The 288,358-nt window shown below is 40.1% G+C and overlaps 2 protein-coding genes across 2 annotated transcripts; one reads left to right on the top strand and one right to left on the bottom strand.

The window, feature by feature from the left end:
• Positions 1 to 46,884: 46,884 nt before the first annotated feature.
• On the top strand, positions 46,885 to 138,825 carry LOC126483661 (phosphatidylinositol glycan anchor biosynthesis class U protein). Its single transcript, XM_050106721.1, has 7 exons — positions 46,885 to 47,190; positions 68,938 to 69,137; positions 77,121 to 77,325; positions 106,224 to 106,479; positions 119,525 to 119,796; positions 119,947 to 120,089; positions 138,387 to 138,825. Exons 1-7 carry the CDS (start codon positions 47,052 to 47,054, stop codon positions 138,495 to 138,497), a joined length of 1,326 nt encoding a protein of 441 aa, XP_049962678.1. The 5' UTR covers positions 46,885 to 47,051; the 3' UTR covers positions 138,498 to 138,825.
• Positions 138,826 to 138,837: 12 nt separating this feature from the next.
• Positions 138,838 to 227,804, bottom strand: LOC126483660 (ribosome biogenesis protein BOP1 homolog). The gene is made up of 13 exons (XM_050106720.1): positions 227,600 to 227,804; positions 225,985 to 226,494; positions 225,300 to 225,451; positions 201,989 to 202,106; positions 187,962 to 188,276; positions 187,689 to 187,856; positions 183,851 to 184,025; positions 183,547 to 183,756; positions 183,367 to 183,470; positions 172,478 to 172,651; positions 148,640 to 148,739; positions 139,321 to 139,516; positions 138,838 to 139,227 (listed from the first exon to the last, which is right to left on the bottom strand). The coding sequence occupies exons 1-13, from the start codon at positions 227,693 to 227,695 to the stop codon at positions 139,074 to 139,076; spliced, it is 2,472 nt and encodes an 823-aa protein (XP_049962677.1). The 5' UTR covers positions 227,696 to 227,804; the 3' UTR covers positions 138,838 to 139,073.
• Between the last annotated feature and the right edge of the window lie 60,554 nt (positions 227,805 to 288,358).

The raw sequence follows: 288,358 nt of genomic DNA, 5'->3' as shown, positions 1-288,358 counted from the left end.
CACAATACTTCTTTAGTACCACATTTCAAAAGCTTCTATTCCGTTCTAAACTGAAATGTTTGTAGTTGAAATACTGTTTTGAAAAATCCTACAATTTTCTCTTGTAAACTCAATCTTCAATCTTCCCAGAGCTTCAGTCTCACCTCTGCTTCCTTTTCTGCTCTCATGTAACTGTCATGTGTCTTGTGTATATAATAGCACCAAGTTTTGGATAATATTTGAAACTATGTAGGCAATTGCCAACTTTGCATGTAGCAAAATCTTACATGTGTCCATTGGTTTTGACTGGTACCAGAACAGGAAGAGATGTTGTTGTTGGGGTTTTCAGTCCTGAGACTGGTTTGATGTAGCTCTCCATGCTACTCCATCCTGTGCAAGCTTCTTCCTCTCTCAGTACCTACTGCAACCTTCATCCTTCTGAATCTGATTAGTGTATTCATCTCTTGGTCTCCTTCTACGATTTTTACCCTCTGTCCGCAGCTCGTAGTCGTGCAGCAACGTTCTCGCTTCCCGCGCCCGGGTTCCCAGGTTCGAATCCCGGCGGGGTCAGGGATTTTCTCTGCCTCATGATGACTGGGTTTTGTGCGAAGTCCTTAGGTTAGTTAGGTTTCAGTAGTTCTAAGTTCTAGGGCACTGATGACCATAGCTGTTAAGTCCCATAGTCCTCAGAGCCATTTGAGCCATTTTTTTACCCTCCATGCTGCCCTCCAATCCTAAATTGCTCATAGCTTGATGCCTCAGAACATGTCCTACCAACCGATCCCTTCCTCTAGTCAAGTTGACGCACAAACTCCTCTTCTCCCCAATTCTATTCATTACCTCCCCATTAGTTATGTGATCTACCCATCTAATCTTCAGCATTCTTCTGTAGCACCACATTTCGAAAGCTTCTATTCTCTTCTTGTCTAAACTATTTATCGTCCACGTTTCACTTCCATACATGGCTACACTCCATACAAATACTTTCAGAAATGACTTCCAGACACTTAAATCTATACTCAATGTTAACAAATTTCTCTTCTTCAGAAACGCTTTCCTTGCCATTGCCAGCCTACATTTTATATCCTCTCTACTTCGACCATCATCAGTTATTTTGCTCCCAAAATAGCAAAACTCCTTTACTACTTTAAGTCTCTCATTTCCTAATCTAATTCCCTCAGCATCACCCAACTTAATTCGACTACATTCCATTATCCTCGTCTTGCTTTTGTTGATGTTCATCTTATATCCTCTTTTCAAGACACTGTCCATTCCGTTCAACTGCTCTTCCAAGGCCTTTGCTGTCTCTAACAGAATTACAATGTCATCGGCGAACCTTAAAGTTTTTATTTCTTCTGCATCGATTATAATACTTACTCCGAATTTTTCTTTTGTTTCCTTTACTGCTTGCTCAATATACAGATTGAATAACATCAGGGAGAGCCTACAACCCTGCCTCACTCCCTTCCCAACCACTGCTTCCCTTTCATGTCCCTCGACTCTTATAACTGCCATCTGGTTTCTGTACAAATTGTAAATAATCTTTCGCTCCCTGTATTTTACCCATGCCACCTTCAGAATTTGAAAGAGAGTATTCCAGTCAACATTGTCAAAAGCTTTCTCTAAGTCTACAAATGCTAGAAACGTAGGTTTGCCTTTCCTTAATCTTTCTTCTAAGATAAGTCATAGGCTCAGTCTTCCCTCACGTGTTACAATATTTCTATGGAATCCAAATTGATCTTCCCCGATGTCGGCTTCTACCAGTTTTTCCATTCGTCTGTAAAGAATTCGCTTTAGTATTTTGCAGCTGTGACTTATTAAACTGATAGTTCGGTAATTTTCACATCTGTCAACATCTACTTTCTTTGGGCCTGCAATAATTACATTCTTCTTGAAGTCTGAGGGTATTTCGCCTGTCTCATACATCTTGCTCACCAGATGGTAGAGTTTTGTCAGGACTGGCTTTCCAAGGCTGTCAGTAGTTCTAATGGAATGTTGTCTTCTCCCGGGGCCTTGTTTCGATTTAGGTATTTCAGTGCTCTGTCAAACTCTTCACCCAGTATCGTATCTCCCATTTCATCTTCATCCTCTTCCATTTCCGTAATACATCAAGTACATCGTCCTTGTATAGACCCTCTATATACTCCTTCCACCTTTCTGCTTTCCCTTCTTTGCTTAGAACTGGGTTTCCATCCGAGCTCTTGATATTCATACAAGTGGTTCTCTCTCTAATTTTCCTGTAGGCAGTATCTATCTTACCCCTCGTGGGATAAGCCTCTACATCCTTACATTTGTCCTCTAGCCATCCCTGCTTAGCCATTTTGCACTTCCTGTTGATCTCATTTTTTTTGACGTTTGTATTCCTTTTTGCCTGCTTCATTTACTGCATTTTTATATTTTCTCCTTTCATCAATTAAATTAAATATTTCTTCTGTTACCCAAGGATTTCCACTAGCCCGCGTCTTTTTACCTACTTGATCCTCTGCTGCCTCCACTACTTCATCATTCAAAGCTACCCATTCTTCTTATACTGTATTTCTTTCTCCCATTCCTGTCAATTGTTTCCTTATGCTCTCCCTGAAACTCTGTACAGCCTCTGGTTTAGTCAGTTTATCCAGGTCCCACCTCCTTAAATTCCCACCTTTTTGCAGTTTCTTCAGTTTTAATCTACAGTTCATAACCAACAGATTGTGGTCAGAGTGCACATCTGCCTCTGGAAATGTCTTACAATTTAAAACCTGGTTCCCAAATCTCTGTCTTACCATTAGATAATCTATCTGATACCTGATTAGGCAGATAAGGTATCATGAAGAGATATACATTATGATAACAAAGCTATTTAATGTACTAGTTGAAAGTTTGACTATATATATATATATATAACGAACATTACAATTGTTCACTCAATTTCAATCCCATATATTTCTTTAATGTTTTGGTACAAATGAAATATAATAAACCATATGAATTTTTTGTTTTACCTCACGTAATTTAATTGTATGTAATTTGTTTGTAAGTAATGTATATTTTGGTGCAATAGGAAATTATCATATCTGCTAAAAAGTTGTTACTGGGAGGAAAACAAGGGGATGGAGCGAGTCTTTTCTGGCACTGAGACAATTAATGATGACTGGGCATGAATATGGCATTAATTAATCGAAAAGTGATAATTTCACAGAAGGTGAAGCAGTTTTCGTTGTGGTGGATGTTGGAGGACTCTGAGAATAAAAAATAAATATTGTACTGAGATGAAGGATACAGTATCAGCATGTGGAGATAGGTGGGTCATAGAAGTTTACAGAAAACTATTCCATCAACATTGTTACAATAAAACACTAATTTTTTCAGAAGAAATTTGATTTTAAATGTTCAACAGAGATGAGTAGTCGCAAGTGACAAAGATTTGGAAGAAAGAAAAAAGCTACATACAATTTTTTTCAGATATAATTTGTCAAAAATGGGTGCAGCTGGCAATGGGATGCCAAGATTAACAGTACATGAAGAAGCTGAGAAGCTGGACCAATCTCATCAAAACAATATGGGCATATTGTGGTTCATATGGCGATAACTGAGAGTAATGAACAGGTATCAATTTGGTTTAGTTTGAATAACCACCATGAGTTACTCCAGTACCACGAACTGTGTTGTGATACATGGCTGTAATTCATTATTTAGTGTACCTAACTATGAATAGTTTTCCTGAAGTTAATCTAACTTGTGGGGGGGGGGGGGGGGAAGGTGTGTGACATTTCAGAGTGAAAGCTAGAACTAGCTAGTGAAATATTCCAATAACCAAACACTTGCTGTTAAGCTTTAAAATACTGTCTAAGTACTTCCCATCTGGTACAATTCACTCCCATGTCTTTCCCTGCTTCTAGAGCTTAGTAGTAAGAGTTCCACAGCTGTATGATCAAAAGGAGTGGTTATGTTGGCAATTTTCAAATTAATTTTTATTAGCAACAGCCATCTTGTTCTGTTCCTACAAATTGTCAAACAGCTACAGTGCAATGTCACCAGAGATAATCTGCAACAGCGATGGCACCAGGCGAGACAAGAGAGCACTCCATCAATTTATATATGGCACCACTCATTATCTTTGTGGCAAGTAAATACAACCTCACAGTAGGCACTCATGTAGGCTTTTTGAAATTCAAAGAACGGTAGAATCAGATCAGCTAACCAGTAGGAACGATTTAATATATTTTATTTTCTATCAGATGAGAACTTTCATGTTCTTCAAAGTTATGACATTAAAGTGGACTGTGAAGACATTAGTGCTTCAATACAATACACTACACTGAACAGCTGCTATGATGTGTAACATTGTAGTTGCAGAGTTGTTCGTTTCTGTAAATAAATTCATTTATCGTAGATAAGTTTCACTTATACTGAGTGAGCACAAGATTAAAGCTATAAAGTATCATAACATATGACAGGAATTTTGTAGTAGATCTTTATACATTACTTTCTCCTCTTTGAGCTTTAAAAGTCATATGGAAGTGGTTTTACATATTTCAACAAGCTATGTTTATTTATACATTGGTGACTTTGGTCTAGTACAGTTATGTACATCCATATGTAACTAATATTTTGACACACACTACTCGCTTTCACATTACTTAGTAGCTTACAGATTAATCAGTGTAAATTAATAGCTCTCTATCTTAGCTTTATAAGGATTATAAAATATACTTACACACAATGACATTTTCCAAGAGAATCTAGAGGAACAGTCTATCTTTCAAGTGGTTGTATATACATAAACCATTCTGACGTTGTATGTTTGAATTTGTTATCTTTCACGTAAATGTGTGTGTGATCGTCTTACACTGCCAGTACTAGACCGAGGTGGGAGTGAGGCTAGTAACAGATAGGTCCTACAGAAGCATCAGTGTAGCATTTAATTATGTTGGTGAGACTGAAACAAGCTAAAAGTGTGTCATTTTGAAAGATAGTTCTGGCATGGAGTAATGAACAGCAGTATTTCAGGGTGGTTAAAGTGGACGGATACTAACAGCACAAAATATTTTAACTGTTTGGCCTACTGCTGGCTGTGAATAAGTGACATTAGGGTTTGTGATTGTCCGTAGCTGCAGGCCATACTCGCACACACAGGAAGTTTTCAAGCGCATGAGGATAATAGTATAGGGTGGATAGTTAATCAGATATTGCTGGTACACTTTCATAATCAGTTATCAACGAAAGGGACCAGTTGAAAGGAGAAATAATAATAATATAGGACGGTATTTCAAAATGAATATTGGAGTATTTAGTCTTTACAGAATTTGTTACATTTGACTTACAGCAATTGCACATCAAATGGAAGAGTAACTCAAACAGTTTTTCTTAGAAGCGTTCATTGTAAAGGCCACTTGTCACACTGATCTCGTCGAGTCAACAGGCGAGTTCTTCCCAAACACTAATCAGTGTGTCTGGAGTAACTATTACAACAACTGCTTCAATACTGTCAATAAAATTCTTGTGGGCTGTTGACTGCATTGGCAATATGCACTGAAGAGCCAAAGAAACTGGTGTACCTGTCTAATAACGTGTACAGCCGCTGCAAGTCGCAACAACGTCGCATGGACTCGATTAATGTACTGCTGGAGGAAAATAACAACATGACTTCTGCAGGGCTGTTCATAAATCCGTAAGAGTACGAGGGGAGGTCTCTTCTGAACAGTACATGAGTGGACCTTCAGGTCCATAAGCCCATATCCACGATGTTTGTTTGAATGATTCGCACTCTGCCACTTGTTGATAGCCCAGCATTGAAATCTGCAGCAATTTGTGGAAGGGTTGCACTTCTGTCATGTGGAACGATTCTCTTCAGTCGTCATTGGTCTCATTCTTTCAGGATCTTTATCCAGTCGCAACCATGCCAGAGATCTGATGTTTTATCGGATTCCTGATATTCACGGTACACTGGTGAAATAGTCGTATGAGAAAATCCCGACTTCATCACTACCTCGGAGATGCTGTGTCCCATCGACCGTGCGCCGACTATGTCACGTTAAAACTCACCTAAATCTTCTAACCCGGTATTGTAGCAACAGTAAACGATCTAACAACTGCGCCAGACACTTGTTGTCTTATATAGGCTCCGTATTCTGCGTGTTTACATATCTCTATATTTAAATACACATGCCTATACCAGTTTCTCTGGCGCTTCAGTGTATAGGATTGTGCAACGTTTTGGCCACTTCTACAAGTGGCCTTCCTTGCAGCTACTGTGCTGGGCTGACTGCTGGTTGTTGATTTGGGGGAGGGGACCAAACAGCAAGGTCATCGCACCCATTGGATTAGGGAAGGATGGAGAAGAAAGTCGACCATGCGCTTTCAAAGGAACCATCCCAGCATTTGCTTGAAGTGATTTATGGGTATCATGGAAAACCTAAATCAGGATGGCCAGACACGTGTTTGAAACATCATCCTCCAGAATGTGAGTCAAGTGTGCTAACCACTCACCACCTCGGTCAGTCTGAATGCTGAATGAAAAACTTTAGATCTCATATAGTAATGGTGGGAGATGTTTACATATTTTGGTAGAGTACTGGAGGATAGGGGGAGGGGAGTAGAGGGACTAGGCTGGTGCCACTCCACATTCCATTGTTGCCAGATGTATGCAAGATGGCGGCCATGACGTCTTCCAAGATGGCGGATTTTGGCGAGAAGATAGGTCAATTGGGCTATGTCCACTAACCTAACCCCTCTCTCCTGCCCTGCCCGAGAAAAACGGTGTGAAGTTCAAATTCCAGCAGGATAATGCATCACATCATAGTTATCTCTACTTACCTAAGAAAATCACGGGAAAATACGTCACTTGGGCTACCTCCACTAATAATTTCAGTACAGTCATGCAAACTGCTCCTAAATAATGCAGTACAATGATGTGCAGACACAAAATTGTAAACTATCGACACAATGATTAGCACAGCCTACAGACCAGCTCACAAAATATTGAAACAGACATGGAATCAATTCGCGCAAGCACCGCCCCCCACACCCTGTCCACTGGACCGTACAGGACGTTAGCTGTAGCCTCTGTGAAGTGACGTGGCCATCAGCTGTCAAACCCCACAAAGACTCCCGTTAGGGTCCCACACACGTGAGGTGGAAGCAACCCTTTCATACTCGACTCCTGAGAAATTCCTCTCGAAATATGTCATCACCTAGGCACCAATGCTAACGCGAGCTGGCGGGGGTACAGATGCTCCAGGGGTGCACGAGCCATCACAGCTGTGAGCCACCACAAGATGCAGGTGAAAGTTGTTTCTATTTTCGAGTATACAGTCAGTGTTATACTGACATCACAGAACTTCAAGGCACGCTCACGCCGTTTCATACGCAAGACACCTCTGGGCAGTACGTGTCTTTACCGTTGATGACTGATTGGCACAGTGCACATTGTTACTAGTGCTACATGAGAGATGCATCTAACCCTGCTTAACTGCCCAGCGTGACTGACGCAACACCACAAAGTATGCATGTGTAGCGACAAACTTTTGTAAGTGCATCTAACAGGGTCTCAATCTTATACTGATGTCACATGAATTTGTAAAAAATAAGAACCTAGTTGACCTCGCGGAAATTGTATAGTGTCCCAGAAATAGTTAATGCTCGCTTTCTTGATGTCTCAGCTTTTAAGGACGAAAATTCAGCCCTAACTGAACCTGTTTACGAAACTAACGCAGAATAACGTTGAATGCAGTCTTCCTCATGGACGTAAGGAGCTATCCAGTCCATCACGTGTTACCCTTCCTGCTTTCAACACACACAAATGTTCCCTCCCCTATGTGGCGGCTCCTATATCCCAGCACAAAGGATGTGAATGAATCGAGCATTCTCATTGGCTCTTTTCGAATTTACCAGCCGTATTACTGTCACCGCTGGAATTGAAGCACCCTCTACCTTTTTTCCTTCTGCAGACAAGACTTTCAGCGGTTATTTTACGCAGATCGCCATATTGCACGGACAATTAAGTCTTACAAACTACTGTACATATCGTCAAACATGGAAAGACTCTACTCATTTACACTGCTCTCCCACCAAACAGGAGCTTGAATATTAGTGCGAGAAACCGATCTATAATGCATCAATATATCACCGCATACCTTGTCAATGTAGTAAACATAAATCCGTATCCTGCACCAAACAAAATCATCCCTTTTACATCATTTGTACATATACCTCAAAGATGGACAGTAGCTTATATACTGCTCACAGCACTAGATATTTTCCCGCAACCAAAGATCACAAGTCACCCACCCCCAACATGCAACCAGAGCACCCTCAGTGGACCAAAGTCACTCTCAGAACTGTTCTACAAATTCAGGCTCTTTTCCCCCTTTGCACAAACACATTACTGTTTCTGCTCCGAACCAGTTCCTTGTGTGCTCGCTTTTCTACACACATCTCCAGACTCGGGGATTACAGGCACACATGTATTTACCCATGGTTTGCCATAATATTATACCATTTTCGCGGTACTTCTTGATATCAAGCACTATCCAGCATCCTACCGATCGCTAGCGCAACATAATTCCCAAGATATAGATTGGAAATTACTTCTCTACAGAACCGTAAATTTAGATAGGTGGGGCGCGCTGTAAACTACTAACTAGAAACTTGTCACATCTGTGAAGACATTTACTCGGCAACCCGAAAGAAACAGAGTAAACTGATATTTCCACTCTCAAATACCGATGTCGATCATGTAGTAGATTACATGGGTAGGAATAACGATCCAGCACAAATGCAGATCCATATTCAATCTTCACAAATTTCCATGCAATCACGAAAGCTATCCAACATATACTAAGTATTAGTTCTCTATTTGGTCGTCTAGAGGACAACTTGGTTAATACATCTACATTCCAGCACTCCAACAGGCATGTTCAGTCTGACAGCTCCTACCATTAATGGGAAACGTGAATCACCCCCACACAGGTCACCAGCGCTGCAGGCCAAACACGCACAGGTAGAATGTTTATCCTAAGAAATCGGTCACATATATATTTTATCCCTGTAGTTAACACTAAATGTTACGATCACAGTCTCAGTTGAACGAAATTCGACAATGAGCGCAGTATCAGAAATACACTCTGTTGACGACTGTGGCTCTGGAAATAGAAATATCAGTACCATTCCTATGACTTGACATAATCTTCCCATGCTATCACAGTACTCCACGTCAATTCCATACGTCCCTTACGACTGCACATAGTCATTTCCTTTGCACATGTCGTAACACAAACACATACTTTATAGGCCTGATGCTGAATGCGAACACATCACACAGCCCCTACTACTAAGTATAATACTTCGTCAATAGCTGATCGCTGGTGACACGAAATAATACTGAGAGAAAATCAACCATGGGTGGACATGTCTCATATGTTTTTCTTGCGTGCCCTAGAAACAGAGATGTAATTGGCCAGATGTTAAGAAAACTCTATCCCAACTACTACTGTATGTTACTGTCACAAGCGGTCATGTTTCTACAGGTGCACACAAGTATCCGTGTTAAAAGCTATACTGGCTTTATAAATCGAGGTACAACATTACCTCTGAATGTCAGAGGTTCTGCTATTATCCACTGAGTTATTGGCGGTGACTGATTAAGAAGGATCACAAACAGTAGTAAATTGTATGCTTATTGAGGTCGTAAGAAATGTACACTGGCTTCTCATATCTCTAGTGTTACGCTATCTGCTAGAAATGACGTCCATGATTTGGAATCAGGTCTTTCCATTTAAGCACATAGCTGTGTTTGATCCTATTGACAATTCCTCTAATGATTACAACCACTAATCAATCATATTTCTGGCACTCCCATATCTCGAAACGAGTCACCTTTCCCAAACCTAGCTGCTACAACAAAATTCCAACGTGGTTTTAGTCACCCCCTTAACATCTTGCAACTGTCCCACTTCTATGGCTTTCCGCATATTATCGTTCCAATTTAGACTGCAACTGAGCAGAAGTCGGGGAAAGACGTATCTACGACCTTCTGCAACCCGTGTAGAAACAGAGCGACCTGAGTTAGTGCAACAGGACAGTGTTTGACCACTCGGTGGAAATGTGCGCAAAGTGGTACGTGTCCAGACAAGATACAGATACTACAGTCCGAAATAGATCCGCGTTCATTCAAATCAATCACCCCAACATGCTATCATCGTTATTCTCTACCCCCAAACAGAGAAAAATTACGAACTATAAAAGCTCCACTAGCTTCATCCGATATAGAAGTCACCTAGGCACCAATGCTGGCGCAATGACGCGTAGTTGCGGTGTGGTCCAGCACGGAGAAAGAGATTTCGCAGTGCTTCCCAGAATAGCGCAGCGTGCAGCCCTCCAAGCATTCCTAACGGTATACCCCGTCCCTCACCAAATTTACACCTCAAACTGCTGCTGCTACAGCTGCCTGTTTGGCACGATCCTATTAAATAAACAGGCACCGCAGAGGCCATTTTAAAGTTTGATCACCTATACTCTAGGCGAATGATCGTATGCCATAGACTATACTAAGTCGCAAAAGACGCCCCCTCTGCTCCTGTTTGGTTCTTAGAAACACTGTTTTCTAACACGCTTTTGTACAATGCCAAACATTTTCTTTTTCTGCCACGACTTAGAGACCTGTGTCAGGTTCTAATCTGACATTAAGACGTTCTGATCCACGGCCTCTTACAGAAAACTAGACCTTGTATGGTGTAAATCATGTTGTTACGAAAGCTGCTGTAACATGCCACACACTGGATGATTGTAAACAAAAAACAATTACAACATAAGAAAACTAGAAGAGTTTGGCTGCGTTGTGGAGAGTTTCCAAACTGATGTCCGAAAGTGATTGACGACCTCTATATTTAAACTCATCTGTCACAGTGACGGAATAGATTATGGCTCTGCGTTGCCTTTCGACTGATTCCTGGTACTCCACTCATGTACGCAAGGACTGTTTCAGTGCTAGCAACCCCCCGAAGGTATCACCCATCCACAAAACACATTCCCCAACGCAAACAAGCGCTGTCAGTCAATCATTATGTGATAACCAGCAACGCGCCAATGCACAGGTGGGATGGAAAAGACACCGCCGATGTATTGTAATAAAAAGCATCACAGTTGATAGCGCGAGCAATTTTAGCAATTTTAGAGTAATTTCACCACCAGCCAATGATATAACAGCACGTTTCCCCAATTTCAGTATTAGAGCTAAATCGCCCCTTCTATACTTAGCGAGTATCATTGACAATGTAGATAGATGAACGCGCAGTATGTCCATTCAGTGTTAATTCTCGAACACATAAATAATCAAAGTATACCAGACAACATTCTACATATATCTAACACCTCGGGCACAGTGCTTAATTTACGATTTATCTATCTGGGTATGAGAACCACAGAGCATTCTCGCTGTCTAAGGGGAAAATTAGAGAGTGAAAGACCCTCATCACACTGTCATTGACCAATCCGCCCTGCTACATCGTTACCGAATTAATCTGCAACCGATCAGAAGCATACCGCTACACTCCACGTCTCGTGAATGAATAGATCTTTCCAAATCCTCACCCATCCATATGCACGAGATTTCTCGAGATGCGCCCATGTCAAGGAGCTTAGTACTCCTTATCGATGTATAGTAACAGATTTCAAAGTGTCGTGATGTAATAGCAGACGGTCAAGAAGAACCAGAAACGAATGATTTTTATACGCGATAGATCTCCAGACGGATGGAGTTCGACGCATTTTTACGTAAATCAATCAAGCTATCAACTCTAAAGTATTGTTCTAGAGCCTTGGATTGGACCCTACAAGGTATTGGTAAGAGAGAACATAAACACACGTACTCCTAAGGCTACAATGTTCTGCACTTAAAGTAGGCTATAATGTTAGATCGCTTGCGTTTCCAACGTATCAGTCGTATGGAATGTAGCGCTGTTAATATTCCAATGAAAGAAATATATTTGAAGCCCAGGACATACATCTTTCTCCCCAGTTTCTATAAGATAAACTATGGTATCGAACCGTACAACGAAAAATACTACTTCCTTAGAACATTGTAAATTATAGGCATGATTTGGAATCTATTACATCACCGACATCAGTATTCGAAAGTGGAAATATCAGTTTCCTCTATTTGTTTCGAGTTTCCGAGTAAATGTCTTCACAGATGTGACAAGTTTCCAGTTAGTCAGTGGTTTACAGCACGCCCGACCTAGCTAAAGTTTTGGGTCTGAAGAGAAATAATTTCCAATCCATATCCTGGGAATTATGTTGCGCTAGCGATCGGTAGGATGCTGGATAGTGCTTGATATCGAGAAGAACCGCGAAAATGGTATAATATTATGGCAAACCATGGGTAAATACATGTGTGCCTGTAATCCCCGAGTCTGGAGATGTGTGTAGAAAAGCGTGCAAGCAAGGAAACAGGTTCGGAGCAGAAACAGTAATGTGTTTGTGCAAAGGGGGAAACGAGCCTGAATTTGTAGAACAGTTCTGAGAGTGACTTTGGTCCACTGAGGGTGCTCTGGTTGCGCATTGACGGTCGATGACTTGTGATCGTTGGCTGTGGGAAAATATCTAGTGCTGTGAGCAGTATATACACTACTGTCCATCTTTGAGGTATATCTACAAATGATGTAAAAGAGATGATTTTGTTTGACACAGGATACGAATTGTATGTTTACTATATCGACACGGTATGTGGTGATATATTGCTGGGTTAGAGATCAGTTTCTCGCACTAATATTCAAGCTCCTGTTTGGTGGGAGAGCAGTGTAAATGAGTAGAGTCTTTCCGTACTTGGCAATATGTACAGCAGTTTATAAGATTTAATTGCCACTGCAATATGGCGATCTGCGTAAAATAACTGCTGAAAGTCTTGTCTGCAGAAGGAAAAAAGGTGTATGGTGCATACATTCCAGCGGCGACAGTAATGCGGTTGGTAAATTCGAAAAGAGCCAATCAGAATGCTTGATTCAATCACATCCTTTGTGCAGGGATATAGGAGCCGTCACATAGCGGAGGGAACGTTTGTGTGTTTTGAAAGCAGGAAGGGTGACACTTGATGCACTGGGTAGCACGTTACATCCACGAGGAGGACTGCATTCGACGTTATTCTGAGTTACTTTCGTAAACAGGTTCTGTTAGGGCAAGAATTTTCGTGCATACAAGCCGAGACATCAAGAAAGCGAGTATTAACTATTTCCAGGACACTATACAATTTCCACAAGGTCGACTTAGTTCTTACTTTTACACAGTCATGTGACATCAGTAAAAGATTGAGAACCTTGCTAGATGCACTTGCGAAGGTTTGTAGCTACACACCTATACTTTGTGGTGTTGCGTCAGTCATTCTGGGCAGTTAAGCAGTGTTCGATGCATTATCATGACGCAGTAGGAACAATGTGTGCTGTGCTACTCTGTCATCAATGGTAAAGACACGTGCTGCCCAGAGGTGTCTCGAGTACGAGACGACGTGAGCGTGCCTTTGAGTTCTGTTATGTCAGTATAACAATTACTACATATTCGAAAATAGAAACAACTTTCACCTGCATCTGGTGGCAGCTCATGGCTGTGACGGCTCGCACGCCCCTGGAGCATCTGTACCCTCGCCTGGTCGTGTGAGCAATGGTGCCTAGGTGAACACACATTTCGAGAGGAATTTCTCAGGTGTCAAGTATGAAAGGGATGCTGCCGCTTCATGCGTGCGGGACCCTAACGGGCCTCTGTGTGTTGTTTGACAGCTGACGGCCGCGTCACTTCACGGGGGCTGCCGCTAAATTCCTGTGCTGTCCAATGGACAGGGTGTGGGGAGCAAAGCTTGTGCGCGTTGATTGCATGTGTGTTGCATTATTTTGCAAGCAGGTCTGTAGGCTGTGCTATGCATTATTTGGACAGTTTACGATTTCGTGCCTGCACTTGAGTGTACTGCATTATATAGGAGCAGTTTGCAGGTCTGTACTGAAATTATTTCGGAAAATTAGAAGTTTTTTGCATGTCTGGAGAGTGTTATTTAGAAGTAGTTTACAGGTCTGCAGACGGTGTATTGTGATCCCAAGCACATCATAAGAGTGTTTTGCATCAGTGTGATAAATATACTCCATCGCTAAATAAAAATGTTCCAAAATAAATAGAGTAAACTTCTACCTCACTCCCTGCCACAGCCCAATGCAAGCTGTCATTTTTCAGGCCGTTCTCCCCCTCCAGTCCACCATCTCATATTAGATCACAGGAAGGGTGAGAGCACCCTCTGGTGGCAGTACCGTGTACTAGGTCAGTTGGATTCTAGATCTCGTGGTGGAGACACTACCTGCACAATAAAGACTTATGTCCAGTACAGAAAGAGTCCTTTTCCCACCATCTTCCCCCACCCTAGTCCTCCATCTTGGATTACGTCACAGAAGGGATGATAGGACCCTCTGGGGACAGGATTGTGTTGTAGGGCAGTTGGACTCTAGATCTCGTGGTGGAGACACTGCCTGCAAAATAAAAACTCATGTCCAGCACAAGGCAGAATCGTTTCCCACCATTTCATCCTACCATCTTGGATTAGTCACCAAACAGACGACATCACTCTCTGGTGGTGGTGCAGTGTACTAGGTCCAGACCTCGTTGTAAACACACTGTTTGCCGCCGTCTTGGGTAACAGTAGTTGCATCATCAGCTGGCATTATGGCTGCCATTGTGGATTACATCACAGAATGGACAACAGCATCCTCTGGTGGTGGTACTGTGTACAAGGTCAGTTGGGCTCAGGACCTTGTGACGAATACATTTTATTGCAGTAGTGGCTCAAACTGTTTAAATAAAGAGTGGTGCATGATTTCGACAGTTGACGATTAGCAAGCATGTTTGCAGAGTCTTTCAGTGGGTTGGATGTCTGTATGCTGTATGGAGTGACCATAAGCATGTCAGAGCATGTGTTTTGTATCAGTGTAATAAATATACTCCATCCCTAAATAAATTGTTCCAAAATATATAAAGTACACTCAGTGCTCTCTCCAGCAGCCCTGTGCAGGCTGAGACATTTTCCCACCAATCCCTAGGAAGTGGAGGTGGTCAGGTGACAAGTTAGTGGAAGTGAGCTTCGTGTCCCGTAATTTTCTTACGTTGGTAGAGATAATCCTGGTGTGATGCATTATCCTGTTGGAATTTGAACTTCCCGCCATTTTTCTGGGGGAGGGGAGGGGGGTTAGGTTAGTGGACATAGCCCAATTGGCCGATCTTCCCACCATTTTCTTAGGTTAGTTGATATAATAGTGGTGTGATACATCATCCTGTTGGAATTTGAACTTCCCGCCATTTTCTGGGGGAGGGGTTAGGTTAGTGGACATAGTCTCATTGACTTATCTTCCCGCCAAAATCAGCCATCTTGAAAAACATCATGGCCGCCATCATGTATGACGTCATGCACTGTTGCCAAGTCAACATGGCGCCACCTTGGATGAAGTCGTCTCTGCCACCTTGGGTACATCTGGCAACAATGGAATGTGTAGTGGCACCGCCCTAGACCTTCTAGTGAGGGGTGTTAAGCGTTCTTTATTGATCTTTATATTATTCCTTGTCACTGGTAGATAAGGAGATGCTTAATTGGTGTTTACATTTTTTCTCGTGATTGGTGCAAACAGGCAGAGTTGAAACGGGTGTTATCTGTCACATAGTGTTGTTTACTTGTTCCCAGGTGCAGGTTGCGGCATGCTTGTGCCCGATGTGCCTACAACCACTGGGGTCTCCCGTTCGCCTTTATGATTTACATTGCACCCTTTGCCCGCCTGTAGCGTTTGCCACTGCTGGCAGCCAGTATGCCAATATTGCATACTCGTCCTATGCACCTTTTGGGCGGGTTGCTTGGCTATTTTTATCGCCTCAATAATCTTCCTCCTCAATATAAATGTTTGTTGCATCAGTATGTTGGCTTCACGGATAGTCTCTCTCATTCAGCAATCAGCTCAGCACAGTTGCCCTGAGGAAGACCAGTTGTAATAGTGGCTGAAACAATTTTATATATTGACAGTATGGTCAATGGTCCACAAGAATTTTATTAACAGTGACAATGGCCGTAGAACCCTACACATACATTTAACTGCTTCAATCCTGTTTCTTAAGTCAAATAGATCAGTTGGAAGCACATTCATTTGACCTTTTATCAACCCCCAAAGGTAAAAATAGCATTGTGTCAGATCGGATGAAGGTGAAGGCCTTGCCAAATAAGCAATGTCATCTAGACCCTTGATGCTAATCTACCAGTGGGGCACAATGTCATTTAACCAACAGTGTGCTGTGTTATGCCAGTGAGGCAGTGCACTATCTTGCTTCAAAATAAAGTTCTATGGATCAGTTTCCAACAATTGAAGTGAGAGATGTATAGTTCTAGTGCATCAAGATAAGAAACACCAGTTGCAGTTGCTTCATGGGAAAAAAGGCCCATAAACTCTGCACCTGCCAGAATATAGCACAAAAAACATTTAATTTAGGAGCAACAGCATCTGTCCACCTCATAGGTATTTGCTGACCCATAATGCACATGTTAAGTGTGTGCACATTTCTGTTCAGGTGAAATGTTGGTTTGTCACTGAAGATAACATGATACAGGAAACATTGTCATATAGCAACATTTCATTTGCATAGTTGGCATGTAAACCACAGTCTGTAGGCTTTAGGACTTGTAACAGCTGCAAACGATAAGAATACAGTTGTAAATGTCTCCTTAAAAATCTCCACACAGACTTCACTGGAATTGCTAATTCATGACTAGCCTTCCAAACTGATTTCTTGGGGCTATGTATGAAAGACTCTCTCACCCATTCAACACATTCTTCAGTCACTCTTGGTTGTCCTGTGCTCTTCCCTTTGCAAAGGCAGTCAGTGTCTTCAAACTAATGATATTATCTATGTATGTTGGAAGATTACAATGGAACTTGTTATAGAATGCAAGTTCACTGTAACAGCAGATTCAGTCGTTGCAGACTGTAAAATAAAAAAAAGCTTTCTGTTCAGTAGTCGCCACCTTTGCTACAAGTGCATCCTAACGGAATACACTGGAAATAGTGCATCTGTATTGGTATACAAACCAAACCGTTAAAGTTGCTCTTTCATTTGACCTATTAGTTATAATCTACATATGCTACAAAGCCTTAAAAACCCGATATTCATTCTGAAACAGCCATTATATTCTACTCTGTTTTACTTGCTCACTTGTGACACACACTGTTGTTACCATAGCTACAGTGCCCATTCTGGACCAGTTCAGCATACAAATTAGATGACAGTTAATGCTTACCAGGGTTCCAGTTAAGTTAAGAGGCATTAGGATAGCTTCAGTTTATGAAACAATTGAGCAGCTTGTAGGAAACACTGCTGTACAAAAGAAAGAGAGGTTGGCAGAAACAAACAAATTAGGAGTTCAACCAGAAGATACTAACACCACTGTAGAAGCAGACCCATTAAGCCATTAAAAAAAGCAAATACTAATCTCGTGCTTACTCAAAAATTTAATATTATCAAAATAAACGACTGTAAATTAGGGAAACTGGATGAATAGAATGAAGGTAGGCCAAAATAAGTTAGATGATCTAGATGCGACAGAAATGAAACAGAACGAGGAGCTCACGGTCTCTCAATGACAAGGCTGTCAGTGTGAAACGAAACTGAATCACTTCATACCAAGTGGGAAACTGAAATGCAGCCAGGACAGAGCAAGCTCGAAGCAGAGTAAAGGTGAAGTAAGAAAAAGTAGAACTTCGAACTAATCAAATACAACTTGAAAATAAGACTCAAGCAAAGCAGTTTCTATTATATGGTGTCACTGTTGCAGTAGAGTTAGGACTGAAAAATTAACTGAAAACTGTAGGACAAGAGTAAAGTAAATATATCAATGGTGTAAAGGAGCAAACAGAAAAGACAGGTAAGGAGAGAATCGCCAATGTTGTAGAACAGGTGTAAAGAAATATCACTGAACACTTAAGGCCTGTGGAAAACAGTGTGAGAGGGGTTACTGAAAAGTATGAGAATACCAGGATTAAGGTAGACAAGCTACAGGAATGGACCATAGTAGTAGAAGAAGAAGAAATAAGTAAGATCAGTCAGCAACTATAAGTAGGCTCCAGAAACATTGCCATACATGTGTCACTGCAAGTGGATTTCGAATGGTATTAGGAGAAAGCGAAGTTCAGCAATTTAAAATTAAGAAAAGGAGGATCTCTACATCCTAAAGAATTCTGTGACAAATTAATGAGGAATACACTATCGCAATACAACGAAATGAAGAAAACTTATGTGGCATATAGTCTGATGTAATGCAATAGTCGATACTGGGTGCTTAGTGTACAGAATCAATGGCAAACGTTTGAAGAATTTGTTCAGTAATTTATGGAAAAAGATCTTTTGATATACAATATGATGCTGTTATGGAGTTTGTATGGAATCCAGGTCAAAGTGGTGTAAATATATGGATAATGTGAAAATATCATTGCACTGCCAGGTTTGCAGATGATGACTTAAGAATTTTAGCATTATGGAAGAAATTGATGAAGGTGGTAAAAGATTTGATTGGAGGGAGCCCACGGAAGGATGAAGGTATTTTGAAGAGTGTTCAGTGAGTTAAGTCACAATTTAACAACTCTACAACATCAACACCACACATAAATTATATGAATAACTCAGCTAAGAACAATAATAACAACACACAAGGAGCATGCAGTAGAAGTGACCGCAGGAGGCCCAATCATGAAGGGAACAATGGAAGAACAGGAGGAAAAGAGAGGGAATGAGACCAAAACACAAGCCAATAGGAAAACTGAGAAATGCTTATATGAAGGTTTTAACACAGAGAAAGTGGCTGTTGAACCAGCTATTTGGTGTAGCCAGCAAAGAATACCACAGATCCAAAGACATGCACAGATACAATGACCTGAAAGTAAGGAGGAGAAATTGTTTGTAAGCATTCCTGACAACACAGAGGAAAAATTCATGATACCACAAGCGACAGGAAGAGTAAGGAGTGTGGGGAAAATGTAAACACATGGGTTGATGTCACCAGCACTGAGAAAAACTGGTAGGTGACAATCAGGAAAGACAGCATCTTGTAGGGCTGACATCACACACATGCACCAGACAAATGAACGAACCAGTGGAAAACCCATTATCATTGCTAGGCTGTGAGATATTACTCAAGACGACACAGAGTGGAATAAAGAGTGCATGGAATTGGACAGATAGAGAAATACATGCCATAACCTGTAGGAGGCAGACTTATTGTAAATAAGCTTTAGAGGAAGGGAGACTGTGGATGAAAGGAGATATAAATAGAGTAAAAGAGATGAACAAAGTTCAATATATTGGGTTAAAGCGGTTGAAGAAATCATCAAGGCATTGATTCGACCAATAATAAGGCACAAAGAAAGTGTAGGAAAAGAAATTACTATTGAAGAAAATAAAGATGGAAAGGATAAATGCATCAATTATCAGAAAGAGGAAGATGGGAGTGACGAAGTAGAATTATTATGAGAGGAAGACGATGAGTTTTGAGAGGAGAAACAAATTCAGCGATGTTTGACAGGTACAATAGGTAATGAGGAAAGGAAGAAAGGTAAAGAAAATAAGAAAGAAGGTGACACTAACGATGTAATAGAAGAAAACTTTTGTAAAGTGGTAGAAGACCAGGGAAAGAGAGAAGAAAAATGAGAATGGGAAAGGACAGGGGAGAGACAGTGGTTGAGAAGAGTCAGGAGAAGAAGGAATTAAAGCAGCGGTGTGGTTAATATAAAATCGTGCCAGTTGGAAGGGGAGAGGAATTTTCGAAGTACAGTAAAATGAAGTGACTTGACCTTATCTGTGAAGCCAGCCATCAAGAAAACAGACAAACAAGAAGAAAATGGAAAGCAAAAGGTATTAACGATTTTTACATTCAAAGAAGTAAAATAATGTTTGCTAAGAGAAGATAAAATTGGAAAATTATAGTTTTCGGCTTCTAATAGAAATTGAATTGAGCATTATACTGAGGACAGCTCTTTTACCGTGCCAGGGCAGTTACAACTACCTTGGAGACATTGTTTCAAATCATCAGTAGGAAATATTTGTAACTATCAATCTGGATGGTTCTGATTTAGAGTGATGTTCTTTAGTAGTGCGTAAGCTTAACATGGATGCTGTACTAGAAATGGACATGGTGAATGGGTACAAATGTAAAATAGATTGTAGACAGAGATGTATTGACTTTACTAGGGCTGCAACGACTGAAAGACTATTCTTTCATTTAATTGTGTCGAGAAAGGGAGTATGAATAAGTCAATTAAAATTCAGAGAGTGTAAACGAAATGATTTTACAGTTCCAAAAGTGTACTGAAACACTGTGGCAGCAACAGGTAACAGGATACTAGTGAATCAGATAACAGAAGAAATGAACAGCATTGAAAACATTACTACCTTGCAATGCAAAGTGTTACAGGAATTACCAATGAATAATAAGCAACTCTTTTCTAACCAGCCTGAGATAATACGTAATTATGAATATAAGCTCAAAGTAAAACTTCATCATCCATTTGTAGCAAAACCCCTATCCTACACTGTTGGTCAAAATAACTATCGCAAAAGAAGAACTTAGAGAGTTGGAGTAGTGTGAGATGATCAAGATGCCAAAGGACACTAATCCTTTGACTGTAGTAAACAAAGAGAATGAATTAGTGTGTGTAGTTTTTGGTGCCAGACACCATGATAAAATGATAGAAATGAAACTAATAGGCCAGAAAACGTGTCAGAAATTATGCAGAGGTTTAGATATATGACTAGTTCGACTTTAATTTGCAGATAATGACAAGTGCCTCTCATGAAATGAATACATGCCATTTCCATTGAATGGATTCAAAATTAATGGTCTATGTAGATGACCTGTTGATAGCTATTGGACAATTGGAGCAGCACTCTCCGATACTAGAAGAACTATTCAAGGCTCTCATTAAGCCCTGAACGACTGAAAATTGCGAAATTGGACTTTTTAAAAAAAGAATCGAGTTTTGAGAACTGTACATATCACATAAAGGAACTGGGATGGGTCTGGAGAAGACAAGAGCAATTAAGAAAACATCTCCTTCAAAAGGCCAGAAGCAGTTGAAATTACTGTTTGGAGTGTGGGTATTTTATCATAAACTCATTCATAATCAAGAGTTGGATGATCCCGACTTACCAAAACTATGCAAGAAGAACAGCATCTGGATATGGATACCTGAATGGCAGCTACCATTTGATCTAATCAAAGAAATGTTAGCCAAAGATTCAGCATCGTGCTATGCAGATCTTGCATTGGATAGGTGCTACCAGTTTAAAGAAATAGAAGGGAATAGGGAGAAACAACAAAGAAAAATAAATAGCCTTCACAAGCTATAAATTGACAAACTGAGAAATAAACTACAACATCAGCGAGAAATAAGCTCCAGCAGTTGTGTAGAGTCTGAAGTTTTTTCGTTACCTATTCTGAACATCGTACCATAGGCATTACAGCTCATAAAGCATAATTATTTCTGAAATAAAGCCAACTGTTACAATATAGATATTGAGAATATAATGTGGTGCCAAATGCACTTTCTTGAATGTCCATAGACACTGAACAGGATGTACTGGGTGGAAAAGCAAAATTCAAAATTGTGTATATTAAAGGTATTCATCAATAGATCAGCAAGGTATTACAGGAGTTACAAGATAAGGACCTGCATTTGAAACTGATATGAGATAAAATTCACGAAGAAGATAATAAAATATTAAAGCATTACTTCATTCTCAGACGAATCCTATGTAGGAAAGGGAGAGAGGTTCCACTGGGAAAATTTGTTGGTCCAAAAAGTTTTTGATAAATTAATTGGTAACACCCATATCAGCCATTGCCATTTTGATGTGCAGAAGTGGTTGGAAAAGTCGAGGGAAACCATTATTTTCGAAAGTCTGAGGAAGAGGACAAAGCAGAGAATTATTATTAGTGAAAGGTGCTGAAAGTTGAAAATTGTGAACAGAGTAGTTCAAGGAAACATGCAAAACATTCTAGAACGAGAACTACTGGAGTTCATAGATATGGATTTGTTTGGTCTTATAGGAGGAGGCTGGTTCATCTTTTCGTGTTTAATATGTTTACTGAATTCATAAACTTTTATAAACATTGGAGCAAATGGGAGGACAGTTGCAGCAAAAACTGGTTGATATGTAGAAGACACAGGTACAGTTAAAGCAATATTATCAGACAACAGACTGCAATTCATATCAAAGGAATGGAGGAATAATGTAACTGCTCTTGTTGTAAAAACAATACATACTACACCCTACCATGTGGTGAATAATCTATCAAAATGTTGTATGAGAACAATCATGAGATAAGTACACTACTTGGTGTAAATGTGTCTCATTATTTATAAAAGTCATCAACTGCATGGTACACACATTACTTAATAGTGAAGGAAGAACTACCACATGAGGGGGTCAGTATGAAGGAAAAAGTTAAATGATACAGAATTCTGAATTGGATACTGGATTCTGGTGCCAGACCACAAGAGTTCTAGTGAGGAAGCAGGGCAGATTAAAAAGATTTTTTTTCTTTTTTGAGGGATGATTTGCAGTTTCAGGAAAACTGGTTGAAATCTGTGCATGTTAAGTGGACCAAATTCGAACGAAAAAATTTGGTACAAGAAACATCAGTGAATTATGTAAACATTATGAAAGGAGAAACGAGGGAAGAAGATAATTAAGTAAGGAATTTGTCTAAAAACAAGCGTTTTACAAGGTTATCTTATCAGTTTGTTCTTCATGTTTGCAACAAGCAAATATATTAATGGTTACATAAGAGAATAAATGAAATCCTGTGAGATAAACTAAAGTTAAGAGAGAGAGTCTGACGCCAAGAGCTAGTAATTGTTGGAAGCCCCAAATCTGAGTGTTGAAAATGAAACACTGTTTTATCTGTTTGCAAAAGTGCCAGAAATAGTGTTGGAGGAATGCTGGTAAACACAGCAGTGTGACCCGTGAAGCACATACCACCACAGTCTCGTGGGAACAACTGAAGATTATTTCATCATACACTGCTTACAAACACTGAAGCAAACAGCATATAAGAAATGGGGTGTTGCAGTGGCCTCTCATTGTGATGTGAATGAATGGGGCAATGAATGTGTGAATGTACTCATACGTGACTTAATTCTACTCTATTATTTGTACCAAACAAACACACCTAATTATAATACATATTACTGTAAATGTAGGAAATCCTAACAGTAATAATTAGTTAGTAATAAAATCTGGAACATAACTATAACTTATTTTGTATCACAAAGCAATATAATGCTATTTTAATTTTTAGCTAAATATGTAAGAGAGATTGTAATTATTCACTCATTCATAATTCCATTCACTTGTTTTGTGTTTTAGTATAAATTAAATGCAATATATCATATGAATTTGTTGTTATCTTGTGTATATTTAACTGAATGTAATCTGTGTGTTAAATGTGTATGCTTTGGTCCAACAGCAAAAATCTCGTATCTGCTAAAATTTTGTTACTGGGAAATAACAAGCAGAAGAAGTGACAATGTGCTGGGACTGGATCACATAATGACAGTCAGATGTAAATATGGCATTAATTAATTGAAAAGTAATACTGTCATCGAAAGAGAAGAGGTTTTTGTTGTTATGGAAGCTGGAGCACTCTAAAAAAAAAGAAAGTATTATAGTGAGACAGAGGATGTAGTATCAACATGTGGAGACAGGCAGAACATATATGTGAAAGTCAAAAGAAAATGAGATAGACTGAAAAAAGTAAATAACTGGTTTATTATTTCAAACATAATCGTCGTAGGAGTTAACACATTTATCCCACTGTGATACAAGATGGTCAGTGCCTTCATGGAATCATGATTGTTCCTATCTTCACCTAAAGAACCTCGATTGGGACTGAATGGAGAATGTGTGAGGACTTCTCAGTGAAACTTCTGCAATGTAGACGAAACAACCTGACTTCCAGCAATTCCCCATGCTGGTCTGCTGCTCGTTGTCTCTGTCGCAAAATGCTATACCGTGGCCAGCAGTTCATGTGTGTGAACAGATGAAAATCAGAGGGAGCCAAGTCTGAGCTATGTGGCGGGTGACAAACACTTCCTTTCGACTTCTTGCACCTGCAGCATGTGGCTAAGAATTATCATGAAGTTATGACAGTTATGTTATGCAGGGTGTATGGAATCAGGCGAAAACCATGATCAGGAGTTCACACTTGCCACGAAACAAAATTTTTCGGACATCTTTACATGCTAACAGTGAACTCAGAACTGAAAAGTGTGACTTCACGCTATAGATGGCTATACCAGAGACGCTGTGCAACATGTCTGCAAAAAGTTTCATAGGATTTTCACTGTAGTTTTAATTTCGCAACCGATCGGCGATTGAAGAAGAAATTATCCCTCATACCAAACAATTTATTTACTTTTTTCCCATTTGTTTCGTTTTCATTTGACTGTCTCATATAGAAGTACCAATAAAACTGTTGCATTAACATTGCTGGAATAAAACACTGAATTTTTGGAGAAGAAATCTGATACTAAAGATTTACGGAAGTAGAGGAGTCTAAAGCATTTACTTTAATTTTTTTCTGTTTTCTTCTTGTTTAACTGATGTTCAAAATGATCCTTTATAGGGAAAAGACAATCCTAAATGCATTTGATAAAATGTGTTGCTTGTAAACTTTTATAATTGTATGAACATTTACATTTGGCGAAACGTCTAGAGCTGTGGAAGATGATAAAGTAATGTTACTGGAAAAAAAAGTGATAGAAGGTTCTTCACTTGTCATCTGCCTACCATTTTTTCCTTTTGCCATGTGAGCCTGTACTGACATGTAATTTCGATTCATTTGAAATATGCTGGATTAATAATTACTTACTTCACAATAATTAATAGAAGCAACTATTTAAAAAGAATTACCATCCTGACCTGTTATTATACATAAAACTCGCATTGCTCTTTGAATGTTTTTCAGTGCCAAGATAGGAAAGGTTGGAGGAACTGTTCTACAGTGAGAAACTGATCACTATTCGTGAATGTTCATTAATAGCTTCTCCATTGGAAGCTACAGCCCCCCCCCCCCCCGAGTTATTTTACCCACTCATTTCCTAAGCCATAAGTGACATTTTATCATGAGAACTGTATGGATTTGATCGGTTACTGTCTTCGGAAAATGGCTCCTACCATTCTACTCATTGGCCTAATACATCCCCAATTAACTCGAAAAATAATAAGACGATGGATCAGTACAGGTAAAAATTTCGAGTTACTCAAATTCCAGTGATCTGCGCTGTATGGTGCCCTTCAAAGAGATTGTTCTCTGTTACCAATGAAGCTTGTCTACATGTCACTGCAGTTTCACAAAATCATTTTATTTCATGAACTGCTATCCAATGTCACCCCTTTCAGAACACTTCAACTGAAAATATCATTGCTTGATAGAAGCAAATGGAACATGTAGCAAGAAGGAAACGTTTGGAAGAAAGAAGAAAAGCAAGAGACAAGGATTTCAAGACAGATTTATCAAGAATCAGGGCAGATGGCAACAGGAGTTTGGGAGCAACTACATGTTAAGAAGCAAATAAACTGAAGTAGTCTCACCAAGAACCATGAGTGTATTGGCAGAGTACTGAACAATTCAATTTGGTTTAGTATGAGGAGGAGCCATAAACTACTTCAGCACTAAGGACTATGTTGTGATGTGTGACTGTCATCAGTTAATTGGTATATTGACCTCTGAACAGATCTAATTTGAGACTGAAAGATAGTATAGTTACAACTCGCCAGTGAAATATAGTAATAAGCAGTCAACCATTGTTAGGCTTCAAAATACTGACTCAGTACGTCAACACGGCACAGTCCACTACTATAACCTCTAAAATAGTTCTAAGGCTTAACAGTGCGAGTACCACAGCTGTATTGAAGTGATAGTGTTGATATTTTTCAAATTAATTTACATTGACAAGATAGCATCTGCTATCTTATTCTATTCTCACAAACAGACAAACATCTGCACATGATGATACCAGAGATAATCTGCAACAGTGATGGCACTAGGTGAAACAAGGAGATGCAACACATTGGTTTAGCATCAAGAAAATGCTAACTTATAGCAAAGTCTCAGGCAGACCTTAATGAAACTCAAAGAATGATAGGATCAAATCATTTAGCCAATAGGAACAAATTAAGATTAAATGCAGTTTGTTTCCCATCAGTTTAGAACTTACTCATCGTTAAAATTTGTTTTTGCAGTGCTTGAAGGGATGAAACTTTAGTACTTAAATGGAAAATACTACATGGGCAGTTACTACAACATACAACAGTATAGTCACAGAGTTCTTTGTAAATAATAAGATTCTCTTATGTTCACTGATAACAGGATGAAAGCTGCACACACAATAACATATAAAGGAGTTTTGTAATAAATCTTTTTCATTACTGTTTGCTCTTTGAGTTTTAAAAGTTCAGAATAGTAAGTGGTTTAAGATTAATCAATAAATGTTAATGTATCACTTTTACTTACAGTATTGTCGCTCCATACTGTACTAGGCTTACAAAATATACTTGTACATGACAATAATTTTCAAGAGAATCTAGAGGAACAGTCTGTCTTTCTAGTAGCTGTACACAGGGTGTTACAAAAAGGTACGGCCAAACTTTCAGGAAACATTTCTCACACACAAAGAAAGAAAATACGTAATGTGCACATATGTCCGGAAACGCTTGCTTTCCATGTTAGAGCTCATTTTATTACTTCTCTTCAAATCACATTAATCATGGAATGGAAACACACAGCAACAGAACGTACCAGTGTAACTTCAAACACTTCATTACAGGAAATGTTCAAAATGTCCTCCGTTAGCGAGGATACATGCATCCACACTCCGTCGCATGGAATCCCTGATGCGCTGATGCAGCCCTGGAGAATGGCGTATTGTATCACAGCCGTCCACAATACGAGCACAAAGAGTCTCTACATTTGGTACCAGGGTTGCGTAGGCAAGAGCTTTCAAATGCCCCCATAAATGAAAGTCAAAAGGGTTGAGGTCAGGAGAGCGTGGAGGCCATGGAATTGGTCCACCTCTACCAATCCATCGGTCACCGAATCTGTTGTTGAGAAGTGTACGAACAGTTCGACTGAAATATGCAGGAGCTCCATCGTGCATGAACCACATGTTGTGTCGTACTTGTAAAGGCACTGGTAGAGTATCCCGTATGAAATCATGCCGGTGAATCGAGGAAGTACAGTTCATACTGAAACGTCCCCTTTTTTGAACAGTTATACAAGACTGTCCTTAAACTGACATACAATATTTTTAGCGCAACGCAATCTGACTTTCAAAAATCCCTACAAAAGAACGACCCTGACTAACATTAAACTATACCTTCCAGAAATCACTTACCTCACAAAAATCTTCATTACTCGAACTACTGCAATACAGCGAGCGCCACTACTGCCAGCTAAATAAAAGATTCAAACTACGGAAGGCACTAACTACTGATAGGGATAGTTAGCAAATGAAAGATATTAATAGAGAACAAACAATGTATTTACCTTAATAGTCATAATATATGTAGCAGTTCATAACAAATTACAAAACTCCGCCATCTCTCTCCCCACATCCACCACTGCTGGCGGCTCACCTCCAACTGCGCAACGCTACGCGCTGTTCACAGCCAGCTGCCTAACACTACAATGGCGAGTATTACAACAATGCAAAGCAGCCACAGACTGCACACAGCACAGCCAGTGATTTTCATACAGAGGTGGCGTTACCAATAAAAAACCTAAGCAGCCTACTTGCATAGCCCCCATGCTCCCCACAAAAAATTTTACAAATTGGTTTGGGCAGTGGCCAATACAGATTTGAAAAAAATTTTCATAATTACAATAACAAAGAAATCAAATGCACACACTTATTGATACAATGTTGGTCAAAAGCTCAAATTTTCTCACAGTCCATAAAGACAGTCCTGATCGTTCATCACGGTAAAATAGTAGTGTTTTTCTCAAAGTCTGAGCAGTAGAAGAAAATGCACACGGAACGGAAGTAGTGGATTTCCATGCAATCTTGAAGAAGTAGTGTTGTCCTTCCAACGGAAAGACAGTGCTGACTCTTGACATGCTGACAGGTAATGGGCCACAACAGAGCAAACCCACAGCAGAGTCAGTCGAAGTTTTGAAGAATATTGGTAGGTAGGTCATCACAGAGCAGACCACTGTTGCCCTGGTAGAGATTACGGTATTGGTGGGTCATCAAAGGTGCAGACCCACTGCAGTCCTTGTAGAAATAATGGTATTGATGGATCATCAAAGATGTACACCCACTGTAGTCCTTGAAGAGATGGCCAGCAGCCATCTGTTGTGACTGTGCAGGTGCACAATCACCACTGAAGAGTCTTGCAGATAATGTAGCAAGTCCATAAACGACCACTTGTGCACTCACAAAGTTTTGGAATTGTCCTTAGAACCAGCAATGCTGTTATCCAGTCCCTTGCTGAATTATTAACACACGTGCAAACACTATCAGTCCCTACTTCTCACATATTGTCCATATACTATGACCAACAGAAACGTGTGCAGTGAAATGTAACTTACAAGTTACTTAATTTGATGAACTGGTGTCAATTACAATTTTATAACATAAGAATACAATAACAAAGATACAAAATACATCATTAAAGAACATAACAATACAGATAACATTTGTAGTAACAATCTTTACAAAAGAATCGAAATAACATATACATCAGTGTTACAGGAATTATGACATATGTACATACATAAAAGGTCTGAATAACTTTCGAAACATCAACTTCACACGTGAGCATTAAAACAAAACAGAATAAATAATGTCTAAACATCTTTACAAAGAAAATAACATATTATTAGAAAAATTCTACAACATAACTCTTATTAGCTAAACACATAAAGACAGGAAAAACAGAAATACACAAGAGTACACACACATATAGGGGATAACACAATGGAAAGGATAGGGTTTGTTTTCAGTGTAACATTTGGTACTGCAGTCCAGCCCAAAACTTCATTCCATAGACCTTTCGTCTTATTTCAACATTTGTTTCCACCAAAACATCCTATCGAAGCATGCTTTCTGTATTTATATGTACACATATTTCCTACCTCCTTATTTATTTTCCATTATCTTACATCATTTATTTCCAAGAAAATCCTACCTAAACTTGTTGTCTCTAAACTCTACTTTTTTGTTCATCTCCTCTTTCAAAATACTTTTTTTTTGGCCAAACCATATTCTTATAACTTCTCAATGCATTTCTTCCAATTCATCACAACTCATTCTCTTATATAGTCCACCCCCTCTTAAGCTAACTTAAATCTACTGAGCTCAGATCCTAAACTAAGGGACAAGGCAATGCAGCAGCACAAAACAATTAATACAAATAGCAATGACAAAAAAATACAAATGGGCAAAGCAATTGCAATATTACAACTAACATAAGGCACTGTGCAGGAAACAAGAAAAGTAAATCCATTGTAAAACTGGCTTAACAGCGTAATACAAAGTCAAATTCAGTAACACTATGCCTGGCGAACAGCAGCAGCAAATGCTGGCAGGGTCGCCATATGAAACGTCCCCTTTTTGAACAGTTATACAAGACTGTCCTTAAACTGACATACAATATTTTTAGCGCAACGCAATCTGACTTTCAAAAATCCCTACAAAAGAACGGCCCTGACTAACATTAAACTATACCTTCCAGAAATCACTTACCTCACAAAAATCTTCATTACTCGAACTACTGCAATACAGCGAGCGCCACTACTGCCAGCTAAATAAAAGATTCAAACTATGGAAGGCACTAACTACTGATAGGGATAGTTAGCAAATGAAAGATATTAATAGAGAACAAACAATGTATTTACCTTAATAGTCATAATATATGTAGCAGTTCATGACAAATTACAAAACTCCGCCATCTCTCTCCCCACATCCACCACTGCTGGCGGCTCACCTCCAACTGCGCAACGCTACGCACTGTTCACAGCCAGCTGCCTAACACTACAATGGCGAGTATTACAACAATGCAAAGCAGCCACAGACTGCACACAGCACAGCCAGTGATTTTCATACAGAGGTGGCGTTACCAATAAAAAAACCTAAACAGCCTACTTACAATACTGATGAAACTAAAATGAGCTCTAACATGGAAATTAAGCATTTCCGGACACATGTCCACATAACATCTTTTCTTTATTTGTGTGTGAGGAATGTTTCCTGAAAGTTTGGCTGTACCTTTTTGTAACACCCTGTATACATAAGCCATTCTGATGATGTTAATTTTGTGCTCGTTATCTTTCATGTAAGTGTATATGTTAGTGTTTTAAACAATCAGTACCAGATCAAGGTAGGAGTGAGTCTAGTAGCGAATAGGTCCTACAGCAGCATCAGCAAAGCATTAAATTATTTTGGTGAGGCTGAGGTAAGATAATATGTGTCTTTTAGAGAGATAGATCTGGCATGGAGTCCTCAATGGCACCATCGCAGGGTGCTTATACATATTAACAACACGGCGTTTTTGAATTTTTTCAGGCTATATTCTGGCATATATTAGATGTGCAGAAGTGCATGAGAACAGTAGTATAGGGTGCATGATTAATCGAGGTGGTACATTATAATAGTCAGTTGTCAATGAAAGGGGTCAGTCGACACAATAAATGGCAATATGATACTACAGTTTCTTTTAATAGTCCTTCTGTTATCAATGACAAACGAAAGTAAGTTGTCAGTACAGATTTGTTTGTTTAAATGTGGGCATGATGAATAACGAAAGAAGCATGAATAAAAGTATAATAAAGCAAACACTACATCACAGCCACAAACTAAACAGACTGTATTACGTTGCAGCTGGAGTACGTATATCCCCTCTGATTTTTCTATAATAAGGTATTTTGCTGCTTAATAATAAAATTCTTCTGGTACTTTTAATGTGTTATTTTATGATTTACTTCCATAGACATTGCTGATTTAATTTAACTGCATTCCATTATCCTTGTTTTACTTTTGTTGATGTTCATCTCGTAACTTATTTTTAAGACACTTTGCATTGGTACTACACACTATGACTTCCATACATCGAAAACCACTTTCTAGTAGTAGATGCCATAGGGTACATCCAGTTGTACCAGTTATTAGGGGAGGATGCATTCACGTATGGTGTATGGGAAGAGTTATTGCTTAAACCCCTCTGTTTGCACTGTAATTAGTCCAACCCTGTCTACACGACTCCTAGAGGAGCAATCTGCAGGAGGTTATATAGGTTGCTAGATTCATGATTTAAAAATGGCTCCTGAAATTTATGAAGTAGGCTTTCAGGGAATAGTTTGCACCTATCTTCAGGTGTTTGACAATTTGTCCCTTCATTATGTCTGGGACACTCATCCATGGCATTATTTCTGCAGAATGTTTCAGAGAGTACTTCATTATAAATAATTGCATCATGTGTTAAAAGTATGAGATAACTATCAGTATTGTCTGTAGGATAATTAATACTGAACATAAACGGTATGGGTACCACCACACTTCTTTGGGGCACACCTAATGTTCCATATACATTTGTAGATGACTTTCCATGGAAGATAACATAATGTACCTCCCTACCAAGAAACCAATAATTCAGTACAAATTCTGCATCTACATCTACACTCTGCAAACCACCATGTGGTACATGGCAGAGGGTGTTTCAAATTGTGCAGTTATTAGGGTTCCTTCTTGCTCCATTCAGGTATGGAGGATGGGAAGAATAATTGTCTGAATCTCTTTGCATGTGCATCATCCCTATGTGAGTGTTATGTAGGGGATTCGCTTGGTACACCATACAGTCATACTTGCATTAATAAGTGTAATACTGAATTAAACGTTTTTCAGAAGTCAGGAAATGTCACATCTACTAGACTGCCTTGATTTGTGATAGATGTTTTTGGAAGTCACGCTAGAGGAGGTCATTATACTCGAGATACTTCATTACATTTGAACTCAGAATACGTTCTAATATTGTGCAATAAATGGACGTCAAGGACATTTGATGGTATTTTCATGCATAACTTCTGTTACCCCTCTTGTAGATAGGTGTTATCTGTGCTTTCTTCTAACTACTGGGCACAGTGCTATGTTCAAGGGAATTATGCCAGTCTATGTTTAAAACAGTGCCTAACTCAGAGGTAAAATCGGTATAGGATATGACAGATGTTCCTTCGGGTCCTGAGGCTTTGTCACGACCACAAACTCTTAATCTGTTTCACTCATCTCAGTGGAGTGACAATTACATTGGAGGAATACTTCTCGATTTTCCTCCATAAAGAAACATTTGACAATGGACTTCAGCGTTTGTGCTTTAGCTTTTCTGTTCTCAATTTCATTTCCTATTTTATCCATTTGTGATACCTCTAAAAGTCTTTATGTAAAACCAGAACTTATTTAGCTTTCGTGAGAGATGTTTCGATAGGATTCTACTGTGGTAATAATTGAAAGCTTCATACATAGCCTCTGGTCAGCCAAACGTGTTACTGTTAGCATCTCTCTAGCTAAAGCCTTATCCTTTGTTTTAAACCTATTATCCAATTGCTTCTATTTCTTCAAAGCTACTGTATACCATAGAGGGTCCCTTCCATCAAGAACTGTTCTATAGATACATATCTGTCAAGTAACTACCCATTGTTCTTTTAAACTTGAGTCACAGTTCTTTCACATGCTCCTGTTCAGAGATAAATGTTTCAGTTTCCTCAGTGAGATGTGATACTGCTGCCTCTTTACTATGGCAGGCAACAGAACATTTTCTAAGCCTTTATTCATTAAGTATAAGATCTTAACAGTGATTAATTTTTGTTTTGATATGTGATACTACTCTCTCTTTATCAGGGTGAGTAACAGTACATTTTGTAAACCCTTATTCAAAAAATAAGATTTCAATAAAAATTAATTTGTATATTACGATGTGATACTACTGCCTCTTTGTGGGGGTAGATAACAGACATTTTAGAGGTCTTTATTCATTAAATATAAGATATTATCTGTATTTAATATGTATATTTGTGATAGTGTAAATTGTATTCTTTCTGAACTATTTATTCATTAAATATAAGATATTATCTGTATTTAATATGTACATTTGTGATAGTGTAAAACGTATTATTTCTGAACTATGTAATCTAATTGTAACACATCAAAGATGCAGTATAACACCAGAATCTTTATATCTATTGACTTACTGCAAAACAGATTAGCAAAACTATCAACAGCCTTCTTTATACAGCAGTCAAAGTGTGTAACACTTTCTCCTATTACTCCTAAGTATGCAAGTCAAGTAGTTTAAGGAAACATTGCACTGTTTTCATTTTATTAGTTTGACGAATTCCTTCACACACCCAAGAAGATAACTTTGTAATAAAGTATTTATGTAAAATTTGTTACTAAGAAAAATTAACAAATTTACTGGCAAAATTCTTTACATATAGCCTCCTTACTTGAAGTATTAGTAGTAGTAGTTTTATTCATCTGTATATCACTTTAAAAGAAACTACACATGTCTTCATATTATAGCTTCAGAACAACAAAAATAATGTAATCTATACTACTGTATAAAGACAAGTCTTAGTTTAACATTGTTACCAAACTCTCAAAATGTTCTGGTCGAATCTATTTCAGATTTTTGCACATTACTCTAACAAATTTTTGAGCAGACATAGACTACATATGTATACATACTACATAAAGGGAAAGGTTTTTAGCAGAAGTCTCTGAAATTTCTTGACTCATTTACTTCAGTTTTACATGATATACCAATAAAATTTCAGAGGGATACAGACTACATATTTTAATGTATACAGCAAATAAATATATATGTATAATCTATATTTTCAAATGAAGACAAATTGTAATTTAATGTTGTTACCAAAAACCTTGAAAAGTTATTACCAATTTTACAGATTTTTACACAATCCCTTCTTAAATGTTGAGATGGACTTAAGCTACTCATTTTTAAATATGTATGGCATGTAAGTATATTTGTACCATATAAGTGAAAGATTGTTAGCAAAAATTTCGAAATGTTCTTCACCTATTTAGTTCAAATTTTTACACACTACTTGTGACAGTATGTCACATAAATATTGACATTTTTATCTGTTGTAAACCATAGTTAAAGTATTTTACGAATATAATTAGTGTAAAAGATACAGTTAATGTTCTTGAAAGAATTGATATGCAGCGATAATTTAAAATTAGTATCTTTATGTAATACATGTCTATGAAAATAAAAATGATCGAAAACAGATGCAATTCTATGGCTGAGGAGGAAGGGCGTACTTTATGGTACACACACTGTTTTGTTTCGCAATACAGAAGGCAGCCATTGAGTGGCTACAAATATTTATGTAAGTTATTCTGCATTCTGCTAAAATAAACTAATTATTGTTATCACAAAATGAATTTCTTTGTACTAGTTGCCACCTCAAATTCTCATAGTGGCTAATTATTTTTAATAAGCATTTTTTCAGTAATTTGTGCTGCGAGAAGCTCATCTTCCGATGCAGCCTCTGGTCGGCCATTACGCGCCAAAGTATTAAGCTAATTTTTAAAAATGTGTTAACAGTAACTAAATGCGAGAGGCTTCGTTGTAAGAACCTTTCTACATTGCAACAGATAATTAATTTACGTTAAAGTTAATTTTTTTAATTATACAGATTCCAAGAGTTCAGTAAGTTTTATCTTGGCCGCTCCATGGTAACAATCGAAATTCTCTTGAGCCTTGCTTTGCAATCAATAAATAGAAATTAACAAAATTACATTCAATTCAGTTAATGGCAACTATATTTTAGTCATCATGTTCAAAAACTGAAATTGGTACATGAATAACAGCAGCCCTTCAACAACCCATTTCATATTTACTTATGCGTGTAAGTATAAGTGATAAGAAAAGATCATGTCCCTGAGAGAAAGAATCATGCTCTAACAAAAGAAAAATTCATGCTGATAAATTAAAAATAATATATATATATATATATATATATATATATATATATATATATATATATATATATAATTTTTTATATATAACATAACAAATGGCACCAACATAACATACTCCAATAAATGTTCAGACAAACATTAATACATATTAGGAGGATAAGTCAATTATAATCCACAAAGTAGTTATAAAATTTTTTTGTAATGAAATAAGAAACTTGCAAGAACATCATTTTTCAACATAGTCTCCTTGCATTTCAGAGTACTTGGCCCATCGTTGTACAAGCTTCCTGATGCCTTCATAAAAGGAGGTTCTCAGTTGAGCTGCGAGCCGCGAATGCACCGCTTCTTTCACTGCTTTGTCCAAGCCAAATCGATGGCCCCTTAATGCCTGCTTGAGTGGACCAAACAAATGATAGTCAGAAGGGGTAAGAAGGGGACCGTATGGAGGATGATCCAGTATTTCAAATTTGAGTTTCTGGAGCGTTTCAGCAGTGTGGGCAGCAGTATACAGCCAGGTATTGTCGTGCAACAACACAACACCTTTTGACAGCAATCCTTCATGTTTGCTTCAAATTGCAGGTTTTAGCCTGGCAGTAAGCACTTCACTGTAATATACACTGTTTATTGTTGTGCCCCTTTCCCCACAATGTTCCAGTACTCAACCTGGTGCATCCCAAAAAGCCGTAAGCATCAGTTGTCCTGTGGACGATAGGGTCTTGAACTTTTCCTTGCATGGCGAATTTGGGCGTTTCCATTCCATACTCCACTGTTTACTCTCCAGCTCGGAATGATCGATCCATGTTTCGTCACCTGTAATGATACAGTCTAAGAGGTTGTCCCCTTCATTACCATAGCAATCCAAATGTTTTTGCAGATGTCCAAGCGCATTTATTTATGCAATTGTGTGAGTTACTTTGGGACCCATCTTGCACAAAGTGTATGAAACTGTAGTCTGTTGTGGATGATTTTGTAGGCAGAATGATGACTAATTTTCAGACGATGTGCCACTTTGTGAATAGTTAATTTTCTGTTTAAGAAAATCATTTCATGTGACAGCTCAATGGTTTCTCATTTGTGGTGGTAAATGGTCGTCCGGTTATTTCATCATGCATAACACTTGTGCGACCATTTCAGAACTTTTCAATCAATTCATAGACACTCTGTTGTAGCAAAACACTGTTCCCACACTATACCAAAAGTCTTCGATGAATTTCGGCCCCTGATATGCCTTCCAACCACAAAAATTGGATCTCTGCACGTTGCTCTTCTTTGGTACAAATAGATACTGGAGCAGCAAAGATTATCAGCACAACAGCGATAACGAAACTAACCTAGCAGCTTGAAAATTGCAAAGATATAACAACAAATAAATAAAGCATGCATCATCAACGTAAAATGACAGTACTACCAAAATAAACAAAAATATAACTAAACTGTGGATAATAATTGACTTACCCCCATTTATATATATATATATATATATATATATATATATATATATAGAGAGAGAGAGAGAGAGAGAGAGAGAGAGAGAGAGAGAGAGAGAGAGTCAGATCGCCAGGAGTGGAGACTGTCTCTTAAAAGGCGTTAAGAGCATATTTATCAGCTTTTTAAAATACATGTACTTTGCGTTTCTTTTTGATGGTTGTGGGTGTTAAGGTAGTCAGCCTACCAGCAACTGCCTTGTGGTCGCTAATCCCTGTTTTTGTCATGATACCCCCTGTCTGTCCGGGATTATTTGTTTCTAAGAGGTCAAGTACGCTTTCGCAAACATTTACGCTTTGAGTGGGCTCTTGAACTTTAAACGTGTAATTTTTGCAGCATATCGAGGGTAGATTGAAGTCAGCACCAATTATAATTGTATGAGTGGGGTAGCTATTCGAAAAGAGTTTTCTTTGAACTGTTCAGCAACTAGATCTTCTGAGTTGGGGGTCAGTAAAACGATCCAATTAATAGCTTAGACTGATTGTGAAGTATAACCTCTACCCATACTATTTTGCAAGAACTATCTACTTCAATTTCACTACAAGACAAACTACTTCTGACAGCAATAAATGTTCCGCCACCAACTGTATTTAATCTATCCTTTCTGAACACTGTTAGCTAGTCTGAAAAAAATTCTCCTGAACTTATTTCCAGCTTTACCCCACTTTCTGTATGTATAACTACTTGTGCTTCAGTGCTTTCTATTAGGGCTTGGAGCTCCTGTAGTTGCACATTGAGTAGAATTTGGTAGAAGTTAACCATGTTTGATTCTTACATCTTTTATAAAATTCTTATTTTTGTTTCCCAATCAGTCATTTAATAACATAATTGTTACTAATATACCTGAGTAGATTATTTCTATTGAATGATACTTCTTCTGTTCCTGAAAAACGATTAACTGTTACTGTAAGAGCAACTTATAAATATGTTTCACTAGTAGGTCTTTATTCAACGTGTTTAACTCCAAGTATTACTTCAAAAAATAATAATTTATCTTGCGACGGAGAAACAACAGAAATTTCTGTTGGCCTATATAGTTTCAAATTTTATAAAAATTCATTCGAAAAATCCAAGTACTCATATTGAAGCAGTAGAAATTTGAAATAGAAGTGTAATTGAAAGTGATAAACAATTATACATGCATATAAAAGAAAATAATGTTGTAAGATTTTAGAATTTAATAACCAACTTATTGAACCTAAAGTAAAAGCTTTTGCTAAAATGTAAGTTTTAATTTGGTTTATGGGATGTTTGTTAAACATAATGACCATTTCCATTGAGAAACTAATATTATTGTTTCAGTTAAAGTTAATTCTGAATTTGGTGGGCCAATAATTTATGAATCAAATCCTTCTACAAAATTTGGAATGTTTAATACTATTCAAAATTTAGAAATTACTATAACTGATGAAAATGATGATTTAATTGACTTCAGTGGTGCTGATGTAATACTAATTTTAAAAATAAGTCAATGAATTTTTCCTTATTAATTTACAAACTGCAGCAAAAGTTACTAACATCACTCATTTGCTCTTAATGAAAAGACAAAAATCATTTAACTCTTCCTGACAAAGAATCTGAAATTAATATTAATATGGGTCATGATCGGATATATCCTAATTTTTCGCAACATTGTATGACTTTTGATGTTATTCATACAGATGGAACTTATTTTTCAGTATATGATGGTAAGTCAAATATTAAAGTAATTGTTAATTATGTCTGGAAATTGTTCAATGTTATTACAGTTTAAAAAGGCCATTTTTAATTGGTATTGAATGTCCTTTTATTTCTTCTTCCACTGTTAGTCATTTAACTTCTTGCCTTTCGAATGAATTAAATATGGAAGGAAATATTCTTAATAATGGAATATTTAAAACTAAACAGAATGAAGTTCTTTAGCCTTTAGAATTTTTTTCTGGATTTTGTAAAGATTATAAAGAGATTATGTTCGAAGTTGAATTAACTGTTATTTTTACCTGCAGTTCAAGAAAAGATCAAGAAGATTCAATGGACTACTGATAATGATAAATCTGCTTTTTCTAAAGAAGGTAAAATTCTGCTCTTCCTAAAGAAGGTAAAATTGTTGTTAAAACGATGGAAATTCCTGCTCCTGTTGTTAAATATGAACCAGAATATTCACTTCAATTAGAACAAGAAAGACTTAAAAATCCAAAAATTCCAAATTCTTTCTGTAATTCCAAATGATGCAATTTTCTGGTTTACAGGGAAAAGAAATTTTGAAATACATTTACTAGTTACTATAATGCTACAGAATTTGATAAGGCTTATTTTATTTTATTTGTTTTCTACAGCAATTGAAAGAATAATTTGTTATCTGATTCTTCTTTATTCGACCATGTTAAATTACAAAATATCTTTGATCAAAATGGAAGAAACGGTTTTTCCTCAAGAATTATCGAATCCTGATCCGCCAAATAACTTCTTAAAACCCTATGTTTCTTTTCGAGATTTTTAAATAATTCCGAAATTAAATTTTGATGTAAATGTAAGTCCTTTTAATTTTATTCAAAATTATCCAATTTATGTAATTAATATGACTAGAATATTTTATCTAACCAAAAAACAACAATGAAATTATATGCATTCTTTAAGGAAATTTTAAAATTAATACTATTGTATATGCTATTATGTGTGGTAAAAAGAATTTAACTTACGATTCCCAACATAGAATGGTTACTCACACACACTCACTGGTCATACCAGACTCGAGAGTCCATTACCACAGCAATATATTTTCGCCATCTCTCCCTGTCTTGGACTATTCCTTTCCATTCACCTTCAATAACTAGGGTCCTCAAATCAGCCTTCACATTGTCCTCCCATACGTCTTGGTCTCGCCACAGGACGTTTTCCCTCTAAGTACCCTACCAGTACTCTGCACACTGCCCTGCCCTCATCCATTTGACCTACGTGACCCGCCCATTGCAGCGTACGTGATTTAATAATACTGATTATGTCAGGACTTGAATAGAGTTCGTGAATCTCTTCGTTATGCAGTTTTCGCCACTCTCTGCTAATGTCATCCCTTTCTGCTCCGAAAATTTTCCTCAAAATTTTGTTTTCAAATACTCGAAACATCTTTTCAAAATTTGTACAGTGAGAGACCGAGTCTCACACCCATACAGCATAACTGGTCGAATAATAGTTTTGTATATTCTAATCTTTAAATTCCTAGACAATATCTGTGGTGAAAGTAATCTATTCAGTGAGAAGTAGCACGCATTTCCCGCCCTTAATCTCTTCTTCAGTTGAGATTCAATCTCATTTCTCGAAGTGATGTCCATGCCTAGATACTTAAATGTGTTCACTTTTTCAAAGTGCATGTCTCCAACTTCTAATATTTCCTGATCTACTGCTGTTGGCATTCTAGTAGTAACCAGGTATTTAGTTTTGTCTTCACTTATCCTTAGACCTTCATCTTCACTAGCCTTGATTAGTGCATTCACATTTGCTGTCACAGATTCTTTCCTATCACTAATGATGTTTAGATTAGGAAAGAATGTTACTGAAAAATTTAAAATTAAGTAAACGAATGAAAAAAATAGAAGAATTTAAGGATCTTTTAACTTCTTGTTTTCATTTCCTTCTGAAATATTTTCGTAAAACTAGGGAAGATAAAAACTAAAAACTTTAGTTCTTCAAAAAGTAAAATATTCTTCAAACGTTTCCCACTGCACTAAAAATCTGTTAACTTAACGTAACAATTATAGTAATTACTGTTCAGAAGTATTCACTAAATTATTAGAACAAAACAAAGATAAATATTATGCCATTTCAAAATCTGAACTCCTACCTACTAAAGTTGGGTATAAAATTTAATTACTTTTAGATGAAAAATATAAAATACTCAACCAGATCGACACACTAAAATCTTTAAAAATGATGATGATAAATTAGATAAACTTGTAAATTTACATTTTGTTCATCAAAGTAAAATGGTAACTACAGATCGTCCAGTTCATATTATAGACTTTGAATAAATTTTAAGGATTTTGTATTTTTCTTTTATTCAAACTAGGGTTTCCCTTGCTATAATTTTCTAAGTTCTTTTAAATACCTCAGGTTTGTTCGAAATTTTTTGTTTTCGTAGTATTTATATAAAATTTGATTTTTCAAAATAGGGAAATGAGATATTTTGGTTGGGGGAACTGGAAAATTCGATTCTTGATTGGCATTCTGGAAATTTGTCTCAGAAAAGAGCTTTGCAGCAGAACCCTTTTATTCATACTACTCATGAGTTGCTTACTGGCTGTGCAATGTGTGGGGGAGCGCCATCTTGCATGAAAATGATCCTATCCATACATTCTCGATAAGGATTCTTGTAGTGTGGTACAAGTAAATGGACCCATATAACCAATTTCCTCCAAACAAATATATGGTGCCGCACGACGGAGCTACTTATGGAGAATGGAGTCATACCAGTCGATGTTTGAGCAGATCTTCATTTGTCCATATTCTCGAGTTTTGGTCCCTGAGATGGAAGTGGGCTTTGTCTGTCCACAGAATGCTCTATGGTCACTCACTGTCCACTTACATGCAAGAAAGAAATTCTAGAGTAGACGATTGTTTAATGGTATGTCATCATGAAGCAACTCATGAATGTGTATAATTTTGTATGGTAACAATGCAAGATGTTTCATAGAATTTTATGCACCATGCTCACGGCTCTGTCCAAAGTTTGGGCAATTCTCTGTGCACTGAATGTTTCCACACCACCACTCGACCCCTCCTACAATGCTGTGGTTACATCTTCTATTGATGTCGAATTAATTGTTTTCCTCCATCTGCTGTAATGCAAATAAAATGAACCTGTATTCGAATTTCGTAATTATTTTCTCCGCAGTTTTGGTGGACATTGGACCAACACCATTTTTCAGACCCTAGAGTCTCAGAAACTTCTGAAGAGGCTACTAGCGCGCAGCTCATAAAAGAGCTTTGCCAGCTGCACACAGTTCTGTATTGAAATAGTCATTCTGACATGTCATTCACAAACTATGGAACAGCCATGGACCCTTCGCCTTTTATTTTGCGTATTCTACCGCTTATAGCACCATCTAGTGGTAAATTGTCGTTCAATATTTTCGTTTCCATAACGTTTCCCCTTTCTTCGACAATATTCTGTTCAAATTTGGCATCATTCCGACCAATGGTTCGATTTTTACAGCGTTTTGAAACTGGAACTTTAATTATAAGCACCCTGTGTTTTGGTTATGATTAATGTTTTACTAAAAGTTTAAACTTATGCGAGGTATGTGTTCTCTCAACTCTTTGTATCCTGTTTGCTAGGTATGATCGGAAACAGTCGTTAGCTATGCCTCTTATCTGTACTGCTTTTACCTTGGTTAGTGGAATCTTATGGTCAATAGTATTAAAAGACCTAGAAAGATTTAAAAATATGCCTGTGACACTCATCTTTGTCAAGAGCCAGAAGTACCACATTTCTGAATTCAACTACAGCTAATTCTGTTCTTCTACCACTTCAGGAACCAAACTGTGATTCAACTAAAAGGTTGTACTTATTGAAAAATTTATAAATCCACCTTTCTTAATTTTTTCTATAATTTTTGAGAATGGTAACAACAGGGAAATGGGCCAGTAGTTTTCTTTATCTCCTATATTACCCTTCTTTTGCAAAGGTACAACTCGTGTCTGTTTTAAACACTCTGGAAATATTCCTAATTTGAAGATTCATTTATGATGGTTTCTAGGCAAGCTTGGCTACTCTCTATACATTCTTTCAGCACACATATTTGTACTTCATCTACTGTAAGACTACTGACTTTCTTTTTTGGTTTTGTACAGTTTTTCTGACTTCATGTGCTGTGGTTGCTAGTAACATCATTGTCGTTAGAGTATAGTTATTTACAGATGATAAATTGGTTTGTTTATTTTTTTGTTATTTTCCTACAGTACTTGAAAGATTCACATAGTTTTCTGGATGGTGAGGATCATTTATTGTGTGTCTACCTCTGTTTGCTTTTTAGTTCTTTGCACTGTATATTGTTTTGTTGTTAAGTGACTTCTTGCAGCAGTCACCAACTTTTTATAAATCTTTTTGTACCTGTGATAGAAATGTAAAAACTTTGGCCCAATATGACTCTTTTTCATGGAAGTGAGGTCTTTAATGATTCGGGATGATTTTGTAATATCTTCTGTTTTTCGTTTATTTTGTGAAGCTCTGATACTGATGCAAGTAGTTTAGGCAATGACTTTTCAAAGTTCAGTTCAAATTATGTCGATAATTCAGAGCAATGGTTCCCAAACTTTTTTGTAACATGATGCACTATTTTTCTGGAAACCTTTTTGCGACCCAATATATACATATGTATACTCTACCACTACAGTCACTATGCAGTAGTTAATAGTAATATAAAAATTATGTATAATATGAAACTGAACTTAGTATTTTATGGAAAAATGCGTTTCTGAGTAATAATTTCGAAAATGTTGAAGGGAACATAATTAAAGAAAAGAAACACAAATTTGGTCCATAAGAATTTTATTTCATGCAAATTAAATGGTGAACTTAATGAGATTTGTGGCATTGTTTAGTCTTGTTGTTAATGACACTTTCTATGTCTGGACTGAAACTTGTTAGTTTTAATTGTAAATCATTTATTTCTGCATTTGTTTTTTAAAAACCAAGCCTGAAAAGCACATTCAAATAAATAAGTAGTTGTGAATTCCATTAGCTCCTTCATAGCTATATTTGCAAGCACTCAGTACTCTTGGTTTAATTTTATCCAAAGGGAGATTAGGCTTAATTCTTGAAATAAACTTTTCAAAGAAGAGTCACACAATAGTTCTACCAGGGAGTCTTCTGCAAGTGCCAATAGTTTTAACTTTTTAAGGTTGTCCTCTTCAAACGAATTTCTTATCCACAGCAGTTCATCAGGAATTCTTGGAAAGTAATACCTACAACAAGAAATCAACATTAAGTAACACTCTTGAATAAACAAACAACTGTCAGTGGAATTAACATGAAACTATCAGATTCTTTTGAGTTCTCTATGTGGAGACAGCGTAACTATCATTATCAAAATGAAGGTGGTTGAACTTAATTGTTACATTTCTGTATTGGGTGAAAAACAATAACATGAAAATTATAAACATGTTTAGTATGGAATGCATCAAATCTAAGTGATTACAAGTACAATTATTTCAGAATAAGTACCTGAAACTAGAGGCCAGTGCTTCAAGATGTTCCTTCCTTCCAGCTGCTGTTTTCTGGTTAACTTTGATTCCATATGTTTCTAAGAAATCATTGAGCAGTGGGAATGCATCATAGCAGCTCTCTTTCAATTTACTGGACCATATTTCAAGTTTTTAAACAGTTGCTTCTATTTCATCTTGAACATAGAACTTATGGACATCCTTTCCTTGTAGCGATAAATGAGGCTGTTGAGAGCACTGAATATGTCACCCAAATATGAAATACATATTAGCCAGTTTTCGTCATTTAACAGGTCCATAAAACTGCTCACAGAATTCACATTACTTTTGTGCTCCAACAGGAAGATTCTCAACTTATCTCGAAGGTCAAATAATCTTGATAACAATTGCCCTATTGACAGCCAGCTTGACAATCTGCACTACATAGTGCAGGAGAAGTGTTCTGTGCTCACTGCCCATCTCATCACACAGCATGGCAAACAATCTTGCATTTTTAGGTCCAGATTTAATGAAATTCACAATTTTCACTGTGTCATTAATGATTTTCTTTAGGCATTCAGACAGACCTTTACTTGCAAGGGCCTCTCGGTGCTGGCTACAGTGAGTTCACTGAACAGAAGGGGAAACTGCCCTAACTTTAACAATCAAACCTGAGTAAACGCCAGACATAGCATGGAGACTATCAGTCATCAGTGCAACACATTTTGTACCATCTATTTCATTTTCTACCGTAAAGCCATCAAGACATTTAAAAATTTCTTCCCCTGTTGTTATCATTGGCACACATGTAGAAAAGACCATTTCTTCTTCTATACTCCCATCAAATTCAAACCTAACAAAAGCTAAAAGAATATCCTTGCTGGCTATATTTGTGTTTTCATCAAGCTGAAGTGAAAAGTAGTCACTTTGCTTGAAAACTGTGGCCATGGACTGGTTTATAAACTCTGGCATTTAATAGATCCTTGTCTTTAACATTTTGTTTAATAAGGGTATTTCGTCAATTAGTCCTGTGTGCTTTTTTCTAAATAAAGCATCAGATTTTATTTTGGTCGCTGGTAAAATAAAACCCTCTCCTATAGTGTGAGCTTCCCCCTTTTTGGCTATCAATAATGACTGTCGATATGAAACGATTGTAGTTTGGTTATTTGTTCCCCATAGTCAATTTTGTCATCATTAACTTTGATTTTCAAAAACTTCATTTTTTGTAATGGAAAAATCGATTGTCTTGTTTATGTATTTGGATATTTCTTTGATAAATGTCTTTTCAATTTTGAAGGTTTCATACTCATGTCAGCAAGTACTTCAAAGCATACAATACACAGAGGAAGCGTCTCTTGATCTGTGCCTGAAATCACAAACCCATATTTCAAATAATCATCTTCGTATTTATGAAAGCAAAATTTCACCTTCTTCTGGAAGGAGTTCAGTTAACTAACTTCACTAACACTGCCACCTTTAGGTGTATTACATGAACACTGGTACTGGATGTGGAAGGTTCTAAGCTTGGATCTACAACATATTTTAAATTATAACTTCCCACAACTGTGTAGCTGAAGTGTAAATTAATCTGACACTGAGTCCTAGAAATCGAAATGTAGAAGGTTAGTCATGGGGCGCAACCTACAGTTTGTGAAGCACTAATGCAGAGAATTTCTAATTTACATTGATTTGTCTATAAACTTCATCACAACTTTAATTTGTTTGTTCCCTTGAAAAACCTTGAATGGTATTTTGATTCATGATAAACGGTCTTTGTAGGCCTGCAGTTTAGTAATTTTTCCCTATAATTTTGTGACAGAAATGGTCTGAGAACCCAAGAGCTTTTATAATTAGACTATACCTCTCGCTGTCCATATTTGTGGCCACCTGGTCGATCACTGATTCAGTCACAGCAGTCATCCTTATTGGTTTATTGCACTAGTGACCAACAGGAGCATGACAAATCGCTGAAGAATATCTATGAGAATGCTACTGTTTTCATTTATGAAATTTTAATTTTTCTTTGTGTCTCTAAACTATTGAAGACTCTGCTTCTACAACATTTAAATTTCCACATTAAAAACATCAGTGTTGAAGTGACACATTTTCCGTTGTTCGATTCGTATATTTATCTTCAATAGCAATATTTCATTCCAGTGTCATGGGGACTGTAATTCCAAACTGAGAACCTGTGTATGTCAGATCCAAAGAGATAAAATGCCAGAGAGGGGCAACACTGGCACAGAGTGAGGCAAACTCAACCCCCTCCGCCATGTTTTCGTAAGTCAAAAGAAAGGGATGTGGTATGTGACAGTGCATAAGGAAATTACGAAACTGCAACTGTCAACGTTTATTATCAATATTTCCTATGAACGTTGTGTACTAACACTTTATATACACCATCTGTTCTCAGTATCGGCAACTTTCATTAAAATACTGTAACCCCAGATGGTCCAATATCTCACTTTAGCCCCATGACTACAATTCTACATTGCGATTTCTAAGACTCAGTGTCAGATTGATTTACACTTCATCTACACGGTTATTGGAAGTTATAATTTAAAATATGTTGTAGATCCGAGCTTTGAAAATTGATCGTGCACACATAAAATGATACCAAGATTGATTCAAAGAGTAATTTCTACTTTTTACTTTGCATTGCAACAACAGAAACAGTTGTTGGAGTAGAGCTATTGCAACTATCACGGACTAAATCGTACCGAAAAGGACGTAATCGACCATATCTTCGAACCACGAAGTAAGTTTTCAGTCTCAAAAAAAGGTTGCAATTTGATGTTCATGACATTTCGGAGATGTTACAGTGCGTAGTAGCGTACTAACTGGCAAACTTTCAGAACTACCGTAGGATGATGTTCAAAAACATGGCAACTACTAGTAACGAGTTGTACCTCAGGGGGCCCTGAATAAAGTGCCACAGCCTCTGTATGTATTGGTAAGAATGCAGGGAACCTGCATTAAATCAGCTGTTTAGCACCGTACATAAATCCAGTATGAAATACTGTATACTGAGAGTATGAATATAATAAGAATTTTCTAGGGCTCCATAATGAGATTTTACACCGGTAATCTACCAGCCAGGTGCGGAAATAATAATCATGATCGACGCGAATGCATCTGGCGCCGCTGTTGGTAAAGTACATGAGTCAGATCGTGTTTGTATCGTTGAGCGCGTCGATGTTACTTTGTTACGCCCATTTGTTGTTTTGATTTGACATCTTTGGTTATGGAGGGCGCGTAGAATGTAGTGTTTGTTTGCGATTAAATGATTGGGTTTAAACGTTTATCAGTCGGCTTTGAAGGTTATAGGACACATTGTATGGTTTCCTGCTACTCAAAGCAGGATACTGTTTTCCTATGGATATTTTAAAAATTTCAACATTAGTGGTGTATGCTGTAGCTGGAGCAATAAGATTTTGGTTTCTAAATTCAGATTATAGGCAAATAATTGCAGACCGTGTTGAGATATCAACGCCTCTGAACTCGTGGAAGAAAGGTAAGCTCAAATGGCCTTTAAGGCTCTTGGCCCTGTGTAATTAATATTTCTGAGAAAAATACTAGTCGACATTATCGCTTATACCGGTAAGTTGCACTATGCTGTTGTAAACATAACGAAAAATGTGTTGTGGACAGAAAGTACTGTTGTCAGAAAAGTTTTAATTGCGTAGTAAGTGAAACATAATAAAAGCTATTCCCTGGGTGTGAAGAGAGCTGTTTTAAAATTTGTCCGTAAATCAGTTTAGAGGTTAACCCGCTGACAACGTAACGGAGCGCATTTTGTATATCTTCTAACCGGTTTGATGTGGTCTGCCACTAATTTCTCACCTGGGCCAGCATTTTCGTCTCGGAGAAGTAACTGCAAACGACGCCCTCAATTATTTGTTGTATGTATTCCAATATCCGTCTTCCTCTACAGTTTTTACCCACTACAGCTCCCTCTAGTACCATAGAAGTTAATCCCTGATGTCTTAACACGTGTCCTATCAACCTATTCTTCTTCTTGTCGGTGTTTTCCGTGTATTCCTTTCATCGCCAACTTGACAGAGAATCTCCTCTACGTTATCAGTCCGTCTGATTTTCAACAGTCTTCTGCAGCACCGCATCTCTAATGCTTCGATTCTCTTCTGGTTTGTCCACAGTCCACACTTCACTACCATACAATGCTCTGCTCCAAACGTACATTCTGAGATGCTTCTTTCACAATTTAAGTCGTATTTTTATACTAGCAGACTTGTCTGTGCTGGGAATGCCCTTTTTGACAATGATCTGCCTTTTATGCCATCCTTACTCCATCCATCATTCGTTATTTCGCCGCGTTGTTGGCAGAATTCCTTAACTTTGTCTACTTCGTGATCCCGAATTCTGGTAAGCTTTGTATTTACTCTCAATCCATATTCTGTATTCAGTACACTGTTCATTCCATTCAACACATCCTATGATTATTCTTCACTTTCACTTAGGATATCAATGTCATCAGTGAATCTTATTGTTGATATCCTTTCATCCTGAATTTTAATCCCACTCTTCAACATTTCTTTTATTTATGTCATTGCATCTTTGATGTACATATTAAATAGTGGGGGCAAAAGACTACATCCGTATCTTACACCATTTAATTTGAGTGCTTCGTTCTTGGTATTCCACCCATATTGTTCCCTCTTAGTTCTTGTACACATTGCATATTCCCATCATTCCTTGTAGCTTACCCCCTATTTTACCCACAATTGTACTTCTGTATCCCACTCCTTTGCACAATGATTCTTCCTGACTTGTCTCGTAAACTTCACCCTACTCTGCATCGTTACTGAACACATTGCACCATTTGACAGTGTCGAACACTTTTTCCAGTTCGACAAATCCTATAAATATGTCATGTGTTCCGTTGTCAACCCCAATATCAGAACTGCCTTTCTGGTACCTTTATCTTTTGTAAAATCCAACTGATCATCGTGTAATAGTTCCTCAATTTCCTTTTCCATTCTGTATATTACTCTTGTCAGCAACCTTGACACATGAGCTGTCGGGCCGCTTGTGCAGTAAAACTCACACTTGTCGGCTCTTGCTATCATCGGAATTATGTGTATAATGTTATTTTGAATGTGGTATATCGCCAGTCTCATTCGATGTACACAGCAACGTGAATAATTGTGTTGTTGCCACTTTCTCCAGTGATTTTTGAAATTCCGATGGAATGTTATTTTTTTCCCTTCTGCCTTGCTTGATCTTAAGTTGTCCAAAGTTCTTTTAAGTTCTGGTTCTAATATTGGATCCACTATCTCTTCTCTGTTGACTCCCGTTTCCTTTTCCATCATGTCATCAGTCAAGTTCTCCCACTCATAGAGGCCTTCTGTGTTCTCTTTCCACCTGTGTGCCCTCTCCTTTGCATTTAACAGTGGAATTCACATTGCACACTTAATTTTGCTACCCTTGCTTTTAATTTCACTGAAGGCTTTGACATTGATTCTTCCTGACTCGTCTCTCTAACTTCAGCCTTCTCTTGTGATTCTTGAACAGAGTAATCACTATTACCATCTGAAATTTATTGCAGAACTCAGTTAGCCTTTCTCCTCTCTCGTTCCTGCAACGGAGCCCATATTCTTCTGTAACATTTTCTTCTACTCCTTTCCCTACAATTACATTCCAATTCCTCATGGCTATTGGATCTTCATCCCCCTGTACATACTGAATTACCCGTTCAGTGTCCTTTTCCTCTTCACCTTCAGATCACATCATCAGCATGTATAACTGAACTGTCATTGTTGATGTTGGTTTGCTGTCAGTTCTGATGAGATCTGAACTGTTCACAGTAATTCACTCTTTGCCCTATCTTCCTATTCACAACTCCTACTCCTATTATACTATTTTTTGCTGGTGATTACCACACTGGACTCTCATTTGGGAGGACGATGGTTCAGACCCATGTCCGGCCATCAAGCTGTAGCTTTTCTGTGGTTTCCCTGAATCACTGCAGCAAATGCGGGGATGGTTCCTTTGAAAGGGCACAGCCGATATCCTTCCCCAGCCTGACATAATCCGAGCTTATGTTCCATCTCGTAATGACTTCGATGTCAGCAGGTAAACTCAGCCTTCCTTCTTTTACTTTTTTCTGCTGTTCCTTTTTATGGACATATATTTGTTTCTTCTTTTTTTGGTCAGTTGTTGTATTTCTTCAGTTACCCAAAGGTTCTTCATGATCACATTTCTTGCAGTTATATTTGTCTGTTCAACTTCTCTATTAAATAATCATTTTTGAGGTTTCTGTTGATCCAGAACTTCTTAAACATCTAAGCTCTCCAATGTCTGTGTTGTGGATAGCACCACGTTTTGGAGATGAAAATGTCAGAAAAATGATTTACTTTTCCTGTTTTCATTTGCTATTATTTTATGGCATGATATTCTGGAGCAACACACCATTCTGGAAGAAAAGTGTTTCATGTGCAGAAGTGGTAATACGGATAAGAGGGGATGGCCACTCTAGAGCCTCTTTTAGACATCTCTCTAACATCTGACAGCAGCCTTGCAATACATGTACTCAGTTACGAAGTTTGCTTTCTCCAACCAGTTACAGTTTGAAAACCACAGCAACATTCATAAATGCTATAGTACATACAAAAATGACTTACTCTATCCATCACTTGGTGTTAATGTGATGTATTCAGCCATAGAAATCCTTGGCCTCTTACCCAGTAATGGAAAGAATCTAATAGAAGATAAAATTAACTTCAAACACAAACTGAAGTAGGCCTATTTTAATGTTATGAAAGTGTAACAGAAATACTTGTTTCTTGAATAGAAATCATTGGAATAAAGACAATGTTGTTGTTGTTGTTGTTGTTGTTGTTGTGGTTGTGGTCTTCAGTCCTGAGACTGGTTTGATGCAGCTCTCCATGCTACTCTATCCTGTGCAAGCTTCTTCATCTCCCAGTACTTACTGCAACCTACATCCTTCTGAATCTGCTTAGTGTATTCATCTCTTGGTCTCCCTCTACGATTTTTACCCTCCACACTGCCCTCCAATGCTAAATTTGTGATCAATTGATGCCTCAGAACATGTCCTACTAACCGGTCCCTTCTTTTTGTCAAGTTGTGCCACAAACTCCTCTTCTCCCCAATTCTATTCAATACTTCATCATTAGTTATGTGATCTACCCATCTAATCTTCAGCATTCTTCTGTAGCACCACATTTCGAAAGCTTCTATTCTCTTGTTGTCCAAACTATTTATCGTCCATGTTTCACTTCCATACATGGCTACACTCCATACAAATACTTTCAGAAACGACTTCCTGACACTTAAATCTATACTCGATGTTAACAAATTTCTCTTCTTCAGAAACGCTTTTCGTGCCATTGCCAGTCTACATTTTATATCCTCTGTACTTCGACCATCATCAGTTATTTTGCTCCCCAAATAGCAAAACTCCTTTACTACTTTAAGTGTCTCATTTCCTAATCTAATTCCATCAGCATCACCCGGCTTAATTCGACTACGTTCCACTGTCCTCATTAACTTTTGTTGATGTTCATCTTATATCCTCCTTTCAAGACACTGTCCATTCCATTCAACTGCTCTTCCAAGTCCTTTGCTGTCTCTGACAGAATTACAATGTCATCGGCAAACCTCAGTTTTTATTTCTTCTCCATGGATTTTAATACCTACTCCGAATTTTTCTTTTGTTTCCTTTACTGCTTGCTCAATATACAGATTGAATAACATCGGGGAGAGGCTACAACCCTGTCTCGCTCCCTTCCCAACCGCTGCTTCCCTTCCATGTCCCTCGACCCTTATAACTGCCATCTGGTTTCTGTACAAATTGTAAATAGCCTTTCGCTCCCTGTATTTTACCTCTGCCACCTTTAGAATTTAAAAGAGAGTATTCCAGTCAACATTGTCAAAAGCTTTCTCCAAGTCTACAAATGCTAGAATAGTAGGTTTGCCTTTCCTTAATCTTTCTTCTATGTCGTAAGGTCAGTATTGCCTCACGTGTTCCAATATTTCTACGGAATCCAAACTGATCTTCCCCAAGGTTGGCTTATACTAGCTTTTCCATTCGTCTGTAAAGAATTCGTGTTAGTATTTTGCAGCTGTGGCTTATTAAGCTGACTGTTCGGTAATTTTCACATCTGGCAACACCTGCTTTCTTTGGAATTGGAATTATTATATTCTTCTTGAAGTCTGAGGGTATTTTGCCTGTCTCATACATCTTGCTCACCAGATGGTAGAGTTTTGTCAGGACTGGCTCTCCCGAGGCCGTCAGTAGTTCTAATGGAATGTTGTCTACTTCGGGGGCCTTGTTTCGACTCAAGTCTTTCAGTACTCTGTCAAACTCTTCACGCAGTATCATATCTCCCATTTCATCTTCATCTACATTCTCTCCCATTTCCAGAATATTGTCCTCAAGTACGTCACCCTTGTACTCCTTCCACCTTTCTGCTTTCTCTTCTTTGCTTAGAACTGGGTTTCCATCTGAGCTCTTGATATTCGTACAAGTGGTTCTCTTTTCTCCAAAGGTCTCTTTAATTTTCCTGTAGGCAGTATCTATCTTACCCCTAGTGAGATAAGCCTCTGCATCCTTACATTTGTCCTCTAGCCATCCCTGCTTAGCCATTTTGCACTTCCTGTCGATCTCATTTTTGAGACGTTTGTATTCCTTTTTGCCTGCTTCATTTACTGCATTTTCTCCTTTCATCAATTAAATTCAATATTTCTTCTGTTACCCAAGGATTTCTACTAGCCCTCGTCTTTTTACCTACTTGATCCTCTGCTGTCTTCACTACTTCATCCCTCAGAGCTACCCATTCTTCTTCTACTGTATTTCTTTCCCCCATTCCTGTCAATTGCTCCCTTATGCTCTCCCTAAAACTCTGTACTACCTCTGGTTCTTTCAGTTTATCCAGGTCCCATTTCCTTTAACTCCCACCTTTTTGCAGTTTCTTCAGTTTTAATCTATAGTTCATAACCAACAGATTGTGGTCAGAGTCCACATCTGCCCCTGGAAATGTCTTACAATTTAAAACCTGGTTCCTAAATCTCTGTCTTACCATTATATAATCTATCTGAAACCTTCTAGTATCTCCAGGGTTCTTCCATGTATACAGCCTTCTTTCATGATTCTTGAACCAAGTGTTAGCTATGATTAAGTTATGCTCTGTGCAAAATTCTACCAGGCGGCTTCCTCTTTCATTTCTTAGCCCCAATCCATATTCACCTACTACGTTTCCTTCTCTTCCTTTTCCTACTGTCGAATTCCAGTCACCCATGATTATTAAATTTTCGTCTCCCTTCACTATCTGAATAATTTCTTTTATTTCGTCATACATTTCTTCAATTTCTTCGTCATCTGCAGAGCTAGTTGGCATATAAACTTGTACTACTGTAGTTGGTGTGGGCTTCGTATCTATCTTGGCCACAATAATGCGTTCACTATGCTGTTTGTAGTAGTTTACCCGCATTCCTACTTTTTTATTCATTATTAAACCTACTCCAGCATTACCCCTATTTGATTTTGTATTTATAACCCTGTATTCACCTGACCAAAAGTCTTGTTCCTCCTGCCACCGAACTTCACTAATTCCCACTATATCTAACTTTAACCTATCCATTTCCCTTTTTAAATTTTCTAACCTACCTGCCCGATTAAGGGATCTGACATTCCACGCTCCGATCCGTAGAATGCCAGTTTTCTTTCTCCTGATAACAACGTCCTCCTGAGTAGTCCCGGCCCGGAGATCTGAATGGGGGACTATTTTACCTCCGGAATATTTTACCCAAGAGGATGCCATCATCATTTAACCATACAGTAAAGCTGCGTGCCCTCGGTAAAAATTACAGCTGTAGTTTCCCCTTGCTTTCAGCCGTTCACACTACCAGCACAGCAAGGCCGTTTTGGTTAGTGTTACAGGGCCAGATCAGTCAATCATCCAGACTGTTGCCCCTGCAACTACTGAAAAGGCTGCTGCCCCTCTTCAGGAACCACACGTTTGTCTGGCCTCTCAACAGATACCCCTCCATTGTGGTTGCACCTACGGTGCGGCCATCTGTGTCACTGAGGCACGCAAGCCTCCCCACCAACGGCAAGGTCCATGGTTCATGGGGGGGAGGAAAAAAAGACAATGTAGTTCTTCAAAAAACCACTTCGGTAAATTTAGAGACTTTGTATTTGAAGAAGACTGTCCATTATGCTGCCATCGCCACAACCTCATGTAGTGATAATGAGAATAACAGAGGGATGTAGATATTCAGTTTTTCCTCCTTTATTCTGCAAATGGAACAGGATAGAAAGTTGATAACATTGCTATGTTGTGCTCTCAATAATTCACTGTACATTAGCATGCAGAGTATGTATGTAGGTGTAACAAACATTCCAGTCTCCCACGATTATTAGATTTTCGTCTCCCTTTCTATTACTGAGTTACCATTTCATTTTCCTCATGTGCACTGTGTCATTTTCTGCTTACAACAATATCCATGTATCTGAGTTAAAAAAACACCTTTGACTCTTTCCACATCCCAGAGAGATTCCTCTCCAAGGGATCCATGGAAAACGATAAATGTATTGTAACAGCATCATGTATATCTGAACTATAGTTGTTGGCATTGATTTGCCGCCGATTATGTTGAGAATAGTTATATCACATACCTTTTGTCCATTGTTCACTCTTTGCCCTATTTTCTTATTTATAAGGAATCCTCCCATTGTACAATTTTCTGATATTGTTGATATTACCCCGTATTTGTCTGCAAGTTGTTTTATCTTCTTTCCATTTCACTTCACTGACCTCATTTACACCTAAATCCAGCCTTTGCATTTCCCTTTTCAGATTTTATTGCTTCCTTATCACATTCAAAATTCTCAGAATGACTCTTGCAGAATATGCTGCCAAAGAATTTAAATCTAAACGCAAAGGCAGTAAGACCCTCACACTTAAATCCTGTAATTAAATATTTTGTCAGCAAGCGAGAAATGGATTCACTTTGACATCGGATAGTAACACAGTGCATCGACCTGCTCGGAAAAGTAATCACCAATGATGATTACATGTTCAACAGTGTACTAAAAAAATGCCCTTATGAGATAAGGGCAACAATATCTGAAAATTCAATACAGAGAAGGATGTCTGCAATACTTTTATTTGAACTGTGCTGCTTAAGAGCAACTAAATTCCAGGTAAGCAAGCTATCAGGCACATATGAGAAACAGAAATATAATTGTGGAGGAAATTATGTTGAAAGTAGGATTCACAGAAAGAGAAATAAAGGCATTATTAAACAGGAGATAACACTGACCAGTCCTACTAATAACAGAAAAATAAATTTATATGCCAATTCATTTGGCCCAACTGCTGCTCTTTGAAACACTTCTGCCATAATACATAAATGAAAATGCACAGAAAAAGTATTTTGGGATACATATGTCGAAAGCTTCAATATCATAACAAAAAAATCATTTAACAAAAGATTGGTTGTAGCAATGAGGTGTATTTCTTAGCAGTTAAAGAGGATCTTTTTACCACATATGCTCAGTTCTTCATATGTTTTTGTAGAACAATACTGCTTGTTGGTTCATACAAGGATACAATTACATACATAATCTGGGTTTCTCTTTACCAGTGCTCTGCAGTTCTGCCTAATATGTAGGACTGGAGCTCTTCTTCTAATTATTGCAATTTTCTGAGAACATAATTAAACTAGTCCTAAATCTGCTCCCGCGTCCGGCCATCCTGATTTAGGTTTTCCGTGATTTCCCTAAATCACTCCAGGCAAATGCCGAGATGGTTCCTTTGAAAGGGCACGGCCGACTTCCTTCCCCATCCTTCCCTAATCCGATGAGACCTACGACCTGGCTGTTTGGTCTTTTCTCCCAAACAATCCAATCCAATCCTAAATCTGCATAGCACTCGATGCCTCTTGCTCTGCTCTTGTTACTTCCTTTTCTTTTCAGTAGTTACTCAGAATGCCTTGACATGCACACAGACACAAAAAAGAGCTGTCAGTGGCACCAAAGTTAATGTCCAAGCACTTGTGGATGATGCAGGAATTGAAATTAAGGTACCAGAGGAAAAAATAGAAATGCTGAACTCCATTTTCAAATTTTACTGTTCAAATGAAGATATAGAAGTACGGCTTACCTATTTTTTTTGACATAATTACCACCAGACAGTAGATGCTTGTCATTTTATGGGATCAGCCTTTGTATTGCTGTGTCAGTGTCTGTCACCTGGGAATGGAACAGTGCAGTATGACAGTAATTTTCATCTCTTCATCATTGTGAAAAGGCTAGTGAGAGGAAATCCAAGAAAATACGGAAATCATGAAAGCAGGATCAGGACTGTACTGAGGATGAACAAAAAACTCCATTTGAACTCCTCCTTAACATTTATTGTGCACTGAGCTGTATGTGAGTGACCATTGTCATGGATCAGTACTTCTACACTGAGCATTTCACATCTCATTTGTTAAGGATCATGATATCTGTGAGAAATGGTTGCTGCAATCCATAATTGCGGAGTGGAAGTTCTCCACCTTCACAAGGTCATCATTGATAAGGGTCTGTCTTCCATGACCCTCTTCAATATGACGCTTTGGCAGCCTTTAGAACATTGCATACACCAGTGATCCATCATTTGTAAATCTAGAAGTAACTTTGGTTGGTTTGTGGGGGTTAAAGGGACCAGACTGCGACGGTCATCGGTCCAGTAACTTTGGACTTAGCCTGGGAGGTGCGTTGGAACCCTTTCTATTCTTGTTCTGTCCCCCCTGCGGGTCCGGGGCTTAGAATAGGCCTGCAGTATTCCTGCCTGTCGTAAGAGGCGACTAAAAGGAGTCTCAAATGTTTCGGCCTATATGTGATGGTGCCCTCTCGGGTGTGACCTCCATATTTCCAGATTCTTCCGAAGAGCGAGCCAATTGGGGAAGGGCGCCTTCCATGATGCAATGAAACCTTTAGCCAGCTTTCTCCTCGTCGCATTGCCGTCCCACTCGTTCTCCATCTCTTGGGCGAGGATACATTCCTGGGTGCGATTTCCACCATGCACTGTGCAGTGTTGCTTTTTCCGGAGACGTCAACCATGGACTTCCTTGCCCCTAATATCCATCATGGTAGCCAGTCCATTGTGGTGGGGCCACCATGTATCCTGTTGGTTGTAGCCCCCTGACAACACAGGGATCGCTCTGCTGATGCCTGCGCCGTTAACTCCCCACGTACGCCAAGGAGTAGATGCCTATCTCCCTGGGGCATCGGACTCCCGGCAATGGCCATACTACCAGGTGTCCCTTGTTGAGGCTGGGTGGTGCCCATGGGGAGGGCCCTTGGTCGGAGTGGGTGGCATCAAGGCGGATAACCCGCAATGAAGTGTGGTACATCATCTCTTGCTGGTTGCCAGCCGCCAGCAGTCCCCAAGCGTTCTCGGGCTCAATTCAACTCCCAGAAATACGATCCCAAATCGTTCCTCTCCCTGGCCACACCGTTGGATGGCAGTGACACTTATTCTCCCCAGTTCCTAGTTTATAGGAGAGCTGATGGGGAGTCTTTCATGTTGACAAAGCCTCAGTTCTTTGCAGAGCATTTAGAGGACAAGTTTGGGGAGGTGGAGGGCTTATCCAAAATGTGCTTTGGGTCAGTATTGATAATAACGGCATCCTCTGCCCAGTGACGAAGAGTTTAAATATGGTTCAGGGTATTATTTTCCATAGGGACCATCTCCTAATGCAGTCTGATGACGAGCTGTGCGCCAATTTAGAGTGTCGAGAAGTTCATTTTGTCTGGCGTGTTCATCGGGGTCCGAACGATAATCAGATTGCTACCAGTGCCTTCATCTTGGCCTTCGAGGGTGATACATTACCAGAGAAGGTCAAGGTGATGGTCTACCGCTGTGATGTCAAGCCCTATATCCCTCCCCTGATGCGGTGCTTTAAGTGCTGGATGTTCGGCCATATGTCTTCCCGCTGTACTTCCAGCCTCACATGTCAAGATTGCAGACGCCCATCACATCCCAATACTCCATGTGTCCTGCCTCCCATCTGTGTCAACTGCGGAGAGCATCATTCTCCTTGCTTGCCAGGCTGCAGGATCTTGCAGAAAGAGCGGAAAATCATGCAATATAAGACCCTGGACCGACTGACCTATACTGAGGCTAAGAGGAAATATGAACGACTCCGTCATGTGTGAATGATTTCCTCATATGCCGCTGCTACAAGAACCGTGATAGCCCCATCAGTTCAGCGAATTCAAGTTGGCTCACCAAGCCTTACAACTCCGCATTCCACCTTGCCCACGGGATGCACTGCCCACCCTGTTTCCTGCACCACCTACCTCGGGAGCACCTCCCCCCCCCCCCCACCCCCCCCTCCCACCCCACCCATCGGGGATGTCCGTCCCCGCTTCTAAGCCGGAGAAGTGTCCAACTTCTTCGGCTCCTCTTGCCCACAAGGGGTCCCTTGGGCCCCTCCCTTCCCAGGTTTCCACAAGTGGGAAGGATGATGCCCAGCAGTGGCATAAGTGCCTACCAGCAGCTGGTCATAGGGCTTCGCGATCCTCCTCCGTCCCCGAGACTGAATCGGTGAAGCCCTTCCAGCCAGTGAAACCCAAGGAGCAGCGAGAAAAGTTCAAGAAGACCTCTAAGACAAAGGAACTTGTGGTGGCACCCACCCCACCGCAACCTACAAGCTCTGCGTCTGAGGGCGAGGTAGAGATTCTGGCGTCTGCTGAGGACCTAGATCTCACCGGACTCTCAGACACAATGGATGTCACTCCACAGGTACTCAATCGGTGGCAGCAGGTGACCCAGCTGCATAATCTGCCTCCCCGGTCCCTTCACGCCTTTCTCAGCCATGGACAATGTCTTCCTCCAGTGGAACTGCAGCAGTTTTTTCCACCATCTTGCTGAGATCCAACAACTTGTCAGCCTTCACTCTTTCCTCTGCATTGCTCTTCAAGAAGCTTGGTTTCCGGTGATGTGAACCCCTGCCCTCCGTGGCTATCTGGGTTATTATAGGAACCGGGCAGCATATCAGAGGGTATCTGGTGGCGTCTGCATCTGTGTCCTCCACTCCCTTTACAGCGAGTCTATCCCTCTATAGACACCTTTAGAGGCTGTCGCTGTTCAGGTGTGGATGCCTCTGGCTGTTACTGTCTGCAATCTCTATCTTCCACCAGATGATGATGTCCCGCAGCGTGTTCTGGCTGCGTCGCCACCTTTTCTGTTACTGGGCGACTTCAACGCTCATAACCCTCTGTGGGGTGTGTAATGGATCTGGGAGATGTGTTATTTTCTACCGGATTTGTCGATACCAAATCTAATGAGGGAGGTTGTAAATGTTTTCTTATGTTTTTGTCAGAATATTTTTTGTGAATTGTAATTTGCCTTATTTTATGCTAATTTGCTTATATGTTCGAGAGTGACAATATATTGATTAATATTAGTAGATGTGACGAATAGTATCAAAGAGACTGGTTACAAGTGGAAGCTTGTGTGTTGTGTGAAATGTCTTTGACGCTGGAGTCGTCTTTGACCGTAGTCAGTCAGCAGTGAACACTCGGTGTGTGATGGTGGAACAATGTACAGGTCCCCGTTATAATAATTTGCAAGTGACCAGCAAAAATGAGTTATTGTACTACTTTTTTATATAAACATCAAGAAGGAAGCTCATTCGGAAAAATGGTATTTGAAGCACCAAAAATGAGGCAAACGCATTGAACCAGGACATTTCCGCAGCCGACGAAACAGCATTATGGAATCATACTTTCACTAGACGACTGAAGCCAACACAAAAAAGTCAAATATCATCTTATAAACATCCATCTTAAATCGTGCAATGCTCCGTTCAGTAAGTGGGAATTCCAAAGTGCCCTAGCTGCTTGCCCTGATACGGCTCCCAGGCCTAATCGCATCCACTGTCAGATGCTCAAACACCTCTCAGTGGACTGCCAACGACGCCTCCTAGACCTTAACAACCGTATCTGGGTTGAGGGTGAGTTCCCGTTGCAGTGGCGGGAAAGCATCGTAATCCCTGTGTTGAATCATGGCAAGAACCCACTGGAGGTGGACAGCTACCACCCCATTAGCCTCACCAATCTTTGCAAGTTGCTCGAACACATGGTGAGCCAGAGGTTGAGTTGGCTACTTGATTCTCACGGCCTTCTGGCTCCGTCTCGGGGTGGGTTCCATAAGGGTCACTCTGCCGCCGATAATCTGGTGTGCCTGGAGTCTGCCATCCGTACGGCCTTTGCCCACCGTCAGCATCCGGTCGCCATATTTTTTGACATGCGGAAGGCATACGATACGACATGATGAGGCATTTCAAGGCTCTGACGTTGTCTGTACTGACGGTTCGATGGATGCTGGTCGTGTCGGTTATGCTCTTACCCAAGGGGATCATTATGAACAACACCCATTGCCGGCTGGCTGCAGTATTTTCACTGCTGAGCTGGTCGCCGTATCTCACGCCCTAGAGTATATCCGCTCCTGCTCAGGTGAGTCCTTCGTTATCTGTAGTGACTCCCTGAGCAGTTTACGAGCTATCGACCAGTGTTTCCCTTGCTCTCATCTGGTGATGGCTATCCAGGAGTCCCTCCATACTCTTGCCCGTTGCAGCTGTTCTGTGGTCTTTGCATGGACCCCAGGTAATGTTGGCATTCCGGGAAATGAACGTGTTGACACGCTGGCCAAACAGGCTGCGAGAGCACCAGCCTTGGAGATTGGCGCTTCAGAGAGTGACCTCAGGGCAGTTTTGCGACAGAAGGTACTTTGCACCTGGGGTGAAGAGTGACACACTCTTCCGTCACCCAACAAACTTCGGGCCATCAAGGAGGCTACCGGTGCGTGGCACTCCTCCTTGCGGGTCTCTCACAAGGACTCTGTTGTCCTGTGCTGGTTGCGCATTGGCCACACCTGGATAACACACAGGTATTTATTGCGCTGCGAGGACCCAACTTTATATCACTGCAGGTCAGCTTTGACGGTGGTCCACATCTTGTTGGACTGCCCACTTTTAACTCTGCTCAGGCAGACATTTGTGCTGCCTAATACACTTCCTGCACTTTTATCAGATGACGTTGCGATGGCAAATTTAGTTTGGAGTTTTATTCGTGCAGGGGGTTTTTATCGCTTGATCCAAGTGTTTGTCCTTTTTTTTTGTGTTGAGTCTGGCCTTTGGCTGACGATTTTAGACTGGGGTATTTAGTGAGTTTCTTGGTGGTTGGCTTTTCCTTTTTTGTTTCTATGGTCGGCCAACCACTGTCACACTCGGTGTGATTTTAATTCCTTTTTTCTGGTCTCAGTCTGTGTCTTTCTTGTCCTGTGTTGTCTCTTGTCATCACCATTGTTTCTTCTTATTCTTTGTGGGTGCTTCAAGTTCGTGGAAAAGGGGCCAATGGCTCTAGTAGTCTGGTCCCTTCAATCCCACAAACCAACCAACCAATATTTATTCTTGTTCTGTATTAATGATCTGGCAGACAATATTAATAGTAACTTCAGACTTTGACAAGATGTTTGAGTTATTTATAACCAAGTGAAAAGAAAAGAAGAAAAACTGCACAAATTTTCAATTAGACATTGATAAGGTTTCAAAGTAGTGCAGTGTTTGGCGCCTTGCTTTAAATTTATAGAAATATAAAATGTGCTTTTCACAAAACACAGAAAAGTAGTATCTGATGACTACAATATTAATGAGGCACAACTGGAATCAGTCAAATCTGGGTGAATTATGTGGCAAAACGAACCCTTACTGGGTTCAAAGCACTGTCATGTGTATAAAAAGGAATATTCCTTACAAGTCATCGGCTTTGACCAGTGAGTAGGAAATGTGCAACCAACTGTGTAAACAATATGACAACTATAATGTGATATCAGAGTTGATTTCTTTCAAATGGCCTAAGCTATTGATCAGTCTGCACCACAACCAGGACTTTTTTTAACTTTCACACTCATTGGCTTCGCCAACTAACAACAAAGCTGCGAATATACACACCAAAATGTAACATCACAGCAGCCATTGACATTGTCACTGGTCAGACAACAGCTTCTATCAGATATTCCTCTTGATCCCTGTCATGTTTACTCTCTAGAAGCAAGGGAAACAGGAGTAGTGTACACTCCAGTATTAGAAGTGGAGCAGTGTCGCACGCTACGTACCTGTATGTGTGACTGAATGAAGTTATTATTTAGAATAAGAGCAGAAACACTGTTTGCTGTATATCTCACCTTGGCTGCTTACAATGTGTTATGCATTAGTGACAATATCAGTGGAATTACCTTCCTTGGTGATGCCATTATTTTTTACAGCTATGTCTGCTGTTCCAGTCACAGGTGACAATGCCGACTCCTTGTTCAAGTCTGTGCTAACCAATTTTATTATATTTTCAGTTGCCTCGTCCATCAAAGTATCCCTCCTCCAGTTGTCATCACATCCATTTTTGGAATGATCAGCACATCTAGTTACCTACTGTCACAACGGTGAATTCTAATGTTACAGTGACACTAGAAAACTGACCAAGTGATCTGATGTTTCGCATTTATTTCTAATAACACTCGGTGATTCCCAGTACCTGTTTCAAATTATTTCTGGTGGAAAGGTCTAGAAGGAGGGCCATTCACTCTTACGAGGCTAACCGGAAAGCTGATTGAATCTAAAAGCAACAGAATTGACACTGAAGCCTCCAAAGTACGAGGGTAAGTCAGTTATTATCCACAAAGTAGTTATAAAATTTTATTGCAATCAAATAGGAAACTTACAAGAATGTCATTTTTTGACATAGTCTCCTTGTGTTTCAACACACTTGGTCCATCGGTGTACAAGCTTCCTGATGCCCTCATAAAAGAAGGCTCTCAGTTGAGCTGCAAGCCAGGAATGCACCACTTCTTTCACTGCTTCATCTGATAGAAATTGATGGCACCTTAATGCCTGTTTGTATGGACCAAACAAGTGATAGTCAGAAAGGGCAAGATCGGGACTGTATGGAGGATGGTCCAGTACTTCAGGTCTGAGTTTCTGGAGCGTTTCAGCAGTGTGGGCAGCAGTATGTAGACAGGCATTGTGCAACAACTCAACACCTTATGACAGCAATCCTCAGTGTTTGTTTCGAAATGTAGGCTTTAGCCTGGCAGTAAGCATCTCACTGTAATGTACACTGTTTATTGTTGTGCCCCTTTCCCCATAGTGTTCCAGTACTGGACCTTGTGTGTCCCAAAAAACCATAAGCATCTGTTTTCCTGTGGACAGTTGGGTCTTGAACTTTTTCTTGCTGGGTGAATTTGGATGTTTCCATTCCATACTACGCCATCTACTCTCTGGCTTGTAATGATGGATCCATGTTTCGTCACCAGTAATGATCCTGTGTAAGAATTGTCCTCTTCCTTACCATAGCGATCCAAATGTTTTTTGCAGATGTTCAAGCGCATTTGTTTATGCAACTGTGTGAGTTGTTTCGGGACCCATCTTGCACAAACCAAGGTCTGTTGTGGATGATTTTGTAGGCAGAACTGTGATTAATTTGTAGACGATGTGCTACTTTGTCAGTAGTTAATCATCTGTCTAAGAGAATCATTTCACGTGAATGCTCAATTTGTGGCGATGGAACGATCGTCCAGCTCCTTCATTGTGCGTAATACTTGTGCGACCATTTCGGAATTTTTCAATCCATTCATAGACACTCCGTTGTGGCAAAACATGGTTCCTGTATTGTGCCGAAAGTCTTCGATGAATTTCGGCCCCTGCTATGCCTTCTGACTACAAAAAACAGATCACTGAAAGTTGCTCTTCTTTGGTGCAAATAGACAGCGGAACAGCCATGATTAGCAGCATGGCAGTGATAATGAAACTAACCTAGCAGCTTGAAAATTGCAAAGATACAACAACAAATAAACAAAGCATGTGTCTTCAATGTAAAATGACAGTACGACCAAAATAAACAAAAATATAACTAAATTGCGGATAATTATTGACTTAACCTCATAGCATTATATCAAAAGGCTTGTGGCAGGTTCTTAGGTGACACATAACAATGGTTTACTGGCAGCAAAAATCTCGGCCATTATTATTTTTGGGTTAGAGGACAATGCACAAATCCCTTCTTTTAGTTAGGTTGTGCCATAAATCTATCTCCTCTTCAATTCAGTTCGGTACTTCTTCATTGGTTATTTGTTCTACCATTCTAATTTTCAACACTCTCCTCTAGCACTACATCTGAAAAGCTTCTGTTATCATCTTGTGTGCGCTATTTATTGTCCAAATTTCATTTACGTACAAGACTAAGCTACACTCAAGACAAATGCCTGAGAGAAACATTTAATTTTATATTTGTTGTTAACAAATTCCTCTTTTCAGTCTGCATTTTATATCCTCTCTAATTTTGCCATCAGGTCATTTTACTGCCAAATGGGTAAACTCATTTACTACTTTTGGCATCTCATTTTTAATGTATTTTTCACAATCCACGTTAACTTTCTATTTTTCCTTCTCTTCATTTCTCTACTATTGAATTACAGTCTTCCATTACAATATAGTTTCTCTCTCATTTAATTATGTCAATAATGTCTTCTATCTCATCATACATTCTCTCAATCTCTTTGTCATATGCAGAGCTAGTACACATACAAATCTGATAAACTTGTACAACTGGGGTTGGTGTTGGCTTCATATTGTTCATGCCTGTGGTAATGCATTCTTTATGCTGTTCATAGTAGCTTGCCTGCATTCCTGTTTTCTTATTCACTATTAGATGTAATCCTGCATCACCCTTACTGCTTGATTTTGTGTTTGCCAGAAGTCCTGTCCTTCCTGCCTCTGCACTTCACCGATTTCCACTACATCTAATTTCAGAATATCCATTTCCTGGGTTAAAGTATCTAACATTCCACACCCTGGCCTGTAGAATGTCAGTTTTGTTTTTTCTCTGATGATAACATCCTCCTAAGTATTTCTTACTCAGAGATTCAAATTGGAGATAATTTTACTGCCACAATATTTTACCCAAGGGAATGCCATTATCATTAACCCCCATAGCAGAGATATATGCCCTTGGGGAAAATAACAGAGCCTATAATTTCCACTTTCTTCCACTCGCTTCCACTCATTCCCAGTACCAACACAGCAAAGCCATGTTATCTAATATTATGGGGTCGTATCAGTCAATCGTCTAGGCAGTTAACCCTACAACTGATGAAAATGGTGCTACCCCTCTTCAACGATTTTCATGGATTTGAAGTGGAATGACCACATAGGTTCATTCACAGTTAAAGCGGGTGACAGACTTTGAATCATTGGCAGGATACTGGGAAAGTGGAGTCAGTCTACAAAATAGACTGCCTACAAAACACTTAGGCATTCTATCTTAGGATATTGATCAAATGTGTCGGACTCACACCAGATACAATAATGGGGAACATTGAATGTATTCAAAAAGGGCAACTGAAATGGTGACAGATTTGTTTGATTCAAGGATGAGTGTCACTAAAAGCTGAAAAACCTTAATTAAAAGATGCTTGAAGATAGACTTAATCATCCGTGTACTGACTGCAGGACTCCAGCGGGTCTGATTGAAGCCCTGGTACTGAGCATGCATAACAACAATATTTACAGAACCTAGAGAAGTTGAAATATTGCGGAGAAAATGGAAACAACAACTCAGTAGAATACCTGGAAGCACACTATTCAGATTACACCAATTATAGTGTGCGCAGAGGCACTTCAGCAGTTTTTCTTCCTGTTCTTTATATGAGAATGGAACACCAAGAAACCCTAAAATTTGGTACACTGCCGAGTACCCTCTGCTAGTCACTTCAGTGGTCTGTGAAGTGTGTATGTAGATGCAGATGTTGTTTTGGTGTCACGTAAGCTAGTAAAACCACACCTGCTGTTAGTCTCATCATGTACCAGGGCAAATATGGATTAGATCGAGAACAGATACAAAAGTGTTTTCATAATTATGAGGTAACTGTTCCATCTACATCATATTCCACAAACCACCTCATGGTGTTTGATGGAGGATACTTCTGGTACCACTAACTAATCCTCCCTACACTGTTCCCCTTGTAAATGGTGCGTGGCAACAGTGAGTGTTGGTAACCCTCTGAATTGACTCTAATGTCTCAAATTTTCTCATTGTGTTCATTATGCGAGATGTATGAGGGAGGAAGGAATATGCTGTTCAACTCTTCCCAGAAAGCACTCTCTCGAAATTTCATTAGTAAACTTCTCCTTAATGCACAATGCCTCTCTTGCAGTGTGTGCCAAAGGAGTTTGTTGAGCATCTTGGTAATGTTCTCGCAGTGACTAAACCATCCTCATGCTGCTCTTTTTTGGCCCTTCTCTTTCTCTTCTATCAGTCCTACCTGGTAAGATTCCCATACTGATGAACAGTACTCAAGAACTGGTTGAATGAGTGCCTCATAAGCCACTTCTTTCATGGATGAACTTGAATTAAAGACCAGCAGAGAAGCAAAAATTTTAAGAGTTTGGACACATAAATAAAAACACTTAGTCTTAGTGCAATTCAAAAGTACCGGGTGATCAAAAAGTCGGTATAAATTTGAAAACTTAATAAACCGCAGAATAATGTAGATTGAGAGGTAAAAATTGACACACATGCTTGGAATGACATGGGGTTTTATTAGAACCAAAGAAAAAAACAAAGTATTGCTAGACGCGTGAAAGATCTCTTGCGCACGTTGTTTGGTGATGATTGTGTGCTCAGCCGCCACTTTCGTCATGCTTGGCCTCCCAGGTCCCCAGTCCTCAGTCCGTGCGATTATTGGCTTTGGGGTTACCTGAAGTCGCAAGTGTATCGTGATCAACCGACATCTCTAGGGATGCTGAAAGACAACATCCGACGCCAATGTCTCACCATAACTCCGGACATGCTTTACAGTGCTGTTCACATTATTCCTCGACTACAGCTATTGTTGAGGAATGATGGTGGACATATTGAGCATTTCCTGTAAATAACATCATCTTTGCTTTGTCTTACTGTGTTATGCTAATTATTGCTATTCTGATTAGATGAAGTGCCCTCTGTCAGACATTTTTGAACTTTTGTATTTTTTTTGTTCTAATAAAACCCCATGTCATTCCAAGCATGTGTGTTAATTCGTACCTCTCTATGTACATTACTCCGTGATTTATTCAGTTTTCAAATTTATACTGACTTTCTGAGCACCCATTATATGCTTTGGTATTTTTAATAAGAAAGCCCACAAATTTATGGGTCCAAGGAATGGAGGATAGTGTGATGAAACCTAGTATAAGATATATTGAGCATAAATACGATATGGTTAGTTGTTAACGAAGGAAAATAAAATATATTTGTAGTCCTGATGAATAGGAATTTTTGTGCTTGATGTAATTCCTGAATAATGTCGGTCCCACATAGTTTGAGAATAAAAACAGACTCAATGGCATTAGCTACTGTTGTTTTATAAGGTAATATGGTTATTGCTTCTTAAATGCCCTCAATGCTGTCAAGTCACAGGAACCTCCTTCCTAGTCACCATGACCAACTATATCCTCAAACACAATTACTTTTCCTTCAAAGGCATTATCTACAAACAAATCTGGGATACGGCTGTGGGCATCCTCATGGCACCATCCTATGCCAGCCTGTTCGTGGGCTGTCTAGAGGAATCCATCATAAAACCCAGAATCCTAAACCCCTCACCTGGTTCAGATTCATTGATGACATGTTTGCTATCTGCACCAAAGCTGAGAGCACCCTATCCACATTCTTCCAGAACCTCAACATATTCTCCCCCATTTGATTCACCTGGTCCTAAGAAACCCAACAAGCCACCTTCCTAGATGCTGACGTCCACCTCAAAGATGGCTACATCAGTACCTCCATCCATATCAAACATACTAACCACCAGCAATACCTGCACTTCAACAGCTGCCACCCGATACATATCAAAAAGTCCCTTCCGTACAGCCTAGCCACCTGTGGCCGTCACATCTGCAGTGATGAGCAGTCCCTCTTGAAATATACCGAGGGTCTCACTAAAGCCTTCATTGACTGTAATTATCCTCCCAACCTTGCGCAAAAACAAATCTCCCATGCCTTATCTTTCCAGTCTCCCACCACCTCCCAAAGTCTCCCAAAGCATTCCCCTCGTAACTCAGTACCATCCAGGACTGAAGCAGCTGAATTACATTCTCTGCCAGGGTTTCGATTACCTCTTGCAGTGCCCTGAAATGAGAAATGCCGTGCCTACTATCCTTATCCTTCTCCCCCCCCCCCCTCCCCCCATTGTGGTATTATGCTGTCCACTGAATCTACACAATATACTCGTCATCCTTACATAAACCCTGCCCCCAATCTCTTACCTCATGGCTCTTACACCTGTAATAGACCTAGATGCAAGACCTGTCCCACACATCCTCCCACCACCATCTACTCCAGTCCGGTCACTATCGTCATCTATCCCATCATAGGCAGGCCTACCTGTGAGACCAGTCATGTGATCTACAAGCTAAGCTGCAACCACTGTGCTGCATTCTATGTAGGCATGACAACCAACACGCTATCTGCCTGCATGAATGGCCACCGACAAACTGTGGCCAAGAAACAAGTGGACCACCCAGTTGCTGAACATGCTGCCATGCTTCACAGCCTGTGCCATATGGGTCCTGCCCACCAACACCAGCTTTTCTGAATTGCAAAACTGGTAACTTCCCCTGCAATATATCCTACATTCGTGTAATCCTCCTGGCCTCAACGTTCGTTAGTCACTGTCCTTACCCATCCAGCCTGTTCCGTGTTCCCATTCCAGCACTACACAGCTGTCATTCCACCATCACACCCAGTCATCTTATTTGTCTCCTTTTCCGCTACTACCCCCCCCCCCCCCCCCACACCACCCATGCCCTCCATCTAACCTGCAGCACTTCACTGTCTGCCACCCCTCCGCCATACTATCCCTCCCCCTCCCCACCCCAGCCTCTGCCTTACCCCCCAACCAGTCGCCACTCCCATCATGCACTGGTGCTGCTGCTCACAATGTGGTTTCAGTTGCCTGAGACTGCAATCGTGGGGGGGGGGGGGGGGGGGCGTGCATGCATGCATGCGTGCGTGCATCTATTGTTGATGAAGGCCTTAATGGCCGAAAGCTTTTAATTGTGAGAGTCTTTTTTTTTTTTTTTTTTTTTTGCGACTTAGCATCTCTGCTATATGGAGAGTAGCATCTTTCCTTTTCATAATATTGTTACATTCCATCCTGGATTTTCAATTGTTTGAATTATTTGTTTCTTATTTTAGTTACAGAGGGTGTTTTCCTGTACAATGAAGGCACAGACCCATATTCTGGTGACGTGTTCCATGACACGCCAGTTGGATTGTTGATATATAGCTGGGTATTTAGCTTTGCGTCGTCATGGTTGAACATAATTTTTGTTGCATGTGACCTCTTGACAGCATATTTCTTGAGTAAAGCAGCAACTGTTTTCATGTCGGAGTTGGTGAGTTGCTTTAATGTATTTTGTGATATTATTATTATTATTATTATTTTACTCTCTTGTAATGCCGTAGTAATATCTGGCCAGTGGAAACAACCTTCTCTTAAAACAGCTTTTGTATATGGTTACAGATAATCTCTCTCTCTCTCTCTCTCTCTCTCTCTCTCTCTCTGTGTGTGTGTGTGTGTGTGTGTGTGTGTGTGTGTGTGTGTCACACCCTTTCTCTTCACACTCTTTCTCCTGCAGGTACACTAGTATGTCTTCCATTGCCTGGATGTGCTCTTACATGTTTATACCTTTATAAAGCATTCTGCATAGAGTAATTCATCATAATAATCCACATCTTCCTGTTCTTGACTTGACGGCTAATAAAATAATACTTCTGTAGTTAATTGATCAAAATGAAAATTAGATATTCAGTTTGTTGGCTGCAGAAATAAAATAGAGATGCAAGAAAGTTAAATGGAAATAAGTGAACAATGGTTTAGTGTATTTGGTAGCATTTTTGTGTACTTGTATCAGACTTCCTGCCACTGTAGCACAACAAACCAGAAAGAAGAGGATGTGGTTCGGAGAATTCTTTAATGTGCTTCTGAAACTGTATATTTTCAAATATACAGGTCGAAATATAAAATCTGCCAAATACAGCATTGATGGCATTAGAAACTGTTAAAACAAAATCACTCTGTAAAATGTGCTGTTGTTAGAAAATCAGAGCACAGGACACGTGGTATTGCTAACCAGTCACAACACAAAATCAGTGCACAAGACAAATGATATAATCAGCCAATCACATCACCACATTTTCAGTGTGTGAACACACAAACAAACAAAAAATATTAAGCATGAAACAGGAATAAAAGAGATGTTCCAAAGTAATGTACAAAGTGTACAGTATCAAGCAAGTGATCCTATCATGTACCTTGAACAGCAAACAAAGTGAAGGCATCAGTTTCCTCTAAAGGCACAGAATTGTAGTCGCTTGTTGTGCTTGCAGCATTCTTCGAAAGAATTATTGCACCACAGTTCTGTCACACAGGTAAAGTTTACATGCTGAAATGAGAAAGCAGTATGCTTGACGGAACACATACTCTGATAGGTAACACAGGAAATGTTCTGATCTTTCTAGCATATCATGGGATGGAACCTCTGATGTCCCACCATATTCTCTCCATGTTCTGTGTGTGAATGGAATGGTCTTTCAGATCTACAAAGTTCAAACTGTGATTCATTGTAAGGTTCTGGAAACCTTTAGTACCTAGAGTGTTGCATGAGCTGAAGCAGTCACTAATGATCATAATCCCAGGAAGGATCTTTTCTTTTATTATTCTTACCAAGACACCCTTGGTCCAAAAATCAGTGGGCTCAAGGAAGAATTTGTTTTACCCTCACTGAATTCCACTGAATAACCAACTTTTGAGATCCTCAAGGCCTTTGCTGTGTTTCCTTTTCCCAAATTTCACCTCTTCTGGCCCCCTTAGCTGTAGTGAATTGTTTATCATCCAGTCGATACACTCTTTATGGGAAGAGGAAGACCATGTGTACACCATGTGTGCGCATGCCGAAATTTGTGACAAATCTTTCCATCTTTGGTTAACATGTAACAACCAGTATGGCACAGAAGTCAGAGACTTTTTGGACCATCTTTCGTGAATCACTGAACCAAGTACCAATCTTGAGCACTCTGCTTGAATTTGCATTGCACACTGACCATGCGACTACTCTGCTGCACCTTCTGTGGGCACTGGCATCAGGAAGAGCCCTCATTCAGCAAAAAGTTACATGGCACATAGCATCTTTGGGCAACCAGTTTTTTGTGATGGTAGACTGTGTTCCACCAACCATGGTTATATGTCAGCTTTACTTAAGTTGTAAAATGGGGGCAAACAATACTAGCCTTCAGATGGGCCAAATTTCACAATAAATCACAGTGGTCGGTATAGTATCAATGGTATCAGCACTGGTCAAACAGTAATGTCACATTAAAGATTGACAGTTTCATGAAACAAGAAGTTTATGATCTAGGTTATAACAAATGGTTAGCTTCACCAACCGAAGCTGGTCTTAGTTTCCTACCTATCCACACACTCAGAAATTGTGACTTACTCTGGAAAAGAGCCAAATATTCGTGACATGCAAAATTATACATCTCACTGCCATGTCACAAACTACAGGTAAATCTGTCTCCACAATCAGATCTTGTATTTTCACTTTCACTTTCATTGACTTCGCAAATTCACAAACTAACTGTTACCTTCCAACTAACCTGGACCTTGATCTAAGCAACAGATCAGTCGTGCACCACAGCCAGATTTTTTGCTTCCATGTTCCTTGAGTTTGCCAACTCACAGCCACTCTGCCACATTCCAACCTACTAAAGATCTCAGGCTATGCTGAGGGTCTTCAACTCTTAAGAACACAGCCAGGAGTATGATATGAAGTCAAAAAGTGAACTCATTTTGTGGACAGTTACAGAAATTCTCTTATGCCCCTCTTGCACTATTTACATTGTACAGCAGATTAACAGCAGAAATGGCTCTTGGAGATAAGCTAGATTTGAAAATACTAATATAAGAACACTTAAGCAACAGTTTTAGGTTTTGGTGACATAACTGTCTCCTGATGACATAGCTGTCACTGATATGTATCAGTAGAAAATGAATGGCCATCCATAAATGTGTGAAGTAGACATCATATTACAATAGAACGCTGATTGAGATAAATGGTTCTAAGCACAGTGCCGTTGGAAACAGGTATGGGACTAGAAAATGTGAAACCTATGCCAACTATTTCTGAGTTACTGAAAGAGGAGTTTAACAATATTATGAGAAGGAAAGTTGCTACTCACCATATAGTGGAGATAATGAGTCACAGATAAGCACAACAAAAAGATTTTCACACTTAAAGCTTTTGGCTAATGGCCTTTGTCAACAATAAACACACAGACGCGCGCCAGCGCGCGCGCGCGCGCGCGCACACACACACACACACACACACACACACACACACACACACACAAATGCAACTCACTCACACACATGACTGCAGTCTCTGGCAAATGCATCTCTGCTATATGGTGAATAGCAACTTTTCTTCTCAGAATATTGGTACATTCCATGCTGGATTTTCCAGTGTTTGAAAGAGGAGTTTCTTGTTTTGAGCAATTACTTGGTTGATAAGCATTGCTGGTATGCCAGTATGACATCAGCAAGCAGGATACAAACAATTTACTGAATTTCATTGAGGTCATTTGAATGGTGGTACCAATGTCTAAGGCCGGCCGAAGTGGCCGTGTGGTTAAAGGCGCTGCAATCTGGAACCGCAAGACCGCTACGGTCGCAGGTTCGAATCCTGCCTTGGGCATGGATGTTTGTAATGTCCTTAGGTTAGTTAGGTTTAACTAGTTCTAAGTTCTAGGGGACTAATGACCTCAGCAGTTGAGTCCCATAGTGCTCAGAGCCATTTGAACCAATGTCTAAATTACATGCTTGTTATCCTGATTGCAGATGACAAAAGAGCGCGCGCACACACACACACACACACACACACACACACACACACACACACACACACCTGTATTACTACATTAAATGAGTAGCCAGTGATGAGCACACAGTGGCTGCAATACAAATTAATACTGTTCTTACACTTAGGGTATCAGTTAGGATCATCAGGGACCATTTGCAAGAAACTGGTCAATGTACAAAGGTACTTGTCACCATGCTTCCTCTCACACCAGTTATCACTCAGCCTACAATTGTGTTCAAAGATGAGAACAGGATGTACGTTGCACCAGTGATGCTAATTTGTTAGTACAAGTTGAACTACGGAAGTCATTATGTATGTCAATAAAATTTCATGACATCCCTTGTATGGTGAGTATCAATCTATCCTTTTCGTAATGACTTCTGTCTGTTCAAATTCCATCAGTCCATAGCCTTCACCAAACTATTCCTATAAAACCATGTAAATCAGGTCCAAACCTCCATGCAGTACCTTTTCTCCATACATAAAATACTGTTACTCTGCAATCCCAAATTCCTACATCCCATCTCTCACACTAAAACTCTTGCCTCCAGGAATTAGCACTTCATGCATACCACTACCTCAACAAATTCTCCGACGTGTTCACCTCCTACACTTGCCTTGGACTACCACTATCCACCACCTCTATAAGAGCCTCCAAACCTCCCCCACATCCACTCCTAGCAGCCAAACCCTGCCTCACAGACCTACTACATTTATCATATCCTCAGAAACTCCAACTTACCACCATATACAACCAAGAACCCAAACATACCTGAAACACAGTCATGAACCCTACCTCCAAAAGCTTGAACCCCACAGAAATGCAGTAATTTCAACAGTTGTACCTCTTGCCCCTCTCCCAAATTCAGTCGTGCTAGACTTGTTAAAGAACTCCTGTCCTTCTCCCAGTACCTACAGTGGAAACAGCTTTTTGCCACCAATCCTTCCAATCACACTATCCAAAACCAATATTGAACTGTGCCTGACTCAGTTCACTCCTCAATCAAACTGTGATCCATCCCCACTGCCGCCTGATCACCCCCTGTTAACATTCCATATTTTGTTAACCTTTAACCTTGGCTTACAGTCATTCCCCAAATCCCTCAATGTGGAGACCAACCTTACATCCATAGAAAGAACCGCAAATCTCCATCTAAAAACTAATCCCAACCTTATAGCCATACCGGCCAAGAAAAGTTCCGTCACTGTGGTCTTGAACCGCAGAGATTACCTGGCAGAGGGACTCCGCCAGCTGTTAGATTTATCCATCTACAAACCCTGCCTCAGTGATACCATTCCAAAAATCCAAGAACATATCCAGTCCCTCCTCAAATCCTTAGGCCCATTCCAGAACCTCTACACTGAGTTCGCCTCTCTCTTCACCCCCTACCATTCCCTGCACTCCTACCTTCTATCTTCCCAAATTCCATAAACCAAGCAACCCAGGATATCCCATAGTGGCGAGTTACTGCGCCCTCACTGAGAGAATCTCTGCCCTTGTGGACCAACACCTTCACCCTATTACCCGTAACCTACCCTCATGCATAAAAGACATCAACCATGTCCTACATCAAATCTCCACAGTTTCTATTCCTTTTCCACACGGCGGCCTGCTTGCCACTGTTAGTGCCATCTACCTCTACACTAACATCCCCAATGCCTGTGGCTTTGCCACTGTGGAACATCACCTTTCGCAACACCTGACTGGCTCCAAATCTACAACCTCCTTCCTGTTCACCATTACCTAACAATACCCTCACCCACAATTAATTCTTTTTTAAAGGCATTATGACAATCAAATCTGTGCTACAACAATGGGCACTCGTGTGGCACCATCATATGTTAATCTTTTCGTGAGACATGTAGAGGAATCCTTCCAAACCAACAGAATCCCAAGCCTCTCTCATGGTTCAGATTCATCGATGACATTTTTGAGATATGAACTGGGCATGATACCCCATCCACATTCCTCCAGAACCTTAACACCTTCTCCCCATTCACTTCACCTGGTCCTCCTCAATCCAACAAGTGATGTAGACCTCCACCTCAAGGAAGGCTATATCAGGACCTCTGTCTGTGTTAAATATACCAACCACCAGCAACACCTTCACTTTGACAGCTGTCTCCCACTCCATACCAAGAAGTCTCTTCTGTACAGCATAGACACTACTGGGCACATCTGCAGTGATGATCAGTCCGTCTCCAAATAAAACAGAGGCCTCACTGCAACCTTCACAGAATGAAGTTAGCCACCCAACATTGTACAGAAAGAGATTTCCTGTGTCTTCTCTCTCCTTTCACCTCCCACCTTCCACACATGCACCATCCTGCCACCAAATGGCGCTCCGCACATGGCTCAGTGTCATCCAGGACTAGGGCAATTGAATCACGTTCTCTGAAAGTGTTTTGAATACCTCTCGTCATGTCCTGAAATGAATATCCTTCCCACTATTTTCCCCAGCCCTTCCCACAGTAGAATCATACACAATATCCTTGTCCATCCTTACTGCATCCCTGCCTTCAGCCCCTTACCTCCCTGCAATAGACCAGGACACAAGACCTGTGCCATAAATCCTCCCACCACTGTCTACTCCAGCAGCCAGAGACAGTAGTCATGTGCGTGTGCATTATGCTTGTGTGAATGTGTATGTGCTTTATCAAACAATCGAAAATCCAGGATGAAATGTTAGTGTTATGAAAATGATAGTTGCTGCTCACCATATAGTGGAGATGCTGAGCTGCAGCTAGTCACAACAAAAAGACTGAGATTTTGGGCAACAAGGCCTTTGTTGAAAATAGACAACTTACACACACACACACACACACACACACACACACACACACACACAAACACACAAGACCACAGTGTCTGGCAGCTGAAGCCAGACTGCGAGCAGCACTGCATGATGGGAGAAGCAACCATTTGGTGGGGGTAAGGAGGAGGCTGGGGTGGGGACAGGGAGGGATAGCTGGATAGGGGTGGAGGATGGTAAAGTGCTGCTCGTGGGAATGTACAGGGATGAGTTGGAGAAGACTGAGGGTGCATTGGTGGACTGGAGGGCTGTGTAGTGGTGGAATGGGAACAGGGAAGGGGCTAGATGGGTAAGGACAATGACTGATAAAGGTTTGAGGCCAGAAGGGTTACAGGAACATATGGTATATTGCAGGAAGAGCTCCCACCTGTGCAGTTCAGAAAAGCTGAAGGCCAGATGGGTTACAGGAACATAAGATGTATTGCAGGAAAAGGTCCCACCTGTGCAGTTCAGAAAAGCTGGTGTTGGTGGGAAGGATCCAAGTGACACAGGCTCTGAAGCAGTCGTGAAAATGAAGAACGTCTTGTTTGACGGCGTGCTCAGCAATGGGGTGGTCCAGCTGTTTGCTCGCCACAGTTTGTCAGTGGCCATTCATATGGACATACAGCTTGTTGATTGTCATGCCTATGTAGAATGCAGCACAGTGGTTGACCCTTAGTTTATAGATCACATGACTGGTTTCACAGGTAGCTTTGAGTTTAATGGGATAGTTGATGTGTAGATGGTGATGGGAAGATGTATGGGACAGGTCTTGCATCTACATCTATTAGAGGGTAATGAATCCTGAGGTAAGGGGTTGGGAGCAGGGGTTGTGTAGGGATGGACAAGGATTTTGTGTAGGTTTGGTGGGCAGTGGAATACCACTATGGCAGGAATGGGAAGGATAGTGAGTTGCATATTCCTCAAATCAGGGCACGACGAGAGGTAGTCGAAACCCTGTATGTGCGCTCTTTTTCAGAAGGCCTTTTGACTGAAAGCTAAACTGTACAGCAGTCTTCTTGTTATGCCTGTCTGTGGCTCAAGGTCACCTCTATATGGTGAGTAGCAGTCCATGCGTTCCATAATATTGTTATTCCATCCTGCACTTACAGTTGCTTGATGTCCAATGTTGGATGCAATATTTGGGTTGAGAAGAGAACAATTTATATTGTGTACATTTATATTGTGTAATAAACAGGTTGTTAAAACTGTAGCTCACCTTATAAAATTGAGTTCACTGCCAGAGCACACACAGTACCTATGTACACATCGCTAGCATGTATTTTGCTATTTGTTATTGCTGTTATTAATGTGTGTGTAGGGGGGGGGGGGCACACACGCTTGATTGTTTGTGCGTGCTTCTGAAAGCTAAGATAATGTCGTGTACTTTTATGTGCCTAATTGGCAGTACTAAATATTTCATCTTTTAAAGATAAGTACTGGCCAGTGATTCTCATAATTTTTTGGTTTGTTGGAGTGAATTTTCCTTCTGGAACTGGTGAATTATTGTGATTTCCTTATAATGCCAAGTATGTAAATTAACTTACAGAAATAAATGCAAAATTTCTTTTCTATTTTAATAACTTTTGTCCTCCATATGTCAAGTTTGTATGTGGTTTTGGATAGTTGTGTTGAACTTTGTCTTATTGCAATTTTTTGTTCTCAGGAATTAAAACAGAATGAAAAAAAAGACACATATGCAGCAGGCACAAAGAATCTTCTCCTTAAAGCATATGACTTCCACATGGTGCCTTTTTACGTTCTTTCAGCGTACCTGTTTAACCCATATATTATTTTAAACTGTGTAGGTCGAACAACTACAGTGTTTTCAAATTTATTGTTGGCATATGCTTTAGCATCAATGTGCACTGGTATGTAACACTTTTTTTTCTCAAAACATAACCTGCTTACAGTTACAGTTGACTAATATTTTTGTTGTTAGTAGCACCTTGATTATGTCTAAACTTTTTTCCTTAGTGTATAAAGGTAATTGTAGATAGATATTGGACTGCATCAAGTGTTTCAGCTATTCATAAATAAACAATAACTCATATGATATTAAGAAAATGCAAGATTTGCAGCAGTCAGTGCACGATTTAAAAACTGATTCAAATTTTCTTAGGAATTGAAATAAATTGTTGTGTGTTGCAATTTAGAAACTGTTACCTATCTGTTCATATTTCTTTTTTGAATATTTGCTGTATCGTTGATGAATAATGTCTATTGGGTGTCCTTGTGTCTTCCATATAGTTATCTAAAAGTCATTTTATGTGATATGTGCGTAAGTGTAATGCAGTCTTCACTATTGATATAAAGTAGATACACACAAAGTGACCTGTGGAAGTGTTACAGGTGCTCAACCTAATTCAGATCTGTTGAGTTGGGGGAGAATATTTGAAAACTCATAACTTGTGCTTAATATCATTTGACCACTGATGTTGTCCAATGGTTGTATTTGATGCAATGCAAGATTTCATTGATACCAGGGGCAAATGCATTCTGTTTGGATGTAACCAGTCACCAAAGACATTATAACACCAGGAACAGGTTTTACAATGGCACATGAAATTACCTTTCTTTCAATGTAAATTCTGTGCCATACAGTTTATCTCATCTGCCTGTGATGTTGATGTGATACATTACGCAGCTTTTGCTTAACTTACATACCTGTCAAATGAATGAAAAGCTCAGTTTCTCAGGCCAGAAGCCCTTTTCACTGGTTATCAACAATTCAATCAGTATGTTAGTTACTGCAGGTTGGTCATTTTATGAATGACACCTGTGAGGTATGGTTGATGGATTTGCTGATTTGTGAAATTATGTTTCCAATTGTGTGCTACATCATTTTGGATATGTTTTCAGAGCATAAATAGGGATGAGTTTCACCTGTGTAGTCAGTTTCTATCAATAGCCTTACCTACCTTCCTGTTACACATCAATATTTCATTGTTGTCTAAAGTTTATCTGACTATTCATCATTCCTGTCACATTGAAATGAATCTCTATGACTGTCAGTTAAGAAAAAGTTGAAACACTACAGAAATAGTGTCATTTGTGAAATTGAGGCAGATTTCTCCCAAGTTAACCCAGTATGTGTGCCTTACTTGTTCCATTGTTAGTCAATGGGGGATTGCACAGTTATTTTTTGTGGTTTTTGCATTGCTAAACAGGTAGTTTGCAGGTTTAGAATGAGCTCATAGTTTTGTGATCATGCAGTATCAAAAGCCAACTCCATATGTAATTGTGTGAAATAATTCTTGAGTTTTCTTCTTATTCACCACATCATAAACTAAGGCCAAAATACCTATAGTATAAAGTTACTTGGAAAGTGTCATATTAAGAAAGCCAAGTAGTATGCACAACAAAACAGCATCTTCAGAACAGGGAATAATAACTATAGGTGCACCACAAGGATTGATGTTGGGTCTGCTGCTGTTCTGTTTATGTATAAATGATCTGCCATCATATATTCAGGAAGCAGAAATAGATTTCTTTTGCTAAAAATGAACTATTATAATAAAGCCTAATGGCCAAACATGATACATGCACTCTTTAGTGCACAGTACATGACCACACCATTGTAAGTAGTGCATTAAGGAAAATCACTAAATGAAACAGAATATTCTAAATTCTAATGTGTTTCTATTGGTAGAGCTTCTGAAACATACAGCTCTGCAACTTTTGTAAATGAAACCTGGATTGATAAAAATAATGTCCGTGTTGAGGATAATATCAAAGAGGGGGGGGGGGTCCGGAGGGGGGGGGGAGGGAGGGGGGGGGGAGAGAGAGAGAGAGAGAGAGAGAGAGAGAGAGAGAGAGAGAGAGAGAGAGAGAGAGAGAGAGAGAGAATAATTAACTATTTGACTGCTGCAGAAGGGATTGCCACTTACCATGTTGACCAGAGAATCATTATTGGTAATCCAGCTACCTGCCCACTAAGTGCCTTGTCATTAAGGTGACCAAAGTCATGGGATACCTCATAATATCATGTCGGACCTCCTTTGGTCTGGCATACTGCAGCAGCTCAATGTGGCATAGACCCAACAAGTATTTGGAAGTCCCCTGCAGAAATGCTGAGCCACACTATCTCTATAGCAGTTCATAATCATGAAAGCATTGCCGTTGTAGGATTTTGTGGACAAACTGACCTCTCAGCTATGTCCCATAAATGTTATATGGGATTTGTGTCGAACAATCTGGGTGACCAGATAATTTGCTCAAATTGTGCAGAATGTTCTTCAAACCAATTGTGAACAATTATGGTCCAGTGACATGGTGCAGTGTCAGCCTTAAAAATTCCATTGTTGTTTGGGAATATGAAGTCCACGAACGGATGCAAATGACTTCCAAGTAGCCGAACATAACCATTTCCAGTCAATGATGGGTTTAGCTGGATCATTGCACCCATTCTGTTCCATGTAAACACAGTCCACACCATTATGGAGCCACCACCAGCTTGCACAGTGCCTTGTTGACAGCTTGGTCTGCATCTTCTCATGGGATCTGCACCACACTTGAACCCTACTGTCAATTCTTACCACGTGAAATCAGGTCTCATCTGACAAAGCTACAGTGTTACAGTCTTCTAGGGTCCAACTGATATAGTCACGAGCCCCGCAGCGGCATTGCAGGTGATAATGTGCTATTAACAAAGACACTCACGTTGATTGTCTGCTGCCATAGCCCATTAACACCAGATTTCGCTGCACTGTCCTAATGGATATGTTTGTCACACATCCCTTGTTGATGTCTGTGGTTGCATTGTTGCATGTCTGTTAGCACAGATAACTCTGTGCAAACAGGGCTGCTCTTGGTTGTTAAGTAAAAGTTATCACCACTGGTTGTCCGTGGTGACTGATAATGCCTCAAGTTTAGTATTTTCGGCACACTTTTGACCCAGTGGATCTCGAAATATTGAATTACCCAATAATTTCCGAAATTTAATGTCCCATGCATCTAGCTCCAGCTATCATTCTGTGTTCAGAGTCTGTTAATTCCTGTTGTGCAGACAGTCGTGTCGTGAACCTTTTCACATGAATCACCTAAGTACAAAGGACAGTTCCACCCGTGCACTGCCCTTTAATACCTTGTATATGCAATACTACTGCCATCTGTGTATTTGCATATCGCTGTCCCATTACTTTTGTTACCTCAGCGTAATATACGTATAGGGAGTGTATATGTATTTGGACACTTCGTGCTTTTCAAAACTTCTCTGCATAGACTCGGCGATTGAAATAATTTTGTCAACTGATAATTATGTCATTTCAATAAGTTTATAGACAGAATTTTAGTACCCTGTGACAAAAACAATGTGCATTTTTAGATTTATCTAAGTAGCTCAGTGCTTCATTATGGCTACTCACCCTTTAATACTTGTTCTTCTCCATGTGTGCCTCACTGTATACCAACTCAAGAAAGACTCAAACAAACCACAGCTTTCGTTGGAATGTTTTTGTAGTTCAAAATGTCCTTCTGCATCATTTATATGTGAAAGGAATTTACTATCACATCACTCTAATGTATCTCTGTTTATTGTTAATGATTAATGAAATCCATCTCAGCTGATCAGTTGCATCTAATTAAACAGAACAGGGAATTAGGTCAAAGCTGCAGCATCTTAATGAATAAAGTAGGCAACTGACAAAAAACAGCCTTTTGCTTAATCATCAATAAGTTGTGCTAAATGTGTAACAAATGATCTGGTTGTCGTATGTGATGTTAAAGAACAAATCCAAAAACTGTGCTCATACACATTCTGCCAACCACCTGGCAAAAGTATGGTGAGCATGCACGGCTTGATGCGTACAGTAAGCTGTCCAGATGGGGCCATTCCACGACTGAAGTAAAAATGTAAACATAATACTTGGCCTCAGTCGAGTATGATAGTCAACTGTGTGACCATAATTGCTACTAGCAATGACAACCTTAAGTACAGAACTGATATCAAAGAGTACACAATTAATCCAAAGAACCAAAAAAGAGAGATGAACTGGGTAGTTGTAAGCATGCAGCTCCCTTATAGTAAGTTACCAATGCACAAGAACTACCCAGTTCAGTTATTTTCAGTTCTTTTATATGTTCAGTGACAAGATGATGATTGTTATAACTGCTTTTATTCTGTAACCATGATCACTAATTTTGGTTATACAAAGGGTTGTATGATCAAAATTAGTGTTTCTGTTGTATGTAATTACTCCACAAACGATAGTACAATTAGTTGTAAGACACCATCAAGCTAATGGTGATACTGTATTTGTGTAACCATTGGTATATGTTCTCTTCCATTGTAAATAATTATAGAAAGTTCAACACAGCTAACTTGTAGTTAAACTTATAATATACAGCAAAAAATACCAGTTTGGTTGATTTAGCTCTTTTACATTTTTCAGAGACAATGAATTTTTGTAAATATGTTACTCATGACTTATGATCATTTGAGAAGCCATAATTACCATTCCTGATATGTTTTACATAACTATTTTACAACTGTATTTTACAATTTTTCACTTACTGTCATAGCTGTCTAATGATGATGTTGTTGGGTATAAGTACTATCACCTGATTCCTTGTTATTATGCATAATTGAGTTGCCAACTTTTGTTTCTCTGTTTTAGTTGTTTGGATTGTGTACTCTTTGATGTCAGTTCATTATTTAAGGTTTCATCATTGCTTGTAATGATTAAGATCACACAGTTGAGTATTGCACTTGTCTGAGACCAAGTATTAAGTTTATATGTGTACCTCTGTCATGGAGTAGCTGTATCTGCTTACTATACTCCTGCCAGGCGGTCGGCAAAATGTTTATGAGCATTGTTTATGGATTTGTTCTTCAACATTACATATGACAACCAGATGATTTGTGTCATGACTTGAGCAGAACTCAGTGAGGATTTAGTATAAGGCTGTTATCACTGTGAGTTGTCTATTTTGTTCATTAAGGCATTGTAGCTTTAGCCTAATTTAGTGGTTTATTTCACAGCAGGTAATATGAAGATGTTCCATGAACGAAACTGGTCAGAACATAATAAATATGTAATGTGTAATAATATAGCTGAGGTGGTTTTCATTAACATTAATGTCAGCTGCAGTGCTCAACATTTATTATACACCACAGTAAGAACTTCTTCACTCCAGTTTGTTGAATTTTTTTCATGTGAGTTGCATGTTGATTTGATGTTTGTTTTATTTGTTAGACTGTGTTCATCTGTCAATAAATATTTTGTGTAAGCAGTGTAATAAAGGCACAAATGTTGCTGTCCTGTATAGTAGCTTATCAAAGGTTTCTTTAATTTCGAATTACTACTCCTGAATTGGAAATGGCTGACCGACTGAAACAAAGCATTATTTGGCACAATGATGATTAATTTTTGTTTCTCCTACGTAACTCGAGAAATAACCACTCTGTAATCTGACATGTCTAGTCTTTCCTGTTCATCTGTGCTAGTATAATAATGCTTATGATATCACCTTTTAAGGGAGACGGAAAACTCTTTGCAGTTTGCTACAACATTTCAAGCCCATAAGACCAACAAAATTTCCTAGGAAATATTTTTTAAAACCAAGCAGTCTAGGTTTCCAAAGATACTTAAGCATAATTTTATTTCATTTATGTAAAACACACACACACACACACACACAACACACACACACACACACACACACACACACACACACGACCACTGCCTCTGGCTGCCGAGGCAGTCTTTTTGTTGTGCCTAGATGTGACTCAACAACTATGCTACAAATAATTTTTGTATGTCTCATGCTAAATAGGTATTACAACTTCAGAAATGTGGAAAAATGTTTCAAAGTCAGGCACTCTCTCACTCTCTTTGTTCAAAAACCTTTTACATCTGCTGTATGTACACTACATGAAATGATTACATTTACACATCAATAGCACAATCCGTGCTGAGGTACCAGGTATCGAATCGTGCTGAAGGACTCAAATTAGTACATGATGTAGCCTCCACTGGCAGCAATTCATGCACTGACTGGCAGCCAGTCAATTGTACAGATGGAAAATACAGGGTGTACATAAAGTCCGGGAACACTTTCTATTATTTATTGCACAAGAACTAAACATTGTACAGATGTCATACATATTGCCTTTTGAAGAGAAACTCTGAAAGTTTTTTTTTTTTACAAACATTCAATATGCGAATCATGAGTGACCCGGCAGACGTCAGTACGGTAACTGAATTCTTGTCGTACCTGTCCTAGCATGGCGTCGTCAACTGTGGCAGTCGTTTCCTGTATTCTATCCCGGAGCTCTGCTACATCACGTGGTAGAGGCGGTACATACACCAGATCTTTAATGTGTCTCCACAGAAAATAGTCACACAGAGAGAGATCTGGTGATTGGGGAGGCCATTTAATGAAACAGCTCAGCTGTCCCCTTCTGTAGCACAGCCGATCCATCGATGTGGCAGCTCAGTGTTCAGGTACCCATGAACTTCACAATGAAAATGGGGTGGAACTCCATCCTGCTGAAAGATGAACAGAGAGCCATTGCTACAACATCTCCAAGTAGGAATATCCAGTGACAGTGCTCTCGGCGAAGAAGAATGGCCTGTACAGTTTTCGATGTGACAAGGCACAAAAAGCATTTATCTTTGGGGAATCATGCTCAAATTCAATGCATTCACGTGGTTGCTTTGTACCCCAAATTTGACAATTATGCCTGTTCACTTTCTCATTAGTGTGAAAAGTGGCTTCGTCGCTAAAAACTAAGCAATCAACAATGCCATCCCCATCCTCATTCAGTTGTTGCAACTGCAATCAAAACTCAAAACACTTGTCTTTGCCGTCATCATTGAGCTTCTGCACTAGCTCCAATTTGAATGTCTTCATAGACAGCTTCTGTCGCAGGACTTTCCACACTGCCATTGGAGCCATTTTGAGTTCACTGGATGCACGACTCACCAATTTCTTTGGATTCCTTATGAATGTCTCTCGTATGCGCTCCACATTCACTTCAGTCACACTGAGATGTCCGCTTCTCTTTGCCAGGCACAAGCAACCCGTCGTAATGAATTTGTTGTGGGAGTGGTAAATGGCCTTCCTTGTTGGTGGCTTCTTACCGTACTTGGTTCTAAACACCCGTGGAACAGCTGTAGCACACTTGACTTTGTTGAACTCCAACACATCGAAAGCTTGCCCTGCACCTGAACTCGCCATGTTTGCGACTAGCGCTGACTATCGGCGGATTACCAAACTGCACTGCGGTGGTATACATGAAAAAAACTCTCAGGGTTTCTTTCTTACATATGTATGATATCTGTACAATGTTTGGTTCTTGTGCAATAAATAATTAAAAGTGTTCCCAGATTTTATGTACACCCTGCACTGTTCTGGGATACATTGTCACATCTGCTCGACCTGTTCACGTAGTTCCATAAGAGTTGTTGGTTCACGAGACAATTCTCGTCCCATCATATCCCACACATGTTTGATTGGTGACAAGTCCAGAGATCACGCTGGCCAGGGAAGTTTCTCCACATCTTGCAGAGCACATAGAGTTTCATGGGCAGTATGTAGGTGAACATTATCCTCTTAGAACAACACATCACCTTCCTATTGCAAGAATGGTAAAAGAATGGGTCTAATAACATTCTGCTTAGTGCCTAGGGTGAGGCCAATGCATCATGGACAAATGCAATCTACAGGACAACACTCGTTAAGCTTAGCTTCGGTTGTAGCTACACTGTATGCATGTTAATTTACACCATTAACTCTTCCAATTTGCATGTTCATGGTACTAAACAGTGAAATATCTATTGGCTGACTACATCCTACGCTGTGAATATCTGTTATCATTGGCTGGTGAGATCACGTGACATGAGCTATAGTTGGCTGATAAAAGTGCATCACAAACTCGATTTCAGTGCTTCAGAAACTAATGTGGAATTTGAATTTGTTCTTTTGTAATAAGAAGATACTCAATGTGCATGTTGCTGCGCAGCAAAGATCTTTCCAAAATACATTATTTTTTTACTGTGTGTCATTTCCTGTAGTGCCACGAAGTTCTGTGCCAGTGTATAAGACCTTTGCCATTAAAAGAACTGGTAAGTTTTACAGCTCTGAGGAAAAGTAGACTGTCACTTAACATGGAAAACAATGTGTTTTCATCAAGAAGAAGGGTATTTTCTTTCAGGAAAAAGTATATTTTTGCTGGGAAATCCAGGAAAAATCTGGCATCATCCCCCCCCCCCCCTCCCCCCGAATATACACCCTGCTGCTGAGTGGACGTCCAGGACTTCGTCTACAGGTGTGAGACTGTTCATGTGACCTCTGATTCCAGCATCATTGCACAACTGATGCAGCACATCCAACTTGGGTGGCAATTCTCTGGAAACACCATCCTGTCACACGGAAGGCCACAGTTTGACCCCTTTTAAACTTGCTTAGTTTGCTGTAGGAAGCATGCCTGCTTACTTGCTTCACATCTTTACATCACCCTCATCTTTCCTGCTGTGAGCATTTCATATTAAAGGGTAGACACAGATGGCATTATGGTAGCTATGCCACTACATTATCTTTTGATGGACGACATTGAAACCATTATCAGTACATCTAATATCCCACAGGTGGCATACGCCCTAATCAGGTCAAAATTGACATTATCTCTCAGGGGTACTAATTTATTTATGTACTTTTATTTCTTTCCCTAGTTGTGTATTTTCCACCCTTCTTTTTGATCTGGATTTTGGACAGACACTGAAAAAATTAAAAATATATTTTAATGTTGTTGTTTTTTCCATTTAGTTTAGAGAAGTATCAATGTAAATTCATCTTTTGTATCTCATCACTGATGGTTAATTGAGGAAAGAAACCTGTCTGACTAGCTTTGTGATCAGGTCCAGATGACTGTGGGATGCTGAGCAATCACTACATCATCCTCTGCATTGCATGTTCTGCATTTGTGCCCAATTTCTCTGTGCAGTTTATATTTGGAGCAAATTTTGAGTGTTTACTTTCAGTATTTGGAAAATCCCTTGCAGTAAACTATAGACACTCCTTGTCATCATAATGCCTTCCTCTGTACTTAGTATTGTACCAGTGCGGCCCTTACATAAGTTGCGATCTGCAACACAGTGCGATTACTTTATTCACTCACTAGCCTTTCGGTAATTCTTTTCCATCTCAAATATTTCTGTGACATTACAGGTGATAAACATCAATTCACAGTCCGGTTTTTGTTCCAAAACTACTTTGTTTGGATTGAGTATACTGTCTGAAAAGTAATCTTCCCTTGGGACAATTGGCTTTTGTCCATGAGTAGCTTGTAATATGTTTGAAACACACTGTCAAATGTTTACAAACTTCATTAACAGTATTTCGAATTTTGAATAAACTGTATTCTTTCTTACTGGCAAAATTTTCATTGTAGTGAAGCCATGTCTGTGGCTCAGTAGTTACTCATTTCCAGCTTCTTCACACAAGCTATGAGCATACAGATAACAATGAAAGAATACAATGCCTTAGATCCTGTTTCTTTTCATATTGACAGTCAAGAATGCTCTTAATCTGTTGTATTTATCTTGGTGTAGAAATAAAATCTGTCATATTCATGTACTACAGATTTCATCGGAGCTTCTGTACAAATATGAGGAGAAGTATAGGCCGTGTACCAGTATGTTCCCAGAAGCTGTATTGATAAAGGCTTTCGCAAAGGCATTAAACTTACTTTTCGTCCAGTCAAACATGTTGATACTGCATGCTCTTTTTCTCAGTCATTTCACTCTCACTTCAGACTGTCAACAATTTTCATCTCTTGTAGAAACAGACGGGTGTATTGCACCAGCTGATGTACACAGATCAGGACTGCCACTTAGAGATTCTGCTGAATTATAACATTTAAAGAGTTCATTTTCAAAGGGGCATCTAGTGGAAGTCTGATTCCTCGCTCTGTACAACTGACGTCATGCCATTTTCCTCATATAAACAAATGTAAGTCAATAGTCAGTAACTAAAACACAAGAAGAAAACGGCAAAACCCAAACACAGCAGCAAACAGGGGCCTCCAGCTGATAAAATTCTTGGGCAGAAATAGGACGATGTGCATTACCACTCTTAGCACAAAGGTGTCTGAGCAGCAGTGCTTATTTACACATCTGGAGCACCAGGGGTAGGCAGGGTGATGTGCATTATCATATTTAGAGCACTTGGCAGAAGACCAGCGGTGAACTCAAACAAATTGGAGCTCCTAGGGACAAGAACAGTGGTGCATGTTAACATGTCTAGACCAGTTAAAGGGTTAAGTAAAACTACTGTATAGCAGTGGCATTAATTCTAGACACTTCGTAGAGAGTCATTGAATATTGTATTGAGGTGTATGTTTTAGTTGAAATATACATTATAATTTATTGTAAAATTCCAGGAAACATGCACTGATGTGCGCTGTTTGAAAATTTGAGTTAAAATATGAAAATTTAACTAAAAATAAAACAAATTACTCACAACCCAGCAAATTCAGAAAATTACAAATTATTTGGTACAAATGTTTTTCCAAAGCTTATATTTATTTCATGGGATATCCTTTCGATTTAATCACTGCCCTAGTTGTACTTGGCATGGAGTGTATCAAATGTTGGACATCTTGTGGTTAGATAACCGTGAGCTGCTAATTGATGATTTCCTCTAGTATCTCCCTGTTGTTACTGTGCTTCTGCTGTGAAATCATAATTTTCAGCCTTGACCTCTAAATTCTCAGTTGGGTTGAGGATGAGGCTGTTGCTAGGCTAAGTCAGCACACTGATGCAATGGTCAGCTAATGTTTTCTTATTGATTCTAGCCTGTGGTATGACTCACTGTCTTGCTGAAAGGTGCACTGATTGTGGTTACCTTGAAACCAATCGTGGATAGAGGCAGCAGTTCCAACACTAAGATTGTTTCTTGGTAATTTTTGATATTAATCTAGCCCTGTAATACCTGAAGCTGCCCAGTGTCATGTCCTACCATGCAGTCGCAAACCATGACACGTGAAATACTTTGTAGTGGCAGTGGTGCACTCAGGCAATAAGTCTTTCCTGTTCGGGGGCAATCCAACTTAATTCCATTGCCACCAAAGATGATAATCTTAGTCATGTTGCTCCAAATGACTCTAACCCAGCCTTCTTGCATCCACTCCCTGTGTTTGAAAGCTAGTTGCATATGTTTCTATCTCTGCATTTTTTCAGATAAGTTGTTTTCTAGGAAACATTGCCCACAAACCATTTTCACGAAGTGTTTGTCTGACCTTTCAATCAGAAACTTCAACTCCTCAAGTCTTCAAGATAGCATTCTTTCATGATATGCATGTGATCTTGCAAAGAAAGACACCAGATTCTGCGACAGTCTTGATGAGTCAATATTGATTTTCTGCCAGTTCTTGGAGCAGTTTTGATTGACACGGTTTCTTCATACCATTTACGGCCTTTCATCACTTGCAGCTTTGGTGGCCTCGACCCAACTTTTTTTCTCCAGAAGTATAGCATTCTTCACAGTGGGTTATTGCCTTACTGCTTTTACTCAGTGAACCGTCTGCTTGTTTTAGTGCAGGATACATTGTTTTAAATACTGTCGTCTGTCTCAACTTGGTTCACTTTAAAGATGTCATACACTTCAATAAGAATAATGGAGTACTGATGGCTACAGTTACATCAATGACCAGATCACTTTTTATCACTGGCTAAAGTAATATATTACTGGCCATTAAAATTGCTACACCAAGAAAAAATGCAGATGATAAACGGGTATTCATTGGACAAATATATTATACTAGAACTGACATGTGATTACATTTTCATGCAATTTGAGTGCATAAATCCTGAGGAATCAGTACCCAGAACAACCACCTCTGGCTGTAATAATGGCCTTGATACGCCTGGGCATTGAGTCAAACAGAGCTTGGATGGCGTGTACAGGTACAGCTGCCCATGCAGCTTCAACACGATACCACAGTTCATCAAGAGTAGTGACTCGCGTAATGTGACGAGCCAGTTGTTTGGCCACCATTGACCAGACATTTTTAATTGGGGAGAGATCTGGAGAATGTGCTGGCCAGGGCAGCAGTCGAACATTTTCTGTATCCAGAAAGGCCCATACAGGACCTGCAACATGCGGTCGTGCATTATCCTGCTGAAATGTAGGGTTTTGCAGGGATCGAATGAAGGGTAGAGCCACTGGTCGTAACACATCTGAAATGTAACGTCCACTGTTCAAAGTGCCGTCAGTGCAAACAAGAGGTGACCAAGACATGTAACCAGTGGCACCCCATACCATCACTCCGGGTGATACGCCAGTATGGCGATGATGAATACACACTTCCAATGTTTGTTCACCGCGATGTTGCCAAACATGGATGTGACCATCATGATGCTGTAAACAGAACCTGGATTCATCCGAAAAAATGATATTTTGCCATTCATGCACAGAGGTTCGTCGTTGAGTACACCGTCACAGGCACTCCTGTCTGTGATACAGCGTCAAGGGTAACCGCAGCCATGGTCTCTGAGCTGATAGTCCATGCTGCTGCAAACGTCGTCAAACTGTTCGTGCAGATGGTTGTTGTCTTGCAAACATCCCCATCTGTTGACTCAGGGATCGAGACGTGGCTCCACAATCTGTTACAGCCATCCGAATAAGATGCATGTCATCTCGACAACTAGTGATACGAGGCTGTTGGGATCCAGCACGGTGTTCTGTATTACCCTCCTGAACCCACCGATTCCATATTCTGATAACAGTCATTGGATCTCGACCAACGCGAGCAGCAATGTCGCGATACGATATACCGAAATCGTGATAGGCTACAATCCGACCTTTATCAAAGTTGGAAACGTGATGGTACGCATTTCTCCTCCTTACACGAGGCATCACAACAACGTTTCACCACACAACACTGGTCAACTGCTGTTTGTGTATGAGAAATCAGTTGGAAACTTTCCTCATGTCAGCACGTTGTAGGTGTCGCCACCAGTGCCAACCTTGTGTGAATGCTCTGAAAAGTAATCATTTGCATATCACAGCATTTTGTTCTTGTCGGTTAAATTTCACGTCTGTAGCACGTCATCTTCGTGGTGTAGCAGTTTTAATGGCCAGTAGTGTAATAATGCCCATTCATTGTTTGATTTGTCATAACAGAACAAATGGCAAACTTGCTTTGTACCTGCACAAGCATGTAAAATAGTGGAGGTTTTAAATTGTTGGCAGTGAAGCCTGTTTCTTTATTTTTAATAAAAAAACATAACATGTCCCATTTTCTAAAAAGACAAGTATTTAGTGTTTATAGTGTAAACAAAAAATAGAAGCATGATTCACTGATTTAATATGCTGCAACTTATATACACCTTGTGATGTTAAAATTAACATTTCAGCAAGGTGTCCAGAATTAATGCTACTACTGTACGAAATTATATGTATGTATGTGTGTGTGTGTGTGTGTGTGTGTGTGTTTTTTGTCCTTAGCGTAAGTTAGTTTAAGTAGTATGTAGGCTTAGGGACCAATGACCTTATCAGTTTGGCTCCTTAAGAATTCACACACACATTTAGTTTCTGTGAAAGCAATACAAGGGTCATCTTTCAAAGCTTTGCACACCATCACTAGATGGCAAGGTTTTAAAATTTGTCATATGTTGTTAAAACAATGACAGCTCACAGGGTGGCTGAGTAGTTTCATTAGTTAAAATTTAAAAACACGTTGTGAAAAATTCAAATTCACACTGAATGTTTCAGTTAGATGATTTTTTTACCATTTTCATGAAGCCCCCCCCCCCCCCCCCCATGAACCATGGAACTTGCCATTGGTGGGGGGGGGCTTGCGTGCCTCAGCGATACAGATGGCCGTACCGTAGGTGCAACCACAACGGAGGGGTATCTGTTGAGAGGCCAGACAAACACGTGGTTCCTGAAGAGGGGCAGCAGCCTTTTCAGTAGTAGCAGGGGCAACGGTCTGGATGATTGACTGATCTGGCCTTGTAACATTAACCAAAACGGCCTTGCTGTGCTGGTACTGCCAACGGCTGAAAGCAAGGGGAAACTACAGCCGTAATTTTTCCCGAGGACATGCAGCTTTACTGTATGATTAAATGATGATGGCGTCATCTTGGGTAAAATATTCCGGAGGTAAAATAGTCCCCCATTCGGATCTCTGGGCAGGGACTACTCAAGGGGACGTCATTATCAGGAGAAAGAAAACTGGCGTTCTACGGATCGGAGCGTGGAATGTCAGATCCCTTAATCGGGCAGGTAGGTTAGAAAATTTAAAAAGGGAAATGGATAGGTTAAAGTTAGACATAGTGGGAATTAGTGAAGTTCGGTGGCAGGAGGAACAAGACTTTTGGTCAGGTGATTACAGGGTTATAAATACAAAATCAAATAGAGGTAATGCAGGGGTAGGTTTAATAATGAATAAAAAAATAGGAGTGTGGGTTAGCTACTACAAACAGCATAGTGAACGCATTATTGTGGCCAAGATAGACACAAAGCCCATGCCTACTACAGTAGTACAAATTTATATGCCAACTAGCTCTGCAGATGATGAGGAAATTGATGAAATGTGTGACGAGATAAAAGAAATTATTCAGGTAGTGAAGGGAGACGAAAATTTAATAGTCACGGGTGACTGGAATTCGTCAGTAGGAAAAGGGAGAGAAGGAAACATAGTAGGTGAATATGGATTGGGGGAGAGAAATGAAAGAGGAAGCCGCCTTGTAGAATTTTGCACAGAGCATAACTTAATCATAGCTAACACTTGGTTTAAGGATCATAAAAGGAGGTTGTATACCTGGAAGAATCCTGGAGATACTAAAAGGTATCAGATAGATTATATAATGGTAAGACAGAGATTTAGGCACCAGGTTTTAAATTGTAAGACATTTCCAGGGGCAGATGTGGATTCTGACCACAATCTCTTGGTTATGAACTGCAGATTGAAACTGAAGAAATTGCAAAAAGGTGAGAATTAAAGGAAATGGGACCTGGATAAACTGAAAGAACCAGAGGTTGTAGAGAGTTCAGGGAGAGCATAAGGGAGCAATTGACAGGAATGGGGGAAAGAAATACAGTAGAAGAAGAATGGGTAGCTCTGAGGGATGAAGTAGTGAAGGCAGCAGGGGATCAAGTAGGTAAAAAGACGAGGGCTAGTAGAAATCCTTGGGTAACAGAAGAAATATTGAATTTAATTGATGAAAGGAGAAAATATAAAAATGCAGTGAATGAAGCAGGCAAAAAGGAATACAAACGTCTCAAAAATGAGATCGACAGGAAGTGCAAAATGGCTAAGCAGGGATGGCTAGAGGACAATGTGAGGATGTAGAGGCTTGTCTCACTAGGGGTAAGATAGATACTGCCTACAGCAAAATTAAAGAGACCTTTGGAGAGAAGAGAACCACTTGTATGAATATAAAGAGCTCAGATGGCAACCCAGTTCTAAGCAAAGAAGGGAAGGCAGAAAGGTGGAAGGAGTATATAGAGGGTTTATACAGGGGCGATGTACTTGAGGACAATATTATGGAAATGGAAGAGGATGTAGATGAAGATGAAATGGGAGATATGATACTGCATAAAGAGTTTGACAGAGTACTGAAAGACCTGAGTCGAAACAAGGCCCCGGGAGTAGACAACATTCCATTAGAACTACTGGTGGCCTTGGGAGAGCCAGTCATGACAAAACTCTACCATCTGGTGAGCAAGATGTATGAGACAGGCGAAATACCCTCAGACTTCAAGAAGAATATAATAATTCCAATCCCAAAGAAAGCAGGTGTTGACAGATGTGAAAATTACCAAACTATCAGTTTAATAAGTCACAGCTGCAAAATACTAACACGAATTCTTTACAGACGAATGGAAAAACTGGTAGAAGCGGACCTCGGGGAAGATCAGTTTGGATTCCGTAGAAATGTTGGAACACATGAGGCAATACTAACCTTACGACTTATCTTAGAAGAAAGATTAAGGAAAGGCAAACCTACATTTCTTGCATTTGTAGACTTGGAGAAAGCTTTTGACAATGTTAACTGGAATACTCTCTTTCAAATTCTGAAGGTGGCAGGGGTAAAATACAGGGAGCGAAAGGCTATTTACAATTTGTACAGAAACCAGATGGCAGTTATAAGAGTCGAGCGGCATGAAAGGGAAGCAGTGGTTGGGAAAGGACTGAGACAGGGTTGTAGCCTCTCCCCGATGTTATTCAATCTGTATATTGAGCAAGCAGTAAAGGAAACAAAAGAAAAATTCGGAGTAGGTATTAAAATTCATGGAGAAGAAGTAGAAACTTTGAGGTTCGCCGATGACATTGTAATTCTGTCAGAGACAGCAAAGGACTTGGAAGAACAGTTGAACGGAGTGGACAGTGTTTTGAAAGGAGGATATAAGATGAACATCAACAAAAGCAAAACGAGGATTATGGAATGTAGTCAAATTAAATCGGGTGATGCTGAGGGAATTAGATTAGGAAATGAGACACTTAAAGTAGTAAAGGAGTTTTGCTATTTAGGGAGCAAAATAACTGATGATGGTCGAAGTAGAGAGGATATGAAATGTAGACTGGCAATGGCAAGGAAATCGTTTCTGAGGAAGAGAAATTTGTTAACATCAAGTATAGATTTAAGTGTCAGGAAGTCGTATAGTATTTGTATGGAGTGTAGCCATGTATTGAACTGAAACATGGAAGATAACTAGTTTGGACAAGAACAGAATAGAAGCTTTCGAAATGTGGTGCTATTGAAGAATGCTGAAGATAGTGGGTAGATCACGTAACTAATGAGGAGGTATTGAATAGGATTGGGGAGAAGAGAAGTTTGTGGCACAACTTGACTAGAAGAAGCGATCGGTTGGTAGGACATGTTTTGAGGCACAAAGGGATCACCATTTTAGTAATGGAGGGCAGCGTGGAGGGTAAAAATTGTAGAGGGAGACCAAGAGATGAATACACTAAGCAGATTCAGAAGGATGTAGGGTGCAGTAGGTACTGGGAGATGAAGAAGCTTGCACAGGATAGAGTAGCATGGAGAGCTGCATCAAATCAGTCTCAGGACTGAAGACCACAACAACAACAACAACATGAAGGCCTATTTCAACAACAATCCTCAAATCACCACATACAATATGTGATAATCATTCACTTTCAGAAAAGATTAATTATAGTTGGTTTGCAGAACTTTGTTGTGATTATGTTTGTGACAGTGACAAATTTCCTGAAGTCAACTAAAATTGATTGTTGTTAAAAAGAAAATGCTGTGTGGAACATAATTGGAGAGCAACAGATGAAAATTTTGTACCAGGGCCGGCCTTGGTACAGATTTTCATTTGCCACTTCATTTTGCATATATACGTCATAGATATTTGAAATACAAAAAGTTCTCTGGAACCATATAGTTTCGTTTGGTAATTGAAGGAGGTCAACAAGTGATTTACCAAGAATTCCAGAAAATTTGAGCAAAGCTCAAAAACAGACTTGTCAACTGGCGTAATAAATTATCGAAACATTCAACTGTTAAAATGCAAAAGCCATACACAACATTGTAACATGAGATGAAACTTGATTATATTGATATTAGCTGGAAACTAGACAGCTGTTGGCTTTTTGTGTGTTCAAAGGCGAATCAAAACTAACAGAAGTGGTTCATTGGTGAATCATCTCCAAGAAAATGATCACTTGCTTCTTTGATTATGCAGGACATGTGAAAATTTTTTTAGAGGGTCATAGACATTTAACACTAAGTGGTATAAAACAATTTGTTTGCCACAAGTCATCAATGAAATTAAGAAAAGTGATTAAATTTATTTTATCGTTCTTCATCACAATACTGCCAGCTGCCGCACAGCATGTCAACAACACGTTATTGTCTCACTGTCTACATCCACCTGATTCACCATCTAATGACTACTTTTTGCGCTCGACCTTTGTGACAAGAGGGAAAGTGTAGCTTTATTTCGAATTTAACTGTTTGCAGCTAGAAATCAAGTACTTAGTGGTTGGTGGGGGGACTTGTGACATGCTTATTGTAATCCGTGCATAGTGTGTTCATTTTCATTGCAATGTTCATAAGTTACTTACGTGTTCCAGCATAACTGCAAATGAGCAGTTTAAGTATTGAGAGTGTGGACAGGTGTATATCTATAACAAAACTTTGAGACACAATGTCATGCAGGAAAGCTGAACGTTATGACAATTCTTATAAGAAACTGACAAACTTAAATCCCCCAATGTCTTACACGCGACAAAAATTGTAATTGTGAAAACAATCTGGTAAACCATCAGTGAAGTTGAGGGAGCTGATGAAAACCAATTGCTAAAATGCCGTCTCTGTAATCATGGAACATCCACATAAAAGTGTTATATCAGAACATTTAGGACTGGCACATGAAATACAGGTAAAGTGCAAAGAACTGAATTTCTCAACATTGGACTACCTTTAGAGCTGGAAGCACTAAACAATGAAGTCCACATATCCATTGTATATCAAGAGCAGTGCATTTAAAGTTGCTGTTCATAGATACGTAAGATCTTATTATTTATAGTGTAGTTCAAGCTGTTTTAGCTCTAGAGATAAATCTGTCAGGCATTTAAAGCTGTAAGCCAGCAATAAAATCTCAACAGTGTATCCAGCAAGGGTAATAGTACATCAAGCGGAAGATGGAACATGCCTAGTAAAATTTATCTTGACTCACGTTGCACATAAAATCGAGTTTAGTCATTACAGTTTATTAGGAAATAGGAGGAGAATATAGCTGCAGATACATCAAATAAAATTCCATTTTAAATTGTTCTGGACAAAATTCAGGAATCGGGGATTTATTTGCAGTTGGAAAGGGTTTTTATGACATTGATCAGTGAGACACTATGTGCTCCACCTTCGTCAGAAATGAGACTGATGGGATGTGTTCAGGTATGGGTATAAGAAATAAACTCCAGTGACAGTCCATGAATGTTATTCTAGAAACAACAAGATACAATAAGTTAACTCCATCCACAATTAAAATGTTCAGATATTGTTTTAGTGATAATAAGCACTACACAAGGTGAAATATTGAAGTGTGGAAATGAATGTGTATATATTGATGCTACTCATTGGATAAACAACTGTGGTTTCAACCTCATTACGTTACTGGTATTAAACAACCGCGTAAAAGATTTCCCTTGTGCATTTCCTATCTTCAGTGGGAATGATTGTTGTCCGTGTTTTTTTTTTTTTTTTTTTTTCAATATGTTACAGTGAAAAATGGGAAGATTTTCCCTAAAGTTTTGTGTCAGATTTTCAGAGTCCTTCTATAATGCCTGGAACTCTACAATGGACATTCCAAAAATGAGAGTGTAGCATGTGGCATGTGCTACGTGGACGAAGTGTGGAGGAAGAATATAAACAGCAAAGGAAAACGGGCAATTGTTTATAATCCTGTCAAAGCTTTGTTGGGAGAGACAGATGCTATTGCATTTAATGTGGTGCTTCCTGCTGCACTCAGCAGCACCTTACTCTTTTTGGGTTAAATAAGAAACTAGTGATCGATTTTCTATCTTCAGTGCTTACAGTTCAGTCAGCAACACTTTGTTCTTATGTCGTGATCCTTGTAATTTAGGAAAATGTAGTTCGAAATCTTTAATTACCTCTGATGTCACATGATTCTTTTTATTGCGTGCCAGTGAGTTATTCCTGGAGTGTTATAAGCCCACCATTCCAATTTTGTACACAAAGTCTGGTCTTCTATTCATTTGTGCACCATTAGGATTGACTACTGCCTCTCAAAATGGACATTCTTCATTGCACCCCTTTGTCTTTGAACTATTTCATGAGTTAGTACCTCCATGGTATACAGTCATGGTAAGGAAACATCTAAGGAAACAGAGATTACTGCATAGTAGGTGGAAAACAGAGAATAAGGCTGTAGATAGAGAGCAGTGTGTGATACTTTCAATGACTAACATAGCACAATATTGTCAAATGGTATTTCACAGAACCCAAAGAAATTCTGGTTGTATGTAAAGGCTGTTAGTGACACCATTGTTAGTGTCGAGTCCCTAGTGAATGATACAGAAGGTGAAAATCAGGGTAGCAAAGCAAAAGCAGAATGCTTAACTCCATTTTCAGAAGTTCTTTTACAAAGAAAAACCAAGGAGGATTTTCCCAATTTAATCCCTGTGCCACCGAAATGATGAATGAAATAAGTATTAGTGTCAGTGATGTTGAGAAACAGCTAAAATTGTTAAAATTGAAGAAAGCTCTAGGGCCCAATGGAAACCCTATCAGATTTTTTGCTGAATTTGTGGTTGAGTTAGCCCTTCTTATAACTATAATCTGTGATCGATCCCTTGAATAAAAAACTGTGCCTGTTTCTTGGAAAAACTCACAGGTTACTCCCATCTACAAGAAGGATAATAGAAGTGATCTACAAACCTACCATCCGATATCCTGGACATTGATTGGTTGTAAAATCTTAGAACATATTCTAAGCTCAAACATTATGAGATATCTTGAACAGAATAACCTTCTCATTGCCAACCAGCTTGTATTCTGAAAACCTTGATCATGTGCGACCCAACTCACACATTTCTCACATGACATCTTGAATGGAGAGTCATTTTCAGATGTAGAAATAACTTCAAGTGTGCCCCAGGGAAGTGTGTTTGGCTGCTTGCTGTTCATGTTGTGTGTCAAGTATCTTGTAGACAATGTTAATAGTAACCTCACTTTTTACAGATGGTGCAGTTATCTATGATGAAATACTGCCTGAAAGAAGCTGCATAAATATTCAGCCAGCTGTTGGTAGGATTTCAAAGTGGTGCAAAGATTGGCAACTTGGTTTAAATGTTCAGAAATTTAAAATTGTGCACTTCACAAAATGAAAAAAAAACATAGTTTCCTATAACTATAAAATCAGTGAGTCACTGTTTGAATCAGCCAACTCATACAAACATCTGGGTGTAACACTTTATAGGGATATGAAATGAAATGATCACATAGGCTCAGTCGTGGGTAAAACAGGTGGTAGACTTTGGTGTAGTGGTTGAATACTGGGGAAATGCAATCAGTCTACAAAGAAGATTGCTTACAAGTCACTCGTGCAATCTATTCTGGAATATTGCTCAAGTGTTAGGGACCTGTATCGAATAGGACTAACGGGGGATATTGAACATGTATAGTGAAGGGCCCATGAATGGACACAGGTTTTTTATCCATGGGAGAGTATCACAGAGACACTGAAGGAACTGGACAAGAAGACTCTTGAATTATGCGTAAACTATCGCGCGAAAGTCTGTTAACAAAGCTTCAAGAATCTGCTTTGAATGGTGACTCTGGGAATATAAAACAACTCCATACGTATTGCTCCCATAGGGGTTGTCAGGACAAGATTAGACTAATACTGCACACACACACACACACACACACACACACACACACACACACACACACAGAGGCATTCAAACAATCTTCCTTCTCACACTGCATATGTGAATGGAACAGGAAGAAACCCAAATAACTGGTACAATAGGACGTCCTCTCTGCTATTCACCTGTAAGTGGTTTTCAGAGTGTAGATGTAGATGGTTGTCTAGCAGTATGGATATAAGAATGCAGTGTTGCATGTTATATTTTTCTAAAATTCGAGATTTCTGTAATGGGTCTGATTCAGCCATTAGAGCCCACGCATGTTTTATCTCATTACTCAGAACCCTTGTCTCCAAAGTTCTTTTATTTTAATTGTTTTCTTAGTTTATCTTTGAAATCAGTTTTTTGATGCAGGTTTTTCCTAAAAAAACAAAGTCATCTATGTAAACAGTGGCATTGAATATGTCTCTTTCTTTATTTTTCTGAAAAACGCTGGTCTGCTGTGGAACTGTTGAAATTTAAATTTAGTAGAGCATTATCGAGTTTGGTGTACCAACAGCTACTGTTAAAGATCATAGACTGCTTTCTGAAGTCTTTTAGTGCTTTTATATTGTTTTGCTTTCATCACATAATCAACCACGGGAACTTTTAACATATTTTTTTTCATTAAAGTCACCTTCCAAAAAGTTGAACCAATCAATGTCCAAGTCATATTTCACTAAATAAACACTTGAATGAACTGAATTTTTTCATTTCACTGATTGCCAGGTTTGATTTGCTTTAATTCTTCTTGAATTGCATGAGGCTATTTCTGCAAGTCTTTGGATTGCAACAGTTCTTCCAAAGTTGATGGTTCTGATGATTATTGTGAAGCTGTAGTGTAATAGAGCACACGATCGTACATCTTCTTTAGTCTTGGTACTTGGGGAGATCTTCTGAGTACTCAGATTTGTTAAGATGGTTCAGGATCACCTTTCATTTTGACTGAGCCTGATTCTTGTGAGGTGCTGTTATATCCAATGTGTTGTTCTTTAGTTCTGACTCAGTTTCTTCTGATCCTGTTTGATTTAATCAAGTCTCCTCCTTGTCTGCAACTAAAATAAATATTCGGTATGTGTTTAGAAAAGAGCAGGGGTGTCTGGCTTATTACTTTTTTGAACTGTTTCTTTTTTGGAAATTACATTCAGAGCTTTGTTGAATAGGATGGGACGTATGATATGCCTTGCTTTCTATGCAGCTTATGACAAGTTCACACTTGTTGTGTTTTTTTGTCCCCTTTATGAATATTGGCTCTTTTTACACATGATTGTACGTCTTGCTACCAAATAATCTCAGAAGTCAAAGGTCTGATTTCTTCCATGAGGCATCCTCTTGTGTAATGCTGTTCAGAGTTTTCTAAGGGAATCTGTTAGTAAGATAAGTTGTAGGGAAGACTGCTTCTTCCCAAAAATTCATAGATAATTTCACATCAGATCAGACATCTCACATTTCCACTATCAGTGTATTATATCTTTCATAACAACAATGTAATTTCCTGCTTGGAATAATATGTAGAATAAAGGAAAGGCTACCAATGTGGTGTGGTGAGGGACATGTAGTGCATAGATACGTGCAACAGAAAGCAGTATTTACACAAGCTTTTCATCAGCTCTTGCTCTTTCTCTAGCACACACATTCACTCCCAAACCACATAGACACCTAAATGTACACACCTGTGGCCACGGCAAGCCATTCTGTTGTAATTCAGAGAAACTAATGCTGGAAGTGTTACACAGGTGGGAATTCTCTTTCCAGCATATTCTACGCTCTTGCCGTCCCACTCGCCAAACCTTCTGTAACCTATTTCCCATTGCCTCACATTACTTGAGAATTCTCTCTCTCTCTCTCTCTCTCTCTCTCTCTCTCTCTCTCTCTCTCTCTCCACCTCTTACATGCTCTACCCTCTGAACACCTTTCGTCTTGTTGTGCAGCTGCTGAGTTATCTTTCAAAAGGCCCTCTCACTCTATGCCACTACCCTTCCGCACCTCACGCATGTTTTCCTACCACTTCCCCACCATTACACAACAGGCAACTACTTCCAATAATTGATAATCAACAGTCAGGCTCACTACAGCCATGGATGTCTACATTTGGGTGTTTGTGAATATGTGCGATTGATTTTGCTAGAGAAAGAACAAGAAGTCAAAAGCTTTTATAAAAGCTGTTTCTGTTGTGTGTGTCTATGCACCACACACCAGACTGCTGCAGATGAATGGTTACCTTTCCTGTATTTTATTGTATATTTCAGCTACTCAATTTCTGGACCTGTGAAATGATGTTCAGCTTCTTCAATCTTTATGAATTTTTTCCGTCTCTTGTTTATGATCCCATATGTAAGATGCTAATTCTTTCACCTGTCAGATTCTCCACATGCTTTTTAAAATTGTGAATAATCTCATCTTCAAATTTAATGATTAGAATGTGTAAAAAAAATCTCAAAAAGATCCTCAATCTCGGATTGATATAGTTTGCATTGGGCCACATAAATCTAAGCATACTAATTTGAAAACCATATCAGCTCTTAGGAGTTATATGTGAGAAGGAAAGTCTAGTTTGCTTGGTTTATATAGGTATGTAACCCAAGGCTTATCAGCAGATCCTTTTTGTGTGAATTCCAAGATAAAGCATTTTTGTAAAGTGATGCAGGCTTTGACGGCTAGTATTTGGACCTTGGTGATTTTTGTTATAAGTGCATTAGGCCATGGTCCAAGGCCTGTTTGTGTGCCCAGCTTCCATCTGGTAATGCTGGAGACATCACCAGAGGCTTTAAAGACTCAGATAACAGTATCAAGTGTAAACAATTTCAGCAAGCCTGTTGAAATTCTTTAACATTGGTACTACTATCTGAATCTTTATAGCCTCCAATGATGTCTCCATGATGTCTCCAGCATTAGGATATGATAGATCAGACACAGAAACCTGCCATGGACCACGACATAATGCCCACATAATAAAAATCACCACGAATGCTTTTCATATAATTCCATCATGTCTGAACGTGAGGTTGCTAAATGTTCTATGTCATAGATATTTTATGAAAGGTTGCAGACTTACATGCAACAGTGTGATCACATGGTTGATCCAGTTTATAAATTCTGTTGATTAATGATGCTATGGCTATCAATGTTTGCTCTGTACCACAGATGCTACAGCCTCTATCATCAAAAATGACTAGTGGGCTGTTCCATTGTTCTGAGTACAGAAAGTAAATTTATATTTATATCTCTTCTCCTGGTATTTGTCTTTTTTGTGTTTGCTAGTGCTTCAGAATGTGTAAGACATGTTTTTTTATACAGTTAAGTTCTCGTCATTAGCCAAGAATACTTGTTAACTGAGCCCATGGGTGCTTTGATGTATATATGTGTTGCTGCACCTGAGTCTACATACAAGTTTACAAGTTTTTGTGTATAGCTTCATCCAATGATGTCATTGTTGAGAATAATTTATAACTTTGGTAGAAAGAGTTTCCACTTGCTTTTACTGCAACAATTCTTTGCTACGTGCTCACATTTGTTGCATTTAAACATATTGTACCTCAGGGAATGTAGTGTGGTTATTGCAGTTGCCTGTCCCATTTGCTTGAAGGGCTGCATCATTGAAGCTTGAATTTCCCTGTGCATCATATTTTACTTCCTATAGTAATTAGTTCCCCCCCTCCCCCATGAACCATGGACCTTGCCGTTGGTGGGGAGGCTTGTGTGCCTCAACAATACAGACAGCCGTACCGTAGGTGCAACCACAATGGAGGGGTATCTGTTGAGAGACCAGACAAACTTGTAGTTCCTGAAGAGGGGCAGCAGCCTTTTCAGTAGTTGCAGGGGCAACAGTCTGGATGATTGACTGATCTGGCCGTGTAACACTAACCAAAACGGCCTTGCTGTGCTGGTGCTGTGAATGGTTGAAAGCAAGGGGAAACTACAGCTGTAATTCTTCCCGAGGGCATGAAGCTTTACTGTATGATTAAATGATGATGGCGTCCTCTAGGGTAAAATATTCCGGAGGTAAAATAGTCCCCCATTCGCATCTCCAGGCAGGGACTCCTCAGGAGGACGTTGTTATCAGGAGAAAGAAAACTTGCATTCTACGGATCGGAGCGTGGAATGTCAGATCCCTTAATCGGGCAGGTAGGTTAGAAAATTTAAAAAGGGAAATGGATAGGTTAAAGTTAGACATAGTGGGAATTAGTGAAGTTCGGTGGCAGGAGGAACAAGACTTCTGGTCAGGTGAATACAGGGTTATAAATACAAAATCAAATAGGGTTTAATAATGAATAAAAAAGTAGGAATGCGGGTAAACTACTACAAACAGCATAGTGAACGCATTATTGTGGCCAAGATAGACACGATGCCCACGCCTACTACAGTAGTACAAGTTTATATGCCAACTAGCTCTGCAGATGATGAAAAAATTGAAGAAATGTATGACGAAATAAAATAAATTATTCAGATAGTGAAGGGAGACTAAAATTTAATAGTCATGGGTGACTGGAATTCGACGGTAGGAAAAGGAAGAGAAGGAAACATAGTAGGTGAATATGGATTGGGGCTAAGATATGAAAGAGGAAGCCGCCTGGTAGAATTTTGCACAGAGCATAACTTAAGCATAGCTAACACTTGGTTCAAGAATCATGAAAGAAGGTTGTATAAATGGAAGAACCCTGGAGATATTAGAAGGTTTCAGATAGATTATATAATGGTAAGACAGAGATTTAGGAACCAGGTTTTAAATTGTAAGACACTTCCAGGGGCAGATGTGGACTCTGACCACAATCTGTTGGTTATGAACTATAGATTAAAACTGAAGAAACTGCAAAAAGGTGGGAGATAAAGGAAATGGGACCTGGATAAACTGAAAGAACCAGAGGTAGTACAGAGTTTTAGGGAGAGCATAAGGGAGCGATTGACAGGAATGGGGGAAAGAAATACAGTAGAAGAAGAATGGGTAGCTCTGAGGGATGAAGTAGTGAAGACAGCAGACGATCAAGTCGGTAAAAAGACGAGGGCTAGTAGAAATCCTTGGGTAACAGAAGAGATACTGAATTTAACTGATGAAAGGAGAAAATACAAAAATGCAGTAAGTGAAGCAGGCAAAAAGGAATACCAACGTCTCAAAAATGAGATGGACAGGAAGTGCAATTTGGCTAAGCAGGGATGGCTAGAAGACAAATGTAAGGATGTAGAGGCTTATCTCACGAGGGGTTAGATAGATACTGCCTACAGGAAAATTAAAGAGACCTTTGGAGAAAAGAGAAAACCACTTGCATGAATATCAAGAGCTCAGATGGAAACCCAGTTCTAAGCAAAAGAAGGGAAAGCAGAAAGGTGGAAGGAGTATATAGAGGGTCCATACAAGGGCGATGTTCTTGAGGGCAATATTATGGAAATGGAAGAGGAGGTAGGTGAAGGTGAAATGGGAGATATGATACTGTGTGAAGAGTTTGACAGAGCAGTGAAAGACCTGAGTCGAAACAAGGCCCCGGGAATAGACAACATTCCATTAGAACTACTGACAGCCTTGGGAGAGCCAGTCCTGACAAAACTTTACCATCTGGTGCGCAAGATGTATGAGACAGGCGAAATTCCCTCAGACTTCAAGAAGAATGTAATAATTCCAATCCAAAGAAAGCAGATGTTGACAGATGTGAAAATTACCGAACTATCAGTTTAATAAGTCACAGCTGCAAAATACTAACGCGAATTTTTTGCAGACGAATGGAAAAACTGGTAGAAGCTGACCTCAGGGAAGATCAGTTTGGATTCCGTAGAAATATTGGAACACGTGAGGCTATACTGCCCCTACGACTTATCTTAGAAAATAGATTAAGGAAAGGCAAACCTACGTTTCTAGCATTTGTAGACTTAGAGAAAGCTTTTGACAATGTTGACTGGAATACTCTCTTTCAAATTCTGAAAGTGGAAGTGGTGAAATACAGGGAGCGAAAGGCTATTTACAATTTGTACAGAAACCAGATGGCAGTTATAAAGAGTCGAGGGACATGAAAGGGAAGCAGTGGTTGGTAAGGGAGTGAGATAGGGTTGTTGCCTCTCCCCGATGTTATTCAATCTGTATATTGAGCAAGCAGTAAAGGAAACAAAAGAAAAGTTCAGAGTAGGTATTAAAATCCATGGAGAAGAAATAAAACCTTTGAGGTTCACCGATGACATTGTAATTCTGTCAGAAACAGCAAAGGACTTGGAAGAGCAATTGAACGGAATGGACAGTGTCTTGAAAGGAGGGTATAGAATGAACATCAACAAAAGTTAATGAGGATAATGGAATGTAGTCGAATTAAGTCGGGTGATGCTGAGGGAATTAGATTAGGAAATGAGACACTAAAAGTAGTAAAGGAGTTTTGCTATTTGGGGAGCAAAATAACTGATGATGGTCGCAGCAGAGAGGATATAAAATGTAGACTGGCAATGGCAAGGAAAGCGTTTCTGAAGAAGAGAAATTTGTTAACATTGAGTATAGATTTAAGTGTCTGGAAGTCATTTCTGAAAGTATTTGTATGGAGTGTAGCCATGCATGGAAGTGAAACGTGGACGATAAATAGTTTAGACAAGAAGAGAATAGAAGCTTTCGAAATGTGTTGCTACAGAAGAATGCTGAAGATTAGATCGGTAGATCACATAACTAATGAGGAGGTATTGAATAGAACTGAGGAGTTTGTGGCACAACTTGACTAGAAGAAGTGATCGGTTGGTAGGACATGTTCTGAGGCATCAAGGGATCACCAATTTAGTAATGGAGGGCAGCGTGGAGGGTAAAAATCGTAGAGGGAGACCAAGAGATGAATACACTAAGCAGATCCAGAAGGATGTAGGCTGCAGTAGGTACTGGGAGATGAAGAAGCTTGCACAGGATAGAGTAGCATGGAGAGCTGCATTAAACCAGTCTCAGGACTGAAGACCACAACAACAACAACAACAACAACAATAATAATTGGTCGTTAATGGATTTTTGTGATATCGACATATTGAAGTTTTCTAAAACCCGTTATCATCGGTTTGAAATCACTTGACATCCATTGTAGTAAAATGCATCCTACACACATTTCTTTTACTTTGAAGTTAACATCATTCAGTTAGTTTGATATTGAAGTGATCTTTGACACATTTTCTTCTACAAACAATGCTCCAGGCTAGTTGTTAAGAGTTTTATGAATTTCAAAATCCTTTAGATGTTCAAAATTTCTCACATGTTTCTTTTATGGCAGAAGTGTTATTTAGATGCACATAAATAGAATGGTCAACTGACAAAATCATATCAGCCCCTGGAGACTTATAGTTTTTATGCAACAAGTGATTAATTTGAGAATTCCAAAACTGCTTATGTACCTAGTGTTCTGTTAATTTTCTGTGACTGTCACTTTGCCTCAGATTTGATTGACTGTAATGAAACTTTTTGTTCTCCAGGAAAGCGGGTGGCATCCTGTTGTTCGGTTGCATTACTCACTCTTCAGTCATTGTATCCAGCAATACTTGTGATGCCAGCAGCACTTTATATTTATAAAAATGAAGCAAAGACAACTGTACAAAATAAACATTACACATGGAAACAGTCTTTCATATTCACATTTGTTGTGTTTTCACTGGCTGTTGGAAGTTTACTTTTCTTGTCATACAAGATTACTGGAAGTTTATTATTTCTTAATTCAGTATATGGTTTCATGTAAGTATATTACTTGTGATAATGCTTTTCTATTAGATGTAAGAAGGGTTCATATATTATAATATAAAATGATAAGTTTTGAAACAATCGAAACTCCAGGATGGAATGACAGTGTTATGAGAAGGGTAGATTTCTGCTCGGCATATAGTGAAGATGTTGGCTCATATAGAGGCTCAACAGAAAGACTGCTAAACAAGTAAGCGTTTGGCCAAAAGGCCTTTTAAAGTACACACACACACACACACACACACACACACACACACACAACCAGTGTCTCTGAACAGAGACATTGTCAGGTGTGTGTGTGTGTGTGTGTGTGTGTGTGTGTGTGTGTGTGTGTGTGTGTGTGTGTGTGCGCGCGCGCGGGCGCACATGTGTTTACTTCAGGAGAGGACTTATTTGCCGAAAGCTTACTTAGTAGTCTTTTTGTTGTGCCTTTCTGCGACTCAACATCTCCACTATATGGTGGGTAGCAATCTGTGTTTTTCATAATATTGTAATGATAAATTGGGCCCAGTTATGCAATATGGAATCAACTCCAAATTTATAGTTTTGAACTACATCATGTTTTGCAAAGCATTAAAAATAAAATTCTACAAGTACAATATAGACAAAGTGAGAATGTTATTACACTGTACATTTTAGATACCAGTGTTTAAAATAAGGAAAGGTATAAAATATAGATTTCCCTTGGTGGAAAGAGCCTAAATGGGAGTTGGTTCCATATTGCTTACCACAATAAGTTAAAATGGCACTCGGATCTTTTGTGTTGTATTTTGAGGGACTGGGTAGTGTGCATCAGGAGCTTGAAAAACCTGGCTATCGTGATGTTTGCATGTATTAATATATTAACCTTCAATTATTTACCAAACAATATTAACATAATACAATGCAATGGCAAGAAAATAATATATTTTGCACAATGAATCCATTGTTATTCCAAGGTAAAGTCCAGCACCCCATCAATATCATCCACAGCACCACAATCTACTGAAACACTACTGTAAAATGTGGTAGCTTCACTTGGAATGAGATGCGTAATGAACGTGATGTCGTCCGATTTTGGCTGTGGTATAGGCTTTCTATTTGGCCACAACGGTAACGGGAGCGATGAGAAGTTTACTGCAGACTTTGGGTGACCAGTTCTTCTTTTCTTGACATCTTCAACAAAATTCTCATCTAATTGTGTATTCATATATACAGAGAAAGGTTTGCTCTTTAAGATTCTAATCTGATGGAGTTGCAGCCAGCTTACATCGTTCTGATGTATGTCTTGTTTCTTATTGAAAATACTCTATTCAAGTTGTGCAGTTCCTTTAAAGTCGTGTTTTGGCACCCTGTGGACCTGTAGGGGATTCTTTTTCCTTGCCTTTTGCATTACACGTATGTAGTCTCCTGGCATATAGAATTTATCCTGCATCTTCAGAGCACATTCTATTATCGCCAAAGTCACTGTAGTTAGGCAAAAAAGAATGAGATAAGCTATTTCAGTGTAATTGTCTTCAAAGAACTATGCTCTTCTAGACTTGCTTTTAACATTAAAACCATTTTTATATTACGGTGTTGTCCCCCACATGAATCTGACCACAAAACCAATTCCTTCACTCCATGATTTAAATTGTTCAGTATGTGGTGTTGAAGACAACTTCTTGAGCCCCATAGCCAGTAGTGTTTTCAATCCAAGAATAGTAGTGTGCTTCATTACATTTACCAGTGTGGATTCTCTAACGCTTTAGATGACAAAGCAATGTGGAACTGGTTTGCAAACTTCACACCACTTTCACGTCAGTTGACTTACTTGGTACGCTCAGTCGATTTTCTTCTCTGGGTAGTCGGCCACGTCGATCTCCAAAAACCTCTTCTTTGAAGAATGAAGCTGGTTAAGGGAATTTTTCAGACTCACTCTCTCTCTCTCTCTCTCTCTCTCTCTCTCTCTCTCTCTCTCTCTCTCTCTCTCTCTGTGTGTGTGTGTGTGTGTGTGTGTGTGTGTGTGTGTCTTCATGAAATAAGTGGTTACTCGCAGAATACTTTTAGTTTAGTCTTGGTGTATTTCAACTTCCACAAAGAACGAATTCATCATTTCTCACATAAATATTCAAAAGTTTGTAAGCCAACCGATCCATCTCGCATTAGACTCGATTAAATACATTTACTATAGCGTTGGTTTAACAACCACATAATTTATGAACATGTCATGCTTCTAGCAAGTCAAACACATGAATTACTTAAAAGGCTAATCTCATTTCTTTGTTTGTCCTCAACAATCATCACAGTGACTAAAGAATAGCACAGGCTCTTCTCTACACTTATGCAGAAACTCTATGGATCGTACAGCAGGTACTTGTCGGCCGCAGCATCACATTTATCTTGTGACTGTTTTTTGACCTGCACACACACAAACAAGCAATGCGCAGTAGGTCAGATTCGTCTCTCTCACACTTCTATTTAAAATATTGTGGGTTCGAGATGGAGAAAGGCCAAGAGGTTCTAGAATTTACACGGAAATTCTCAAAGCACTATATATTCCCTCCTCCCTCAGACCGAACACACGATATTTTGTATACAATCATTATGTACGTTTATATCCCATATAACAACAATTCATATTTCAACAGTATACCTGGGCTAGTATAAATCCTTGGGTAACAGAAGAGGTAACAAATTTAATTGATGAAAGAAGAAAATACAAAAATGCAGTAAATGAAGCAGGCAAAAAGGAATACAAAAATCTCAAAAATGATATCGACAGGAAGTGCAAAATGGCTAAGCAGGGATGGCTAGGGGACAAATGTAAGGATGTAGAGGCTTATCTCACTAGGGGTAAATTAAAGAGACCTTTGGAGAAATGAGAACCACTTGTATGAATATCAAGACCTCAGATGGAAACCCAGTTCTAAGCAAAGAAGGGAAAGCAGAAAGGTGGAAGGAGTATATAGAGGGTCTATACAAGGACAATGTACTTGCGGACAATATTACGGAAATGGAAGAGGATGTAAATGAAGGTGAAATGGGAGATATGATACTGCGTGAAGAGTTTGACAGAGCACTGAAAGACCTGAGTCGAAACAAGGCCCCTGGAGTAGACAACATTCCATTGGAACTACTGACAGCCTTGGGAGAGCCATTTCTGACAAAACTCTACCATCTGGTGAGCAAGATGTATGAGACAGGTGAAATTCCCTCAGACTTCAAGAAGAATATAATAATTCCAATCCCAAAGAAAGCAGATGTTGACAGATGTGGAAATTACCAAACTATCAGTTTAATAAGTCACAGCTGCAAAATACTATCACGAATTCTTTACAGACGAATGGAGGAACTAGTGGAAGCCGACCTCAGGGAAGGTCAGTTTGGATTCCGTAGAAATGTTGGAACACGTGAGGAAATAGTGACCCTACAACTTATCTTAGAAGAAAGATTAAGGAAAGGCAAACCTACATTTCTAGAATTTGTAGACTTAAAGGAAGCTTTTGACAATGTTGACTGGAATACTCTCTTTCAAATTCTGAAAGTGGAAGTGGTGAAATACAGGGAGCGAAAGGCTATTTACAATTTGTACAGAAACCAGATGGCAGTTATATTTATGAGTCGAGGGACATGAAAGGGAAGCAGTGGTTGGGAAGGGAGTGAGATAGGGTTGTTGCCTCTCCCCGATGTTATTCAATCTGTATATTGAGCAAGCAGTAAAGGAAACAAAAGAAAAGTTCAGAGTAGGTATTAAAATCCATCGAGAAGAAATAAAACCTTTGAGGTTCACCGATGACATTGTAATTCTGTCAGAAACAGCAAAGGACTTGGAAGAGCAATTGAACGGAATGGACAGTGTCTTGAAAGGAGGGTATAGAATGAACATCAACAAAAGTTAATGAGGATAATGGAATGTAGTCGAATTAAGTCGGGTGATGCTGAGGAATTAGATTAGGAAATGAGATACTTAAAGTAGCAAAGGAGTTTGCTATTTGGGGAGCAAAATAACTGATGATGGTCGCAGCAGAGAGGATATCAAATGTAGAGTGGCAATGGCAAGGAAAGCGTTTCTGAAGAAGAGAAATTTGTTAACATTAAGTATAGATTTAAGTGTCTGGAAGTCATTTCTGAAAGTATTTGTATGGAGTGTAGCCATGTATGGAAGTGAAACGTGGACGATAAATAGTTTAGACAAGAAGAGAATAGAAGCTTTCGAAATGTGTTGCTACAGAAGAATGCTGAAGATTAGATGGGTAGATCACATAACTAATGAGGAGGTATTGAATAAAATTGAGAAGTTTGTGGCACAACTTGACTAGAAGAAGTGATCAGTTGGTAGGACATGTTCTGAGGCATCAAGGGATCACCAATTTAGTAATGGAGGGCAGCGTGGAGGGTAAAAATCGTAGAGGGAGACCAAGAGATGAATACACTAAGCAGATTCAGAAGGATTTAGGCTGCAGTAGGTACTGGGAGATGATGAAGCTTGCACAGGATAGAGTAGCATGGAGAGCTGCATCAAACCAGTCTCAGGACTGAAGACCACAACACCCTCACCTTGTTCTTTTCATAACCATGAATAACCTTTTTCTTATTATTTAGCTATTCCTTATTTTTTTTTCATTTTACTTTAATTATAAAATGTGAACATTTCAATCAGTGTTGGAGTTCGTTTTCTTATATCTAGAAATCGTGAAGACTAAACCTTTGGTTTCCAATCGTAAGCTCCAGGTGTTCATGACACTTGAGTACTTGAGTCTTTATTCGAATTCATTGTACTATTTTTTCCTTAGTACATACTAGTATCATTATTTATAGTAGTTTATAGTCCGGAGACTCTGGACAGATGAAAGGGTTCTTTTTGACACTTGTAAACTCAGATAAAACATAATAATGCTAGTGATATATAGAATTCAAAGTTACCAGAATAATTCCTATTAAATGTGTGACTTCTGTCACAGTACTGTCCTTTTCCCCTAGGATCGGTACCTGTGCCTTACATGTAGGTTGACCCTGTGAGTGCATTTCCTCCATCCATTCTGGTAGGTACGCCTCTTTATAAAACATCCCTATTCATCAGGCCACAGGTCGTCCTATCTCTATGTAGGTATGCCTGCTCTATATCCTTAGCAAATGCCGGGTACACCCTCCTTATCCTTTATGCGTAGGCCTCATGGTTCTTTGCCCTAGTATACATCTTTATGTACACTGTAATCAAATATTTCCTGGTAAAATAAAAATCTATTTTACACTTCACTCTCACTTCTTAGTACGTCATTTAATACCCTAGAGTCCTATACATTTCAACTTCTGTAGTCATGGTAGATACTATATTCATATTTTTTTGTGTGTATGCATGTGTTTGTGTGTCCGATTCTTCAGCTTTCTTATGTTATTGGAAACAATGGAGACTATGAAGGACTTCTGTGATAGAAGTATATGAATATGGAAAGAGGGAAAAAAATATTTAGGTCCTCAGAAGAGAAGTAAGAAAGGAAAAAATAGAAATGGTTGCTAAGATCAAAGAAGAGAAAGAAGGTAGCCCCAAAGACAGGAAACCCTTCCCACCCCACTTCCCCAGGATCCCTACCTCACTGGTACTAGAGTTAGAAACCGTAGGAGGTATGGTTTAAATCGTCTCCCTACAGAACGGACATTCCCACCTTCACCTTTGAGGGCCCTGAAGAAAATCTTAGCAACCCTATGGAAAAGGCAAATGGTGAATAATCAGGCACACTTGTTTGCGAGGGTCATTTGAAAGGTGTGATGTGTGTTTTGTGTTACCGTATTTACTCGAATCTAAGCTGCACTCGAATCTAAGCCGCACCTGAAAAATGAGACTCGAAATAAAGGAAAAAAAAATTTTCCCGAAAATAAGCCGCACCTGAAATTTGAGACTCGAAATTCAAGGGGAGAGAAAAGTTTTAGGCCGCACCTCCAAATCGAAACAAAGTTGGTCCATTGTAATATGAGACACAATTTAGGTCGAATGAATGACGATACAGCTACACTAGTTTGGTTCGAGCCGTAAGCTTAGCAGTTAAGTTTTACCAGGTAGCCATTGCTATGCGTCAGGCGCTCCGCCCATTTTTATACGGGTACCCTTCGTTTTTCACGTGCTTCGTCTGGTTTGAATTGATTGCTTATTTTTCTTTGATCTGATAAGTGCTGTTCTCTTTGTTATAGGTGTTTACGTCACTCTAAGCTGAAAATGCATTACTGTACTGTGTCATGTATTGTTTGTCGCATTCTGATAATGAGTGTTTACGACCTGTTGCCACTCGCGGCGTTGTTGGCTTTTGTGCGTGCTACCGCCGCTTACAATAAAAAAAAAAAGAGAGAGGAATTGTCTCAGTAGCGAAGCAATGTTATTTACACTGCTGCTTTCTTTGATAATGATCAACAAGAACCAAATAGTAAACTGCATATGATAGATGTTCTGAACGAGAGTTTACCGAACATTTTTCTCCGTTTGAAAATCTTTGCAGACGCCTCTTTAGTACATTACTTTCTGCACAGAAATTAGAGTCATCTTAGATTTAAAAATCTAGTTAATTGCCGTGCTTCATTTCTGACTGTATCACTATTAGGCGTAAGAATAATACGAATATAAACATGACATGATTTGTGTATACTTCCGCGTTTGCTGTTGTCTCACTCTAGTTTCGTAGTTTATTAGGCAGACAGGATTTAAATGAGATAGCAGCAAACACGAAAGAATACATGGCAAAATGTTTATATTCGTATTATTCTTATGGTGAAGAGAATACTGCATGTGATTCACAATTCATAAAAGTTCCCATTAGCAACCATCTCTTCTCACAGGTAGGAAAAAATTCAGAATGTAGAATTGGCCATACTGACAAACATTGCAAACAGTCTTGCCAGTTGGATTTTCGTAGTACATTGGAAAGCTGCTACATTCGAAGATGAACAATACGGAATTTGTATTCACTTCGTTGGATAATGTATGAAAATGCAGTGGTTGAAATTCGGGGCGGAGAAAAAAGCTCGTCTTCCACATTTCTTCCCCTCCCCCCCCCCCCTTCCCCCCGGCGGCATAAGTTAGTTGTGGCGGCACCCACCAACATATTTCAGAACTTCCGCTTACTTTGCACTCGATTCTAAGCCGCAAGCGGGTTTTTGGGTTACAAAAACTGGAAAAAAAGTGCGGCTTAGATTCGAGTAAATGCGGTAGTCATGATTTATCTGTTGGTGTAAATCATGCTTTTATCTACACTACCCACTCCTTTTAAAATCAATACAAACCCTCCTGTCTACATCACATCTCACAAAAGATATAAAACATTCTATACAGAATAGAAATTTGTACACTACAGTGTAACCATCACATCATATTATATTCTACACAGACATAATATTCTTATTTCATTTATTTCATCTAGAAGTCACTGTTTATCTATGATTCTCTTAAACCAATCTTTATCTTATAGTCTTATCCAGTTTTCTAAGTACTAACATTATAGGATAGTTTAAGATTTTAGGACTAGATTACAGAATAGTTTAAGATTTGAAGGGAATTCGGTGCAGGAAAATTTTATTACAGAAGAAACACCGAAAACAACTCAGGATCCAATGGTCGTCTCTCCGCCTGTTAACACAGAATGTTAACGTCCCTGGGGGACAGAGGACTCCACTTGGATCCCACGGATCTGATATTAACGTCACTTGAGCAAGTGCAGACCAGTACTTCTCTTTATATTTCTTTGGACATTTTTCCCATTGCAAAACAATCACCACTTCACTAGGTAACACCACATTAGGTGAAGTTATTCTATGTTCTACTCTATCCTGGATGAGTTTGAATCCTTTCCACAGGTCATCCATACATCTCTTGGTATCACTAAGTTCAGAAGATTAAATAGCAGATACGTTCTCGGATGTTACTCTCTCGGAAACTTTCCAATTTATAAGTTTTTCTCCTGTTCCTCCCAACTATTTATATTTATAATGATGGAGTTCGCTAGTTTCACTCTGAAATTTCTTTCTACAGGATCTACTCGCGTATTCACACCCGTAATTTGCGACAGGACAATTGGTATTAACTTCTCTTGCTTATCAACACTTTCTCTTACAGTATGTAATCTCTGCTTTACAGCATCAAATGTAACATTACATACATTTTGAAATGATCCTAACTTTTCACTAAATTCAGATTCTACATTATTACATTTATCTTCAATATCAAATTCTAACTTCTTTGTCAAATCCTGAAGTGGATCATTCTGTCTCTGATTAACAGTTGATATATGTGACCGTTTAAAGAACTTGTTATTTCTCCTTTCAAATCTATTTTAAAATTTTCTACTTCAATAGTTAAAGTATCAAATTCAGTCTTCAAATTTCCCATGCCTTCAAATAAATTGCTAAATTCCTTACTTTGTTCATCTACCTTAGCACTTAACAATGCTAAAGTTTCATTCTGAACATCCAATTTACTATTTGAGTATTCACTGAATCTAATTTAAGACTTTGAGCATTTAAAGTTTCATGTAACTGTAAACTTTGGGCTTCTAGTTTGGCATTTAAAGTCACACTTAGTTCCTTTCTTAAAGAAGTATAGTGAGCAGTTAGTTCCTTTCTTAAAGCTGCTGAATCTGCACTCTGGGCTTTGATTAAATTTACTAATTCAGACTAGTCTGGCACTTCCTTCCTCACTTTCATAGCCATGGCTGGTTCTAAAGTTTCCCCAATTCTCTGTGTATTATCCATATTCCTATTAGTTTTAGATCTAGTAATCATTTAATGAATTAACTCTAAGTATAATAACTACACTAATAAAAGTCACTCTACTGTTTGTATCACTTCTTGCTACGGTACAAAGTTCTATTTTACGCTCACCCGGCATCAAACTCTCGCAATGTAGATAAGCGGATGTGACGGCAAGTCAGCATTGGTGAACAGCAAGCCTTCGGCGTCGGACATTGGTGTCAACGTCGTCGTTGGTGGCCAGCTGTGGAAGCAGATCGACACTGGTGAACCGCAACTGGTGGCGGTGGTGTCAGATGTTGTTTCGTGATTTCCCTAAATCGCTTCAGGCAAATGCCGGGATGGTTCCTTTGAAAGGGCACGGCCGATTTCCTTCCCAATCCTTCCCTAACCCGAGCATGAGCTCCGTCTCTAATGACCTCGTTGTCGACGGGACGTTAAACACTGACCACCACCACCATCAGATGTTGTTTCTGCGTCAGCATCACCGCAATGTGTGTAAGAGCTGTATACTCCCCCACTGGATCTTTTTAGTTGAATTATTCTCATCTTATCTCTTCTTAGTCCAATACATCAAGGTCTTCTTTCCATTCTTTTAACGTTCTTCCCTGTTGTTGCATCCACAAATTTTTCCATTGGATTTTTGGACTTAACCAAATTACACGAAACAGTTCTCTTGTATTGTTATATCTGATTGCTGTAGCATCACATCATATCTTCTTCTTCTTTGATTTCTTCTCAAAGTTCCAATTTTTTTTATTCCCTTTCACAGGTCGCCACACTCTAATGCTTTAACAACAATAAGTGATGTGGAGCTGTTTTGCAAACTTCATACCTCTCTCACATCAGTTGACGTACTTGGTATGCACAGCTGATCTTCTTCTCTGGATAGTCAGCCATTTTGATCTTCAAAAACTACTTCTCTGAAGAATAAAGCTGGTTAAGGGAATTTATCAGACTCTCTCTCTCTCTCTCTCTCTCTCTCTCTCTCTCTCTCTCTCTCTCTCTCTATGAAATAAGTGGATACTCGCAGAATACTTTTAGTGTAGTCTTGGTATATTTCAACTGCCACAAAGAACAAATTCATCATTTCTCACATAAATATTCAAAAGTTTGTAAGTCATCTTGCATTAGACTTGACTAAATACATTTACAATAGTTTTGGTTTAACAACCACATAATTTATGAACATGTCTTGCTTCTAGCAAGTCCAACACATGAATTACTTAAAAGTCTAATCCCATTTCTTCATTTGTCCTCAACAAGCATCACAATCACCAAACACTGAAACTCTATGGGTCGTACAGCAGGTATTTGTCGGCCGCCGTTCGGCCGCCGCATCCACATTTATCTCGTGACTGTTTTTAGACCTGCACACTCAAGCATGCAATGCGCAGTAGGTCAGATTCGTCTCTCTCACACTTCTATTTAAATTATCCTGGGTTCGAGATGGAGGAAGGCCAAGTGGTTCTAGAATTTATGCGGAAATTGTCGAAGCGCTACAATTCCACAGTTGTACATCCAGAGTTGTCTTTTTTAAAAGATGATATTTGTTGGTACACATGGTGATGGCAATGTTATTTCTAGATCATAAGTGAATGTTTCAATCTGATCTTTCTCATGAGCTCTAATCATAACTTCTATCAGCATTTTATGAGCTTGTTCTTCTCTATATATGTGGTTTTCATGCTGGTCATTGAGCATTGCCTTATCCACTGTAGCATTTGCTGATGCAGATTGTGCCTTATATTTGTTGCAAACCCTACATGTGTCTTTTTGAAGTGTCCTCCTTCTTAAATTAAACTCTTTCTGAAATACTTCCTTATACTTGGAAAATAAGAGAGTATCACTACAGTCTTCCTTATATAACACAAACATTTTGCTTATTGTTAAATCACGTGCAACATATTCTGCATCTGATTTGTTTCTACTGTAGTGAGAACTTACTAATATGGTGCATAATGTCCAGTGTTTGCTGATCTGTAATCTTATTATGACCTCCACTACATCCCCTTTTATTTAATAATGCATTGTTATCTTTGGATCTGCTCTTCTCCATTGCTGTATTCACGCTCTTAGTCAAAATATGCAGTGTCTGACAGAAGAAATCTCTGCGAACTGTGATATCATTAATTCTGTAAATCCTACTATAATTACGTTTATTATTGTCTCTATTTCCTCTGTGACGGTAGACTTCATGTTGCCTAATCATTGGCCGACCGCTGTGGCCGAGCCTTTCTAGGTGCTTCAGTCCGGAACCGCGCTGCTGCTACGGCCGCAGGTTCGAATCGTGCCTTGGGCATGGATGTGTGTGATGTCCTTAGGTTAGTTAGGTTTAAATAGTTCTAAGTCTAGGGGAATGATGACCTCAGATGTTAAGTCCCATAGTGCTTAGAGCCATTTACTTAGAGCCATTTTGTTGCCTAATCATTCTGCCTAACACTGTAGTTTGTATATTATAATCTCCACTTTTCCAAAAATTGTCAAAGCGCAGTTTCCTCTCCTGTATGTTTATTTTGCCACTACATTTTCTTGAACAGTTACAGATGTAATCTCTAAACAGTTTTGGTTCCACTGATTTCTTTGCAGCATTAACATATCTGTTGTTACTATTTCTTAGGATCTTATGACACTCTGTTGACAAACAGCTGGCCGCAGTGGCCGTGCGGTTCTGGCGCTGCAGTCGGGAACCGCGAGGCTGCTGCGGTCACAGGTTCGAATCCTGCCTCGGGCATGGGTGTGTGTGATGTCCTTAGGTTAGTTAGGTTTAAGTAGTTCTAAGTTCTAGGGGACTTATGACCTAAGATGTTGAGTCCCATAGTGCTCAGAGCCATTTGAACCATTTGTTGACAAACATCCAAATTTTCTCTCCCTCCCTTTTGTGGGCCTCCCTTTATGTTAACTTGCAACTCTGCTGCTGTAATCAACACTATAGCTGTCTTCTGCATCATGTTCTGTAAGGATTTTCCTTATCAATAGATCCATTAATATCCACAACACTTTGTCTTAACCCACGTATGATATTTCCATCTTTTTCCTGTAATACACAAAAAATAGGCCCTTGTTAGTATGCCGTACCATGAATATATCACCCATTTCAATATCAATGACAGTTATAAAAAATGAGTTAAAATGTTCTACTAACCTAACTTTTTCTTGATGCATTTTGGACCTGTAGAAATTGTTCTGTAACATTCCCTTCCTACAGCAATAACAAGAAAGGCTTTATGAGTAATATCACCTACAAAATACTGTGTTTCACATCTGCACAAAGTATTAAAAATATTATTTATTCCACAACCTGCAAACTCACATTGTCATGTAAACACAGAGAGACCAGGTATTTTCCTCTAGATAACTTGTTCATTGTCATTGGTTTCTCCTAAGGAAGTGTTTTAATATTGTGTATATCAATAACATAAACCAAAAACACAATAGTTAGTTCAATTCAGTTTTAACAGAAACACTTACACATAGACAGCTCATGAAGACATGACTTGGTTCTGTATTGCAAGTCACTGCACCTTTGATTCTAGTGCTGGCAGTTGGTTCTGCACTCTCTAGATGGCAGCACATTACAAAAAGGAGTTGTTTCAGTTTTGCATAACATGGTACACACCTTCAAGCACATTTTGCAATATAAATCCAAAAATCCAGATAATGGGGGTTGGATCCTTATTGCAAAACTAGGTCAAATTATGAGACAGGATTGCTGGTAAGTACTTGCCTTCAGAAGGAAAAATATGTAGTTCTGCCAGTAGACACACATAAAAGTAAAAGACATAGCTTTTGGAGCTAATAGTCCCTCTGTTAGGGAGGAAAAGATCTCTTTCTACCCTTGTCTGTACTACAAGTGTTTGTCTCTCATCTTGAGGTCCGAGTGACATGTTCTTCCTCAACCTGCTCCTGTTTCCACTCTGATGATTGTCTTCATTTTCAGAGCTAGGTAGAATGTCTCTTTCTCTTATATATGTGCCTATTGGAAATGCTACTGATTACAGCTCTAAAAGGTAAGTGATGGCCAACGCCGGCCGGAGTGGCTAAGCAGTTCTAGGCACTTCAGTCTGGAACCGCGCAACTGCTACGGTCGCAGGTTTGAATCCTGCCTCGGGCATGGATGTGTGTGATGTCCTTAGGTTAGTTAGGTTTAATTAGTTCTAAGTTCTAGGGGACTGATGATCTCAGATGTTAAGTCCCATAGTGCTCAGAGCCATTTGAACCATTTGTGATGGCCAAGAATTCTGCCCCATAATTTATTAGCCTTTTCATTTGCATGTTCTGTTGATGTTATATAAAGTGAAACTTCCAAATGTGATTTGAGATAAATTCTACCTTTTCTCCATTGCAGACTAACTGTTCCTGATCTTAAACCAAATATTGGATTATTTTGGTATTTCTTCACTGAAATGTTTGAACACTTCCGGCCACTATTCATAGCTGCTTTCCAAATTAATGCAACTGTTTTGTACATGCTGCCACTCACATTAAGGCTTCGTGAAGAACCCATGTTGCTAGCTACAAGCTTTTGCGCTCTTATTAGTGTATTTAAGTCATACCCCTGTCTTGGGGATGTAGGATTTTATCTGGCACTTCTGCCCATGTGGAAGCATCTATACAATCGTAAGTAACAACTTCTTTTTTTTTTTTTTTTTTTTTTTTTTTTTTTTTTTTTTTTTTTTTTTTTTTTTTTTTGTAGTTTCACCTAGCACATTAATGGTTGGAAATTGTAAGTTAAATATTTGAGGAATAACAGCTTTTTTTACATTGCAGATATGCAACAAGGTTTCATTGTTGCATGCTTCTTCATAACTACTTCAGTGCTAGGCCCAGTGCTTTGGCACCTCTGGATATATTCTCGGTCAGCAAATGCAAATTTTTATTTCGGTGTCACACTTGCATTTGGTACTGCACAGGTAAGGATTTGTGATAGCAAAAACATATTAAAGATTATGTTTTTGGTATTATTTGTTTAGCGTATGGCATTGCATGTGAACAGTGACTAGCAATTGTGGATTACATAGTTTTACAAAAATTTTACAAAAATATATTAATTTCATAATTTATAATTTTTACAAAAATATATTAATTTCGTAATTTATAGTTTTAAAAATAAGAATATAAATTAATATCTAATTTGCCGATCCATTCAAGGGCTGCCTCTGTCACTTCAAAGAAATCTTCCAACGTTCCAGGGTAGGCTCTTCTGCTACAGCTTGTTACAGTGTGATTGATTGTCTGGTGTTCATTTCCACAGTCACACTGAGGATTAAGCCCTTCCCCATTGGTAGAGGTTTCCAGCACAGATGCTCTGCAGGCACGCCACTTTAGTTCCATACTGGCTGGTCTTGTCAGGTCTTTGGAGGGTCTGATGTTCCTCATGGGCAATAGTGTTCCACATTTCTGTCCATTTTTTGTTGATACTGAAAGTAGCTGCCTATAGCGATTCTGCCAGTAGGACAGATGGCTACCTAGATTTTAATCTGTTCATTCGGAATGCAGGAACATCAGACTGCATTGGAAGCTCAAGGATTTTAAGTAATTTTTGGTATTCCTTGAGGGCATTCTGTCTACGGAGGTCTGGTGGTGCAATGTTGCTAAGAGGTGGTAACCAGTGCAGAGGAGTAGATTTGATGCAGCCTGTCATTGTACTCATTGCTTCATTTAGCTCCACGTCAGTTTTTCTCACGAGTGCTACTGAACCACACTGGGGCACAGTATTCAGCAACAGAATAGACTAGCGCTAAGGCAGCACGTCGCAATGTCATAGCTGTTGCACCCCATGAGGTTACCACTCAGCTTCTATATGAAGTTATTGCGTGATCTCAGCTTTGCTGCTGTGTTTTCTATCTGTAAGAGAGGGTTCTGTCAAGAATCACTCATAGATATTTTGGAGAGTCTTGGTGGTGAAGGACCTGACCACTAAAGGTGACATTCAACTTCGCATTGGCCATTCTGTTGTTAAGGTGAAAGCAGCTGACTTCAGTCTTTGTTCGATTTGGTATCAGTCTCCACTTTTTGAAGTATTCATCTATTGTACTTAGATTGACAGATAGGATCTCCTCACCAGCTTCAAGAGTTCTCTGCTGGGTGGCCAAGGCCAGATCATCTGCATAGATGACCTTCCTTGACTCTGTTTCAGGGAGGTCAGATGTATGCAAGTCGAACAGGATTGGTGCCAAAACTGAGCCTTGCGAAAGACAGTTATCAAGGTTCTTCTGTCTGCTTAGTTGGTTGCCAAGGACTACTTGGTAGTATCTCTCAGACAACATGTTGTTTATGAGCCTGATTGTGGTTTGGCAGTGTATGACATTGGTGAGTTTGTACAAGAGTCCTTGTCTCCATACTGTATAATAGGCAGCTGTAAGATCAATAAAAGCCACTGACATTTTAAGGCAACGTTGGAATCCAGCTTCTATGTGTGTAGTTAAGCTGAGCACTTGGTCTGCTCAGCTTCTGTTTGGCCTGAATTATGCCTTTTGGATGAGAATAACTTCATGGATCTTTGGACCAATTTGGTTAGGGTGACTCTTTCCAAAAGCTTGTAAGAGCTGCTCAGGAGGGCAATTGGGTGATAGCTAGTAGTTTTGTTTCCTGGTTTACCTGGCTCCAGTATTGCTGTGATTTTTGTTTTTTTGAAGGCTTTTGGCATGTTCCCTGATAGCATAACATTAGTGAAGAAACTTGCAAGCCATGCACGAGTCCTTTTTCCACAATTGATGTGGAACTCTGGGTGTATCCAATCAAATCCTGGAGCTTTGCTCATGTGGGGGTGCTTTGGAGAGAGAACTTATTCTGTTTGCATCTGGTATGGTGTTACTACAGGATCTTTTCGGGTGGGTGGTCGACTTCCTCCCAGTTTTCTCAAGAGGTTCCACGCCTCTCTTTTTGATCTCTTAAAATCTAGAATTTTTGGTTTTGCTCCCAGCACTCCTTACAAGCTTTATCAAGGTGTTTTACAAGTTCTGCAGCATTTGTGCTGTCATTGGTGGTTAAATAGAACTGCTACAGTTCTTTGCAGTCATTACTCCAGTCTGGGTTATATTCTCTCAGAAATCCTCTAGGCATGTACTTTTTTGCTGTTCTTAGATCTGTCCCGACGAATCTTTCATAATTTTCACTTAGTGGGGGGATCCATCTGATCATTTTATCAAGTTCTTTGTAGAATTTAGTCCAGTCTGCTTTTCCAAAGTTCCATCTTGGTCTAGGCATTGATCTGATTACAGGAATTTGAATTCCTGTGTCTAGAATTACTGACTGGTGTTGGCTTTTTGGGAAACCTCCAAGGGTTGTATGTAGAGGTTGTCACTGGGAGTCCTGTGTTACAAAACATAGGTCAGGGTTCGAATTCTTGTTCCAGGCTGCAGATTTAAATGTTCCCTTGTCCTTCGAGTCAAAAACTAGGCTAAGGTTGTTATGTTGAGCCCAATTTGCAAGGTCCTCACCATTTCTGTCAGTATCACTGTATTTCCAATTGCTGTGATGGCTGTTGAAGTCGCCAATATACACACTTGGATGCGAAGAAACGGGAAGAACATAAGCTGGCCAGTTATCTGCTGGAGGCTTGTAGACATTTGTTATAGTAACATCTTCAGCTTTAACTTAAGCTGTAGCTCTGGTGGTGTGTAGCTCCCAGGACTTCATAGAATTGACATGTCCACTTGAATACAGTCGTTGCTCATTATTTTTATGAGTTTCTTGAATGACTGCCACATCTACATTGTTTTTGAGTAGCATACAAGAGAGATGTTGTGATTTAGATCGGCTGGGCCCTTTGATGTTGAGCTGTAAAATTTTAATGTTATGGCTTAGGTGTCTGGTTGGTGGCTTAAACTTATGTTTTTGGTATTTGGAAATTACAACTGTAGTTAACACACAAAATTTTTTATGTTTGCGTAAGCATGTTGCACAGCCTTTAGTAAAATTTTTTTGTAGTATCCAGTGAAAGTTATGTGATTACATGAACAATTTAGTGAAAGTCAATTGACAGCACTCTGTAATAAAAGCTGACCATGGTCAACAACACATTTTAAAAGTAAACAAATATGGTAGTGCAAACAGTAGTATTACCTTACAGTGTCATTAAGTCATATCTGTTTCAGTTGTTACCATTTAACAAAAACATTGGTGTAAACCATAGCCTCAGAACAGAAAGATCTAGATCGTGTATAGCAACCAAGAAATTTACAGAAGCAGGAGAAAGGGGGAGGGGGAGGGAGAAGGGCATCAAAGTAATGTATTTACATTCTGTTTCAACAGTTTATAAGAAGAATATTGACATTTAACAATATGAAAGCAGTAGAATGATATTTCCTAATAAATACTATAATGTATGCAATGTGGACATGTTTTGACAGTGTTTGTACAGAGTAGATGTTAACGCAGAATGCCAGAGAAACTGATTTACAGTGCTTCATGATTTATAGAGCAAGTAAAACAATATTATTTTATTAATATCACAACTCTGTCAGATAGGCTCATTTCTGGTAGTGGTTCTTTCACATTGTGCTGCTACCTAATTAATAAACCCCTTTTCGGGTGGAGTTTAGTTCACTTTTGATATGATTGCCTTTCATGTAACAGTCGTTACTTTCAATTACCCTGCTGGTGGTTGCATCTCTGTTCAGTTTGTGATTTAGATTAAAAATTGTGTCTTCAATTTTTTCTGGGGTTGAGTTGTTAGCTGAGCATGCTGCTATGCATTCCATGTAGGGTGTGGCAAGAAGCAACAGTAGCAAAGTGCCTGCACAGAGAATGGTTTCCAGCGTGGCGATGGCCATGTCAGGACATTTTATGTTGTGAGACAATGTTGACTTCCTTGATGTAAGAGAATCATTGATACTGCCTTGATATGAACTTCACAGAATGTGAAGTGATATTTTCGAGCGAAATATTTATGGACATTGGAAGGCAGTTGTAAGCGCAGCATACAATCCATTATCCATTTGCCAGATACCTCACATAACGTTTGGGATATCTTGCATGAGATGGAAACCACGCATTCAATTTGTAGAAGGTACTTTACCTGTCAGATGATGGCTTCCTGTACATGTTGACTTCTGTCAGTGGTTTCCACACCAAATTTTCCCCTTCCTTGACCTTGCTGTTTTATTTGTTGCAGTCTTCATTTGTAAGAGAGGTTACATTCAACATCAGCAATCTTGTGTGAGACTTCAAAAATCCTCACACAGTTATGTGAGGCACAATCATCCTAGAGTAACAGTGAATATGTGAGCAAACATTGTATAAAACCATATCGTGGAGCCCAATCTTCTGCCCAACATACTCTCTTCAGGACATTGTTTAATTAATAAATGATGTGTTTTCAGAAATTGTGTATATAAAAGGGGCTGATGCACACACTTGCATTCATGTTAGCGATCATCATAATGGCTTTTTGGTGTTGTTGTTGATGATGAAGAATTATTTTTGAAATATTTAGCCATTTTTAAGCATATTAGACATTCATTGGTGTACATACCATGCAGTTTCAGAATATCTTGTAATACCAGCAGTGCATCGTAAGCCAATTAGAACACGTCTCAGAAATTCAGTTAGCATAGAACCTCATGTGTGTACAAGTATAATCTTGGAACTGAAGCACGTGACTGCGCTCCCTCTCCCTCTCCCCCCCCCCCCCCCTCCCCCAGCCTCCTCTCTCTAAGATATTTTTAATGTACAGCATGACATTTGAAAACACTTGCAATTGCCCAGTGCATGATTATGACAGCTGTGTGTGGTATTTTTGTGCTGGTGGAGCCACAATGAGAACACTACTGAGGTAAACAATGCACAAGGGTAATCCCAAAAGTAAGGTCTCCTATTTTTTTATAAGTACAGAACTCTGTTTGTATGGCAGTTGGTCACACTGTTATGAAGCGTTCTTCACACACTGTGTGTAAACTTGCGCACGCCACACTGAAGCGCTCAGTCTTGGCTTGGCAGCCATTGAGGGCGGAGCCCCCTTTGGATGTTACCACCAAGTGCGAATTGCGCGCAGTTATTCGGTTTTTGAACACAAAGGGCGCTGCACCATCGCCAATTGACAGAAGTGTATGATGAGTCATGCATGGATGTCAAAAATGTTTAAGTGGTGTAGAGAGTTTGCAGCTGGTCGAACCGAAATTCACAACAAACAAAGGAGCGGGAGACCATCAATTTCTGAGGAGACAAGGTTGAAGGTGGCATGCATGAAGATCAGAGGATCACCCTGTATGATCTCTGCATGTTGGTTCCTGAGGTTTGGCCAGAAAGCGATTCAGCTCTGACGATGAGGTGAAAGAAGAGGTTTATAACTTTCTGAACAGTATGGCGGTGAGCTGGTATGACATGGGCATACAAAAACTGCCACAGCGTCTACAAAAATGCATAACCAGAAATGGTGATTATGTCGAAAAATAGCTAAATGTTCAAGCTGTAAACTGATGTAAACCATTGTAGAAATAAACAGATCTATGTACTTATAAAAAAAAAATAGGAGACCTTACTTTTGGGATTACCCTCGTAGAACAGTTTTGTTCAAATATTAAAGGACGCAAGTCTCCTTTGTGGAGTTTGAAATAAAGACAAATACTGATTAACTGGCCGAAGATAAACAGTGCATAGTGATTGTCCGATGATGATTCTTTAGACTCTGCAGCCGATATGTGGCCCAGAGAGCTTGAAGGAATAGATAGTTTGATAGCTGAGATCGAAGTGCCGATGTGTGATTGAGCACTGGCCTAAATACTGTCACGGTGTGATTTGCTGGTGAGCAGGTGACATGTCATAGGAAAATAGTACCCGTGATTGCAGCACTGTGCTCATAGAAGTGTGCTCTGCTGGCAGTTGACTCAGTGCCCCTTGCAGCAGCTGCAGACTGTGGGTACAACAAATCAACATATTGTTGTCGTTGTTGTCTGGAACATTTACCAACATGTGAGACAAATGCAGATCATTATTTAGCGTGGCACTTGTGCCCGTCACAGCAGACGATGCCTGAAACGTGACCACCCATGGGACACAAGTGTGTTACAGGTTTGCAGATTGCTGTCTTGTAGGTGGGACATAGCATCTCTTCTCCCAGGAAAGAGATGGTGAAGCCATCTGCAACGATCGGGCCTCCTTCCCACCATCTGGAAAAATGATGGCGCTACCATTGGGAGACATAGGGCAAGGAGCCATCGTGGTGTTGACCCTGAGGAAGTAGCATCAGAGGTTTGTTGTAGCTGTGCCCAGAGGCTGGTGTCTTTGACCCACCACGAGTTTCATGTTGGCAGATCTGGAGCAGCTGGCAAGACAGTCAGCTGCCAAGGAACAAGCGGTATGGAGTGAGTCTGCAAGGAGACGAAACATATTGAAGACAGGTACTACATATGTATTGGAGGGGGGGGGGGGGGGTGTACTGTGGCAGAAAATTCGTCACCAAACTGGAATGGGGCAAAAATAGAACGGCATAGCATTGGAAAATTCCTTGTGGCAATGCTACGTATGCCTTTCGCCTTTAGAAGCGCAATAAGAACACTGCCGAGGTAAACGTTATAGAATTGTTTTTTTATTTGAATACTAAAGTACGTCTCCCCTTTGTGGATTTCGAAGAAAAAAATAAATAATTATTAAATGGTGGAACGCACCTCTCTTAGTAGCTGTCAGAGTTTTGTGGGACAACAAATTGGTTTGTTATTGTTGGTGATGTCTGGAACATTTACCGACATATGGGATGGGCATGGATCAATGTTTGTCTTGCACACACTTGTACTTTTCGCAGCAGTTGATGTTTGAAGCATGGTCACCTGTGGGACATGAATGTGTTGCAGGCTGCTGTCTTGCAAGAGGGACACAACAATGTGGGTAGTGAGCATCATATTACTCAGGTCCTATTACTCAAGTCCTGAAGACCTAGTTTTCTTTGACAAGTTATTCCCTTTCTGTCAATGTAGAGCTTCTTCACTCCATCAGTCTGAAATGGCTTACTTGTCAAAATGTTTTTCCATGTCGTCATATTCTTGGGTCTCCCAAGTGGTTGAATTTTTTGTCATGGTTCCTTCATTACAGTTCTGCACATACTGCTCTCAGTGATTCTAGCCATATGGCCAGCACTCCCGTTTCTCATATTTGTGATCTGCTGATCTCCCATTACATCAAATTTCTCTCCTTTTGCCTGCTGTCTTCATTCTCCCCCATACTTTACCGTAACTACTATTCTTTCCATCACACTTCTTTCAGAGATTTGTAGCTTCTCCAATCCCTCCCACCAATCCTTTCCTGGCTTTTCATGTTTCTGTTTCCTAGGGAACATCTGGTTGAATGCTGATGAAAACATATGTGTTCATATGGAGAGGCCAACTGACATACAGGTCCCAAAGATGGGCAGCAGTCTAGATGATTGATCTGGTAGAGTAACATTAACCATCATGGCTTTACTGTGAACAGTTGAAAGCAACGTGATACTACAACCGTTATATTTCCCTGAGGGTGTGGCGGTCTGCTGCCAGCTGAAATTCTGCAAAATAGACACTGTGTCGCACATCATATGGGGATGAACATTGTCATGGAGGACACATTGCAGTTTCGGTGTTGTTTCACAATAATCACAGTAATGGTCGGCATTCACCATTTCACCTCTAGGCAGGAAGTCAAGGAGCAGAATGCCCTTTTTGACCCAGAACACTGTGCACATCGCTGTCTGCATCCACACAGTCTGAATTTTTTCTTGATCAGAGATCCAATGTGATGCCAATGCATTGACTGCTGCTTGGTTTCTGGGACAAGTGGGAAATTGACATCCCATAACCCATGACGATCCTGATGAGGAACTCATCACCATCATCACGATACCACTGCAGAAATTCAGTGTTGTTCCAAAGCGTTTCATTGTGTGCTCTCAAGTTTTTCGACACCCACCTGACACAATTTCTTGAACAGCAGGTGGTTAGTGACAATTTCATGCAACAAGGATTGATCTGCAGAAAATGGCTGCTGAGCTCCTTAATTGTGAAGTGATAATTCTCCAGGATGTACTGCCACAATAGCTCAACCAGGTGATCATTGATCAGGGACAGTTGCCCACTGTGCTCTTCATCATGGACACTTTGATGGCCTTCGGAAAAAAGCTTACATCAACAAAGCACCACTTGTTTGCTCATGATGTTCTGCCCATAGACCTGATGATGAATTTTAATGGATGCTATATTTTGTGCATTGAAGAACCTTATTACTGACCGAACCTCACAGGTGGTGGGAGAACAAGTAAGAGATGCCATGTTGGGGCACTGCTGCCACGGTACTGGCTCCAGGTAAGATCTGTGTGGCCGACATTCGACTGTCCCACCATAGATTTGTTGTGCACACACATTTTTCTCAACTAAATAAGTCTACTTTAAAGGAAACAACCTCAGGAAGCTCACTTTCTGAATGTGCCTTGTATATGGCAATGATGATGATGGTGATGATGATGATAATGATGATATCTTCTTGGATGAAATATTCCATGCATAAAACAGTCCCCCATTCTGATCTTCAGGTGAGGACTACTCAGGATGATGATATGACCAGAAAACAAAATTGGTGTTCAGAAGGTGAGAATGTTAGATGCACATAAATGGGCAAGTAGTCAGAGAATTTAAAAAGAGAAATGGATTATTTGAAGTTAGACCTACTGGGAATTAGTGAAATGTGGTAGCAGGAAGAGAAGGACTGCTGGCAGAGTGAGACCAGCATTATAAGTACAAAATTGAATAGGGTAATGCAGGAGTAGGTCTACTAATGAATAAGCAAATGTGAATGCAGACAAGATGTTACAAGCAGCATAGTTGAATGCAGTATTGTGGCTATGATGAACACTAAGCCAACACCCACCACATTAGTGCAAGTTCATATATGCTTACAGCTCTGCAAACAATGAAGGTACTGAAAGATGAGATAAAAGGAATCATGCCGTTTGGTAGGGGAGACAAAAATCTGATTGTAATAGGGGACTGGATGAAAAGGAAAGCAAAATAAAATAGGGAAAGACATAACAGATAGAAGAGAATGTAAGCAGGGGAGCCATCTAGTAGAATTTTGCTCAGACCACAATGTAATTACAAAAAATTGCAGTGTCTGTTTTGTGAAGAAGTATAGTGCCATGTCCGTAGGAACAGGCATTGTGGAGATTACAGTTACTATGAAAGACATGAAATGTATTCACAATTGTGAATATGAATTACCCCCAGCTGCTTAATGGAGTGAGAGAATGAAAATTTGAGTCAGACCTGAACTTGAACCTGGATTTCTTGCTTTATGTGAGTGGTCACCTTAACCACTTTGGCTGTCCAAACATGACTCACAGCCAGACCCAAACTTCCGTATGTCGTCATCCGTGTGTCGTGCTCATATATCCTATTAATGTTGTTCTCATACAGGGGAAACACTTTTTTGTAAGTCACAACCCAGGTATTTGCCGATAAATACGAAATTTCAGAGCCTGTATTCTGAAGAATTACAATGCAGTGTTCTTTCGGACATGCCTAGTACTCCATGGTCTTTTACTCTTAATTTTAGCTAATGTAAGTGTCAATCTTCCAACAAATAGTGGGACCTGGTCCTGCTCTGACCTCAATCATTTTGCATTGATTGTAAAAAAAAAAAAAAAAAAAAAGTAATGAGCCCAAATTCGGAAAAAAAAGTATTAAGATATCAGTATACATAATCAGAATAGGATTCTGGGACTATGTTGCAGTCCTGCCAACAAGTTTTGTGCACTTAGAAGTCCCTTTTAGAAACACCTTTCAAGCAGCACATTGGAGCCATTCTGACCTCTGCTACATTCTTGTGTCCTTTCAGGACTTGCTTCATTTCAGAAAACAGGAAGAAATCCACCTGGGTTACACCAGGACTGTAGGTGGTCTGAGAAAGTGTTTTGATGCCGTTCCACACCAGGCAGTACAAAGCAGGTGTGGCTTGGTGCATTATCATGATACAGTGTCTAGTTGGCAGCGATACCTGACCTCACACACGTGACTTTTCCCCTTCAATCTTTTCAGCATTTTCAATATCATAAAAATTCATGGTAGGCCACAGCTTTTGCTCCAAAGAAGACAACAAGCATAGCTTTGAATTTGCCTGCTTTTTTGGCAAGAGGAAGTTGGTATGTTATTCAGCACTTCGTTATATATATATATACAAAGCTCAGGACGAAGAGCGATTTTTTTAAACTTTTCATGTATGTTTCTCATCTGGAAATCCTCGTTAAAAATGATGTGCACAGTCATTTTATCAATTCCAACATGGTCCACCATGGTCTGCTGTACTCCCTCAACCATCTTTGAAGCACTATGGCCATCTCAAAATGGCAGCTTACGATAAGCTTTCTTGCTGGATCGTAGCCAGCATCCCCATAGCCTACTTCGTGAGTTTTATACAGATTTTGACAGAATGTTGCATTTTTGAGCTTTGACTGAGCCTACAGACAGGGTTACAGTAAGGTGGTGATACACATTGCATGAAAACTCATAGACAAATGACACTAGTTGTGTTTTGAAAGTGAATTCCTCCCCCCCCCCCCCCCCCCCCCCACACACACACACACACACACACACTGAAATTGCCTGGAGCAAGCACCCTGGGATGTATAGTCGTGCCAGAAAATAAGAGAAATCAATATCTTTTCTACAAATACTCTGTGTAAGCACATTTTTCTCTCATGCTGTTTCTCAGACCATTTTTATTGTGTCTAAACAATACAATCTCATCTGCACAGGCTAACCGTTTATGATTACTTATCAGTACCATGCCAACCTCCTGTAGTCTGTCTGCCTGTGTGATGATTTTAGAATTAAATGAATTGTGTGTGTGGATAGTGCATAACAAACCAGATTTCACTTCAAAACTTGGATACCTATTCATCATGTAGCTCTGGCACAGCTGAGACTGTCACAGTGAGGTGATTGTGAAAGGATGGCAGAATTATGTTTGTTATAAATTCAGGTCTACTTGTGTTGAAAGATAGTCTTGTATCTACTCTCTTAAAGTTAGGATTAGAAGTTCAGCTTTGTGATTTCTGTCCTCTGTTTTCTCCATTACAAGTTGAAGTTTTAACCCAGTACAAATCAAAGAAAGTGTTTTAGTCCAGAATATGGACAGAAATATCAACTTCTGTTTGCATCAAGGCAGACTGATTTGCACTCAAAGGTCATGACAGCATGCAAGCCTATGTTAATGCTTAGGCAATAAGTTTGGGCCCATAGTTGCAGAAACGTAAAGGGTCTTGAAGCACATTAGTACCCTATATGAACTAATGACATATTTTATTTTATTTAATTTTATTGTGACAGAGTATTGCCATTAAGTTTGATGAAAATTTGGCTCAAGTGGGTGCTTCATCAAACTGGAATGTATGGTGTTCTATTATTGTTGGAGCTCATGTTAATTGCCTTTTTAGGATTCTGTACCACAGTTGGTAAAAACAGAACCCTTAAAAGATCACTTTGTTGTCTGTCCATCTGTCTGTTAAGACCCATTTTTCTCAGTAATGACTAGCGGTATCAAGTTGAAACTTTTGCCACACACTAAGGTTTGTGGTCCCTTGGTGGTGTGAAAAATTAAAGCTTTTAGTCAGTGTAATGAAAATATACAACCATTTATGTCTCATTTTGATATAAGCAAACTTGATTCATCAAATCCTATAGATGAAGTATCTACATACATGTCACACATGGTAGTCTAGCGATAAAGCATGTGCTTGGAGACCGAAAGATTGCACGGTTGAATCTCACTTGGTTAATGGAGTATTCAGTCTTGTTTTTAACCTAGCCTTAACCCATCAACAGTGTGAGGAGTTGCCAGAAACAACTTGTGGTTTGGATTCCACATTAAACTATAAATTGGATAACAAGGGTAGTAGGAAGACTTGCATCTGGCCATTGAGCCATATTAAACTATTTTTATCATCATCATCATCATCATCATCATCATCATCAACAACAAGTATAATGGAACCCTCAGAGCACAAGTTTTACTTGCTTCTCACCTGTTATTGTGGAAGTCTCAGTAATCATAATCATTATAGTCTGGATTCATTGTGGCAGTTGATATTTAGCTAGATTAGTTTCATAACATTATTCTACGAGGATCACTCCAAAAGAAATGCACACTATTTTTGTAAAAATACAGTTTCAATTCTGCATGTGTAAAAGTTTTACAGTGTGTAGATACATACTTCCCGCTTGTTTCTAAACTTAGTTCAACCTGTTCCCATGAGTGGCCCCGTCACAGCATGTCTTCAAAGTGGCTGCTACACTTTACGTTCGTCAGAAGTAACGTGCTGTCACATAATTCCTGTGCTGTGAAAACAAGACAGTGGGAAACATCCACAAGAGGTTGAAAAAGGTGTATGGAGATGCTGCTGCTAATCACAGTACAGTTACGTTGGTGGGCAAGCAGGTTACATGATGAAAGCAGGCACGACAATATTGAGGATTATCCTGGCAGCGGCAGGCCTCGTACTGCACGCACTCCAGACAATGTGCAGAGAGTTAACGAATTGGTGACTGGAATGAGATTTTCACTCTGCAGCGGAGTGTGCGCTGGAATGAGATTTTCACTCTGCAGTGGAGTGTGCGCTGATATGAAACTTCCTGGCAGATTAAAACTGTGTGCCCGACCGAGACTCGAACTCGGGACCTTTGCCTTTCGCGGGCAAGTGCTCTACCATCTGAGCTACCGAAGCACGACTCACACCCGGTACTCACAACTTTGCTTCTGCCAGTATCTCGTCTCCTACCTTCCAAACTTTACAGAAGCTCTCCTGTGAACCTTGCAGAACTAGCACTCCTGAAAGAAAGGATGTAGCGGAGACATGGCTTAGCCACAGCCTGGGGGATGTTTCCAGAATGAGATTTTCACTCTGCCAGGAAGTTTCGAATTGGTGACTGCTGACAGACGCATTACTTTGAACATATTGTCACGCTACGTTGAGATAGGGGAAGGAAGTGTTTGTAGAATACTGAAAGTGTTGGTGTTAAAAAAGGTTTGTGCCAGGTGGATTGCCAGGTTGTTGACAGGGGCTCACAAAGAAACAAGAAAAATGGTATGCAGTGAACTTTTGGAACAGTACGAGAATGGTGGAGATGAATTTCTTGGAAGAAAGAGATGAATAGGCAATCAATGGAGTGGCATCATGCAAATTCACCCAAGGAAAAAAAATTCAAAACCACACCTTCTGCTGGAAAAGTTATGGCTACGGTGTTTTTCGATTCTGAAGGACTCTTGCTTGTGGGCATAATGCCAAGTGGAACCACCATAAATTCTGATGCATATGTGACGACACTGTAGAAACTTTAAGCTCAACTGAGTCGTGTTCGACCACATCGGCAAGGATGTTTTGCTGTTGCACGACAATGCACGGCCACATATCAGTCAAAAAACCATGGAAGCGATCACAAAACTCTGGTGGACAACACTGAAACACCTGCCTTACATTCCTGACCTGGCTCCATGTGACTATCATCTCTTTGGGAAACTGAAAGACTCTCTTCGTGGAACAAGGTTTGAAGATAATGACTCCCTTGTGCATGCTGCCAAACAGTGGCTCCAACAGGTTGGTCCAGACTTTTACGGTGCGGGTATACAGGTGCTGGTTCCAAGATGGCCTAAGGCAGTTGACAGGGGTGGGAATTATGTGGAGAAATGAAAATATTGTTCTTAAAGGATGTATCTACATACTGTAAAACTTTCAAACATGTAGAATAAAAGATGGATTAAAAAAAATGTGCATTTCTTTTGGAGTGACCCTCGTATGTCCCTTTGTAAATTATTGTGAGGCATGCAGTTAGGTAGTAAAAAGATTCTTAAAAAAATAAAAAAACTTGTCAAAGTAGATTATTTTGGCATAGTTAATTGACAGTTTTTATATCAATAGTATCCATAGCATAAATTAAATGTCTGTTACTGGCCATCAAAATGATAATTAAGCAGGTCTGACAGTCAGTAATTAAAATTTGTTGGAATATCTAGCTATCAGGTTTGTAGAAAGTACCATTAACAAAATCAAAAAGGTGATTATTCAGCTCCAGTTTTAATTTGTATGTTGGCCCATCTGCTTCAGACATCCCTGTTTTTAGTAGTGGGAGGAGAATTCATGTGTCAAAAATTGTTTCTTCATTCTTGACTTCAAGTCAAAATAAACTGATTTTGGTTAAGAAAATTTCAGAAACTGGTAATCAAAGTAAGAAGGCTAAGTAATTGGAAGATAAGCTCCATTCTTCTGGTGCAATCATATCATAAAATGCTCCACAAGAGTTAATAAAATATTCATGCAACCAGATTTAGAAATATTGAGGAAAAAATAACACGTTTTGTATTCTGAAACTAAAGTTACTGGAAAAGTGCTGCTGATTCAGGTTCATATCTCTGCCTTCTTTATTAGGTCAATTATCCTAATGAATGTAATGCTTTTTTATGTGTAATCAAAATGTAATTACGTATGTTTAAATAAATGATAAATTGTATCTAAAAACAAAGATGATGTGACTTACCAAACGAAAGCGCTGGCAGGTCGATAGACACACAAACATACACACAAAATTCAAGCTTTTGCAAGCAACGGTTGCTTCCCTCTATTATATCCATATCATTAAATGATAAATTGTATACATATAGTTAAGTTTCTTATTCAGCTGAACAAATGTGCTATTTTCTTAAATAATACTTTGGTTTAATCACAAATGTCAATTTTTGGTAATTGCTTTTCACTTGTACTTGGCATTAGTACCTACAAAAAGACTTAGCAGACCAAGAGGACAAGATTTGAAGTGTGTGCCTGAAATACATATTTAAATTCCTGAACACTCATTAATGTTGTCACCAGACTTACAGCAACTCTGCATTTAGATTAGAAATATACTGTGATTCACAGGTTTGAAATGGCCCTTTAATCTGTTATTCTGTTGGAATCAACCATTGCTCACTCTTGTGAACTTATGCTTTCCCTCTCTCCATTCAGTTTTCATTATTTATGTCAATACACTGCTGTTATCATTTACAGTATTGTATAAACTTGGGAACAGTTTGTGAAAGTCTGAACAGGACTTTTGATAAGAAAAGTGAAACAACAAATGTTTTTTCTTGTAACCCTTCTGGAGCATTGAGTGTATAACTACAAATCAACAATCTGTGTCAACTAGTTTCCACTGTTGTGAATGAGATGATAAATCATTTGAAATTTGTAGAAAGTATGAGGGAAAAAGATGGAGAGCAGTCAATGAGACCAACAAGTAAGCTGATATATCTCTCAGGTTTCCATGGTGCAATTGATTGTGTGCTTCTGGGTGTTCTGTAGAGTTACCTTTTCAACTTTATGCATGATGTTTCCACCGGAGTTGGAAAACACTGAGAGAATGTGTGTTTCCCACACTATCAGTGTGAGCTCTGAAAAACAAGAGCATCAAAAGGCATAGTGGGTGTCAGCAATTGAACTCTGCTATAGATAGTGGTGTGACAACAATAGTTCAGTCTGGTTGGAGCCCAGGCAATGAGTACACACAGCAGCAAAATTCGTACCTCCTGAAGAAGACTAATGGGCCGGCCATCAAAATATTGTGCATAAAATGGAAGAAACAACATGGCAGAACACTCGAACACACATTATTAAACAAATAAAATTTTCCAAAGAACAGATGTGGTCATGGACAGTTCCGAGTACAGTTTCCATAAAATTCTTCTGTTTTGTAGTCAGTGTTGTATTGTGAAATGACAAAGCAAATATTTAGCCACTTGAAAGCCTGACTGAAACATTGATTCGTTTGACAATGTGATGTGGTCTGCAACATGAAAAGTTTACATTTACATAACACTAAATAACTGTTCTGCACTCAATTTATCAGTAAAATAGGTTGTTATATTCACTTGCCATGGTAGATGTCTTGGGGATTTAAAAGGAATTGGTTTTTATGTGCCAGTTACCTCTGACACATAAGTGATTCAACTGTTGTGATTTATCATAACCTTTGGAATGCGCCACTGTTGAAACTGTGTGAAATTGATGTTTTCATTAATGACCTGTAGCTATAAATTTAATTTAATGCCTGTGGCTTTACTCCCAGATGAAATTGAGATTGTCTGTTGGACAATAGCAGATAGTTGTGGCCATTTCGTCTCGTTGACAGTTTTATCAGATTAGGCATAGCATGTAATTTCTTCAGCAATGGAACCCACATTAGTCACTACAATTTTCTCCAGAAAATGGGCTCCATTGATGTAGTCTCACATTGTGTGTTTCATTAACATGACTTCATTGAGCAGAATGATACTGTGTATGAAAACTTTAGTGTCATCCTGATAGCCAAATTGTTTCCACATTGAAATCTTGTGTTCTGACTTTGTTTTTTTTTTTTTTTTTCTTTATTTGGGCAATATAGGTCAGAAAAATAGGTTCTCAGGGACTCAGAACAATTAGTAATATTTAATAAAATGAAGACCAATATCTTCAAACACACTCTTCTTTTGGTATTATACAAATTATGTACAGCTTAAAAATTGCCTGCCTCCTGTTTTACAAGGTTTTATTTTTTACTGCATTTATCAAAGGTAGAAGTTATGAAATTAAATTTAATCAGAGAAGCTGTAAAAACTTTCAAAGTAGAGTATGTATGTATAATACTAGCTAGTTTCGTTGTTAAACACCTGTTATTCCCTTCCTGGCTTTTTGAAACCAAAGCAGTTCCTCCTGTATACGAAGTGGTATTCTAATGTACTTTAAAAGCTTTGATCATTACAGAACTCTGTGTCATCAAACCTACTTTTTATTTAGTTTATTAGCATTGGAGTTCTAGTGAAATAAAATGACCGATGTGCGTAACAGCAAGAAATTCACTTACAGCAAAATGAATAAATGACATTATGTTAAGTTCCTCTATAAAAAAGGTGTTGCATTTTCCTCTTCTCATTCATATACTAGATTATTATTAACTTTTAGATTCATTTCCCATTTTTCTCAGTTTTTCAATTATTTGACTTGTGAGATCGCAGGCAAGAAAAAGAGTTTTTAGCTGATACTACTTCAGTGGCCATTGAAGGGATGCAGTATACAGCCAGACACTATTAGTTCAATAGTAATAAATCCCTGCTTGTAGTTTAGTTGCAAAATGAGAATCCTATCAAACCCAGAACTATGCAGATATTCATTCGTATGTGAATGTAGTTTGTTTAAAAAGGGAAACATGGTTTTACTTAAGGATTTTTCAATAGTTTAAATGAATAGTGAACCATGCACTGGCAGATTCTCACTGTCCTCCAGTTTTAGCACAATAACTTACGTTGGTGTTGTGCTTTTTGATGATATAAAAACTGCTTTAAAGCATGGTAATGTTACATATAGTTACCAGTAAATAACTTGTATTTGTGAGCTACCATACTGTAAAACAACTGCACACTGAGAGAAATCAATACAGGACTTAAACACGCTGCTGCTGTTGTGTGCGATACGTACCTGTTTCACTAGCAAAAAGTAGCACATTTTACCAAGCCTCATTAAATAACGTGTGATTGAATGTATAATACATATGGCATACAATGGGAGAGTGTGCATGTACAGTTCTTGCTTTTTCATGTGGTTCAAAATAAGGCAAATGGCAACACTCCATATAACAATAGAACTAGAAAGCAATAAAATCTGCCAGCCTGTATAGAAGAATTGTATCTCAGATTTGAACACATGAAATTATCAAGCATTAATTTCTCTTCAAAGTCTATCTGAATGAAGTGGCATGACAGTTAGGAACCTGTATTCATTCAGTAGTTAAAGTCACTGTCTGGCTATCCCAATTTAGGTTGTGGCACCTAACTTGCTATGAGTAGATGCCATATGATATTTTGTTCCAAGTCCATGTCTAAGTAAGGTCTGGGCTCTGTCTCTAATGGCGTTGCCACTATCAGAATATTAAACCACAAATTTTATTCTGAGATGACACTTCCCAAGAATGCCTTAAAAATATGTTTATGGCTCTCCTTCTGCAGACAATGGATTCATCTGAAATTAAATATACTTCCATTGTTCTAGCCAGATGCAACATTGTTGGTGCCCACCATGTGATAGACCATTCCCTTAAGTATCCTCTGTGGTTCCATCATTATGCAATTAATAATTATTGTACTTTTTTCATCCACACACTGAGTAGGATATTTATGTCACATCTTATTGGTAAACTGTTTTAGAATCTTAGCAATAAATTTTTTTCTAAATATCAATTTCTTTTCAGATATTCCTCATAACAGATATTTTGTTTGCTTATATCAAGAGAGAATTCTACTTGAATAATGGATTACCAAGAGATCCTGATGGAAAACCTTCAAAAATTGTCCTACAGTAGATAGTGTTTTGGTAACTAGACACATTAGTGCTGTTCTGTGATAAGTATGTGCGGTAAAAGACAGACAAGACTGTACTCACCATTAACAAGTGTCAGTATTGGGTCTTCTGCTCTTCCTAGGTGAACATTTTCAGTGCAGAAGTGTGCATGGTTTCATATTTTGTCCTTGCAGCATGGCATTTGAGTAAAGAGTTTGGTGAGTTCAGTTCTTTATTTATAGTCGTAAACTAATAATTTCACGTAATGGCCTGACTTCCATTACTTAACTGTCATCACTGCTCAGGAAAAAATAGAATTTTCTTTTATATAAAGTCATAGTTAAATTAAATGAATTTACATGGCTTACAGATGGTTACATTTATTTACTGTTTACAATCTTAGGTAGTCATATGATGGTCAAAGATGATACATCTTTGGCCTGTGATCCACAGTTATAATGTATGCAAAGTTGAGGAAGTAATCAATTTGTTCAAAACCATTAAAGACTGATTTAATGGTATCAGTTTAGAACAATTTCTGCAATAAAAAAAGATGTAGTTCATCACAGAACCTTCTTGAAACAGCAGTCTTCCAACTTCACGTGTACAGGCGTATTGTAGCATCTGCTCCACTTGAAAAAATCCATGGTTGTGATGGGTGAAATACAACATCAAAGACACCAAAGTCATTTGTAGACTGATGATGGCTTAGCCTCTTCAGTGGCACTATCAATGGGTTTTGAAGTAAATCACTGGAAAATATTTTAAAGATTCAGTTAATGTGATTAGCTTTGCTTAAAGCAAAAGATACTTTCACATTTTCAAACTAGAAAAATTAATCTTACTTGTAAACCATGCCATGTGATATAATTATGCTGCAATCATCAGAGCCAGATGCAAAGAGTGGGTAACGCCTATGATATGCGACACCCCGTACTGCAGTACCATGAAGCCTCAATGTTTGATAAGGCTTAGTTGACAAGTCCAAGTCAAACCAGAGCATCTTACGATCGTAAGTTCCAACTAATACATTGTCGCCACCTGAAATAAAATTTGTGGAAAGGTAAATAATAATTCACATATAGTGACATAAAAGTGATTAAGCATCAATCTGAAATAGTTTGTTATTATGCACAACTAACTATGTGAGACAGAAGTGGAAGCACTGACATTGTGAATATTACAAGTCAGTTAGTTCAATACATCACGCTTCCAAAATACTGACACAAATCTATTAAATGTGAACAATTTTGATTAGGCTTTACGATGACTTTTATTGATATTGAATGAAACAATGAGTTTACTTCTATCTTGCATGGTTTACAAAGGTTTATTTGAACTAAACCTTGACCAGGTTCGTATTTCTTACAAACCCATCTTCAGATGGTTGTTACGAAAACACTTCACACCACACCAACCCACACAGTGTGACCCAGCTTCATGATGAGTAACATTATATTTTCAAATATGTTATGTTACCGATGCTGTATGGGTGTAGTAAAATATGTCTAGTGCAATGAAACTTATCTTTTCAATTAGTTATAAAAATTTTCTAGTATGCTGAATGGTCATGATCAAAGGTTATATATAAGCAGTACCAAACACTATGTATAGCACAACAAGATACGCTTTCAGCCAAAGTGATGAAGCTAAGTTTGAACACTGAACCTACAGTTAAATTTTCCATTATAAAGGCAAAATAGTTCATACTGCATTCATGCAGGATGGGTAAAAAAAAAAGTTTACTGTCACCAGTCATTATTTATTCATTTCCACACTGGGTTTCAAAGGATTTAACCTCCATCGTGTGGAATGTTTGTGTGGTGTTAAAGACTTTGGAGTAACATGTACCACCGTCCAGTAGTGAAAAACAAATTACCATTTCAGTACAGGGATTTTAGTTTTGTGGATGTCTGTGACTGGAAGAATGAATGAAAATATAAATGTGAAAGTAAAATATGTAAATATTGAAGGAACAAAATGGCATTTAGAATCTAAATTAATGCAAAGAACAAACAGAAAAGTGAAACAATTATGGAGCAAGACTCAAAGCATTATTGAGATCTCCAGTTGCAAAGATGAACAGAAATGTGATATTAACAACCCACAGCTCTGGTAGCATAATCAGACCTTTGTTCTCCTTCTGTGACTTTCACCCTCAATGCCACAACATAAACATACCATAATAATCGACTTAAATACACTCAATGAAGTTTTAAACCTTGGAAACAAATAATGGCAAAAGTAAACTTGTTGTTTCATTCTGACATTGTTTACAGAAAAACAAAAAAACTGATACAGGCGAGCCTTGGTGAAGGTTAGTTTGGGATCCAGAGAAATGTAGGAACACATGAGGGAATACTTACCCTACGTTTATAGAATTTGTAGATTCAGAGAAAGCTTTTCACAGTATGGACCGGATTACAATATCTGGAATGTGGTAGTGATAAAATACAAGGACCAAAGGTAAAAGTTGCACAAAAATGAGACACTAATAAGGATCAAAGAGCATGAAAGGAAAGCAGTGGTTGAGAATGGAGTGAGACAGTGTTGTATCCTATAACTGATATTCAGTCTGTACATTGAGCAAGCTTTGAATGAAACTGAGGAGAACTTTGGAATGGGAATTAAAGTTTAGGAACAACAAATACAAACTCTGAGGTTTTATGGTGATTTAGTTATGTCTGAATGCAAAGGACTTGCAAGAGCAGTTGAATGGAATGAACAGGGTCTTCAAAAAATGTTACAAGATCAATATCAACAAAAATAATGGAATACAGTCAAAATGAATGACGTGATGTTGAGGGGATTAGCAGGTGATGAGACACTTAAAGTAGTAGGTGAGTTTTGCTATTTGGGCAGCAACATAAATGATGATGGCCAAAGTAGACTGGCACTGGCAAGAATCTGAAGAAGAGAAATTTGTCAACATTGAATATATATTTAAGTGTTAGTAAGTCTTTTTCTGAAAGTATTGTATGGAGTATTGCCATGTGTGGAAGTGAAAGATGCACAATGAACAGTTTAGACAAAAAGAGAATAGAAGCTTTCAAAATGTAGACCTACAGAAGAATGTGGACTATTAGATGGGTTGATCATGCAACTAATGAGGAGGTAGTGAAAAGAATTTGGGAGACAAGAAATTAGTGGCACAACTCATCCAGGACGAGGAATCAGTTGGTAGGATACATTCTGAGACATCAAGGGATCACCAATTTAGTAATGGACAGAAGTGTGTGTGTACGTGGTGGTGGGGTGTAAAAATCACAGATGGAGAATGATGTAGGTTGCAGCAGTTATTTGGAGGTGAAAAGACATGCTCAGTATAGTGGCATGAAGAACCAGTCTTTGGACTGAAGACCACAACAACAATGAAGTTTTAGGAATACTTTTGTCTACGCAACATATTTAAGCAATTAACATTGCAAGATCACAGGTTAAATGTACGCAGGAGACAATCCATTGCAAATTTGAAATGCTGGTATGTTAATTACTGATATAGCCACCAAAAGTTGAATGCTATCATGAAAACGTACAGGCATCGTGTTGTACATTTGTGCGATGGTGTTCTAAGCCTTTTGCAGCTGCTTGGTATGCTGGAGTTGTCATTAGATGGTGTCCCACATGTGCTCAGGCAGAGTCTATTGATTAAGCACGCCAAGGCAACATGTCAACATTCTGTAGAGCATGTTGGGGTTACAATAGTGGTATGTGGGTGAGTGTTATCCTTTCGGGAAAAACCCCCTCTGTTCATGAATGACAGAACTACAGGTCAAACTACAAGACTAACATACAAATCTGTAGTCAGGCTGCATGAGATAACCAGGAGAATGCTCCTGCTGTCCTACAAAATTGGACCCCTGACCGTAATTCTAGGTATAGGTCCAGTGTGTGTGTTGCATGCAGCAGACAGATTGGCTGCAGGCCCTCAACTGCCCTCCTAACTAACAAACGGCTGTCGGTGACACAGAACCAGCTTTCATCAGAAAATACAACAGACCTTTAACTTACACTCCCATGAGCTCTCACTTAAAACCACTGAAGTTGCAAATGGCGGTGCTTTGGGGCTATTGGAAGTGACCATATGAAGTCTGGTCTTTTTGCAACCACACATTCTCATTTCAGCATGTATTTAAGGCAAACAGTGTGTGAAATTTGAACACACATCTTTCAGATGTAGAAACCAACACAACTCCTCCTTGGCATTACACTTTGTAGGAATATGAAATGAAACAATCACACAGTCTCAGTGGTGGGTAAAGCAGGTGGCAGACTTAGATTCACTGGGAGAACACTAGGGCAATGCAGTCAGTTAACAAAAGAGATTGCCTGCAAATCACTTGTGCAACCCTTCCTACAGTATTGCTCAGATGTGTCAGATCTGTTCCAAATAGGACTAACAGGGGATATCGACAGTACACAGGGAAGTGCAGAAAGAGTGGTCACATGTTCAACCCATGGGAGAGCATTGTGGAGATGTTGAAGCAACTGGACTAGCAGATACTTGAACCAGGTACAAATTATCCTGGCCTACTTACAATACTACAACCCTTTGTGTAGCACTCCTGTGTGGATTATGAGGACAACATAAGATTAATTACAGTGTCTACAGAGATGTTTAAACAGTCATACTTTCTATGCTCGTACGTGACTGGAATGGGAGGACGCTATAATAACTGGTGCTTTGGGGAGTACACACTGCCATGCGCATCACAGGAGTTCAGAGTATGGATGAATCTGTAGAGTGCCCGCTCTACTGAACAAGCCATCTACGAATTCAAAGGATGTTTTGTGGTGTGTAAGGAATTGACTGCAAATCATAACATTCTTTTAGAGAAACAAAGTTTATAGCTAACGTGGGGCAAGGGTAATGTTTGTTAGCTCTTGCAGTTCTCATAATGAATCTTCTTCTGAGGGGGACAAATTACTTTCCACAAGGGCCACTTCTGTTACTGCTGTAATAAATCATGTATCTTACTCATAAAACAGAAATATTGCTTTTTGCCTATGATATACTACAACAAATAAAATATCCAAAAAGATTGTTGATTTGTTCTTAGTAAATGGCCAATCATGTAGGAAAAAAACAGTTGCATATCAACAACAACTCTATAGCACATGGGAAGAGAGGTGAACTTAAATCTTTTCACATTTCCTCTGTGTCATCACTGATAAAAGTATTAAAAAATTAATCCTTTTTATACTCCCATTCGCTGATGTCAAATGGATTAATTTTCTGGGGCAAATGGTTACACATTTTGCATACTAATGACATAACCTCAGTAATCTACACTTCTATGAATTTGGTTGCAAGGAATCAGGCACAATAGTAGCATTCATAAATACATTACTTACAACGAAAATAGGATCTAGTATCCGTTGTGCAGAAAGCAGCAAACTGTGCATCCATAAACAATCTACCATTTCCCTTTTGAATCAAAGATGCTAACAGATAACGAAATTTAAAGAAGAAGAAAATAGCTGATACTTAGCAGCTCCTTGAATTTCCATTCTATGTACGTGGATGCATTGCATTTATAACATTTTGCTGTATATTAACAGTAACAAAATGCAGTTTTGTGAATGGCCAGCATTATCGCCATGTTTACACAGAGAAAATTATCTTATCTGTAAAAACTACTGCAATATTCCATATCATGGTGAGCTATTGCTATTATAGTCCAAGGAATTTGCAAGAAACTAAAAACAGCGAAAAAAACACTGTTAACTGCTGAAAACCTTGAAAGAAAAATTAGGCTAGCCTCAAGATTAACAACAAGAAAGGCATTTTGGTTAATGGTATGCTTCTGGATGGTCAGCCAAGTTATTGTTTCCATTTTATGCACAATATTTCGAAGACCAAACCTATCATCTCCTTCAGGTGCAATGTGTAGTGCTGTTGTATGTGCATGCTGCCTACCAGACATGAACTGTTGCTAGTCAAGTGAAAACTGCAGCATCAAATTGCTCTACAGGGAGAAGTGCTTCACAATATACGTGAGTTGGATAAGCCCCACTACAAAATAGCAGTGCTAGACTGACAATAGTTCAGGCAGTGAGTAGTTGTCAAAATATTGTACTTCAACTGGAAACAACACCTGGAGCTTACCAATAATCAATCACACTGAGAAAACCTGCAAGATGACAAGGTAAATGGTGTGCACTACAGGAAACTAATGACAATCCCCCCTTTTCAGTTGCCTTGGACTGGTTAATTAACTTGGTTTCAAGAAACTTATGTATCTATCCTGAAGAAACAGGATGAATACATTTTACAAAAACATTCTAAACTGCTTGTTATTAGACCTCACCCTAATATACATGACGTGATCAGCACCATTACAGTAGAGGCTTGATAGTTCGAGATGAACGGGACCAGGACTATCTCAAACTACTAGAAATTTATGTGAGAAAAAGAAATGCAACTATGTTGAAAAGAATAAACCACATGAACAATATCTCACTTTTTTTTCAGAAACTACAGCCTCTGTACAGTTTTTCACTTAAGAGATTCTCTGTAGCATTTCTTTCAAGAAAGCTTTTACAGCCCAGTAAACTGGCTGTGTCACATTGCACTGACTCCAGCCTTTCTAGCGCAGTAACAGAATACTGATATTAACTTTATCCTTTTGTTACTTGGTTATGAAAGAAGAGAGTACAAATTTAATGATATTGGATTCAGGCTTGATAAATCACGGAAGACACTGTTACAGCATTCTTTCCATTGATTTATCAATATCTAAGCATATCTTGAGTATTTGATCAGTTTCCATTCTCAGTCAGTAACACGAAGCAAATATAAACTTTTTTGCAGTCCAGAAAAGAAATATTTTTGGGGCATAAGCACTTGTGACACATTTGCTGTAAGACAGCCATCAGAGTTAAATGGACAGATGCATATGCTGTACCTTCAGTCACTGGGATCACTCTGGAGATGGAAGAAAGTTAATGGCAAAGGGGAAAAAGAAATGTAGTTACTACAGCTGCTCGACAAATTTGATGGATCATAAAACACACTAGGAAAATATGAAAATGCACACATAGAAGACTTAATTGTTTTGATGTTCAATTTTTAAGTAGGCAATTAAAAATCTTGTATGGCTATGTAAAAAGCAATGATTATGTTTCATACCCTGCTGTACTTTAATTATATAAACTGGTGGCACTGCAGAATAGACCAGCAAAAGCTAAATAGTTCAAATGATGTAGGTAGAAACAGCGTATTTGCAAAATTTAGCCCATTCCTATATTGCATTCTTCTGACAGGGAAATGGCACACAGTTATTCCAATTTCCAAAATGTTTTTTTATTTGGCCAGCATATAAACATTCCCATACCTCACAGGGAAATTATGAGAAATAATTATGTTCAGTCTATTCTACATAACCTGAGGCATTATTTGCTCAACTGAAACAGTAGGTGGAAGCAATGTCTAACAGTATCTCCCAAAATGACATCTGTGGCAGCAGTGAAGGTAAGAGTTCGCTATCTAACATACACAAATTATCATCCAAGAATAGATCGGTGGCATGCACGCAGTGTCACGATCACCTGATCTTCTTTAAAGTATAAACCCGTGTCTCATCTGACATGAAGTGGCATTGCAAGTTGAGTGAGATATTAATGAATATTACTGTGCAGGAAGTGTCCTGGTGCTTTGAAAACAAGCACGTGACAATACAGTGAGTGTCTGAAGCACGAACAATGTAGTGGACTGACCCGACAGCCAATCCACTAGGACGGGTAGCCGAAAAGCACGCGTTTAAGCTCACGCAGGCTGGCGTGATGTCTGGAAAATGACAAGGAATTATAGTAGCCAAAAATAGTACATAGCTTCTGGAATACTTAACTTTAATTCATAATTGTAGAACATCGCCCTTGATGATACAGAAGTATAATAGCAATAATAATTGGTAATGGCGCCTTGCTAGGTCGTAGCAAATGACGTAGCTGAAGGCTATGCTAACTATCGTCTCGGCAAATGAGAGCGTATTTGTCAGAGTAGCATCGCTAGCAAAGTCGGCTGTACAACTGGGGCGAGTGCCAGGACGTCTCTCTAGACCTGCCGTGTGGTGGCGCTCGGTCTGCTATCACTGACAGTGGCAACACGCGGGTCTGACGTATACTAGTGGACCGCGGCCGATTTAAATGCTACCACCTAGCAAGTGTGGTGTCTGGCGGTGACACCACAAACAACATGCTGTCTTTGAAGGTAAGCCCATGAATTAGTCTCACTGTAACCTTTCATGTTAGGAAAGATACATACAGCACAGTGCTTATTGTGGAGAGTTGTTCTTTTTATGCAAGGAAAAGTATGATAGGAACTTTCAGTTTAAAAGTCTGACACCTCAAGATCCCCTTACAATACATCCCAGCAAAATAAAAACCTATATGGTATGTGATACTGACTCCAGATACTTTGTGCGCTTCAGAATTATAAATACTATGAAAAAATTCTTTTTATAGTGGCAAGAGAGCACATGGGAACATGTACATATTTTCCCCCCAAGAGTTTCACTGTGAAAATGTGTTTCCAGAACAAATTAAGAAATGCATTGGTAGGTTGAATGAGTTGTGATGCTGCTTAGTGTTCTATTAAGATGCTGTGTCAACAGTATGACACAAAATGTAAGGTAGGCTCCACATTACACACACACACACACAAATTTCACATATACCTTTTGTTGCTGTAAGACTGCTGTTTCTCATACAGCTCAACTACAGTTTTTTTATTTACGAAGTAGATAGCAGCCTCATACAGACAAAAGATGTCCAGGACAGCGAAACAGAGACAGATTTTTCCCAGTTTCATAGAAGAGCATTGACAACATGGATTTGCAACTGGAGGAACTCTTCTGTGCCGACAATTACAGTTGGACAATGTGCTGTTTCTGTAGGACTTTTATGAGGGATCTACATCAGATTTTCACAACATTCTTCTCACTTGAAAAAGTTGAGAAGCAGTTATTGAGATATATGCTAGTTTAATTGCAGCAAGATACCTTGAGCGGAATTATACTATATACATTCAAGGATGTGAGCATGTACTTTAATTTTATGTTACACAAACTGACAGTTTCTGTTGACTGCATTTCCTTTTGATTATATGATCTCAGGAAATGGAGACAAACTGTATCATAAAAGCTCTGTGTTAATTTCCTGAAAATCTTTCCAGTGCAAGTATATTAGGAAAAGGCACTATTGCTACAATAATAGAAAAGCTGTTTCAAGTTAAAAATCTACATCCCTACTACTATCAATATAAGCACTTAAAATAACATTAGTGATTTTCTATCTTTCTTTCCTACCATTTTCAACTTTTAGGGAGGAAAAAGAGATGGGGATGGGATGGTAAAGTAGTGTTTCTGAGTGGCCTGCTCCTCTTTCCAACCTTTCTCTATCAGTTTATCTTTCTACCCTGAAGAAGAAATATGTAATTCCTGAAAGCAAACACTAGTATTTTCTACTTTAGGTGTTTATATCAGTCACATTGATAAATTAATTCTGTCTCCATGTAATTTTTCAAAAAAAAAAAAAAGAAAGAAAAATTAGAATTATTGTAAATAATGGCTCATTACATTACAAATTTTGGAGATAAAATTTCCATCCCCAGAGTTTTCACAGATTTTATTTCTAAGTCACGTCATGCATCTGTGAAAAGTAATAGCCATTACTAAGGATGCAACTATTGTGTGCCACAACAATGTTCTCATTCTATAGCATGATGCAGTAGATGTCTTGTACTAAACAGGATTACTCTATATACTTCATCTGCCTTCACAATTCTGCCCACTGGCTTTGCTGTTAAGAACTCATAACCTCCTGCTGGAAATGGGTCAAAAAACAAACTAACAAAACTACAATACTGAGGACGACCTCTCTGTTGTATCAGCTGTGTAGGTATCATACTTTTCTTGGAAATTCTTTTGACAGCCATAAAAACTATTATGTGTAAGTGTAGTTCAATTTATTAACTAGGCTGAGATTCAAAGCACTGTATCTGTCTTTAACTGCATATATAAATACTTTCAAATGCCATGTAGTAAATTTTGCTGTGTTGTTAAGAATTATTTCAATGCAGTCCTGCATAATTCTGCTCCATGTTTGTATACTTGATTTTTAAATATATAATTTCCAGGAAATTCATGTTATACATAATAGTACCTGGATGTATAGCCATTGATGAAATCCATCTGGAGTTTGACAGCAATTTTTTAACAAGTTCTTGCTTCACCAAATCATACACCCTCACATTACGCTGGGTCTACAACAAGAAAAAAAAAAGACAAAATTATGACAGTTTCACATTAACTTAACAGCTTGCGATTAATTTTTATCAGCTTATTAAGCAGAGAACAGAGTGAAGGGATACAATTAAAATCTACATAACCAATGGTAACATTTTAATAACTGTTTTTATGGTTATTCTGTTAGCAACAATCAGTATTATAATTGCAAATTGTTGTAGTATCATAGTTGCAAATTGTTGTAGCTGTGTTGGGAAAGAACTCAAGCTCCAAGTACTAATTAAAGCACTGCAGCTCAAACTGTTACAGGTACCAAAAGCTAGCTGAAGCAGGAGAAAAGTTAAGCCAAATTTTTTACAAATGACATAAGAGTTCAGAAAGGATAGACTAAATACAGTTGGTGGCCTGTTTGTCACTATCAGAAGTAGTTTATCTGAAGAGAAACTGATGACGATAGTTGCTGTGAGTTAGTATGGGTAGAATTTATACTTGACATGTGGAGCAAATTAATAATTGGTTTCTTTTACCGATACCGTGACTTCTTTTGCACTAGAGAGCTCTGAAATATAATGTGTAAACCACAACTAACAGCAACAAACATGCCGCCACCAACTATATTTAATCTATCCTTCCTGAACTCTGTTAGGTCATTTGTAAATAGTTATGTTGGCATATGAGGAATATCGTGTATTAATCGAGTTTTGAATTGAAAGAGTCTGTCCACATATGGAGCACCCTCTCCTTTAACAGAGTGCTGCGACATCTCCAACAAACTGATGCTTTGAGTTCACTGTTATCGATCATCTTGGACAGTCCCGACTTGGCCCCATCTGTTTCCAAAACTTTAAGAACACCTTCAAGAATTTCACTTTGATACTGATTTTTGAAGCAGTGCAAGCAGAGATGAGGTTGTGGCTCAGTAACAAAGTCAAATATTCTACAGTGACGGTATCAACAAACTGGTCTCTCGTTGGAAGATGTGTTCATTGCCAGGACTGTGTTGAGAAATAAATACACAGATGCAAAGTATAAAGATGTAGAGTATTAATAATGTTTGTTTTATTTAAAAAGCTTTAAGGGTATTTACAGAGAAAATTCAGAGGCATTACTTTTCAACCCACCCTAAATCATCAGAAATTGTACTAAATGCTTTTTCCAAAAAATATTTTGAGCAATTAGTTAAGGAGCCATAGTTGACCTCTTAACAACAAAGAAACCTGGACAAATAGGGAGCATCATGATGTATATACAGATTAATGACCACAAGGTCATTGTAGCAAGACTGAATACCGTAACATACAAATCCACCAAAAACAAACGCAAAATATATCCATTTTTAAAAGAAAATCAGATAAAAATTTGTTTGACAACTTCCTCAGACAACCTCCAATCCTTCCCAGCTAACTATGTAAGTGTAGAACAAATGTCGCTTACATTCAAAGAAAAGGTACTGGCAGCAATTGAAAGATTTATACCAAATAAATTAATAAAAGACTGTACTGATCTCCCATGGTACACAGGACAGGTCAGAACACTGCTGCAGGAGCAATAATAAAAAAGTATGCCAAATTTAAAAGATCACTAAATATCCATAAGTGGTGATGTTTTACTGAAGCTCAGAACTTAGCAAGGACTTCAATGTGAGATGCTTGTAGAAGTTTCTACAACAAATCTCTGTCTTGAAATCTGATAGAAAATCCAAAGAGATCCTGGATGTATGTAAGGTACAACACTGACACAACACAATACCAATGGTTAACATTACTGATGACTGTGCCACTACAGCAGATTTGTTAACCACAGTTTTCTGGGATTTCTTCACCAATGAGCAAGAAGTAAATATATAGAATTGAATTTAGAACAACTGCCAACATGAGTAACTTGGGAGTAGATATCTTCAGTGTAGCGAAGCAGCTTAAATCACTTACTAAACACAAGTCTTCCAGCCCAGGTAGCATACCAGTTGGGTTCCTTTCACGCTATGGCGATAGAATAGTCCAATACTTAGCAATCATAGACAACACCTCGTGTGACAGAAGATCCACACCGAAAGAGTGGAAAGTAGCACAGATCACACTAACACTCAAGAAAGGACATAGGAGTAATCTGATGAATTACAGACCATGTCACTAACATCGATTTGCCGTAGGATTTTGGACTGTATATTGTGTTCGAATATTATGAATTACCTCAAAGAGAACTGTATTGACATAGAGTCAACATGGATTCAGGAAATGTTCTTGTGAAATACAACTAACTCCAATGTAAGGAGTGTTACTGACAGGGCATCACAAACTTATTCCATATTTCTAGATTTCCAGAAGGTTTTTGACAACATTCCTCACAAGAGACTTCTAATCAAATTGTATGTGTATGCAGTATCGCTTTAGTTGCACGCCTGGATTCATGATTTCCTGTCAGAAAAGTCACAGTATGTAGTGTAATGTTGTCTTCAGTCTGAAGACTGGTTCGATGCTGTTCTCCATGCTACTCTATCCCCTTCATCTCCGAGTAACTAATGCAACCTACATCCTTCTGAATATGTTTATTTTATTCCTTCTGAATCTGTTTACTTTATTCATCTGTATCTATCTCTACAATTTTTGCCCCCTCCCCTCCAATACTTCTTTGATGTCTCAGAATGTATGCTACCAATCGATCCTTTCTTCTAGTCAAGTTTTGCCACAAATTTCTTTTCTTCCCAGTTCTATTCATTAGTTACATGATCTACCCACCTAACCTTCAGCATTCTTTTGTAGCGCCACATTTCAAAAGCCCTATTCTCTTCTTGTCTAAACTGATACACCGTCTCACTCCCTTCTCAACCACCGCTTCCCTTTCATGCCCCACAATTCATATAACTGCCACCTGGTTTCTGTAAAAATTGTAAATAACTTTTCTCTCCCTGTATTTTACACTTGCCACCTTCAAAATTTGAATGAGTATTCCAGTCAGCAATGCCAAAAGCTTTCTCTAAGTCTACAAATGCTATAAATGTAGGTTTGCATTTCCTTAACCTATCTTCTATGAGGAGTCATAGGATCAGTACTGCCTCACATGTTCTTACATTTCTCCAGAATCCAAAAACCTCGAGGTCAGATTCTACCAGTTTTTCCATTCTTCTGTAAAAATTTCATGTTAATATTTTGCAACTGTGACTTATTACACTTATAGTTCGGTACGTTTCACAATTGTCAGTACCTGCTTTCTTTGGAGTTGGAATTATCACATTCTTCTCAAAGTCTGATGGTATTTCACCTGTCTCATACATCTTGCTCACCAGATGGAAGAGTTTTGACATGGCTGGCTCTCCCAGCGGCTATCAGCAGCTTCAACAGAATGTTGTCTACTCCCAGGGCCTTGTTTCGACTTAGGTCTTTGAATGCTCTGTCAAACTCTTCATGCAGTATCTTATCTCTCATCTCAGCTTCATCTACATCCATTCCCATTTCCACAATACTGCCCTGAAGTACAACTCCCTCTATATATTCCTTCCACCTTTCTCATTTCCCTTCTTTGCTTAGGACTGGTTTTCCGCCTGAGCTCTTGATATTCAGAAAGGTGGCAGCAATTTTGCACTTCTATCAGTTTCGTTTTTTAGATGTTTGTATCCCCTTTGGCCTGCTTCATTTACTGCATGTTTATATTTCCTCCTTTCATCAATTAAATTCAATATCTCTTGTGTTTCCCAAGGATTTCTACTAGACCACCTCTTTTTACCTGGTTGGTCCTCTGCTGCCTTCAATATTTCATCTCTCAAAGCTACCCCTTCTTTTTCTACTGTATTCCTTTCCCCCATTCTTGTCAATTGTTCCCTATGCTCCCTCTGAAACTCTCTAAGACCTCTGGTTCTTACAGTTTGACCTGATCCCACCTCCTTAAATTCTCACCTTTTTGCAGTTTCTTCAGTTTTAACTTACAGCTTGTTCCTAATAAATTGTTACCAGACTCCACATCTGCCCCTGGGAATGTGTTGCAATTTAAAATCTGGTTCCGAAATTTCTGTCTTACCATTATATAATCAATCTGAAGCTTTCCAAGTGTCTCCAAAATACAGCCTTCTTTCATAATTCTTAAACCATGTATTAGCTATGCTTAAATTATCCTCTGTGCAAAATTCTACCAGGCAGCTTCTTCCTTCATTCCTTTCACCCAGTCCATATTCACCTATTATAGTTCCTTCTTCTCCTTTTCTTACTGTCAAATTCCTGCCCCCAAGATTATCTAATCTTCTATGTCCCTTATCTATGCGAATAAAGTGAAACCCTACTTTTACACTTTTCCAGTGACTACAAGAAATCTAAAATGCGGGAAAATGTAAAATTTGGGAAATAATGTTTTAAGCTGTATAAGTTACATATAGGACACCCCCTCGCATTTTCACACTTTATGCACATATATGTACATAGTAGGCATCAAAATACTTGTCATGGACCTGTTTATTATCTACTAATGATTTACTACCTAATAAAAATCACTCATCAGTAACACATTTTTTCATGCTTAGCACAACGCGTTTGGAGAATTTGTTCTCACTGTCAAGTGCTAATATTTACTAAAGTGCCTGCATTTGTATTGTTCCATGTCTCTTGCACTGTGGTTATCTTTTTCAAGTTATCAGGTACTGTATCTTATCAGTTATGTAGAAAACCACACACACGCAAACTGTCATTCGCACTGTTTGCGTAACATCACAAAAAATACACATAAATTCTCGAAACACATTTTGCTCAGCATGGAAAAAAAAATGTAATTGGTACTATTTAAAGAAAAGACATTCGAGCAACGCAAAGTAAGTGAATATGTCAAAAAGTGCTGTGAGTGACCACACCATGAAACACATTAAATATGGTTTGACAAAGGTAACACAACAATCACAGCAATAATGAAACTATGCATGTACAGTAGAGACAGTCTGCAATTGGTCATGATATCTTTATTCGAATGAACCTAGTTACCCTGCTGAGTAGAGCTAAGCAGCGGCAGGAGATAGGGCACAAATTGTTCCAACTTTTACACGTTTACCTCTTCAAATCCACTGAGTAGAGTGCCCTGGTATTTAGAAACTTAACACATAATGTTTGTAAACACTACCTGATGGCCAACATCATACCAGCATCATTTTATGTCATATTTCTTTCCCACAAACATTATTCATAAAGTGTAAATTGAGAGAAAATTATAAGTATGTTGACATAAAATTGGGTGCGAATTAATATTGTGGACCCAGGAAATTCGACGGGAGTGATAGAAAATGTTATAAACTTCAGGAAAACGTTAATTCTGGGGATGTAAGGCGGGATTGTGGTGTATTTTCTTTTATCTCATCATGCATTTCTTCAATCTCTCCATCATCTGCATGGAGGTGGGCTTCGTGTCTGTCTTGGCTACAATAATGTGCTCACTATGTGTTCATAGTTGCTTATCCATGTTCCTGTTTCTTTTTTCCTTATTATTAAACATAATCCTGCATTACCCCTATTTGATTTTGTATTTATAACCCTGTATTCACCTGACCCCAAGTCCTCTTCCCACTGTAACTAACTTTATCAATTCACCTTTTAAAGTTTTCTAATCTATCTGCCCAATTAAGGGATCTGACTTTCCATGCTCCAATCCTTGGAACGCCAGTTTTGTTTCTCCTGGTAACGACATCCTCCTGAGTAGTTCCCTCCCAGAGATACCAAGGGGGGACTATTTTACCTCTGGAATATTTCACCCAAGAGCATGCCATCATTATTTAACATTTAACCATACAGTAGAGCTGCATGCTCTTGGGATAAATCACGACTGTGATTTCCACTCGCTTTCAGCCATTCACAGTACGAGCATAGCAAGGCCATTCTGGTTGATGTTTCAAGACCAGATCAGTCAATCATCCAGACTGTTGCCCCTGCAACTACTGGGAAGGCTGCTGCTTCCCTTCAGGAACCACACATTTGTCTGGCCTCTCAACAGATACCAATCCCTTGCGGCTGCATTTACGGTATGGCTATCTGTACCACTGAAGTATGGAAGCTTCCCTACCAACAGCAAGGTCCCTGGTTCATGTAGTAATCAACGGAAAATCAAGTAAAACAGAAGTAATATCCGGCGTTCCCCAAAGGAGTGTTATAGTCCCCCAGTTGTTCTTGATCTATATCAACAATTTATGAGGCAATCTAAGAAGCCCTCTTAGATTGTTTGCAGATGATGCTGTCATTTACCATCTATCGGTCGATTCAAATTACTTCATAGTTGAACCTCATGCGTTGGAGTTGGTTTCCTCCACTAAGAGCACTCCTCATCACACCCGAACTGTTCACCAGTGCCAAACTGCCACAAAGATTAGTTCACATCCAATTCCTTGTTCTGCTTTCTCTCTTGGTGTGCTTGAATCCTGGGTCTGGCCCTTGCACTTCATTTTCCATCATACACGATAACACACACACACACACACACACACACACACACAAACAAACAAACAACGATGCTAATGAAACACACACATTTCATGCACAGTACTAATAAAAAAATACTGGCAATTGAATCCTCCCACACAGGACATTTAAACAGTTATTATAACCACAGAGATTAGCTTATATAAGGTAAGCTTTGCATGACTGTGTGACACTGAATTTTTGAAGGCTGACAATCATTGTTACTGTGAACACCAATCATAAATACAGAAGACCTTTTGCAATGTAATGGCACAGCATAGTGCTAGGCACATAAACTGATGTGTTGGAGGTCAAGGGTTCGAATGTCAAATATAGCGAAAAAATTTTATTTTTATAAATCTAATCAATAATCTGATTGTAAGCTTTATTCTGTTAATTGATTTAAATGTATTTTTTTTTTTAAATTTCTAATACTTTGCTGCATCATTTTCATCGTCAACCTCCTTATTTACTCTTATTTTTCTTTCTATCATTCACTGTCATTTGGAATCGGTTTCATATGGAATCTGCTTGCGTCGCCTATAATCTGAAACCAAATGCTAAGCAGGATGGATCATAGGCTAGTAATATGGCATCCTGTGTGACCAGTGTGAGGATCGTTTCACGTAACCAATGACACTGATAAATTACAGCTTGCTTTTATCACCAAAACTGAAATTTTGCTGCGGAAGATTGCTATGCAAACAAACACATTACGAAATTTTTCTGTCTCGAGTTTGCTCATGGAGGTTAGCTTTAAACACTATGAACAAAGTGACTGTGATTTTAGTTCTGCTACAGATTGTTCATTGCTGTTTTCTCAGATACATTGCACATTATAAGTTTGTGGTTAGGTTAGGACACACAGTTAAATTCAGGGCTACAAAACCTGTCATCTTCTACAGTTCAGTCATTGGTCACTTAAAATCAGCTGTCGACAGAGTATCCCTCATTACAGTTACACTTTGCGGCAGCCACTTCCTGTCCGATTGGTAGCCGGCAGCTGATGATGAACACTATAGTGGCAAGGGACAGACCTCAAATATCAAGTAATTTTAATCGGAATGTACTAAACTCATCAGGCGAGCAAAATCAAGTGCAGAATGATTTACAAATGATATTTGTATGGTGCTATACGTGGCGACTGAAACTGAACAAGGAAAAATAATGAAAATTGTGAGGTCACCCAAACGAGTATTAAATGAAATCCATCAAATTTCGATTACATGGTAAATCACACAAATCTAATGCCTAGGGATTACAATTATGAATAGCTCAAATTGGAACAATCACATAGATAATATTGTGGGAAAGACTAAGCAAATATTGTGTTTTATTAGCGGAACACCTGGAAGATGCAACAAGTCTAATAAAGAGACTGCAGACCCTACTCTTGTCCATTCTCCACTAGAGTACTGCTGTGCAGCCCGGTGCGGAATCCTTACTAGTTAGGACTGATGGAGGATATTGGGAAAATCCAAAGAAGGGCAGCTTGTTTTGTATTACAGTGAAATAGGGGAGAAAGTGTCATGGACACGATAAATGAGTAGGGGTGGCAATCATTAAAACAAAGGTACTTTTTTTGCAGCAAGAGCTTTCATGAAAATTCAATCGGACTGAGAGTGCAATGTTAGAGAAATAGTGGTCTGAAGAACCCTCTACCATGCACTTAAAAGTGAACTGCAGAGTATTCATGTAGATCCCACATCAGAATCCATGTGATGATGATACCAATTGCTCTCAAACCAATATATAGACATAATATTTGTTTTCATTATTGTGTTCTGATAGTCTTGACTGATAGTCTTGACTAACTTTGAAAGTCAAATGTCTCTATTGTGCATACAAACATGTCTTGTATCAAAAGGAAAATTCACCTAAAAAACTCAAAAATCACGAAGACAGAAAGGCTGGCCAGTACTACCTTCAAGAGAGCAATGTTCCAAAACTACTGATAGAAACTTTTGAAAATCAGAAAGCTATTCCTTGCTTTTGGAGCTATTCCTTCCTCAGGAACGAAAGAGGGGTAAGCTCAGTGCATAGTTCATGAAAAAGGATCAGAGGTACGTAGGTTTTTTCAGTCACACTTTATGAAAGTACAAATATATCTGTCTGCAACCAGTCTTCAGTATGTGTGTGTAGTGTTGATATAGTGTTGCAACTGACTGAGAAACTCCTAGATGTAGTTGTGTTGCGATACAAAACAGAGCTTGTTGTTTTTAAAGCTGCTTGCAGATCAGTGGAAAACAAAAATCTGCTGATGCAGGAGCTTGATTTTGTAACCACATATTGAAATGGAAATGAAGTCCCATGCTTCTTGACAGGGCATAGAGGAACAATGTGGGAGACCGGCACCACCATACTAGGCAAGGTCCTCATGGAGGTGGTTTGCCATTTCCTCCCTCTGACCGTAATGGGAGTGGATGATGATGATGATGATGATGATGATGATGATGACGACGACACAACACCCAGTCATCTAATAACTAGAGTGGGGCCAGAAAGGACATTTTGAATATTGTGCGATAAACAGTGGAACTTGCACATGAAATGAAAGTTGTGGTGAAGTGTACATTTTTGTGTGACATTACAGTGTAGATCATGAAGAGTTCTAAGGATTTCTGAATTCCAGAAGTGGAATTCCCAAATGTACTCTACCACACCACACTTTAATGGCTTGTGTTGAAAAAGTCCTGTATACGTTCTCTGTAAGTAGTAAGCAAATTTCTTTATCACATGAAATGAAAGGGGAAGCAATGTAATGCCTGTTGATCCAAAACATATCAAACTAAGCTTTCCTAATATACAATTATTACGGAAAGGAAAATTTTATGTAGTTGATAACATGAAAATTAATGTGAAATTGGCAGTTTTTACAAAATGTCACAAAATTTGGCATTTTTCCCGTTCCCTTGAAACAATTTGTAATCTGAGGACGACAGTTTACTAATATTGAATGCTGAAACTAGATTTTGACTTTTATTTTTCCGCAGCAGTGAGAATTGAGTATAATCTTTACATGAAAAAGAACTGTGGCTCTAGATGTGACACGAACGAAAATAGCAACAATCTCCATTCCAGCAACAGGAAACCACCAATGAGACATTTACCAACACTTTTGACAACCTGTCTTGCAAAAGAAAAATTTTTCTGAGAGATCTTTAATGTAGTGCACCTCTTAAATTATACATTTTCAAGAATTGCATATTTATCATCAGCTGTAAAAACTTATCGTTTACTAGCTGTACCCGGCCAGACCTTACTATGGCTCAGTCTGGTAAAAATCGAAAAGAAAGAAAGCAGATTTTTTTCTAATATGTACAGTAATTGTAAGTATATATGTATGGTTATAATAGAGGGAAACATTCCACGTAGGAAATATACATCTAAAAACAAAGATGATGTGACTTACCAAATGAAAGTGCTGGCAGGTCGACAGACACACAAACAAACACAAACATACACACAAAATTCAAGCTTTCGCAACAAACTGTTGCCTCATCAGGAAAGAGGGAAGGAGAGGGAAAGACGAAAGGATGTGGGTTTTAAGGGAGAGGGTAAGGAGTCATTCCAATCCCGGGAGCGGAAAGACTTACATTAGGGGGAAAAAAGGACGGGTATACACTCGCGCGCACACACACATATCCATCCACACATATACAGACACAAGCAGACATATTTAAAGACAAAGAGTTTTGGCAGAGATGTCAGTCGAGGCAGAAGTGCAGAGGCAAAGATGTTGTTGAATGACAGGTGAGGTATGAGTGGCGGCAACTTGAAATTAGAGGAGATTGAGGCCTGGTGGATAACGGGAAGAGAGGATATATTGAAGAGCAAGTTCCCATCTCCGGAGTTCGGATAGGTTGGTGTTAGTGGGAAGTATCCAGATAACCCGGACGGTGTAACACTGTGCCAAGATGTGCTGGCCGTGCACCAAGGCATGTTTAGCCACAGGGTGATCCTCATTACCAACAAACACTGTCTGCCTGTGTCCGTTCATGCGAATGGACAGTTTGTTGCTGGTCATTCCCACATAGAATGCGTCACAGTGTAGGCAGGTCAGTTGGTAGATCACGTGGGTGCTTTCACACGTGGCTCTGCCTTTGATCGTGTACACCTTCCGGGTTCAGGACTGGAGTAGGTGGTGGTGGGAGGGTGCATGGGACAGGTTTTACACCGGGGGGCGGTTACAAGGGTAGGAGCCAGAGGGTAGGGAAGGTGGTGTCTTTGATGAAGGATGGGAGACTGCACGTAATGGGTTGAAGGTGTTGATCTACGTAGGGCAGGATTTGAGGAAGTCATATCCCTGCTGGAGAGCCACATTCAGTCTGATCCAGTCCCGTAAAAGTATCCTGTCACAAGTGGGGCACTTTTGGGGTTCTTCGGTGGGAGGTTCTGGGTTTGAGGGGATGAGGAACTGGCTCTTGTTATTTGCTTCTGTACCAGGTCGGGAGGGTAGTTGCGGGATGTGAAAGCTGTTATCAAGTTATTGGTGTAATGGTTCAGGGATTCAGGACTGGAGCAGATTCGTTTGCCACGAAGACCTAAGCTGTAGGGAAGGGACCGTTTGATATGTAATGGGTGGCAGCTGTCATAATGGAGGTACTGTTGCTTGTTAGTGGGTTTGATGTGGACGGATGTGTAAATCTGGCCATTGGACAGATGGAGGTCAATGTCGAGGAAAGTGGCATGGGATTTGGAGTAGGACCAGGTGAATCTGATGGAACCAAAGGAGTTGAGGTTGGAGAGGAAATTCTGGAGTTCTTCTTCACTGTGAGTCCAGATCATGAAGATGTCATCAATAAATCTGTACCAAACTTTGGGTTGGCAGGCTTGGGTAACCAAGAAGGCTTCCTCTAAGAGACCCACAAATAGGTTGATGTACGAGGGGGCCATCCTGGTACCCATGGCTGTTCCCTTTAATTTTTGGTATGTCTGGCCTGCAAAAGTGAAGAAGTTGTGGGTTAGGATGAAGCTGGGTAAGGTAATGAGGAAAGAGGTTTTAGATAGGGTAGCAGGTGATCAGCGTGAAAGGAAGTGCTCCATCGCAGCAAGGCACTGGACACGCGGGATATTTGTGTATAAGGAAGTGGCATCAATGGTTACAAGGATGGTTTCCAGGGGTAACAGATTTGGGTAAGGATTCCAGGCGTTCAAGAAAGTGGTTGGTGTCTTTGATAAAGGATGGGAGACTGCATGTAATGGGTTGAATGTGTTGATCTACGTAGGCAGAGAGATGTTCTGTGGGGGCTTGGTAGCCAGCTACAGTGGGCGGCCGGGATGTTTGGGTTTGTGAATTTTAGGAAGTAGGTACAAGGTAGGGGTGCAGGGTGTCTGTGGGGTCAGGAGGTTGATGGAGTCAGGTGAAAGGTTTTGTAGGGGGCCTAAGGTTCTGAGGATTCCTTGAAGCTCCGCCTGGACATCAGGAATGGGATTCCTTGGCAAACTTTGTATGTGGTGTTGTCTGAAAACTGACGCAGTCCCTCAGCCACATACTCCCGACGATCACGTACCACGGTCGTGGAACCCTTGGTCAGCCGGAAGAATGACGATGGATTGGTCAGCCTTCAGATCACGGATAGCCTGGGCTTCAGCTGTGGTGATGTGGGGAGTAGGATTAAGGTTTTTCAAGAAAGAGTGAGAGGCAAGGCTGGAAGTGAGAAATTCCTGGAAGGTTTGGAGAGGGTGATTTTGAGGAAGAGGAGGTGGGTCCCACTGTGACGGAGGACGGAACTGTTCCAGGCAGGATTCAATTTGGATAGTGTCTTGGGGAGTTGGATCATTAAGAGTAGGATTAGGATTATTTTTCTTTGTGGCAAAGCGGTATTTCCAGCACAGACTACAAGTGTAGGACAGTAGATCTTTGACGAGGGCTGTTTGGTTGAATCTGGGAGCAGGGCTGAAGGTGAGGCCTTTGGATAGGACAGATGTTTCAGATTGGGAGAGAGGTTTGGAGGAAAGGTTAACTACTGAATTGGAGTGTTGTGGTTCCAGACTGTGTTGATTAGAATTTTGAGGTTTTGGGGGGAGTGGAGCTGGAAGTGGGAGATTGAGTAGATGGATGAGACTGGATCTGTGTGCAATGAGAGGAGGTTGAGGTTTTTTGGAAAGGTTGTGGAGGGTGAGTGAGTTGCCTTTCCGGAGGCGGGACACCAGGAGATTGGATAGCTTTTTGAGGTGGAGGGTGGCATGCTGCTCTAATTTGCAGTTGGCCTGTAAGAGGATGCTCTGAACAGCCGGTGTGGATGTGGGAGAGGAAAGATTGAGGACTTTGATTAGGGATAAGAGTCGACGGGTGTTTTCATTGGCTGAGTTGATGTGTAGGTGAAGGCTATGGATTGTTCAGTTTGGAACTCGTATAGGGACTGATGGAAAGAAGTGTTACAGCCAGAGATGGGAACTTTTAAGTGTGAGGCCTTTGGGGGTAATGCCAAATGTTAGACAAGCCTGCGGGTGACATGGTATTTAGAAGATGGAAAGTGTAACATGAGGCTGAAATGAAAATAAAAATATATGGGGAGAGATAAAGGTGAACTTCCAGTACCTACCAAACCCCACAGAACGTATCTCTGCCTACGTAGATCAACACCTTCAACCCATTACATGCAGTCTCTCTCATCCTCCATCAAAGACACCAACCACTTTCTCGAACACCTCGAATCCTTACCCAATCTGTTACCCCCGGAAACCATCCTTGTAACCATTGATGCCACTTCTTTATACGCATATATCCCGCACGTCCAGGGTATCGCTGCGATGGAGCACTTATTTTCACGCCGATCACCTGCTACCCTACCTAAAACCTCTTTCCTCATTACCTTACCTTACTCAGCTTCATCCTTACCCACAACTTCTTCACTTTTGAGGGCCAGACATACCAACAATTAAAGGGAACAGCCATGGGTACCAAGATGGCTCCCTCGTACGCCAACCTATTTATGGGTCACTTAAAAGAAGCCTTCTTGGGTACCCAAGCCTGCCAACCCAAAGTTTGGTACAGATTTATTGATGACATCTTCATGATCTGGACTCACGGTGAAGAAGAACTCCAGAATTTCCTCTCCAACCTCAACTCCTTTGGTTCCATCAGATTCACCTGGTCCTACTCCAAATCCCATGCCACTTTCCTCGACATTGACCTCCATCTGTCCAATGGCCAGCTTCACACATCCGTCCACATCAAACCCACTAACAAGCAACAGTACCTCCATTATGACAGCTGACACCCATTCCATATCAAATGGTTCCTTCCCTACAGCTTAGGTCTTCGTGGCAAACGAATCTGCTCCAGTCTGAATCCCTGAACCATCACACCAATAACTTGAAAACAGCTTTCGCATCACGCAACTACCCTCCTGAGCTGGTACAGAAGCAAATAGCTAGAGCCACTTCCTCATCCCCTCAAACCCAGAATCTCCCACAGAAGAACCCCAAAATTGCCCCTCTTATGGACAGGATACTTTCTGGGACTGGATCAGACTCTGAATGTGGCTCTCCAGCAGGGATATGACTTCCTTAAATCCTGCCCTGAAATGAGATCCATCCTTCATGAAATCCTCCCCACTCCACCAAGAGTGTCTTTCTGTCATCCACCTAACCTTCGTAACCTCTTGGTTCACCCCTATGAAATCCCCAAACCACCTTCCCTACCCTCTGGCTCCTACCCTTGTAACTGCCCCTGGTGTAAAACCTGTCCCATGCACCCTCCCACCACCTACTCCAGTTATGTAACCTGGAAGGTGTACACGATCAAAGGCAGAGCCACGTGTGAAAGCACCCACGTGATTTACCAACTGACCTGCCTACACCGTGAAGCTTTCTATGTGGGAATGACCAGCAACAAACTGTCCATTCGCATGAACGGACACAGGCAGACAGTGTTTGTTGGTAATGAGGGTCACCCTGTGGCTAAACATGCCTTGGTGCACGGCCAGCACATCTTGGCACAGTGTTACACTGTCCGGGTATCTGGATACTTTCCACTGACTGACACCAACCTATCAGAACTCTGGAGATGGGAACTTGCCCCTCAATATATTCTCTCTTCCTGTTACCCACCAGGCCCCAACCTCTGCTAATTTCAAGTTGCCGCCACTCGTACATCACCTGTCATTCAACAACATCTTTGCCTCTGTACTTCCGCCTCGACTGACATCTCTGCCCAACCTCTTTGCATTTACACATGTCTGCCTGTGTCTGTATATGTGCGGATGGGTGTGTGTGTGTGGGGGTGTGTGTGTGTGTGTGTGTGTGTGCGTCTCTACCTGTCCTTTTTTCCCTCTAAGGTAAGTCTTTCCGCTCCCAGGATTGGAATGGCTCCTTACCCTCTCCCTTAAAACTGACATCCTTTCGTATATACCACACACTTTTACAGAAAAACAGTTTATTTCTCACAGTCAATTTTAACAGACAACCTGTATATTGTTGTTAAACAATTAATAGTCCATGTACTTCTGAATGTTTAAAGTTTGAAGTTAATCAGTCAAAACCTTTTTGAGATTTTTGCTAACTGAATTTTGCTATTATATAACTGGGTGATTAAAAAATCAACTCGGTGAGTGGTGACAGGAGAAAACAAATATGATGGTACTGAAATTTGCAAACTTTCGAAGCCAGTGGCTCCTTCTCCTGGCAGAAGAGTTGAAGGGGAAGGAGGGTAAGGAAGAGGGGTGAAGGAAAAGGACTGATGAGGTTTAGGACAGGAGGAGAAATTAGAAAAGTCACCCAAAACCCCATGTCACATGAGACTTAACGGACAGGATGAGGAGGAATAACTGATTGTCGGAGACTGCGCCAGACAAGATTTGAAAATCTGAGAGCTTAAAGCTGGAAGATAACATATATGTAAGACAGAGATTACTGAAAAAATGTCATGCAACAGTTAATAAGAGTATTGCGTGTGGCAGAGGCGGGTGGGGAATTAGACTGGTCAGAAAAAAAGATACAGAAGATTAAAAGGAATGAAGAAAATAATTACCCAGAAGCAATGCTACGAGCCAAGAAATTAATGCCAGGTGGGTGACGAGTACCAAGGACATGTCATAATGCCAGTTCACACCTATGGAGTTCTCTGAGAAACTGGTGCCTGGGGAACAATACAGATGGCACGATTAGTGATTGTCTTGTCGTAGAGCATGCTCTGCAACAGGATGTTGTATGTTGCTGGTATACACCCTCTACCTACGCTCTTTAATTGTAATTTTTTCTGTGTGGCTGAAGGGAGGGGTGGGGCACTTGGTGTACAGGCACTCAATGACGAGGTTATCAGTGCCCTTACAAATATTAAAAGAAATAAATATGGTGAGAAGGGCAAAAAACATTGGCACACTTGTTCACTTCTACCTCTTTACACCTGTTGCCCACACAAGCACTCCATACAACATGTCGGAAAACAAAGGAGACAGTAAAAGATACTACACCTGGGAAGAAACCCTGAATTTTTTAAAAATAAGTTGGACACATCACAAAACCTTTAAAGTCTCACCACATTCATTTGGACGTCACTTAAACTAGAGGGCCGATCTACCAGCAAATCTGCCACTGGCCTCTGGTCCAAAAATAAAACAGTGTTTAATAAAATGTGGTGCACAGTGATCTGTAAGCCACAAGTATCACACATTGAAGGGTAATCATGCTGGAGCAAGAAGCTATGTGTCAGGGGAGTGTGGCCTATGTGAAGACAAGTAAGGAAAACTTCACCCCACTTCTTTTGTTGAAAGGAGGAATGATGCAGCCATGTAGTGGGCTTTACTAGATACAGATTATTATCTGTCACTTTCAGGCACTCATCTTCCCATCAGCACATGACTCTGTACCTCTACAGCGAGGCAATAGCATGCATGGGGATGGCACACTAATAACTGAGGATCATGACATGCTACCTTGGCTGCTATATCTGCCCTTTCATTCCCCAAAATATCCATGTGGCCTGGTATCCAGCAGAAAGACATTTACTTCCCCAGCCATTGTAGTTGCAGAAGGGTGTCCTGGATATCCTGGACTACTTTATTTGCTGGGTGTAAGTACTGTAGAAAGTAAAGGGCACTCAGAGAATCTGAATAAACAAGGAATTTAGCACTTGAAGCATGTCTCATCTGCTCCAATGCCCACCCACGATTAGGGAAAACAACAAAGCAACCAACAGTCCCCCCGTTTAGACCCATCCATAAAGACAGCTGTAGAGTTGTCCTCAGGTAAAATGTCATAAAATAATGTATTAAAAACATATGCAGGATTGCAACCTCTTATATACTGCACCAGATTTAAAATTACTCTGAGCCTCCCCAGTAATCATGGTGCAAGGCAGTTAAAACCCTGGATTTGGGGTTGTACATGCTCCACACCAAGTGACTCCAACACATGCTGCACGCAGATCCCAACCAGCAGTGTTGCTCGTAGACGATTGTTGAAAGGGATTCCTGAGGTGGACAAGCTACAGAATGGTATGCTGGTGAGGTCAGAGCTGCGAGGAACTTACATGCTTGATACACCCTGAGAGGCTGCTGCCAGATGGTGAGTGGCAATTCCTCAGTATCAGCACAGAGACTGGGTATGGGACTGGTCCTGTAAGCACCTGGGGTCAGCTTAATCCCCTCATGATGGATAGTGTCAATAATCTTCAGGTAAGAAGGCAATGCTGACATGTACACTGTGCATTCACACACTAGCCGTGAATGCACAAGAGCTCTATAAAACTGGAGCAGAAGCACCCTATCTGCACCCCAAGACCTGTGGCTATGGCACTTTTTGATATTCAGTACCTTCTGGGTTCTGGCTTTCAGCTCTCTCAGGTGTGGTAACCATCACAGCTTGGACTAAAAATGAGGCCAAGAAACCTCACTGAGTCTTTAAACTGTAGAATGGTGTCCCTCATCTGCAAGTCAGGTAAACTAAAAATATAATGAGAACGATTAAAATGAACAAATACACACTTACCCCCAGAAAAGTGAAAACCCATCTTTGCCCCCACTCCTCTACCCCCGGCACTGTAAGTTGCAATTGACAGGTTGCTGTTGCAGCGCTGGAGGAGGAACAGAAAACAGCAAAATCGCCCACAAATAAGGAGCATTGTACAGGACTCCTTATTGTAGAAGTAATACTATTTATGGCTATGGCAAAGAGGGTAATACTTAAAACGCTGCCCTGAGGAATACCATTCTCCAGCTCAAAACAATCAACGGCAGGTCACCAATTCGGGATCTAAAAAAGCACTTAGCAAAGAAAAGTTTTTTGAAGATGGGGAGGTGCCCACAAAATCCCGATTGATGGAGTTACATGAGAATACTTTGTCTCCAAGTAGTGTCGTATGCCTTACCAATATCAAAGAATACACCCAAACATTAATGTTTACATAGGAAAAACTACTGAACATCCACCTCAAGTCGGCTCAGGTTGTCGACAGTGCACCAAAATCTCTGGAATCCACAGTGACTGCGACTAAGTAGTTGCCTAGTCTCCAACAATCAGACCAGACAATGGTTACCCATTTGCTGCAAGGTCTTTCCTACACGGTTCCGGGACATATGTGATCCTTTCTTGGCTTGAGGAGAGGTATCGAGATTACCTCTCTCCACGAGTTGGGGAAATGATCTACCCGCCATATCAAATTCAAAAATTCGAGGTGGATTTCATTTGATGTTATTGGCCAATGTCAAAGCATGCAGTACTGGATTTGGTTCTGACTGGGTGCAGTCTCAGAAAGTGCTAATTCCAGCACCCACAAGGAGAAAGAGCAGTTCTAAGACTCAGAATTGTGGGATTTGCAATTGCACAGTAATGGCAAAATGACAGATCATGGTTGGCATTGTCAGTATTTGCTGCAAGGTGCTCTGCCATCATCTGAGTGATGTCTCTGAGTTTAGTTTGAAGACAGCCCTGTCGCTATTGGTAAACAATTGTGTTTACCAGAAATCCTTTAGATGGCTTCCTGTACTTTCGCAGAACAAGTGGAATGGTTGATCAAGTCCAGGAACACTTTCCATGACCTTTTCTTGCTCTTAATAACTTGGCATCGAGCCTTGGCTCTCACAACTCGAAAGGCTGTAAGGTTTGTCAGCTGTTGGGCAGCATTTAAACTGTCTAAGAGCTGCATGACTGTCATAGATTGCCAGACAGCACTGATCAGTCCATCAAGGTACAGGCTACCTCCTAAGATGACCTGAATACTTTGGGATGGATAAGTTGGTTGGTTGGTTGGTTTGGGGAAGGAGACCAGACAGCGTGGTCATCGGTCTCATCGGATTAGGGAAGGATGGGGAAGGAAGTCGGCCGTGCCCTTTCAGAGGAACCATCCCGGCATTTGCCTGGAGTGATTTAGGGAAATCACGGAAAACCTAAATCAGGATGGCCGGACGCGGGATTGAACCGTCGTCCTTCCGAATGCGAGTCCAGTGGGGATGGATAAGTCAGCGGCATGATGGGTCACTCGTGTTATGTGGTCCACCCTTTCCTGGATGCTGTTGCGGTGTTCACACAAAGCCAGCTGGCTGAACAACATCTACTTTGTCCTGCTGACCACCCATTTTGGTGGTTTCTGTTCATCCAATCTTCCATGCAGTAAGTGGATCCACAGCGAGAAATCGTCACTGGAATGAATGTCATCAGTTGCTTCCCACTGTGCTTAGTCGGCATGGGCTGGAGAGCAGAAAGAGATTTCAATGGTTGACTATGACCCAGTAGCAGTTGGAAATGAGTGGGACTGTCTGTGTTGAGGATGCACAACTCCTGAGACATCATGAGGTTCTCCAAGCTCAATCCTCGGGGGCAAGAACAGTTCGGGCACCATAATACATTATGGGCACTGAAATCACCCAATAAGAGAAATAGGCAGGAGAGTTGTGCAATAATGCCTGCGAGAGCCTCAGAAGGTAAGCGCAGGGAGCAGACACGTATCTTCTGACCCACGTGAACTGCAATGGCTACTGCTTGTAGGTCAGAAACCAAGGAGGGTGTACAGAACTGGTGTGTGTTACTGATAAACACAGCAACCTCTTCCTTGGCTCTTTCCCCAGTCAGGTTATCCTTTTGGCAGAGGGTATAGATCCGTAGGACAGGGGTGTCAGTGGCTTCGAAATGTGTCTCCTATTAACATGTGCACATGGGTTGTGTCCGTGCCAAGAGTTTCAGTTCCTCCACATGAGACCTGAACTGTTCCACTGTAATATGGGAGCCATCCATCACAGGGGTTGCACTTTCATCCTGTCTTACCACCAGGAAGAAAAGCCCATAATGGTTGGAGGCTCAGTCTTGGGGCAAAAAGACTGGCCCAGTCCGACATCAAGATTCATTAGTTCTACAGAAGAATCATGAGAGGCAGAGAGGGTGAGATCAACACTGTTATACTGTTTACTTCTTGACTCAATCAGTGGTGAAAGCTTGACCTTTGATTTTTTGCCCTGGGTAGGCTCCAGGGCCGCAACCATGACACTAGTAGTGGCAGCAGTGCATGGTAGACCTGACAATGTTTGGAGGAACAGGGAGTCCCAAGTCGGCTTCCACGGCCTTGTCTGATGATGTGGGAGGAAGTGTAGGCTCTGAAGCAACGGCAGCAGGCAGCAGTGCAAGTGCACTGACAAATAAAGGTACTACAGCTGACACTAGCAACCACCTTTGGTTTTCGGAACAACCAAAGCAAAGGAGGTAAAATATGTGGGAGGGGGGGAGGGGGGGGGGGTGGAGGCTGCATGGCCTAATAAATCTTTTTGACCTCATCATAAGAGATCTGTTTTATAGTTTTGATCTCCTGTACCTTCCATTCTTCAAGGAAAACACAGCAGTCCCTACTCCACACAGGGTGAGCCCCAGAGCAATTCACACACTTTGGACAAGATTAACATCCAACTCCTTTGTACACAGTCTTAACAAATTTGCCACAAGTGGCTTCTTCCTTACATCTAATAGTGGTCTGCCCAGTGCTGACAATGAAAACAGTGTGTTGCATTGTGGACATAGGACCAGAGAGTTAAGCAAAGAAAACCCGCCTTAAAATGTTCTGGGAGTTTTGTGCCATTAAAATAGAGGATAAACAGGTCTGATTTAATCAGATTGCCTTCCATCCTTTTCATTATATTCTGCACGTAATGCCTTCTTGGGCCCACTCAACTTTTAGGTCTTGTTTGGGGGATGTCCACAACATCCTGCATGTTGTTACATCTTTACTGTAGTTTAATGTCTCAATGGGATATTCCCCAAGGTTGTAGGCTGTCTGCAAGTTTTGTCACTTGTTGGGAACTTACAGTTTCCACCACTGGTGTCCCATTTCGTAAATTCTTAACAAATTTTAAGGTACCCCCAATCTCCTCTAAACCCTTTTGAATGTAAAAAGGTGAGACTTTGTCAAACCTTTCCTCTTTCCTTTTAACCACTAAAAATAAATTGTGACTAGCAGCATGTATTCTGTTACTAAACAAACTAGAATTGTGAAAAGGTTCACAGTTGGGAGGACTGGTTACACAAACCCTAAAGTTAGAGTGGATGTTGGTAACTTCCAGTGGCCCACCCTTTCTGCTGTGAGGAAGAAGGAAAAATTTTGAAGGATCCGTCGCAGCAGTTCCATGAGCAGCTAGGGAACTAAAAGACCACCTAGACAGAGCCTCGAGTACCTAGGTAAGCCTTATACAACTGATGTGTGGCAGGTTCCCTAGAGGTTGCCCACTAATGACTGCACCACCTCAAGAGCCATGCATCTCATCAGTGTGCAGCACACCTTGAGATTCAAAGTGTTTTTTAAAGAGGTTTTTACCCTCCTCCAGTCCAGGCACTCAGCCAAGATCCCCATTCCCTCTGACACAAAGTTCCACTGCCACGTCGCATGGTGGTTGCTGAAGCATGCCCAGAGCTTAGTGACAGGACTGGCAGCACTTACCAGTTCCCAGTCCAGGAACCCTAGGATCACCAAGCTTGTACCCAGGAAACAAATGTTGAGCCCTTGAGAGCCATCCTAACTGATAAATTGGTGGTAGTCATGCCAATGTAAAAGTCCAAGCAGTGTTTATATAACAGTTGGTACACAGCACATTTTGAGAAATGTACAGGGACAAATACTTTAATGATGAGGGAAACATTGAAACAATCTGAGATGCACCTTCAAATTAGGCTAACAACTGTTATGGCCATAGATCCATGTAAGCTTTAGTTTCTTATTTCAACCAAGGGATGACAATGAACTCCATTCAAGCTGACGTGAAATGAGGCCTTATGTATACTAAATGGTATATCTTGGTAGTGCACAATCTTCTGAGAGGTTACAAATCGCTTCATAATTTAGCTGAAAAGGAACTTTTCATCCCAGCAAATTTGTGGACATTGTCAAATATCTAGTATTGTGCTGAAAGGAGCTTTTCTTTCATGTTCAAATTTAGGCTCCAGTTAAGTGACTATATTTAATGGGTTTAATATAAATAATTTTTTTATAATGTAAATAAATTTGATCTGTGATATAAATAAATATGTTGTAATTTATGTGTCTCTTTTCATTTTGAATATAACACTGAAAGACAATTAAATAAGATGAAAGTAAGGAAACATACATTACTTCAAAAATAAGCAGTGAGAAATTAATGCAAAGATGAACACAGAAATAATTCTCAATGTGTATTCATGTTCTTTGTTTATGAACAAAATTTTTGTTACTTAAGTTGCTATTGACACATCAGAAAAACAATAAATCCAAAATACTTGTAACCAAGATTAAGCTAATAATTACAATGTAGTAGTTATGAGTGTGCCTGCTTGTTCCTTTTATTGTTACTGGTGGTCATATATCATATCTCTGAATCTGATGTGGAAAGGCATACTCACTGTTATCTTTGTTTTCACTTCAGAGCTACCACTAACTATGAGTGCCATTCAGTAAGTCATGAAACACTTTTTTCTGAAAGCAGGTTGATTTTATTCAGTATTCCAATTCACCATGTTATTCCCCACTCCTCTGGCCACAAAACACTATTTTTCAACATAATCTCTGTTAAATGCAATGGCTTTATGCCACCTTTCTGGGAGGGCCTGTATGACCATGTTACCACTCTACTAGTCAATGTCAGAGCCAACGACTTGCTGCATCAATAATCTCCCCATCATCCACATTTTGCTTCCCATGGAGTGCATCCTTCATAGGACCAAACAGCAGGAAGCTATAAGGTTCAGTATCCAGTCTGTAAGGTGGACAAGGACGAACAGTCCAATGAAATTCTGTGAGCTCTTGGGTGCACAGACCTGTGTGAGGTTTTGCATTGTCACGGAGAAAGAGAATTTTGTTTGCATTTTTGTGGCAACAAACACACTGAAGTTGTTCTCTTGATTTCCTGAGGGTATAACTATAGACTTCCGAGCTGACTGTTGCACCATGAAGTAAGACAAAACAAAATAACCCTTTCAGAGTCCCAGAAGACCATTGCCAAGACTTTACTGGTTGAGGGTGCAGCTATTAACTTTTTCTTTGGACAAGAGGGAGTGTAGTGCCACTTCATGTATTGCATTTTTATACCCAGTTTGAAGTGAACCAATGTTTCATCGCCTGTGATGATGTTTGATGAAAAATTTTCACTATCAGCCTTGTAACGCACAACCAATTCCACACAGATGGTCCTTCATTCCTCTTTATGGTCTTTTGTTAGGCAGCAAGGAAACCAGTGGGCACACACCTTTGAGTATCTCAAATGGTGGACGAAGGTGTCAGCAACCAACAGAAATGTACAGGTGAGATGCGAGATGTTTGTGATCCATCAATCACCTCGAATGAGTGTCCGTGCATTCCAACACTGCAGGAATCGCAGCTATGTGTGACCGGCCAGCATGCAGGGGATTGGACAGGTTTTCATGATCTTGTTGCAACGATTACAGATGCCTCACCCAACGACTCACCATGCTTTTGTTCACTGCCAGGTCTCTGTATACATTTTGCAACTGCCTATGAATAACCGCAATGCTCTGGTTTTCTATCAAAAGGAACTCAATGACAGCTCCCTGCTTGGAAAGCACCTCCATTACAGACACCAAATAGAAGGCTGTGTATAGTATGAACAGCTATCTGAACTTCATGAAACTGTACGAGCTGACGCAGGAGTATTCCACGATGTTCCACAACAAATTCCACAATTTTTTCAACAGAAACTGGTCGGGGAAAAAAGAGGAGTTGCATCACTTACTGAACACCCCTCGTACTTTCACTTACAAACGTAACATTACAATCCACCTTATACAGAGGTGAATCAGTGCAACAACTTTTTCTCGGAAATGTGGGAAAGTTCATGCGTCAATAATGATAATACTGTACTGTACTGAATTTCGACAAGCAACATAAAAAGCACTTAGCGACAAATAAATTTTGTGATACTCACCGCAACAAAGAATATTGGACGAATTGGGTGAAATAACACACACTGAACCAAGCCTTTTGATTTGCTGAATGGAACTTGTGATCGCCATTTTGAAAGCTGATGTATCAGTACAGACCTATTCAATCCTTCAGGCATAACTGTGGCAAAATAATCTCCCCGACCATGCCATGTAACCTGCAAAAATAAAACAACAATTTCTACCTTCATCTTTAAATAATTTTCCACGACTCATACATTTAGAGGACCCTCCTCTGTACTCCCCTATTCTCTTCATGAAAAATACAAAATACATACAAAAAAATAATTTTTTGGTTTGTGGTAAATACTGGTTCTCTGTATCTATCCAACAGCATTTTAGACACGGATTTCTACTTTTTTTTCAGCAATTTCCCTTTAAGTTTGCCAAATCTCCCTGTGTGACACTCTCAGACTAAGAAAATCGGTTACACTATCACCATGAGAAACACACAGTGTACCTACTATGAAAGAATTTTTTGAATAAAAACTTTTCCTGCTGAATGCAGGAGGGATGGTCAGTATTCAGGAATATGACAGTACCGATCATTTGAAGCAAAAAATTTCACATGAACATATGCTGTATTCCAAATGGTTTATAAGACGTACCACATTTAATATACAGTGTTATTTATTACTATATTATTTAATACATTTTCAGGTGTACACATGTACAAGCATTGGTAAATACATATTACAATATGCATTATACAAAGATTCAATTGGAAAATAGTCCACAACAAATCTTCGAATAACCCACCATCAACTTCAATGCATTTGCGCACTCTCGTGGGAAAATGTGTTGCTTGTTTGAGTGCCTCTGCATGTTCCCTAATGAGGGCAGCAGTGTCCATGACGTGACCAAGCAGTTCATCTCGCATATTCAGCTTTCATTTGTACACCTCATACTTCATACAACCCCATAAACAAAACTCTAATGGTCAGTCTCGGTGGTCAGTTAACTATACTACCACAAGCAATCCAGCAATTAAGGTAAGTGCGATTGAGGTGTTCCCTCATATGTCTGGTAAAATGTATAGTTGCTCCACGATGCTGTAAGTACATTGCAGTCCACTTCGCTGAAGGAACATTCTCAATGGGTTCAACAAACAAATTTTCCAAAATATGCAGTTTATTGTGTACTGCTATTAACTCTTCTAAAATGAGTGGATGTATAAACATGTTACCAACCATGCCACACCAAACACCGATCCAAAAATGAACTTGAAAATTGGTTTTCACCGTAGCATGTGGATTTTCCTGCGACCATCAATGATGATTAAGTGTATAGTTGATTCCATTCCATGTAAACATGGTATCATCAGTGAATAGTATTAATGGAACCAAAAAGTTATGTTATTTAACCAGTAGATTAAATTAGATGTACTTTTTGTTCCAATTGATATATAGTAAGGGAAATATCTGGGATGTCGAACATGTTACAAAACAAGAATACACAATAAATAATTTCAAAATAAGAACAGATATGATGATGTATCTGCCAAAGATCCCAAATGAAATCACCCTTATGGATGTAGAACTGGTCAGAAATCTTAAGCACATTTACATTTCAAAGTATGAAAAACATGTCATCAAATATTAAATATTCGATACACTTAGCTGCAAATCAAACAATGGAAAATCCAGGATGGAATGTAACAATACGAAATAAGGAAAGTTGCTACTCACCACATAGCGGAGATGCTGAGCCGTGATAAGCACAATAAGAAAAGATTCACACAATAACAGCTTTTAGCCACTAAGGCCTTCGTCAGCAGTACACACACACACACACACACACACACACACACACACACACACACACAGGGGTGCGCATGCGCACAACTTGCACACACATCTGCAGTCTCAGAGAGCTGAAACTACACTGCGAGCAGCAGCACCAGCGCATGACGGGCGTGGGGGTAAGGAGGTGGCTGGGGCGGGGAGGGATAGTATGGTGGGAGTGGCGGACAGTGAAGTGTTGCAGTTTAGACAGAGGGTGGGAGAGAAGGTGTGGAGGGGAGAGGGGGTAAGTAGCGGAAAGGAGAGAAATAAAAATAAAAATAGAAGAAATTAAAAGACTGGGTGTGGCGGTGAAATGACGACTGTGTAGTGCTGGAATGGGAGCAGGGGGGGGGGGGGGGGGGGTTGGATGGGTGAGAGTGACTAGGGAAGGTTGAGGCCAGGAGGGTTACAGGAACATAGGATGTATTGCAGGGAAAGTTCCCACCTGCGAAATTCAGAAAAGCTGGTGTTGGTGGGAAGGATCCATATGGCACAGGCTGTGAAGCAGTCATTGAGATGAGGGGTATCATGTTTGGCAGCGTGTTCAGCTACAGGGTGGTGCACTTGTTTTTTGGCCACAGTTTGTTGGTGGAAGTTCATGCGGTCAGACAGCTTGTTGGTTGTCATGCCTACATAGAATGCAGCACAGTGGTTGCAGCTTAGCTTGTAGATCACATGACTGGTTGCACAGGTAGCCCTGCCTTTGATGTGATAGGTAATGTTAGTGACTGGACTGGAGTAGGTGGTGGTAGGAGGAACTATGGGACAGGTCTTGCATATAGGTCTATTACAGGGATATGAGCCATGATGTAAGGGATTGGGAGCAGGGGTTGTGTAAGGATGAGCGAGTATATTGTGTAGGTTAAGTGGACGGCGGAATACCATGGTAGGAGGGGTGGGAAGGATAGTGGGGAGGACATTTCTCATTTCAGGGCATGACGAGTCGTAATCGAAACCCTGGCGGAGAATGTAATTCAGTTGCTCCAGTCCCGGATGGTACTAAGTTACAGGGGAATGCTCCTCTATGGCCGGACTGTGGGACTTCGGGAGATGGTAGGGCACTGGAAAGATAAGGCACGGGAGATTTGTTTTTGTACAAGGATGGGAGGATAATTACGGTCAGTGAAGGCTTCAGTGAGACCCTTGGTATATTTAGAGAGGGACTGCTCGTCACTGCAGATGCGACAACCACGGGCGGCTAGGCTGTATGGAACGGGCGGTAGCTGTCGAAGTGGAGGTATTGTTCGTGGTTAGTAGGTTTGATATGGACGGAGGTACTGATGTAGCCATCTCTGAGGCAGAGGTCAACATCTAGGAAGGAGGCTTGTTGGGTTGAGTAAGACCAGGTGAATCAAATGGAGGAGAAGTTGTTGAGGTTCTGGAGGAATGTGAAAAAGGTGTCCTCACCTTCAATCCAGATAGCAAAGATGTCATCAATGAATCTGAACCACGTGAGGGGTTTAGGATTCTGGGTTTTTAGGAAGGATTCCTCTAGATAGCCCATGAAGAAGTTAGCATAGGATGGTGCCATGTGGGTGCCCTTAGGCGTACTGCGGATTTGTTTGTAGGTAATGCCTTCAAAGGAGAAGTAATTGTGGGTCAGGATATAGTTGGTCACGGAGACTAGGAAGGAAGTTGCTGGTTTGGAATCCATAGGGTGTCTGGAAAGGTAGTTTTCAATAGCTGTACGGCCATGGGCATTAGGAATGTTAGTACACAGGGAGGTGGCATCAATAGTGACAAGCAGGGCACTGTGTGGTAAAGGGAGAGGAACTGTGGAGAGTTGGTCGAGGAAATGGTTTGTATGTTTTATATAGGGGGATAGGTTCCAGGTAACAGGTTGAAGGTGTTGGTCTACGAGAGCAGAGATTCTCTCAGTGGGGGCACAGTAACCAGCCACAATGGGGCATCCTGGGTGGTTGGGTTTATGGACTTTAGGAAGTATGTAGAAGGTGGGAGTGTGGGGAGTGGTAAGGGTAAGTAGAGAGATGGACTCTGGGGAGAGGTTCTGGGATGGGCCTAAGGACTTGAGTAGTGACTGGAGATCCTGCTGGATTGCTGGAATGGGATCACTGTGGCATGGTTTGTAGGTAGAAGTATCTGACAGCGATGGAGTCCTTCTGCCACATAATCCTTGCTGTTCAAAACTACGGTGGTGGAGCCTTTGTCTGCAGGTAGGATTATAAGATCGGATCAGCTTTTAGATGGTGGATGAGGTTCTTTCTGCAGATGTAAGGTTAGTATGCATGTTGAGTGATTTGGGGAATGATGGTAAGGCAAGGTTCAAGGATAAGGAATTCTAGAAAGTTAACAGGGGGTGGTTTGGAGGCAGTGGGGGTGGATCACGGTTGGATGGAGTAGTGAACTGAGTTAGGCAAGGTCCAATGTTGGTCTTTGGTTGAGTACGATTGGTCAAGTTGGTGGCGAAAAAGTGTTTCCACTGTAGGGACCAGGAGAAGGAGAGAAGGTCTTTAACTAGTCCTGCATGGTTGAATTTGGGAGTGGAGCAAAAGGTTAGGCCTTTGAAAAGGATTGATATTTCAGTGGGACTAAGGCATCTGGAGGAAAGATTCATGACTGTGTTGTGGGTTTGTTTAGGATTTGAGTTCTGTGTGGTGGTGGGAGTGAGTTTCGGAGGGTAGGGTAAGAGTAACAGGTCTGCGAGACAAGGTTTGTCAGCTATGAGGGGGCGTGGGGGAGGTTTGGAGGTTGTTGTAGTAGTAGTGGACAGTCTTACTCCGAGGCGGGAGTAGGAAGTGAGCAGAATGGAGAGCTTTTTGAGGTGGCGTTGTGCATGTTGATCAAGTTCCTGCAGGGCAACAGTTTCAATGTGTGTTATGGGTTCCAGGAACATGGGATTAAATAGCAGCGGAATTTTGCGGATGGAGAGAAGCTACTGTGAGGAGGATTGGGCTTGGTTGATATGGTTTTGCAGGACTATGTTGGTGAGGGGTAAGGGTTGGTGGAATCTGAACAGGTGGAGGTCATTGCGGAAGGAGGGGTGGCAACCAGAGATGGGTAATTTGATGGTAAGGCCATTAGGGGGGAATTCATGAGCCAAGCAACAACGCAGGAACAGTATGTGGGACTGGGATCTGGCTAGGGATAAGGAAACTTTTCTGTATTGATGCAGATGGAAGGAGTAAGGATCCATGGTGGAGCAAAAATGCAAAAAAAAAATTCGTAACAAAGTAGAATTGTGCCAGAAAATTACGCAAAAAACACCCAAATAAGTGTGAAAAGTAGGAAATGGATGCACATGGGGGAAAAAAAGAAATGAAATTTGAGGAAGACGACAATAGTGGAAGTCGTAAACACACTAAAATTGGCTGGAAGTCACAAAGGTCAAAGTAGAGAATAACTAATCATTAATAAATATAAGTATATTACTGTGGGTAGCAGGTTTGAGGGCAGATAAGCGTAGAGAAGAGGGATGGCAGATGTGACTGGATGAGGTGGATTTAGTGGGTGCGAACAGGGATAGAACAGAGAAAGTGTGGGGGGTGGGGAGGGGTTCGTAGTTAGAGATGTAAGATCGTCTGGCACCGGAAAAGTGTGGGAGATAACACGCAAAAATATGGGAACTGACACTGGGAGCGTGATCAGTTTGAAGGTATAGGCTTAATTATATTGGTGGGAGTAATGTGGGACATAAGATGCTGCACCAACAATCAGCGTGTTCTTGACACTATCTGTTGAGTGTGGCCGAGTCTGTTGATACAGTGTGACTCATAAGAAGTGCGTGTATTGCAGGCCATAATGCAACAAGAGAAACACAGGAAAGAAAAGAAAGAACAATGGACATTGAGTATAGTGACGCAAAAAAATATAGTTACAAAGGAAAACAGCTCAGGGTTAGGATCGAGGAAAAGCCGTCAGGCAAAAATCAAACAATGGAAAATCCAGGATGGAATGTAACAATACAAGAGAAGGAAAGTTGCTACTCACCATATAGCGGAGATGCTGAGCCGCGACAGGCACAATAAAAAGATTCACACAATCACAGCTTTCGACCATTAAGGCCTTTGTCAGCAGTAGACACACTACATACACGCACGCACACACTCACGCAAGCACAACTTGCACACACATCTGCAGTCTCAGAGAGCTGAAACTACACTACGAGCAGCAGCACCAGTGCATGATGGGAGTGGCGACTGGGTGAGGGTAAGGAGGAGGCTGGGGCAGGGAGGGATAGTATGGTGGGATTGGCGGACAGTGAAGTGTTGCAGTTTAGACGGAGGGTGGGAGAGAAGGTGCGGAGGAGGGAGGGGGTAAGTAGCGGAAAGGAGAGAATAAAAATAAAAATAGAGGAAATTAAAAGACTGGATGTGGCGGTGAAATGACGGCTGTGTAGTGCTGGAATGGGAACAGAGAGGGGGCTGGATGGGTGAGGACAGTGACTAGCGAAGGTTGAGGCCAGAAGGGTTACAGGAACATAGGATGTATTGCAGGGAAGTTCCCACCTGCGCAATCCAGAAAAGCTGGTGTTGGTGGGAAGGATCCATATGGCACAGGCCGTGAAGCAGTCATTGAGGTGAGGGGTATCATGTTTGGCAGCATGTTCAGTTACAGGGTGGTCCACTTGTTTTTTTGGCCACAGTTTGTCGGTGGCCTCTCATGCGGACACACAGTTTGTTGGTTGCATGCCTACAAAGAATGCAGCACAGTGGTTCCAGCTTGGCTTCTAGATCACATGACTGGTTTCATAGGTAGCCCTGCCTTTGATGTGATAGGTAATGTTAGTGACCGGACTGGAGTAGGTGGTGGTAGGAGGATGTATGGGACAGGTCTTGCATCTAGATCTCTGCTCTGTCAGCTGTCAGATACTTCCACCGACAAACCATGCCACAGCCATCCCATTCCAGTAATCCAGCAGGATCTCCAGTCACTACTCAAATCCTTAGGCCCATCCCAGAACCTCTCCCCAGAGTCCATCTCTCTACTTACCCCTACCACTCCCCGCACTCCCACCTTATACATACTTCCTAAAGTCCATAAACCCAACCACGCAGGACGCCCCATTGTGGCCGGTTACTGTGAGCCCACTGAGAGAATCTCTGCACTTGTAGATCAACACCTTCAACCTATTACCCGGAACCTATCCTCCTACATAAAAAATACCAACCATTTCCTTGACCGACTCTCTGAAGTTCCTCTCCCTTTACCACACAGTGCCCTGCACGTCACTATTGATGCGACCTCCCTGAACACTAACATTCCTAATGCCCATGGCCTTACAGCTATCGAACACTACCTTTCCAGACGCCCTATGGATTCCAAACCAACAACCTCCTTTCTAGTCTCCATGACCGACTATATCCTGACCCACAATTACTTCTCCTTTGAAGGCATTACCTACAAACAAATCCGCAGTACGCCTAAGGGCACCCACATGGCACCATCCTATGCTAACTTCTTCATGGGCTATCTAGAGGAATCCTTCCTAAAAACCCAGAATCCTAAACCCCTCACGTGGTTCAGATTCATTGATGACATCTTTGCTATCTGGATTGCAGGTGAGGACACCTTACTCACATTCCTCCAGAACCTCAACAACTTCTCCCCCATTTGATTCACCTGGTCCTACTCAACCCAACAAGCCACCTTCCTAGATGTTGACCTCTGCCTCAGAGATGGCTGCATCTGTACCTCCCTCCACATCAAACCTACTAACCACCAACAACACCTCCACTTCGACAGCTGCCACCCGTTTCATACTAAGAAGTCCCTTCCGTACAGCCTAGCCACCCGTGGTCGTCCCATCTGCAGTGAAGAGCAGTCCCTCTCTAAATATACCAAGGGTCTCTCTGAAGCCTTCACTGACCGTAATTATCCTCCCATCCTTGTACAAAAACAAATATCCCGTGCCATATCTTTCCAGTATCCCACCACCTCCCAAAGTCCCACAGTCCGACCACAGAGGAGCATTCCCCTGTAACTCAGTACCATCCGGGACTGGAGCAACTGAATTACATTCTCTGCCAGGGTTTCTATTACGACTCGTCGTGCCCTGAAATGAGAAATGTCCTCCCCACTATCCTTCCCACCCTTCCTATCGTGGTATTTTTCCATCCACCGAACCTACACAATATACTCGTCCATCCTTACACAACCCCTGCTACCAACCCCTCACCTCATGCCTCATACCCCTGTAATAGACCTAGATGCAAGACCTGTCCCATACTTTCTCTTACCACCATCTACTCCAGTCCGGTCACTAACATTACCTATCACATCAAAGGCAGGGCTACCTGTGCAACCAGTCATGCAATCTACAAGCCAAGCTGCAACCACTGTGCTGCACTCTATGTAGGCATGCAACCAACAAACTGTCTGTCTGCATGAATGGCCACTGACAAACTGTGGCCAAGAATCAAGTGGACCACCCTGTTGCTGAGCATGCTGCCATGCTTCACAGCCTGTACCACACGGGTCCTGCCCGCCAACACCAGATTTTCTGAATGGCGCAGGTGGGAACTTTCCCTGCAATACATCCTATGTTCCCGTAACCCTCCTGGCCTCAACCTTTCCTAGTCACTCTCCTCACCCATCCAACCCCCTCCCTGTTCCCATTCCAGCACTACACAGCTGTCATTTCACCGCCACACCCACTCTTTTAATTTCTTCTATTTTTATTTTTATTTCTCTCCTTTCCGCTACTTACCCCCTCCCTCCTCCGCACCTTCTCTCCCACCCTCCGTCTAAACTGCAACACTTCACTGTCCACCACTCCCACCATACTATCCCTCCCTGCCCCAGCCTCCTCCTTACCCTCACCCAGTCGCCACTCCCATCATGCACTGGAGCTGCTGCTCGTAGTGTAGTTTCAGCTCTCTGAGGCTGCAGATGTGTGTGCAAGTTGCGCTTGTGTGTGTGTGTGTGTGTGTGTGTGTGTGTGTGTGTGTGTGTGTGTGTGTGCGCGCGTGCGTGTGTCTACTGCTGGCAAAGTCCTTAATGGCCGAAAGCTACGATTGTGTGAATCTTTTTATTGTGCCTATTGCGGTTCAGCATCTCAACTATATGGTGAGTAGCAACTTTCCTTCTCTCGTATTGATACACTTAGGTGCATATGATAATTCATAGGCTATTGTAGCTACTCACCATCAAATAAAAAAAATTACAGTAAAAAACATTTTACAGCACTTATTTACAATGGTTGCATTGCTGCACAAAATTTGTACAAAATATTCCAATTATGTGATATTTCTAATAACACACACACACACACGCACACACACACACACACACACACACACACCCCAATCGGTTCTGCTAAGAAATTCATCAATGAAGTAGAAGCAGCTGGGCATCAATAAATCCTTTAGACTCTTCTCAAACTGACTTTTGTTATTAGTTAAGCTTTAAATGGTTGCTGGGATGTTACTGAAAATGTGTGTTGCTGAATAGTGGACACCCTTCTGAACCAAAGTAAGTGGCTTCAAATCTTTGTGAAAGTTACTCTTGTTTCTAGTAGTGACTCCATGAACTGAGCTGTTGGTTTGAAAGAAAGATATATATTTTAGTGAGAAATTTCATTAAGGAATAAATGCATTGGGAAGCAATGACCCTCTACAGGATGTTCTTGAGTTCACACCAAAAATAATTTGTACTGCACAGTTTTGGTCACGAAAAATTTTTGCTTGGTTTGATGAGTTACCCCAGAAAATAATCCCATATGACATTATGGAATGAAAGGAAGCATAGTAAACTAGCTTTTTTATTTTTATATCACCTAATTATGACAACATTTGCATAGCAAATAGAGATTTGTTTGGGCACTTTAACAGTTCTGCAGTATGCTCCTCCCAGTGAAATTTATTATCAAGCTGTAATCAAATAAAATACAAGATGTGTGGCATTGTCACCAATGTGAACACTGTGGATGTGCTGCATGTGAAATAGGTACAAGTTTTCCAAATGTGGTATTCACCATACATGTGTTTGTGAGACACTGATCTGTGCAGAAAGTAGAACTATACTGCACTATTTCAAAAATGTGTTGTTCCTCCTGCACAGATTGTTGAATTAAATGTTCAGAAGAATAATGACAACTTGAAAGAATGCCTGTTTCACACAATGTGCTCAAAACTCTGGTAAGCACTCTACAATTAGGAACCTGATGTGTTAGAAAGCACTGCCAGCATAGTTCGGCAGCAGAGAGAGTCACAGAAGCCATACATATACCCCACATCTGCATACTCTTCATTAGAATAGGTGTGTGGCATTTCAGGCAGCACATGTATTAACACAGTTAACCAATTCTCTCTGATATACTCTCAATTCCTTGCACTACTTCACTTGGTAACAGTGCCTTTAATGGGTTAGTAAAATGGCAGAAAGACATCCTTGGCAAAGACGTTGAAAGCAACAAGGTAGGGTGAGCTAGAATAAAATATCAAAGAGGTTGGGTGGGACTGACAAACAGGTGAGCACCACTAGCCCAAAAACAGATGTACATTAAAGGTGTTCTTTATTGGAAACCATTCAGAATAGTGCATATGTCCGTGTAAAGCTTTTTTCCCCCCCTTCAAATGAGCATTCCTGTCATATCCCTAAATATTTACCATTCCCCTGGAACACATTGTATTGTATTTTTCCACCATGTAAATGAAATTTGATCACATCAGAAACTGGCTTAATTCAAAGCAAGTATCTACCCACCATGCACTCCTGCATGCCTAAAAAAACTGAAGACACTGCATGATATGCAGTCAGTGCATTCAATCTTTATCCACATCAAGCAGTCAGTACAGTCAGTCTTTGTTCACATCCATTATCCCTATGCAGTACATCATGAATGCACAGCTAATTGCATCAGACACTATTCTTGGTATGACATTTGTGCAAACAGCTAGAAGGGAGACATGTATCAAAGTAATATTAGGTATGAGGAGCCACACATATCGCACCATTATTTACACACATTCTTGCCTCCATTAAAATTATAACTTCTGTGCATCCTCGGTTATCTAATTTTCATCTGTCATGCAAGTAAGAGCCTTCTTTATCTTCACTCGTACTTACACAAAGTGAAAGTTCAAGTTCTTTTAGAAGTCTGTGAATTAAATCTCTATTGCTCAAATTACCTGTCTCACTTCTTTGAAGTGATTCAGTATTATACGGATTCCATTTTTCCAATCACTCTCAGATGGCTTTTCCCACTGGACTGCACTCTTTATTCTCTCTGGAACTGGAAACAAAAACTGTCAAGAAGAAAATTCAATTATCTGTTGTTTTCTCACCGTTTTAATAATATAAGTACATACTCAGTATATCCTGCTCTGGTGGATCTTGCAGTAAATTATCAGTTTTGTTGACAATCATGTGGTCCCCAACACCTGGATTAACCAGTAATACCTTCTTGTCGGCAGCTATTGCAATTAGAGAGAGAGACTGATTTGGACACCAGCTGACACTTCGCACAATTCCACCTGCTGGAATTGTGCGCACACAGCGACCTGTAGATACTTCCCAAACTGAAAAGAAAAAACAGAACCAGAAAACTGTATCCCTCCTGTAACACTTCAGTAGTAAAATAAATACATGCTACAGTTACTTTCTTATCCTTACTTTTCACAGTAAGATCGTCTGAGCCAGAGGCAAGGAACTGCCCTTTGGGTTCCACAGCAATAGTTCGAACCATGTCAGTATGTCCTTTATAAACAAGTGACATAACAGTTGGAAATGGCTGCAAATCTTTTGGACTTGGAAGCTGTGGAACTAATTCTTCAGGTTGAATTGTCAACTGGGAGGAAATAAAAACATATATCTATATTAATTTCACTCAACTTCTATATACGCTGCCTAACTAAAAAGTGAAGCATCCGTAAGGCATGGTCAGATGAAAATGTAACTTCGTGCACCTCCATACCTTTGGCAGCTATATAAATGATCAAGAGCTGCAATTCTCTGTAAGAGATGAAATGGTTAACAGAGTGTATTAGTGTCATTCATGTTTAGTGTTGTTAGCAAGCCTGGCTGAGTATATAAGCGGTGTAAACAGTGTCAGATGTGGAATGCTCAGTGTGAAGGCTTTACGGTGCAGAGTACTTGTGTGAAACATCATTGTCAGCAACTAACAGAGTTTGAAAGGGGCCTCATTACATGTCTCCATTTGGCCTGCTGGTCAAATCGTGCAATGTCCAGGTTGATGGAGCATTGGGAAGATACAGTGACCCAATGTTTCACTGAAAGTAAATGTGAGGGCAGGTTTACTACTCATCAAGATTTCAGGCAACCAAGTTTAATCACTACAGGCAAGGATCTCCATACTGTGCACCAATCACATCACAACCCCTTCAAATCTTAACCTGCCACATGAGTGCAAGTAATATGATCCTACAATATCATGTGTCATTCTGCACCTTGATTGGATACGAGCAGCAGCTGTTCTACGGAATTACCCTCCCATGTGTAGGCTGCCATTAACAGCACAACATGAATAGCTGCATCTGGAGTGGTGTCATGACTGGGAAGCAAGTCGTGTTCCGTTCAGTGATGAATCAGTTCTGCTCTACCCCAGATGACAATTTTTGGCAAGTATGGACGTTACATGGGACAAGATCCCATTTTTACAGGGTTTTTGAGAGAAACAGCAGAGTTTCTCTGGGTGTCATGGTGTGAGAAGCCACTGGGTACGACTTCAGGTCACAGGTTGTAGGCACAATTTTACACCTAGGACATTCAGTCTCCTCATGTGTTACCTTTTATGTGACAATATCACTGATCAAGTTTTCAACAGGACACTGCTCACCCACACACGGGATGGGTGTCTATGAACTGTGAACATGACAATGAGACTCTCCCAAGCTGGAAAGATAACCAGATCTGTCATTGACAGAACTTATGGGGACCAGCTTGGACATCAGCTCCTTCCCAGTGCCAGTATCTATGTTATCAACTATCAGTGGCAACAGTTGTGAAGCAGCTTGCCTCAGGAGAAGAAATAATGGCTTTATGTCACTCTTCCCAGTTGAATCAGCACAAACAAGTTTCTTCCACCCCTTCTCAGAGCTTCACTTTTTTTTGCAGGCAAGATGGTTGTTGCACCATTATTTTACACTCAATATTTCTAGTAATTCCAATTTTCTTCTTATTCAATCACAATCTACACTACACACTAAAAACAACCAATGAACAACAAATGTGAATGATTCTTTCTGAAATACGGTGCAACTGCTGCAGCCTATCTCCCAAATCAATGTATACAGTCCATACAAAAAATTAATAAAGTAGGAAAGTTCTCGCAGATTGTAAATACCTATAACAGACAGCTAAAATAACTGTCGACAACACAGCTGCTACATAATTATTTTATTATTAAAAGTATGCAGTAAAGTAACTCAGGCCTGAATGTTAGTTAAAAAATACAGGAACTCTATTGAAAATGATCAGGGCTGCCACCAGTTTACCCAAGTGAAATTCCCTGATTTCCAGATAAGTTTTAGCATCTTCCCTTGACAAATTTTGAGATCTGAAAAATACGTAAGGATTTCTGAATTTCTCTCTCACGTGAGGAAAAATCTTAAGTACTAACATCAACATATTTTGTAATGAACTGTTTTTAGATGGAGAAAGCAAGTTAAACGGTTGTGTGTTTCATTAAGACCCCTATCGTTATTTTATTTCAATAAAATGAAACACACATGGTGACAAAAATAAACTTTTCCTTTGAGTTGCAAGACAGATTTGAAATACCTTCACTATTCTCAGAAACAACCTCAGAAAAAATTAGGCCTCTTGAAAGAAGTGTATAAGACAGGGAAGAGTTGTGTAAACCAACACTATAGGTGACTGGCAACAAAATGTTGGTTCTACTATGTTCTTTATTGTTGATTATTACTCACCGTGTTATGTCTATTATTTTACTGATATTGAATGATTTTTCTTTCGAGAAATATATGAGTACATAGTGTCCAAACTGCCAGCAACTGCTACAATTTTCTTCTTATCATCCATCTTTTTAATAAAAAAAACTACTTTCAAAGTGTCAAAATGTACTACAATAAATAAAATTTCTATAAAACACTGCACTGTTCAATATACTTGTGGTTAGACAGTCACAATGGCTGAAATTCATCCCCCATGGCCTCTGGCCTGCTGAGGAGCAACACAGTCCTGGGCCCACGGATAAACCACGAAAATTCGCTGCATTATGCCACACACAGACAGACCTGGCCTGCGAACAGATTGGCGAGACAAGATTCGATTGGCAGGGCCTGCACATTAGTGGGAAATTACAGGTTTCAGATTTGCAGGCCCAATCCATTAGAGATACCCGCAGAAATGGCCAGCAGTTTTGGCCTGTCACAGAAATCCACTCGTGTGGCCAGCTATTCATGCATCACAGACGCCATGTTGATGAAATAAGACCACAGTGATCAATCCATGCAACAGATAAATTGAACAAATACTTTGGGAAGCAATACTAATGAGGATAGGTAGCAACTCACTGTAAAGATGATCGATGAGCCGAAGACAGGCATGTAGAAAAGACAATCATACTCTCAGAATTAAATTGTCGGCCATAGCCTTTGTCAGAAAACAATAGTGTGCAAACACACATTCACAAAATCACTCAGACAACTCATGGACACACGACCGCCGTCTCCAGCTGCTGTGTCAACAGTCTCTGAGAATCAGATTCAAACAAACACACCTCACACCTCCCTGCCTCTCGTCGGCAGCTGCTAGGCTAGCGGTAAGTAGTGGTGGCAGCACTGACTGCAAGCTGAGGGGAGCGGTAGGAAGGGCAAAGTATTAGGGATGAGTAGGGAAGCGGCGTACGTACTCAGCTGTGTCCAGACAGTGACGGTGCATGACATCGCAGTAAATGGCTCTGAGCACTACGGGACTTAATATCTGTGGTCATCAGTCCCCTAGAACTTAGAACTACTTAAACCTAACTAACCTAAGGACATCACACACATCCATGCCCGAGGCAGGATTCGAACCTGCGACCGTAGCAGTCGCGCGGTTCCGGACAGAGCGCCTAGAACCCATCACAGTAAACAAACCATTTCATCTACTGAGACAAAAACAAGATTTTTCCAGGTGTGTTTTTTTTTTTTCCAAATTTCCCTGATACATCTGAAATTCCCTGACATTCCCTGATTTCTAGAGCTTGTGGCAACCTTGATGATACTCTTTCTTATTGAGTTACAGAGGAACATTACTGCTTAATGTAGATTCCTTCAGTTGGTGCAACTTGCTGCTTTTCATTCTCACAAATCTTTGGAAGAGGTGAAAATCGTGTTGGGTGCCAGGAATGCAGCAAATGATGTACTGACTTAAGACCTTTAGATTCATAGAACCATATTCACCACACCAACTGCCTCAGGTTTTTAACACTGAACATAATTTTAAAGGGTTTCCTGTAAGTAATAACAAAAATAATTACTTAACTTACCCTCATCTTCCTTGCCCGTGGGCACATGTATAAATCCAGACAACGTAAGAACCTCTCTCTAATATATCTACTGTAAGCTGGAACTTCCCTCAATGACCTGTATTTCTGAGGTATGAAGTGAAGTTTCCTCTTCCATGGTGTGGCTTGCAACTTATTCCACTGTTTTACCTGCCAATAAAGAAAATATCTGTTAAGCAATGTCACCATAAATAATTAAATGTATGTCTGTTGTTGCAAGTTACTTACTAGAACAAGTACTATTCAGTTACTTACTTCTCTTTCATCAAAGAGATATTCTGGTGGAGGATTGTAGGATTCAGCATGCCCAGGTAAATGACGTTTTGGAGCTGGTATATGATCATGAATACGTCTCATGTGTTCAGCTGTATCGTCTGTCTGCCACAACATATAAAATTTTGGATCTTTATCTTTTTCTTTCCTTGGTTTTATCCATCCCATTTTTATAGCATGAACCAATTTAGATACTTTTTCTTTCTCTGATTTACTTGGCAAGAACGATCGTTTGTGTTCTGGAAACTTTCGTAGTGGTGTCTTCATGACTTCTGAGGTAAACCATTCTATCCAAGGCTATTAATAAAATAAATAAACAGTTAAAACATACAACTGTAGCAAGTAAAGTATATTGGGGATGAAAGAGTTCCATTATGAAACCAACACAAAAATTTCAGCATTACTACAGTTTATTGCAAGGTGAAGCATTACTACAGAAGCATACTCTAAGGCAAAAAGGACCAAAATCAGTGGGTGGTCATATGTGCCTCTGTGCTTGCTCATCAGCAACTGGCTTGTTAACAACAATGACCATACCTATCCTGTATCATTACTGGTGACAAGAAATGGTGTCTTTATGCTAAATAAGGAAAAAGAGGAATGGTTGATCCCAAACAAAGCAGTAACTCCCTGAACAACAACCTGTATGTTATGCATCTGGTAGAACAGTGACAGTGTAGTTATTGCAAATTGCTGCCCCAAGGTGTAACCATCACTGCTGACATTTATTGTAAATAAATGTTTTGCAAATGTAATCCATGAACAACTACCATGAAGACTGCATGAAGGAAGCTACTCCATGACAATGCCCCTCCGTATTCTGCTGTTGTTGTTGTTGTTGTTGTGGTCTTCAGTCCTGAGACTGGTTTGATGCAGCTCTCCATGCTGCTCTATCCTATGCAAGTTTCTTCATCTCCCAGTACTCACTGCAACCTACATCCTTCTGAATCTGCTTAGTGTATTCATCTCTTGGTCTCCCTCTACGATTTTTACCCTCCGCGCTGCCCTCCAATGCTAAATTTGTGATTCCTTGATGCCTCAAAACATGTCCGACCAACCGATCCCTTCTTCTAGTCAAGTTGTGCCACAAACTTCTCTTCTCCCCAATCCTATTCAATACCTCCTCATTAGTTACATGATCTACGCACCTTATCTTCAGCATTCTTCTGTAGCACCACATTTCGAAAGCTTCTATTCTCTTCTTCTCCAAAATAGTTATCGTCCATGTTTCACTTCCATACATGGCTACACTCCATACAAATACTTTCAGAAACGACTTCCTGACACTTAAATCTATACTCGATGTTAACAAATTTCTCTTCTTCAGAAACGATTTCCTTGCCATTGCCAGTCTACATTTTATATCCTCTCTACTTCGACCATCATCAGTTATTTTGCTCCCCAAATAGCAAAACTCCTTTACTACTTTAAGTGTCTGATTTCCTAATCTAATTCCCTCAGCATCGTTTTGCTTTTGTTGATGTTCATCTTATACCCTCCTTTCAAGACACTGTCCATTCCGATCAACTGCTCTTCCAAGTCCTTTGCTGTCTCTGACAGAATTACAATGTCATCGGCGAATCTCAAAGTTTTTATTTCTTCTCCATGGATTTTAATGCCTACTCCGAACTTTTCTTTTGTTTCCTTTACTGCTTGCTCAATATACAGATTGAATAACATCGGAGAGAGGCTACAACCCTGTCTCACTCCTTTCCCAACCACTGCTTCCCTTTCATGTCCCTCGACTTTTGTAACTGCCATCTGGTTGCTGTACAAATTGTAAATAGCCTTTCGCTCCCTGTGTTTTACCCCTGTCACCTTTAGAATTTGAAGGAGAGTATTCCAGTTAACATTGTCAAAAGCTTTCTCTAAGTCTACAAATGCTAGAAACGTAGGTTTGCCTTTTCTTAATCTTTCTTCTAAGATAAGTTGTAAGGTTAGTATTGCTTCACATGTTCCAACATTTCTACGGAATCCAAATTGATCTTCCCCGAGGTCCGTTTCTACCAGTTTTTCCATTCGTCTGTAAAGAATTCGCGTTAGTATTTTGCAGCTGTGACTTATTAAACTGACTGTTCGGTAATTTTCACATCTGTCAACACCTGCTTTCTTTGGGATTGGAATTATTATATTCTTCTTGAAGTCTGAGGGTATTTCGCCTGGCTCATATATCTTGCTCACCAGATGGTAGAGTTTTGTCATGACTGGCTCTCCCAAGGTCATCAGTGGTTCTAATGGAATGTTGTCTACTCCCGGGGCCTTGTTTCGACTCAGGTCTTTCAGTGCTCTGTCAAACTCTTCACGCAGTATCTTATCTCCCATTTCGTCTTCATCTACATCCTCTTCCATTTCCGTAATTATAATATATAAGTATTCTGCTAGACTGGCAAAAAACACCATACAGGTGTTCGGCTCAGAAATCATTCCACACCCAACTTATTCACATGAACTTGGGCCCCCAGATTTTCACCTTTTCTGCTCTCTGTCGAACAACCTTCAATGAACTTCCTCTCCAGATGAAAATGTGCTCCAAATGTGGCTCCATGAGTTCTTCACCTCAAAATCATGTGGTTGCTACACCCGTGGAATCTAAAAGTTACTGCACCATCAGCAGCAGGCTGTTGTAATTAGTGAAGGAGAATATGTTATTAATGGATAAAGTCTCTACCATGTGTATCTGTTGTGTTTACTAAACTTACAGAAATATGCTGTGAACTTACGCTCCAACATAATAACATGCTGTTGTGCTATTGGCATGCTGTGATGCTGATGGGTTATTTACTTTAATCAGGGTAGTCTATGCTGATCAAGGAATTTTCATGCTTCAGCAGTATAAGCACTAGATAACACATTGGCAGGCATTGATATTCCATTCCCATCGGGTTTAACGTATGATGGTAGTTATAGCCTGTTTTCTTACTATTTTTCATCAGATGAAGCATCCCCCTCACCAAACTATTTCATAAGAACATCCCCCAAGAAAGATTTACATATGTTAAAAGAATTTTTAGCTACTACTTAGGCAGAGGAAGAAAAACCATGAATGTGCATTTGGAATGGTTTCAGGAAAAGTTCAAGTTTTAAAAGGTCCAGTATGTAGAAGGAATCCCGCAAGAGTGAATGATGATATCAAAGCCATAGTTCAGTTCTCCACAATTATATAGACAATTAAGAAGATTCTAATACACACGGACAAGCTTTTAAGAAAATCATGAAACCATTAATGATATTGCAATATTATAACACCTACAGGTTACAATTTGTACTTATTCACTGGCAGATTTATTACGAAAATGTGCAGCGAAATTATTTTATAATCCCACATGCATCTCTTCCTTGGGAGTGGAACCACTCCACTTCTATGTTCATTTCGTGTTGGCTGTAATTAAATTACGTAAATGAAAACAAAATAAATGCTTTACTTTAACGTGTTGACAATTACTTCTAATTTGAAAATCCTGGTATCATTAGATTTATACATACAGAAATGTGGTGATGGTGATTTGTGCTCTACAAATCATTTGTACGTGGACACTACTGTGTTCACACATATCGTAGATTTGTGGATTTTGCCATTTTATCATTATTTTCATTGTTTGTGTGTACATGACAGTATAATTTTACAGAACGAGCAGATGCTCATAGTCTCTCTGTGTGGCTTACATTTTTCGTACATTTGCTCTATTAATGCACCAATGTCGTCGTAACTGCCGTCTGCTTCACGTCTGCTGTGCAGCGAGCTACCTTAATTTAAGTATTAACTGTATTTTTCTTACTTGTCACTTCTTCTTCCGTGTGTTTTTGCTTTTAGGAAGCTTTAATTGTCGAGCGCTAGTAACAGTGTTCCATATATTTCGTGTTTGTTTTGAACACAGTCAGAGAGAGTCCCTTTAAGTCAGCCATAGTGCCAGTAGTGCTAGTGTTTGTTTTCAATACAGTCAAGAGACAGGTAGTGCTATTTTCATTGTTTTCTGCAAGAAGTGGCTAGCAACCACAGTTTAGTCAACAATCAGCCGCCTTTAGTGAATTAGCAGTCTAGTTAAAAGTTGATTAACTCTCTACAGTAAATTGATTTCTTAGGATGGATAGGATGTGTGACTGCTGTGTACGGACGCAGGAGGAGCTGGCCACTGTTCGCGAACAGCTGAGCGTGTTGATGGCCGCGGTCAGCCATCTTCAGGCTGCTGCCTCGGATTGTAGTGGCAGTGGGGAGTCTGGTGCGTCACATGGTACACCCCAGGGTTTACATGCTTCACCCACTGTCCCTGCTGTCGAGACATCTTCGTGGGTACCGGTCGCGGTTGGGCCACCCTCTCCCCAAGGGGAGTGGCGGGTTCAGCGGCGTTCGCGGCGCACGAGGTGGAGTGTAAATGTGGAGGCTGGCTGTGTGGGATTGCCCGCTCAGCCTGTGAGTGGACATGTGGCCACTCCTTCATCAAGGTCCGAGCAGGCACATGGGAGGGAGGGGTTTATTAGTTACTGGGAGCTCCAACATTAGTCGGGTTAAGAAGGCCAATGTTCACTCTGTCTGCTTCCCGGGGGGTCTCATCCGAGATGTGGAGGAGGCCCTGCCGGCGGCGATAGAGAGCACTGGGTACACCTGACTGCAAATTGTTGCTCGTGTCGGCACCAATGACTCCTGCCGTCTGGGTTCAGAGGACATCCTCAGTTCGTACAGGCGGTTGGCGGAATTGGTGAAGGCGGAAAGCCTCGCTCGCGGGGTGGAATCAGAGCTAACTATTTTTAGTCTCGTTCCCAGAACCGATCGTGGTCCTCTGGTTTGGAGCCAAGTGGAAGGCTTAAACCAGAGGCTCAGACGATTCTGCGGAGATCTGGAGTGCAAATTTCTCAACCTCCGCTATCGGGTGGAGAAATGTAGGGTCCCCCTGAATAAGTCAGGCGTGCACTACACGCCGGAAGCGGCTACAAGGGTAGCGGAGTATGTGTGGAGTGCACATGTGGGTCTTTTTGGTTAGAGAATTCCCTCCCTAGGCCCGACAAGACGCCTCCTGAGACGCAGCAAGGTAGGAGTAGGCAAAATGCAACAGGGAATAACAATATTAATGTGCTAATAGTAAACTGCAGGAGCATCTATAGAAAGGTCCCAGAACTGCTCTCATTAATAAACGGTCACAACGCCCATATAGTACTAGGGACAGAAAGTTGGCTGAAACGAGACGTAACCAGTAATGAAATCCTAAACTCAGATTGGAATGTATACCGCAGGGACAGGCTGGACAGTGAAGGGGGAGGCGTGTTTATAGCGATAAGAAGTGCAATAGTATCGAAGGAAATTGACGGAGATCCAAAATGTGAAATAATTTGGGTGAAGGTCACGGTTAAAGCAGGCTCAGACATGGTAATTGGATGTCTCTATAGGTCCCCTGGCTCATCAGCTGTTGTGGCTGAGCACCTGAAGGATAATTTGGAAAATATTTCGAGTAGATTTCCCCACCATGTTATAGTTCTGGGTGGAGATTTTAATTTGCCGGATATAGACTGGGAGACTCAAACGTTCATAATGGGTGGCAGGGACAAAGAATCCAGTGAAATTTTTTTTAAGTGCTTTATCTGAAAACTACCTTGAGCAGTTAAACAGAGAACTGACTCGTGGCGATAACATATTAGACCTTCTGGTGACAAACAGACCCGAACTATTTGAAACAGTTAACACAGAACAGGAAATCAGCAATCATAAAGCGGTTACTGCATTGATGATTTCAGCCGTAAATAGAAATATTAAAACAGGTAGGAAGATTCTTCTGTTTAGCAAAAGTGACAAAAAGCAGATTACAGAGTACCTGACGGCTCAACACAAAAGTTTTGTCTCAAGTACAGATAGTGTTGAGGATCAGTGGACAAAGTTCAAAACCATCGTACAATATGCGTTAGATGAGTATGTGCCAAGCAAGATCGTAAGAGATGGAAAAGAGCCACCGTGGTACAACAACCGACTTAGGAAACTGATGCGGAAGCAAAGGGAACTTAACAGCAAACATAAACATAGCCAAACCCTTGCAGACAAACAAAAATTACGAGAAGCGAAATGTAGTGTGAGGAGGGCTATGCGAGAGGCATTCAATGAATTCGAAAGTAAAGTTCTATGTACTGACTTGGCAGAAAATCCTAAGAAATTTTGGTCTTATGTCAAAGCAGTAGGTGGATCAAAACAAAATGTCCAGACACTCTGTGACCAAAATGGTACTGAAACAGAGGATGACAGACAAAAGGCCAAAATACTAAATGCCTTTTTCCAAAGCTGTTTCACACAGGAAGACTGCACTGTAGTTCCTTCTCTAGATTGTCGAACAGATGACAAAATGGTAGATATCAAAATAGACGACAGAGGGATAGAGAAACAATTAAAATCGCTCAAAAGAGGAAAGTCCGTTGGACCTGATGGGATACCAGTTCGATTTTACACAGAGTACGCAAAGGAACTTGCCCCCCTTCTTGCAGCGGTGTACCGTAGGTCTCTAGAAGAGCGTAGTGTTCCAAAGGATTGGAAAAGGGCACAGGTCATACCCATTTTCAAGAAGGGACGTCAAACAGATGTGCAGAACTATAGACCTATATCTCTAACGTCGATCAGTTGTAGAATTTTGGAACACGTATTATGTTCGAGTACAATAACTTTTCTGGAGACTAGAAATCTACTCTGTAGGAATCAGCATGGGTTTCGAAAAAGACGGTCGTGTGAAACCCAGCTCGCGCTATTCGTCCACGAGACTCAGAGGGCCATAGACACGGGTTCACAGGTAGATGCCGTGTTTCTTGACTTCCGCAAGGCGTGCGATACAGTTCCCCACAGTCATTTAATGAACAAAGTAAGAGCATATGGACTGTCAGACCAATTGTGTGATTGGATTCAAGAGTTCCTAGACAACAGAATGCAGCATGTCATTCTCAATGGAGAGAAGTCTTCCGAAGTAAGAGTGATTTCAGGTGTGCCGTAGGGGAGTGTCATAGGACCATTGCTATTCACAATATACATAAATGACCTTGTGGATGACATCGGAAGTTCACTGAGGCTTTTTGCGGATGATGCTGTGGTGTATCGAGAGGTTGTAACAATGGAAAATTGTACTGAAATGCAGGAGGATCTGCAGCGAATTGACGCATGGTGCAGGGAATGGCAATTGAATCTCAATGTAGACAAGTGTAATGTGCTGTGAATACATAGAAAGATAGTTCCCTTATCATTTAGCTACAAAATAGCAGGTCAGCAACTGGAAGCAGTTAATTCCATAAATTATCTGGGAGTATGCATTAGGAGTGATTTAAAATGGAATGATCATATAAAGTTGATCATCGGTAAAGCAGATGCCGGACTGAGATTCATTGGAAGAATCCTAAGGAAATGCAATCTGAAAACAAAGGAAGTAGGTTACAGTACGCTTGTTCGCCCACTGATTGAATACTGCTCAGCAGTGTAGGATCCGTACCAGATAGGGTTGATAGAACAGATAGAGAAGAACCAACGGAGAGCAGCGCGCTTCGTTACAGGATCATTTAGTAATCGCGAAAGCATTATGGAGATGATAGATAAACTCCAGTGGAAGACTCTGCAGGAGAGACGCTGAGTAGCTCGGTACGGGCTTTTGTTCAAGTTTCGAGAACATACCTTCACCGAAGAGTCAAGCAGTATATTGCTACCTCCTACGTATATCTCGCGAAGAGACCATGAGGATAAAATCAGAGAGAAAATCAGAAAAATCAGAAGCATACCGACAATCCTTCTTTCCACAAACAATACAAGACGGAATAGAAGGGAGAACCGATAGAGGTACTCAGGGTAACCTCCGCCACACACTGTCAGGTGGCTTGCGGAGTGTGGATGTAGATGTAGATGCAATTTAATTTTAAAAATGACTGTGCAGTACGCTACATACCTGTCATATGAACTTTTTTCCTCACTTCACACCACGCTTCCTGTATCAAATCCTCTCTACAGTAACCTGGGAGCTAGCAGTTTTATAATATGGGATGTTTTTTCACTTCCCGTACATAGCTGATGTTCACAACCTGCCCATTCATTTTCAAATCAAACGACTGAGAGCTGTGTTCAAGGACACGATACCTCTCAGACTGTTTGGCAACATGGATACCTAGTCACGTTGTAATGCACTGCAAATGATTTACTGGTGGGTCTATCGGAAATTGAAGTGCCCTATTTAACTACACAGGAAGTGATTCACAAGCAATCGGTTACCAACATGTGTTGTCAGGGGTTTAATTTGAGTCACTCTATGTGCAGAGTACCTACTTCAGTTGACAAGTGGTTACTTGTGTGACAATGATGGGAAGTGATTGGTGCATAAGCTATGGAATTGGGTGAGGGGAAGGGGCTATGTAATGAGCTGTACCAAGCATAAGAATTTAAGACTACATTGTATTCAGTTACAAAGATCATTGGTATGTAATACATTTGTGAATACAAATTAATACTACATATACGTAAACTGATATTTCAGCCAGTGTCAGTGTTTTGTACTGGAGCGAATCAATAGTTATGCAATCATTCGGGGCAATTATACAATCATTCAGGGCAATTATACAATCATTCAGGGGTTGTCCCAGCTGAGGACAAACACCAGTGTAATGAAATCTTCCCAGGCTTCTATTTAGGTGGCTGTGTTGAAATTCTGATGTTTAAATGAGTGTTGCTCTCATCATCTTCTGGTGAAGTTTTGGAATTACTTGTGATATAGAGAAGGGGAAGTAAGGGGGATTATGCTCCACCGGGGTATTTCCCATTATGTAGATGAAACCTGTGTTATGTGGGGACGTGACAGAGAGACCCTGAATGAGTTCCCAGACCACCTGAACAGCCTCAGTCAAAATATAAAGTTCATGATGGGCCTATAACAGAATGGAAGTCTTTCATTTTTAGACAATATAATAATAAAAATAAAGAATAAAAAACAGTTTTTTACAACATACAGTCTAGAGAAAGAAGTCCCACACAGATCTGTACCTACATGTAACAAGCAGTCATCACCCAGTGCAGTGGTACATTGTTCCACAACTCTAGTTCACAGGGCACATGCCACTTGTGACAAAGACAGCCTCTCAGAAGAGCTGCAACACCCTGAAGATGTGTTTTGCCAAAATTGTACAGCAAAATTCAGATTAGATAGGTGTAAAATAATGTGAGTTATACAAATACCTGCAAACAAGAGGTAGAGAAAGAGAAGCTCACCTCTATCCACCATACTGAGTGTCTTTTACACAAAATTGCAAGAATCCTTGGGGGACATCATCAGAGCCACCTTTTGACCACCACAAACAAACAAAATCAAACTATGTAATCTCCAGGTAGGAATATCAACAATGTAGGAAAATACAGATTGCTACTTACCACAAAGAAGACACATTAAGTTGCAGACAGGCACAATTAAAAGACACTTGCATAAAGCTTTCAGTCACGACCTTCATTAGTAAAACACACACACACAAGCAATAATATCTTATGCACATATGATTGCCAGTTCCAGCATCTCAGGCCGGAATGCTTGCTTGTGTGTATGAACGGTGTGTCTCTCTCTTCTACTGATGAAGGCTGTAGCCAAAAGCTTTATGTAAGTGCCTTTTAATTGTGCCTTTCTGCAACTTAACGTGTCTTCTTTGTGGTAAGTAGCAAGCTGTCTTTTCCTACATTGTTGACCATGTAGATATGCCTGACTTGGTGAAGGACAAACATAACTGCAATTACCCGGTGTGCATAGCATTCCTTGTGAGCGTGGTCTCTAGAACCTCAGGCAAACACAGCAGTGTATCATGTGAAACACACAAGATATGTACATCTGGGGTATAGAGAGAAGTCAGTGGTGGCAGAAAACAGTCTCAATGAAGGATAAGAGAGAATAAAAATGTTGTGTAGAGCTACTGGGCTTGTAGGAGAGCATTATTGAAGAATCAGTTGTGATCAGGCTCCATGACAATCTCCTCAACAAAGACAAGGGCTAAGTTCAGCATGGAAACATTCATTAACAGCTATACACAGAGACTGACCCCAGCAGCTGATGCTTGGTAAGACCCTGGGCAATTGATGCCCATATAATCTCAATGTTTCACCACAAGATGAAAGTGACATCCATTGAAACAGCATGGAATATTAAGGAGCCACCTGGATGGAAGCCCGAGAGGGCTTCGCTGGTAAGTGTAGGCAGTCCCCTATGCAGAAAAAAGAATATGGGAGCAGATGCAGGAATCCTACATCGTCGTTCTAGGTGATGTTTTATGGACATGGTTTGCCACTGCCCTCCTCTGACCTGTTATGAAGTATCAAGTGTGTACCTGTGTTATGTGCGCAATTGTAATGAGTCCTTGTACAGCGTAGTGTTGGGTGCGTGTTAATGATGACGGGAGACAGTGAAACCCTATGCTGGCATATTGCCTCCTCCTCTTGAGTTGCACCATAGGGGCTGCCGAACTTAATGTCCCCATCTGACTGACAGATCACCATCAACTGTGTCATGTGCCTTCATTTCATGAGACATTTGGAATTTAATTGAGAGTAATTGCAAAAAGGTAGATGATTAGGAACTTTATGCCATTACCTATCCTCCTCATGTAGCTAAATATTGGTGGTGAAAATTTGTCACAACCAGGATTTGAACCATTTTATTTCAGAGTTGAGTGCCACCACATGCAGGTGTGTTAGAGACCTTGACTACTGAAGTGGGTAGGACAACTTCACAGTGCTAAATATTCATGAAACATGTTATTTGCATGGGCACTGTTTTGTAGAGGAGGAGGTGGGAGATATTGCACTTTTACATATTTATTGTCGTGTTCACTTAATGAAACTGCAAGAAATAACACTAGACTTGGGCTGTAGACTTGTATTTGTGAGAAACTGGATTAAATGTGGACTCGTACAAATATAATCACTTCTTGTCTTGGTCCCAATACATTTGTGTATAGATATCAGAAAATATGATGATGCCAAAGATCTGGGAAACTAAGTCTAAAAATTGTTGCTATGAGAAGATAGACATTTTGTAAATAAAACAAAAATAAATCTACATACTGGGAAATTACATAAATTTCAGTATAAATAGTGGAAAAAGTCAAACCTCAAAGAATATAAATTTCCTCATCTGTTCAACGTATGGAACAACTAATCAATGGGCCAGATGGTAAGAGTCAATTGAAATATGAACAGAAATGATTTTGAAGAGCTGGGAAGTTAGAGGGCAGTCACAAGTCAAAGGAAATGAGATGAAACACTGAGAAAAGAGGTAACGTAAAGACAAGTACCAACAGAAAAATATGAAATGAACACATAGGGTGAGAGAAGATTAAAAACCAAGAGAGACAAGATCCCTGATGACTGAGATTTGTGAAGATTCCACATGTAGTATTTTGAGGTGTGGACACAGGGTGGAGGGATAAACAAGGTGAAGATGGCACAGAGGTTGCCACTATAGTGTTGCAGAACTGACACAGAGCAAGGGTGTACAGACTTGCTAGTTCTGCAGACTGCAAACCACTCACTGCAGCTGACCCTTGGGACACTTATAACAGTTTTGCAAATATGGCACGTGACATTATTCAACAATTACACAAAAAATATTTTTGTCAGGTCCAGCAATTCTGCAACTGCTGCTTCTTGTCTCGTAATTTTAGCTTTCTGCTCCATCCTATTTTATCCATTATAGGTTTAATTTTAGACTTTCTCCAAGTGAGAACAGTGATTCTCTGCAAAAATGCTCAGTGAAGAGAAAAATAAAAATCTTCATAGATTAAAAAAGGTTACTCTATAAAATTATTTTGTATTATTGTTGATGAGTGATCGTGAAGAAACTGCTAACGAGTAGGCTGATTAAGCTCACTGATGCAAGGTATGTAGTGTAGGACACAGAAACCACTTATGGCTGAACAATGTTTTTCTCACTTTTCGAAGTAGCTGAAAAGCAGTGAGGCAAAAAATATGAACAAAGAAGGTACAATTTTTATTTACTATAAAACACCAATTACACTACCATCCTTTATAACAGGTTAAAGTCTGTGTGTGTGTGTGTGTGAGTGTGTGTGTGTGTGTGTTTTTGCACTGTTACGCTATGCATAATAATTAGGAACACAGTGTACAGGCAATGTATAAATAGGCAAGTACTAAGATGGACCTCTACTGACCAGAAGGGAGACCACTGTATTTCTGTAAGGTCATAATTGTGCAGTCATTATAATACGAGGGACGTTTGAAAAGTCCATGCAAAATTCGAGAGCTGGCACCAGCGGCGCCTATCGAGGTCATGTTTAGTTAGTAGCATCTTTGGAAAGAACGCACACCGAGTTTCAGTCATAATGGTCTATTTCTTTGTGTTTGGCATTCATGTGAATCAAGGAAATCAAATGATTGTCAAAAGATGGACAAAGAAGAACTTCATGTGGTGATTAAACATTACTTTATGAAAGGCAAAACGCCTCAGGAGAATAAAGAGAAGCTTGATAAACATTAAGGTGATTCTGCATCTTTAATTAGAACAGTTTATAAATGGTTTCAAAATTTTCGGAGTGGCCATATGGGCAAAAGTGATGCTGAACGTTCTGGACGCCCTGTGGAGGCTACGACGAAATCAATGATAAAATCCATGATATGGTGATGGATGACAGAAGAGTTAAGGTGTGTGAGATTGCTAGTTCTGTACGCATCTCGAATGAATTGGCACATAATATTTTGCATAAACATTTGGACATGAGAAAGCTATCCGCACGATGGGTTCCGCGACTGCTCACACTTGTCCAAAAACGGTATCATGTGAAGTGTCGCAAGGATGGTTTGCATCTGTTCAGGAAGAATACACAGGACTTTAAGTGTCATTTCATTACTGTGGATGATACACGGATACAATATTATACTCCTGAGATCAAACAATAATCTAAACAATGGGTTACCAAGGGAGAATCTGCACCAAAAAAGGCGAAGACCAGTCCTCCACTTGGAAAGGTTATGGCGACTGTCTTTTGGGATTCGCAAGGGATAATCCTCATAGACACTCTAACAAGGGTAAAACTATTACAGGTGCATATTATTCATCATTATTGCACTGTTTGAAAACCGAGCTGCAAGAAAAATGCCGGCGATTGGACTGCAAAAAAGTCCTTTTTCATCATGACATTGCACCAACACACACCTCAGCAGTTGTGGTCACGAAGTTAATGGAAATAGGATTCCAACTCGTTCCACATACCCCTTCTTCTCCAGACTTGGCTCCCTCTGACTACTATTTGTTCCGCAATTTGAAGAAATGGCTGGCGAGGCAAAGATTTTATTCAAACGAGGAGGTGATTACAGCAACTAATAGCTATTTTGCAGGCTTGGACAATTCCTATTATTCGGAAGCGATCAACAAATTAGAAAAGCGTTGGATGAAGTGTGTAAGTCTAAAAAAGCAGATTATGTCAAAAAATGAAAAAGGTTTACCCGAAACACGTAAGTAGTTTCTATTTTTGCACAGACTTTTCAAATGCCCCTCATACGTATTAATCACTTTTGCATTCTTAATTTACAGAACTGTACAATAATAGCTTCCATTATTGCACTATGCAAATAAAAAGAGACGCTTTAAAACTGACCTCTAGAAAAAAATAACAAAATTATTAACTTTTAAATTTAACAATGAAAAGTCCAGGATGGAACAACAACAAAGAGGTGGCGCTGAGTTGCAGACAGGCACATGAAAAAGTACACTACAATATTGAAGCTTTCATATAAAGTCCTCCTCTCTCTCTCTCTCTCTCTCTCTCTCTCTCTCTCTCTCTCACACACACACACACACACACACACACACACACACACCACTGCCTCAAGAATCCAACATACAGAGACAGTGGCAAAGTATGTACGAGTGAGTGAGTTGTGTCTAAATATTTCAGCATTCTTTTTGATTGTGCCATTCTGCAACTAAACACCTCCTCTATGTTGTGAGTAGCAATCTATCCTTTCAATACTGCTGTTTTTTTGAACATATTCTTTATAAATCTGAAGTGTTAAAACATACCGCATATTCATCAAATTCAGCGTCTGGTATCTTTGAACTCTGCAGCCTCTGAATAAGGTCAACATCAGCATCACAAAGCACTACATCTTGGCCTGTCTGTGGATCTTTCACAGTTCGCCTACAAGAACAAAAACATGTTTATCACTGGAAAAGAAACAAGTTTACACAAAATAAACAGCAGGCTTGGAAAAAAATTAATTAGAAACACTTATTTGAGGGGTATAAAATGAGGATTAAGAAACACACTAGGGTTGTTCTGAAAGTAATGCCTCATATTTTTTTGTGGTGACTTTGGATGTCCACGCCAGACGTCATTAGTGTAGTGCTAATGCTTGAACCTTCCTCTTTCTTTTGCAGGTGGTTCTGTTGTCCTGTGGTAATTGGCGCTAGCAGAGGGGTGTTCCAAAATGGAGTCTGATATGGACACACATATAAAACAGTGAAGTGTAATTGATTTTCTCACTGCTGAACAAATTGTGCTGATTGAAACCAATCTACACTTGCTAAAGGCGGTGAAAAGGTGGTGTGCATGACATACCACAGCCCGGTCAACCCTGCACACTGTTATCTGTCGCAACAAAGAACGTCTGGATCAATTCATGCATGCTGATCGGCAGATAACAACCAGAGAATTGTGCGAAAAGCTGAATGTCGACTATAACGCCTTGGAAACAACATTAGAACGACTTTGTAGTCGCAAAGACTGCGTGAGATGGGACCCGCAGATGCTTACAGAAGAACAAAAAACTCATCAAATGGAAAACTGTCAGGACCTGCTGGACCAATATGAAGCTGAAGGTGGTGATTTTCTGAATAGCATCATCACCAGAGGTGAGATGTGGTGTCACCACTACGAGCTGGAATCAAAAGGATAGTCCATGGAATGTCAACATGTCAATTCTCTGTCAAAGAAGAAATTCTAGTCACAGCCGTCTGCAGGTGAAGTGATGTGCACAGTCTTCTGAGATAGCCAGGGTGCTGTTCTTTTGGATGTCCTGGAGCCGGGACAAACTGTCAATTCAGCATGCTACAGGACAACACCCAGCTGAAAGCCCTAGTTTCCAGGGTAAGGCCAGAGAACAATATCAACTTTCATGTGCAACATGATAATGCCAGGCCCCACAGCAGTTTTTTGACCACGTAACTCACTGCAAAATTTGGCTGGACTGTCTTGCAACATCCACCTTACAATCCCGATTCAGCGTCTTCGGACTTCCATCTCTTTGGCCTTCTGAAAGATGGACTGTGTGTCCAACATTTTCAGGATTCAGATGCTGTTGTCAAAGCTGTAAGGAAGTGGTTAGCCTTAGCTGGTTCCAATTTTTACAAGTGCAGCATGTAGCCTCTGGTTCATCAATGGCAAAAGTGCATAATGAATAGTGGTGACATTGTGGAAAAATGACAGCCTGTAGCTGAAATATTGCTCTATTTAGTTGTGCTGTTGTGATTATGTATCTCCTGTAGTTTCCATGAATAAAAATAGGAGCCATTACTTTCAGAACAACTCTTGTAATACATAACATACAGTCATCGGCAAATTGTGAAACATTCCACAACTACATACTTCATTCACATCAAAGCTTATCATTCTGGCTAACTTCTGGGTCAAAGGAAACGTGTAGAGGCCCACCACATCTACTCCTACATCCATACTCCGCAAGCCACCTGACGGTGTGTGGCGGAGGGTACTTTGAGTACCTCTACCGGTTCTCCCTTCTATTCCAGTCCCTTATTATTTGTGGAAAGAAAGATTGTCAGTATGCCTCTGTGTGGGCTCTAAACTCTCTGATTTTATCCTCATGGTCTCTTCGTGAGATATATATAGGTTGTTGTTGTTGTGGTCTTCAGTCCTGAGACTGGTTTGATGCAGCTCTCCATGCTACTCTATCCTGTGCAAGCTTTTTCATCTCCCAGTACCTATTGCAACCTACATCCTTCTGAATCTGCTTAGTGTATTCATCTCTTGGTCTCCCTCTACGATTTTTACCCTCCACGCTGCCCTCCAATACTAAATTGGTGATCCCTTGATGCCTCAGAACATGTCCTACCAACCGATCCCTTCTTCTGGTCAAGTTGTGCCACAAACTTCTCTTCTCCCCAATCCTATTCAATACTTCCTCATTAGTTATGTGATCTACCCATCTAATCTTCAGCATTCTTCTGTAGCACCACATTTCGAAAGCTTCTATTCTCTTCTTGTCCAAACTATTTATCGTCCATGTTTCACTTCCATACATGGCTACACTCCATACAAATACTTTCAGAAATGACTTCCTGACACTTAAATCAATACTGGATGTTAACAAATTTCCTTTCTTCAGAAACGCTTTCCTTGCCATTGCCAGCCTACATTTTATATCCTCTCTACTTCGACCATCATCAGTTATTTTGCTCCCCAAATAGCAAAACTCCTTTACTACTTTAAGTGCCTCATTTCCTAATCTAATTCCCTCAGCATCACCCGACTTAATTAGACTACATTCCATTATCCTTGTTTTGCTTTTGTTGATGTTCATCTTATACCCTCCTTTCAAGACACTGTCCATTCCATTCAACTGCTCTTCCAAGTCCTTTGCTGTCTCTGACAGAATTACAATGTCATCGGCGAACCTCAAAGTTTTTATTTCTTCTCCATGAATTTTAATACCTACCCCGAATTTTTCTTTTGTTTCCTTTACTGCTTGCTCAATATACAGATTGAACAATATATAGGAGGGAGCAATATACTGCTTGACTCCTCGGTGAAGGTATGTTCTCGAAACTTGAACAAAAGCCCGTACCGAGCTACTGAGCGTCTCTCCTGCAGAGTCTTCCACTGGAGTTTATCTATCATCTCCGTAACGCTTTCGCGATTACTAAATGATCCTGTAACGAAGTGCGCTGCTCTCCGTTGGTTCTTCTCTCTCTCTTCTATCAACCCTATCTGGTATGGATCCCACACCAGTGAGCAGTATTCAAGCAGTGGGCGAACAAGTGTACTGTAACCTACTTCCTTTGTTTTCGGCTACATTTCCTTAGGATTCTTCCAATGAATCTGTCTGACATCTGCTTTACCGACGATTAATTTTATATGGTCATTCCATTTTAAATCACTCCTAATGCCTACTCCCAGATAATTTATGAAATTAACTGCTTCCAGTTGCTGACCTGCTATATTGTAGCTAAATGATAAAGGAACATTCTTTCTATGTATTCGCAGCACATTACACTTGTCTACATTGAGATTCAATTGCCATTCCCTGCACCATGCGTCAATTTGTTGCAGATCCTCCTGCATTTCAATACATAGGGAGCTTATCATTTTTCTGTTACTCCATATGTGTACCACACATAGAGGACAAAAAGGAGTGGGGCTGAAGGAATTAAAGTCTTTCAGTGTACCACTGTAGCTAATTTATATCACTCTCAGCCATACAGTACATGGCATAAAGTTGTTGCCAGTCGGTGAGTCATAAAAAAGACTCAGTTTCAATGAACAATAAAATATGCACTACACAGGCTTCATCAGAATAATATTAACATTTAAATGGACATAACATACATAACCTCCCCCCATGAACCATGGACCTTGCCGTTGGTGGGGAGGCTTGCGTGCCTCAGCGATACAGATAGCCGTGCCGTAGGTGCAACCACAACGGAGGGGTATCTGTTGAGAGACCAGACAAACGTGTAGTTCCTGAAGAGGGACAACAGCCTTTTCAGTAGTTGCAAGGGCAACAGTCTGGATGATTGACTGATCTGGTCTTGTAACAATAACAAAAACGACCTTGCTGTGCTGGTACTGCGAACGGCTGAAAGCAAGGGGAAACTACGGCCGTAATTTTTCCCGAGGGCATGCAGCTGTATGATTAAATGATGATGGCGTCCTCTTGGGTAAAATATTCCGGAGGTAAAATAGTCCCCCATTCGGATCTCCGGGCGGGGACTACTCAAGAGGATGTCGTTATCAGGAGAGAGAAAACTGGCGTTCTACGGATCGGAGCGTGGAATGACAGATCCCTTAATCGGGCAGGTAGGTTAGAAAATTTAAAAAGGGAAATGGATAGGTTAAAGTTAGACATAGTGGGAATTAGTGAAGTTCGGTGGCAGGAGGAACAAGACTTTTGGTCAGGTGATTACAGGGTTATAAATACAAAATCAAATAGAGGTAATGCAGGGGTAGGTTTAATAATGAATAAAAAAATAGGAGTGTGGGTTAGCTACTACAAACAGCATAGTGAACGCATTATTGTGGCCAAGATAGATACGAAGCCCACACCAACTACAGTAGTACAAGTTTATATGCCAACTAGCTCTGCAGATGACGAAGAAATTGAAGAAATGTATGATGAGATAAAAGAAATTATTCAGATAGTGAAGGGTGACGAAAATTTAATAGTCATGGGTGACTGGAACTCGAGAGTAGGAAAAGGGAGAGAAGGAAACGTAGTGGGTAGATATGGATTGGGGGAGAAAAATGAAAGAGGAAGCCAGCTGGTAGAATTTTGCACAGAGCATAACTTAATCATAGCTAACACTTGGTTTAAGAATCATGAAAGAAGGTTGTATACATGGAAGAACCCTGGAGATACTAAAAGGTATCAGATAGATTATATAATGGTAAGAAAGAGATTTAGGAACCGGTTTTAAATTGTAAGACATTTCCAGGGGCAGATGTGGACTCTGACCACAATCTATTGGTTATGAACTGTAGATTAAAACTGAAGAAACTGCAAAAAGGTGAGAATTAAAGGAAATGGGACCTGGATAAACTGAAAGAACCAGAGGTTGTAGAGAGTTTCAGGGAGAGCATAAGGGAACAATTGACAGGAATGGGGGAAAGAAATACAGTAGAAGAAGAATGGGTAGCTCTGAGGGATGAAGTAGTGAAGGCAGCAGGGGATCAAGTAGGTAAAAAGACGAGGGCTAGTAGAAATCCTTGGGTAACAGAAGAAATATTGAATTTAATTGATGAAAGGAGAAAATATAAAAATGCAGTAAATGAAGCAGGCAAAAAGGAAAACAAACGTCTCAAAAATGAGATCGACAGGAAGTTCAAAATGGCTAAGCAGGGATGGCTAGAGGACAAATGTAAGGATGTAGAGGCTTGTCTCACTAGGGGTAAGATAGATACTGCCTACAGGAAAATTAAAGAGACCTTTGGAGATAAGAGAACCACTTGTATGAACATCAAGAGCTCAGATGGAAACCCAGTTCTAAGCAAAGAAGGGAAAGCAGAAAGGTGGAAGGAGTATATAGAGGGTCTATACAAGGGCGATGTACTTGAGGACAATATTATGCAAATGGAAGAGGATGTAGATGAAGATGAAATGGGAGATACGATACTTTGTGAAGAGTTTGACAGAGCACTGAAAGACCTGAGTCGAAACAAGGCCCCCGGAGTAGACAACATTCCATTGGAACTACTGACAGCCTTGGGAGAGCCAGTCCTGACAAAACTCTACCATCTGGTGAGCAAGATGTATGAAACAGGCGAAATACCCTCAGACTTCAAGAAGAATATAATAATTCCAATCCCAAAGAAAGCAGGTGTTGACAGATGTGAAAATTACCGAACAGTCAATTTAATAAGCCACAGCTGCAAAATACTAACACGAATTCTTTACAGACGAATGGAAAAACTAGTAGAAGCCGACCTCGGGGAAGATCAGTTTGGATTCCGTAGAAATAGGGGAACACGTGAGGCAATACTGACCTTACGACTTATCTTAGAAGAAAAATTAAGGAAATGCAAACCTACGTTTCTAGCATTTGTAGACTTACAGAAAGCTTTTGACAATGTTGACTGGAATACTCTCTTTCAAATTCTGAAGATGGCAGGGGTAAAATACAGGGAGCGAAAGGCTATTTACAATTTGTACAGAAACCAGATGGCAGTTATAAGAGTCGGGGGACATGAAAGGGAAGCAGTTGTTGGGAAGGGAGTAAGACAGGGTTGTAGCCTCTCCCCGATGTTATTCAATCTGTATATAGAGCAAGCAGTAAAGGAAACAAAAGAAAAATTCGGAGTAGGTATTAAAATTCATGGAGAAGAAATAAAAACTTTGAGGTTCGTCGATGACATTGTAATTCTGTCAGAGACAGCAAAGGACTTGGAAGAACAGTTGAACAGAATGGACAGTGTCTTGAAAGGAGGATATAAGATGAACATCAACAAAAGTAAAACGAGGATAATGGAATGTAGTCGAATTAAGTCGGGTGATGTTGAGGGTATTAGATTAGGAAATGGGACACTTAAAGTAGTAAAGGAGTTTTGCTATTTGGGGAGCAAAATAACTGATGATGGTCGAAGTAGAGAGGATATAAAATGTAGACTGGCAATGGCAAGGAAATCGTTTCTGAAGAAGAGAAATTTGTTAACATGGAGTATAGATTTAAGTGTCAGGAAGTCATTTCTGAAAGTATTTGTATGGAGTGTAGCCATGTATGGAAGTGAAACGTGGACGACAAATAGTTTGGACAAGAAGAGAATAGAAGCTTTCGAAATGTGGTGCTACCGAAGAATGCTGAAGATTAGATGGGTAGATCACATAACTAATGAGGAGGTATTGAATAGAATTGGGGAGAAGAGGAGCTTGTGGCACAACTTGACTAGAAGAAGGGATCGGTTGGTAGGACATGTTCTGAGGCATCAACGGATCACCAATTTAGTATTGGGAGTCAGCGTGGAGGGTAAAAATCGTAGATGGAGACCAAGAGATGAATACACTAAGCAGATTCAGAAGGATGTAGGTTTCAGTAGGTACTGGAAGATGATGAAGCTTGCACAGGATAGAGTAGCATGGAGAGCTGCATCAAACCAGTCTCAGGACTGAAGACCACAACAACAACAACAACAACAACAACAACATGCATAGGGCAGAAATAATTTACTGAATGTAATGTAACATGTGTTATGTTGTATTTTTAGTAGTTGCACAGTTTATCATTGTAACATCTTCAGTCTCTTCATTTTTTAGTTAGACATACTGGCTGAATGATTGACACTCAAGCCACAAAGATTTGCAGCAAGCATGATTGAAGTGTATCATTTGCCGGCTCTTGTCCATGAAAAGTTCAGGCAGCAACCTGCACATGAGCCACCAAGCTGTTTCACACAGTATCGCACCTACAAGAAGTTTGTGGATACTGCATCGGAAGTTAAGAACAATCAAGGCAATGCAGGGCGGCCAAGATAATGAGATGTGAACACAACATCACTGTTATGCATGAAGCCGTGTTGCACAGTCCTTAAAAATCAAGTGTACAATGCAATTTGGGAACAGGAATTCCTCAAAAAACTGTGTGGCACATCATGAAACATGACCTTGGGATGTGACCATACCACACCCACATCCCCCAAGCTTTAACACTGGCACAGAAATGTAAGCAAGATAAATGCTGTCCGATTTTAGTTGAAATGACAAATATCCGGCAACATATTGTGAATGTAACAGTATTCAGTGATGAAGCCACTTTTTAACAAGTGGTTTTGTGAACCAACATAAAATAATTTTCTGGGCCACCAAAAACCATAAGTCATTCAGTTGCATGAACATGACTGCCCAAAAGAGAATGTTTGGTGTGCTGTGACCGATGTTGGAGTCGTTGGACCCAATTTTTTTTTATACAGGAGCAGTAACTTCTAACATCTACATACAGATGCTGCAATGTTACGCCACTGGTGAACAACCACTAGAAATCTGCCATTCAGCTTATTTCCAACGATGGCGCTCCATTTCAATGGGCCCATACTGTTAGTTTCTCAGTGCAACATTTCCAAGTCAATGGATTGGTCGTTATAGGCCATTGTGCTGGCCTCTACAATCTCCTGACTTAACACCATGCGATTTCTGGTTATGGGCCTCGGTAAAGGAGCACATTTACAATAGGAAAGTTCGTGACATGAATGACCTAAAGGACCATACATGGGTTGTGATATCCATTCTCAGTGAAATGTGTGTACGGGCTTTAAATGCAGCTGTTAATTGTTGGTTTTTGTGTGTTGAACATGATGGTGAACATGATGGTGAACAAGTAGAGTTCACAGGTATTTAGCACTTGCAGCTTATCATTTGACACATTCGATACATTTCATTTATAGATGTGTGTAAAGTTAATTAACTGTTTTGGTCATCTGAGAGTTAATATAATTTTGATTAACGCATTACAATTCAGGTTTTATATTCCCACATATTTTGCCACCACAAGTATTAATAACAAGTACAGAATCAGTTCTTTATGGTAGTGGGTCCAGCACAAGTTTATCTGGGTTGAAGAAAGTATGCCAAACACAATCCATGGAAATCTTGCAAATTTTCTGACACACACAATTTTACCTACAATGAAAGACAAGAACAGCATCGACAATATTTTCATGTCATTGAGCTCTAACTGAAAGCAGGGGGATCTAATATTGTAAATCAGAATTTAGTCCATAAAGAGAAGAGAACAGCATGTTAAAACTCATGATTGCCACAGTTCTGGATTCAGTGTCCAAGCCCTTTGTAATGCCCTACTGGGAAAAGGTGTAGAACAATTAGAATTACATATTAAGTTTAGGAATGCGCTTTGTACTCTCTGAAATGATTGAGATAAGTGCCAGCACAAACACTACATTTCTTAGGGTATATAGTTACAATGTGTCTCTGATAACAACATGGACTCATTTTCATGACACATATCTCATACTTTGTACATCAAAACTTTAATGAAAATTATTCAGATTAACAATGAAGCCATGAAGTAAGTTAATGGCAATATAAATAGACAAGAAAGACACGTATCTCATACTTTGTATATCAAAACTTAAATGAAAATTATTCAGATTAACAATGAAGCCATGAAGCAAGTTAATGGCAATATAAATAAACAAGAAAGCAAAAGTAAATTAAACAGTCACTTCTAATGTGTCTCAAAAGTAAAGTGTTGAAATAGTGTGTAATGTCAGTTTTGTCTTTTAGCAACCGAACTCAGAATTTTAATGTGAAAACCATTACAAACTGACTGCTGAGTGAGCAACAGAATAAAGTGTATTAAGATTTACTAGGAGTTACAATGAAACATATAAATTTATTAGGAACAGACAGGAGTGGAAAATGAAATGACATAATAAAAATAAAATTGAGGTGAGTAAGAAATGTAGCTTTTGAATGGATAACAGATGTATCAGGGATATACATTGCTGGATTCCAAGACATGCTGAAGTGACCTACAGACAGGTGGGATTGAAGACTGCTCAATGCTTCAGTCTCAATGGGATCCTTATAATTAGTGCAGGGGCAAGCAAACGTTGCACGCGGCTCATGAGCGCACAGCGCTGCATGTGTGCTGCTCACGTGCTATTGTCGACCGGGGCAGTGGCGACAGCTAGCACGTTGCGGCTAACCTGCGGACATTGATGCGAAGCGACCACTACGTAGTGAACGCTGTATTTACAGAACTGGAAAATGCGGAGTGAATCAAAGAATCGGAGAAGTGGAAATTTATTATTTTTTAAAAAGGAATAGGAGAATCATTTTTTTCTTTGTGCAAAAACGTGAAAATTCAAAATGTTTCATATGTGGCAGTATTTTCGCTGGTCAGCAGAAGTTTAGTATTGAACGCCATTATAATAAATTTCACAAGGATGAGTACAATTTACTGTCGGATTCTGAGCGGATGGGGAAATTGACTGACCTTAAGAAGAGCAATCGAATGTAAGTTGCTGTTGTCACAAGAGATCTGCAACTTTCTTTCATCATGTCTCTCAACTAACTGATTTAACATTTTATGGAGCACTATTTTCAATTTTTCAGGACAACAACGATAGCCCAGCGGTACGTGCAAGTTATAAGATTGTGCTTAGTATAGTGACAGCTGGAAAACCATTTGCTGAAGGTGAGTTTATAAAGGAGTGCAACAATGACACCACTGAATACAAATCAGTTTCAAGCTATCACTCTTTCTCAGCGGACTGTAAGTAGTCGTGTAAATGCCATGGCAGGTGACATTTACCATCAATTAAGGAGTGCAGTGAAGGAGTTTATTGCATTTTCCATCACGCTTGATGAGTCCACATATATTTCAGACACCGCACAATTAGTGATTTATGTCTGCGGTGTGCACATAACAGAGGATTTTTTGGATGTGATATCTTTAAAAAGCACGACTACCGGCGCACACATCCTAAAAACCATAGAAGAAGCTGTCGATTCAGTTGGCTTAAACTGGGAACGTTTTGTGTCAGTGACAACAGACAGAGCACCTGCAATGAAAGGGGAACAAACGGCATTTGTTGGATTACTAAGGAAAAAGCCTCAGTGTACAGAAGAATCATTGTACAGCATCCTCTGCATTTTGCACTGAGAAGTACTCTGTGCAAAAGCAGCAAAACTGGGGGGACATCATGCAAGTGGTTATTCGGGCAGTAAATTATTGGAGATCCCACGGGATTACACAAAGACAGCTTCAGACATACTTAGCTGAAATTGGGGAAGAGTACAGTGACATACAATACCACAGTGAAGGCCGCTGGCTTAGCATCGGTAATGTACTAAAAAGATCTTTTGAGCTGAGAATACCAATAAATCAGTTTTTAAAGGATAAAGGAAGGTACGATCCCAAGTTAGAAGATCCAGAGTGGGTTGCCAACCTTGCATTTCTAGTGGACATTACCCGACACATGAATGCATTGAACACAAGTTTGCAAGGAGAAAATCAGCTAATTTGTGAAATGGCTGAAAAGGTGCAAGCTTTCACTAGGAAGCTAGAGCTATGGGAACGACAGCTCTCGTCAGGAAACGCAGTGCATTTCCCTACTCTGTCTACTGTACAGTAACAGAATTGTAAAGAATATGTTTCTGTACTTAGTGCAATAAGAGAGGAATTTCTCAAGCGATTTGGGGATATATCATATTTATCCCAAGCTTTTGAATGGTTCTCAAGACCATTTGCTGCTTCTGTAGATGATATTCATCCCAATTTGCAAATGGAATTAATAGATCAACAGTGTAATTCTCGTCTGAGAGACAAGTTCCTTGTGTAATAGACTCTTATCAAGACTTTCCACAGCAAGCGTTTCCTCGTCTCCATCGTGAAGCCGCGAAGATAATGTCAATGTTTGGCTCAACATACGTTTGTGAGAGATTTTTTTCTGTTATGAAAATTAATAAGTCTCGGTTAAGAACAAACATCAATGATTAAAATTTAGGTAACTGTTTGCGTTTGTCCATATGTAGAAATTTTGTTCCAGGCATTAAACGTATTGTAAACTCCACCTGTGATAATTAAATAAAACATATTGTAGGTAATAGGTACTCTTTCAAAGCATGATTTCTTTCAAGCACTCCTACTAACCTTATGCCTTCATTCAATAAAGCAAGCTGGGGGGCGGGGGGGGGGGGGGGGACCCACACATTACAGAGGAAGGAGTGGAGAGTTGGTATGGTGGGGAGGGGAGAGAAGCGGGTGGCCAGCTCGCCCCTGTGTGCACGCAGAACACCTATTAACTGCACACGAGCAAGTGCACCACACATGTGCAGGATTCCTGCCCGCCCCTGCATTAGTGTATATCAAATGTGTGAGGATGTGTTTCACAACAACTTCGAAATGTTAATAAATATACACTACAACATATTTGTATATGTTAATTGTCTGAGGAAAACCTATTACACAGTTAAGATGACCAGTTCATCATGCACTAACAGGTTCACACAAGTTCAGTACAACACATTCACAGTTACGATAAAATATCCCATTTTTAAGAGCCTTCATTCTTCCACAGAGATTTTTGTTTGAATACTTAAAGTGTTAAAAAACTTCCTGCATTAACCAAATCCATAACATATCAGTTTGGTGGTAGTCCACCAAAAATTAGTTGGTTTGAATCTTGTTATAGAAATAAATTTTCATTACAAGAATTTCATCAGCAGTTTAAGGAGGGGCGGGGTCATAGAATTCCTGGATATTATAGTGTGTATTTAATGATATACGTTACGTCAAAAATACCTTCCCATGTCACTAACAGACAGCTCTCAACACTTTTAGTGATGCATCTGTTGAATGTGCTACTATGCTACGTCTGCCGTTTCAGTGCTTCACACATCAAAAAAAGTATTGCATCACCTCAGTTCCGAGAGTACTGAAACCTGTACAGAAAATTAGAATAGAGATCAACATAAATATAATTTCTGCCCTTTTTATTGCTCATGAAAACCACACATTGTATGTTGCACCACCATACAGCAAGACCTTCAGAGGTGGTAGTTCATATTGCTCTATACACCGGTACCTCTAATACACAGTAGCACATCCTCTTGCATTGATGCATGCCTGTATTCATTGTGGTATACTATCCACAAGTTCATCAAGGGAACTCCAGAATGTCCCACTCCTCAATGGCGATTCGGCGTAGATCCCTCAGAGTCGTTGGTGGATCACGTTGTCCATAAACAGCCCTTTTCAATCCATCCTGGGCACGTTCGATAGGGTTCATGTCTGGAGGACATGCTGGCCACTCCAGTAGAGCGATGTCGTTATCCTGAAGGAAATCACTCACAAGAGGTGCACAATGGGCGTGCATACTGCCATCCATGAAAATGAATTCCTCACCAATATGGTTGCACTATCAGTTGGAGGATGGCATTCATTCATGTATCGTACAGCCATTACAGCACCTTCCATGACCACCAGTGGCGTATGTCGGCCCCACATTAAGCCACCCCAAAACAGCAGGGAACCTCCAACTTGCTGCAGTCACTGGACAGTACGTCTAAGGTGTTCAGCCTGACCAGGTTGCCTCCAAACACGTCTCTGATGATTGTCTGGTTGAAGGCATATGCGACATTCATCAGTGAAGAGAACGTGATGCCAATCCTGAGTGGTCCATTCGGCATGTTGTTGGGCCCATCTGTACTGCACCGCATGGTGTCATGGTTGCAAAGATGGACCTCACCATGGACATTGGGAGTGGAGTTGTGCATCATGCAGCCTATTGCGCACAGTATGAGTCATAACACAACATCCTGTGGCTGCACGAAAAGCATTATTCAATATGGTGGAGTTGCTGTCAGGGTTCCACCGAGCCATGATCTTAGGTAGAGGTCATCCACTGCAGTCGTAGCCCTTGGGCGGCCTGAGCGAGGCATGTCATCAACAGTTCCTGTCTCTCTCTATCTCCTCCATGTCTGAACAACATCGCTTTGGTTCACTCCGAGACGCCTGGACACTTCCCTTGTTGATAGCCATTCCTGGCAGAAAGTAAGAATGCGGACACGATCAAACTGCAGTATTGAACTTCTAGGCATGGTTGAACTACAGACAACACGAGTGGTTTACCTTCTTCCTGGTGGAATGACTGGAACTGATTGGCTGTCGGACCCCCTAAGTCCAACAGATGCTGCTCATGCAAAGTTGCTTACATCTTTTGGCGGGTTTAGTGACATCTCTGAACAGTCAAAGTGACTGTGTCTGTGATACAATATCCACAGTCCACGCCTATCTTCAGGAGTTTTGGGAACCGGGGTGATGCAAAACTTTTTTTGATGTGTATATTTGAGCAGTAATAATTTGTATACATTGTAACCTCCCCTTTTTCATTCCCAAACATAACAACACACACTTGACAACAGATATGAGGAAGGTAATGGAGAAATGCTTCCACCTTCCCAGAACCTACTAGAACCTTGACACAGGGTTTGTGGACTAAATGTAAGTGGACGGTGCATCACCAAAATAAAGGCAAATTTAAATTTAATTTCCTGTCAGATTTTTCTTCTGCCAGAAGTTGATATCAACAGTCTCATCACTGGCTGTTCCTGGTAAATGGCTAAGATGTTGAAACGAGGTGCAGAGTTTGATAAAAGTGCTGTGATTGTCAAAGGTCTTCGCATTAGGAGCTCAGCAGCAGATACAATTCTGCTGCTTTAAATACTTGGAATCTGCAGTTCATGATGATGTGATAGAACATTCAGCTTCGGAACGTTGTAACAAAGATTCTAGTGCACCAGCAGAGGAGCAGCACTTGAAAATTCGTCGTTCAAAGAGCTCAACTGCTCATTTAAAAGACCCCATAGCAGTCGCTGACAGGATCATAAGTGTAAGCAAACCAACAAAGTGTTGAATTGTCAAAGAGAATCTTCAACATACAAATCCTACACATAGGATGTAAGACAAGTGCTACTAAAGACTGCTAGAGCAGTGTGACTCAGGAGCTGACGTTTTCTTCTGTGACCACTAAAAAAACGATGTTGGGGGTGGGTTAAGATTATTTTCTGACAAGAATATTTTTATGAATTAATAGAGGGAAACATTCCACGTGGGAAAAATATATCTAAAAACAAAGATGATGTGACTTACCAAACGAAAGCGCTGGCACGTCGATACACACACAAACAAACACAAACATACACACAAAATTCAAGCTTTTGCAACAAACTGTTGCCTCATCAGGAAAGAGGGAAGGAGAGGGAAAGACGAAAGGATGTGGGTTTTAAGGGAGAGGGTAAGGAGTCATTCGAATCCCGGGAGCGGAAAGACTTACCTTAGGGGAAAAAAGGACGGGTATACACTCGCACACGCGCGCGCGCGCGCCCACACACACACACACACACACACACACACACACACACACATATATCCATCCACACATATACAGACACAAGCAGACATATATTGGTCTTTAAATATGTCTGCTTGTGTCTGTATATGTGTGGATGGATATGTGTGTGTGTGCGCGAGTGTATACCCGTCCTTTTTTCCCCCCTAAGGTAAGTCTTTCCGCTCCCGGGATTGGAATGACTCCTTACCCTCTCCCTTAGAACCCACATCCTTTCGTCTTTCCCTCTCCTTCCCTCTTTCCTGATGAGGCAACAGTTTCTTGCGAAAGCTTGAATTTTGTGTTTGTTTGTGTGTCTATCGACGTGCCAGCGCTTTCGTTTGGTAAGTCACATCATCTTTGTTTTTAGATATAAGAATATTTTATGGTAGACAAAAAAGCCAACCAAAGAAATGACTCTGCGCACACACACACACACACACACACACACACGGAAACCAGAAGAAAATATTTCGCCTGCCTTCGCTTGCTAAATATTGTGGCAGTGGGTGTCATGTTATCTCCCCACATTAAAAAGAGAGAGAGAGAGAGAGAGAGTCAACTCATGTGAGCCACTGGATGCGAAACAGGATGTCAGAAAATTATTTTGATATGTTTTGATGTATGGAATTTTTGTGTCCCAACAGCTCTGATTGAAATCCTTTGGATTACAATGTATGGAGCATAACTGAAAGGGTTTTCAAACTCTAACCACCAATTTGACGCTGTTAAGGACTTCCATCAAGACAACTGTCACCAATATAAACATTTGTGCTAACGAATGGCTGGTATACTCTCCTGACAAAATTTAAACACTGGAAAATCCAGAATGGAATAACATGAAAAGGATAGATTGCTACTCAGCACAGAGGGGGCTCCCACATACCTATCCACCATGCATAAGCGTGCACACACACACACACACACACACACACACACACACACACACATGTACGCCCCAGCGACCCCCCCCCCCCCCATACACAGGATTCAATTTCTTTTTTCCGAACATATTTGTGTGGAGTGTAATCTTATACCAAAATGAAAAATGTATGGAAAACATGACAGGCAAGCAAGAAAAGCTAACTTTTCAAATGTATTGCTTGAGACTGATGCTGTAGATTAGATGGTCAATTGTATAACTAATGCAGAGTTGCCTTAAAAAAAAAAAGGACCTACAGCAAACATCCTGTGGCACCCAGAAATACTCAATCCAGTAATGGAGGGAAGTGTGGAGGGCAAAAGCAATGCAGGGAAATTAAGGCTTGACTATAGCAAACACATTTATGAGGATGTAGGTTGCAAGAGTTATTCAGATATGAAGAAGCTTGCACAGGGTAACTAGTGTGGATGGCTGCGTCAAACCATTCATCAGACTGGAGATCATAACAACGAAAGACACACTTGCTGATTTCAATTCAGACTCAAATTATAACTTTCCAATTTAATTCAGACCCTTGTCTACACTATAAATCAATTTGTCACCACATCTTCAAAAATGCAGGTGGTGACATCACTGGACAATATCGACACTGATTTGTAGTGTTGCCCAATGTCTGGCTTAGAATGGATGTGAATTGACAAAGACAATTAACATGTCACGACAATCTTTTTCTTATACACTTTGTCTATTTATAGCAATATTCACATCTCCAATAAAAACTCCTATTTTCCCACTGTGTTCTGTTATTTTCAAGGATATTTTTAAGATGTCTGAATATATTAATAACAAGATCACCCCAAAGAATTATTGCTATATTCCCACGGAAGGCCTGAAACTATGAAGTTCAACCACACAGAATTGCATGGTAATGTCACAATCATCGTACCAGCTAATAGCATCACTGCTCAAAGTTAACAAGTTGTATCATACCAGTAACCCCTCCCCCACTCCCAATTCTCTAAAGAACTGAACTCCCATGTATGAAGGTAAATCATTGAATGCGTGCTTTGTGAGCCAAAGGGCTGTCCACAGAAGAAGCACATTGCAAAATGTATCCTATGTATGGTGACAACTGTTTATCATGGAAAGCTGTATTCAACTGGATCCACAAGTTTAACAAAGGAAGGCAAAGCATTAGAGAGAGAGGGAGTGTCCCTGTCAAGGTTGCAACTGAAACCATAATTCAGCATGTGGAACACATCATTCTTAACACCAGCAAGTGACAATTATGCAGCACATGCTGCATGCTGTGTCACTTGGAACTACTCACAAAATCATGCATGAGCAGCTGACTTTTCATAAAGTCTGTGCATGGGTGGTGTAAAGGATGTTGACTGAGGAACAAAGAAGCAACAGAATAGATCAGATTTTGCAGCACCTCATTTGGTACTCTGATAAGAGATAGGACTTCATGGTATGTACTGTTACTGGGGATGAGTCTTGGGTTCACTGCTTTCAACTAGAACCCATGTGGCTGTCCATGGAATGAGAACGTCTACCTCCAAAGAACAAAAAAGTTCACCAATCCATCAGCCCACAAGGTTATCCTGACTGCCTTGGGACTTGCAAGGAGTCACACTGACGAAATTCCAGCCTCATGGAGATACCATGAATGCTGCATCATACTGCTGCACTACTCTGCAGGAAGTGACAGGCGATTTGCCACCAAGAACGTGGTAGCCTGACAATGGATGCGATCTTGTGCATGACAACGCCCACCCTGACACAGCAATAAAAACAAAAGGGCTGTTATAAACATCTGCCCGTCTTGGCCCCAGTGACTTGTCTGTTCAGGGCCCTAAAATCTGATTTGGGTGAGCAATATTTTGAAAATGATGAAGCTGACACATTGGCTGCAACAGTAACCAAAGGACTTTTCTGCTGCCAGCTATCAGGGACTTGTAAAGAGATAGGATAGGTCACAAAATTTGAGGGTGAATATGTAGAAACACAAAATCAATTTCAGGAAGCTACGTTGATTATAATTGCCTCTATTCCATAATACGACTTATTTATTGGCTTATCCTTTTGTACATTAGTTTCAAATGTCTGATCACTTTACAAACTGGATGACGATAAAATGGGCAATTTGCATACTATGATTTACACAGCCTCAAGACTTATACACAGATCCTAACTTCAACACCCGATTTATTGTGTTAAACCTTTAATGTAAGGTTATATCTAATAATGGATAGATTATGACGGCAATTTAAACTGAGTTAGTAATTGTATAGACACTGAAAATCAAATTTTTGCTGTCCCTGGAAGCCTTTGGATAGGCAACCGGCAACAGATGACGTTCTTTTAGCCATTTAGTTATGCAGGTTTTCCAATGGGCTTACTTCTGATTCGTGCTTGGTAGCCTGCGCCTGCTATACGGACGTCGGAGTCACAGCTCTCGTACAAGATAAGTAATTTAAGCAGTAATAAACTGTTTTTAACACTTTAAACTAATTTATTACGTTAATTATAGTGCTCCTCAAGCGTATCATTAAAGGTTTTTGTCTTGAAACTTCCTGGCAGATTAAAACTGTGTGCCCGACCGAGACTCGAACTCGGGACCTTTGCCTTTCGCGGGCAAGTGCTCTACCAACTGAGCTACCGAAGCACGACTCACGCCCGGTACTCACAGCTTTACTTCTGCCAGTACCTCGTCTCCTACCTTCCAAACTTTACAGAAGCTCTCCTGCGAAACATGCAGAACTAGCACTCCTGAAAGAAAGAATATTGCGGAGACATGGCTTAGCCACAGCCTGGGGGATGTTTCCAGAATGAGATTTTCACTCTGTTTTTCGCAGGAGAGCTTCTGTAAAGTTTGGAAGGTAGGAGACGAGGTACTGGCAGAAGTAAAGCTGTGAGTACCGGGCGTGAGTCGTGCTTCGGTAGCTCAGTTGGTAGAGCACTTGCCCGCGAAAGGCAAAGGTCCCGAGTTCGAGTCTCGGTCGGGCACACAGTTTTAATCTGCCAGGAAGTTTCATATCAGCGCACACTCCGCTGCAGAGTGAAAATCTCATTCTGGTTTTTGTCTTACTCGCGTATTTTCACAGTAATCACGTAAAGTTCGTTTTGTTTACATATCGCGGCCAGGCCGAACTTTTGATCTTTCAGATTAAACTTGATGCCGCAATTTTAAGTGCATTTACTGATAGTTTAGTGTGCTAAATACGTTTGCTGCCCCTTTATATCTGTAGAGTATCGTCATCTCTTAAGTAATTTCCAGTAATAAACTTCTGAACCACTGTTTACATTGTCGCGAGTAGGCCTAATTTTTCGTACACGTATTTTCATTGTTTTCCGGTAACTTAATTGTCTTTGTCACTAAGATTGATTTGTACCATGAGTGTAAAGTGCCTGACGTGCCGTAGAATCATTAGCTCCGGGGTCTGGTGTGATGGATGTAGTAACTTTTTTCATGGGGGCGATTGTAGTGGCGTGGGAATTGGGAAAATGAGCGAGACTCATCAGTGGTTCTGTAGGCTATGCAGTAGAGATAGATAGATTGTGGAACAGGAGGGGAAAATTGCTGCCCTTCAGGCTGAGTTAGATGAGGCTAGGCGAGAACTGGGCAGGTTAAGGGGGGAGAAGGGTAGCCGGCCAGTGTGGCCGTGCGGTTAGAGGCGCTTCAGTCTGGAACCGCGTGACCGCTACGGTCGCAGGTTCGAATGCTGCCTCGGGCATGGATGTGTGTGATGTCCTTAGGTTAGTTAGGTTTAAGTAGTTGTAAGTTCTAGGGGACTGATGACCACAGATGTTAAGTCCCATAGTGCTCAGAGCCATTTTTGAGGAGAAGGGTAAACAGGGGTGGGAAGTGGCAACAGGCATAAGGAACAGGCCATGAAATTCTTCTGACAGCTTTGTTATTAATGTAAAAAATAGGTTTGACCTGTTGCCTCAGTCAGACACTGATGAGCCTCTCACAGAAGTAGTTGTAGAGAGGGCTCAACAAGCTTTCAGAAGCAAATTGAATAAGAATGAAGGGAAGTCTGCAAAGAGAAAGAAAGTCTTGTTGCTAGATAGTTCGCATGCTAGGGGTGTGGGCCATCTTCTGCAGGATGAATTAGGGTCAGAATACCAGGTCACAAGTTTTTTCAAACCTAGTGCTGGACTGGGGCAGGTTACAGAGGATTTAGGTTCACTATGCAGAGGCTTTACTAAGGATGATACCATGGTTATTGTGGGTGGGCAGGGCAACAGTACTGACAGAGATCAGGGGTACAGCATAGAGTGTGACCTGGCAAAGACTGCATCAACATCGAGTCATACCAGTGTTGGGTTTGTGTCGGTTCTGGAGCGCCACGACCGACCTCATTTGAGCTCTTCTGTCAGGAGAGTTAATTTGGAGTTGGAACGACTACTTGTATCTGGTGCAGGATCACACATTGGTGTGGTTCCTGTTGATTCACTCTGTAGGGGGGACTATACTAGACATGGCCTACACCTCAACAAGAAAGGAAAGGGTAAACTGGCTGGGCTGATAGCAGGATATTTAAAGGGGGGAGGAACTACATCTCATGGTGGAAACTCTTTTTTAGTGTAAGATCAGTGTCCAGTGGGAAACTCAGCCAGGCAAGTACTAAAGATGTTAAAAAAGTTCAAGATACTCACAAAAGTAAAGTGAAAAATAATGTAAGTATATTTCATCAAAATATTGGGGGATTGAAGAATAAAATTTATGAGCTTCTGCTTTGTTTAGAAGATATAGAAACTGAGAATGTAATAGATGTACTATGCCTGTCTGAGCATCACATTGTCACTGATATGCAAAAGGTTAGCATCAATGGGTACAAATTAGCTGCACATGTAAGTAGAGATAATATGATGAGAGGAGGAGTTGCCGTATATGTCAAAAGCTTCCACAGTGTAAAAAATTTAGAAACTAAAAAATTTTGTGTAGAGCAACATATGGAAGCATGTGCCACTGAACTAAAACTAAATGATGGCACTTTCTTAATTGTAACAGTGTATAGGCCCCCCTCAGGGAATTTCCAGCTTTTTCTAGAAAACTTGGATGCTTTGTTGTGCTATCTGTCAGACAGGGGGAAGCAAATTATCATTTGTGGGGATTTCAATGTTGATTCCCTGAAAGAGTGTAATAGGAAGAATGACCTTGTAGTATTACTTAGTTCTTTCAATTTGAGCTCCGTCATTGGTTTTCCTACTCGTATAATAAAGAACCGCAGGACATTGGTAGATAACTTTTTTATAGACCAAGATAAGTTTAAGGACATAAATGCTCATCCTGTTGAGAATGGTCTTTCAGATCATGGTGCACAGCTAGTTGCAGTACATGACATAGCTCCATGCAGTATATCAAATCAGAATTTCAAAGCAATGTGTTCAATTAACAATATAAATATTGCAAACTTTACGGAAAGCCTACAGCAGCTAGAATGGGATGAAGTGTATAAGGAACCCGATGCAAACTTGAAATATAACTTATTTCACGATACATTTTTAAGGGTATTTGAACATTGTTTTCCCAAGAAAATAGTTAAACATAATTCTAAGAAAACATATAAAAAACCTTGGCTAACTAAAGGAATAAGAATATCTTGCAACCATAAAAGAGAACTGTATCTAACAGCAAGAGGGAGTACTGACCCCGAAATTGTTCAATATTATAAAAACTATTGTGCGGTACTAAGAAAAGTTATTAAAAAGTCCAGAAGCATTTGTATCATGTCTGAGATCAGTAACTCTGATAATAAAATTAAAGCAATTTGGAATATTATTGAAAGGAAAATAGGGCAACCAAGAGCACAGGAAGATTTTAGTGCCACAAAACTGAATGACAAGTGTACTAACAAACAATCAGAAATTGAAAATATTTTCAATAATCATTTTTTAAATGTTGTGGAGAAAATAGGATCTAGATCTTCACTAGAAGAGGCAAGGCTACTAATAGAAGAGGCCATACCTGTGCAGTTTGAAACAACTTTATTTCCACCAACCTCTCCCTCTGAAATCAGTAAAATAATAAACTCACTGAAAAGTAAAAGCTCTTACGGAATTGATGGCATTTCCAGCAAGGTACTTAAAGCTTGTTCCCCACAGATAAGTAGGATTCTCAGCCACTTATGTAATAGCTCTTTGGAGCAGGGTGTTTTCCCCGATAGACTGAAATATGCCATTGTAAAACCATTGCATAAAAAGGGGGATACGTCGGATGTCAACAACTACCGCCCAATCTCTCTTCTGATAGCTCTATCAAAAATTTTTGAGAAAGTAATGTATTCAAGAGTAACCTCCCATATTTGTAAAAATAAAGTACTAACAAAATGTCAGTTTGGTTTTCAGAAAGGCTTTTAAACAGAAAATGCTATATACGCTTTCACTGATCAAATATTAAATGCTCTGAATAACCGGACATCACCCATTGGTATTTTTTGTGATCTCTCAAAGGCCTTTGATTGTGTAAATCATGGAATTCTTTTAGATAAGCTAAATCATTATGGTTTGAGGGGGACAGTGCACAAATGGTTTAATTCATACTTAACTGGAAGAATGCAGAAAGTGGTTCATGTGATGTTAAAACAACAGCTGATTCCTCAAACTGGGGGGGGGGGGGGGGGGGGGGGGGGGCTAATCAGGTACGGGGTCCCACAGGGTTCGGTCTTAGGTCCTTTACTGTTCTTGATATACATTAATGACTTACCATTCCACATTGATGAAGATGCAAAGTTGGTTTTTGCTGATGATACAAGTATAGTAATAACATCCAAAAACCAAGAACTAATTGATGTAATTGTAAATGATGTTTTTCACAAAATTATTAAGTGGTTCTCAGCAAACGGACTCTCTTTAAATTTTGATAAAACACAGTATATACAACTCCAGTAATAAATATAGACTTTGAACAGAAGCCTGTAGCTAAGGTACAATTTTCAAAATTTTTAGGTGTGTCCATTGATGAGAGGTTAAACTGGAAGCAACACATTGATGGTCTGCTGAAACGTCTGAGTTCAGCCATGTATGCTATTAGGGTTACTGCAAATTTTAGTGATAAGAATCTCAGTAAATTAGCTAACTATGCCTACTTTCATTCGCTGCTTTCGTATGGCATCATATTCTGGGGTAATTCATCATTGAGTAGAAAAGTATTCATTGCTGAAAAACGTCTAATCAGAATAATTGCTGGTGCCCACCCACGGTCATCCTGCAGACATCTATTTAAGGATCTAGGGATCCTCACAGTATATATATTCACTTATGAAATTTCTTGTTAATAATCCAACCCAGTTCAAAAGTAATAGTAGTGTGCATAGCTATAACACCAGGAGAAAGGATGATCTTCACCATGCAGGGTTAAATCTGACTTTGGCACAGAAAGGGGTAAATTATGCTGCCACAAAAGTCTTTGGTCACCTACCAAACAGCATCAAAAGCCTGGCAGATAGCGAACCAACATTCAAAAATAAATTAAAAGAATTTCTAGATGACAACTCCTCCTACTCAATGGCTGAATTTTTAGATATAAACTAAGAGAGGGGAAAAAAAACCAACTTAAACATTAGTGTCATGCAATATTTTGTGTAATGTAATATCTTGTACAGACATCTTTTATTAACCTGACACGTTCCACATCATTACGAAGTGTCTTATTCATGATCTATGGAACAAGTATTAATCTAATCTACTGTTTTCTTTGCTGAGCTAGTGTTCCATAACAACTGCTTTAGAGAAATAAATGAAATTGTGTGTCACTAAATCATCTACAGTGGTAACACATGCTTGTCGCATGGGTACAACTACTCCTGCTTCCACAATAGCATTGAATTAGTGTAAGTAAAGACCAATTATGAAGAACTCACCAGAAATTTGGATCTTCCATCTTTTTCAGAAAAGTATCCAGTTCATCACCCTTCGGTGGTTTCAAAATTTTCTTCCCTTCCCAGTCATAACCAATATGAGGATAATCGTCATACCAGTTCATTGGGATGTTACCCACGGTATTTCTTATGTCCTTCAGAAGTAAACAAATGAGCACAATCAGATAAACTTCACATACTTTTAAGCACCACTGGATGAATAATCATAAGTCATGTAAAAGCAAAACAAATTACATCAATTACAAAATCAGATGCATCATATTCAAAGAGACTGTTCCCAAACAATATTATTCCTTACACTCACCTTCCTCTGTAGCATTAACATCCTCATGAGTATGACACAAACAAAATGTAATGTACAGGATATTTTTCCTGATCACAAGTCCAGTGTTTTACCATTGTACCAACTCAAACACTTTAAGTTACTTTTGTTATATGACATACCAGTTTAAGAAACCAGCAGCACATAAACTTAGCCTAACATGCACCACATTGTCTTGTGCATCATTTTTAACTGATAATTGTAAGGTCTTAAAAACCAACTAAAAATTTTAATTCTCTGTTACCACTACTATTTGCTTCCATTTCAACAATATATTGGAAACATTCATAAAAATGTTGACAGCTGATAAAATAATCCTAAAATTTATGAAAATTTAACACTTACCTCTTCATCAGATGAATCAGTTTCATATTCATCTTTCTGGTTCTCACCACTCTCTTTCACAGTGAGTTGTTCTACTGCGTTCTTTGACTTAATGAATTCCTTTTTGGCATTCTTAGTCTTTTTTAAATTACCCAACTTACTAGATGTGGCAGTTTTACTGCTTCTGATTGTTCGCTTCTCTTCAAAAACAGAAGAACCACTACTGGATTTTGAAGGCCCCTGAGCATCACCACTACTACTAACGACTTCACTGTTCTCTCCTGCATTGCCGTTATCACTGCTCTCTCCATCACCACTACCATAGTCGTCATCGTCAACGTCATCATCATCTGAACTATTACCACCAGATCTGATACTGTCTTCCTCATCACTCTCTTCTTCTTCAAATGATAGTTCCTCACTATCCTCATCTGAGAACTCGTCTTCTTGATCAGTACCCGCTTCTAAATCTGAATCATAATCCTCATCTGAAGAATCGCCTTCATTTGTTATGGTCGTCAGAAAGTTTTTCTGCAAACAATAGTTGAACATTAATTTTCGAACAAAGATCTATAAGATTTTGGTCAAATCAATAAGCTAAATCAATTTATTTGCAAACTGTAACACTGCATAAAAAGTATGAAAAAATCCGTATTTAGAAAAATGGTCTGTCCCAAAAGCTTCCTGAGCCTCACGCAGAAAGTTTCAAAGCCAGCAAACAGATACGCATATTACACAAACATGATAAAATACATCACAGCAGATAATGTACAGTAGGCAGTCCCACAATCTCTATTGTGCTTATAAATACCAATGTTTTGCATTTTTTTTAAATACTGCTTGTAGTATGTTTTTAATCATGCTGACTGTGAGACCTTACTCAAGGAAATATTGTTAAGTTGTGTGTGTAAGTGCTGTATGGAAAGGTGGTGTTGGCAGTGGGGGCAGCAGCTGCTCAGTGTGGGCAGGTAGGCCTACAAGTGAAACCCATTATTATTAGACCTCCAATCTATTTGCAAACGAAACTCAATATCATGGTTGTGGATTCTTTTTCACAGTTTACAGTCACACATATATGATATGAACGCTTGTTTCTATATTACATAGGAACTAGAAAACTTGCACATAGCCTAATGTGTACGATGTAGAGCCTAGTGGCCAGAAAAATGTGTTTATAATTAATAACAGAACAAGAATATACTAAATTATGTTTATTACTGGACTTCTGAAAAACTTTACCACAGAACATTCAACAATTTGGGACTCTTCTGATATCACAAGCTGTACATATGACAAACTAATTACATAGATAAACAGGGCGACGACATGCTCCTGTAGTTATCTTGTAAGCTTGTAACCGAGGGACAATGACATCGACAACAGAAGACTATTTTAATTACAGTGCTTCACGAAGGGTATGTATATTCAAGAACTTGCTTGTTCTACAATGACTTGGCGATCAAAGGATCGGCGATTTTCAAAACTTTTACACAAAACATGTAATTGCAAAATACTGCATTTTACCTCCCGTTTCACTTCACTCCAATAGTTTTGAGTGGGCGGCAAGAAAATGACACACAACATTCGCACTACCAACACATGACTTCGTTTTTTCTGGAAAGCTTATATGACAAACCTCTTCGGCTTCTTCTTGTCCTCCTACTGAATCCCCTTCATCTTCCACCTGTTCTACAACATGTTTGCGTTTACTGGCACTGTTCTTTTCACCCATCACGGAAACACGCACCGAAACACATGGGTCATTTGAACAACAAACAAAACTTTGTGCAAAGAGAGAGACTCGAAGACACTACGCCGGACGCCACGCTTTTCGATGTATGCAAAGTTGAACATCCTTGGATGGAGAAATACCAGTGATCTCCATACTAATTTCAGAGAACACTGAAAGATACTCTATGGATCGGACCACAGACATATATGCCTGTGGGATGGAGGCATAGACGTACGTCAAGTAAAACGTAATGTCACAGTGTAACATAACAGTCGCAACACTTCGCATCAATTTTGTTGCCTACTGCGTCGGCAGCGCGCCAAGCGGCCAGTAATTAAAACTGTTGAGTTCGGCGCGATCGCGAAAACAAATAGTAGTTGTTTATTTTGGTTTGTACAAAGATTTTTTCACACTGGAGCGTCTGTAGCGCAATAAATTGCAGCAACAACAAGACGAAAATATCTCATCTGTCTTTCTCTTGGTTTCGTAAGGACCCTGTGAGGTGTATACAAACATGTTAATGAACTGGATCGTCACGATTCGCTTGCAAATTACCATGTGTGTTAATGATTCGTTTTAGGAGCAGGAAGTGGCTAGTGAATAGCAGACGAGAAGATCTTATGAAAAAAGACGCTGTTTACCTTCTTATGTAATATTAAGTTTTGTTTGATTTCGAACAAAATCAGTTCATAAACGCAGACATTAATAAACTCGTGTGGAATGCAGTAACCTACATTGTTTGCTATCGAAAATAAGATACAACAACTGACTATGAAGAGGAAACTGCCGCAAAGGCAAGACAATATGGCACAGAAGCAGCTCTACATAGATCAATGCCAGATTCATCTGAATCGTAAACACAGACCTGCTTTGACGATGAAGTAGTTAGATTAAGTGTGTTTATTATAGCCTAGCAAAAGCGTGTGAAGTGTCAGGATGTGCAGATCGCTAGACTGCATGCAAAACTATTACAGGACAAGGAAAGTGCCTATCATTTTAAGTACAGACAGCAACAGAAACTGTATCAGAAAGGATCAAGTGAAGAAGGACAGACAACTGTTGAGGACTGTAGATAGAATCCTGATATTTAAAATCACATGCCCTTGAGTTGTTGTTAAGTCAGATAGCATGCCACTGAAGGAGAATCGTGCTGCAATACGGAAAGACGAAAATAAGCAGTTTGCTCTAAATTTATTATATTACAGCACTCAGGCTTACTGGTTTTGTGAGAATGTTTTATGTTTCCATCGTGTTTACATTACAGAGGTGGGTGGAAGGCATACAAATAAAATGTGGGGTAAGTGACAATATATTTCATCTTTTAAAGCAGAAGGTATAGCATTTCTCCAATACCGCTAAACTAGTAAATATATCAGTGGATGAAATATCTCTAATAGCAAATTTGACATATGACAGCATTTCTGAGAATGTCATTGGCTTTGAGGACTTGGGGTTTACACGCACTGCATATTTCTCCCACTATTTGGCAGCTGCTTGTCCCATTTCGAATAATGTATAGATGAAGATCATACTAATGGCAACAGTTTAAGATAACTAAAGCACAGCAGGCCTACAGAACGACAAATGGGGCATCGATCCCTTATGCACGTAGTGTTATATGTCTGCGCTTCTTATGTGTGAATCTGTGTATTTATATTCCTTTGATATCAACATGGTAAGCTGCAGTTCTATCCAACGACTCAAATGTTTCTTCACGAATGTATTGAAGCTTGCCACGAGATTCATCCCAGCTTGCACTTATTTCATAATCATTTTCAAAAACATCTCTGCATTCTGATATTGCACAAACTCTTGGAGGCAAAAAAGTAATTGAAATATTTCGAAACTCAGTTAGGAAAGGGATGAAACACAAATATACTCGCGATGTATCTGACGTTGTCCTTTCTCGCCACTTCGAGCGCAAGTGACACACCAGCTGTTAACTGAGAACAACTTTTACGACAGTGAGTGTCGCGGATGGTATGTTAGATTATGTGTAAAGTCATAGTGTGTTTGGATTTCACCAGATGGGCAAACACATAGGTCACATGCAAAACAAATAAATGCTTAGAAGCAAGAATCAATTATAATTTCTCATTTTTGCCAATCTCCTTAGATAATATTTTAGATAAACAATAAAATAGCAATAGCCACATATTTGATCCCACTTATACCATATTTCTTGAGATGAAGAAAATACTAACCAAACTAAATAAGTAGATGAAATAGACTGATTATTGTTAAAGAAAACTATTAGTAATGCAAATTAGGAAGAAAAAGAAATGATGAGCAGTGGTGGCAAAGCCAAATTCCCATCCGCTTAACTGTTATCATTGACTCTAAAATCTGACAAAACTTTTTGAAAGTCGAGAACTGAAATGATAAAGGCCCATTCACATTGGCTGTCACTGCACTGTCACGTCATGGAACCATCACGTCACAGCACGTCAAGTCAAGTCACGCGATCTCACATGGCTCTCGGCATTTTCTTTTCTTTTTTTTTTTTTTTTTTTTTTTGAGATCCTTACAAGCTGATTTTCAACTGTTGTAGCTCATGTACATGGCAGCTGGAGTTCACATCTGTAGGAAACTGACATTTATTGGACTCAAATGCTTAACAGTTTGCAGGGACACCTTGTATGTTACAGAAGGAGGGCAGAAGCGCAAAACAACAGAAAAAGAGAATGGGTCAGAAAAAGTCATTAAGTGCTACAGAAGGCGACTTGCAAGAGCAGTTGAACGGAATGGATGGTGTCTTGAAGGGAGGATATAAGATGAACATCAACAAAAGCAAAACGAGGATAATGGAATGTAGTCGAATTAAGTCGGGTGATGTTGAGGGTATTAGATTAGGAAATGAGACACTTAAAGTAGTAAAGGAGTTTTGCTATTTGGGGAGCAAAATAACTGATGATGGTCGAAGTAGAGAGGATATAAAATGTAGACTGGCAATGGCAAGGAAAGCGTTTCTGAAGAAGAGAAATTTGTTAACATCGAGTATAGATTTAAGTGTCAGGAAGTCATTTCTGAAAGTATTTGTATGGAGTGTAGCCATGTATGGATGTGAAACATGGACGATAAATAGTTTGGACAAGAAGAGAATAGAAGCTTTCGAAATATCGCGCTACAGAAGAATGCTGAAGATTAGATTGGTAGATCACATAACTAATGAGGAAGTATTGAATAGGATTGGGGAGAAGAGAAGTTTGTGGCACAACTTGACCAGAAGAAGGGATCGGTTGGTAGGATATGTTCTGAGGCATCAAGGGATCACCAATTTAGTATTGGAGGGCAGTGTGGAGGGTAAAAATCGTAGGGGAAGACCAAGAGATGAATACACTAAGCAGATTCAGAAGGATGTAGGTTGCAGTAGGTACTGGCAGATGAAGAAGCTTGCACAGGATAGAGTAGCATGGAGAGCTGCATCAAACCAGTCTCAGGACTGAAGACCACAACAACAACAACAAGGCGAATTTCACACGCTATACAAAGACCTTTAGGAAGAGGAATCATTATTTAATGTTTTGGGAAGTCGAAGCATAAGTATTTTTATTTGTTACATCAAATTGAATCCACAATTACTAAAAGGCACGCAGTGTTATGTCCTGCCATCACACACCACTAAAACTAGGTTTCTTTGAGCTTATGTTTCATTGCCAGTCAAGAGCAAATTTTTGTGCGATAGTTATATTTCTCTCAGTAACTTTCTCTTCAATATTTGTAGATTACATTTCCAATTTAGATTTGGCTTTTAATAGTTCAAATGCCTTTGGTAGTGAAACCACGTAAATATGGACCACTAACACTCGCTAAGATGTTTCACATGCAATTCAGAGAGCTACTGCCACAAACATATTCAAAGAAACAACTTGCAGTGTCTAAATGATTCAGTCCATTTCTTTATGCAGTGATACAAATAAATTTCATCTGCTAATCAGTTTGATTCTACTGACAGTACTTTTTTCACTTCATGTTGGAGCCACACTGCAATGTATTTCATTGTAAGATATTAAATACCATACCAGTAGGTATAAAAATCCACTTTACAAATGTAGTAGAGGGCAAGTAATTTAGTACACTCATGTTGTACAATTCAGACTGCTGCCTCACCGTTTTCTTTTAACCTTTCATCATTTGATATGCACTTCGCTATTGTTTTTTAATTGGGATTTGTTATTAAAAAGAAATTTCGTAAATGACTATATGTATTGCAAAGGTACTGTGTATGTCCCAAGTTTCTTAAATAAATGTCTGCAAAGTGATCTTGAATGGGCTCCAACTGTTATTCTGATTACATGCTTTTGTGCAATGAATACATTTTCCCTTAATGATGAATTACCACAAAATATGATTCCATATTAGAACAGTGAATGGAAACAGGCATAGTAGTTCTATTTAATAATATGTTTAAATAATTTGCAGTAACCCTAATAGCATAAGTAAGTGAACCTAACCATTTCAGCAGATCATAAATGGATTTCTTCCAATTCAATTTCTCATCGATGCAACAACCAGAATTGTTGAATAATCTGCCTTAGTAACAGACTTCTGTTCAAAGTCTATATTTATCAATGGTGTTATGCTATTAACTGTAAGAAAATGTGTGTACTGTGTTTTCTCAAAATTTAGTGAGAGTTCATTTGCAGAGAACAACTTAATAATTTTCTGAAAGACATTATTTAAAAGTTCCTCAACTTATTCTTGTTTGGTGGGTGTGATTACTATACTCATATCATCAGCAAAAAGAACTAGCTTTGCATCTTCATCAATACATAGCGGCAAGTCATTAATATGTATTAAGAACAATAAGTGACCCAAGACTGACCCCTGTGGGACACCATTCTTGATACATCCCGAATTAGATGACTCTGTTGATTTTTGTAGACTATCTGTACTGTTAATTTCAACCTTCTACGTTAAACATTTGTGCACTGTTCCACCCATAACACAATACTTAAGCTTATCTAGAAGAATTTCATGATTCACACAGTCAAAAGCCTTTAAGAGAACACGAAATACAGGGTGTATCAATAGGATTCATCCGATTTCTCATGTCTGTATTTCTGAAACTAATAAATATATACAATGAATGAACGGGAGACTCGAAAAGGATTTTCACACCTTTCCATAGGTGTTCAATACGCCCTCCTTGAGATACACGACATATGTCAATGTAGTATTCAAATTGTTCCAACACAGCAGCGAGCATGTCTTGAGTTACAGCTCAGAGGCACATAAACAGTGTCTTTTGTAAACCCCACAAGAAATAATCACATACAGTCAGGTCCTCTGACCTTGGAGGCCAGTAATGTAAGGCTGAATCATTTGGTCTAGTGCAACCAATCCATTGTTTACTAATCCTTTCATTTAAAAATTCATGCACTTCCAGGCCCAGTGCGGCATTGCCCCATCCTCTTGGTAAATGAAGTCGTTCGAATCAGTCTCCAACTGTGGGAAAAGTAAGTTCTCAAGCATATCGAAATATGTGCTTCCTGTAACAATGTTCTCGGCAAAAAAAATTAACCATACACCTTTTCATGTGAAACTGTACAAAACACACTAAATTTTCGAGAGTCTCTCAAGTTTTACAACTTCATGTGGTTGTTCTGTACTCCATATTCTCACATTATAACGGTTTACCTTTCCATTTAAATGGAATGTTGGCTCATCACTAAACACGAAGCATGGAAGGAAACTGTCATCCTCCATCTTGCCAACAACGAAATTATGGAGCTCCACATGCTGTTGTTTGTCACCTTCACAAAGAGCTTGCAGCAGCTGAATTTTGTATGGTTTCATGAGAAAACGTCGATGCAACACATGCCAGAGGACATTGGGGGCATATTGAGCTGCTGAGGTAGACAGAGGATTTCTGCAGACTCCTTGTAAAGCTAAGGCAGATGCGTTCGACATCTCTGTCAGACACTTGGGGACGTCATGGCGATTTGTCTTTCCTGTTGCCAACCTGTTTCTCGGAATTGTTCATACCATCATCTAATGCTCTGTCCTATAGGAGGATCCATACCATACCTAGTACGAAAGTCAAGCTGAACAGTTATTACTGACTCACACCACGCAAAACATACAATAAAAACGCTTTCTGTTGTCGCGACGCTATTTTTACTAGAACTGAAATGGGTGCACACTACTGCTATCTAACGGGAACCATGTCTGACTAGAGAGTTTGCTCTTTCCAACAGTATGATGTTCACACACTTATCTCAAATACCATAATAGTTATGATTTCTTAAACCACATGATTCTTTTTGATACATCCTGTATTCTAATGGGTGATGTTCTGTTATTCAGAGCATTTAGTATTTGATCAGTGGAAGGATATATAGGTTTTTCTGTTGAAAAGCCTTTCTGAAAATCAAACTAAAATTTTGTTAGTATTTAATTTTAACAAATATGTGAAGCTACTCTTAAATACATTACTTTTTCAAGAATTTTTCGCAAAGCTGACAGAAGTGCCGATTGGGCGGTTGTTGTTTGTATCAGACCTATTCAGCCTATCTGGAAAAATTTGCTGTTTCAGTGAGCATAGGTGGCTGACCAAGCTTTTAGTACTCCATTCGAAACGCCATCAATTCCATGCAAGCTTTTTCTTTTGAGTGAATTTATTATTTTCATAATTTCAGTAGGAGGGGTGTATTGAATTTCAGTTTTATCAGATTGCATAGGAATTGCCTCTTCTATATACAGCCTTGCATTTTCTAATGACTAGCTGGATCGTACTTTCTCTACAACACTTAAAAATTATTATTAAAATATTTTCAACTTCTGACATTATTAACAAACTTTTCATTGAGTTTGATAGAAATATAGTCTTCCTGTGCTCTCAGTTGCTCTGTTTCCCTTTCAACAATTTTTCAAATTGTTTTAATTTCATTATCAGTGTTGCTAATCTCAGACATAATGCACATACTTCTGGACATTTTAATAACTTTTCTTAATACAATGCAATTGTTTTTGAAATGTTTGATTGTTTCTGGATCATTACTCCTTGGTGCTATAAGATATATTTCCCTTTCTCTTCACAAGTGAACCATGTCTTTTTAGATGGTTTCTTACAATTATACAGGGTGTTCAAAAAGTCTCTGTGCAGTGCTGTATGATCGTTAGCCACGCGTGCCGTATGCCACAGTGAATATACTGAAATGAAATTCCGTGAAATACAAGTTATTAATTTACTGAATATTCAATTTTACTTACAAATTTTCACATTAAATGTTGAAAGTGTCCCCCCTGTTGCTGAATACAGAATTCAATTCGTCTAATCATGTTTCCAAACATAAGCTGTAACATTTCTTTTGTAACAGAAGCAGTGAAAGTAGGTATTGCAGTTTTCAACTCATCCATGGATTTTGGATTGTTTTTATAGATAGTTGCTTTCGCTGAACCCCAGAAGAAAAAGTCAGGTGGTGTTAGGTCAGGCAATCGTGGAGTCTCTGTGAAGTTACGTGATCACCAAAACATCAGCAAGCAGTGACACTGAAACGCGAGCTTTATGCGCAGTTGCACCATCTTGTGAAAATAACCGTTCAGTATTTCAATTAACACAAGTTCTCCTATGAATGGGTACAGAATATAACTGAAGTATCGTCGTGTGTTTATTGTTTCATTGAAAAAATATGGGACTCACAATCCGAAATTACAATCGAAACTCCTATTTTCACAGAATGAAGTGGTTCCTCATAAATACACAATGGATTTGCAGTACTCCATATACGAGAATTTTGCGAGTTCATGTACTCGGATAAATGAAACCACGCCTCATCAGTGAAAAACTTTTGATTAAGAATATCCCTTCCATTTTGTTGAACGAAATTTTGAACCATAATGCAGTCTCTTGTCATGATCAGAATTTTTCAGTTCTTGCACGACTGTCACTTTGTATTGGAAAAGTTCTAATTTTTTCCTTACAGCTGTGTGGGCCGTTCCGACTCAAACATCGATTTCCTGTGCGAGTTTTCTTATTGACTTGTTCTGACTCATGGACATTTTATCGGAAATCTCGAGTAGTTATCCTCAGACAAAATGTTAGGACGAGCACTTCTCGGTGCATCTGTCACTGAATCCATACTTCGAAATTTGTTAATCAAATCTCGCACAGAATCGCAATGTGGGAGTGTGAAAGGTCTCTGTTGGATTCCTTTCATGTTAATTTCTTAAATATGTTGTCATTTATGGCATAAATTCCTCTTCTAAATTTACTGTGGTGTTTCTGTCTGGGAGGAGACTGAGCAGTGGAACGTGTTACTTTTACACATAAACAAGAGCTATCTGTCACACTACTACACTTTAAAACACAGTTTATATGTAATTCATATCACACAGTCTCATACGGAACCTACATCCACTTTCTTTTATATGCTGTATATGATAAGATACTGTCATCCCCCTTCCCTTCTGTGTGAGAGGATGAATGAGCAAATGTATTTCTAGTTGCATGTTTGATGGTAGCAGACAAGCCTGTCTGCTACATAACAGTAGGACCAACGGCGGAACAGGTAGCTACGCTTTCTAAAAGAGAGAGGTTTCTATTCTTAGTATGGTCCTGTCCGTCCCTTGTCATGTTGGTATAGGAAGCTGCCCCTCTGGTCACTTCCGTTTTTATCTGTTAAGCACGCTCGGTAGGGGCCCAGGTCAGTCTGTCCGCAGCAAGCGTCTGAAGTGGTAAGATCTCCGGCTAAGCGCGTGTCTGCTAAGTCCATAGGACAATGGATTTCTTAAGTTCAGCCTAACTGAAAATTTAATCACTCTCATTTCAGGTTTAGCTCTAAAATATCTAATGTTATCTTAAATTGCAATGCAGTGTAATTCGAGTGTGAAGTTCAGAATATCTTCTGGTAGTTGCTTTGTCACTACTTTGTGAGTAAAGTGGAACCACATGTTGATCAGTAACTCTAACTAAGATCATCAATCTTAAATGCGGATGTGCGTGAGATTATAACGTCTTGTCTTGACAATATTTTTCAATATCACAACTTTTCTTTATGTTCAACCCATGTGGGGTGTACTTTGTGAGACCAGTACCACGTGCTTATACAATTGTTTGACCCATCAGGTTAATAGTAAGACGATAGTAACCAGTTCGAGGTTTTTCTTTTGTAAATTGCGTTTCGATGTAATTTATTTTAATTATCAAAATTTTTGTGGAGTTGCACTCTTTGTGTAAACCAAGTTGACCACGTGAAGCATGTGGTGTAAGCATCAAAGTAGCCCTCAGCTATTCTTTTCGGGAAGATTTCACAGAGAGTCAGTATGAATTTAGTATCCCAGTGTGTGGTAATTTCATGACGGACAGGATTGAGCTACGAACGAAGCTTCTTTGGGTGAAAATTGAATCGATTGGTTGTGGTTAATTTCCTCTTGGATATGTTTAAATGTTCTTCATGTGTTATTTTATGAATGCAGTGTTGTATGTAGTCTCCCAATCTTGGCTCCCTATTTGATTTGTTCTGTAAGATTACAAACTCACATTTTCACAATCCTAAATAAGGCACCAGTTTAGTTATGAATCAAGTTGGTTATGCTAAAATTTTACCGGAACAATGATTAATGTTAAAATAAATGTCCAAATATAAACTGACTTATTTCTTTTTATTTAAATTGTCTTTTTATACATATATCACTGGCTATCGTAAGATGAGTACTAAAAGATTATAATTAATGTTAGTCTGGTTGGGAATTTGGTAAACTAGACTGGATACCTGGTGAAACAGTTGCGCAGTAATGCAAGGTTAACTTCCCCAGATAGCTCACAGCTTTTAACCCACTTTTATTATCTTGAATATCAGCACCCCAATCAGAACAAATTAATGCAACAACATTACAAGTGTTGTCTCCAGAAAAACTGAATTAAATGTTCGGCGAACTGAAACTGTGTATTTACAAACCAGCTTTGAACACTTGTTCCACTAAAAACACACATTCTTCAATGGTTAGCATTTTAGCAGTGACAGAAACGAAACAAACGAACAAAGGAACGAAACTTAAACGTTCACCTCAACACATAGCGACACTCACCAACGGTACTACTGATGCTGGCTGAGATAAATGAAACAATGGAATGTTGGGAGAGTCCACTTGAAGAGAAGTACCCCAGGCAGGCAAACAATCATACGGCATGTGCTGCTAACAGTCGTACAACACTGCAGAGATACTTTCTGAACACCCTGTATTTCACTGTTTTCTTAGGGAAACTGTTTACAAATATATGCACAAAGGTATCATGAAATAGGTTAAATTTTAAATTAGCTTCAGGTTCCCTGTACACCTCATCCCAGGTCTAACTGTTGCAAACTTTCCCTAAAATTGCAACTGTTAAATCGTTAATTGGACACAGTATTTTGAAGGACTGTTTTGCATTGCTGTGTGGAGCTATGTCATATACTGTAACTAGCTGTGTGTAAAAATCAGACAAACCATTCTTAACAGGAAAAGTTTTTATTTGACTGAATTTATCTTGGTCTATAAAAACATTATCTTTCAATGTGCTGCTTTCCTGTGCCACTCAAGTAGGAAAACCAATAACTAATATCAAATAGAAAGAACCAAGTAATACTTCAAGGTCGAGCTTTCTATCAGGCTCTTTCAGAAAATCTACATTGACATTGCCGCAAACAACAATTTGCTTCCCTCTGTCGGACAGGCAGCACTACAAAGAATCCCAGTTTTTAAAAAATCTCTGAAAACTCTCCAATGGGGACTTATACGCAGCTACAATTATAAAAGTACCTCTCTTTAGTTTAAGCCCTCATGCACACGCTTCTATATATTGCTCTATACAAATTTTTTTAGTTTCTAAATGTTTCGCACTATGATAAATTTTAACGTACATGGCAACTCCTTCTCTCTCCATAGTGACTCTACTTATATGTGCTGATAGCTTATATCCACCTACATTTACCTTTTCCATATAATTGACTATATGAAGTTTAGGCAGGCATAGTACATCTATTTCATCCTCAGTTTCCTAGTCTTCTAACCAAACAAGAAGCTCATCTACTTTGTTTTTTAATCCCTTAATACTCTGATACAATATACTAATATTATTTGTCACTGTACTTTATGAGAATCTGATGACATACTAACATTATTTTTTATTGTACTTTTATGAGAATCTTGTGATATTTTAAGATCTCAAGTACCTACCTTCCTGAGCTTCTCATGAAGCTTAATTTCATTAGTTTTGAATCATTGGACACTGGTCTTAGCCTAAAAAAATAAGTACTCCCATGAGTGTCAGTGCACCCCTTGAAGAATTTGCTATCATCCCAGCCAATTTATCTTTCCCTTTGCAGTTGGCAACACTGCGCCGACGCAGACTCTTCGAGTATTTGCTGCACTAAATAATTATAAAAAGCGTTGTTATTAAGCTATTCTAGACGTTTATAGTTGTTATAAATACAATGTAGTTTTGTTGTTAAATTAGTGGAAGTGTTAGTGAAGTATAAAATAAGATTAAACGGGGTAAGAAACGTATTTTTCTTCTCGCGCCTGTAGCACGAATCCTAGGCCTAATTTCACGCGCGCGAATCGTAAGTAAGCAGTGAATTAAACTTATAGGTAAACGTTTCCAGTCGGTATACATATAATATAAGTGTTGTTACATTAGTGGAAGTGTTAGTGAAGTGTTAAAGAAGATTAAACGGGGTAAGAAGTTTATTTTTCTTCTCGCGCCTATAGCACAGATTTTAGGTTTAATTTCACGCGCGCGTATCGTAAGTAAACAGTGACTTAAACTTATATGTAATCACCAGTTTTTTTATTCAGTACTCTCTCAATTTATTTATATCTGCCTGAATAGTTTCTAGGGTCCTTTGTTTACGTTTTAGTCAGTACTGAAATCAATTTATACGATTTCTGTTTTTACCATGAGTGAGAAGTGTGGGACATGCCGTAGGATCGTTAGTTCCAGGGTATGGTGTGATGGGTGCTGTAGTTTCTTTCATTGGGGCGAATGTAGTGGTGTGGGAAATGGGGACATAAATGAGGTTCACCAGTGGTATTGTAGGATCTGCAGTCTCTAAAGGAAAAAAAAACTGGAACAGGAAGGGAAAATTGCAGCTCTTCAAGCTGACTTAGACAAGCAAGGGAGGATCTGGACAGGTTAAAGAGGGAGAAGGGTGAACAGAGGTGGGAAGTGGCAACAGGTAATAGGGGGGACAGGCAAAGGAGAGCATCAGACAGCTTTGTCATAAACCTTGAAAATAGATTTGACCTGTTGCCTCAGTCAGAATGGGATGAGGTGGTGTTGGCCAACTACTGCAGGAAAATCTAGGTCCAGAGTACCAGGTCACAAACTTTTTCAAGCCTAGTGCAGATCTGGGTCAGGTAACAGAGGATGTAGGTTCTCTATGCAAGGATTTCACAAAGGAGGATGCCATGGTTATAGTGGGTGGTCCAGGAAATAGCATTGACAGAGACTCTGAATATTCCATAGAGAGTGACCTGGTGAAGACAGCATCAGCAACGAAGCATACGAGTGTGGGATTTGTGTCTGTGTTGAGACGCCATGATCGGTCTCATTTGAACAGTTCTGTAGGGAGGGTGAACTTGGAGTTGGAGTGGCTGCTTAGGACGGATATAGGGTCCCATATTGGTTTGATTCCTGTGGATGCTATCGATAGGTGGGACTACACTAGGCATGGCCTTCACCTCAATAGGAAAGGGAAAACTGTCTGGGTTGATTGCAGAAAACTTAAGGGGGGACACTGTCACAAGTGGTAAAATACCAGTGGTCACAGGTGTCAGAGGGATGCCTTTTTTAGGATAGGGAAGGGGGAAAGAAAACAAGTTTTAAGAGAGATTGGCAGACACACTCAGTTTGAGAAAACAGATGAACAGGAGTCAGATTTTAGCATACAGCCTCCATTTAAACAATGTTTAACAGAAAGTAATCATAAACTGCCAGTTCATCTTCGCCAAAGCAGTTGTAATCCCATTAGTATGCAGTATCAGTTATCTTTATTACACCAGAACATTCCGGGACTCAGAAATAAAGTTGATGAACTGCTCATTTGTATCGATGAAATGAATTCATCTAACCAAATTGACATAATCTGCCTCTCTGAACATCAAGTGACCACTGGTATCGATATGTTAGACATTTCAGGATTTAAGCTAGCTTCCTACTTCTGCAGAGTAGATATGGATGGAGGAGGAGTTGCCACATTGATTAAAAACTGCCATAAATTCAAGAACATTGACATTAATAAATTCTCTTTAGAGCAGCATCTAGAAGCATGTGCAACAGAAGTAGAGTTCCAAAACAGATCCTATGTAATAGTAACAATTTACCGAGCACCTGCAGGAAATTATAATCTATTCATAAATCATCTAGAAGCTCTTTTGGGTTATTTAACAGGAAGAAACAAAGAAATTTTGATTGCTGGTGACTTTAATACAGATTTTCTAATGCAATCTTCCAGTAAACATTTACTGCAGCTAATAATGTTGTCTTTCAATCTAACTCACACTGTAAACTTTCCAACTAGGATCACTAAATCCTCAAGGACAGCCATTGACAACATTTTTACAGACAATTCAAAGGAACAAAATCATATCATAAAACCTATAATAAATGGACTATCAGATCATGACATGCAGCTCCTTGTTTTAAATGTAAATTCTAAGCAGATTATCAAGACTGCTAAATCTGAGTACAGGAGAGTAGTCAATCAACCAAAACTTGAGTGTTTTAGAAAACTGCTCAAAGATATGAACTGGAAAGATGTTTATAGTGCTCATGACATGAATGAAAAATATAACACATTCATGAACAATGTCAGTGCCATGTTTGAAAACTGTTTTCCTCTAAAAGTTACTCAAATTAAACAGAAGTCTATAATAAAACCATGGATTAAACAAGAAATAAAGATTTCCTGTAAGACAAAAAAGAAAATGTATCTGCCAACCAAGAATAGATCCAATGCTGATGATTTAGCTACATACAAGGAATACTGTGAAATATTTAAAAAAATAATTCAGGCATCTAAACAAATGCACTACGAGAAGAAGATAGCAATATCAGGGAACAAAGTAAAAACAATATGGGATATAGTGAAAGAGGAGACTGGTAGAACCAGAAAGGAACATGAGCAAATAGCACTAAGGGTAGATGACACATTAGTAACCGATGGGCATAGTGTGGCAAATCTATTTAACTAGTACTTTATATCCATTACTGATAGAATGGGATTGACAGGATCAGTAAATAATGCTCTTGAATATTTGAAACTAGCCTTTACAAATAGCTTCAGATACATGAATATGTCGCTCACTTCACCAGAAGAAATAACTTCCATAATAAAATCTTTAAAAACAAAGCATTCTAGTGGTTACGATGAAATATCAATAAAGTTAATTAAGGCATGTTCTTGTGAGTTTAGTATAATTCTAAGTTACTTGTGTATCCAGTCAATTATAACTGGGACATTTCCTGACTGGCTAAAATATGCAGATGTTAAGCCTCTATTCAAGAAAGGGGATAAAGAGATACCATCAAACTACAGACCGATTTCACTTTTGCCAGCATTCTCAAAACTTTTAGAAAAAGTAATGTACAGGCAGCTTCTCAACCACATGACCACAAATAACATATTATCAAGAACACAGTTCGGATTTCTGAAGGGTTCTGATATCGAGAAGGCTATTTACACCTACAGTGAAAATGTACTTAATTCATTAAATAACAAGTTAGAAACAGCAGGTATTTTCTGTGATTTGTCAAAGGCATTCGACTGTGTGAACCACAATAATCTTTTAAATAAATTAGAATTCTATGGTGTCATGGGCAGTGCTGCAAAATGGTTCAAGTCATACCTTGATAACAGGAAACAAAGGGTGTCAGTGCAAGGGACTAGTGAATTAAGTCATCAGTCATCATCAGAATGAGAAGAAATTACATGTGGTGTCCCACAAGGATCCATCTTAGGGCCATTGCTTTTTCTTGTGTACATTAATGATCTCTTATCAGTTACACTGCCAGAAGCAGAGTTCGTTTTGTTTGCAGATGACACAAGTATTGCAATAAATAGTATGTCGTGTGTAGTTCTAGAAAGATCTGCTAATGATATTGTCATGGATATTAATAAATGGTTTAAAGCCAACTCACTGACATTAAACTTCGAAAAGACTCACTATATGCAATTCCCACCCATGAACCATGGACCTTGCTGTTGGTGGGGAGGCTTGCGTGCCTCAGCGACACAGATGGCTGTACTGTAGGTGCAACCACAATGGAGGGGTATCTGTTGAGAGGCCAGACAAACGTGTGGTTCCTGAAGAGGGGCAGCAGCCTTTTCAGTAGTTGCAGGGGCAACAGTCTGGATGATTGACTGATCTGCCCCTGTAACACTAACCAAAACAGCCCTGCTATGCTGGTACTGCAAGCGGCTGAAAGCAAGGGGAAACTACAGCCGTAATTTTTCCCAAGGGCATGCAGCTTTACTGTATGATTAAATGATGATGGCATCCTCTTGGGTAAAATATTCCAGAGGTAAAATAGTCCCACATTCGGATCTCCGGGAGGGGACTACTCAAGAGGATGTCGTTATCAGGAGAAAGAAAACTGGCGTTCTATGGATCAGAGTGTGGAATGTCAGATCCCTTAATCGGGCAAGTAGGTTAGAAAATTTAAAAAGGGAAATGGATAGGTTAAAGCTAGATATAGTGGGAATTAGTGAAGTTCAGTGGCAGGAGGAACAAGACTTCTGGTCAGATGACTACAGGGTTATAAATACAAAATCAAATAGGGGTAATGCTGGAGTAGGTTTAATAATGGAAAAAAGTAGGAATGCAGGTAAACTACTACAAACAGCATAGTGAACGCATTATTGTGGCCAAGATAGACACGATGCCAACGCCTACTACAGTAGTACAAGTTTATATGCCAACTAGCTCTGCAGATGACGAAGAAATTGAAGAAATGTATGACGAAATAAAAGAAATTATTCAGATAGTGAAGGGAGACGAAAATTTAATATTCATGGGTGACTGGAATTCGAGAGTAGGAAAAGGGAGAGAAGGAAACATTGTAGGTGAATATGGATTGGGGATAAGAAATGAAAGAGGAAGCAGACTGGTAGAATTTTGCACAGAGCATAACTTAATCATAGCTAACACTTGGTTCAAGAATCATGAAATAAGGTTGTATACATGGGAGAATTCTGGAGATACTAGTAGGTATCAGATAGATTATATAATGGTAAGACAGAGATTTAGGAACCAGGTTTTAAATTGTAAGACATTTCCAGGGGCATATGTGGTCTCTGACCACAATCTATTGGTTATGAACTGTAGATAAAAACTGAAGAAACTGCAAAAAGGTGGGAATTTAAGGAGATGGGATCTGGATAAACTGAAAGAACCAGAGGTTGTACAGAGTTTCAGGGAGAGCATTAGGGAGCAATTGATAGGATCGGGGGAAAGAAATACAGTAGAAGAAGAATGGGTAGCTCTGAGGGATGAAGTAGTGAAGGCAGCAGGGGATCAAGTAGGTAAAAAGACGAGGGCTAGTAGAAATCCTTGGGTAACAGAAGAAATATTGAATTTAATTGATGAAAGGAGAAAATATAAAAATGCAGTAAATGAAACAGGCAAAAAAGAATACAAACGTCTCAAAAATGAGATCAACAGGAAGTGCAAGATGGCTAAGCAGGGATGGCTAGAGGACAAATGTAAGGATGTAGAGGCTTATCTCACTAGGGGTAAGATAGATACTGCCTACAGGAAAATTAAAGAGAGCTTTGGAGAAAAGAGAACCACTTGTATGAATATCAAGAGTTCAGATGGAAACCCAGTTCTAAGCAAAGAAGGGAAAGCAGAAAGGTGGAAGGAGTACATAGAGGGTCTATATAAGGGCGATGTACTTGAGGACAATATTATAGAAATGGAAGAGGATGTAGATGAAGATGAAATGGGAGATACGATACTGCATGATGAGTTTGACAGAGTACTGAAAGACCTAAGTCGAAACAAGGCCCCGGGAGTAGACAACATTCCATTAGAACTACTGACGGCCTTGGGAGAGCCAGTCCTGACAACACTCTACCATCTGGTGTGTAAGATGTATGAGACAAGCGAAATACCCTCAGACTTCAAGAATAATATAATAATTCCAATCCCAAAGATAGCAGGTGTTGACAGATGTGAAAATTCTTTACAGACGAATGGAAACACTGGTAGAAGCCGACCTCGGGGAAGATCAGTTTGGATTCCGTAGAAATGTTGGAACACATGAGGCAATACTGACCCTATGACGTATCTTAGAAGAAAGATTAAGGAAAGGCAAACCTACGTTTCTAGCATTTGTAGACTTAGAGAAAGGTTTTGACAATGTTGATTGGAATACTCTCTTTCAAATTCTGAAGGTGGCAGGGGTAAAATACAGGGAGCAAAGGGCTATTTACAATTTGTACAGAAAGCAAATGGCAGTTATAAGAGTCGAGGGGGTATGAAAGGGAAGCAGTGGTTGGGAAGGGAGTGGAACAGGGTTGTAGCCGATCTCCAATGTTATTCAATCTGTATGTTGAGCAAGCAATAAACGAAACAAAAGAAAAGTTCAGAGTAGGTATTAAAATCCATCGAGAAGAAATAAAAACTTTGAGGTTCGCCGATGACGTTGTAGTCCTGTCAGAGACAACAAAGGACTTGGAAGAGCAGTTGAACGTAATGGACAGTGTCTTGAAAGGTGGGTATAAGATGAACATCATCGAAAGCAAAACGAGGATAATGGAATGTAGTCGAATTAAGTTGGGTGATGCTGAAGGAATTAGATTAGGAAATGAGACACTTAAAGTAGTAAAGGAGTTTTGCTATTTGGGGAGCAAAATAACTGATGATGGTCGAAGTAGAGAGGATATAAAATGTAGACTGGCAATGGCAAGGAAAGCGTTTCTGAAGAAGAGAAATTTGTTAACATCAAGTATAGATTTAAGTGTTAGGAAGTCGTTTCTGAAATTATTTGTTTGGAGTGTAGCCATGTATGGAAGTGAAACATGGATGATAAATAGTTTGGACAAGAAGAGAATAGAAGCTTTCGAAATGTGGTGCTACAGAAGAATGCTGAAGATTAGATGGGTAGATCACATAACTAATGAGGAGGTATTGAATAGAACTGGGGAGAAGAGGAGTTTGTGGCGCAACTTGACAAGAGGAAGGGGCTGGTTGGTAGGACATGTTCTGAGGCATCAGGGGATCACAAATTTAGCATTGGAGGGCAGCGTGGAGGGTAAAAATAGTAGAGGGAGACCAAGAGATGAATACACTAAGCAGATTCAGAAGGATGTAGGCTGCAGTAGGTATTGGGAGATGAAGAAGCTTGCACAGGATAGAGTATCATGGGGAGCTGCATCAAACCAGTCTCAGGACTGAAGACCACAACAACAACAACAACAACATATGAAATTCAGAACCTGTAAGAGGTTTCCACCCAGCATATGCATAAAGTATGACGAAGAGCAGATAGAAGAGGTTGACAGTCTTAAATTCCTGGGATTATAACTTGATAATAAATTCAATTGGGAGGAGCACACCACAGAGCTGCAGAAACGCCTTAACAAATCTGTACTTGCAATTCGAGTGTTAGCAGACATAGGCGACATAAAAATGAAAAAGCTTGCATACTTTGCCTGCTTTCATTCCATAATGTCATATGGTATAATATTTTGGGGTAACTCTTCAAGTCAAACAAATGTTTTCAGAGTCCAAAAGCGTGTAAAACGTATTATTTGTGGAGTAAATTCACGGACATCCTGTAGAAACCTCTTCAAAGAACAAGGTATACTAACTCCTGCCTCTCAGTATATTTAATCCTTAATGAAATTCCTCCTAAATAATATATCTCTTTTTCCAACAAACAGCTCACTTCATACATACAATACCATGAACAAAAATGACCTGCACAAGGACTTAAAAGCACTTACTTTAGTTCAAAAAGGGGTCCACTACTCAGGAACACTCATCTTCAATAATTTGCCAGCAAACATAAAAAATTTTGTTACAAATAAAGATCAGTTTAAAAGGAGCCTGAAAGACTTACTAGTGACCAACTCCTTCTACTCCATTGACGAATTTTTTAATAGAAACAAATGATATATTGTATATATTCATACTATTAGTATTGTTATTATAGCTTTTTTTAAAAAAAATTGACATGTTCTACATCCACGAAGATCTCCTCAGCATGGATCTATGGAACGAAAAACTAATCTAATCTAATCTCTAATCTGAGAGGCAGGCCATGCCTTGCGAAGTCCCGTCTACCAACAGCATAAATAGGAACCAAACCTATACCTGAAAAGTAGCTGCCTGAAGCAGCTGATCTAGTTCCATATTGACCCTCCTGACAGAGCCGTTGAGTTGGGGCTGACCATACCACATGAAAGCTGGAACCAAGCCAACATTTGTATGGTTCGTGCCGATGATATTTTTACCAGTTCACACTCAATATTGTAGCTCTGATCCCCACCAATACTGGTTCCTGCTCTGGTCATTATCACAATATGAACCTGCTTTGTGAAACCCTTGCACAATGACCCTACATCCTCTATCACTTGGCGAAGACATACACTGGGCTTGAAAAAACTTGTCACCTAGTACCTGCCACCTAATTTTTGCTGCAAGATCTGACCCACACCTCTTCCATGGCTGCTACCTAGCAACAGAACATTCCTCCTACTTTCTCACTTTTTTGAAACACTTGGTTTCCTGATGAAAGTATGTTGAGTATTGACTGCACTTACATCTACTTGCGCCTCTTCCTTAGTTAACAGAGGTAGTAAGGCAAATCTTTTGTTTGTGCCAATGATGAAACTCTCAGATATTGTTCTCTTTCTGTGCTCCCTGTTCCTTGCTACCAATTCCCACCTGTGTTTACACTTCTCCCCTCCTAACCTCAGCAGTTACTCCCTAGTATTATCCAGATCATCCCTAAGGGCTCTAATCTTCCCTTTCTGTTCAGCTATTTTCCTATCCCATGAACATACCATGAAAGCGACCCATTTAATTTCCCAATTCCCATGCCACTTCATTCCCCCCCCCCCCTCCCCCATGTAACCATCTGTCACAAAGCAGCGTAGAACCACAGAACTAATTTTCCTATGGCAGCTCAAACACTTCTCACTCATGGTTGATTACAATATTTTTACAAAATTTGTCTAGACAATAAGAGTAATTTTCTGTTAACTACAGATCACAAGGTTAACTAAGTTATGTGGGACACTAATATATGTATATACTATTAATATAGTAACGTTATGCACTTAAAATAACGTTAAAACTCAAAATCTGTCTACCCCAAAATATTAGGCCTCAGTTCGTATATGCATGACATAGACTTCACGCATTTTGAAAATAAATAATATTTAGAATTAAAAACTTTTAATTCCCCAAGCAGATATGCCACTACTAAATATATGTGAAACAAAAACAACCTAGATTATTGACTTAATACTTATTCAAACCTCTTAAATTTGTGTGTAAACCTATGTCTGAAGTACTCAAAACCAGCCCTTAGGTCACTTTTTTTGTTTAAAAAATACTTTGGAACGAGTGAAACCCAGAATAATAATTTTTGTTTAAAAATACTATGGAACGAGTGAAAACTTGAATAGATAATATGAAACAGGTCCTAATTAACTTCCTTTGAGTGTAATATTAACTTAATTGACAGCTATTACAGAATTAACTATTTATCTTTACAAACTCAGTATACTATCATGTGCAGTTTGCAACAGGTCTGCCAACAATTTATAATGAAATGAAGCAATTTATAACAAATGACAAACCAAAAGGAGAACATGAGCTCAGGGATCATATGATGATGTCCACTGGCAAAACTTTCTTCCTGAGAAACCTTGACAGTGCTGTGATGTAACGTGATGGGACAGGATGGCCAGTGTGGATGCCATTTGAATTGCAATGCAGCATTTTTTGACAGGATATGAGGTGATGTGACAGCCAGTGTGTCCTGGTGTTAAGGAGCACATTATTATAGAATCGAAGTGGTGAGGTGATGATTTTGTGGAAAGTAACTATAAACTTAGTGTCATAGAAAAAATACGGTTTGAAGGCGAAAACACACAGAAGTTTGACATACACAATCATATCAGTTGTGATCATCAAGCAAAAATGTTTCAAAATCAAGTCAGCAAGCAAGAGATGACATTCAAGATTTCAGATTTCAGATCTCTGGGTAAATGAACAAGTGAACGATACCATATGTAGTAAGTGCTCAAGCTTCTGCAGTCATTCAAAATTAGAAAGAGCAATTGTGTCATCTGATTGGAACTGTTGTAGTAGGTCATAAGATCATTTCTTTGTAGTTGCCAATTAGTTTTATGTGATGACATGGCTTCATGAAATGTAACATTTTTTTCAAACTAATTATATATGATAAAGAGGAATTGGCTATATCAGCCATTGTCTTTGACCAGTGATGTCATATGATGTCATAAACATGCAACAAATGTTGTTGACAACACAGTGCCTACAATCTCACATCAATGACGATTTTTTTAAAACATAAGGCTGTGGAGACTTACTACATAACAAAAAAATACTTCAAAGTGCTACTGTTTCGATCAGTAACATATAAATGACAGAAAAACTTCTTATAAAGAAAATGAATTCAGCATCATAACCCACAACAGACAGTAGGACCAGAAAAAGTTTTTTTGTAAATAAATGACACCTATTATCAGAAAATGTCTTCTGTAGCTCAAGAAAAAATTGCACTATACAGTTTTGAATAAATGCACTTTTCAGTGGTAAATCGAAAAGAGTTTCACAAGAAGCACATTAACTATTTTTCAGGAATAAACTGAATTGAATACTGTAGAAACGATCTGTATAGTTGTAATGTACGTAACAAATATAGTACAAATTAAAAAAAAATGCATTTATCAGAGCTAGTAGCAGAAAATACTCCTTAGCTATAGAGCTCAAGAGAGCGTGTGATACACGGCCATGAATTTATGTATTTTTCTGGAGTAATTTGAAAAATTAGTGACAAGAAGCAATTTATTTGTCGCAAAAAATAAATTGAGTGCCTTACATAAAACTCTACAGCTATAGTACAGAGTAATATTTATAGAATGAACTAAAAAATTTTTATCTTAAAGAAATCAAATACATTATCAGAAGATACACTTTAGCTATAACTCAAGAGGCGATTGCAATACACAATTACGAATATATGTACATATCAGCAGTAAATTCAATCAGTTTTGCCAAAAAGAACTTTTAACTACTTAGCAGAAAGAAATTGAATTGACCTTAAAAAAAGCAACTGTAGTGGTCAACACAACACAGTATTAATCAAGGAAAACATATTTATGGCAAATAAATGATGATACTATCAATAAATGAACTTTGCTCAAGAGGAGATTATGATACACACTTTTGAATATATGTATTTCTCAGTAATAAATTTAAAAGAGTTTGACAAGACACCTTTAACTATTTCAAAAAGACGCCAAATTGGGAATCATGAAGATAGCTCAATGGTTGTAATGTACACAACATACAATATGACTATCTTCAGTCCTAGAAAATATATGCAATAAAGTGGCATAATTTACAAAGCACTCCTAACTATATAAATTTAAAACAGAAAGCAATTACAAAATAACTGTATTACATATCCATACCTGAGGAAAAACATGTAGCATTACACATTTTACACATGATGGTGCAATCAAAATCGTTAGCCATTTTGGCTGTATCAAAAAAATAAATTAATGGTATATAAAGAGCACTGTCGAAGCATATGTACTGCACACAAAGAGAAAGCCAATTATACTACTGTACAATGGCAGTAAATGAGCCTCCATCGACACCCACAAAATGTCGCCACTGCACATTAGTTTACATGATTCCAAAGAAGTTCATTCCTGATATTCAACTATGTAGAAACTTAGTTCACATTTTATAAATGGAAAAATTTGTTTCATTTATGAGCCTAACTTTTGAAATGTCATGAACAGCTAAATTGTTCTGTGGTTTGGTATTCCTGATGTGGGATGTATGTTATTATATGTTTCCAGACTGTATAATTTTACAATGCCTATTTTAACATATTGATACTTTGTAATTATGGTAGTTGTGGCAGTGTGGCATCCAATGACATTTTCATTCCATTTTACTGTTGTGCCTGTCGTTTATTGGGAACTCCCACTTGGTGGGCATGTTGTGTAAGTGTATTTTCCATATTTGATAATGTGAACTGTAATTATTGCTGTAATTAAATTGTTTCAATAATCTAACATAGGTGTTTGTTTTAATAAAGCCTCCTTTCCCATGAAATTTATTACGTGAGATATAAGTAAAATGATTTCTGTTTCATATTATACATTTTCTCTTATAAAATGTGAACTAAATTTTTATATACTTGATTGTAAGGAAATCACTTTTTGAAATCATGTAAACTGACATACGCTGGCAACATCTAGAACACTTGGATGCAGACACATTTCTTGCCACTGTCTGGCAATATAAGTCTCTCTTCATGTGTAATATGTACACTTCAATGGTGTTATTTATATACAATAATTTTATTTTTTTGATGAAGCCGAAATGTCTAATGATTTTGACTCCACCCTCACATGTAATGGCGCAATATGTGTAATGCAGCAGGTATGGATATATTGTATATTTGTTTCATAATTGTCTTCTACTTTACATTTGTATAGTTAGGAGTGTTTTCAAATTAAGTCACCTCTATGTGCTTATATTTTCTTGGACTGTCATAAGAATAATACACAGAACATTATATTTAGTGTGTCACCTAGTAATGGATGAATAAGAATATAAAAACAGTTTACTAAGCAATGAGGATTTAGTTATTTAGATATTACCTGTGTATGGAATGCAGGTGGGGTTGACATAAAAAAATTCAAAAATAACTTTCAACAAATTCGTTGGAAGGTATTTACTTTGAATTCCAGAATAAAATTCCTCCCTGCAGTGGAGCATGTACTGATTTGAAACTTACTGGCAGGTTAAAGCTACCTGAGGCTATATCTCCACAATATTCTTTCTTCCAGGAGCCTAGTCTTACATGATATGAAGAAGAGCTGTGAAATTTGTAAAGTAGGAAAGAGGTACTGACAGATGGAGAGCTGTGAGGATGGGTCATGAGTTTGTGCTGGATAGTTCAGCGAGTAGAGTATTTTCCTGTAAAATGCAAACGATTCCAGAAATGAGTTGCAGTCTGCACATAATTTTAATCTGTCAGGAAGTTTGGTGCTTGGAATTTACTGCTGTAACAGTTCTGTTGCTAAATGTAACTGGGTTCTCTCTTTTGATGCTAGTCAATTGTCAGGATGAGCATTACTGCAAAGGGCATTTGATTCTAAGGCATTATGTCAGGGTGAAAATATTAAATCAATTAACTTTTCTCTCTTAACAACATGTGGGCAGGGTGGGTTCTTCCTTGGCTCGGGTATGAGGTAGAATGAAACAGCATTTTTACATCAGAGAACTTTTATTGAAAGTTTTGTACAACTGTTTCTTACTGGATGTTCTGGCTCGGAGAGCAGCAGCTGTGTCGTTTACGAAGCCTTCTGCTGTGGCAGCGGCGGCGGCGGCGGCGGCGGCGGCGTCTGATTACGCGTAGCGGTGTGTATCTCGTGTCGCCGTCTCGCCCAGCTGACTGGAGACGCGCAGCGCGAGGTGGCCCGTTTAATTATTGCGAGCGAAGTCGTGCATCGGATGGTGATACCTTGGATGTGGCGTCCCAGTGTTTCTCTTCTCTAAGCGGCCACGTGTGTTGTGCGTCAGCCAGCGGAGCGGCAGAGCGGGGGAAGGCCAGGGTCCCGGACTCGAACAACGGACTCCTGCTTGCCAGTCTTCGGCTGTCAGATCTTCATCCCAGTTCACAGGTGACTGCTGATGTGAGGGCATCTCCTTCCCGTCCTCACGAGTCACCCGGGTACGTAAAAATCAGACTTCAAATACCTTTAAACTTCTGTCTTCTGGCGCCGAGGCTGCTGCTTGCTATTCCATTACAGCGGCAGACTTGGTGCGTCTGTGCATGATGTAGTCTCTTCTTGCATGGCGGTCTTCAGCACCGAAACTGACTGAAAATTACTGCTACGCTTCTTCACTTCTTCGTCTTCTTTGTCTCTCGTCTCTCGGGCCCACTGCGTCTCGCGTATTTATTCACTTCAGTTTACTGGAGGTGAACGACTTCACGGTCATTGCCTCTTCTGTCACGTTGAGAAGCTTCTCGAAGAATCTTCTTATCATCGGTCATTGGCTCTTGGAATGTAGGCGAGGGCCTATGCTCACATGCGACAACTGAGAAACACGTGAGCCGGTCGGGCGATGCCCTGACAGCTGAATCAACAGCGCCCGCTCATGTGGAACTTGCTGACTTCACGGTCATTGTCTCTTCTGTTCTGCTGTTCTGCCCGCTGTTTGCCAGTATGTAACTCTCTAAACTAAACCATTTTCTAATTTCTACTTCAGTTTGATTTCACTAATTTATTTGCTTAAGTACCACTCAACATTCCTCCACCCTTCGGAGAAATTCGCCCTCGAATTTACTTTACCACTTAACTTTCCTCCACTCTTCACATGGCAAAAGCACTATCACAAGCAATGAAAACTCTCGACTTAGAAGATTACACACCTTTCACATTAAGTATGACGCTCATGAATCACATAGTTCTCACATAAATGGTTATAATAAGTGTAACAAATCTTGATGACAATGAATAATTAAAAATAGGTTTTTCACTTAGAAAATTACATAGTAACACCTGTTTAATCTACACTATATTAATGCAAGAATATCTATTCTACAGTATTATTTACTGTAACATGAGACTGTTTAGCAAAGACTGAAGTACAATAAACAAAATTAATACACTACTGCTCAAAAGTAACCACTGAAGCACACCAGTTAAGAGTGTGGTATCCAGTTAACAGTGATTTGATGATGTGGTATATGATTATTCGGCTTATTTGTTCGTCTTAAATAAAACAAAACTGTACAAAGCAGAAACACCAACACAAAGGTTACAGATATACCCGTTCCTAGCATTATAATTTTAGTTTTGTGTTTACTTTTTAATTTTAAGACATGTTGCATCATAACATTGGCATCAATTTTGCCTTGCTGTGAGTTTATGAATGTATCTAATGACTTCAGAAGGGAACTGTCAAGGGAATCATTGTGGTAGGATAGGTTTTGTGTAGGAAATGCTTGCATGGCGTTTTCTGGCCAATTAATTACAGGGAAGGATGAATTAACATTAGTTTTACCAGTGATTGTTGCTACAAGATCTAGCTACAAGATTGTTAACTACAAGATCTACATGTTTCTACATTCAACTTTTTTTTAATATAAACCACTATCATTTATTAATTATTTACATTTGGATACTATCCACAATCTACTAAGATTCCACTAGGACATTCGCACCCTTGGTCAAAGGTTGTATGGTGCCATGTCTGTATGTTGTGCTGGCGTGGCCACTCTTTTTCCTTTTCGGGTACTACCTCCACCCCTCGGAAAATTACATCTGGAGCGCCCTTAAAAGGTTTTAAACGACTTGCATGGACAATGGTAGTTCGGGTGGGCAGTTGCAGTTTAACGTTGACTGGTGACGTGATCTCAATAATTTGATAAGGACCTCTGAAGTTTATTACAAATTTCCTCGTTTTTCCTTTCGCAATGTATAGGGCTGACAGCATCACCCACTGACCGATTTTGTAATTTGGATAATTAGCTTGGACATTACCTAATCTTTCCTGTCGTTCCAAAGCCTTTGTATTAGATTTTTGAACCTTTTTCCATACATCCTTCATCATTCGACTGAAATCTCTTACCGTTTCTCCGATTTTTCCGTTTTTCTGCCTGATTACATCAAAAGGGGACGGCATTTTTCTCCCATAGACCACTTCATAAAATGACATGCCAGTTGCTTCATGCGTTTTGACGTTGTATACCGACACGATTATTGGTAAATGCGTATCCCAATTAGAATGTTGTTCGTTAAAATAATACCTAAGCATCTTGCCAATTGTCCGATGAACTCTTTCTGTGCGTCCGTTGCACTGAGGGTGTAACGGAGTTGTGCGTAATTTACGTATTTTTAGTAAGTGGCATAGCTGTTTCATTAATTCAGACATAAAATTAGATCCCTGATCTGTGATAATAGCTTCAGGTACGCCAAATTTAAGTATCCAGTTGGTAACTAAAGCTTGGGCAACTGTATTTGCTTGCTGATCCGGGAGACTCACCATAGCTAGGTAGCGTGAAAAGTGATCTATAATTGTAAGAACATACTTATTACCAGCAGGTGTTTTATGATATGGCCCGTAGAGATCCAGTCCACAGATTTGAAATGGACATGAAGCCTCGGGGAGCCTCTGTAAGGGTATTTTTAAACGAGAAAGTTCAGCTCGTTGTGCGCACGCAATGCAATTGCGAACGTACTGCGCCACATCCTGCTTTCTGGTTTGCCGCCAAAATCGCTCTGCTACGCGTCTTTCGGTTGTCCGCTGTCCATCGTGTCCTGCAAGGATATGATCGTGGGCCTCTGCCATTATTTCTTGTCTAAGGTGTTGGGGAACAACAATTCGCGGTCCAAGTTTTGTTTTACGGCATAATACACCATCTTCAAAGCAAAATTGTTTTTGAGTTGCGTATTTTTTTGCATTCTGTATCCTCATCTTGTGCCTTTCTCCAGTCCTCAGTATTTCGGCCAGTTGCTTCCAAAAGTGCTATTTTCCGACTTAGGCAATCTGCATTCGTGTGTTTTTTTGCCTGGTTTATGGATAACTTAGAAATCCATTTCGGAAAGACATAGGGTCCAACGGGTTAGACGACTAGATGGATCCTTTAACCCAAGCAACCATTTTAAAGCTGCGTGGTCCGTAATAACCTTGAATTTCCTACCATACAAGTAGCATTTAAAGTATTTGATGCCATAAATAACACTTAACAAATCTTTCTCCATTGTGGAATAATTTCTTTCTGCCGTTGTTAGTTGTCTCGAAGCGTAGGCTATGGGGTGTTCCGCGCCATTAATATTCTGACTCTAAACAACTCCTACTAAATGACCACTTGCGTCACAGGATAAAATAAATTCTTTATTATAATCTGGGTAGGCTAATACTGGACTGTGTGTTAACTTATCTTTAAGGGTTTGAAATGCTGATTCACAATCTTCAGACCAATGAAATTTTGCACCCTTTTTCAATAATTGGGTTAAGGGTCGGGCAATTTCAGCAAAATTTTGAACATATTTTCGGTAATACGATGCGAGGCCAATGAAACTATGTACTTCCTTAACGCGTTGTGGTGTTGGGAAGTCCTTAACTGCCGAAATTAATCGAGGATCTGTTTTAATTCCTTTTTCACTAATGACATGCCCTAGGTATGTAACCTCTGTCAATGCAAAACTACATTTTCCCATATTTAATGTTAATTTAGCTTTTCTAAGTCTCTGAAAAACATTACGCAAACGCACAGCATGTTCATTAATGTCTTTGGAGAATACAATAATATCGTCTAGATATACACAACATTGCTGAGTTTTGAGTCCTCGCAATACTCCTTCGAGTAGTCTTTGAAAAGTTGCTGGTGCATTTTTCAAACCGAAAGGCATTCTTTTAAATTGCCAGTGGCCTCCAGGGGTAGAAAATGCTGTTTTATGCCTATCTTCAGGTGCAACTTCTAATTGATGATATCCGCTACATAAATCGATTGTTGAAAAGTATTTACTGTTACCCAAACTGTCAATGATATCTGTAATGTTTGGAAGAGGATAAACATCTGAGATAGTTTGTTTGTTAAGGTATCTGTAGTCACAACAGAATCTATATCTTTTCGTACCGTCGGGAGACTTCTTTGGAATAATTACAATATTTGAATTATAAGGCGAATCAGAATATTCTATAATCCCATCTTTTAGATGCTGTACTAAAAATTCATCCAGTACTGGCTGCAAGTGATGCGGAACTCTATAAGGCTTCCTATAAACTGGGGGGCTATTTCCTGTTGGGATCCTATGCTGTGTGATATCTGTTGCTGGCAGTGGACCTGCTGCATTAAATAAACCTTGGAACTCAACTAAAACTGCTTCTATCGTGTCTCTGTCATTTCCTTTCAAATGCTCAATCTTCTGGCGTAATGCGGTTTTATAGGCGTCTGGTTTCTGACCATTATCAATATCTGACCAAATGAAATCTTCTTCTTCAAAAGTACTGACTGTAGCTACTAATATTCCCTTATGTAATTCTTTGTCCTCCACTCCAATGTTGTCAATATGTACCAGTACTTTTCTTTCTCCCTGAACGTCTTGAACCCGTACAACACTCCTACGTACAAAACAATGTGATACATCTAATTCCTCATTTTCCTTTAGTGGCTCCATTAGACGTACTGTACCTGTAGGTACCTCGGGGTCAACGGTCATCCAGAAAAGTTTTCCTGAGCCAGATGGTATCTGATCCCGCGAATCAACCTTCAAGGACGTTGCACGCAGTGTAGTTGATTTCGCCTTCCGGTTAGGGAAATCTTGCGGCAGTGGGCCCTTTGCAGCGGTGTCACCTTGCTGAAACACTATTCCGCTAAGTTCTACAGTTTGCTGTCTGAGGTCGATTTTAGCGTGATGTTTATTCAGGAAATCCAACCCTAGGATCGCGTCGTACCCGACAGTTACCTTTGTTACCACTTCTACATCTTCTTGAAATTGTACACCGTGAATGTAGAAAATCAGTGATGTACATCCTAATGACTTCACTGTACCTCCTCCTATTCCACTCAATCTATACCTTGGAGGGTCATATTTCTTTTCTCCAATGTATGCGTTACTTACTATTGATATGTTTGCGCCTGTATCCACCAGTATCCTTGCCTCTTTATCCTGTATGGTAGCAGATAACCAGCATTCCGCCTTCACATTCGCCTTAATGGCATGAAATTTTATTGGGAACGCCTGGCGGCGGCTCCGACATTCCCGTTTGAGTTTAACTGATTTCTATTTCCAAAAACTTTCTTAGACCTGCATTCCTTGAATGTGTGACCTATTCTTCGACAATTAGTGCATTGAGGTTGTCTGCAGTTTTTTGCTATATGTCCCTGTCGATCGCACCTAAAACATCGTACTCCTGCTGAAAATACATTTCGCTTCTCCTTGTATCTGGTGGCAATGTGAATTTCTTCAAAAGCCGTCGCCACAGATACAGCTTCCGTTAAATTTTTAGGAAACTCTGCCCTGACACGACGGGACGTTTCAGGAGGTAACCCACGTAAAAATGTATCCAGAGCTCTATTTTCTGCCTCTTGTAAAATAACCTTATTTACTTCATCACTAGTTGTCAACTGATAGGTGTTAATATTATAACCTTATTTACTTCATCACTAGTTGTCAACTGATAGGTGTTAATATTAACTTTTCTGATCCTATCTACAAAGCTTTCTAACGACTCGTTTTGCCTCTGAGTGATAGTGTTTAATTTTTCCCTATAAAATCTACAGCTGTTTTGTTTTTGAAAACGTTTAAGCAAATCCTTTCTTCAATTCCTCAAATGTTGGAGGATTCCGTAATTCTTCATGGTATAATACGTGTGCTTTAGCCTCTCCTAGCAATCTTAACTTTGCCATTTGTAAGAGTTGTTCATCTGACCATGATCCTAACTTTGCAGCTGCTACTAAATCATCAAAAAAGGCTGTTATGTCTTTGCCAGGTTTACCTGAAAAAGGAGTTACTAAGGCTGCTGCTGAGGAATCTAGGGTGGGAGGGATTGAACTGGTTTGCCTAACCTCACTCAATTGTTTAAATAATGCATTATTATCACTTTTAAGCTGTGCTATTTGATTAACTAAGCTCTGAATAGCTTCGTCAGTAGAAACCGCTTGTGGTGCTGACTCTGACTTTGTACGATTTCATGTCATCATTTTACACTCTATTAGTTACACAATCTTACTACACTGAATGAAAAAGATGTTTAAATATTTTCGACAAACTCTTAAAGTTATGAGAGAGAATACACTTCTAAATAAAGAAAATATTATGACTGCTATACGAACCCCTATCCTTTCACACATTAAACGATACTAGCTGTGGACCTTTAGTGACTGTCATTCACACCTCATATTGAGCCAAGGGTTTTTTCTCTGACACCAAATGTAACAGTTCTGTTACTAAATGTAACTGGGTTCTCTCTTTTGATGCTAGTCAATTGTCAGGATGAGCATTACTGCAAAGGGCATTTGATTCTAAGGCATTATGTCAGGGTGAAAATACTAAATCAATTAACTTTTCTCTCTTAACAACATGTGGGCAAGGTGGGTTCTTCCTTGGCACGGGTATGAAGTAGAATGAAACAGCATTTTTACATCAGAGAACTTTAATTGAAAGTTTTGTACAATTGTTTCTTACCGGATGTTCTGGCTCGGAGAGCAGCAGCTGTGTCGTTTACGAAGCCTTCTGCTGTGGCAGCGGCGGCGGCGGCGTCTGATTACGCGTAGCAGTGTGTATCTCGTGTCGCCGTCTCGCCCAGCTGACTGGAGACGCGCAGCGCGAGGTGGCCCGTTTAATTATTGCGAGCGAAGTCGTGCATCGGATGGTGATACCTTGGATGTGGCGTCCCAGTGTTTCTCTTCTCTAAGCGGCCGCGTGTGTTGTGCGTCGGCCAGCGGAGCGGCAGAGCGGGGGAAGGCCAGGGTCCCGGACTCGAACAACGGACTCCTGCTTGCCAGTCTTTGGCTGTCAGGTCTTCATCCCAATTCACAGGTGACTGCTGATGTGAGGGCATCTCCTTCCCGTCCTCACGAGTCACCCGGGTACGTAAAAATCAGACTTCAAATACCTTTAAACTTCTGTCTTCTGGCGCCGAGGCTGCTGCTTGCTATTCCATTACAGCGGCGGACTTGGTGCGTCTGTGCATGATGTAGTCTCTTCTTGCATGGCGGTCTTCAGCACCGAAACTGACTGAAAATTACTGCTACGCTTCTTCACTTCTTCGTCTTCTTCGTCTCTCGTCTCTCGGGCCCACTGCGTCTCGGGTATCTATTCACTTCAGTTTACTGGAGGTGAACGACTTCACGGTCATTGCCTCTTCTGTCACGTTGAGAAGCTTCTCGAAGAATCTTCTTAACGTCGGTCATTGGCTCTTGGAATGTAGGCAAGGGCCTTTGCTCACATGCGACAACTGAGAAACATGTGAGCCAGTCGGGCGATGCCCTGACGGCTGAATCGACAGCGCCCGCTTATGTGGAACTTGCTGACTTCACGGTCATTGTCTCATCTGTTCTGCTGTTCTGCCCGCTGTTTGCCAGTATGTAACTCTCTAAACTAAACCAAGTTTTTCATTTATATTCTGCCGGCCGGAGTGGCCGTGCGGTTATAGGCGCTACAGTCTGGAACCGTGTGACCGCTACGGTCGCAGGTTCGAATCCTGCCTCGGGCGTGGATGTGTGTGATGTCCTTAGGTTAGTTAGGTTTAAGTAGTTCTAAGTTCTAGGGGGCTGATGACCACAGTAGTTAAGTCCCATAGTGCTAAGAGCCATTTGAACCTTTTTTTTTTTCATTTATATTCTAATTTATACTTCACTTTGATTTCACTAATTTATTTACTTAAGTACCACTCAACAATGCACAACAATATTTTAAAGTCTAGCTTCCACTTATATAATATCCATGGTATTATTTTTATTTTCTTGATTATAAAAGGATTATATCTGCATTTAGTTCCTACTATGTTTCTCTGTAATAAAAAGTTTGTCATGATTTTAATTACACTTTGATTTTCGTCTTTCACTGCACTTCCAATCATACTACTATATCCGGTTTGATATTACTCAGTCCTTCAAGAACTGCAGCCTATCTTTGGATCCTAAAGCTATACGTTTCCTTGTACCCAAATAAAAAGTAATAGAAGCATTTGAGTTTGCAAGGACCATATTAATGTTTATTTAACTAAGGTACATTTAGCAATAAGATGACACAGAAGTATCTAGATGTTACCTGTGGGCTGAAGCCATTGCTTGAGCATGCTTAGCCCAACACTCTCAAGGTGTTTTTTAACCATGCTAGTAAATGTTCGAGTTCTCATATATTGCAATAAGGCTATCTATAAGCCTCCATTTTGTACACTATCCTCTCAGAACTCAAACATATTGGGGAGACTCTTACTCTGTATTAATCATCCTTGGTAGAGGTGTATTTACAGAATTCTCAGCCCTGCCATGAGTGATTTCAAACCTCACAACCTGGGAAAATGTATTGATTATGTTCCAGTAGAGGTCATATGTAAACATGCTTATTTAAAGGGTACTAGCAACTGCATGACATGATCACTTGGATTGGACTTTGGCCCAATTGAATCTCTCAGTCATCGCTGTGGGTGCCCACCTCTCAGTAGAACCTTCAGCTGTAGCCAGCCATATATACACACGCACACAAACACACACACACACACACACACACACACACACACACACACACACACACACACACACACACACACACACACGTGTGTGTGTGTGTGTGTGTGTGTGTGTGTGTGTGTGTGTGTGTGAGTGGTGTAATGGGTATAAATGCAGATAGTTTTATATGCAGTTTCCGCATGGCTATATCTCACATCCACATCTCAATAACAGCCCCCTGCCCATGTAGTCGAAGGCTATTACCTTTGCAGAAAGCATGCAAACACAGCTCTGGCATAATGGAGACATACATCTTTTCAGAATTAGTTGATATGCACCTTATTTATGATATACAGGAGTTCAAATGGTTGAAATGCCTCTGAGCACTATGGGACTTAACATCTGTGGTCATCAGTCCCATAGAACTTGGAACTACTTAAACCTAACTAACCTAAGGACATCACACACATCCATGCCCGAGGCAGGATTCGATCCTGTGACCGTAACGGTCACGCGGCTCCAGACTGAAGCGCCAAGAACCGCACGGCCACACCGGCCGGCTATACAGAAATACAAGGAGCTTGACACATCAGGCGGAAACATCTTACATGACTGTTCATTGCACGTTGAGTGAAGAGGTACTGCATCCTAATCATCACCAGAGAGTTCAGCAATTTCACGAAGCGAACTACCCACAAAGAGCTACATTCTGTACCAAACTCTTGCAACAGTGTGGGAACAACGCAGAATTTCATTTGAAAGTAATAGTGACAGATGAATCCATGTTCACTTGCGAGGATCGCGTGAATATCCATAATTTGCATACCTGAGAACATGAAAACCCTCACACAATTCGACAGAGCAAATTTCATGCCAGGTTTGCTTTAAATATGTGGGCAGCGTTGTTGAAGATCTGCTGCTGGGTCTATTAGTGCTCCCTGCATGGCTGACAGGTGCTCATTATCTTCAGCTGTTATGGTATTCATGGCAGAGTTTCTGAATGACATTTCACTTCAAGAACGACTCGAGATGTGGTTTTTGCATGATAGAGCACATCCTCATGTCCTTAGAATGGTTCGTATGTTTTTAGATTGCCAGTTGCACAGCAGATGGGTTGGCTAGGCAAGTCATGTGCGCTGGCTGACCAGATCCCCCAATATAAATCCACTGGATTTTTATTTCTAGTGGCATGTCAATGAGCTCATCTACACAGACGTCAATGACGATGAAGCCACCCTTTTTTTAACTCATTAGTTTTCTGTCTCGTTTTATGTGGCCCACCATGAATTCCTCTACTACAACCATCTTTTCATCTCAGAGTAGCAATTGCAACCTATGTCCTCGATTATTTGCTGGATGTATTTCAGTCTTTGTCTTCCCCTACAGTTTTTACCCTCTGCAGCTCCCACTGTTACCACGGAAATCCTTCCCTCATATCTTAACACATATACTGCGAACATGTCCCTTCTTTTTGACAGTATTCTCCGTATATTTCTTTCCTCACCAGTTCTGCAGGAAGCTCCTTAGTTCTTATCTTATCAGTCCATCTAATTTTCTACTTCCTTGTGTAGCGCCACATCTCAAATACTTCGATTTTCCTCTGTTCTGATTTTCCCACAGTCCATGTTTCACTATTGTACAATGTTATGCTCAAAATGTACATTTTCAGAAATTTCTTCCTCAGATTTAGGCCCTATTTTTTTGCTAATAGACTTCTCTGGACCAGGAAAGCCCCTTTTGCCAGTGTTAGTCTGTTTTTTATGTTTTACTTACTCCTTCCATCATGGGTTATTTTACTGCCGATGTAGCAGAACACCTTAACTTCACCTACTTCGTCATCCCCAATTATGATGTTAATTTTGTCGCTGTTCTCATTTCTGCTACTTCTATTACTTTGTCTTTCTTCGATTTATTCTCAGTTTATATTCTGTAATCATTAGATTGTTCATTCCATTCAGCAGATTCTATAATTCTCCTTCACTTTCACTGAGGATGATAATGTCATCAGCGAATATCATCATTCACGTTCTTTTACCTTGAATTTCAGTCCCGCTCTTGACTTCCTTTTATTCCATCATTATGTCTTCGATGTACAGATTGAATAGTAGGAGCGATTGCATCGCTGTCTCACATACTTTCTAATTCGAGTACTTCGTTCATGGTCGTCCAGTCTTATTGCTCCCTCTTAGTTCTTGTACATATTTTATATTACCCGTCTTTCCCTATACCTTATCGCTATTTTCCTCAAAATTTCGAACGTCTTGCACCATTTGGCGTTATCAAACACTATTTTCAGGTCGACAAATACTATGAACATGTCTTGGTTTTTCTGTACTCTTTCTTCCATTGTCAGTCTCAACATCAGAACCACCTCTCTGGTGCCTTTACCTTTTCTAAAGCCAAACTGATTATAATCTGACAGATCATCAATTTTCTTTTCCATTCTTTTGTATAATATTCTTGTCAGCAATTTGGATGCATGAGCTGTAAAGCTGATTATGCGATAATTCTAGAACTTGTTCTTCCAGCTATCTTTGGAATTGCGTGGATGATGTTTTTCTGTAAGTCTGATGGTGTATCTCCCGTCTTATATATGTACAAATCAAAGTGAATATTCGTTTAGTTACCATTTCCCCCAACGATTTTAAAAATTTCGATGGATTGTTATCTATTCCTTCAGTCTTATTTGATCTTAAGTCTTCTAAAGCTCTTTAAATTCTAATTCTAATACTGGATTACCTATCTCTTCTGTGTCGACTTCTGTTTCTTCTTCTGTCATATCATCAGACAAGTCCTCCCCCTGGTAGAGGCCTCCAGTGCACACTTTTCACCTACACACTCTCTCCTCTGCATTCAACAATCGAATTTCGATTGCACTATAAATGTTACCGTCTGTGAATTTAATTTCACCGATGGCTGTTTTGACTTTTCTGTAAGCTGAGCCAGTTCTTCTGACAACCATTTCTCTTTTGATCTTTTAACATTTTTCATACAGCCATTTCGTCTTAGCTTCCCTGCATTTCCTATTTACGTCATTACTAAGCTACTTGTATTTCTGTATTGCTGAATTTCCCAGGTCATTTTATATTTCCTTCATTCATCCCTCAGCTGAAGTGTATCTATTGTTACTTGTGGTTCCTTTGCAGTTACCTTCCTTGTACCTAAGTTTCTCTTTCCAACTTCTGTGATCGCCATTTTTAGATATGTTCATTCCTCTTCGGCAGAACTGCCTACTGAGCTACTCATTATCGCAGTATCGATAGCATCATAGAACTTCAATTGTATCTCTTCATTCTGTAGCACTTACATATTCTACCCACTTGTTTGCGCACTGATTCTTTTCGAGTAATCTCTTAAACTTCAGCCTACTCTTCACCATTACTAAATTGTCAACAGAATCTATATCTGTTCCTGGAGATGTCTTACAATCCAACATTTGATTTTAGAATCTCTACCTGGCCATGATATAATATAACTGGAATCATCCTGTATCTCCTGGCCTTTTGAAAGTATACCATCTCCTCTTGAGATTCTTGAACAGAGTGTTCACTATTATCACTTGAAATTTATTGCACAACACAACTAGGTTTTCTCCTCTCTCATTAGCGCAAGCAATCCCTTGTTGTCCCATGACCATTATGCGAGGGGTCTGGGTTGAGAGGTGGACATGCCACCCAAATTCATTAAAGAAATCTGTCTTAGTTATTCTAATATTCCAGATCCCCACCCCTTTAACTACTACAATTCCTATCACACAACAGACAATTTATGGAGGAATTTATGATATGGGCCTGTTTGTCGTCAGATTAAGAGTTGCACCTTCGACATAATTCTAGTTAATTTAATAGCGAATTACTCATATCTGACAAAGGGCTCTGATAGTAAAAGTGAAATTTAACTACTAAATAATACAAATATTTTCGTATCACAAAGTGATTTATTGCGAGAATTCCGAAAATATATCAACTGTCACGTTATAGAGCTCTACAAACTTAGCGAGTGATAGTATGCCCATAACACATTACGCCTGACTATTACAAACAATATTAATTGGGAATGAGAGCCCTTGATACAGATCACACATGCAAGTTGTGGCTGTGTACGCTCAAAAGGCGACAACGTAAGCTGGGAGGGGTAAAATTAATCAGCCTATTGCACCAGTGCTGTGAATACATTTCCACCTGCAATAGTGACTGAATACCGACAGCTTGGAGTACAGGGGTGATGCCGCAGCTGTCCGCAGTGGCGGTCTGTGCCTGTTGATAAAGCCCCGACTGAAATAGTGCGAGCGCGAAATGACAGACAACACCAATTGCTGTCAACAAGTGGTAATAGAGAGGCTTTGTCCAGACTGCAGTGACACAAATACTTCTGACTCTTACGATCACCTCTACTCAGGCTGACCAGAAGTGAAGAACTCAAATGTTCAGCCTGACCACCCAGAAGCAAAACACGATCCACCTCTCTGGCCATCCGGAAGTGAATCCTCTCAACTCTTCACTTCGGCTTCACACCGAGTAGCGCCTTGTCTCCGCCATGCAGCAAAATTGCAAGAAAATCTCCTCTCGTGGGAGGACACAGAAACAGCTGCCAATCAGACTTTTAGACTGCGCCACATCTTTACCCTCCAAACCATTACAACAAATTTTCCTCCCATCATGGGTCGTCCTGCCAAATTCGGTGTGTGCTCTTTTGTTTCAGCACACAACATACTGGCCCACCAGTCACAAGGCGTTTTTCGGTCTTTGTGCAGACATTAAAATTCTCCAAATCGGCACAGGCAATGAAACCGTCAGGTGTCATGTGATAGGCGAGCGGCGGGGCCTAATTGCACTAAAATGATTTGTGAGGCGCCGGCCCCTACGCCGCCCACGTCCTGGACAGCTGCTTGCCTCACTACAAAGGGGGAACACTAAGGCCACTCCATGTGGTGCGACTCTGTTCTTGTCGCTCAGGGAGTTGTGCCACCACACACTGTCCTTGACCTAATAAAGTGTGCCAGCCCTGTCACCCAGTTCCTATCTAAAGAAAATCAATGCTCTCATTCCTGATTTCATTACTCCAATGGCCTTAACTGACCATCACCACTCGGGAACTCAACGAGAAAAAGTTGAATCAAGGCAAAAAATAAACAAATAAATAAGTAAATGGAACCAGACAAGCTGTGAGAGCTTGACGCCATCCAAAGCCCCACAGGCCACAAAAGATTTTGTTTTATAGTGACTCGCTCACTTAGCGTTAGGGTATTTTGTCATTTACATAAAAAAATCAGAGAAGTAGGAACTTACATTGCGCCTTAAACAAACCAGAGAAAGTCAGCAGGGACATGAAGGTAGGTGGAAGAGTTAACAATGCTGCCAACCTCTCACTCAACATAGACTTATGCTCAGGGATACCACACAAACCAACGAGCAAGTCATCCACACAAACAAAAGTTCGGCACTTGCCAGAAGGACATACTATTAATTATAGGACCATTGGTATCTGCAACTCCACTGACATTCTTAAACAATTGAAAAGCCACTTTTTGTGTACCTAACACAAACACATTCGGCAACCTCCAAGAAGGCAAATATCCTGATTACAATAGTTTAACCTCCAGAGTTGTTCTGTTGACACACACACAAATACAGTATCCCTTACCAAATGAGGACTGTACACTGAATGCATGTGAATAATGGTCCTTTCAGCTGACAGTCAACACTTGAGACAGGAAATTTGCAACAAATATTCAGCACTGTTTCAACAATGAAACATTATCAGTGTTTGTATGTCATCTATATAGATTGACATTTTGTATGTAGTGATAAGCAATGATAATTATGTATTGCATTATATGAGACAAATCAAAAAATCAAAACGACAACATCACAACATAATACCCAACAGTATTAAACATGTTGCCACAGTGGCGGCAAATATATGTAAAAAATTTACACTCCGTGAGTGAAACACAAGAAAGAAATATCATTTTTCAGTAATTAAGTTATTGACAGCGAGTGTTGTATGAAATTCTCCGAAGGAGGCTACCCATTGAAGGAATCCCTCTTAACTGATTTACCAAAAATAGAATTATCTTGACGAATTATTTAAGTAAACATGACAAAGTAATAAATTAAGAAGTAGTGTTGAGATGCTTGAGAGGCACAGAAAGTTATCTTGTGTCCAATGCCTCTACTCGTATTATGTAGAAACTAAACAAGGAAAAAAATAAATAAGACATTGAAAGCTTAGCAATACCACAACAGTCAAACATTACAACACACTGTTCGTAAGGTCTCAAGACTGGGGAATGAATAACTTGTCTTGACAAGGGGGACGGGTGGGGGGGGGGGGGCGAATACGTTTTGCAGCACTATGGTCTGTCATTGGTAGTACCAAAATAAAGAACACATAACACTCTTACTTTACCCTTCCAGTCACTTCACAAGGGTCGTCTTCTTCCGTGACAGTGATTGAGGGACGTGGGTTGGCGTCGGTGTGATCACACTCTCAGGAGAAGGTGCGGATAGTGACAAGGGCCATCACCCAGATGTCCCTCGGAAGACGCAGCCAGGATAGGTACCAGTGGTCAGCACCAGCCATCCTTCCATATCAACTGAAGTACCAGCAGCCGGATCAGGTGGCTTACATCATGGCAAGGCAGCTCGTCACAGACAGACTGCTCTATGGGAGACTGTCTGACATCACAGGAAGCCTCCATAGGTGTTTCAGTTGTGACTGAAATACGGCATCTGCCTCATTCCCTCTGTGGATCTCACTTCATATGGAATAATGACAGAAAATCAGACAGGTTGCCTGGACAGGGTGATAACACTGATTTGTTAGACAGCAACAAGGACTTGAAAGCTGGTCCACCGATTGAGTCATTTGTCGCTCTATTTTAGCCTCTCTAGGAAAGGAGAAATTGAATTAGGATACAACTGTCCACACCCCTTGGCACGAGCTGCATTAAGCTGGCAGTGTGGCCAACTGCATAGGAGACTGAAGCATGAGGAGAGTGTAGTGTTGTCAGTGCATGTCATCGGTGCGCACTGGAGATACTGATTCCATAGCGCGACGCTGTTGTCACCAAACAGGTGCGTCTGCTATTTTCCCTTGCTGTGAAGGGGAGTCAGGTGCCACGCAGCCTGCTGACAGCTGACATGGGCCCAGGTATAGCACTGCCGTCCAGTCAGCCCTCTTACCTTGTTCTTCCACGTGCCACTAAGCCACTCTGGAAGGGCCCCGATGTTCACTCAGTGGAATGTCTGTCAGCACACTGACCGTGCCCCAGCTTTCCCCTTGGGCCTGGTGACTCCAGAGTTAGGATTCAGCATATGACGTGCAGCTTGCCTCACTTCATCTGCACAATGCTGATGGATTCCCTGTCAGTCATTGTCCTCGATATTGTCACAATACAATTTTACAGGTACATTACACAGAAACAAAACAAAAGACAGTCTTTACTCTGGCAATATTAGTCGCTAATGTTCAACTGAATCTGTAATGTTGCCATTATCATGACTGAAAAATTTATGACTAAATTGCTAACAGTAAACTATACTTATTTACAAGACTTTGGCCACCTTACATACTAACATTAACGTTGCGCAACATAGTCCTGTAGGGCCCAACTAACCTAAAGTAATGGAACAAAAATCGAGCTCTCTTATGGCCTAAAAAAACTTCAATGAAACCAATAAGCAGATGCAAGCTCAAGACAGAAAAAAGGTGCTTGTGTCATGATTAACGCTGTTTCCAGTATACATTATTCTAATAGCACACTGAAATCCAGCTTTTGTCCACCATATGACTGTCCGTCCTGATATCTGAGTGGTCAGCGTGACGGATTGCCGTCCTACGGGCCCGGGTTCGATTCCCGGCTGTGTCGGGGATTTTCTCCGCTCAGGGATTCGGTGTTGTGTTGTCTTCATCATCATTTCATCCCCATCCGGCCCGCAGGTCGCCGAATGTGGCGTCGAATGTAATAAGACCTGCACCAAGGCGGCCAAACCTGCCCCGTAAGGGGCCTCCCGGCCAATGACGCCAAAGACTCATTTCATTTCACCATATGACTAATTGTCCATTATACTAACTATGGCTTGACTAACTACAGCGCTATGCCTTGCTGGTGATACCATCCTCGATGATGACTCCTGTCACGTCTGAAAACCATGTGTGAAGTCACGGTATAGTACATACCACAAAAAGAACACAAGTAATCATCCTTAGATAATAAAGGTCTTAGTGATCATAATGCGCAACTTCGAAGTAGTAATAATGAAAAATTTTGAAAAATACCTACATACTAGGCAGATCGATATAGTTACCAAATGGTTCAAATGGCTCTGAGCACTATGGGAATTAAGATCTGAGGTCAGCAGTCCCCTAGAACTTAGAACTACTTAAACCTAACTAGCCTAAGGACATCACACACATCCATGCCCGAGGCAGGATTCGAACCTGCGACCATGGCGGTCTCACGCTTCCAGACTGTAGCGCCTAGAGCCGCTCGGCCACCCCAGCCGGCTGATATAGTTACCACTACCATGACTGTTGCACTTGTGATCAGCCGGGCGTTGAGTTTCAAAAATGGTTCAAATGGCTCTGAGCACTATGGGACTTAACTACTGAGGTCATCAGTCCCCTAGAACTTAGAACTACTTAAACCTAACTAACCTAAGGACATCACACACATCTATGCCCGAGGCAGGATTCGAACCTGCGACCGTAGCGGTCACGCGGTTCCAAACTGACGCGCTTAGAACCGCACGGCCACACCGGCTGGCCGTTGAGTTTCCCCCACTGGCTCTTTCCTCCGCCGCCCCCACATGTTGTACACTGTAACTGAGTGACATTCTTTGAAGGAAGACAAGAATTCTTGATCTATCATACCCCACACGTTCTCCTTCACTTTCTATTGTGCGCCACATGTGCATTATGTTAGCTTTTTTATTACGTGTGTGGTCGTGACTTCACCTACTCATAGACAAGATTTGGTCGAGAAGAAGCTGCTTACGCCCCTTGCACTGACTGCTCAGTGCTGGCGTGTCGAGTCCACACGTCCACCGATATGACATTATTGCTAGAAACTCGCTACTCCCAAGAGGACGTACCCACCGCTACAGTGGCATGGGCGGGCTCGGTAGCCACCCTAGCATTATATTCCAGTGAAACTCCATCTAAGAGTGGTGCAACGCAATCAGTGGCGTGCCAATACTCCAACGAAAAACTCCTCAGAAAAAATGGTACAATGTAACCAATGGCGCGTCTATACCCCAACGAAAAATAAGGTGAGCCGCTTCCCAACCGCATCCATGGTACAAAATCGTCCAAGTTTCGACACCCACAAGTAACTACTCTCACAACACGAGTCTTGGATGAAAGGTACTGCGCCCCCCCCCCCCCCCCCACAACAGCAGAGACTTGCTTGTTGTTAAAGAAAAGGAAATCAAATACATTTCATTCACACTCAGTTAGGTCGCACAAGATAACATTGCCTGTCTGGTTTACTTTATCAGTCTACACAACAACAAATAACTTGGTCAAAAATTATTCTACACGTTCCTACATTTACTTTATGTACACTTCTGTCACAAACAATGTAGCCTAAACTTACTCCACGGGCGTTCGCTACCTAAACTAACCTGCAAATGGTTCGGTATGTTGCAGTTCGCCTCGCTAGCCTAGCACGGTTATTCGCCGCTACGGCGGTTCCTTTGGTGACTGCCGGTTCTACCCTAGCTAAACCAGCCTCCCTCTTTGCTGCAAACGAATTCTGCTTAGCCTCGCTACTAATCTACCCCGTCATTGTCAGGTGGTCATCGATTTTCTCAAGTTGATTCGCCCTCTTTTTTCTACCTCCTGACGCCTCTTTTCCGTCTCCTCGTGTTTCCTCTCTAATTCTTGCGTTTTCTGGTTCTTCCTGCTCCTATCATTTCTTCCAAAATCTGGCACAGTAAATTTGGTTATTGCTGGCGCTCAGGACCACCTATTGGTGACACGACACTCGATTCCTGTGCACAGTTACCTCATCTTGGAAAGATTGGCCTTATGATGGCTCCATCGTCTTCATTCCCCACATTATCATATTCACTGCTACGGTCGTGACAACTCAGTGTGTCCATCATCCTGTTCCGTGGGAACGTGAACCATCTCATCCGCTGACCCGTTTTCGTTCATAGCTTCCGCTTTGTCCATTACTCCACACCCTTCAGACTGACTCCCATTACGTCTCAAGCTAGCCTTACTTTGTTGTAAAATTCAGGCGAATAGACAACAAACCAAAACATGTACTGCATGGCATTTAGTAAAAACTTTAAAATTAACCCTACACTTCTAGTCTCCTGACAAAATTTGTCACATTGATTTTCATTTCAATTATCATCCGCTCGATAACTGATCCATAACATTGTTAGCAATACCGGAATAGTGGGACAAAGTTTATTTCAGGACAGTTCGTTAGTGTGGGTAGCCTACATTCAGGGGCAAGTATGCATTCAGGGGTAAACCTTTTGTTCTCTTTTGATTGATAGGTCCTTAACCTATTGTACTTCTAAGAGGATTATGACATCCTGGGGATAATCTTTCCTTTTGATTGACAGGTCCTTAACGTATTGTTCCCCCTTCCCCTCCCCCTCCTCCTCCCCCAACACCTCCACCTCCCCCATCCCTCTTGAAATGCCCTCGCCAATACAAGCACACTTTTGATATCAATTTGATTGAGTAATTAATTAAATCGATAAACTAATTAACACCCCCCCCCCTTGGGAAACCTCCCAGCCCTCCCTCTCCCCTACTCCACCTGGAAATTGGCAGGAAAAATACCCAGTTGATTGCTCATTTGGCGGGAAATCGATTGCAGTGTATGAAATATTGCTTCAACAATTTAGACAAGGTGTAGAATATTGTTAATTTATTTACGGCGGTGTACAGAATATAGTTCATTTATTTATTTAAAGAATTTGGTGGGAATCGATTAGAGTGTATGGAATATTGTTTAAACAATTCAGAAAATATGTGGGATATTGTTTATTTAAACAATTTTTCGGATATAAGGCAGTGTTTGTAATATAGTTTATTTATGTGGTTAAAGAATTTGTTGGAAAACTGACTGCATTGTATGGAATATTGTTTATTTAAACAGTTTGTGGTGACAAGGAAGTATGAAATATTTAAACAATTACGGCGCTTTTTTATTCTGATCGGGCATGCAAACGCTGATTGGGCTTAGTTTAAATTTGCTGCAGGAGTCAGGGACGTTAAGGCTCTTACTTCTTATTTGCCTCACTTTTCGAAGCACACTGGTGTCTGAGCACAGAAGGGAAAATCAGAACAAGTACGTATCTAAAAGTTCATAACATGTTTCGAAACCCACCGCCACTTTCTGTAGACGGAAAAATTTCAAAAATTTCAGAGGCAAACTATTTAATACAGATCGAGAAACATACATGCATATTGCACTGACAGTTAAACCTTGCAAAAGTGGTCTACAGGTCATGAATGGAAGGAAGTGCAGTATAGTGGCCACCGTTTGAGATCTCCCGCGCACGCGCGCGCGCGCGCGCGCGCGTGCGCGTGCGCGCGTGTGTGTGTGTGTGTGTGTGTGTGTGTGTGTGTGTCTGTCGTCAGGGCGCCGCCACAAAGGTCAAAACAGCCCAATGTTCTAATTACAGATCACGGTACCAAATACCACCGACAACGTATCGAATATCGACCTCCTTTGATCTCGCGCCCACCACCAAAGTGTGAAGTGGTTGCATTCTGTTGACAGGCAAATTCCAGACTCGCTTCGTGTCTCTGTCCCTCTAAAGAGGCCACTCTGTTTGTTTGTGTGAACCAACATCTACAAACAAGAAGATGAAGGTTTTAATCTCCGCTCAGAATATTGTTTCTTATTGCCTAACGCTGAGGAAAAAGAGAAAGATGATGCAATTTCGATATCAAAAATAGAGTGAAATAGTCCATCTGCACTACACTGTCAAATTAATTGTTTAACAGTTTCCACGGGTGAAACAGATCACTTAAAACACTCTCCTCCACCTTGCGATGATCCATCTTCATAGTAAAACATATTTTCAACGTCTGAGTATCACACGCAAACTTTATGTAAATCAAGCAATGTAATTTCCGTCATAAATGGACCGTAGTGCTAAATGTATCTGAAGTCTTGTACCCACAGACGTTTGAGAACACAAACACCCTCCTCCGCCACGACGTTTCCACTAAACATACCTGGTGAAAAGAAAATCCTGCCGATCACACAAACACGCGTTCACAAAGCGTGCTGTCCGCCGACTGTGGGGTAGTCCCGTCCACGCCGGCCCGGAGAGGCAGACCCCACACCTGCGCCGGCCATGCCCGCCCGTACCAAAGCAAGCGTGCGCGCAATACAACTATCGGAAACACGATTAGGTTTTTAAAAGTACTGTAGAATTCCTAAACTGAGTCTCTCCGGTACACTCGGAATGAGGGAGGAAGGTTCTACTGCGTGACATAATAGAGACAACAGCAAATACAACTGCAAGACAAAGCCCATTGCGATATGTCGAGAAGCCCTAAACACAACACACTTAAACCGCAATCCATTCGGTAGTAATCAGCTACTTATGACTTGATGTCAGAGAGTGCTATCAGTCGTGAATCTGACGTCACCATTGGGTTTTAAAGCATTATATAGCCCCTAAGCTACTTCTCTCTGCTACATTCGGAAGAAGGAGGAGGAGAAAGGTCTGCTGCATGATAGGATAGAGACGACAGCAAATACCACTGCGAGACAGAGTCCACAGCAGCGTATTGAATAGTGCCAAACACGACACACATAAGCCGCGCCCCAATCTGCAGCAGTGGTTGCCGTGGGTAGATGTCGGAGATCACTGAAACACTCGCGCGTCCTTCACACTCACCTCCCAGACGTCCACACATCCACACATTGCGCGCCAAACCTCTCAAACGCTGCCGGCACCAAACCAACGCTCAGGGATCGGAGGAAACTACAGCCTCGGCCACAGCCGCAGTCGCGGACACATGTGTACGACAGAGTGCACCACCCCTAGCCATGGAGGGCTAGGAATTCAGATATTATCAATACGTCGAGCTCGAATATACATAATTTTGGATCTTCTCTCACACAACACACACTCGTCCGCTTCTGTCGCACTCAGCCAGCACACTGGTCACTTCGCCAGCCCTCGCTGCCGCAGGCAAGGTCAGACAGGTTAGCGCATTCTTTGTACCCGGCCCAGGCTGAGCTAATTCGTTGTTTCCAGTTCCCGACTCCTCGTGACTGCCGATGCAGCCGGCAGCAGTGCACAGCGAAACAAGCAGCTGCAGCTTGGACATACACCGTAGTTCTAAACAGTTCCACAGTAAGAAAACCTACTTTACCCAATCTGAGGTAGCGATGTTGTTGGCCATATTCCTTGATTTTCTCATGCGAGGTGTAGATTCCTCTCTTTTATATGAGCTACTTTCGAAGGTAGAAGAAATCGAACACATTTTCACATCGCTAAAGTATCGTTAATTGTTGTGAAACTGCTCTTCAGGACTATGACATGGACTGTATTCCCTCTAAATATTTATCAGGTAGAAAAATATCTTTTATTATTTGACACGCCCTGCATCACAGGACTAGAATATTAAACTCACTTTTGGCTCATGATGGAGTGCTAAGAGTATTGGAATAACCTGTGTTCTACCCCAAAGTAACGTTATCCAAGATGGCGGCGATGACGTCATCCAAGTTGGCAGCTGTGACTTCAATGAAGATGGCGGATTTTGCCGGGCAGTTTGAATTTTGGCAGGAAAGTACCACTCCTCTCTCACCCAGAAAAATGGCGCGAAGTTCAATTTCCAGTATGGTAATGCCTCACTCCCCAGTTATCTCTACTAAGCAATGAAAATAGCGGGAAAAAGTACTTACCTTTATTATTTAACCAATTTCAAGCACATGTGTTCTCCACTGGGTCTGGACTCCAACTGGCTTAGTTCATATCGGTGCCACCAGAGGGCGCCACCGTGACGTCAGATCATGACTCTAGCACCGTCATCCAATATGGCTGCACCCGGTATATCCACCACGAGCTCCAGAGCCCAACTGGCTTAGTTCATATTGGTGCCACCAGAGGGAGCTCTCCTGATGTCAGATCATGACACAAGTACCGGTATTCAAGATGACGGCACCCACTGTGTTCACCACGAGCTCCAGAGCCCAACTGACTTAGTTCATATTGTGACCACCAGAGGGCACTACCGTGAAGTTGCATGATGACACAAGATCCTCTGCTCTCTCTCGGTCCGCACCACCGGCCAGCGGGCGTCCGACCGCTTAAGTCACACACCCTCGGCCGCCACCTCCATACTCGTGCCGGACATAGTCTTCTGTAAGTATGCTAACTAAAGTAACACCCACATCACTCATCTAATCTATCAATTACCTAAGTCAATTTACAATTTCAATATTCAATGATCAAATGAGAAGTTCCACATTTTCCCACTATCAGCGTGGTGTTCACTCATGACCTAACACACCCCACCCCTAGAATGCTGCACTCCTATTGGCTACTGCATTACAGGTTTCTAAAGCATATGTGTTTGTGTAAATGAAATGTCTGTGTGCTGTTGTAGGGAGCGTATGGATTTGACTTGGAGAACAGTGATAGCGAATGGAAGGATATGTCTAGTCGTAAGGAAGATACAGGTAGTTTCAGAGCTACAGCGGTCAACAGAGTGTATTACCGATACTTCGCTCATTACCGAATACCGTTCAGTTGAGACCACAATCGTAACATTTAATTGTAATTATAATGGTAGACTATGTATGTGAGGGGTTTTGCCGGCCGGAGTGGCCGTGCGGTTCTAGGCGCTACAGTCTGGAGCCGCGCGACCGCTACGGTCGCAGGTTCAAATCCTGCCTCGGGCATGGATGTGTGTGATGTTCTTAGGTTAGTTAAGTTTCATTAGTTCTAAGTTCTAGGCGACTGATGATCTCAGAAGTTAAGTTGCATAGTGCTCAGAGCTATTTGTGAGGGGTTTTCTAGAATGTGTCTGTGTATGCAATGTCTGTGGTGGTATTAATTCGCGTTCTCATGTTAACGGTAGCAGTCTTCCGTATGGAGAGGCCTGTTGGACTGTAGGAATGTATCAGAGTTAACTTTACCATCCTCTAGACGGCCGAATAGCGAACTAATATTTAGTATGTGTTGGGCGGCTTTCGTGATCAAGTGTAACTTTGAGAAGATGGTGCGTTTGCGATGGAGCGTTATTACCTCCCATGTAAATTGTTTGGTCGACTGCTTCTGCACATTTGGGGCCTTTATTTGGTTGAGGGACGGTCGATTGTGGTGTGTTGGACACATGTTTGCCTGTTCTCTAGACATGGGAAAGACCTTAGTTGACTTGTAAACAATATTGATCATCTGGAATCTGTTATATCACCGACTTCGGTATTCCAGAGTGCAAATATCAGTTCACTCTATTTGCTTCTAGTTGCTCAGTGGTCTAGACGACTCTCCACATAACTAAAGTTTCGGCTTTGCAGAGAAATAATTTCGAGTCTATATCTTGTGAATTATGTTGCGTGAGCGATCGGGAGGATACTGCTGTGTGCTTGAGATCGAGAAGTACGGCGATAATGAAATAATATTATCGTGAAAATAAGTATGTTCCTGTAATCGACGAGTCTGCAGATGGGTGTAGAAATGCAAGCAAGCAGACAGGTCTGGGCTAGAAACAGTAGGGCGTTTGTATCGATGGGGAAAGGAGCCTGTCTTTGCACATCAGTTCTGAGAGTGACTTCGGTTTGCTGATGTAAAAGGGATGATTTTGTATGGTGGCGGATGTGAATTGCATGTTTACTAGATCGAGACGGTACTCGGTGATATATTGCCAGGATGAAGAGCGGTTTCACGGTCCAATATCCTTGCGAGTCTCGTATGTATTTGGTGCTCTGTTGACAACTTTGCGAGGTTTAGTTGTCGGTGCAATATGGTGATCAGTGTAAAATAGTTTATTACCGCTGGATGTCGTGTCTGTAGAATGACAGAAAAGGATGACGGTGCTTCCCTGTCGGTGTCAGACTGTAGCAGCAATTGTAATATCTAATTGTAGTTATACTGGTAAATATCTTCCTGGCTTCGAATATTCTTGTGAGACTAGTATGTTTTTTTTATGATCTGTAGACAGCTTTGCAGGTTTAACTGTCGGTGCAAAATGGTGATCAGTGTAAAATAATTTATTACCGCCGAGTGTGGCGTCTGTAGAAATAAAGAACAGGCTTGGCTCTGAGCACTATGGGACTTAACTGCTGTGGTCATCAGTCCCCTAGAACTTCGAATTACTTAAACCTAACTAACCTAAGGACATGACACACATCCATGCCCGAGGCAGGATTCGAACCTGCGACCGTAGAGGTCGCGCGGTTCCAGACTGTAGCGCCTAGAACCGCTCGGCCACTCCGGCCGGCAAATAAAGAACAGGTTGGGGGTATATTGATTGAGGGAACTGTCGGTGCAATTTAGCAATCTGTGCAAAATAACCATAGAAAGCCCCAGAAAGAAAAGGTGGACGGTGCTTTGACGCCGGCGGAGTTAGCAATTCGGCTGGTAAATTCGAAAAGAGCGAATCAGAATGCTAGATTGATTGTGGTGGGATATAGGAGAGGTGAGAACATTTGTGTATGTTGAGAGCAGGAAGGCTCCCACGTTATGTCCAGGAGGAAGACTGGATTCGGCGATATTTTCGTAAACAGGTCCTATTAGGGTAGGGATTTTCCCGCATACAAGCTGAGAAGACAAGAAAGCGAGTGTTAGCTATTTCTGGGGCACTATAAAATTATGAAGAGCTAGACTTGGCTGATATATATATATATATATCACAAAGCCAAGTGACATCCCATGAACCATGGACCTTGCCGTTGGTGGGGAGGCTTGCGTGCCTCAGCGATACAGATAGCCGTACCGTAGGTGCAACCACAACGGAGGGGTATCTGTTGAGAGGCCAGACAAACGTGTGGTTCCTGAAGAGGGGCAGCAGCCTTTTCAGTAGCTGCAAGGGCAACAGTCTGGATGATTGACTGATCTGGCCTTGTAACAATAACCAAAACGGCCTTGCTGTGCTGGTACTGCGAACGGCTGAAAGCAAGGGGAAACTACAGCCGTAATTTTTCCCGAGGGCATGCAGCTTTACTGTATGATTGAATGATGATGGCGTCCTCTTGGGTAAAATATTCCGGAGGTAAAATAGTCCCCCATTCGGATCTCCGGGCGGGGACTACTCAAGAGGATGTCGTTATCAGGAGAAAGAAAACTGGCGTTCTACGGATCGGAGCGTGGAATGTCAGATCCCTTAATCGGGCAAGTAGGTCAGAAAATTTAAAAAGGGAAATGGATAGGTTAAAGCTAGATATAGTGGGAATTAGTGAAGTTCGGTGGCAGGAGGAACAAGACTTCTGGTCAGGTGACTACTGGGTTATAAACACAAAATCAAATAGGGGTAAAGCAGGAGTAGGTTTAATAATGAATAGCAAAATAGGTATGCGGGTAAGCTACTACAAACAGCATAGTGAACGCATTATTGTGGCCAAGATAGATACGAAGCCCACACCAACTACAGTAGTACAAGTTTATATGCCAACTAGCTCTGCAGATGACGAAGAAATTGAAGAAATGTATGATGAAATAAAAGAAATTATTCAGATAGTGAAGGGAGACGAAAATTTAATAGTCATGGGTGACTGGAATTCGAGTGTAGGAAAAGGGAGAGAAGGAAACGTAGTAGGTGAATATGGATTGGGGCTAAGAAATGAAAGAGGAAGCCGCCTGGTAGAATTTTGCACAGAGCACAACATAATCATAGCTAACACTTGGTATAAGAATCATGAAAGAAGATTGTATACATGGAAGAACCCTGGAGATACTAAAAGGTATCAGATAGATTATATAATGGTAAGACAGAGATTTAGGAACCAGGTTTTAAATTGTAAGACATTTCCAGGGGCAGATGTGGACTCTGACCACAATCTATTGGTTATGACCTGTAGATCAAAACTGAAGAAACTGCAAAAGGTGGGATTTTAAGGAGATGGGACCTGGATAAACTGAAAGAACCAGAGATTGTACAGAGTTTCAGGGAGAGCACAAGGGAACAATTGACAGGAATGGGGGAAAGAAATACAGTAGAAGAAGACTGGGTAGCTTTGAGGGATGAAGTAGTGAAGGCAGCAGGGGATCAAGTAGGTAAAAAGACGAAGGCTAGTAGAAATCCTTGAGTAAAGGAAGAAATATTGAATTTAATTGATGAAAGGAGAGAATATAAAAATGCAGTAAATGAAGCAGGCAAAAAGGAATACAAACGTCTCAAAAATGAGATCGACAGGAAGTGCAAAATGGCTAATCAGGGATGGCTAGAGGACAAATGTAAGGATGTAGAGGCTTATCTCACTAGGGGTAAGATAGATACTGCCTACAGCAAAATTGAAGAGACCTTTGGACATAAGAGAACGACTTGTATGCATATCAAGAGCTCAGATGGAAACCCAGTTCTAAGCAAAGAAGGGAAAGCAGAAAGGTGGAAGGAGTATATAGAGGGTCTATACAAGGGCGATGTACTTGAGGACAATATTATGGAAATGGAAGAGGATGTAGATGAAGATGAAATGGGAGATACGATACTGCGTGACGAGTTTGACAGAGCACTGAATGACCTGAGTCGAAACAAGGCCCCCGGAGTAGACAACATTCCATCGGAACTTCTGACGGCCCTGGGAGAGCCAGTCCTGACAAAACTCTACCATCTGGTGAGCAAGATGTATGAAACAGGCGAAATACCTCCAGACTTCAAGAAGAATATAATAATTCCAATCCCAAAGAAAGCAGGTGTTGACAGATGTGAAAATTACCGAACTATCAGTTTAATAAGTCACAGCTGCAAAGTACTAACACGAATTCTTTACAGACGAATGGAAAAACTGGTAGAAGCCTACCTCTGGGAAGATCAGTTTGGATTCCGTAGAAACACTGGAACACGTGAGGCAATACTGACCTTACGACTTATCTTAGAAGAAAGATTAAGGATAGGCAAACCTACGTTTCTAGCATTTGTAGACTTAGAGAAAGGTTTTGACAATGTTGACTGGAACACTCTCTTTCAAATTCTAAAGGTGGCAGGGGTAAATTACAGGGAGCGAAAGGCTATTTACAATTTGTACAGAAACCAGATGGCATTTATAGAAGTCGAGGGACATGAAAGGGAAGCAGTGGTTGGGAATGGAGTAAGACAGGGTTGTAGCCTCTCCCCGATGTTGTTCAATCTGTATATTGAGCAAGCAGTAAAGGAAACAAAAGAAAAATTCGGAGTAGGTATTAAAATCCATGGAGAAGAAATAAAAACTTTGAGGTTCGCCGATGACATTGTAATTCTGTCAGAGACAGCAAACGACTTGGAAGAGCAGTTGAACGGAATGGAAAGTGTCTTGAAAGGAGGATATAAGATGAACATCAACAAAAGCAAAACGAGGATAATGGAATGTAGTCGAATTAAGTCGGGTGATGCTGAGGGAATTAGATTAGGAAATGAGACACTTAAAGTGGTAAAGGAGTTTTGCTATTTGGGGACCAAAATAACTGATGATGGTCGAAGTAGAGAGGATATAAAATGTAGACTGGCAATGGCAAGGAAAGCGTTTCTGAAGAAGAGAAATTTGTTAACATCGAGTATAGATTTAAGTGTCAGGAAGTCGTTTCTGAAAGTATTTGTATGGAGTGTAGCCATGTATGGAATTGAAACATGGACGATAAATAGTTTGGACAAGAAGAGAATAGAAGCTTTCGAAATGTGGCGCTACAGAAGAATGCTGAAGTTAGATGGGTAGATCACATAACTAATGAGGAAGTATTGAATAGGATTGGGGAGAAGAGAAGTTTGTGGCACAACTTGACCAGAAGAAGGGATCGGTTGGTAGGATATGTTCTGAGGCATCAAGGGATCACCAATTTAGTATTGGACGGCAGCGTGGAGGGTAAAAATCGTAGAGGGAGACCAAGAGGTGAATACACTAAGCAGATTCAGAAGGATGTAGGTTGCAGTAGGTACTGGGAGATGAAGAAGCTTGCACAGGATAGAGTAGCATGGAGAGCTGCATCAAACCAGTCTCAGGACTGAAGACCACAACAACAACAAGTGACATAAGAGTAATATTGAAAATGTTTTAGATGGCGAGGTGTCAGTCACGCTGGGGGCGGGTACACCCGGTAGTACGTGTGCGTCAACACGCTCTGTGCTATTCTGCCTTCAATGATAAAGACAAATGGCGCCTGGGGATGCCTCGAATATGAGACTTGTGTGGACGCGCTTTGGAGCGCTATGACGTCAGCATAACCGTGACGGTATAGAGGCATGCAGCTTTCACCGGTGTTCGACGAAGCCAGCTCGGGGACTGTGATGGAGTGCACGGGACCCGAGCTGGGGATGCCTCACTTCGCGCGGCCCTAAATGGACGTCAGTGTATGCTTTGACAGCTGACGGCCGGCGTCGGGAGCAAGTGTACGCGAACGAGATTCTAGCGTTTGCGCTCTGTAAATATGTCTTCGCTCCAGCCCGATCGCTTTATCACAGGAGTCGAGGTGAACACGTATTCGGATAGGAATTTCTCAGGAATGAAGTATGAATGAGATGCCGCCGCTTGCAGGACCCAGGCAGGTGCCTGTGCGTGGTTTGACAGCTGACAGCGACATATGCACTGACACACACATACAGAAACTAGAGCAAGCACACTGCAACTGTAGAGTATGCGGCTGGTTGATATTCGAATACAGTGCTGTACTACGCCGTCCGACCAGAAAATTGTACATTTGCGCTACGTTTTGGCAACTGTACCACATTTACAAGCAATTTTAGAATGCGGAAAGAGAAGTGAGGTCATGGTCGCGTGGGTAGAAGTGACATGAAATCGATAAAATTACGAAAAATTACGGAAAATATGTATAAATTGAGGGAAAATACGCTGAAATGTGGGGAAATTCAGGGAGTAATTGCATGTCTTCTGCTGGGTGCAGGATAATTCTAATACTTGGGAATGAGTATACGACAGCAAGAGGAATACGAGAAAATGTTGACATGGAAGCACCTGGAACCAGGGAAACAGTCATTTTTCGTCAGCAGCGGTTGTTGTTGTTGTGGTCTTCAGTCCTGAGACTGGTTTGATGCAGCTCCCCATGCTACTCTATCCTGTGCAAGCTTCTTCATCTCCCAATACCTACTGCAGCCTACATCCTTCTGAATCTGCTTAGTGTATTCATCTCTTGGTCCACCCTCTACGATTTGTCCCCTCGACGCTGCCCTGCAGTACTAAATTGGTGATCCCTTGATGCCTCAGAACATGTCCTACCAACCGATCCCTTCTTCTGGTCACGTTGTGCCACAAACTCCTCTTCTCCCCAATTCTATTCAATACCACCTCATTAGTTATGTGATCTACGCATCTAACTTCAGCATTCTTCTGTAGCACCACATTTCGAAAGCTTCTATTCTCTTCTTGTCCAAACTATTTATCATCCATGTTTCACTTCCATACATGGATACACTCCATACAAATACTTTCAGAAACGACTTCCTGACATTTAAATCTATACTCGATGTTAACAAATTTCTCTTCTTCAGAAACGCTTTCCTTGCCATTGCCAGTCTACATTTTATGTCCCCTCTACTTCGACCATCATCAGTTACTTTGCTCCCCAAATAGCAAAACCCCTTCACTACTTTAAGTGTGTAATTTCCTAATCTAATTCCCTCAGCATCACCCGACTTAATTCGACTACATTCCATTATCCTCGTTTTGCTTTTGTTGATGTTCATCTTATGCCCTCCTTTCAAGACATTGTCCATCCCGTTCAACTGCTCTTCCAAGTCGTTTGCTGTCTCTGACAGAATTACAATGTCATCGGCGAACCTCAAAGTTATTATTTCTTCTCCATGGATTTTAATACCTACTCCGAACTTTTCTTTTGTTTCCTTTACTGCTTGCTCAACATACAAATTGAATAGCATCGGGGAGAGGCTACAACCCTGTCTTACTCCATTCCCAACCACTGCTTCCCTTTCATGTCCCTCGACTCTTATAACTGCCATCTGGTTTCTGTACAAATTGTAAATAGCCTTTCGCTCCCTGTATTTTACCCCTGCCACCTTCAGAATTTGAAAGAGAGTATTCCAGTTAACATTGTCAAAAGCTTTCTCTAAGTCTACAAATGCTAGAAACGTAGGTTTGCCTTTTCTTAATCTTTCTTCTAAGGTAAGTCGTAAGGTTAGTAATGCCTCACGTGTTCCAACATTTCTACGGAATCCAAACTGATCTTCCCCGAGGTCCGCTTCTACCAGTTTTTCCATTCGTCTGTAAAGAATTCACGTTAGTATTTTGCAGCTGTGACTTATTAAACTGATAGTTCGGTAATTTTCACATCTGTCAACACCTGCTTTCTTTGGGATTGGAATTATTATATTCTTCTTTAAGTCTGAGGGTATTTCGCCTGTATCATACATCTTGCTCACCAGATGGTAGAGTTTTGTCATGACTGGCTCTCCCAAGGCCACCAATAGTTCTAATGGAATGTTGTCTACTCCCGGGGCCTTGTTTCGACTCAGGTCTTTCAGTGCTCTGTCAAACTCTTCACGCAGTATCATATCTCCCATTTCATTTTCATCTACATCCTCTTCCATTTCCATAATATTGTCCTCAGGAACATCGCCCCTGTATAGACCCTCTATAAACTCCTTCCACCTTTCTGCTTTCCCTTCTTTGCTTAGAACTGGGTTTCCATCTGAGCTCTTGATATTCATGCAAGTGGTTCTCTTTTCTGCAAAGGTCTCTTTAATTTTGCTGTAGGCAGTATCTATCTTACCCCTAGTGAGATAAGCCTCTACATCCTTACATTTGTCCTCTAGCCATCCCTGATTAGCCATTTTGCACTTCCTGTCGATCTCATTTTTGAGACGTTTGTATTCCTTTTTGCCTGCTCCACTTACTGCATTTTTGTATTTTCTCCTTTCATCAATTAAATTCAGTATCTCTTCTGTTACCCAAGGATTTCTACTAGCCCCCGTCGTTTTACCTACTTGATCCTCTGCTGCCTTCACTGTTTCATTCCTCAAAGGTACTCATTCTTCTTCTACTGTATTTCTTTCCCCCATTCCTGTCAATTGTTCCCTTATGCTCTCCCTGAAACTCTGTACAACCTCTGGTTCTTTCAGTTTATCCAGGTCCCATCTCCTTAAAATCCCACCTTTTTGCAGTTTCTTCAGTTTTAATCTACAGTTCATAACCAATAGATTGTGGTCAGAGTCCACATCTGCCCCTGGAAATGTCTTACAATTTAAAACCTGGTTCCTAAATCTCTGTCTTACCATTATATAATCTATCTGAAACCTTCTAATGTCTCCAGGGTTCTTCCATTTATACAACCTTCTTTCATGATTCTTGAACCATGTGTTAGCAATGATTGAGTTATGCTCTGTGCAAAATTCTACCAGGCGGCTCCCTCTTTCATTTGTTATCCCCAATTCATATTCACTTACTACATTTCCTTCTCTCCCTTTTCCTACTGTCGAATTCCAGTCACCCATGACTATTAAATTTTCGTCTCCCTTCACTACCTGAATAATTTCTTTTATCTCATCATACATTTCTTCAATTTCTTCATCATCTGCAGAGCTAGTCGGCAATAAACTTGTATTACTGTAGTAGGCGTGGGCTACGTGTCCATCTTGGCCACAATACTGGGTTCACTATGCTGTTTGTAGTAGCTTACCCGCACTCCTATTTTTTTATTCATTATTAAACCTACTCCTGCATTACCCTTATTTGATTTTGTATTTATAACCCTGTATTCACCTGACCAAATGTCTTGTTCCTCCTGCCACGGAACTTCACTAATTCCAACTATATCTAAATTTAACCTATCCATTTCCCTATTTAAATTTTCTAACCTACTTGCCCGATTAAGGGATCTGACATTCCACGCTCCGATCCGTAGCACAACAGTTTTCTTTCTCCTGATAACGACGTCCTCAGCAGCGATAAGACGATTGAAGTAGAATGTTTAACGTCGATACTCGCCAAATGTAGATAATAAATTTGTTTATGTCGGATCACAAGCCCAGGAGTGACCCAAAAGCTGTCGGCAAGCGCCTTGTAAATTTTTATAAAGTGTCCTTTGCTAAAGAGCTTTGTATTACCGGCTAGGGTGACTGCAGTATAGAATGGATCGCGTGTTTGAGCCTGTGAAGTACTGTTTAGGTGTTTTAGACCATAACAAATAGTATTTACATTGTGCTTCTCTGTACTCTCCGTCAACCACAACCTTGCGTTGTCAGCTAACAAACAGTTGCTGTACGGCAACATTCTACTGTACGCCTGTTGAGGTAATAGCGATATATGCGAGTTGTAAGCTGTCTTTGATGCTTTCCTGGAAAAAAGAGAACCATCTGCTACTAAACTTTCATGGATCTGCGTTAAAGAACAACAGGAAGAAGATGGAGCGATCAATTGAGAGCAAGAGAGGGAGATGTTGCTGCAGGTCATTTATCACGCATTTCACCATTTCTTCCGTTGTTCTCTCGGAGTTGTGTGGTAGAACCTGCGATCGGCTCGTATACAAGTGCGTGTTCTGTGTGCGACTTAGAGCACTATCTGCATGTGGTCATTAACAGCAAACCTCTCCTAACCACAGTCATCAGAGGACTTCCAATTCATGTCTGATGAAACATCTACATCGATGGAGAAACTGTTTCGGTACCCTCCTCTAGACCAACGAAGTTGTATGCAAAGTTGGCCATTTCTCTGCCACATCTGGGACGTAAATCAAGTCTTCAGTTTCATATAGATACGAAACGACTGTTATACTTTTCGTGTTCGTCCTATCCTAAAGGCATGCAAGATATCATCGGGGAGAGGGAAAGTCTAAGGATTTTTTAGTAGGGTGGTGTATAAGACATGCAGATATTCTCGTAGAAGATTAATCAGCACATGGGTATGTCAGCAAAATGAACATACACGCACAAAAACTGTGGAAAAAATGTGGAAGATGACATAAAATGGGTAAAATTCGGGGAAAATCTGGTATAACCACGAAAAATTTATGTGAGATAAGTAATAATTGAGGGAAATAACTTGAAATACGTAAAATCGCAAACACCTAGTAAAGTGATGGAAATTAACGGAGAATACTTAAAGTTAGTGACAAATACCATGAAAAGAGCACTGAGCAAAATCAATAAATATGTGTGTTCTGGCCGGCCGAAGTGGTCGTGCGGTTCTAGGCACTACAGTCTGGAACCGAGCGACCGCTACGGTCGTAGGTTCGAATCCTGCCTCGAGCATGGATGTGTGTGGTGTCCTTAGGTTAGTTAGGTTTAATTAGTTCTAAGTTCTAGGCGACTGATGACCTCAGAAGTTAAGTGGCATAGTGCTCAGAGCCATTTGTGTGTTCTGCAGGAGGAGAGTGATGCTACATATACACATCTTAATAGTGGAGATAGGAGGCATTCTAGAGACGTTACGTCAAGGCGAAACAGTAGTATTATCCCGCACGTGAGCAATATAACCAAACATCGGACCATGACTTCTGTGTGCAACAGGGAGGTTACCAGGTCGGTGGTAAACTGAGGTAAGTTGTTACATCTTCCCTGGCTACTGATTATAGTGTTTATTTTCTACTAAGATGTCACTGTTTCTTCGTATGAATTATCCGCCGTCGACAATCATAGGGCTGTTCTGAACATATCATAATTTCCGAACCGTAATCGGGCATGAACTTCGTAAACAGGAGGTGTCATACCGCTCTGGAAATCCATGTAGTGTTTGTGCTACAAAGAATCGATGTCTTCTTTGGTGTGCAAGGTAGCAGTTTTATCACTTTACACTTTGTCACCATAGTTTATCGTAGAGAAACTTACATGGAGAATGTATGTCATGCACTGGGGATATATTTCTTAGACCATAATATAAGCAGTGCTGCATTCCGCACGACTTATAGGTTGGAAGCCGCATGGCTCTAGCGCTATAGCGTGTTTTATGTGCAGAACCGTGTAGCCTTAGGAATATGTTTATGTTACCTCTTACCAATGCCTTCTTGGTACTGACCCCAGACATTAGAACAATACTTCACAGTCGACAGCTCAGTTGATTTACGTAAAATGCTTCAAACTCCATCCATCTGAAGTTCCATTAGGCGTAAAACCACAAGTTTCTTTTTCCACTGCTAACCTCCTCGAAAAGCACGCATCTGGAGAAATCTTGTGCGCTTGGATAGGTGCCGAGAGTAGGATTGGTGTGGGACAGCAGTTATGGACTTGGCTCGCTCTGCAACTTCACGAGACGTGGGATGTAGCGGTCTACTTCTCGTCAGCTGCAGATTAAATCGATGAAAGTGTTCCAGAGAGGTTTGGTAAAAGACAACGAGAGGAGATCTTTCAATCAAACTTTGTCCTAAGAATGCGAGAATGCCCAGTGACTCCCATCCACATAGGGAAAGTCGGGCAGTCGCAATCGTAAGTTACGCACTATGATCGAAGTGCTAGAAATATATAGATCGCTGTCTGGTATACTTTGGTTTATATGTTCGAGAATTAAAAATGACTGGACGTACTGCACTGTCATCTATCTACATTCGCAGTAGTATTCGCGAAGTAGAGCAGGGGCAGTTTTAGTGATGAAATATAAATTGGGCAGCAGGCTGCCATGTCATTGGTCGGCATTGAAATTACAGAAAAACCTGGCAAAATTGCTAAAATTGATCGCAATATCGACTGTCGCGCTTATTACAGTACGTCGACGATGTCTTTTCCTTCCCATCCGTCCTGTGGTAAGCTATTGATTACCATACAATGATCGACTGACGTCTCTTTTTTGAGATGGAGAAAGAGTCTTGGCTGAGGGGCAACACGTTCCAGGGATGGCCAGCACCGAAACAGTGATCGGGTACATGACTGCAACATGAGTAATGAATCAAAACGGAACATAGAGCCATCTGCTATCCTGTCACTGTGAAAGATGAGTTTAAATGTAGAAGCTGTCACTCACCTTCGGACAGCTTGAAAGTCGGTAGCTCTATCTTCTTATCTCGTGTTTTCTACTGAAAATCTCGTGCTTGTACTCTTGTTAACTTTACTTTTACAGAGATCGCCTAAACTTTATTTTTTTTAATTGGTCCTGTGCGCAACAAATAACTTACTTGGTCTTTCTGCTGCCATTGCTTGATCTTCTGCATTCCATTATTTAACAAAAACATAAAAAA

This window comes from Schistocerca serialis, chromosome 6 (assembly GCF_023864345.2).
Source record: "Schistocerca serialis cubense isolate TAMUIC-IGC-003099 chromosome 6, iqSchSeri2.2, whole genome shotgun sequence".
In the NCBI taxonomy this organism is placed as follows: Eukaryota; Metazoa; Arthropoda; class Insecta; order Orthoptera; family Acrididae; genus Schistocerca; species Schistocerca serialis.
The sequence above is the reverse complement of the archived record's forward strand: the minus strand, read 5'-3'. Positions and strand labels throughout refer to the sequence as shown.

What these genes read in the sequence shown, in the direction of transcription:
- LOC126483661 (XM_050106721.1), top strand. Translation starts at nt 47,052, where the DNA reads ATGGATATTTTAAAAATTTCAACATTAGTGGTGTATGCTGTAGCTGGA. An exon ending in TCTGAACTCGTGGAAGAAAG is followed by an intron (nt 47,191 to 68,937) that starts GTAAGCTCAAAT and finishes TTCTTATTTTAG; the next exon opens with TTACAGAGGGTGTTTTCCTG. An exon ending in GTGGAAGCATCTATACAATC is followed by an intron (nt 119,797 to 119,946) that starts GTAAGTAACAAC and finishes TTTACATTGCAG; the next exon opens with ATATGCAACAAGGTTTCATT.
- LOC126483660 (XM_050106720.1), bottom strand. Translation starts at nt 227,695, where the DNA reads ATGGGTGAAAAGAACAGTGCCAGTAAACGCAAACATGTTGTAGAACAG. An exon ending in GACAAGAAGAAGCCGAAGAG is followed by an intron (nt 226,495 to 227,599) that starts GTTTGTCATATA and finishes TATTGTTTGCAG; the next exon opens with AAAAACTTTCTGACGACCAT. An exon ending in CTGATTCATCTGATGAAGAG is followed by an intron (nt 225,452 to 225,984) that starts GTAAGTGTTAAA and finishes TTACTTCTGAAG; the next exon opens with GACATAAGAAATACCGTGGG.